Source organism: Drosophila biarmipes, chromosome 3R, assembly GCF_025231255.1.
Source record: "Drosophila biarmipes strain raj3 chromosome 3R, RU_DBia_V1.1, whole genome shotgun sequence".
In the NCBI taxonomy this organism is placed as follows: Eukaryota; Metazoa; Arthropoda; class Insecta; order Diptera; family Drosophilidae; genus Drosophila; species Drosophila biarmipes.
The window spans coordinates 5,260,143-5,535,590 of NC_066616.1; the positions used below are offsets into that span (position 1 = coordinate 5,260,143).

At 41.8% G+C, this 275,448-nt stretch overlaps 40 protein-coding genes, 1 long non-coding RNA gene and 1 other non-coding gene across 73 annotated transcripts; 31 read left to right on the plus strand and 11 right to left on the minus strand.

The window, feature by feature from the left end:
* The first annotated feature begins 3,274 nt into the window (after positions 1-3,274).
* Positions 3,275-5,220, plus strand: LOC108027062 (uncharacterized). Its single transcript, XM_017098271.3, has 3 exons — positions 3,275-3,591; positions 3,659-3,914; positions 4,456-5,220. Exons 1-3 carry the CDS (start codon positions 3,457-3,459, stop codon positions 4,764-4,766), a joined length of 702 nt encoding a protein of 233 aa, XP_016953760.1. The 5' UTR covers positions 3,275-3,456; the 3' UTR covers positions 4,767-5,220.
* A 2,214-nt stretch (positions 5,221-7,434) lies between these two features.
* LOC122819140 (uncharacterized) lies at positions 7,435-8,876 on the plus strand. Its single transcript, XM_044095626.2, has 2 exons — positions 7,435-7,894; positions 8,254-8,876. Exons 1-2 carry the CDS (start codon positions 7,435-7,437, stop codon positions 8,874-8,876), a joined length of 1,083 nt encoding a protein of 360 aa, XP_043951561.1.
* Positions 8,877-9,532: 656 nt separating this feature from the next.
* LOC108027128 (uncharacterized) lies at positions 9,533-10,712 on the plus strand. The gene is made up of 3 exons (XM_017098347.2): positions 9,533-9,950; positions 10,209-10,360; positions 10,425-10,712. Exons 1-3 carry the CDS (start codon positions 9,533-9,535, stop codon positions 10,710-10,712), a joined length of 858 nt encoding a protein of 285 aa, XP_016953836.2.
* Positions 10,713-11,750: 1,038 nt separating this feature from the next.
* LOC108027141 (uncharacterized) lies at positions 11,751-12,659 on the minus strand. Its single transcript, XM_017098360.1, has one exon. The coding sequence runs from the start codon at positions 12,657-12,659 to the stop codon at positions 11,751-11,753; it is 909 nt and encodes a 302-aa protein (XP_016953849.1).
* A 10,564-nt stretch (positions 12,660-23,223) lies between these two features.
* Positions 23,224-27,636, plus strand: LOC108027094 (uncharacterized). The gene is made up of 2 exons (XM_017098312.3): positions 23,224-23,834; positions 26,571-27,636. Exons 1-2 carry the CDS (start codon positions 23,360-23,362, stop codon positions 26,990-26,992), a joined length of 897 nt encoding a protein of 298 aa, XP_016953801.1. The 5' UTR covers positions 23,224-23,359; the 3' UTR covers positions 26,993-27,636.
* A 1,642-nt stretch (positions 27,637-29,278) lies between these two features.
* LOC108027123 (uncharacterized) lies at positions 29,279-29,855 on the minus strand. Its single transcript, XM_017098341.3, has 2 exons — positions 29,850-29,855; positions 29,279-29,788 (listed from the first exon to the last, which is right to left on the minus strand). The coding sequence occupies exons 1-2, from the start codon at positions 29,853-29,855 to the stop codon at positions 29,279-29,281; spliced, it is 516 nt and encodes a 171-aa protein (XP_016953830.1).
* Positions 29,856-32,709: 2,854 nt separating this feature from the next.
* Positions 32,710-34,565, plus strand: LOC108027126 (uncharacterized). Its single transcript, XM_017098343.3, has 2 exons — positions 32,710-33,426; positions 33,910-34,565. The coding sequence occupies exons 1-2, from the start codon at positions 32,760-32,762 to the stop codon at positions 34,281-34,283; spliced, it is 1,041 nt and encodes a 346-aa protein (XP_016953832.1). The 5' UTR covers positions 32,710-32,759; the 3' UTR covers positions 34,284-34,565.
* A 2,408-nt stretch (positions 34,566-36,973) lies between these two features.
* On the plus strand, positions 36,974-38,820 carry LOC108027102 (uncharacterized). Its single transcript, XM_017098319.3, has 2 exons — positions 36,974-37,251; positions 37,635-38,820. Exons 1-2 carry the CDS (start codon positions 36,981-36,983, stop codon positions 38,006-38,008), a joined length of 645 nt encoding a protein of 214 aa, XP_016953808.1. The 5' UTR covers positions 36,974-36,980; the 3' UTR covers positions 38,009-38,820.
* A 6,053-nt stretch (positions 38,821-44,873) lies between these two features.
* LOC108027086 (uncharacterized) lies at positions 44,874-46,554 on the plus strand. The gene is made up of 3 exons (XM_017098302.3): positions 44,874-45,210; positions 45,767-45,972; positions 46,032-46,554. The coding sequence occupies exons 1-3, from the start codon at positions 44,969-44,971 to the stop codon at positions 46,385-46,387; spliced, it is 804 nt and encodes a 267-aa protein (XP_016953791.1). The 5' UTR covers positions 44,874-44,968; the 3' UTR covers positions 46,388-46,554.
* A 1,063-nt stretch (positions 46,555-47,617) lies between these two features.
* Positions 47,618-49,472, plus strand: LOC108027047 (uncharacterized). Its single transcript, XM_017098248.3, has 3 exons — positions 47,618-48,032; positions 48,605-48,757; positions 48,815-49,472. The coding sequence occupies exons 1-3, from the start codon at positions 47,714-47,716 to the stop codon at positions 48,985-48,987; spliced, it is 645 nt and encodes a 214-aa protein (XP_016953737.1). The 5' UTR covers positions 47,618-47,713; the 3' UTR covers positions 48,988-49,472.
* A 456-nt stretch (positions 49,473-49,928) lies between these two features.
* Positions 49,929-50,258, plus strand: LOC122818982 (uncharacterized). Its single transcript, XM_044094744.2, has one exon. The coding sequence runs from the start codon at positions 49,929-49,931 to the stop codon at positions 50,247-50,249; it is 321 nt and encodes a 106-aa protein (XP_043950679.1). The 3' UTR covers positions 50,250-50,258.
* A 1,020-nt stretch (positions 50,259-51,278) lies between these two features.
* On the plus strand, positions 51,279-52,364 carry LOC108027129 (uncharacterized). Its single transcript, XM_017098348.3, has 2 exons — positions 51,279-51,610; positions 51,844-52,364. Exons 1-2 carry the CDS (start codon positions 51,295-51,297, stop codon positions 52,362-52,364), a joined length of 837 nt encoding a protein of 278 aa, XP_016953837.1. The 5' UTR covers positions 51,279-51,294.
* A 451-nt stretch (positions 52,365-52,815) lies between these two features.
* On the plus strand, positions 52,816-54,619 carry LOC108027099 (mucin-5AC). Its single transcript, XM_050888328.1, has 2 exons — positions 52,816-52,834; positions 52,890-54,619. The coding sequence occupies exons 1-2, from the start codon at positions 52,816-52,818 to the stop codon at positions 54,617-54,619; spliced, it is 1,749 nt and encodes a 582-aa protein (XP_050744285.1).
* Positions 54,620-54,971: 352 nt separating this feature from the next.
* On the plus strand, positions 54,972-58,848 carry LOC108027140 (uncharacterized). The gene is made up of 3 exons (XM_017098359.3): positions 54,972-54,997; positions 56,088-56,140; positions 58,049-58,848. Exons 1-3 carry the CDS (start codon positions 54,972-54,974, stop codon positions 58,846-58,848), a joined length of 879 nt encoding a protein of 292 aa, XP_016953848.2.
* Positions 58,849-63,339: 4,491 nt separating this feature from the next.
* LOC108027442 (uncharacterized) lies at positions 63,340-76,717 on the plus strand. Of its 5 annotated transcripts, none has more exons than XM_017098891.3 (9): positions 63,340-64,129; positions 66,053-66,289; positions 66,420-66,676; positions 68,808-68,992; positions 69,130-69,495; positions 70,438-70,624; positions 73,047-73,157; positions 73,230-73,408; positions 76,090-76,717. In XM_017098891.3, exons 1-9 carry the CDS (start codon positions 63,472-63,474, stop codon positions 76,229-76,231), a joined length of 2,322 nt encoding a protein of 773 aa, XP_016954380.1. In that variant the 5' UTR covers positions 63,340-63,471; the 3' UTR covers positions 76,232-76,717. The 5 variants fall into 5 exon arrangements, with proteins under 5 accessions (XP_016954380.1, XP_016954381.1, XP_016954382.1 ...); XM_017098892.3 differs by having other exon boundaries at positions 66,056-66,289; XM_017098893.3 differs by lacking the exon at positions 69,130-69,495.
* Positions 76,718-81,670: 4,953 nt separating this feature from the next.
* On the plus strand, positions 81,671-83,188 carry LOC108027087 (uncharacterized). Its single transcript, XM_017098303.2, has 2 exons — positions 81,671-82,193; positions 82,453-83,188. The coding sequence occupies exons 1-2, from the start codon at positions 81,752-81,754 to the stop codon at positions 82,929-82,931; spliced, it is 921 nt and encodes a 306-aa protein (XP_016953792.1). The 5' UTR covers positions 81,671-81,751; the 3' UTR covers positions 82,932-83,188.
* A 2,929-nt stretch (positions 83,189-86,117) lies between these two features.
* Positions 86,118-87,929, plus strand: LOC108027068 (uncharacterized). Of its 2 annotated transcripts, none has more exons than XM_017098280.3 (4): positions 86,118-86,412; positions 86,637-86,886; positions 86,994-87,175; positions 87,530-87,929. In XM_017098280.3, exons 1-4 carry the CDS (start codon positions 86,212-86,214, stop codon positions 87,668-87,670), a joined length of 774 nt encoding a protein of 257 aa, XP_016953769.1. In that variant the 5' UTR covers positions 86,118-86,211; the 3' UTR covers positions 87,671-87,929. The 2 variants fall into 2 exon arrangements, with proteins under 2 accessions (XP_016953769.1, XP_016953768.1); XM_017098279.3 differs by having other exon boundaries at positions 86,119-86,412; positions 86,637-86,913.
* Positions 87,930-90,947: 3,018 nt separating this feature from the next.
* Positions 90,948-92,282, plus strand: LOC108027066 (uncharacterized). The gene is made up of 2 exons (XM_017098276.3): positions 90,948-91,455; positions 91,514-92,282. The coding sequence occupies exons 1-2, from the start codon at positions 91,053-91,055 to the stop codon at positions 91,951-91,953; spliced, it is 843 nt and encodes a 280-aa protein (XP_016953765.1). The 5' UTR covers positions 90,948-91,052; the 3' UTR covers positions 91,954-92,282.
* Positions 92,283-93,167: 885 nt separating this feature from the next.
* LOC108027116 (protein D1) lies at positions 93,168-94,367 on the plus strand. The gene is made up of 2 exons (XM_017098333.3): positions 93,168-93,363; positions 93,571-94,367. The coding sequence occupies exons 1-2, from the start codon at positions 93,199-93,201 to the stop codon at positions 94,069-94,071; spliced, it is 666 nt and encodes a 221-aa protein (XP_016953822.1). The 5' UTR covers positions 93,168-93,198; the 3' UTR covers positions 94,072-94,367.
* An 828-nt stretch (positions 94,368-95,195) lies between these two features.
* LOC122819129 (uncharacterized) lies at positions 95,196-96,032 on the minus strand. The gene is made up of 3 exons (XR_006368553.2): positions 95,966-96,032; positions 95,328-95,346; positions 95,196-95,256 (listed from the first exon to the last, which is right to left on the minus strand). It is a non-coding gene; the product is annotated as an uncharacterized LOC122819129 (long non-coding RNA).
* Positions 95,880-96,707, plus strand: LOC108027405 (protein D2). Its single transcript, XM_017098844.3, has 2 exons — positions 95,880-96,051; positions 96,104-96,707. The coding sequence occupies exons 1-2, from the start codon at positions 95,971-95,973 to the stop codon at positions 96,584-96,586; spliced, it is 564 nt and encodes a 187-aa protein (XP_016954333.1). The 5' UTR covers positions 95,880-95,970; the 3' UTR covers positions 96,587-96,707.
* Positions 96,708-96,942: 235 nt separating this feature from the next.
* LOC108027404 (protein D3) lies at positions 96,943-98,115 on the plus strand. The gene is made up of 2 exons (XM_017098842.3): positions 96,943-97,177; positions 97,541-98,115. Exons 1-2 carry the CDS (start codon positions 97,049-97,051, stop codon positions 98,018-98,020), a joined length of 609 nt encoding a protein of 202 aa, XP_016954331.1. The 5' UTR covers positions 96,943-97,048; the 3' UTR covers positions 98,021-98,115.
* A 383-nt stretch (positions 98,116-98,498) lies between these two features.
* LOC108027406 (probable small nuclear ribonucleoprotein Sm D2) lies at positions 98,499-99,218 on the minus strand. Its single transcript, XM_017098845.3, has 2 exons — positions 99,072-99,218; positions 98,499-98,939 (listed from the first exon to the last, which is right to left on the minus strand). Coding segments are annotated over exons 1-2 (360 nt in total). The 5' UTR covers positions 99,074-99,218; the 3' UTR covers positions 98,499-98,581.
* A 248-nt stretch (positions 99,219-99,466) lies between these two features.
* Positions 99,467-100,872, plus strand: LOC108027416 (tRNA:m(4)X modification enzyme TRM13 homolog). The gene has a single exon (XM_017098858.3). The coding sequence runs from the start codon at positions 99,537-99,539 to the stop codon at positions 100,860-100,862; it is 1,326 nt and encodes a 441-aa protein (XP_016954347.1). The 5' UTR covers positions 99,467-99,536; the 3' UTR covers positions 100,863-100,872.
* A 606-nt stretch (positions 100,873-101,478) lies between these two features.
* On the minus strand, positions 101,479-103,980 carry LOC108027417 (uncharacterized). Of its 4 annotated transcripts, none has more exons than XM_044095667.2 (8): positions 103,797-103,980; positions 102,970-103,029; positions 102,879-102,908; positions 102,593-102,816; positions 102,383-102,536; positions 102,095-102,330; positions 101,914-102,019; positions 101,479-101,664 (listed from the first exon to the last, which is right to left on the minus strand). In XM_044095667.2, exons 2-8 carry the CDS (start codon positions 103,016-103,018, stop codon positions 101,639-101,641), a joined length of 825 nt encoding a protein of 274 aa, XP_043951602.1. In that variant the 5' UTR covers positions 103,019-103,029; positions 103,797-103,980; the 3' UTR covers positions 101,479-101,638. The 4 variants fall into 4 exon arrangements, with proteins under 4 accessions (XP_043951602.1, XP_043951601.1, XP_016954348.1 ...); XM_044095666.2 differs by having other exon boundaries at positions 101,479-101,810; positions 101,866-102,019; XM_017098859.3 differs by having other exon boundaries at positions 101,479-101,813; positions 101,866-102,019; positions 103,797-103,979.
* A 4,642-nt stretch (positions 103,981-108,622) lies between these two features.
* On the plus strand, positions 108,623-110,467 carry LOC108027138 (nuclear hormone receptor family member fax-1). The gene is made up of 2 exons (XM_017098357.1): positions 108,623-109,247; positions 110,256-110,467. Exons 1-2 carry the CDS (start codon positions 108,623-108,625, stop codon positions 110,465-110,467), a joined length of 837 nt encoding a protein of 278 aa, XP_016953846.1.
* A 6,745-nt stretch (positions 110,468-117,212) lies between these two features.
* Positions 117,213-126,860, plus strand: LOC108027173 (serine/threonine-protein kinase Pak). Of its 5 annotated transcripts, none has more exons than XM_017098458.2 (8): positions 117,213-117,271; positions 121,534-121,801; positions 121,887-122,041; positions 122,987-123,152; positions 123,258-123,845; positions 124,347-125,494; positions 125,736-125,954; positions 126,019-126,860. In XM_017098458.2, the coding sequence occupies exons 2-8, from the start codon at positions 121,639-121,641 to the stop codon at positions 126,100-126,102; spliced, it is 2,523 nt and encodes an 840-aa protein (XP_016953947.1). In that variant the 5' UTR covers positions 117,213-117,271; positions 121,534-121,638; the 3' UTR covers positions 126,103-126,860. The 5 variants fall into 5 exon arrangements, with proteins under 5 accessions (XP_016953947.1, XP_050745025.1, XP_016953946.1 ...); XM_050889068.1 differs by having other exon boundaries at positions 117,267-117,334; XM_017098457.2 differs by lacking the exon at positions 117,213-117,271 and adding an exon at positions 117,284-117,619.
* Positions 126,861-128,472: 1,612 nt separating this feature from the next.
* On the minus strand, positions 128,473-134,760 carry LOC108027172 (transcription elongation regulator 1). Of its 4 annotated transcripts, XM_017098454.3 has the most exons (8): positions 134,471-134,757; positions 132,920-134,406; positions 132,447-132,780; positions 132,014-132,164; positions 129,624-130,025; positions 129,180-129,544; positions 128,788-129,117; positions 128,473-128,727 (listed from the first exon to the last, which is right to left on the minus strand). In XM_017098454.3, the coding sequence occupies exons 1-8, from the start codon at positions 134,656-134,658 to the stop codon at positions 128,601-128,603; spliced, it is 3,384 nt and encodes a 1,127-aa protein (XP_016953943.1). In that variant the 5' UTR covers positions 134,659-134,757; the 3' UTR covers positions 128,473-128,600. The 4 variants fall into 4 exon arrangements, with proteins under 4 accessions (XP_016953943.1, XP_016953945.1, XP_050745024.1 ...); XM_017098456.3 differs by lacking the exons at positions 128,473-128,727; positions 128,788-129,117; positions 129,180-129,544 and adding an exon at positions 131,570-131,739 and having other exon boundaries at positions 130,002-131,476; positions 134,471-134,760; XM_050889067.1 differs by lacking the exons at positions 128,473-128,727; positions 128,788-129,117; positions 129,180-129,544 and adding an exon at positions 131,570-131,739 and having other exon boundaries at positions 130,002-131,512; positions 134,471-134,760.
* A 310-nt stretch (positions 134,761-135,070) lies between these two features.
* LOC108027176 (uncharacterized) lies at positions 135,071-137,057 on the plus strand. Its single transcript, XM_017098464.3, has one exon. The coding sequence runs from the start codon at positions 135,150-135,152 to the stop codon at positions 137,037-137,039; it is 1,890 nt and encodes a 629-aa protein (XP_016953953.1). The 5' UTR covers positions 135,071-135,149; the 3' UTR covers positions 137,040-137,057.
* Positions 137,058-137,285: 228 nt separating this feature from the next.
* On the minus strand, positions 137,286-140,026 carry LOC108027175 (carnitine O-acetyltransferase). 3 transcript variants are annotated; one of them, XM_017098461.3, is made up of 5 exons: positions 139,889-140,026; positions 139,377-139,455; positions 138,247-139,313; positions 137,948-138,196; positions 137,286-137,887 (listed from the first exon to the last, which is right to left on the minus strand). In XM_017098461.3, the coding sequence occupies exons 2-5, from the start codon at positions 139,413-139,415 to the stop codon at positions 137,326-137,328; spliced, it is 1,917 nt and encodes a 638-aa protein (XP_016953950.1). In that variant the 5' UTR covers positions 139,416-139,455; positions 139,889-140,026; the 3' UTR covers positions 137,286-137,325. The 3 variants fall into 3 exon arrangements, with proteins under 3 accessions (XP_016953950.1, XP_016953949.1, XP_050745026.1); XM_017098460.3 differs by lacking the exon at positions 139,889-140,026 and adding an exon at positions 139,533-139,660; XM_050889069.1 differs by lacking the exon at positions 139,889-140,026 and having other exon boundaries at positions 139,377-139,517.
* A 334-nt stretch (positions 140,027-140,360) lies between these two features.
* LOC108027177 (uncharacterized) lies at positions 140,361-142,611 on the plus strand. The gene is made up of 3 exons (XM_017098465.2): positions 140,361-140,620; positions 141,180-141,574; positions 141,630-142,611. Exons 1-3 carry the CDS (start codon positions 140,375-140,377, stop codon positions 142,522-142,524), a joined length of 1,536 nt encoding a protein of 511 aa, XP_016953954.2. The 5' UTR covers positions 140,361-140,374; the 3' UTR covers positions 142,525-142,611.
* A 320-nt stretch (positions 142,612-142,931) lies between these two features.
* LOC108027136 (U-actitoxin-Avd3l) lies at positions 142,932-143,445 on the plus strand. The gene is made up of 2 exons (XM_017098353.2): positions 142,932-143,081; positions 143,140-143,445. The coding sequence occupies exons 1-2, from the start codon at positions 142,997-142,999 to the stop codon at positions 143,325-143,327; spliced, it is 273 nt and encodes a 90-aa protein (XP_016953842.1). The 5' UTR covers positions 142,932-142,996; the 3' UTR covers positions 143,328-143,445.
* Positions 143,446-143,544: 99 nt separating this feature from the next.
* Positions 143,545-145,523, minus strand: LOC108027347 (uncharacterized). The gene is made up of 2 exons (XM_017098764.3): positions 145,166-145,523; positions 143,545-145,106 (listed from the first exon to the last, which is right to left on the minus strand). Exons 1-2 carry the CDS (start codon positions 145,298-145,300, stop codon positions 143,598-143,600), a joined length of 1,644 nt encoding a protein of 547 aa, XP_016954253.1. The 5' UTR covers positions 145,301-145,523; the 3' UTR covers positions 143,545-143,597.
* Positions 145,524-145,631: 108 nt separating this feature from the next.
* LOC108027346 (general transcription factor IIF subunit 1) lies at positions 145,632-147,763 on the plus strand. The gene is made up of 4 exons (XM_017098763.3): positions 145,632-145,780; positions 145,850-146,769; positions 146,831-147,421; positions 147,484-147,763. The coding sequence occupies exons 1-4, from the start codon at positions 145,757-145,759 to the stop codon at positions 147,683-147,685; spliced, it is 1,737 nt and encodes a 578-aa protein (XP_016954252.1). The 5' UTR covers positions 145,632-145,756; the 3' UTR covers positions 147,686-147,763.
* Positions 147,764-148,305: 542 nt separating this feature from the next.
* Positions 148,306-154,189, plus strand: LOC108027227 (E3 ubiquitin-protein ligase Godzilla). The gene is made up of 9 exons (XM_017098561.3): positions 148,306-148,635; positions 150,871-151,144; positions 151,225-151,397; positions 151,456-151,550; positions 151,618-151,811; positions 151,876-152,071; positions 152,273-152,620; positions 152,684-152,819; positions 152,885-154,189. The coding sequence occupies exons 2-9, from the start codon at positions 151,034-151,036 to the stop codon at positions 153,225-153,227; spliced, it is 1,596 nt and encodes a 531-aa protein (XP_016954050.1). The 5' UTR covers positions 148,306-148,635; positions 150,871-151,033; the 3' UTR covers positions 153,228-154,189.
* A 1,544-nt stretch (positions 154,190-155,733) lies between these two features.
* LOC108027225 (transmembrane and coiled-coil domains protein 2) lies at positions 155,734-173,815 on the minus strand. Of its 3 annotated transcripts, none has more exons than XM_017098557.3 (10): positions 173,314-173,815; positions 160,529-160,708; positions 157,972-158,631; positions 157,757-157,821; positions 157,194-157,699; positions 156,958-157,078; positions 156,770-156,874; positions 156,579-156,692; positions 156,312-156,487; positions 155,734-156,247 (listed from the first exon to the last, which is right to left on the minus strand). In XM_017098557.3, the coding sequence occupies exons 2-10, from the start codon at positions 160,668-160,670 to the stop codon at positions 156,121-156,123; spliced, it is 2,016 nt and encodes a 671-aa protein (XP_016954046.1). In that variant the 5' UTR covers positions 160,671-160,708; positions 173,314-173,815; the 3' UTR covers positions 155,734-156,120. The 3 variants fall into 3 exon arrangements, with proteins under 3 accessions (XP_016954046.1, XP_016954047.1, XP_050745436.1); XM_017098558.3 differs by lacking the exon at positions 173,314-173,815 and adding an exon at positions 159,448-159,527 and having other exon boundaries at positions 157,972-159,321; positions 160,529-160,674; XM_050889479.1 differs by lacking the exon at positions 173,314-173,815 and having other exon boundaries at positions 157,972-159,321; positions 160,529-160,668.
* Positions 173,816-176,879: 3,064 nt separating this feature from the next.
* LOC108027192 (histone-lysine N-methyltransferase, H3 lysine-79 specific) lies at positions 176,880-217,826 on the plus strand. 3 transcript variants are annotated; one of them, XR_001768314.3, is made up of 10 exons: positions 176,880-177,093; positions 177,480-177,771; positions 206,500-207,714; positions 208,020-208,603; positions 208,672-208,847; positions 209,576-213,241; positions 213,390-213,608; positions 213,677-214,171; positions 215,429-215,932; positions 216,305-216,437. XR_001768314.3 is itself a non-coding variant. In XM_017098494.3 (9 exons), exons 3-9 carry the CDS (start codon positions 207,436-207,438, stop codon positions 217,330-217,332), a joined length of 6,447 nt encoding a protein of 2,148 aa, XP_016953983.1. In that variant the 5' UTR covers positions 176,880-177,093; positions 177,480-177,771; positions 206,500-207,435; the 3' UTR covers positions 217,333-217,826. The 3 variants fall into 3 exon arrangements, 2 of the variants coding, with proteins under 2 accessions (XP_016953983.1, XP_050744775.1); XM_017098494.3 differs by lacking the exon at positions 215,429-215,932 and having other exon boundaries at positions 216,305-217,826; XM_050888818.1 differs by lacking the exon at positions 215,429-215,932 and having other exon boundaries at positions 176,880-177,771; positions 216,305-217,826.
* Positions 217,827-220,119: 2,293 nt separating this feature from the next.
* LOC108027306 (uncharacterized) lies at positions 220,120-226,778 on the minus strand. Its single transcript, XM_017098699.3, has 4 exons — positions 225,563-226,778; positions 225,254-225,496; positions 224,554-224,989; positions 220,120-224,498 (listed from the first exon to the last, which is right to left on the minus strand). Exons 1-4 carry the CDS (start codon positions 226,327-226,329, stop codon positions 222,090-222,092), a joined length of 3,855 nt encoding a protein of 1,284 aa, XP_016954188.1. The 5' UTR covers positions 226,330-226,778; the 3' UTR covers positions 220,120-222,089.
* Positions 226,779-227,362: 584 nt separating this feature from the next.
* Positions 227,363-229,372, plus strand: LOC108027443 (zinc finger protein 454). Its single transcript, XM_017098895.3, has 4 exons — positions 227,363-227,635; positions 227,699-228,315; positions 228,635-228,769; positions 228,898-229,372. Exons 1-4 carry the CDS (start codon positions 227,492-227,494, stop codon positions 229,166-229,168), a joined length of 1,167 nt encoding a protein of 388 aa, XP_016954384.1. The 5' UTR covers positions 227,363-227,491; the 3' UTR covers positions 229,169-229,372.
* A 12,965-nt stretch (positions 229,373-242,337) lies between these two features.
* On the plus strand, positions 242,338-244,935 carry LOC108027371 (neurochondrin homolog). Its single transcript, XM_017098796.3, has one exon. It carries the CDS (start codon positions 242,598-242,600, stop codon positions 244,767-244,769), a length of 2,172 nt encoding a protein of 723 aa, XP_016954285.1. The 5' UTR covers positions 242,338-242,597; the 3' UTR covers positions 244,770-244,935.
* A 6,825-nt stretch (positions 244,936-251,760) lies between these two features.
* LOC108027343 (proteoglycan 4) lies at positions 251,761-271,925 on the plus strand. Of its 11 annotated transcripts, XM_050888820.1 has the most exons (9): positions 251,761-252,014; positions 254,044-254,717; positions 260,288-260,324; positions 265,650-265,738; positions 266,202-266,431; positions 266,832-267,279; positions 267,361-268,283; positions 269,055-269,798; positions 270,341-271,925. In XM_050888820.1, exons 2-9 carry the CDS (start codon positions 254,588-254,590, stop codon positions 271,052-271,054), a joined length of 3,315 nt encoding a protein of 1,104 aa, XP_050744777.1. In that variant the 5' UTR covers positions 251,761-252,014; positions 254,044-254,587; the 3' UTR covers positions 271,055-271,925. The 11 variants fall into 11 exon arrangements, with proteins under 11 accessions (XP_050744777.1, XP_050744776.1, XP_016954250.1 ...); XM_050888819.1 differs by lacking the exon at positions 251,761-252,014 and having other exon boundaries at positions 253,028-254,717; XM_017098761.3 differs by lacking the exon at positions 251,761-252,014 and having other exon boundaries at positions 253,045-254,717; positions 267,361-267,848.
* Positions 271,926-273,118: 1,193 nt separating this feature from the next.
* Positions 273,119-273,191, minus strand: Trnam-cau (transfer RNA methionine (anticodon CAU)). The gene has a single exon. It is a non-coding gene; the product is annotated as a tRNA-Met (tRNA).
* Between the last annotated feature and the right edge of the window lie 2,257 nt (positions 273,192-275,448).

The following is a 275,448-nucleotide window of genomic DNA, read 5'->3' on the forward strand; positions in this document are numbered from 1 at the left end:
CCTAGCTTCTCTGCTCTGCTGTTTTTCCTCCCTGCTCATTGTTGGCTGCCTTCTTTGGTATGCGGCAATTTCACTTTTGGGTCACTACACAAAATATTAATGAGCTGCCCAGAGTAGAACGTTGAACCTGGCCCACGACATTCCCAGGCCCGCGGCCACTTGGTTTTTGGCCATTTAGTTGTGGGTGCCCTTTGCTGCGCACTACTGACGTCATCGGCCCGGGACTTTCATTAATTGAAAATTACCCAAGCGCACCGTGTAAACAGCGCCGGAGCTGTAAGCTAAGCCGGAGCTGAGCTGAGCTGCCTTTACCCGGAATTTCATGCCAGCCAAGCGGAATGAAAGTGAAACTTTGAAGAGTTGTCAATTTTGAAGGTGCCACTGAAAGGGTTGGGGTGGGGCCGAGCGGGCTGGGCCGACGGGAGGGGCCAAAATTGGGGATTGTTTGCCTCGAATGGGCGATGCTTTAAGGTTGGCTTTATCTCTAGAGCGAAAATTTCGCATGACGATTTGGGTCAGCCGGCGAAATGGCCGTTGGTGGGCGAATGGGGGGCATCAGGAGATGGCATGCGAATTAATTGAGCACACTCAGTCGAAGTCGTAAAAACTGGCCTTGCCAACATGCTCAAATCCAATTATTTATCCCCCTTAGCAGCGCCTAAAAATTGTTGCATTAACAAAGGGTAAAACCTTTTCCTTTAAAACCTCTACTACAATTTCCAGATTATTTCAATATTGCATCACACAATGTTTGAAGTGCCGTAGCTTAAATTGTATAAAATGTAAGCGATGAAATTACATTTTCACTTTCATTGCGCACGCACAAAGTTAACAAATATTTTGAGTGGAGACTGTCATTGTTGACTAAGTAATACTCTTCAAGACGTGTCTTGTTTGGTTTTTTTTTTCGGGAGCTGTTTAAATGACAAAACTCTTGTTAATAACATAATTAAATTGAATGTTTATAATGTGTTTATATCAAATTTTTAGAGGTACCTAATTTATTTTAATTAACCCTTTTTGCAAATAAAAAAAGCTGATAGTCAATACATGTCATTGATCAAGGCATCAAAGTCGATGGAATTATTTAGTTTACAATTTATTTTTATGTTAATAATCTATAAATACTTTCTTAAATATTATTACTTATTTATTCCTGAGTTCAATTTTCCATATGTACTCAGATTCTTCTTTAAGAATGGCAATTGAAATTACTTAACTTTAATAATTTACATTTTTTTAAGTTATATATATATTTTTTTTTACTCCTGCGTTTGTATTTGTATATGCACTTAGATTCTTGTTTAAAAATATCAAATTTAAATACTTTATTTGGACTATTTAGTCGATATGACTTTTCTTAAAAGAGCATTAGAAGACACACTTCATGACATATCGTGACAAGGGCTGTCACATCCACATCCACATCCATCTATGTCCACGTGCAGGGCATTTACATATTCCATCAACGGATTTTAAGCTCATGTGGTCTCTTTGGATGTTCGTCTGCGAAATGTCGAGTGGCTTTGCATCTAGATGCGAGTCTTGTGTTTTATTTTACTGGGAAGCATGCAAATCTGCGGCTTAGCTTTCTTTCGGGGCACTTGTCTAATGCGTAAATTACCGGCAAGCGATGGACGATGGAGCGATGAGCCGAGAAGCAGATACGACGTGTGGCAATTTCGAGTGCTGCAAATTAAAGCGACATAATGCCAATGAAACTCTCGTGCGGAGTCTCTGTGCAACTGTCCGTCCAACCGGCGATCGGATTGGCATACAAAACTGCAGATACTTATGCGAGATGCCGGCTGGAGGCACAAACAAACACATAAATAAAAAGCAAAATTAAAGTGAAATTTCTTCCACCATACCGCCGCAGTGCCAGCAAACTAGTTAATTTTCTATTTTACTCCAATTCGAGTGGCGGTTGCTTTCGACCATCGACATCGGTGGCCATCTTAAATGGCGCTCTTGATTAACCGCCCACCCCCTCCAAGACGGTGTGTGCCTGTGTGTGGTGTGTGGGTAACTGCAGTTTGAAATGAAACCGCTGCAACACTTTCTGCTGCACATCTACCCAGAGATTTACCCAGCGCGGAAAGTGTGCCATCATCAGGTGGCGCCTCAAAGGTGCCTTGAATACCTTAACCACTTTACAGCTCATTAACTTGGCTCGGCCTTGCTGGGTACATAATGCATGGCCATGATGTAAGTTGAGCTCAAAGTTTAGAATTCAGTTTGGGCTAAGCTGTTGTAGTGCCACTCTGAGTTGCACAAATTGCATATAGTTTAATTTTAAAGTTAAGATAAGTAAGAGAGAAGGATTCCATTTAAACACTATCCATCGAAGGTGTAGTGAAGACACAAAGGCTAACATAATAACATAGTCTAAGGGAAATCATTTAAAGTTAAATATAATTTAACATTTATGCAAATGGCTAATTAAAAAAAATAATAAAATATTGTTTATTTCCTGAGTGCTATGATCACCGCTTTAGAGGATTTCTTAAAGACAAGAATAATGTTATATGTTATAGAAAATCTGTCCTAAGATTAGTTCTTCTGCTTTTAGTGAACTTGCTTGTTATTTCTTTTATTTAAAATTACAAAAGACATTCAAAGCTCTATGCATTTGTGTACTTAAATCACTTTATCAAGTAAACACTTCATATGCTCTAACGCCATAAGGTCACGTGTTCCTCTATTTATAGCTTTGGGGCTTATCCCAGTAAGTGACTACCGTATTTTAATTATAGTGTATTAGTAGGTTTAAGCATAGGATTTATTGGGGGGAAGATATACTAACGCTTTCTGGCCCAAGGGCCTGCCTCCGTGCAAAAGGACCTAATCGATGCAAATTCAATATTTAAGAGCTGGCTGATCCATCTATTGGCCTGCTCCCAGTGGCAGGCAAACAGCTAACTGCCGTGGAAGTGTGTTGACAAACAACAACTGCCAATCCGACGGGCTCTGCCGGCGTGAGCGGCGACTGCGGCGCACCTGTCCAGGTGTCTCTGCTGCGCCTGGGATGGCTTGGACGGCCACTTCGCCTCGGACTTCGGCTGCAACCCGGCCAGGTTCGTCGGCGTCGTCGGGTTGTTTATTTAAATTCTAAGCTCGGCTACTGTGTGCGCCCCTGAGCGGGCTCCGGGGGGCCTCAGGTGGGTTCGGACCACTTGCAGCGCGCTAAAGCGACAACGACAACGCTGTCGTCGCTGCTGGCCAACGCTGCCGCCGCTCTGCTGGCCGGGAATAAAACTCGATCCGCGTGCGTCTTCTAGCCACAGTTTACCGGTTGCCTTCTGACCGACAGATCGAACACGCCAATCGAGCGCAGTGCACTCAATCAAGTGAAGACACACAGAGTCGCCAGGAAGTGGCAGGATATCGAGACTGCGAGCCAGTGTCAAGTGTTTGTGCAAAATAATTACACGAGGAAATACCCGATCCGGAGCCATGTTCAAGTTTGTGTGCCTGTTTGCGCTGATCGCCTCCACGGCGGCGGCCGCCTCGGAAGCGGACAGCCTGCTGACCAGCGCCCTCAAGATGGTCAAGGACTGCGGCGAGCGCTCGATGGTCCTGTGCATGAAGGTAACGAACCAGAGGGCCCAGTCCCCCAATCGAAACACCCGATCCTAATCCCCAATCAACCCCAAAGGAGCGCGCCCTGCACTACTTCGACACCGAGAACGGCGATGTGCGGCTGACCGAGGGCATTGCCCTGGTCAAGACCGACGAGATCCCGGTGGGCCGGTCCCTCAACGAGATGCAGCTGCCCGAGGAGGTGGAGGCCCGCGAGGCCGAGGTCGACTCCCTGCTGGTGGAGCGAGTGGCGCGCTTCTTCGGCACCCACACCCTGCAGTTCAAGGTGCCCAAGGACTCCATCCAGGACATGCAGCGCGCCCTCGAGGAATGTAAGTATCTGCCTATCCATCTGTCTCTCTATCTGCCAGTCTAGGTAGCCGGTGCCCATCAGATCCCACATAAATTACCGTTCTAGTCGGGCCGGCTCTTTGCCAATTTGGGTTAGTAATGCAGGCGACCAGTTCGGGCAGATGGCTACGCCGCAAATCCTGTTTTCACTGTTAAGTCGCCGCCATATCGAGGTCATCCTGGGAGGCAGCCACATGGCCATGCAGCCATGTGGCCATGCAGTCATGTGGCCATGTACCCATGTACCCATGGAGGCATGCACATAGCGGTGCATTGGCAGCTGGTTATCCAGATAGTCGGCTATTAATTGCACTTTAGTTAGCCAGTTAGCGAGGCTTACTTTCTTTTTGTGCGCAGCGGCTGCAATTTCCGATTTCCAATTTCTAAACGCAGCCACATAGAAAGCGGTCGATCCTGTTCGCTGGCTAATTATCTGTGCTCCAGTTGCTAATGAGCGGCCAGCTCCGCTGCAGCGAAAGTAATGCAAGTCTCAAAGCCCGAATCCAAAAATCCCTTTTGCAGCTCGCGGCAAGAAGAAGGAGAAGAAGAAGTACCTGATGCCCCTGCTGATGCTCTTCAAGCTGAAGATGGCCGCCCTGCTGCCCCTGGCCATCGGCTTCCTGGCCCTGATCTCCTTCAAGGCCCTGGTCATCGGCAAGATCGCTCTGCTGCTGTCCGGCATCATCGGACTGAAGAAGCTGCTGGAGTCCAAAAAGGAGAACTACGAGGTGGTGGCGCACCCGCACTACGAGCACGAGCACAGCTACGGCCGCTCGCTGCCGGCCGACGACTCCCAGGCCCAGCAGCTGGCCTACGCGGCGTATAAGCAATGAGCTAAGGATGCCAAATATTCTGAATGCTGAGGCAACTGATCAGTGCAATACTCGGAGGGCCGTCTAATTTATTCTATTTATTTAATTTATTTGTATAGCATAGTTCATGCCAGGCTTACACCATAAGGCGCCATCAAGAGAAACAGAAGGGAAAACCAAGAGATACCCAGAGCCCACAGCAAATAGGTCTAGGAAGTAAGCAGCCAGGGGCTGCCGCCAAGGGGGACACCTGGCGCCGTTTATAATCTAATGTCTAATCTTAAAGTAGCTGCAACTCTCGTATTAATACTCAGAGCTTTACTGTTTAAAACTCTACGCTTAACTCAACTCGACTCTGAACTAAACTGCTAAACTGAACCGCCTAACTCTGAACTGCCGCTAGGCGCAGGAAGGTCCCCTGGCCACGCCCCCACAACACACAAATCAATAAAAGAAATGCCGCATTTATCTCGAACTTGGTGTCTTGGTCTTTCAATGGGATATCTCTCATACGCAGCGAAATGCTTTCACTCTTTCGCCGGCTAAGGCGAACTGGGCCAGCGATATCAGTTGCATGGGCGACACACAAAATCACGGAGCAAGCTCGCCGGATTTCACTTGGGCCAGCCAGGCGTGAAGCCTCGGAGAGCCTCCTCAGCCCCGATCAGTCGTACAGACACTCACATATATCCAATGTCGCTCCAGAAACTGGCTCGCATCTCCACTTGTCCGCATCTCGGGAAAATCTAATGAAAGTTGCGACCTGCTTTTTGTCTTTTGCATTCGCAGTGCAACACGTACGCCCCAAACAAATTGGGTGTGTGGATGGGAGCGTGGATTCCAGTTCCAGACGGGAGCACGCCCCACCGCTGCAATTTATGGCCAGGCCATTCGGCATATAAATGGCCAAAGCCGACCCAACACAAAGCTCAAAATGGCCAAAAGGTCTGGACGGCCGCGTCCGCGGCCGCCTCGTATGTCTTCTCATCGCCGCTAACTATTTGTAAACAACTGCGGGCAACTGGCCGTGAATTTCAAGTATTGGCGGTGAAAGTGTTTATTAATACAATTTCTTTTTGTCGCTGCGCCTTGCAGTTGGAAATTTATTAACTGTCGGCCATCGCGCGCCTCCTCCCAACAAAACGAAACAAAACTTTTACAAAATTACAAAAGTTTTCGGCGACAACCGCAGAGGTTAAACCGCAAAGCCAAGATCGAAAATTCCTCGAAACTTGTCTGGGTGGAAGGGATGATTTAGGAGCAGTCTGATTTACCTGAAACTTTCTTTGGTAGCTTGTCTGCTCAGTTTGTCAGTGGAATCGGAGAGCTCTAGGAGTCGCCATGGGTCTTTTGGTGCTTATAATTCAAACAGTTTCCGAGGGAGTTATTCAAATTTCCCCACCTTGATGCTGTTGCTATTGCTGCGAAATCTACTGACGTGCTGGCATCACCAAAACAGAGGTTTAACTTTTAGCGACTCGGCCTAAGAGTATGCCAAGTTTTCCCCCTCTAACGCATGCGGATTATTTAACTAACTTTCTGCACTCTTAAGCCTGGAGAATGACTAACTTAATTGGTTATGTTTTTTACTCTGTTTAAAGATGTTTTATTACTTTAATAATTGTATTCAATTTAATAAGTTCGTTTTTTCTTTTCTATAACTAAAACTTTTTGAACTCAATCCGTTAAAATTAAGGACGACAATCTGCTATGGCTAAATTAAAATACACACGCAAACTATTTCCCTAACCATTTAAACTTCTTGGTTTCTTTGGAGTAAAAGCTCAGAGCTTTATATTTTTGCTTAAAGATTTTCTTGCTACAAGAAGGCATTCAAAAATTAAACAGTTATCCATGTTTTTTTTTTTATTTTTCACGGCTTCTATAATCAAAATCCGTTTTAAAATAAGAATTTTAAATGGCAAGAATTCCCCTGCGGTCTGTTTTATTATGATGATTTATTGTAATATATAAGTGAATTTGAAGAAAGTTAAGGCAATAGTCTTGTCTAATTTTTAAAAATTAAAACAAAATAAAACAAAACCTATTAATATTTCAAATATAATTTGGGTCAACCTAGTCTTGTTTTGAATGCAAGTAATTATGTTTTGGTTTTTCGTACTTTAAATTGACTTAATCTTGTCGAATAATAAAGATCAAAAGGTACCCTTGGTTCCCCCTTTTCCGCTTGTTTGTTTTCCTAATTGTCTCGCGGCAATTTTCAAGTTTTTCTGTGTAAACGATGGAACATTTCTGGTAATTCTCTAAGCGCCTCCGTTTATTTAATGGACTGGCATTAGCCGTGGTAATTGTAGATTTTCCAGGGGTCCGAACGGTGGCGCCTCCGAGTATTTCATAATTTCTGTGGGATAACAATAACCCCTTGCATAAAAGCCGAGATGTGCGAAAAATTGGACACCAGTCGACGCAGCTCTAGCTTTGGGTCGTGTGCACTGACCATGACCGTGCCGGCTTAAATAAGAAGCAGACGAAGACGAAGAGCCGCCACTTGGCGTTGATGTAAAACAATTTCCGTTATTGGGCCATGTGCAAAAAGCAGCGCGTTTACTGAATGGGAGTAGATTTGGCCAAAAGAGCAGTTGAATATTGTATAACAAGCTGTTGCGGATATAAGACCCAGGGGTCAGTTGGCCAGCGGGCTCAGTTAAGATCCGAACACCTGACCAACATGTCGCCACTGGACATTGCGTTGATCCTGGTCAGTTTTCACCAAGTTGTTGGCAGTGACTTTTCCGCCATGAGCTCGGAGTTTAGGCAGTGTGTTCGCGGATCTCAAAAGCCGAAGCTTAGTGAATGTCTGGGACGGTCTGCGCTGAACTTCATCCAGAGACTGGATGAGAGCGACAACATCAGATTCGTGGAAGACTTTGTGACTGTGAAAAGTGAAACACCTGCAGTTAGATCTCTGGCAAATGTGCTCGACACAGATCCTGTCGATTTTCGCGGCATTCTGGAGAACGCGGGCGCCGTCATGGGCCAACGAAGTCTCGAGTGGCACATGGATGGGTTATATCCGGGTCTCATGTTCAAAATTGGACCCACTGCGGATGCGAACAGTGTGGCGGAGTTCGTCCTTGATGGAGCGGGGCAGGGTGAACGACAATTTGGATACGAGGATCCCTCAACCGGTAGGTCTTAAGTGAAAGTATATATTCTGTGAGTTCTTTCAAAACCCTAAAATCGGAAAAACATAAACCAAATTTGAAAAAATAAGTACTTGTACGCAAAATTTGATTTCGAACTTTGTGATTTCACCGTCAGGATGAATTTTTACATTAAAAAAACTGTTAACATATCGGATATTTAACAACTTAATGAATGAAATATCATATTCTTAAATGATTTAAAGGGCAAACACTTAAAGTTATGAATTGAATCGAATGAAAATTTGATACTTTTTCAATGGGGACTAAAAATAATGATTAACATTCCGAATTAAACAAACTTAATTTTAATAATTTTATAATACGTTTGTATTTTCTTTAAGGTCGCGTGTTGGCAAAGCAGTATTTGCTGCCTTTTCTGTTAGGCCTAAAGTTCAATCTGGTGGCTCTGGTTCCCCTACTATTTGCGGGCATATGTCTGCTGCTCAAAAAGTCGCTGTTCCTGGTCAAGTTGGCGGTTTACGTGAGCAGCTTTTTGGGACTAGGTGGAATCATGGGCTCCTTGGGCGGCTTGGGTGGCTTTGGAGGATTGAGCGGTGGTTTTGGAGGCGCTAACTTCGGTAGCTTTGGCAGCTCGAACTTTGGTTTCGGCGGCTTTCAAGGACACCGACCACTTGGCCATTTTCCCGGAAAAACTACTGTATTTGGCCAGGGACAAGATGAGCTCCACCACCAGTACGACGTTCACGAGTCGTCTCCATATCGCCGCACGGAGCGGAAGGTGAGATTCGAGCAGCCTCGAGGGGCAGAAACGCCTGTCGCAGCACCTCCAACCAACCCAAAGCCAACGAACCAAGACCGTTTCTACGACTTTGAGAACCAGCGCAGGCCAAGCAACAAACTATTGGCAGCCAGTGTGGAGCAGGAGGGCGAACTCCTGATGAGAAACTTTCAGGATCCCCATGGAATGCAGGGCTGGCAGGCGGTGGACGTGAGATCGCTGTAGGGCAAAGTTTACACCTAACGAAAAACCGAACTTTTGAAAACTAAAAGTTCGTTGTAATGGGTATTTAAGACTAGAACCAGATATTCTAATATTTTTATATACAAAGCAAAAGTCAAAAAGAGAAACATACATTTTCAAGTACAATAAACTTAATATTTATAAACAAACACTATTGCCAATTTATTTTCTTTTTATTTTACGATTCTCATTATTTTCTTATGGCTACCATTTCGTTTCAGAAAGTATCCTAAATTTAAAGTATATTAGGTCCCATAACAGCTGTCAAGTGATACTTCTATCTCTTTATCAAATGAGTTGAATCTACATTTTTTCGCAATAATACTTTTTTGATAATTTTCTCAGTGTGCACAAAAGTTGTAATTAGCCAAAAACATAGTGAGTGCTTTCCAAAAACGAAAGTTAACTTAACCGAGTAATTCGGTTTCAGATTTCGTTGGGTCAGGGTTCAGCGGGCAAACTTCTCAAAACATTTCTATTTGATTCCTATCAAGAGAGCAGTGTTGTGCTTTGACAAGCGCGTTAATTGCTACCCCAAAAAGATCAAGGCATTATAAATATCAGGGCAGACTCACTTTGTGGGTTATTTGTGGTTCAAGAAGCGCTTAAAGAGGTTTCATTATACGCAGCAGAGGAATATGTGGCGTGTGCTCTTGCTACAGTGCGTAATGCTGGGCAATTCGGTCCTGACGTTGAGTCATAAAGGAAACGAGACAGCTAGCGATTCGCCCCCTTCCCAGTGGAGTCCCCGAAGTCTGGGCAGGATCATAGCCCAATGCCTGGGCGGCCTGGAGATTTGGGAGTGTCTGGGCTCCGAAGGCGAGCGACTGCTGGATGAGGCCACCAGGGACAACCGCACCTGGCAGATCAGCGAGTACTTAAGCATTGAACCACAGGGCGGACTTACCGATCAGGAGAGGAGGCGCATGGATAGGGGCATACCGGACAAGTTACTGGATTTGGTCCGGGGAAGAACTCTCCGTCTTCAGCTTCCACGGCAGTTGACCATTTCCAATGCCATCGATGACTTTGGCAGCGAACTGGGCTTGGATCAAGGTACTTATTCGAGCGTAGATGATAAAGTCGATAAGTTAATAGGAGGATTTAGTAGTTTCGAAGTGCATGAAACCACCTTTGATAAAGATAAAGATAAGGATAAGGATAAGCTGAAGAAAAAGAAAAAGAAAAAGTCTAAAAAGAAAAAACCTAAGAAAAAGTCTAAAAAAAAGAAAAAGTCAAAGAAAAAGAAGAAGAAGAAGAAGAAAAAGAAAGACAAGTATAAAAAGAAAAATAAAAACTGCTCCAAAAAAACAGGTCGCAAAAAGAAGGACAAAGACAAGCACATGGCCATGATGGGCGGCATGATCATGATGGCCACTCTGGCCCAAATGTTCCTAGGCAAGGTCATCCTCATCGCCGGCTCGGCCTTCATCATGGCCAAGATCGCCTTGGTCATCTCCTTGCTGGTGAGTAGAACCTGTCGCTAGAACAGTTCCGTCCAAATTGTTGGCGCTACGCTTCTCTCCGCAGGGCAGTCTAAAAAAGGGTACGACTGGGCACAGTGGTAGTGGAGGCGGCGGAGGAACGGAGCACGTGGTGGTTCACTCCAGTCACGAGAGCGGCTGGCACCGCAGCATGCCGAACCACGACTACGCATCCTCGCAGCTGGAGCAGGTCGAAGAACCCCCTCTGGGCAACCAGATGGAGTTCTACCAGGCCTACCAGATGGAGCCACTGAAACGCCGCCTGCATCAGGCGGTGACTGACCCACAACAGCCACGCCCGGAGGCCACCAAGCCCACCCGAGGTTTCCTTTAGATACTAAGATAAAGTCCTAGTGTGTCCATAAAATCGTCCGCACTAAATAATGCTGTGAAAGTAAAAATTATTTATGATTTTACAACTAAGAATGTTCTTTCTCAATTAGCAAGAGCTCTAGCGACTTAAATTAGTTATATGAAAGCTGTTAGGCTGTTTTTGCGGTTTCTTAAATTAAATGTACCTGCAGCTCGGATAGAGGGTTATTTTATTTGTTTTAATACATCCCTTCCATGTAAAAGGAAGCTTTTTTGACTCTATCTTACCTTTACCTATCTTACCCCTTACCTTTACCGAGGTAAGGGGTCGTGGCGATTACGTACCATCAACATGCAACAGTTGTCATATCGTCCTGGGTGACGAATAATGCTTATAAATTCGACAAAATAAATACTTTCGACTTCCACAACTTTTGTATGTAAATGGTGCGTGATCGCCACGACTTATCATGTTAAGAGTTATTTGTGTGATTCTTAATTAGTATCCTAGCCTAATCGATCTAGCAATGTTCATTCGTCCGTTCATCCGTCTGAAATTCGGTCTTAAGCAAAAACCAGGAAATGTCCATAGCCCCTCTTGCTCCCACATTTTTACATATTTTTTTTTCAGTGTGAAATAATACCTATCTTAGCATTAAGAGTTAGCATTAATCGCTTTGTTACTTTTCAATTTATGAGTAACTAAGTAAACAGGCCTTGTCATACTCAATATACAGGGTAGGTCAAAGTATTGACACAAGCAAAAGGTAAATATACTCCTAATTTAAACTTCCCTCATGTACAATGCGTTTGAACGATACAAGGTTATAGAAAAAATGCTAGAAATGTTGCAGACCCCAAAACCGACAACAGAAACCAATCGCATCTGAAATTCTATTCTTTTTAATGCTCGCTTTTTGGTAACATAATAACTACGATAACTAAACTTAGACTGGAGGGCTGTCGAGTGTAAATACAAATTCAAATAGATTGGACTAAGCGGGGTTCTTGGGATCTTTGGTTGTGGAGCTACCGACCCCGGGAGCACCTTCCGATTGTCTTATCGGGACCCCTTGGAGGCGGGCGTGGCAGAGGCGCCAACGTGGGGCATCCAGGCTTGGTAGGCCTTGTCCTGCATCATCATCTCGTCGTCGATGCTGCGGTGGTAGGATCCTCCGTCGTGTCCGCCCGTGTCGTACTCGCCCTGGTGGCTGGAGGAGTAGGTGTGGCTCTGCTGCACCTGCGGATGCTTGACGATCTCGTAGGTGGTCTTCTCGCCGCCGTCGTGGCCAACTAGTTTCTTCAGGCCAATTATCGCACTTATGATCAGGGCTATCTTGCCCACAATCAGCGCCTTTCCCGCCACAATGGCGATCGAGTGGTAGGCCATTTTCAGAATGGCTGTCTTTAGCAGAACGGCGGCGATGAAGGGTCCCAGATACTTCTTGTCATCTTTCTTCTTGCGCCCCTCACTTTCGCTGGCTGGCAGAAAGTAGCCGAGCAGGTGCTGCAGCCAGTCCTGGCCATTTCGCTCGCCGAACCTCAGCAAACGCGGCAGGTTCACCTGCAGCTGGTGGCTGTGGACAAAGTTGAGGAAGCGCTCCAGCAGCAGGGCGTCCAGACTCTTTCCAGACAGGTGCTCCAGGTCGCGATTGCTAAGCTGACTTTCGGCCAGGCTGGAGCGACCACTCCGCGTGTCCTGGCCGAAGGACTCCCGCCGCACCAAGCTCACGCCATCCACTATGCCCAGCTGTTGGACCTTGAGGGCGCGGCCAAGGAGGCGGACTCCCTGGATCTTGCAGCACCAGAAGATGTCCTCGCTATCCGCACACTGCCCGTAGACATGACGCACTGTTCGCAGAATGCCGCTCTCCGTGGAGTTCGATTGCGAGTGCACCGAGGCTTCCAAGGCCCAGGCCTGAAAGGCCGCCAGCAGCAGGGCGATGAGCAGACCCAGGCGCGAATCCATTCTGTGTATCCCCAATCCTTGTGATCTCACTCTCGGTGTTCTCTCAATGCCGTCCAGCTGCAGCTGCTGGGAAATCTCTTGGCCAACTGATCTTGTGTGCCAGTTTCTCCGCCGAATTTATACACTTCACCTTGCCACAATTAGCCAGGCAGCCGTTGCAGCTAGTTTTGCTTCTCTTGCAGGCACAAGTGCACTGGGAAAAAGGTGTGAAAACTATATAGTACTATATCTGTTATAAAATTATTAAATTGCATACTTTTTTATATTTTTTAATATCCAAATATGTAAGCTTATCAATCCATTCTGCGGAATTTAAAATAAGAATAAATTTAAATCAAATAATCTTTAATGTACATTTTAATGTATTGAGTAAAATTAAGTAGAGACGAAAGGCAGTTTAAAGACCACATAGGTACCACATTTTTCACTACATCTATAAGTAAATCTGAAACACGTTCGGTGATGATCACCCTAATTCCGTACTTCCCGTGGGGTTTCCTCAGTGCAACACTGGGTGGTGGCTATTCAGAGCGTAGTATGCATGATGAGTGCAGTTGGCAGCTGGAAACTGGCTCTAAAGCAGGCACTAAGCAAAGCTTCGCTGCAGATTTAGTGCAATCGGCAGGCTGGCTGTAGGGGCCAATTTCATTGCTCATTGTCGTAATTAGCAGATCTGGGCAATTATTCCAGTCTTTATATCAGTGGCCCGGCTTAATGATATTTACCACCACCTTCGACGCCCACTTTCATCGGCAAGCTGTGAAACCGAGGCGAGAGCCGAGATCTTCTCCAAGCTTGGGCTTTCGATTGCACACGCAAAGATTTGGGCATACATATTTATTAGGCAAGCGCATCGAAACCGAAATGAATGCTGATTGGCTGGAAAATTATAGAATCCCAGCCAGATGTGTCGCCGGCCGCAGAAAACTTTATGAAAGTGGCGTCCACGAATTATCCTGGTACGAGTTGTATTAGTCTCACCGTACTTGCGAATTGCAGAAAGAAAGCATGAAATTAGCGTGCCGTAAAGGATATTAGACGGTATAATTTCACCGAGTCGAATTAGCTTTAATAAATATTCATCAGCTTGTATTAACAGTTTACATTTATATGTAGTAATTTAGTTGTATATCTTACAAACCTTAAACAAAAAGTTCATTTTTGGACAAGCGCTTATACTATGAACTTGACAGTTATCTTAACATGAAAAAATCGATAAGCCCATTGGATTCTGCCAACCACAATCATGATTGCAATTTAGCAAACGTGAGGCAAGAAGTATTTTATACAATTGTTTTCTAAATACACATGATCCAAATGCAAATAAGTCCTAATTGGATTTTATATCAAGCCCAGAAAAACGGACTTTGTACATTTGGCGACTTGTGCGTTATGTGTTTAATCCTATTTGCTTGACACGTAGTCAATTTTTGCAATTACATGTCAGAAGAGATTCACTGCCTAGGCTGACTGTAGAACCAAGAGCAGACTGCCAGCTTAAAGTTCATCCGTTGACTATAAAGTAGCTTTTCAGCCCGGCAACACAATCAAATTAATGCATACTTTCGGGCTGCCGGAGAAAGGAGAAAGTTTGGCACGTACATTTCGCCAAGTGTAGCAACTGAAACAACAAACGCGGCAACACCTCCACGGTTGCTCATGCTTAATTTATGCTCGGCGCTTCTCATTTATGAAATATTAATTAAAAAAGCCTCGCTGACGAACGTCTAATGATGGGATTTGCAATTTTATCGCTGCGAAGCACGCCGGATAGTCGGACACGAAAAGTGTTTTTCTTTTCTAGCGGGAAAGTGCATATCTCTGCATAAGTTTCGGTTCGTTCTACATAGCCAGCCGGAGGACAAACACTGCATTCTGCGAATGGAAATTCAAAAATGCAAAAACACTTGCCGCTGCATAATCCAGCGGCGATAATTTATGATAATTCACGTTCGGCTCACACGCAATCCGACTTTCGACGGACTATCCCCTGCTAAAAGGCCAAAATCGCCTGCCAACTGCAGCAGCCCACAATTTGCAGTAATTGGCATTTTGTGTTAACAGCGAGCAAACAACCGAACGCTTAGTGATCGAAGCCAATTGCGGCGCTTACACGGAGAAAAATGGTTTTACAATCAAGAGCAAGTTCTTGCTAACGATGAGCAATACTTTAAGACAATAGTCGGTAAAGATTTTGGTTTGTTAAGCACTAGAAAACAAATTCCTCTGATATATTTTTCGCTGCTAGAGGCTTAGATACTTTTACATAGTGCATGCACTTAAATGCATACTTAATGGTGATGATGAAACGTTTTTATTATTATTATCATAAACCTTGATGTCTTGAATTATTTTTCTATTTTCTGTTTTCATGTTTATATTTGTCAAAGCTATGATAGGAACATTTTTACTGATATGTACTGTACATGTACCTTAGTTTTTTAAGACAACAACTCAGCATTATCCCAATATTTCTAGGGCTGAAACACCAAGTATTTTTTGTGTCAGTGAAATCTTAGAACTTTTTGGAATGCAACGGCAAATGCAATTTAAGCAATTCGATACAACTACACTTTTAACTAGGCTAGATAGGAACTTTTCTCTCCGTGCAGAGACGAACTTGGACAAGATCGTCACGAAACTTTTTCCCCGGGCCGGGCGATTTATTTGGACTTTGTCTCCGCGTTCGACTCAAGCTCAATAAGGCAGAATACACAATTCTGTGGCCATTTGGCTGGGAACCTTTTCGCCACCGAACAATTGCATAAAAGAAAAGCTCTGCTGCCTGCCTTGCATTTTCCTGCGCCGGCGAGTTTTTCACTTTCACTCTGTGTTGACATCGGAGTCGCCCCCGCCAAGAAAACCAACCGAGTTGGAGACGTGGGCACAGGTTGCGCCGGCTGCAGGGCAGCAGACTCTCCCACTCCAACTACCACCTCCTCTCCTCAATCAAATTAAGTGCCGCGGGCCAATTACGTTTCACTCTGACCCCTCGACAACTGATGAACTGCACCGCAGCGTGGAAAGCCGGGCCGTGACTATCGGATCCGATCGGACCGACTGCCTGCCTGCTGTCTTGATGAATTTATTATACGCTTGTCGGGAGCTCTTCCTCAAATTATACGTCTGTTTGTTTGTTTGTTTTGGCCCTACACAAACCATTTTCACTTGCCCACGGCGAGAGAGAACTTGGAGTCAATTCAATTTTATGTCTAATATTTCGCGGCCAAATCTCTTTAGCAGGCGGCGAAATATGTTCTGTGGCGAATTTCAATTTCATTCGCCCCGCGGCCATCGGCGTGCCGTACTTATTTTGGTTTCGCAAAACGCCGCTATGCATTTGTTAGCCTGTGAAATTATCCCCAAAATCCCGAGGCGTTGGCTGTCGTTGATATAGCGTATTTTGGGCACCGTAAAAAACGTACGCTGTTCGAGGCACACTAAAAAGGAACATTTTAAGGCGATCTCTGACTAAGCATAACTTTTTCTCATAAATTTAATATTTGTCTTCTCTTGAAATGGAATCCTAAAACTCATAGTTAGAAAACATAATTGTTACATCATTTCCACCCATCTTTTATATAATAATTCATATAATATAATTCGAGATTGGTAAACAATATCGTAAAATTGTTTTAGTTCAAGCGATTTTTTTCCAGTGCGGTTCGAATGTTGCTAGTTTATAAATAGTTCACGCCTATCAGTTACATCCTGGTCCCATTTTGTACCTGAATCTGTCAGATCTTAAACACATCCGCCTTGTAATTTAATCTTCCGCCCAAGGCCGCATAAAAATTTTAATGTTAAACGAATTTGCTTGTAATTTGTCCAGTGTTGTCCCCAAAGCTAGCTATTTATATCTCCCACTCTCCTATCAATTACATCCTGGTTCATCCCTGTATATTTACATGCGGCCCTGAATCTGTCGGTACATATCCGCGTAATTCGATATGCCGCATGACACTCAATTATGGCGGCACCTCGAGAACACTGTGCAGCGTTTCGGGAATTCGGCAGTGCATACTTGCCGTGAAATTCGAGGCCGACCAAGGAGTCCCATACGAATGGCAAAGCAAAGTTCACAGCAATGTTAAATGCCAATCAAGATGGCCGGGCACCGGGCAAACGTCGATGTGCCGCTGGAGAAGTCGGCATCTGCTCATCAATCAACCTGGCAACAGGTAACAGGCCACAATAACCACTCTGACGTGGTCGGCGAAGAAAGTGCTTGCCTGCGCCTGTGCTTGTGCGAGCCAAGTGATTTCCAGACATCCCCAAAAGCAGCCGCATCACATTAAGCACTTGCGCATTTCGTTTAGTTCGGCCACATTTTAGGTGAATTTAATGCCCCGGCGGTGTCATTTTCATTGCCGTCGACGGAAACCGGGCCACAGGCTGCGCCTTTGAGCCACGTCAGTCAGTCGGTTGGCCAAAACAAAATTCCATTTCATTGTGCGCATTATTATAATTTCTGGTCTCAGACAAACGGCGCCCGGGGCGGATACTTAATCCTCGGTGCAAATCTCACTTGAGGAATTTGCGCAAATAAATCACAATTTGAATATTGGTTTGGGTGGGTCGAAAAGGGATGGCCGAGTGCGTTTGGTTTTTATACTTTCTGCTTGCCTCTCCGCTGCGGTCGCCTAACAAATGACCAAGCTTAAACCCTTGCCTCGGTATTTGGGGCTTCGGATTCCGTACCTTTTTGCCTCAAAAACATTTTTCCAGCTTCGGTTCAATGGCCTGGCCATGATGGCCATGGCCCATGGATGATGATAAATTGAGCGGCAGGCGAACGTGACAACGGCCGAAAAAGTGAAAGCCTCGGAAGCTGGGACGGTGAAAATGCCGGCCAAGGAACGGATGGCTCAGGCTCCGTCTTTGGCTGGGGTTTTCCAGCAACCTTTACACCGGAGTTCACCGCACAGTTTGGCGGTGCATGTAAACATGTCGGGTGAGATCGAGATATATGTATGCCTGCCGCCAGTATCTGCAATTTCCAGCCTGGGAAGGCTGTGTCTGCGCTTTTATTTCATCTTACCTTTTTCGGTTAGGCGAAACTTTCGCGGTTCACTGGCTTAGGGCGCCATTCGAACTTGACTCTTTAGTTGTCGGTGTGCGGTTTGATGGCTTCAATTAAAGACGGCTCATTGGGGTCGAGAGCTCGACCATTACGCACTTTCGCATCGTAATTGGCGACACCTGAGAATTTAATTGCCATCGCTCACATCTGCATGGCGGCGAGATCCACTGGTCAGCGGTCAGCGGTCAGCGGCTGCGGACGGCGGCTGGCCGCCGAGGTCCCACTGTACGGTGAACCCGCGGACCGGCGATCGAGTGGGGTGAGAGGCGCCAAAGAAAGCGAAAAGCAACGCGTAATAAATTCTAACGGTAGAAGTAATGAGAAATGCTTATCCACGATCCACTGAGCGCCACACACTCCAGTAACTCCGCATCTAAAGCTGTGTTCACGAGTGTATCCGTGTTTCGAGTTGCATGGCAAATGAGACTGGCGAATGATAAAGCCGCAAGAACGACTGTAGGTATGTAAAAAAGTTGCATTAACAGGTTTTTCAGTTGAAAGATAAATATAATGTTTAGTACGTTATGTATTATTTTTTAGAATTTCCATATTAAAAAGTATCTTATCACGGGAAATAGTATCTGTTTTATTAAGTAATCAAGTATTTCAGAAATATTCTTCCATTCCACATTTTTATAATTTTTTATGCATGTGCAGATGCTTAGAAATTTTAAATTGTTATTATAGTTATCGAATTAATTATGGTTGTCAGCATCCTCTTGTTCCCAGAGCTCCTTTCCCAACGCACGACTTTAAAGCCGATACTCCTGAAAGTGGGGTACATGAGCTCTTCTCACATTAACTTTTTGCCACGCGACACTCGGCGGATGGAGGGATGGCTGCAAAAAGTGCCGGCGATTTTTTCTCGTAAACTCCCCGAGCGGGCACGCTTAAGTAAAATGTTCGCAAATTAAATGAAAATCAGCGGGGCAAAATATTGGCTCGTGACCGTCGTGCCGGAGCGGATGTCCAAACGGCGGCCAAGTGGACAGCTGATGCTGCTGACGGCTTATCGCACCCGTCGGCGCTGATCCCATATAAAAGTTAATTAGCGTGAGATTTGTGCGAGCGTTTGGCGGTTAGCTTTGATTAACGTCAATGCGGCGTCAAAACATGCGATAAAAAGCAAAAATCAACAAAAACATGGCCGCTAACAAGCACATCTGAAAAAAGCCATGCACACATAAGCGCAATAAACATTTTCTTTTCGCTTTCTTTTGTTGTGAAAATTGCAATTTTTATTGCACAAAAGCTGGGAAGGCAAACAACCCCCACGGCATGAAATAGAAAGTCCGCCGCGGCCAAGTGCAAATCGGGTTCTAAGCGAAAAAAACAAATAAAACCGAAAGCAAAGTGGCCTCCTAACTTTAACCTGCCAGAGGTTTTCGCACTCCAAGAATTTAGAACGCTCTTTAGCTGCTTTTATCGTTGCGGTAGGTTGTTGGTTTGTATATACTTTCTCCGGGAAATTTCACACACTTTGTAGGCACAACCACTTCCACGAACCGAATGCAGCTGAGCCCGCTGCAAGTGCTGTGGTCGTTGTTTATTAAAATGCAATTCTTCTTTTAATTTCGCTGTTGCGGCTGTCTTTTTGCTTTTATTTTGCTTAGACTCGACTCGACCGCAAAGTGGCACAGAAAAACTGTGAAAAATCTTTTGGCCAACGGAGGAAAGTGCAGGGCGTGGCGACGACGATGGCAAGCCAAAAGTCGCCGCAGGCCAAAGGAAGCAGACAATGTGGTTGCTGTCGCCGATGCTCTTGCCGCAATTACTCCAGCTGCACTGAGAAAAATGCAATGCAAGTGGATAAATCTATATAAAAAGATATCATATTTTTAAGAAAAGCTCTTTTTTGTTGTAGTTTAGAACTTTTCCAAGGCCACAAGCAAGTACTCTGCAGTAAATACTTCTCCAAATATTCCGTAGAGTTCTTTTGAGAATTTAAATTTATTTTTCTGTGAAATAAAACTTTCATAAAAAATAGCCAAACATAGTTATCCAGTTATTTTAAAAATACTAAATTGTATACAGAGGTGACCACAATTTTAGCACACATCCAAAGTTATTTTTTAGGCACATTAAGAGTCCAAATAATCCTTAACTAATAATTGTACAAATTTATCTGAAAATAATAATATATATAAATTAAAAAACATACAATACACTTTATAATGAACGTTATTATTTTTTTATAATTTAATTACCAAATAAATAGTTTAAAATTTTAAAACTATTCTTTTTCTCTTAACGCCCTGAATAAAATTAAACATCATACAAATATATTTGAGTACCAAAGGTTCCGTAATTTTTCCCAGTGCGCTTCGGCTGGCCTTGCCCGCGGAAAGCTATTGGCACGCAGAGGAAGGAAGACAATTGGAATTGTTTCACATGCGCATGCGCAGCGCTGGAGATATGGGCGTTTGATATGGATACGTGTCTGCCGCGGCACATTGTACTTGCTCAAGTTGCAGTTGCTCGTGGGCCACGGATGCGGATGCTTTCGGCTGCAGCTGCAGCACCCGCATAATAAGACGGAAAATCATATGTTGGGAAACATCGGGTACGAATAATGCCCCCAAGCTTGGTGGACGTTTTGACAGGTCGACTTAGCATGGAATACAAACAATGATGCACATTAGTAGCATTGCTCAGCGAGTGGCATTTGGAAAGGCGAGCAAAAGAATTTGATGCGAAAGTGTCAAATGACAGAGGGGATCACGTGCCCGTCATGTAAACGTGTCGAACAGTTTTCGATTTATTCACGCTGTTTGGGGTAAAAGCATTTGGTCGTGCGATGGTTACATTTCTTGACATTAAACGAAAATAATAAAACCCTTTGAAAATACATAGGAACTTACAAATTTAAAGAAAACATAATGCCTTCACATCTCTCTCTTTACCCCTCAATTTCAATGGGAAACTGTGAATTAAAAAAAACGTAATTTTTTAACCAAGAGACAATAAAATGTTTAAAATTAAGACATATTTTACCAAAATAAATTGTAAATACTTAAAATAAACAACATTATCTAACAAAAGAATAAACCAAACGCTTTGACATCGCTCGTAGCCCGTAATATAACTTGGCTTACTTTTAATAGCAACAACTTTAATGACGCTTATTAAAAAAAAACGTAAAATAAGCTCTTTTTAGGACTCGAAGGACCTTTCAGGTTGACTGCCTCTCGGGGAAATCCCATAAATTTCCACTTGGCTCGCGACAGCTATAAGGCTCAGCGGCGGCCAGTGAACCCAAAACGCTTTGGTTCTCATTGTTCTTCAAGCGAAACCTAAACGGAAACAAAGCTGTGTGCAAATAAATACTTATGCGCACCCAAAAGTGCTTTATGCAGATCGATGAACTGCCCCTGGAAAACCCCCAAGTACCTTTTCCACGGACGGTGGGCAGTGAAAGTGGCGTGAAAAAGAGGCGGCGCCGACGAAATCAAAAACGAAGTGAGTGGCCCAGAAAAAAGGCGGGCAGCTAGGTAAAAGATACTTACCATACCGTCGACACTTAAAGTGTGATGCTGGCCCTCTGGGCCAAGTAGGCAGTAGGTAGCCGCCTGGGCTATTAGTCGGAAATCTTTGTGGCCGGCGGGGCATTAATTTGGCAGTTTATTAGTCGAAAATCGGAATACGACCCTCTGGGTCCGGCTCATAAGCCTTTTAATGTCCGCCTGCCACATAAACCGATCGCCAAGCGAAAGCGCCCAAAAAACAAGAATCCAGAAAATGCATTTTCTCCTTGTTTTTTTTGAACCGTTTTGTTTTTATAGCAGCAGTCAAGCCGCAAAAAAGCCGCAATTATGCGCCTCGGCTTTCCTTTCCCTATGCCAATTGCATGTGTGGAAGCACGTTCTATCAGATGCATATGCATAAATACAGAGATATACGGTGCTGAGGTGTCTGCAATTTTCCATTTTGCAGGGCCAGTCAATGCCCTGAACCCATTTGCCGCCAATCATCGCGGGATGCTGGTGCTGCCCACCTGAGGAGCCAGGGATATCCCATTCACACCCCCGCCGGCATTTGCATAACATAAAAGTATGGCCATTGGCCACTGTTTAGTGGCTGGCAATGACTTTCTTTACGGCCAAAACTCGTACTCCAATGGCGAAAATTGCTAAAAGCCAAATTGAAATTAAAGTGACAACGGCAACGGCAGCCAGTTGCAGAAATGGTCAGATGCCAAAAAGCGAACTCCTACCAAAAACCACTAATGCAACTAATATGTTTGGCCATAAGCAACGAAAGCTATGGCTGGAAAAACTAGTCGGAACCCGTTGGAAATGTCTTGGCCTCGCCTTCGCCTTCGCCTCGCTGCTGGGCGCTTTGGTTCATTGAGGAGTACTGCTGCCAATGATCGTGAAGAAGCTAGCGATGCTAGCTTGGCTTGTTTCTCGCCAGAGCGATGGGATGCACGCAACAATGACTGGGGCACGTCTGAGGTTAACTTAAAGGTCTTTCAAGAAATTAATACCATTTGCAAATACCATTTATATATGTTTTAAGTCTGACCTTTTTTATTACACTAATCTGATCTAGTGGGATCTTTAAATCTCAATAAATACAAATGACCAAATTTTTACTTTGCAAACGAGTTTGAAGTATCCAAATGTTTACTTTGCAAACGAGTTTGAAGTATCCAAATATTACAATATTGTCATTTATAAAAAAGACAGAAAACAATTTAAAGTTTAATCCTCTCATAAAAAGGTTAGGTGGCGCCCATACTTATCAACCTAGTAAGTTGAATTTTGACATGTAGATTCTATTAGAGCCTTTAAGACCATAGTTCCAGTTTTTAGTGCAAATTGTATGTATTTTCATCGTACCATTGCTTGATATGTTAAGTTGTTTAACTGAGAAGCGGTTATATAATAGTAGAGGCCCTACACCATATCGTTCTCTCTTAACTATTTCTTTATTCTTGGGTAGAGCAAAAAACTGAATCTGGAAAATGTGTCAAGGACTTTGTGATAAAGCCAAAACGCTTAAGTTCTTTCTGTGCTTTAAATATATGTTTTATTACTGAATCAAATGTTTCATACCATTCGAAAGAAAAATGACTATTTTTAAAAGCCATATAATGGAGGTGCTAAACAAAACAATGAGAAAAATAAATATTTTACCAACTTAAATTAAAAAATAAAAATAAATTGCTTATCAACTGTAAAAATAATGATTATCTTAATAGGCTCATAAAAAAGCACTAAGGAGATATTTCAATTTGTCAGTTTTCATTTATTTCTGCCGTTGGGAAATTGCAGCACCAGCACTGGCGCACATTCGTTCCCAATGCCGTGGAAATCCGAGCGAGGAAAAGAGCCAACACGAGCTGAGGCCCGAAGAGGCCGACGAAGCCGAGGAAAATCAAATTGCGATCAAGAGGCCGTCGAGCGAGCGCTGAAAGAAAGGTCTATAAAAGAACAAAGCGCGCCAAGGCTGGGCATCAGTTTGATTCGAGCCAGCAGCCAGTACAAAAGCTGCTCCTGGTGCCTCCAGATTGGGTTTTATTTGGCCAAAGGACTAGCCCCACCACCACCTGTGTAGCACCTGTCGCGCGGTGTACCGCGAGTGTTGTCGTGAAAAGTGTGATCAGTGCCCCAGAATGACATTCAAGCAGTGGCCCTGGCAGGCCCTCATCGGCCTGCTGTCCGTGTTATTCCTCGCCAGCAGTTGTGGGGCGGCCACCGAGCAGCTGGGCAGTCCTCCCAGCCCCAGTCCATCGCAAAACGTAGGGGCACGGACCCTCCTGCGGGTCTACGACGAGTGCACCCGCGCCGAGGCCGGGTTCGTGCCATGCCTGAAGAAGAAGGCCATCTCCTTCATCGACCGCCTGGCCCCCATCGACGCCATCAACGTGGCCGAGGGCATCAAGCTGGTGCGCCTGGAAACGGCTCCGCGCCCTCCAGCCACCAGCGAGAATGAGCTGGAGTCCTCGCTGCCCCGATCCGGCAGCGATCGCGACGCAAAGCTCACCAACATGCTCATCGAGCGGCTCAGCTACTTCTTCAACGGACACTCGCTGCAGGTCAGCTTCCCCAAGCTCACATCGGACGAGATTGGACGCGGCCTAGAGGAAGGTAAGACATCTTCTGGGGCTTATGGGCTTATGGGCTTATGGGCCGGGGGCTTTTCCTCTACTCAGACAATTTATCATATTTATGCACAGTCCTAAAAATATATATTTGCCATTAAATATAAATGACAACCCCTTAACAAATATGTAAAACATTTTTCTAAGCATGTCAAAATTATTATTTTATAAATTGAAGGTTTAAAGCAGCTTACGAATGAAATAATTAGGACTTGATTATTTTTCTATGTTCTAATATTTGAGCTTTTTTTCTTATATTTATAAACATGTAATATACATTGAAAGCAGCGATTTTCCAGTTAGGAAAAGCAACTTTAATAAGTGTAGTTTGTACAAGCACAGTGATTTTGGTCTTGAACTTTCTTATTTTTCCCAATTAGTAACGTCAACAGATCGCTTCTACCTTTTAAAGGTTAGTTATTATATTAGATAGCTGGTCTCTTTCCCGAAACCCCCAACAATTAAGGAAAGATTCTTTGGCAAGCAAATCGATTCACCGCACAGCGCTCGGTCTCAATCATCACTTTCTGTGGGCGGTCTAATTGCGGTTACCGCTAATACCCCAGTATCCATTGCGCGTAACAGTGACATAATTTGGCTCCGGCGGCGACTCTGGCTTTATCACCGGTAATTTGCAGGCGGTTATTAGAGCCAAGAGAGCCATGGTTATAATCCGAGGAGTATCTCAGCTGGCAATGACATTCGCAACTGCATCGTCATCAACCGCTGGCTGGCCCACTTCCTGGCTTATCATTCCGCATTGTATGTAAACAGGGTGAGTGGGCTGGCCGGGGCGGGAGAAATGTGGAGGGGCCCATCGCTGTGGCTCTGGGAAAATGCGCAATTGTTTCTATTTTTTCGCCTCTTTTATAACGCACACACGGGAAAACTCGTTGAGCAACTCAGGAGTGACCCAGAAACCTTAACAACGACATCAGCCAGACGGTAGAGACATCGTCGAATAAAAAAGTCATGCCAGAATTTCGTGTTGTCCAAAAACAGCCGAAAAACATGACATGCGAAGTAACTTTGTCACCACGAAGTTCAACCACTCTAGTTTTTATTGACAAGCCACAAAGTAGTAGAATTAGTAGGGGAAAAAGAACATAATATAATTTGAAAAGAAAGTTTTTTTAACGATTGGCCACAAACTTTTAATTATTGTTCATGCTGATACTAAAACCATGGTTACTTACTCTGATATATTTTAATATAACTAGAGACAAACTTGTTTATTAATTTAATTAAAAGCGTGTTAAATTAGAGATAAAATATAACTAAATAATATTCTCATACAAATTGAGAACATCTCATCTCAGCAAAGTTATTAATCTTTGTAGAGGAGAGACAATTCTTTTCCTCACATTTTTATGTTAACCAAAATAAACAACGTCACCGCAGGCCATCCAACTTGAAGCGCAAGTATCCAACCCCCCGAAAGGGCAGAGTACTTCGGGTTAAAAGCAAAAACTAAGCCATGTCTGGATGTCATGACCATGTCAAATGCAATGAAAGTGGCGACCACGTTTCTCCGCCGAGGCCACGAAAAACAGCTCCTCGACTAGGCCACTGGCATTGGCATTTCCATTTTGAATGCAAAATTACAATTACAAATTTGACACAAGCACTTACTGCAACAGCCACATCAAGATCGCAATGCAATGCAATGAAAAGTGAACTTACTTTCACGCCACATGAATTTTTCTTTTACTTTCAAATCATTGATCAAGATTTTTAATCGATCCGAGGAGCTGGAGTGCAAGTTGGCCAACACTTTCCCAATGGCACAGCCATTTTTGGCTAATACTCGTTGCCAGAGATTGCGGCGATCGATGTTTAGAGCTGGTTATGACTATGCGATCATCGGTCTTTTGGGCAGCATAAGTGTCCATTTATATTTTCTACATCTCCATTTCCATGGACACGGAGTCCACATCCATGGACGTGCCCATGTCGAAATGCAGTTTTCACCAGCCAGGCAAGTGAAATCGCCTACAGGGTCCCTAATGAAGGCAGCAAAACGAAAGCCACACACGGCGCTGCCTGGGAAAACATTCTCACACAGCCTTCGCTTAATTGAGCTGGCACTTTCACCGTCTTTTAATATTTACAGGGATAGAAATCTCCTTGTCTCTTGAAAGATCTTTTGCGATTTAATTATTCAGAGTATTGTTTTCGCATTCATTCTCTAAGGGCCATTGTTAGCGGGTTTACAATCCAAACAAGTAAACAATTTCTTTTTAGCAGACTCTCTATGCTAACATTTCTTGGGCTCTATTTACATTAGTTTTCTGTTTTGATTTTAAAAACGTCGAGTTCTTTAGTTTTTTATAGTATCGTTTATTTTGCGAAATGTATGTGTTAATTTATTTAAATTAAAGACCGGTAAAATATATTTTAAATTGTCATTCTGTGGCTTCGTCGCCAAAGTTGTGAAATAATTTAAGAAACAAATTTTATGTTTTCTTTATAATAAATCATTTTAATATATAATTTAACAAAAGTTGAAAGACCGAATACACTTCTTTTGACTTTTTTTATCCAAAAATTAAATAGATTTTCCCTGTTTTGTAAGATTTAGTTTGGACATAAGTAGTAGCAAGCTAGGGCCGTTATATTCTCGTTTATTACTGGGGCTCATTTCACATCACCTAAAAAATTTCCATTAGTCTCTAGTTACCATGCAATGAAGCCCCAAATTAACCCAATATTTTTCTTGCAGGCCGTGGCAAAATGAAGAAGATGATGGGCATGATGATGATGGGCATGGCCATGAAGATGATGAGCATGGTTCCGATTGCCATGGGAGCGCTATACATACTGGCGGGCAAGGCGCTGATCATCTCGAAGATCGCCCTGCTCCTGGCGGGCATAATCGGTCTGAAGAAGCTAATGTCCGGCAAGTCCTCGGGCGGCAGTTCCGGCTGGTCATCCGGCGGCGGTGGCGGAGGAGGCGGTGGATGGTCCTCCGGTGGCGGCGGAGGAGGAGGCGGTGGCTGGGACCGCCGGTCCCTGACCGAGGCCCAGGAGCTGGCCTACCGGGCCCACAACCTCAAACAGGAGCAGGCGGCACACGCACAGAGCCATCCTCAGCTGCAGCATCTGCATCCGAAGGCAGCGGCGCCGCAGGTGACCAAGTCGTAGGATGGTACGGAGGAAGGTCGGATGGGGAGTGACACCAAGTGTTAGATAGCTGCATTTATCTTGTGGATAAATCACGGACGGCGGACGGATTGTAATTAGATATACATAAACTCTCTTTTTGCACTTGCACTGCGGGGCAGACAAGAAGACTTGATGCACTTCCAACGGTTCACTCGACGCCCGGTGGCACCCATGGGTACATCGGATGAATGTATCCAGAACGTGCGTTCCCACTGGGCAAGGGGATTTTTTATAATGATTAGTATTTGCTTTAATCGATTATGTTTTGTTTTATCGTATCGCCCTGCACTGCTCTGCTCTGTTCCTCCATCCGGGTTTACTGTTACTGAACTCGGCCTCTGCATCTGCATCTGTATCTTTTCTTTCGCAAACTCTGTATCTGCATCTCGCTGTGCTTTAATTCTTATGGCTCACAAGCTAACTGCACTTGCTGTTTTCCATTACCTCTCGTACTTCCGCTTCTGCAGCTCCGTTTCCACCTCACTCCACTCACATTAACTCTAGCCTGTCTAACTGTTCGTAGCCACTAAGTGTAATAATTTATTTAACTTATTTATTTATTTACTAGCTGTAAGTGTAGATCGCATGTAAGCAGCAAAGTTTTCAAAAAACAGAAAAGCAAAAAAAATGTATACAAATAAAATCACTGATACCAATCGAAGGTCAGCTTTTGGCTCGAGGGCGAGAAGGTCGAGTTAAAGGTCTTTGCCTTATATTTGCGCTTCCTGTCACCATTTGCCGGGCACTCCTTCCGGTTGCCCTAGCCAGATGCCAATAAAACTTGGCCCCATCTCCGGCTTCCATTAATTCTAGCTGTAGTATCCCAGTGTGTTTGTCCCAAATTCAGCAACCTTTTGGCCCACGCTTATTGCCTCGGCCCAAACACACGAGCGCACTAGAGATTCAAGCCATGAAGCAGGTTGGTCCACAGTTTAGCTGGGTAAACATTTTCCAGGCCATGAACACAAGGAGGAAAGTTAGTTGGCTGAGCAAGTACGAGTACGCCCCCTCGACTTTAATCATAGCATAACAGAGCGCTCCCGAGATTCCAGGAGGGAACAATAATGAATTACGCAAAGTGAATCATCATCCAATTAGTTGGCCTCCGAGTCGGGTAATGTATGCTTGCATATGAATATCTGTGGGCGAGAGTTAAATAAGTTAAAGCTGTTAGCCGAATCAACTTTAATCACGGACTACGCTTGTCATTGGCTTTCTTCGTTTATGAGCCCCCTGCCGCAAGCTCATTAAAGTGTCCTTCAATTAAATTGCTGCGGGACTACGGATATTTACAATCCATTCAGCTTATTACGTAACAATGTTATAAGCATAATAAATACATAAACTATGATGATGATAATTAAGTTCCTACAACAAGAACGAAGTGAAATATTCGTTGCTCTTATAACGAAGCTGTTGATTTGTATTTAAATTAAATCTTTGTATAAGAAGAGAATGGCCAAACCAGACTTTAATAAGATGTAGGCGATCGACTCTAATGAAATAAAGAACAAAGACTCTTACAAATATAATTAATTACAATTTTACAAACAAAACTATTTTGATAAATGAAGGTGCTTCTTAATTTGGGAACTGAAACTTTTCAAGTTTCTTACCAACATTGTAAATAATTTTACATAATTATTCATTTTATTACTAAACCATTTAATTTATTCTACTTTTTCTAAAATTCAAGTCTTGTAAGCAGTAAAAACTTAGATAATTTTTAAAATGATTTACACTATCTACAAAAATGATCAAGTTACGAATGGTCATTTAGATTTTTTATATAATTAGCGAAATATGAACCGCAAAGCCCGGAACCGTGCACTCAATTTATGGCCTTAAAAAGCAAAGCGGTATTATTTAAATCTCAGATTATGTCTCGGCGTGTGCAATATAATGGCTTATATTTAAGCCTTGAGTAGCTTTCAGATTAAATTAATACTGTGAGTATTGTAGTCAAAGGCGAAAATGCCAAAAATGCTTAAATAAATTAGTTAAGTTACAAAGTGAAAAGAAACGCTCTTGATTAAATTTAAATAAGATTGACTTTTACTTTTATTTGTGTGTTCGCCAAGCAGTCTGCCGATTATCTCAAACTAGTTTCGCTAATTTGGGAATATCTGGCCTTAAAAAGACTCAGCTTGCTTGGCAATGGAAGATTTCTCAGGTACATAAACGAGTTTATATCCGGACTACAGCTAAATGGAGAGTTCTGGGGGGGTGGCGATAATTGCGGCTTCTTGAGGCAGCGTCTCCTGCTTACTTCGTTTTCCACCAGCCGGATTGACCACCGTAACCGCCTCCGTAGCTACTTCCGTAGCCACCTCCAGAGCTCCAGCCACCTCCTCCGTAGCCACCTCCGTAGCTGCCGCCATGAGTGGTCGTGATCACTTTGTAGACATCCACGCGGCTGCCGCCACCATGACCACCTCCGTAACCACCTCCGTAGCCACTTCCGTAGCCACCTCCGTAGCCACCTCCGTAGCCACCACCGTAACCACCTCCGTAGCTACCTCCAGAGCTCCAGCCTCCTCCTCCGTAGCCACCACCGTAGCCGCCTCCATAGCCGCCACCATGTCCTCCCTCATAGGTGTTGATCACTTTAACGACCTGGACTCCACCGCCGCCACCACCGCCGTATCCTCCTCCGTAGCCACCACCGTATCCGCCGCCATAGCCACCGCCACCACCGCCTCCCTTCAGGATCCCCAGAAGTCCTGCATTGGCGGTTGCCAGAGTGGCGGCCAGCGCCAGAAGACATACGAATACCTGGGAGAGAAAGAGGATATCAGTTCGAAAGCAATCCTTTTTCTTCCCTCGGACAACTCACTTTCATTGCGGACTGCGAACGCTTGAGAAGCACAAGTAGAACTAATGCCAACAGCCAAAATCGCTTCCGATTTAATAGCTGCCAGACCGAGCCCCAGCAAAGGTGGCTTAGTGAGCGGCTATTGTCGCACACGCGTCACTGCTCTGCAAAAACAAGGTCTTCCTACTCTTCACAGTGACTTTGCCATTAAGTCGAATCTTGTGCAGCGCTCTGATAAAAGCCGGTGTGGCTGGGACGATTCCCGAAAATAAATTTATGATTTCCATTAAAATAGGAAGAGTTCGGCGCCGAACTAGTTTTACGGCTAAATTAACCGGGTTGCGAACAAGGGAACCCAATAGAGTGCAAGCTGTGATACTGAGTTAAATCGGCGAAAATACAAACTCATTTTGGTTTCTAATTTCGAGCAAATAAACTGATAAAAATCTCTTAGAACAAACTTGTTCGTAGTTTTATTAAGGTTTTGAATAAAATTGTATCTTAGAAAATATTTATTATAAGTATTTATATTATAAAATACAATTATGCTAAACGATTTTTAAGTAAAAGTTAAGTGGAAAGAACCATATTTTTATTATCTGTTATCTGTGTTTTGTTTATATTTATTTTAAAATCTTTTTTGGAAATTCAAAGCAAAGAATATTATTTCAGTGCACCATTCTTATAGTCGCGACACGAGCAGTGCGAAAAATGCAAGTCTGCTTGTCCCAGTTGTTAGCTCATCGTAGTCACTAGTCGAAAAACCAGCCACATGCAAATTTGAGGTAATAAAAAATAAATGCTTTAAATGTCTCAAGCTGGCTTGATTCATGTTTGATCATCTGTGGCCAGCATACTCATACATGAGACAGCAAAACAATGCCAGATGAAATACGAGTTTCGGACTAGTGTGGACATGGAACAAAAATAAGCTGGAGTCACTCTCCATTACGGGGCTAAGCTCCTCGAATAAGTTCCAGTGCCCACTATCAATCATAGCTAGCCGTTAATGGCTGCTCCGAAAGCCATTTCAATTGCCATTCGGCCTGAACCACAATTTGAGCCTGCCGCCATCACACTGCCCCAAAGCCTCCATTATCGCCCAGGCTACTCCACTTATCCAGTGCCATCAGCCTTGCTCATACATCATTCTGAATACGGATAATGGAAAACAAAGCAGGACCGGCACTCAAATCCAGTATGAGCAGTGCATTCTGGTGGGGACTGCAATAAAAAGTATGCCAAAATCTTAATCCAGTTGCTAGAAATGAATGAGATGTATGGGTTCAGAAGTTTATTAATGCAAGCTATTCAAAATGTGGGTTATGATATTTAACACTCAGAAGTGGTCTCTGCACAAAAACCCCTCATAATATGTGGGGACTATTTTGTATTTAGTTAATTTTAGATACAGTACTTATTTACTCCATTTTGATTTTCACTCACACTGCCAATTGAATAATGAGTTTATTTTAAATATTTCCCAGATAAGTGCTCTATGCACACACATTTTCTCTAATTTTTAAAACTTGCACCTTATCTCAACTTGGATAAAACCGCACCAAGCTCAATCACAACAAAAAAGTTTCCAGAGCACTCAGTAGACTACTCCAACAAAGCTAGCCATTTTTCCGTGGCTTTCTTTTTAACCACAAGCCCAAAAGTGAGCTTCACTGAAAGGTTGAAGCTGGGAAATGTGCTGAAAAGCCGGCACCGTTTTTTACCAGCTTGTGCAAAAGGAAAAAGATGGCGCCCAACAGTATGTGACAGGGGAATGGAAAGCAATCAGGTGAGTGCATCGCAGCGGAAAGTGCAGCAAAAGCACGGAGTGTCGGCCCATCTTGTGGCCCATCGTCCATTTGGCACGATTTAACGCATGGCCAGCACCTGAGATGCTGGGGCAGAGACAAACTTTATCCGCCGCAGGCAACAGGTGGCAAGTTCGGAGAGCCAATTAGCACGCACGGAGATGCAATTACGCGAATCTACCCATTGGGCACACTTTCCCAGGGCCCGAAACCTATATAGAATAGTGGCAACGAGTGCAAGGCCATCAGTTGGACTTGTGGTTTTGAACATGCAACAGGGCAATAAGGTAGTGAGGCGGTGAAAAGTGAAAACTCCCGAAACGAGGCTGCAAGGCACTGTTTTCTAATTAAAGTGGCCATGCCTCAATGGGCTCAGCAGCACGTGTTGTGCTCCCTGGAGCGTTGATCTTCGATCTGCCAATGAGACCCCCACTCGACATCTGTGAAAATTTACATAAGTGGGAACTGGGAAGTGGCCAGTGGTCGTTCCCTCCACCCAATCTGGTTACGCCTGACGGATTACCCTTCTGCGTGTGTACACTGCGAAAAATATTTTCAAAGTGCCTATCAAAAGATATTTGAATCAATACTGCAACTCCTCTTAAAGCTTTAACTGCCCATATGTTGCCTCATGTCTAGATTGTTTTGTTTTACCAGAAAAAATGATTTTCATGCACATGTACATTCGATAACAATCCAAGATGCCAACAAACTGTAAAAGATTTAAATAAAATTTGCGATACTTTTTTCCACGTGCTAGCTCATCTTATTTTACACCCTCCAGATTAGATTGTAATGACTCGCTTTAAATTTATGCAAATTTTTTTAATGCCCCCCTGTTTCTCTTCGTTTGGACCAGGTAAAAGTCTTGGATGTGAAAAGCTATCTGGGGGATCAACTGGGCGCTTGACCGCAAGCAAGAAGCCGCAGCGCTTTTCGGCGAAAGGCCGTAAAATCGCTCAACCGGAGACCGCCATAAATTGTCGAATGGCCCGTAGAATTTGGTCTACAAAGATCTCGAGCCACTCAGCTCCTCACAGTTCGATTCTTGACGGCGTGCGGAGTGCGTGTGTTAAGTGGGAAAACCCCTGCCAAAGGAAAAACAGGGAAAATCAAATACAAAATGTGGCAGCGACAGGTGTTGGTGCTCGGCATTTACGTGCTCATAACAATGAAGGTGGCAAGGAGCACCGCCAGTCGGTTTAACGGCGCCACTTCCGCCGGCAGCCAAGGCCCGCAACTAAAGCTGGAGATGAATGCATGGCAGCCTTTCACGCAGCACAACAATTGGCTCATTCTCCAGGCGACGGCGCCCAGCTCAATGCAGCCGGAGCGAGCGGAGGTCCGGAAGGAGATCCGGGAAAGGCGAAAGGAGCCGGAACGACTTCCTGTCAATTTCTACGCCTACAACCACCGCTACAACGAGAGCTCGCCGTCGCCAGGCGGAAATTACAAACCGATTCCTCCAGCCAGCGATCCAGCCAGCTACGTTTTGGCCATCAGCCAGCAAATGCGACGGGGCCAACTCCTGCGCCAGCTGCCAAAAGCGGAGGAAGCCGGGCCGGAAGTTCAGGAGGTGGCTGTGACTTCAACCCACTCGGCTAATGGTGACGGTGATGCTGACGATTATGATGATGCCCAAAACGAAATCCTTGCTCTGGCGGCAGGAGGAGCAGCAGAACAGGCATCGCTCCGGGGAATCGAATCCTACTTGGAGCCCTTTGAACGAGCTCTGGTGAAAGTGCGCAACTTCTGCGACGCCCTGAGGAGCGTGATTAGCGACGAGGCAGGTGGGTAATTTTAGGAGAATTTTCTAAAAGGCTAGTTGCCTAAACACTGTCTAGACATATTATTATATATATATATATATATATATATATATAGGGGATTTTGATTGCAAAAACTGATTGGTAGAGGATAAACAAAAATAATTTTAGCTAAAACATTTTTTGAGGAATTTGAAACGCTTTTAAATTGCAAAGAAAGTTTGGAAGTACTTAACTATCGTGAGAAACTATCAAAATATTATTCTTTTTAGAAGTGCCTCTTTTAAAAGCTATTTAAATATATTCCGAATATATATATTTTTTCTTATTAGTTTACCTTTGACTACAAACTGTTCTGTGCCGGCTTTTAAAATTCAATATAGTATATCCTTGATTATACCCCTACCTATGTGTTCATGCAATTGACGAGCGACCACGACCTGGGGGCGTCTGTGACTGACCATTTAATTACGCGGCTAACTACTGCTTCCGCTGCTCCACTCGCAGATGAGACTGGCTCAAATAAATTGGATGCCACCGCAAGCGGCGCGACAGCCACCACAGCACCACCAGGTGCAACATCAAAGGACCTCCTGGTTCAAGGTCGCGCCCGACGTCTGGCCCTGGAGCTGGAATCGGAATCGGAGGGCCGCAAGCTCAAGAAGCTGAAGAAGAAGATCCAGAAGCTGCTGTTCCCGCTGCTGATTGCCTACAAGCTGAAGTTCCTCACCCTCATCCCGGTCCTCATCGGCGGGCTCACGCTGCTCGTGGGCACCACGGGTCTGGCCGGCTTCTTCTTCGCTCTCTTTACGGCCGTAATGAGCCTGAAGACCTCCGCGGGCGGCCATGCCAGCAAGGCGCTCGTCTTGAAGAAGCTCTGATGAGTTTCGCTTTTAGGCACATTCAGATTAGCGATTCGCCTAAGTTGGCCAACTGCTCAGCCAAACAGCATTGATTTGTCTGCTCAGAGGCTATAAACGACGCCGATTTTGAACGATAGCGGCGACGCACCCTCAAGTGAAATGAAGTTTATACATAACAGCATAGTCCCCAAATACGATAAACGAATTTAGACGTGTTCATTAGTGCAGGCGAATATCGAATACTCTGGTTGAAATGATCCATGTATAATTCAATTGTATTACGCATTTTATAGTTCTTCTTTGGCGAATGTCCTTTATAACTCTTTCAAAATATCTGGAATCGAAAAGGTATTATATTTATTTTTTAATAATTTATTTCTAAATTTGTCTTTATTTATGAAATTAATTTACTCATTACCTCATTGGTAATCACTTTTTTTTCTGTACTATGGTTTTTAAATATTTCTTTAATTTTTAGGTTCTATTCTGATGGTTGGTTTTAAATGGTTCCAGGTATTTTAAACATTACTAAACACTTTAATTTATCTTTAAGTTCTAAGGAACAATGTTGCAAATGCAGATTAAGGATTTTAAGGTTGTATTATAAAATATTACAAATTTAACTTGATTAAGAGACTTTACCACACATAATTGTTGCTTCCGGTTACTTAAGATAGACTAATTTAAGGAAAAAATAAATATTTATAGTAAATAAATACATCAGTAAAAAAGCTAAGAAAAATTACACATTAATAGCGCGTTCTCCTGAATGTAGGCAGTTTTAGAAAGGAATTTTCCAATGAGCATAAACATAGTCGAGTTCCCCGAAAATACCTTTGAGGGGCAGGGTATAGTTTCAGCAGCAACCGGATGCCAAATAAAAGTACCGCTGACACCCAAGCGACGATAAATTCCGCAGACACTGTGCAGTCGGCAAAGTCGGGGTTTTGGGCATGAAAAGTGACGACAGCAAGAGCGCTAACGAATGTTGACTGCTGACTGCGATTAGTTCCGAGGCACGCGTGTGCATTTGAATGTGTTTGGCCGCCCCGTGAATATATAGCATGCACATAAGGCCGGAGTTACATGTGTGCCCACGCCCGGAGATAAGTCCATTTGTCTCGTCTGGGCCACACCTAATTCAGTTTGGACGTTATTTAATTCCCCCAGTACACATGAACTCCCATCTAGCCAACTTGTAACTGTAGAAGCTGACTTCGCTCGGCACCTTAATATTGCTGAAATTTAATTAATCCTATGCCTGCGGCCTATGGCCATCAGCCAGGGGGCATGATGGAAATTTACACAAACAAGTGTTCACGAAAAGCCTTTAAATGGAATCCAAAATATTTTCAGGGCCATTCATGTTAATGGCAATATTATTAATGAATTTTTAATATCCTTTTCATTGGGTCTGCTCTGGACACACAAATTTGATTGAATTTTGTGGCAGCGGTCTACTTTAAACTGAAAATTTATGTCCAATTAATAAAACGCAGCCTAACTATGGGGCTTCCGGAAAATTTTGATAATCAGGTTAATCACAAGTAACTCTAGGCTAATTACGCGCAATTATTTCTGATATTCAGACTTTGCAAAAATAAATTGGGCGTTTATTACCTTAATTATATACCTTATATTTTATTTAATTAGGTTTGATAAAACTAAGGAAAGTTTTATATGTTCAGTCGTATAATATTTCACACTTCCTCTCAAGCTTATTTATTTAAAGCTCATTTTCTCCCAGCACTTGAACGAAAATTAATGCATTTGCAATTTGTTTTTGGTAAAAGTGATGGCGAACATTTCCCTGAGAGCTTTTGCTTGCACTGGCAGCGAAGAAATGGAAATACTTTGCTGCCGAAGAAAAAGGGCAAGTGAACCGAAACGGACCGAGTAAATGCCTTCCAACGATAATGAAGAGTTTTTACTTGTTGATGGTCGGAGCAATTGACCCCCGACCCGATAAGTGTGGTGCCCACAGCCCAGTAGCAACCACAATGGGAGCCACAGTTACAGTGAAACGTCTGCGGTGAGCCGTTCATTAAAGCAGGGAAAATTTAATGTGTCCGTTCACGCTCAAGTAAAACTGAATCGGCGGAGCAAAACAAAATCAGCGAAAACAAGGTAGAACACTTGGGAAAAAGCAGAACCATAAATCACGAGTGAATTATTTAGCTGTGACTGTTTCCTTCTTCAAATGTATGAATAATAAATAAGACGGTTTGCTTGCAGGAAAATGATAACCTTATTTATGATGTTATACTCAACGTGGAACATATTTATTAGGAGATATTTAGGAGATTCAATACATTTCCGATGAGATTAAATATCAATTTAGGAAATATCGGATCACAGTAATTTCTTGAAGGTTAATAAAACCTAACCTTTGCTAGTTGATTTGCCTAGTTGTTGATTTTGCCTATTTTAATAATAGTTACAACGATTAATTAAGAAATTAAGAAACACTTTTCGATCTTAAAACACAAGCAAGGCAAAATACCATTCGAAAGTTTCAGTGAAGTTCTCGATTTCAGAACTTTCTTTTTTGCAAGCAGAAGCGGTAGCGGTACAGAGTGGCCACCAATTGGCCAAGAATATGTAGATACCCACTTGAATCGAAATGCAGTGGAGTGCATCGAGAGGGTGCCCCATTAGTCTGCAGTGGGCGCCCACTTTTGCTCAGTCGTCTGAGAACGGTGCAACGGTGCAAACATGCTCAAGATTTCGATCCCAATTGCGGTTTTCCACCTGCTCTGGAAGGTGTCCTTCGGCGGGGCTTACAGCCTACCGCCGGCGGTGCAGTTGGGTGGAGCAATCGTGGCCGCCGTGGAACAGGACGCCGAGCAGGAAGCCGCCATCGAGGAGCAACAGCGCGTGGATCGGCAGACGCTCACCATGGCCGAAACCCAGTTTCACAGCCTGATCAACGACGATCTCAGCCCGGAGGAGGTGAACAACATGCTACAGAGCTGGTCGAACGAAGGTGGGTTTAAATCGATTTTATACGTATGCGCAAGTGGAGCATAACTGATAAAATTTGGTAAATTGTAAAACTAATAAATTTGTTATCTTTTAAATATGCAAAGTTTAAGGCAAATGGATAAGACGTCATAAAATGAGTAGTACATACGATTACAAAACGTTTCAAATCGATTAATCATTTAGGTATCTACGACGTATTCAAATTTACTAAGAAATAATTATTACATTATCTTAAAAATAAAAAATTGATACCTAATTACAAATTAATAACAAGATAAGCCGCAAAGACAAAACTTTCTTAAACATTTTCTAAGTACTAATAATGATTTTAATTAAATAAAATTATAGTTTTCTTAATCGTTGTTCCAAAATTGTATTTTTCAGGTCGCGGGAAGCACAAAAAGGAAAAAAAGCTACTGAAGATGGTATATCCTCTTCTGGCTGCCGCAGCTGTTGCCAAAATAGTACTGCTGCCCCTGGTTTTGAAATGGCTGACGGCTCTCTCCACCTCTTCGTTTGTCATGGGCAAAATCGCATTGGCCACCTCCGGGCTGTTGGCTCTAAAATGGATTTTGTCCGGCGGACATGCACACGATCGTCTGGAAATTGTTCATTCTCATGCACCTGTCGTCAAGGGATTGCACGGCACAGATCTCTCCTCCAGTGGAAGCAGTTGGATGCCCATTCGACAACCCTTTATACCCTTGGGACTGTCCAAGGAGCATAACTTTGACAACCTGTACAAACCGTTTTTATAAAGCAACGAAAGTAAGAGTGTTCAGGAACAAAAAATCTTCTTTTAAATCCAAAAAAGGGTTTTAAATGGTTATATGATTGGGAACACCATTTATAAATTAAAAATTGTAAAAACGTTTGGTGTATTGAAATCCAAAAAGGCAGTTCAAAAGAATAAATGTAAATATCAATATAGTGTTAACATGAAATCATAACATATTACTGCAAACATCCATTTTCCGGCTTAGTGTTAGCCAATAGACAAGCAAGGCCACGTAACTCCCAGCTTCATCAACGATTAATTAGCACATGACTCGCCCGACTTTGACGACGTTACGTAGCCGCCCCGTTGACGATTTTAGGCGTGCGCACGCGGCGCAAAAATTAACAGCACTGCGGTTCCGTTATGCATAAAACGGTTTATTGCGCATGCGCACCGTCGGCCAGCCCTCAAATCCCCATCAAAAACCCCAAGCCATCGACCGGTGACCAGAGCCAAGCCATCAAAGTCGTCGCATTGGAAGCGGCACTTCCGCAAGTGCCTGTTGCAATAAGCGCCGACAAACGGCGGAATGACTTATGTAAAGAGCGCGACCGAAAGCCGAAGTCAACAAACAAGTTGACACAAATCAATCAGCAGGCTGCACCCGATACAACAATGACCCACGAACCTCGTTCTGGGTGGCCAAAATGAATGGAATTAAAGATCCCAATTGGAGCCACAAAAAAGTTGTAGGTAGGTTATAACAGAAAGACATGAAGTACTCCCATAATTCGAATCAATATATAGAAAAACTTAAAAAAATAATATTTAAAATGAAAATGAATTTCCACACATTTTCAAGCGAAGAAAAATGATTAAAATAAGGGTATCACAAAAATAGTGTTTCAAAATATACGGAAATATTGATTTTTTTTACTAAAATATTTTATTTAAAAATCAGTTTTAAAATAATTATCCCCTTGTTTTAAACTTCTATTCAATGCTTAAAAATTAAAAATTTAAAGCTGTTTTATAAATATCGAAATGTATTTAAGTATGTATGTACAAATTATTTCTTTGATTACACTTTTACAACACAAAAATACACTCTACAATAAATATATTATATAAATTAAAATAATATGTTTTGAGTTAAATCGAAATTGGTCGAATTTTCCATGCTAATGAGGGCACCAATATACGTGCAAGTGCGACACGGTTGGTTGAATTTATGCTAGCGGCCTACGCAAATCGCGCCTCCATTTCCTCGGCCCAAGTGAAAGTTGTAGGGCGCCAAAAGCAAAGAGACAATTGCAAGTGTGGCAGGGGCTGGGCAGCAGCTACAGATACATCTGCGGCCGCGAGATACGGGGTACAAGACCCAGGTATGCGCATGCCTGTCGCGTATCTAACAGATCGATCAACAAAAGGGCGTATCTTTCTTTCTAAGTGAGACGTTGAAAGTGAAGTTGAGGCCCAGAGCCGGGCAATTAAGCGGAGAAAGGGAGAGGCGAGGGGAGCCTGCGAAGGCGGCCTTTGTCATCACATCTCTGGCTTTTGCTATTAACAACATTCTCAGCTCCGCTGACTGCGCAATGTTTGCGGCTCTCACGGGATTACTTAACCAGGCCATTTAGCATAGACACCGCTTCGTATTTGTTGTCTGCGCATTTGTGTCATCAATTTCACTTTCTTTCGGGCCCAGCCAGTTGGGTTAAACAAAGCGATGATACTTAGCCTCTGCCGGGGCTGAAAGAGATCCCACAGGCGCACTTAATCATATTTTCCCACCTGGCCAAAATGAACAAAAACAGGAAGCAAAGGCTTACCCTGGAATCCGAAACCTTAATTACCCTTACAAGCGGTTAATTCAGGAAGTATCTTAAAGCGGTATAGAAACAACATTTTTAAATAAAAGAATTAAATTAAATTTTGTAAAACATGTTAAAATAATGTCAAAAATGTTAATTAAATTACTGTTAAAGAAGCTTTATCACAAAATGTGAATGCTTATGTTTATGCATATGTACCTATTCTTTTTATTAAGTAATATTTTAAACACATCTGAAAAAGTAAAGCTTATTAGGCTACGTAATCGATGTGGCATAATTCATAGTTTTTGAAGTTTTTTAGATCCGCAAACATTTGTATAATTATTATGTCAACCTTTGAAAGGGTATACATAATTTATATTAACGTCCCAGGCCAAAATGGCAAGTGCCCTAGCTCTCGTGGCAAAGTGAATTGAATTTGTCTTGGCTTTGAACCGGAGTGTGCCCGCAAGGTAATGGCTATGAATTTTTTAAATGCAAGTACCATAACTAGCAACGACCCAAAAACACCTTTGAGCCAAAGATACATACAAATTTTCATATATCCGCTCAATGCATGGCGCGCGCATGAGTCAACGCTGCACTTTCTCAGCCGAGCGACAATGACAGCAACGACTACGCACAATATTGACATTTCATATTTGCACAAATGAAAAGAAAATCAATTTCACCTGTTGGCATTTCTGCGTTTAACCCAAAGAGCTTAAAAAGATACAATTTGGCTGTGGTTCGGCCATTTGCTGTTTGCAGATGGGGATGAAATATATATGTGCGGCAGATGACGGAACTCGGTTGGCTTTACACGGTCAAAAGATTACAAAAACCTTTCGTTTATAAAGCTATTTATAACATTTATATGCTAAATAAAAAAAAATTTTTATTAAAAACATTTTTTATTAATTTATTTTAAAAGATTTGTTAACTGAGTAAACAGTAAGCTTAAAACCACTTGAGCTAGTCAAATCTGCTTTCATTCAAAACCTGGTACAACGGAATAAAAAGTGGTTCCTATTTTGATTTATTTTCATTCTAAACGCAATAAAAGTTTGGCCCATTTTGATATATTTCAAGTTTAAATTCCTTGAATTCATTCAAAGAATGTTTCGTGATTTCTGCCAGACTCTGGTCCAACACCCATGTTCCAGGCATTGAATTTAAAAAGTCTTACGACTGCCAATTCTAACTATTTGGCCCTTTTGGTATTTGACTCGAACGAAATAAATATCTTTCTCCTACCCAGTACAAAGCCTGTGAAATTTTCCCCCGCTCCGTAGATTTATGTCTTCCACTGCGCTGGAATTCCAATAATGCCGCTGGCATTCCGATGGCTGATACTCGATGAAAACACACGCAAATGGGTCAGTAGAACGTACGCTGCCCAAAAATATAAAAACGAGCCGGCGGAGCCTCGAATTTCGACTGCGAATCGAGCAGGCTAATTTGAAAAGCAAACGCACATGGGACCGACAGAGAGCTCGACCATCCGGCCAACCTGCCAAGCTGCCACACCCACATGACCAGAGTAGGAGGAAAGTGAGCCATCGATTTATGGCAACTTGTTGCCGGCTAATTGAGCGACGGCCAGCAACAAATCGCAACTCGAAAAGCGCACAAATGAAACGGAGCTAATTGAGTTTGTGTAAATAACAAAGCCCACCAGGTTGCTGTCAGGAACGCATTAAAAGGCAGGCTGGTTTGGGGAAACAAATCTTGAGAAAGGTTATCACAGAAAAGAAACTGCACTGAGAGAAGAAACAGCCCGAAATTAAAAATAAAAATATTTCGAAAGATCTAACTATTTATAATTTTCAAAGAGTAAATATCAATCAATCAAGATAATACAATTTTAATTTTTACATGAACTCCCAGTACACAGCAAACAGGATTACTTTGTACACTGCAATTTATCTATATATTAAAAATTGATATCTTTATTTACACTTGGAATGATTTTTGAACTAGCCTGTTTTATTTTCAGTTAGGTTTACGTTTTACTGTGGTTCCTGTGCGTTCACTTACTTCACTTATTTTTTCAAGTACAACACTGACAGTTCTCGGAGGCAGAAACAGAAAAACCGCAACGAAGAAAAGAGAAATTGTTTATTGATTGGCATTTAGAAATTTTGTTTGATTTGACAGTTGGGCGGGTAATAAAACCCGACTCGTTGTTGACTGTGCGTTGGAGGTCCCCGGACATTTATCCGTCGAGCCATCCGGTTTAGCAGTTCGCACTGCAGATTGCAAAACTCACGCAGACATTACATAACTTTCACTCACGAAATCGATGACGCGAATCGTATGAATGGACGAAGCCGAAAAACTGGATCGCGAATCAGCCAAGCCAATGGCATGCGGTTTATCATCTTGATGATCATGAATGAAATGCCGCAATGCAATCTGGACGCCGGGGAACTATGCAAATTGGCGCAGCAAGTGAATCATTGGGCGAAGTATGCCCAATACGGCATGCCTAGCACACTTTCTTTTTTTCGGGCTGCTTTTGGCCGTTTTACGCGGCTAAAACAATAGCCGAAAATAAAGGCGCGTCACTCATACGCAGCGTGTGACAAGCCGACGCCCGCGGCTGGCTTGCCCAGCAACAATCAGCCGGCAATAACAATAACAATAAGCAAGACAGCGAAACAACAAGACCACACTAGCAACAAAAACACGCTCACGAACAACAACATTGAGGGCAGGCAACATTTAGTGTCGCATTTCGTTGTAATATAAATGAAAGTGAGTGAGGCTGTTTTTACCCTGCGCTGAATGGACTGCCTTTAATAAGCTGCTGCGGACAATAAAAATACAAATTTTGTTGCTGCCAAAATTGAAGCTGTTTCGATTTTATAGAGATCTTTTGTCAGAAACGCCGGATTTTACGATGCAATGTCAGGCAGAGAAACTCCGCTAGCAACATAAACCCTCACAATGCAGGCCGTGGCAACAGAACGTGACTGGGAAATCATCGATGGCTGGATGTCGAATTGCCTGAATGGTTGAATCACAAGTTCACACTGCCGCTTGACAGACTTGTAAAAGTGTCTCAGGTCGCGAGAGAAACGAATTTCTTTGGGAATTGAGTGCAGATCCAGTCTAACGATAGGACAAATTAGTGAAATGCTTGCAGAATTTCAAGTGTGTGGGCTCTGACAGCAAATTCTCACACTTTTTGTACAGAAAACTAATGCGAATTTTTTGAATACCGTGCAGAATTTAAGCAAATTTCTTTGCAAGCTGGTACCTACTATATTAATAGGTTAATCAATCAACCTATCAATATTATCATACCATGTATTTTTTTGAAAAGATTTAACAATTATTTACACGCTATATTTGTTGCCGTTTCTCGAAATATAATATAGGCTGGGATTTTAATAACTGCATTGATTTAATTGCATTATAAATAAATGTGATAAATAGGGTCCTTTTACTTAAAGCAATAAATTTATATTTTGAACATTTTGAAATTTGCATTCCCAACCTGCTTTAATGTAAACTATTCCATGACAAATCAATAAAAAAGACTTGCTGTTCTACACACAGCCTGAGGCAATACAAAATACCTGTCATATTTTTGTGAGCTCCTCAAAGCTGCGCTCAGCAATTCCTTTCAGCTTGTTATATAAACGCCGGCAAGAGCTTCTCACTCACCACCACCTACTTTGCCCACTTAACTTTCAATTATTACCACATAGACACATTCGCCACACAGTCCAGTTCAATCATCGACGTGCTAAACACTATTTCACCATATCCTAATAGCAGCAACAAACCCCAGCAAATAAAAGTGACCCATTTATGCTGGAGAAAGAAAAAACACATTTTTGCGCTCATAAATGGGCTGCGTGAGATATACGGCAACCGGATCGGTTAAGAAGCGTCAATAAATTAGCAAATATGTGACTTGGGTATTGCGAGAGTCGGATGAAAGCTGCGCGTAAGCGCGAAGGCGATTGCAAACGCAGGCCCAGACCTCTGGTAAACACCAGGGCCCCAGCCTCATTGAGGGCGTTGTATCGGGCTCAGAGACCATGCCCAGGCTAGGCCACCTACACCGAGAAAAAATGGAGAGTCATGCCATTATTATAAAATTAATTTTACTTCTCTCTCAGATAGAAGTCAACCCCCGACTTTGCCAGTAGGGCTTAGGTTGATTCTAAAGGATTATATAGTTAGAACTTGGAAGAATATTTTTGATTCACTAAACAGATCAACTCACAGTTAATCATATTAAACTTGTATTAAGTTTTTTCTTTATTAGATTACAACTTAAAATTTCTAAACTCATTTCATTTCTGCATGCTTTAAAATATTGGTCATATTTTATTGGTTTGACTTTGATAACAAGGTGCGTTTTTGGTTTAGCAGAATATGTTTAAAATTTCTCAAAAAGTGGAGAGCTGTTTTGGGATAACGTTTTAAACAAAGATATCAGAAAATGTTGTAAATTTATAAAAAAAAAAAAAATAATTTTTTATATTTTTTTTTACACACACTCTTTTAACTAAAAAGACTAGGAACTTAGAACAAACCTTGGGTATCTCTGAATTATTGCTCTACTCATTAGAGCCCACTCTTTGGCTTTGGTTGGTTCTCAAGTCCCATAGGCGCAGGTAAGTTATGTAACCCAGTTGATTTTTCGCCGTGCAGACCTTAGCCAATGATGCCGACTGTTTACTCGAGGGTGCCCCCTTTCGCCCAATGGCCAAGTCCAAGACCAAGTACGAGTTTCTCTCTCCGCGACGTTAACGTTGACGGATGACGACGTCGCCGGAGCGGCGCTGCCGAAAAAAGGCAGCCCGAAATGAACATGTTCACTTAACAAACAAGTTGACTTTATTTCCCCGCCGTTCTCCAGATTTATGCGGCTGCGGCTGCGTCTGTGACTCTTTTTGGGCCCGGTCTCCAATTCCGAGTGCGCTCTTTTCGCGTCTTTGGCGTAGCTTCCGCCGTCTCTCTGGGGTTCATTTAATTTACTTTTAAATTGTTTTGTAATGCGCACCGACTGCGACGCCGACCGAGCTGTTGGCCACAGCCCAATATATAAGGCTAGATGTCCGGAGACGCATACATCAAACTCATCTCAGCGCTCCCGAAGAGAAGCAGCAGCCCGATCTTCAGAACTAGCTATACCAGCAAGGATTAACCGCGAACAACCGATCAACATGAAAGTGTTTGCCATCGCCTGTGTGACCCTCTTGGCGGCCAGCTGCGCCTTCGCCGCTCCCAGTGTCCAAGACAACCGCGTCGAGGGCGATAACACCCTGGGCAGGGCCGCCAGGTATCTGGGCGCCTGTCTGGAGAGCGACGACATGGCCACCTGCCTGGCCGTCAAGGGCATCACCGCCCTGAACCGCGCCGCCAGGAGCAACAACATCGAGCTGACCAGCGGAGTCACCTTCCAGAGGTGTGTGTTTGTTCACAGTGAAAGTGTCTGGTTCTCGAAGCAGAAACCAAAACCACAACTAAAACCGAAACGAAACTGAAAACTGAAAACAGAACGTGCCTGAAAAAATCTTCAACCCGTGCTAGTTTAAGTGGTTGCATAACAAGGCTTACCGAAAGTCTTTTGAGAAAGCTAGTTCAACAGAAATGATGGTATCAAGATCGAAGGGAAAGCTAGGAAGGTTACGTAAAGTAATCTAGAAAAAATGGTTCAAGATCGAAGAGATAATTTAAAATTAGTGCCGCCAGTTATTTAATATGTGTGGGTTTTAAGCCAAACATTTAGGGGAATAGTTAAGGAATAGTAACGGCGAATACGCTAAAACTATATATAGATTTAAAGATCTTGAACAAGAGTTGTTAATTAATGTTAAAATGGTGCCTAGCTCAACGCAACAATTTTTAGTTTGAGAAATTTAAATTAGCTAGTGCTATAATAGGACACAGCCTTCGAATTAATACCACTTTCTGCAGATCTGATATGCTTATTTATAAATTATCTTTTGATAATATTTCAGAGACCCTGCCAGTCCCGTTTCCCGCACCGGAAAGTCGCTGAGTGAGCAGGATGTTTACGCCGAGCTGCCCCAGAACGCCGATGAGCGTACTGGTCGTCTGGTGGATCTGGCTATCTCCAGTGCCGCCGAGTTCCTGAGCAGCCACAACCTGGAGTTCAAGCTACCCGCCGAGACCACCCAGCAGGTGGCCCGTGCCCTCGATGAAGGTGGGTTTTATTTGGAATTTGTTCATAGTCTGTAATAATTACATAACACCGATCTCCAGGCCGTGGCAAGATCAAGAAGATGCTGGGACCCCTTGCCCTGGCCATCGGAGCCAAGTTGTTCGCCGTCATTCCCCTGGTGCTCGGCTTCCTGGCCCTGCTGACCTTCAAGGCCGTGATCGTGGCCAAGCTGGCCTTCTTCCTGGCCATCCTGGTCGGCGGCTCCCGCCTGCTGGGCGGATTCGGCAACAAGTTCGGAGGCAACGCCATCGGCGGAGGCTACAGCTCGAACGCCTGGTCCGCACCCGCCAGCGCCGGCTGGAGCTCGGGAGCCTCCTCCTCCTACCCCTATGCCCGCAGCATCAGCGATGAGTCCGACGCCCAGCAACTGGCCTACGCCGGCCAGCAGCAGCAGTAGAGAGCTCCCAACGCTGCAAAAGATGTGCCTTCGTTTTGAAACCTTTAGCATGTAGTAATTTATTCGAAATGTAATTAACTAATTTATTGCGCACAGCAACAGCATAGTCAAGTCGAATGTTTGAATAAAACCAAGAGTATTGCACCCGACAAAAATTCAATCCGTAAATCCACGCACGTGTTTACCTGTGGGCAGAGAGACTTTCCCAGGGCTTAATTGAAGTGCTGAAAGACCCCAAAACAAATATCTGGAACTTTGCTCACTGGGCGGCAACAAGTTTGCGGCTGGCAATTAAAACTTGTGGCAGGTTCTGTTGCTGCTCGGCAAAATAAAGCGAAAAAATACAAATGAAGTAGCAGTAGCAGTACAGAAAAACGAACTGATAAGCTGGGGATTTAGTTTTGGCAAGTTTGTGGCCCTGCTCATAATTGGAGTTTCTAGTGGCCATGTGACGGCCGCTTGGCATGTTAATTGTTTACCAGAAACTTTCTACTTATGCTCATAAAAGTGTCACTTTGCGATTGAAAAGAGATATATGCGGCGATGTGCTACAATTCAGCTTTCTTTTGGAGGCAGATTTAGAAGCAATTGAAATAGAAAACGAGCCGCAAACGCCACTCGACAAAAGGAGAATGAAATCGAAAGCGCCGAAAGCGCCGGGCCAGAGCAACTATCTGGGCCAAATGGTGCATTAAGTCACCACCGGCGGGGCATACCAAATACGGGTGGGTCTCGTCTCGCAGATCCACCACTATAATCGGGGGGCCCTTGTGGCCCGGTGGGAGGAACAATCGCCCAAGAATCTGGCACAGGCAATCCGAACACGTCGCCCCGGCGACTCCATTGAATGCCAATTAGTACTCGGATAACGGCGGAGCACCCGAAATCGGGCCACTTGCTTATATAAAATATATGTATATACAAAAATCATATTCAACCGGCCGACTACCGACCAGCGACCACCGAGCACTGGCCACTTCCCTTTCGTTGACATCGCGACGTGCGTGGAAATATGGTCAAGAAATTGCCGGCAGGTAGCATACGCATATGCTTTGCATAAATTGTTTTTGGATTTCGGTATTGGTTTTCGGTATTGTTATTGTTATTGCAGCGCGGTGCGGTGCGTTTTGGCCTGGCGCGCGATTTCTAGCCACAAAATTGGTCAATCGACGTCGAATCGAAATGGTATAAAACGCGGGGCAGTGCATTCAATTAATCACAAAGCGATTCCCGTTCACAAAGCACAGGCAGCACTCACCAGCTCCAGGCAGCCGTCCCAAGGATTATAACCCACTCAAAGTCGAGACACCCCAAGTGCTAATCAAAATGTGCGCGAAATTCGTATGTGTAGTGCTGCTGGCCAGCCTTGTGTGCGGCTCCATGGCCCTGCCCTCGCAGGACAACAGCGAGCGGGACCTGGTCAACATGCTGAACCGCCTGGACGGCGAGGAGTCCGTCGCGCTCTTCGGCGGCCTGAGGATCGACCGCTCGGAGTCGGGCCGCAGCTTCGGGGCCGCCAAGGCCGTCGAGTCCTTCGAGGACCGTGCCGAGCGCTACCTGGAGACCCACGAACTGAACCTCTCCTTCTCCGGCGATGAGCAGGAGGAGAACTCCGAGAACGAGTACACCGGTCGCGCCATGGAGGGTGAGTAATCGTGGCTTCTTCAAGGGATCCAGAAGTACGTTTTTACGTTTGGGATCCGTACTTGAGTGTTTTCCAAAATACTTCCAAAAGTTCTTCCTCTTAAATCGTGGCTTGCAAATTAAATTTGTAATCACTTCTTAAACGTAAGTTTTTTGTTTCATGATTTTATTTTGTTCTTAAAAAATAGTAATTTTTAAAACTATAAAATCATTTTTAATATTATAGCCCCAAATTAATTGATTAATAATTATTGAGATTCAAAGTTATAAGTAACATTAACATAGAAGCCCACATCACGTATGAGTGATTAACTTCAGAAAACCCTACTGACACTCAAAGTAATTCCATATTTCAACTTAAAAGCATCCAGTGTACTTTCAAAAGGCTAAAAGTACGAAGGTCCTTTCAAGTGTGCACAAAGCCAACTGCCAAAAGCAAAACTACTGGCATACTCAGTTGCTCTGCCCAAAAGAGAAGGGAAAGCTTCCACTTGACTGCCAAGCGTTGAATACTTTTAGGAGCGCTGCTAAATTTCCCACTTTCTCTCTGCGTTCTTTCCAAATAAAAAACAGAGTCCCGCAGCAAGCGCATGAAGAAGATGCTGCTGCCCCTTCTTTTGGCCCTGAAGCTGAAGAAGGCCGTCGTTGTCAAGATTCTGTTCACCATCATCAAGTTCATCTCGCTGAAGGCTCTGGCCATCTCCTTCCTGGCCCTCATTCTGGCTGGTGAGTTTGTCCGCAGAGGTCCGTAGAGGGGCACTTTTGAACTGGTTTTTCCCGCAGGTGCCACCTTCTTCAAGGACCTGCTGGCCAAGAAGAAGGAACACATCACCACCGCCTACATCACCGGCAGCCCCCTGAACGCCGACATCGTGCACTCAGACTGGAGCCGCAATGGTCAGGCTGGAGCCGCCGACCTGGCCTACAACCACTACGGCCTGGCCCAGCCCTTCTAAGCCAGACGCCCCCGACCGATCCATCCATCCCACGCTATACTAGCCCAAATCTTTCTCCTGCTATATCTTACCCTACCAAAGCTTCACCTTCTTCAACTTCCTCCCACTGCACCCTCATTTCCTCCACCTATCCCCCTAAGACTCTCCTGAAGAATGGCCTAATTCGTAGTCAATAATTATTAAGTTACGCTTAGTTAGTTAGCTGCGACATACCAAAAAAGAAAATCACAAAAAAAGAGAACAATTGAAACGGTCCCTCGACTCTTCGCTAGCTCAAGGACAATGCTTAAGGATACTGAAGTCAATCATGATTGCGCCATATTTATTGCACATTTCACAATCCATGTCTCTTGGCGGTTGTAAATGTCACTCAGGTTCATCGAAAACAACGAAGATTATGCCTGCTCAAGAGCCTACTTAATAAGTATTTATTCAGATAACTTAAAGCAATTGAATAAAAAAGATTCATCAAATGCAAAACCAAACCCTCTCCAAACATTTTTGCTTAAAGGAAGTATATCTGGCCTACAAATATCAACAGCATTTCAGGCGCTGTTCTATCTTGGGGTATGTACGTCGACCATATGTTCTAACTTTATCAGCATGGGGTGGCCAAAAATGTTGGACAAAGGACAATGATTAATGGTCGGCTAACAAATTGATTTATGTTGACACAACATAAAAACTTGAAAAAAGCGTAATAAACTGAAAATGAAATATGGTCTTTATTTTAGTTTCTTTTTGAGCACTTTCATTAGACTTTGTGCAAAAACAAATATAGTGGACAAATATTTCTTAATTATATTAGCAAACTTAATTGACTGGGTTTAGGCCCACGAGCTTTCTTTGCGCCAACTTCCTAATTGATTTTCAGTCAAATGTCCCACTTGGCATTGGTATAAAACTGCCAATCGAGGTGGCCGAAATTCAACAGATCCAAGATGAACAGCTTGAGCAACAAACTCTTCGGTTGTCAGGTTAAATTCGTCCTCATTGTTGGACTTTTGGTATCCTTGGCCTGGGCACTTCCTGTCGAAGATGAAAAGGCATCCCTGGCAGTCAAGGATGAGGCTGTGAACACCGACGAGTTCGTTGAGGCTGCCCCGGTGGTCGAGGAAGAGGGAAACCTTGGACAGCTGCGATTCCCCCCATTCAATAATAATGGAACGGGATTCTTTGAAAGATTCGGGGAAAAGTTCAGAAACAAGAAGACTACAACTACAACCACAACCACAACCACAACTACTAAAACTCCCGCTTGAAACTAAGAATCAATACTCTAAAGCTTGCCGCCAACCTAATTTATGTATTTATTATTGATTGATGTTAAAATATACCTTTCTTAATTTTAAATAAAAATTGTAATACTAGCATAAAGTACAAGTCGTTTTTTTAGCCAACACAGACGAGTAATAGATCAGTATTTTCAGTTCAGTTTTTTCCGACGTTTTGTTTTGTTAACAAGTCAAAAAACCACGGAACAAAATATTCAATTATTTCCAACATAATTTAAATTATTAGTTTACACCATCTTTTAAATTCATTTTTTAAGCTTAGCTACCATTATCATTATTATTTACTCAATTATTGCCAAAGAAAATTATTAAAATGGTTTTATTGTTCCACAGCACGAACATCGTCGCTTGTTTTCCAACTAAGTCATAGACCATCTGGCAATAGGCGAAAATCAAAAGGCGACCAACAAATTGGTCATTAGCACTGCATGTAATCTGAATATTAAACAGTCAAGACTCGGCGTGGAAAGATATATTACCTCATGGGCAGTACGAGTGAAGAAAGTAGCGAAACGGGGCTAGGGCAGACACAAATGAAAATGTAGTAATAATTAACAATGAATTGTTAGTTAGTCCCAGTTAGGCAGGCAAAATGATGGCTCTTAATTTATGGAGGGCCGAGGCACGCGACTTTTATCTGGCACTTGTAATTACCTGGATTCCCGAGTCTGGGAGAGCTTTCTTCTCGGCCTCTTGGGGAATTCATTGGCTGGAACTTTTTGGTGACAGAATTAGCCGGCCGTTTCGCTAGACTGACCTGGGCGCTGCCGCAGAGGAAAGCGAAAGTGCCGCCCAGTTGGACGCAGCTGACTGACGCTGGGAAGAATTTCGACCACAAATCGTTTGGGTAATTAGAAAAGCACAAGGGCCCTGGTGCGGAGTACGGTTTTGGTGAAAGGGAAATGGGAATGGAAGTGGAAGTGGAAGCAGTGGAAGCGGGTATAAAAGCTAAAGCCATAAAATTGGGATGATGCAGTCTCTCGAACAATCCCAAGCGCACTAGATAGCGAAGATGTTGCTGACCAAGACCCTGGAATATCTGTTTTATTTGGCCTTGTTTGCCTTCATGTGCAAATACGCCACGGCAGCAAGTGTCCAATCCACGGAAGCGCCTGCAGTTGCAACGGAAACTCTCCGGAAACCCCAAAGAGCTGAGGGCCTTCTCAACGGCTGCGAAACCTCTTCATTCAGTTGGATATGCATCAAGATCGAGTTTGTCAAGATCATAGAAAAGCTCGCCGAGCAGGAGGAACTTAACGTTTTGCCAGGCGTCAGTGTGGTCAAAGATGAGAATGCCACGGAACTTAAAACCTCGGAGCTCATGGCAGGTAGGTTCTGCAAAGGAATAAGAAAACACCTTTTTAAGAAAAACGTTAAGTCGATTACGACCATCGAGTCGACTATCAGATACCATCAGTTTCGACGAATCTAGAAAACCCTTTTACTTCACGAGTAACGGGTACAAAAACTTTAGATGAACCACCAATACTTTAATTTTAAAACTTTAATTTTAAAACTTCGATAAAATTTTGTACATAACTAAATACTTCTATTTTTGCAGAAGTAGCTCGCAGCTATCCGAGTGATCCCAGTACTCGCTTGAATGGCTACATAATAGCTAAACTGGAGAATATTTTAAAAACGCGCTTTCTGAGGTTCCGCTTGATGGATGAAAAGTCCCTGGTAGAGGGTCGCAAACACAAGTTCGGGAAAAAAGGAGGCTTGGAAGCCCTGGTGGCTGCAGGAGTCATGATGAAGGGAATGCTTATGGCCATGGGCTTCGGCGCCATCGCTCTAATGGCCGGAAAGGCACTTATGACAGCTCTGATGGCCTTGACACTGTCTGGAGTTTTGGGACTGAAGAGCTTGGCCGGTGGCGGCGGAAAGTCCACCACATACGAAATAGTGGCTAAGCCAATTTACACCTCCAGCCACTCGCACTCAGTGACCCATGAGGATGGAGGTCATGGACATAGTCCGCACTTTGCCGCTGGCGGTGCTGGAGGTACCGCCAGTGGTTTCGGATATGGAGGATATGCAAGGTCCCTAAAAGTGGATCAGTCAGCCAACCAAGTCCAATAATACTAAGGAGAAGCAGAAACATAGCCCCATCTCATAATTTATTTATTTATTCTAATAAACTAATATTCACAACAACTATATTGGAATTGCCAAAATGTCTTTTTTTTGGCCTAAGGGTTACATACTAGTACGTAACATACCATAGATATTCTCAACAGCTTACAAATTTTATTTTATGATGACATTATTTTTAAGCCAATGGAGATAAGCCTGCTCCTCGATATTCTTCTTTTCTAAATTAGCAAGCAGTAAAAAACTGAAAATCAATCTTCACCTACATACTTAAAGACGCTACGATTATTTTTTTTATTAAACAAAAGATTGGCTTCGTATTAATTAGCAGATTTATTAGACATTGAGTTTTACCAATGACACACTTTCCAATTCGAACGTGCTGGTCCATATAAAATGCGAAATGTATCAAAAGAACTACAGTTCGTTTTGCAACGCCATGGCGTTTATTGCTTATGGTACGTATAGATACATATCAACGATAATGGAAACTAACAGATTTTGTTTTTGTAGCGCTTGCCATCCTGTTAAGCACTTGTTTTTGCCGGTCTGGTGCCGGTAAACAACAGTCAAATAAAGAAATATTCAATTTGGAAGTACCAATTCCCATAAAACTGAGCTATGGCAATCAACAAATTTATAATAGGACAAGGCCGACGACGGGAGACTTGGAAAATAAAATAGCAGAAAAAATTTATGAAATAGGAACGAAGAACTTGCTAATGGACTCTTTATATCATGATGATGAGCCCCCCACCAATTTTGCACTGAAAAAGTTTTGGGGAAAATGGCGACGAAAGAAGACATCCACGAGGCCTCCAACAACAGCCCGTGACCCATCTACCGCAACTGCCGATCCAGCTTCGACAGAAACTCCAACAACATCCACTGACCCATCAACATCAACTGCCATTCCAACACCAACAGGAACTCCAACAACCTCCACTGCAATTCCGCCTTCTTCAACCACGACAACAGAAGCCACAACCTCTACTGCAATTCCCCCTTCTACAACCACGACAACAGAAGCCACAACCTCTACTGCAATTCCGCCTTCTACAACCACGACAACAGAAGCCACAACCTCGACAACAGAAGCCACAACCTCCACTACAATAACCCCTTTTACAACCACGACAACAGAAGCCACAACTTCCACTGCAATTCCGCCTTCTACAACCACGACAACAGAAGTTACAACCTCCACTGCAGTTCCACCTTCTACAATCACTACAACAGAAGCCACAACCTCCACTGCAGTTCCACCTTCTACAACCACGACAACAGAAGCCACAACAACTACAACAGAAGCCACAACCTCCACTGCAATACCCCCTTCAACAACCACAACAACAGAAGACACATCAGCAACCACTACCACAGAAGCCACAACCTCAACTGCAATTCCGCCTTCTACAACCACGACAACAGAGGCTACAACAACTACAACCACGACAACAGAAGCCACAACAACAACCACTACAACAGAAGCCACAACCTCTACTGCAATTCCGCCTTCTACAACCACGACAACAGAAGCCACAACCTCCACTGCACTTCCACCTTCTACAACCACTACAACAGAAGTCTCAACCTCTACTGCAATCCCGCCTTCTACAACCACGACAACAGAAGCCACAACAACAACCACTTCAACAGAAGCGACAACCTCAACTGCGATTCCGCCTTCTACAACCACGACAACAGAAGTCACAACAAAGTCCACTTCAACAGAAGCAACAACCTCAACTGCAATTCCGCCCTCTACAACCACGACAACAGAGGCCACAACAACAACCACTACAACAGAAGACACAACCTCCACTGCAATTCCGCCTTCTACAACCACGACAACAACCACTTCAACAGAAGCGACAACCTCAACTGCAATTCCGCCTTCTACAACCACGACAACAGAAGTCACAACAACGTCCACCTCAAAAGAAGCCACAACCTCAACTGCAATTCCGCCTTCTACAACCACGACAACAGAGGCCACAACAGCAACCACTACCACAGAAGCCACAACCTCCACTGCAATTCCACCTACAATAAGCACAACAAGAGGGGATACAAAAACCTCTACAGCAATTCCGCCTACAAGAACTACGACAACAGAAGCTACAAAAACCTCTAATGCTATTCCGTTTACATCAACATCGACAACTCGTGATCCGTCTACCTTAACTGCCGTTGCAGGATCAACAGGAAGAACATCCACTGCAATTCCGCTAACAGACTAAGCTGCATTTCCATTACCATGGCCACAAAAGACACAATATAAAACTTCACAAAAATATATATCTGTTTACTCCATCTTTAGGTTTTTTCTACCCAAACCTCCATAACGCAAGGAACAAATCGAAAAGATGGATGCAGAATTCCTCTTATGAGGTGATGCCGATTATGTGTTTACATCTCAAAACAAGGGAGAACGCTATAGTCGAATGCCTTGACTATCAGATATCTGTTACTCAGCTTCAGGAAGCAAAAGGGAAGTGAAGATATATAAGAAACAAAGCGCCACATACTCGCTTTTTCAGTACATGTTATAACATATTATTACATATATGAAAAAAAATTGTCATGACAATTATGGCCACCACAGTTTTGGGCGGTTGGTGGGCTTTAAAATGGGCGCGGCACTTTTTCTGGGTCAATCGATAGGTAGTGATGAGACAAATACATTTTATTTAAAATTTTTTTTTTCTATCATAAAAACTGTAGGTGCTACAAATTTTTGAGGACTGCGAGAGAGACACCACGCTGAAAAAATTTGTGCTGAGCAGGAAGGCCAGGAATCTACCTGCCAGGTCTGACGGTTCTAGTTCTTATAGTTTCCGCTCAGTGTTCATACGGACAGACAGACTGCCAGACAGACAGACGGACATGGCGAGATCGACTCGGCTAGTGTTCCTGATCAAGAATATATATTCTTTATGGGGTCGGAAACGCTTTCTACTACCGACGAATCTAATATACCCTTTTAGTCTACGGGTAACGGGTATAAAAAATGAAGGATATTTCATGTCATGTCATGGTGACGGAAAGCAGTTTTCCACCTCATATAAGCAATTTAGCTAATTAGCAAACCCTTGCGATTAGGCAGAATTATTACATTTTTTATAAAAGACAGAACATAATAAAATTTAAATCAAAATTCAGAACTAATTAAAAACTGTTATTTCTAAGCTGACAAGGTTATATGTTATAAAACACCAAAGATATAATTTTCTCATAATTTCCAAATAATTTTCCGACCGTTTCTATGGCAGCTATATCATATAGTCCTCCGATTTTTATCGAATTTATTTCGAAATTTAAAACTAATTAAAAAATGTTATTTCCAAGCGTAGGAGGTTATATGTCAAAAAATACCGACGATATAATTTTTATACCCTTGCAGAGGGTATAATGATTTCAGTCAGAAGTTTGCAACGCAGTGAAGGAGACGTTTCCGATCCCATAAAGTATATATATTCTTGATCAGCGTCTCTAGACGAGTCGATCTAGCCATGTCGGTCTGTCCGTCCGTCTGTCCGTCCGTTTCTACGCTAACTAGTCTTTCAGTTCCTACTTTTTTGCGTAGGAACGGACGGACTGAAATCATTTTACCCTCCGCAAGGGTATAACAACCGCATAAAATGGAGGAAGATATAGTTGCAATTGATATACAAGAATTTTTTTGATAACAACAAGTTCATTTTAAAGGAAATTGGAGGTGTATTTGACAAAGAAAATAATTTTAACATTAATTTCGTTATGCAACCTCAATTTGACTTCACCCTTCCTATCCTAATTAGCATAATTAATAGCCCCCCTTCCACCTTGTATCCAGAAATATTATACACTACTACAGCACGAAACAACACTTCATTGATGGTTTTGGGGCAGATTAACTCCAAAAATCTCGTAAGGTTATCCAAGTTCATCCAGTGTATTACATGAGTACGAGTTGGAGATCCTGGCAGTGGTAGAAGCTTTTCGAAAATACTGAATATAACTTTTGGATATGCATTTCAAGCTGGCAATGCGTTCATGAAGACGACTGAGAAAAGAGAAGTCACACTACGACGTGAGACAACGTTGGATCCACGAGCTTCAGAAGTTTGACTTTGAATTCGAACAAAAATCAGCTGATGCCCTTTTGCACAGCAAAGTGAAGTGTGATGAGGAATTAAATGATGAGGAATTAAAAGCCATAATAGATATCCTTGCTAAAAAAGGATGGGAACCACTTCAAAAATTACAAATCGATTCTTTGGGGCCTCTCAAATCAACCCACACGGCATATAAGCACATTCTTGCTGTCATTGACGGATTCACCAAATTTTTATTCCTATATCCTACGAAATCAACATCCTGTAAGGACGTCATCACTAGGTTAGAGGCTCAGAGCTCAATATTTGGAAATTTTGCTAAAATAATATCCGATTGTGGCATAGCGTTCACTTCAGACGAGTTCAAGAAGTACTTTGAAAACGAGGGCACTGAACTCCAGTCACTACTGGAGTGGGAGAGCAAACGGTCAAGTCGAACGCCTAAACGCCAAAATTGCATCTATACTCTCCAAACTGTCGTTAACCAGGTTCAGCAAACAACCAATTGCAGAAGTACACACACAATTCCATTCGAACTTCGCTTTAGTCGAGTGTCTCGTCTTGGAGATACCCGTTACTCAGCTTAATGGAGAAAGCGATATTGTAAGAGCCAACTACTGGCTATTTCAGTATATGCTATGTGGGCAGCATACAGATGCCAAGTCTGACTGTCCTAGCCTTTATTGTTTCTGAGATCTCAACGCTCATACGGACAGACGGACGGACAGATGGACATGGTTAGATCGACTCGGCTTGTGATCTTGATCAAGAATATGCGGTCGTTTTACTCTACGAGTAACATATATGATTACTTTGGGGACTTTTCATTTAAATGGGAAAAACCAATCCCACATATATAAGGTTTAATTTGGAAACAGGATTCTTAATTTTAAACTTAAAATTAGAAAGTAATTTTCTTTGTACAGCCTTATAATTCTTTCATGACGTTGGAGGATAAAAGGATAATTGTGTTTTCAAGGTTTGGATTAGTTAGGAACGGGATTGTTGAATATATTGTGGAAGGATGGGCATTCACTCAAGATATGTTCAATGCGTCTGTGCCATTGCAAAATTTGCATTGGTCCGATGGAAGTTGAACGAATCTAATTGCATGGGTTAGGCTAGTGAGTCCAAGGCGTAACCGTATAAGCCTGATGGAGAGTTTAGTAAACACTGGGTTATTTTTGTGTAATGGTCAAGGCTAAGATGACTGACATTCTTTATTTAATACCAAGTGGAGGTTTTATTAATCATTAAATTTATAATGTTCTATTAAACTTGAATTTATTTATTCAAAGCACGTAACAAACGAGTTTTTGGAAACTTAATTTATTCCAAGCTTTTGTAAAAAGCAGTGATCTTAGGTTCTAAAAAACTGTTTCGCCAATTAGCAACGTTATAAATGAAGTAGGTCACTACTTTCGCATTTGAGCACAACATATAAAATGCGGAAATGATGAAACAGTTTAGTTTATTTTATATCGCCATGAAGTTCATTTACAGTGGTGCGTAGCTGAAAATAGATTCATTGAAGTTTGTGTATTATTTACTATAAACTATTTACAGTGGTAGTCCTGCTCTTAACAACTCGAACTTTAGCCCAGTTGCAAAGTGAACAACCGTTAGCGGTGCTGAAAGCCAGCGGAGATGATCTAAAAACTCCACTGATTGTGCTTTTAAACCCCATAGCTAAGCCAAAACGTGGGGAGTCAATTGAATCGGAAAAGGAAAAGGAGGCCACACTTATACAAGATTCTGCAACCATTCCACTTGTAACGGACACAACAGCTTCAACAGAAAAGCCAACGAAAAAAACAGAACCTCTTCAGAAGCAGAAACCAGCTCGTAGCCATGGACAAAAGAAAAAGCATCCAATGCAGGACTTATTGCTGATGCCAGGAATGTGGGAGAGTTCCCCGATTGCCCGTGGACCAATAAATACAGTGGCTACTCAACCAGTGTTCTATCCCCTCCCAGTCTATATCCCATATCCCATTCCCTTCATGCTAAATCAACAGATGCATCTGATGAGCAAACCGTCCAGAGACAACGTGGAGGATCAAATAGCACTGGACTTCAATGAGTTGATGTCTGTAAATCTACTTCGAAGCTCTCTCGAACAATACAATGGAGCTGAATGGCAGAAGATAATGAAGAGTCAAATGAAGCCACCTAACCAAGATGGCCCAAAAAAGTGGAGGGGAAAATGGCGAAAGACAACGACAAGTACAACTACTTCAGCAACTAAAGCTCCAGTAACAAGTAAAACTGAGCCAACAAGATTACTATTGAACAGCAGTCCCCCAAGTGGAAATGAAGAAGTAACCATCGAAACCACTGCCGACAATGAGGCAATTGAAGCAGCAAGTTAATTGAATAAATAAGAGGGGCAAAGGAAGTCAAGTTTCCGTAGCATAACTAAAGGTAAAACTTTTTTTGATAATATAAGTACGTGAAGGACAAGTCATGTTGAAACAAAATAAAAAACACATAAAGGAAATATAATAAAAAAAATATATGTTGTAGACATATTCTACACCTTACTGATTAATTCCTGCTCAAATTAATAATAAAGTGCTAGATTGTAAGAAAGAAACATGAAGAAGTCTTCCTTTAAATTATTTATAATTATTTATAATTTTATGTTGTACAAATTACAATTACAAAAAAAAACTTTACAGAAAATACAATAAATATTATAGTTTTTAATAAAATGTTAATAAATGGAAAATTTTTTTTACTGACTTTGGCCGAGACTACTGTAAATCTCTTGCAAATGCCTTTGCAAGAAAACAGCAAAACTGAAGCATACTTTCCGGCGGTCAGAAGAGCTTGCTTTCTCTCCATCTCTCTCACTATTTTAGTGTGTCTGTCTGTATCTGTAAATACTGCTAACGTATCAGTACCTGTACGATTAAACTCACCTACCAACACCCAAAGTTGGCCGCATCTTTTGTGAGGCAGCACCTCCGTTTCAGTTGGTCTTCCACGGTCGCCGGTCTTCCACGTTTATCGCGCCTCTCTGGTTGCTATTTATTGGCAACGTAAAACCTTAAAAAGTGAAAGAGGCGACGGATTCTGAAAATCAAATATAACTAATTTCTTCTTGTGAACCGAGAGCGAAAGTGACCAGCGGACAAATAACAACATATCTCGCTAATTAGGCGTCACGCCACGGCAAGCAACAACGATTCGCGCCCAAGAATTGTGAGACAATGGTGATGGCAAGTGACCGTGCGTGTTAAATGCTGGTGGATCACCATTTCAAGTGAGTAGGTAAAAGCAGGAAGACAAATATTCCCAGTCAAATCGAACCGGAATGCAAATATTTGACCCAGTTCAAGTCGCCTGAGTGACCAACAACACAAGAGCCAACAGCTGGCAACCCGGCTGCACTTATCAACCGAAAAATGGAAACCTGTTTGCCGGGGAAATGCGATGCATGTCCAGTGCATTTAACCCAGTGGGTAAAAGTGAAATTTCCTGCGGTTCCACGGCTTTGCCAGCTGCCTTCGTAAAGTTCTTAAAGACCTTCCCCGCCCACCTGAGTTATTAGCGCATGCCAGATGGGAATCTCAACGCGCTCTAATACACATTAGAATCCCAATTAGTGCCTTGGATTGCGTGCTCACCGGTTGTAGATTCTCGGCACGAAAACTAAGCCAAAAATAATAGGGTGGTTACAGTGATACACAAATTAAGAGCACGCCAGAAGAAAGTAAACAAATCGTTTCGCGCAGCTCAAATTGTGGTTCACTCCAAATAATCACATTTAATTGAAAATGAAACCTTTCGGCAAATTTGCAGGCGATAAACCGCAGCAATGTATGCGAAGCAATGCGGTGGCAGAATGTTTTTTATTCCGAGCTCGAGTTATTTTATTTCGTTTTTATTGTCTCTCAGCCAATAATCACAGTCAATTTGCTGAGCTCCCCGGCAGATGGATCATAAAAAGTACGTTGAATCCGATCTATTTGGACTTAATAAGCCATTAGTGAGTCAAGTTGGTTAACCGCGATGAAAGTGAGTCTGCTTTTCGTTCGGCCCAGCTTTAGATTTCACTGAAACGCAACCGAAGAAATGTAGAAAGAGTTGAAAACTCTTTAAAATATTTGCACGCTAACACAAATCACACCACAGTTGGCGAACTAAGATACAAGCACGCATGAAGTGAAATTAGTAATCTATTAGACGCATTCACTTGGCGTTCGACTGAAACCGAAAGTCCGCCCCGAACACTGATACAATTTAATGAAATGCAAATACTTAAAGCTTTACATAACCGCTCGTCGAGCCAGATTCAAGCATTTGCGATGTTCGGATGCGTACGTCTGCCCGAGAAATTGTCACATAAAAATGCAATAAAATCTCACGGCAATGCTGCGACTGACAGCGGCAAAAACAACGTGCAGGGAAAGCTCGTTACCTTCCGAAAACGTAATCTACCTGCCAGCCCAGAGCTGGCCATTTTCAAGAGCCATTAAGATAGATGTAATTGAATCATTATTCAAAAGAGCAGAAAGCATTCGAGTGAAAGCCAACAACAGAACAGCGGCCGAAAACAAATGTATCTCAAGTCTTGCATAAGTGCGACAACAATCTTTAAGTGCTCATAAGTAAACAAAAATAAATTTTAGGTAATATTAAATAAACAATACATTTTAATTAACTATTTAACAAATTAAGTCAGATATATTTACTTTGTTCTCAGTTTTGAATGTAATTTCCTCGCTTTTAAAAGTTATTTTAATCAACATTAGCTCAAAGTTCGGCCTCTCTTTAAAGCCGAAGTTCCATGCTTCTAAGCCACTAACCTTCAAGCCACCTAACGGTTGCAGCTGGGTCTTCGACTCGACTTGAACCCGCGAAGAACTTACATCATATGGTTTTTGGGCGGGAGCGAGTTCTGCTGCCGCCAACTCCCTAAACTTGATTTAGCAGGCCATTATTTTTATAGCAATTGTGTACTCGCAGCTTTATGGCTATTTCTTTCGGCATGACATAAGCCGCCATGGCACTTTAATAGAATGCCTTAATATGAAAAGCCATAACAACGCGCCGCGTTACATGAAACATATGTCGTTTATGCACATTACGCATATGTAGCGTCTGCAGAGAGCAACTAAGTCGCAGCTCGTTAAAAATAATAATCGTAAGTAGTACTCTAGTATGCAGCTGTGCGCGTAATGCGGTCTAATTGATTGCATTGGAAACATGATTATAAACGGCTGAAACAGTTTGTGGACTGCCTCTTATGTCTATGCCCGAATCAGCGACAACGCCGAGCTAACTAGAATGCCGCAAAGGTCTCAGACTGGTGCCAATTATGTTCAGAGCCAGAATAAAGTAGCAATAATAAGGTCAATGTGCAAGCACCGAGATTGATATCTTGGTCAAAGATGGAATATTACCTGAAGCACTTTCAATGGTCCACGAACAATAGATGAATGTCATATGTCATATGTATGCCACCACCATCTTTTGTTGCTCATCGGAAGTGGTTCAAGTAATGGCGATTTTATTTGACAACTTGATTGCTTTCTTTTGTCCCCAAGAACGTCTGTTCCCAATCCAATCCAATCGCTGTAAATAAAAGGTAAGCGTCGTTTTAGGAGTCATTTGGTCTCCTATTTTCGTTAAGAAATATAAAAATGAGATATTTTTTTTTTTAAATACTTACATTTAATAAAACCCCTTATAAATTCCCGCAAATAGTTGAAAGCTCATCAAACACTGAACCAATCCTTTTCACAAATCACATTAAGCGCACAAAGAAATTCGTGTTAAAAACAGGTTTATTTTACATTATCTATTTAGCATTCAAGAAATCCAACGAATGTGATTATTGCGACCTTACGATAAAAAAGCTTTTATCTTTGAATCGAATTACAAGTCAGTCGCTGGACTCGTGACCCATTTTCTCTTTTATCTCGATTTAAAGTTGCCGGAAAACCAAACACAGAGTAACCATATTGGCATCATCAAAACATAATATGTACGTATTTGTCGTTGCAGGAAAACCCGTTGACTGGACACCAAATGGCCGTGAAAAGCGCCGACTAAGGAAGAGCTGGGCAACAACTACGAGGAAAATTGACGTCAAGTCAGCAGACAAACTGCACTCGAAACAAACTGAAGCTATCTGGAAAATGTATAAACAAACATAGAGCAGTGAGCGTAGACCAAACAACTTTCAGCCGCGGCAAAAATTACAGTTAAGGTTTGCGCGGCGAAAGAATCTTGAAAGAGCTACGTGCGAATGCAAGAGTTACCAGTTACCATACACCAGATACAGCCGATATTGCAGTGCAAAAAGTCAACGACAACTGAACGAAACCGCGGAGAGTAAAGCCCCAGAGAGAGCAAGCGGTCTGCTTCAAGCCTGGCCATGATCTTGGCCAACTGTTTGGGCCACAACACGCTCAGTTGTTAACCAGACGCGCACGCATGCGCACGCGGATCGCGCCAACAGGTGATTTGCATATCCCCAAGATACAAGTTACAAGATACTCGCGTCCAGATACGAAACCGTTAGGCCGTAGGTGTGACGCGATGAAGTAATTGCAGGTAGCCGGATAGCCGAACAGAGCAAATAGAAAACGCGCTAAATGCGGCAGCGAAATTCCAAACAAACGAGTCCAAAACAAACACCACGAAGAAAGTACATTAAGACCAATAAAAAGAACCGAGCTGCTACGAAAATCGACCGACAATCAATGGAATGGTGTTTGCGTGCTAAGCCGAGTGCCTCATAAATTGATTTGTCAATTGGCTAACGATTTCGCCAACAAAGCCGGCCATTGCGTCCGCAAAAAGCCAGAGTTCCCGTTCCCCAACACGAACTTCCAGCGAAATCAGCTAAATAAACAGTTGGGTTACAGTTAAATTGCAGGGCCAGGGTGCAATTGCAATTGCGATTGCAATTGCAGGTTCAAGGTGTGAATCGGCTGTCAGCAGTGCTAACTGGCCGGGTGAAACCGAAAACGAAACGGAAAATGCCCAGCACACACAGTCGTTTGCACCATAATTGGGGCTCGGGTGAGAGCCACCGACAGTGGACATCCTCCAGTAGAAATCGCACCTGCAGTCGCAACTGCCACCCAGTGAGCATGGCCAGGTTAAAGAGTGGCCACTTGATTTTCCTCCTCTTGATCTGCCTAATCAACTCGGCCGCCGAAGCGGATGGAACGGCTCGGAATGGTCGTCTTGGTCGCCATCTCTCCACCACGCCGCTGAGCCGCCTGGAATTGGAAACGGAGGCCGTCGAGGAGCAGGAGGCGGTCAACGAGTCCCCGACGGAATCCCCAGCGGAGTGGACGACGACGGAACTGCCGCCGGAAGGAGAGTGGCAGCCCGTGGTGAATGCCACCGATATTCCGGGCAGGAAGCAGACGGATAAAGCGGCCCCTGGCGACTCGCTGCTCCTCCGCCTGGCCAGGCGCTTCACTAGTGGAAACGAGCTCTGGGACGGCCTTGTCCGCGATTGCTATCTGAAGCCAGACGTCTCCTGTTTCCAGAAGAACGTCTATAGCTACCTGGATGGCGCCTTGGATGCCCAGGATGTCAATGTGACGCAACGACTCAAGTTCTTCAAGAACGAAGTGGACTACAAAGTGGAAAAGGAGAAGGAGGAGCACTCGGAGGCACGTGCCGGTGAGTTGAATTTTCTATAGCGCATCTCAGAGCTTTTAAGAGGTCTTATATTCCACAAAATGTTGCTGGAGAAAAGAGATAGGAAAAAATCATAGATAGGTTTAAATAATTTAGCCGGTAACGTAATTTGTTATTAAAAAATATGAATCAAAGTTAAAGTGGGCATTTTCTGATCTCCGATTAGGACTACTAAGCTTTAAGTGCAAATTGCAAGATGAAATTATTTATTTTTTGAGTGAAACTAGCTCGGTATCACAAAAAAGTAAATAAACTCAGTGAACTAGCAGCCAATTCTTGACATTAAAATGGGTTTTTTTCCCCAATTAAGTTTAGCAAACATCGTCTTATGTAAGAGCCCTTGTATGCTCGACTCGGTGTGTGCGACCAGTTTTCACGTCGATTCTTTTCTTCGTGTTGTTTACCAATACCTGAGCACGTCCACAAAAAATGCCGCTGCCACTTCCAGTAACTTTCACTTGCCGCGATTTGATTTGATTTTTAACGTATTTTAGCTGCGCCAGAGAGCAGTAAAATATCTGCTGCGGCAACGATCTCTGTTTATGTGAGTCACGGCGCTTTGACTGCGCTCAATTATGCGGCTCTTTACCAGGCATCAGATGTTTTCTTCGGCTCACAGCATGGCCAACACTGTAACAATCGCCCATTAACAGCCATCGAGTCGGTCAAGAATTATGTAAGCTGCTGGAGATCATTAGGAATTTGCAAAATTAGCTAGGTGTATATTTAAAAGCTCAAAGAAGTATAAATGTTAATGGGAATGGAAATTTACAAATTGAAAGGTTATTAAATTATATTTAAGGTGAAGTTTGAAATACAAGTAAAACAAAAACAGCAATAAGTAAATTGTTTAAAAAACTATAAAGGAAGTTAACTTTGGCAAGCCAAAGTGTATATATCCTTGCAGTTAAAAGAAATAAAAAACGTTAGCAACACCATGTGAAAATTTTCAGTGATGTTATAAATACAAAATAAATTTCATTATTTCTCTATATGTTAATTCTCAAAAATATAAAAAATGATATTCCCAATATAATAAGATAATATGTCAAAAAACACCGAAGCTATAATTTGTTTCATATTATTTTCCCACCCATTTTTTTGAAAAAATTGAATTCGAAATTCAAAACCAAAAAATGTTATTTCCAAGCAGAGGAGGTTATATGTTAAAAAACACTAAAGATATAATTTTTTTAAATTTTTTTTCCGATAATTCCTATGGGAACTATAAGATATAGTTGTCCGATCCGACTTATATTCTACCTGCAATAGAAAAAAGACTTTTGGGAAAGTTTCAGCCCCATAGCTTTAAAACTGAGAGACTAGTAGAAACCGACGGACAGACGGACTCGTCTAGTGATGCTGATCAAGAATATATATACTTAATAAGCGGAAACGTCTCCTTTACTGAGTTGCAAACTTCTGACTGAAATCAATATACCCCCTGCAAGGGTATAATAATACTGTACTGTCAAAAATTAAAATTTTCTTGGAACTTAAAACGTAGAAAGTCTGGTTAAAGTTATATTACACTTTTATTTTACAATAAAGGCAAGTTTCTAGAACACAAAATTATGTTATTGCAGTGCTTAGTAACAATTTAAACCCCTTTGAATTTTTTTTTTTTTTTGCCTTTAAGGACTGTGAACATATTTTACTCATTTAAGCCAACGGAAAAGTGTTTGCCAAGCGGAAGCGCACAGCTCCCCCTCTCGCTTATATATAGATAATTTGCCTTAAACACAGAGCCAACTTAAGGATGTGTATATTTACTCGCAGTTGCGCAAGAACATCCAACATCCTATGCAGAGTGCTGAAACTCGCTTTCCACACAACTTTCATTAACCCAAAAGCGTCACTCATGAGTGTTTCTCTGCCTAACTCTCCGATTCTGCATTTCCCAAGCAGCTAGTGCGGAAACCCCCATCGAGGAAGTGACCAGCGCTCTGTATGGCAAGAGCATCAAGTTCGCCATGACCCACGATCTGGAGGTGGATCTGCCCGAGGTTATGTTCAATGGGGCCACTTTTCGTATCTCGCCGCGAGCCATCGAAGGCAACGGAATCATCGCCAAGCTGGAGCTGATTCCCAAACAGGTAGTCAAGGCCCGACTGGCCGGGGCGATAATCCAGAAGAAGATACGTAAGTAATACTCGCAATTTGTTTCCCCATCGCGCAGTTGCAGATGTAGCAACCGCTTTCACTCTCTGGCCAATCCACGGCAGCAACTGCATCCAAAAGTCTGATTCGATTGCTACTTTCGTTTGTCCAGAAAAATTTCTACGCAGCAAACTGGTGCTGTCGTTCCTCGCACTGCTGCTGATCATCAAAATCATCAAGATCAAGTTGTTCTGGCTGCTGCCAATCGTCATCGGAGTCGGGGCGGCCAAGAAACTACTGCTCAAGTTCCTGCTCTTCCTGTTCCCGGCGCTGTCGCATCTCTTCAAGCTCTGCTCGCACTACCAGCAATCCTATCACGCACCAGCCAAGTACCACCACCACCATCACCTCATCGATCATCACCACACGGTGAGCGCAGTTGGGAGACGACAATGCACAAATTGCATCTTATTCGCAGAGATTTCTAGAAAGTTAATCGATACAATCAAATAGAATTGCTGGTATTAAAGAAGGTGCACCTGCCTGGGTAATACAAAACGCATAATATTAAGTGAAGTTCGGCTTTCAAGCATTCATAAAGATTCTCTTAAGTTGGGTCACTGGCATTGCATCCGTGACATGGTTACAACCCAACCAAAAACCAAATTAAAGTACCAGTTGATATCTGATTTTAACAGTTTATTACAACTACTAGATACATATAAAACACTATACAGAAACTAGCCAATCTAAACAAGATATTCATATAATGAAATTAAGATACTTTGAGTAACATTTTAGGTATTTGTTGCATATATCTTTTATTCAACTTTATAATCAAATGTTTACAAGTTTTAAAAGCGAGCAGAGCACAGATGACACTGGTATTTGACATTCGGTTGAAAGAAATTTCTTCGATGCCAGCAAACGCCACTAACTGGTTTGGGTTAGGCTGATTATACTTATCATGTTTCGGGCGTATTTTTGGAGAAATTTCATTAACAATCTGGCTGTGATTCAGCTCGTCTATAAGTCTGCCGGTCGGAAGTCTCTTTTGTTCGTGTGCAAGCCGCGCTCCCGGAAATTCAATTAGAAAAGTCTAGAGGCGTTCTCCGCCGGCAGTTGAAAAGTATTTCCATTGAAGATTCCCGACTTCAAGTCGGCATAGCACGTGCCCTCGAAATGAGCTCACGCTGACACAGACAGCACCCAGCTTGACATATCGTCAAATGAAATCCCGTCTTTCTATTGGGGCCGTTGACGGGGATTAGCCAGGCCTTGGCTGTTGCCGCCCCATTTTCCCACGAAAGAGTGCACACGCGTAGATACTCGTATTTATGAGATGTTTATGCTCCCAGGGAATGCCATCGAACTGCGACCAGGGCCTGAGCCACTGGGATAATCCGGGCTTCCATGTTTGCATACGACAATCTTGCTCAAGTGGGACTTCCCCAGAATTGATTTAATAAAACGACCACTTAGCAATTACAATCCTTTAAAAGTGTCGTTTATTGGGGTTTAGGCCAACGCTGACAACTGGAGAAAGCAGGAATCCGAGGGGAATACTTGCAGCTTGACTTTTTCTTCTTTCTTCCGCGGAATATATGAATTTTCCAAGTGCAGGAAAGCATTGGCGGCATAAAAAATGGAATATCGATTGGGGAGTAGTTTGTGTGAATTCCATGTGCGAAGTTACACCCGGGTGGCCAATGATATGTGCATATTTTCTAGACCACTTGTAGTCAGTTAAAGCGTCCTCGCCATCCCTGGCTGCTTTCGCACTCGGTGTAAATTAAATTAAATGACAGAGTGAAAGACTTTCCCTCCAGAAGGACCAAGAAGCACGCCCACTTAACAATTCGTCTGTTCGTGAGCGTTTGTCACCTCTTTGCTAGGAAAAGTTTCGGGCCGCACAGCATGAAATATGATTCGAATTTGGCGCACAATAAAAAGCACAAATAATAGGCAGGGCTTGAACTCCGAGCCCAACTGCCAGGCGATGACACAGCCCCGTATCTCCGCATTTTGTTCGTTATTTACGGCTTTCTGGCAGTCATTGAACTGAGCCACCAGCCAAGTTGAGCTATAATGCGTATTATTTGGTATGTTCAAACATTGGCTATAAATAGCCGACTAGATGGTGCGTTGAGGGCACTCCAAAGGAAGCCCTCCAGAGCAGCGAACAAAGTTTTGCTGCCAAGTTAATAAATGTCAAGCAGAAGCCGTGCACCCGACGCTTCATTACCATTTTTCTAATTTGCGCTCACTGACTGCCATGGCAACGCACTTAATAAAGTTCGGTGCAATATGCATCACTTTATTTCGAAAAGCTCAATTGCACCCGGTTATGCTCCCTGAACGGTGGACAATATCGCTTTGATTTGCTATTGCATTTTGTAGTTTAATTATCAATATTTATGTTTCTTTTTTAAGAAGTCAAGTACCTCTAAGTAAAATACTGCATGTGTTAGAAAAACAGATTAATGCAATTATCCATACTTCAATTTTAGAAAAAGTACTTTTCTATTACACAACCTAAATCTTTATCTCTACTCCCCAGGTGGTTCCCCCTTGGCACAGCGGAGAGCACCACTCGGGTCCGGTTCCCGAAATCATCTACACCCACCCGCCCAAGGGTCACCCGTCCGCCTATCTCCACGGAGCGCCGGTGCACGAGAGCTACGGCCCCGGGTTCGAGCACTTCGAGGGGGCCTGGGAGAACAGTGGACCGGGCTTGGGCTCCGAGTAAGTTCCGCTTTTCTAGACACCTCCCACGCTTTCCGTATCCGCATCTGTAACTGTCTGTGTCTCTGTCTTGTCTCTAAACCACACTCAAACGCCACACTCTCACACAACAACCGACCTGCATCACCATACAATAGATACATAGGCGATATAAATCGCGTTGCACAGATAGAGGAGAATGCGCATTACTTTAAGCCCCACCCGGCGAATGACGCCGGGGTCCTGCATGCTTGGGGCCTGGGCACCACACAGGCACACCAGCAACACCAGATTCAGGCACAGGCACACCAGCAACATGCGACACACCAGCAGCAACACCAACGTTGGCCTGCCACCCAGCAGGCGAGGCCGCCCACCCAGCCAAAGCAGCAGTCGCAACAGCAACAGCTTCAGCTTCAGCAGCAGCAACAGCTCAAGCTTCAGCTGCAACAGCAATTAAGTGCTCAGAAAACTCAAGCCTCTAGTCACAGTTTAAACCCATTTCAAAGTCAGGACAAACAAAGGTACATGCCACTCAAGGGCGCCCGAAACCCGCAAACAAGTACACCTACGCACATGAAAACTCACTTGCACTGCCGCCGAGAACACAACCGCACACCCATAAATTAGGTCGTTGTATAAGCTACTAACTCTTACTAGCCCCGAAGGCACTCCTTCGTTTCCCGGTGACTTTATTTTAAAGTGCTTATATCCTACGCATTCATTGCTTGCACTGCAAAAAGGGAATCACACTTATTACTTGGTGGTAGATTAAAACCAGAAGGTATAATTCTTCAATACTATATCTCACAAAAATCATATTTAATCTCTATATTATCTCTTGAGCGGTGATAGAAGAAACAATTTAGAAGATCATTTCTTAGCCAATTCATGGTACTTTCCTCTTCTAAGCTTTAATGTCAATTGTCAACTTTGTTTCTGCGCAGAACTCTGACAAAGTTAAGCTCGCAGATTACTTGATGATAGAGCATTATTATAGAACTATTAATTTGTAAAAAGTTTTCTTTAATTTTGTTGTATTTCTTTTAAAACTTCGTTAGAGCCCGAAGGTATACTATATCCAAATCAGAGATTTTTCATCTAAGCTTAGCTGTCAGTATGCCAACTTTTTGTCTGTGCAGGACTCTAACATACGTTTATTATACCCTTACTTATAATCAACGACCCATTCAAGCGAGAGTATTTCTTCATCGAATGGAACCGCTATCTGTTTGATCCGCATCCCTTCTTATGTCCCTCCTGCTTACCCAAATGTAATTAAAATTCCTTAATGAAAGCCAAACAACACTCACTGTTGGGTGGCAATTGTTTCCAATTAAAAAGAGCAGCGGAGAGGAAATTTGATTCGCCGCCACAGTGGAACTATTGTGCCAGCCCAAGTTGACCCTCCCACACCTCGCCCACTCCCACCTGCTATCGGCACCTAATTTTCCCCCTGTTTCCAGCTCCAGGCCGGCACACACGCAGCACCATCCGGTGTTCGTTCCGGGACAGGGCCCCGGACTGGGACCGGGTCCCCATCCGCCGCCAAGTGGGCCCGGACTCACGGCAGCAGCGCAAATTGCCGCGCAGTATGATCCCGCGCGCAATAATCAGCAGCACAACCAGGCGGTGCAGGAGCCCCAACTTTCGGTGCGTATCACATTACAGCCCATTACGTATGTTGGTATAAATTTCCACCAGGCAAACGGAATACGCAAATGTGCATTATTGTAATCGCAGCAATGTACATAAAAAAGGAGTCTGTGAAATCAGATAGCCCACGTGTGGTTGGGTAGCAAGAGTGGCGCCATTTTTTCGCGTAGAGCATACACAGGAAGGGCTTAAAGGGAAAGAACACTTGAAAAATTTGTCAAAATCAAGCAAAATGGCTATATTAAGTTGAGAGTTATACTTTCGGTCATTTGTTGCATATACAATATAGTAGAACAGTTAGGAAATAGGTTCTTAAAATCATTTTTATATCAATACCGCTTTTTTAGTATTTATTTGTTTGATGTTTCGTTAAGAAAAAGTAATTTTAAATATATTCTTTAGCATTCTATTATATTCTATTTTCTATTTTTATTTCTAAAGTATTCCAAATCTCAATATCCTTTAAAGGAACCATCTAGGCAAACAAAATCGAAATGTAATGATATAATACAAGACTTTTTTGGACTTCTATGAAGACATTAAAATGCACCCTGACCTGAAAACAATAACCAATTATAGTAAACACATAAAAACAAGGAGGCTTACTTTATAAATTTTTTAAAACTAAGTACTTTTCAAGCTTCCCTCGGTGAGCATTTAAGAAAGAATTTAATATTCATGGTCGTCTGGGCACTGAGACCTCCCCAGCCAGCACGATTCCGAGTGGTGCTCTGCACCTCCTCCTGGCTACTCCCGTCATTAGTGGCTCCTATTTGCAGATTGCACATTTGCCCAGCCTGGCAGCACCACAATCAATCAGGCTGCTGCGTTTCACAGGCAAACAATCGTCTGGCAGACGGCTGGCTCTATTGACACTTTCCACAAAAGTGCAAATTGTTTTCCTATGATGCAAATTGTCTTGTCCGCACGGCAGGCGAATTCTTTTCTCTTTTTGCCCAACGACACATTTCGAGGTCTCAGACTGCAGCCCTGCAAGGTGAATGGCTTGGCAAACAGTTTGTGCAGACCAAACAAACGACCGACTGACTGACTGACTGACTGACTGACTGACTTACACTTGATGACGGTTTTCACTTTCGAGTGCGCAGAGCCGGCGGCCGCATGTGGGCCGGGCCTTTGGGCTCTTGGCTTTTCAACTAAGCCATAATTAAAATGCACTTTGCCATTGCACTGCCCGGCCGACAGCAAAATCCGCAGGCTTGCAAAACACCCCGCTGCTCACCTTAATTAAATGAGCACACCTCGCCAAGCCATGGCCGCATATGATGGGAACTCCTGCCCGTCGAGAAAGTGTGCCAGCGAGCTTAGTTGGACTCGGATGAGCTGTCCCCGGCAGAAGGTCAGCAGCGCTCGCAAACTCAACCCTTTTCACACAAAGTGGTATTTGCTGTTACATCCAACAAAATGTGTGTACGACGGCATTGACTTGGACACATACCTAATTTATGTGCCATTTGCATTTCCGAGTTTAAAATTAATTTCCACAGAATAAATAAGAAAAGTTGCAGGCTTGTAAGAGACGTCGCTAAAATCATAACATATGCTTAAAGTACTATTGTCTTATATGGTCACAAAAAGGAAGGAGTATTTGAATCAGCCCTAGTATTAGGGAATAATATTTTCATTTGCCTATCTCAAAGCAGCACCTAATATCAAGCCGAATTATATAGGACTTGTGGTTAAACCATGTCATTCAGAACCCGTATTCGTTGTACATTTGCAGCGGATTGATATGATAGCTCAATGATTAAAACCATATATAAAAAGCCATGCAAAATTTAGAATCCCTTACAATATTTTTCTTTGGTAATATTATGTTTTTGTCCAAATTCCTGTGAGAACTTTATGATATTGTTCCAACCAAACTGCAATAAGAGGAGGACTTTGCATGCAGTTACCTAAACTCTAAGATACTAGTTTCGATTGAAACGGACGGAAAGACAGGCGAAAAGACGAAAGTGGATAGATAAAACCTTCTCGGGATGCTGATTAAAAAAACTTAATGTTTTAAAGTCGAAAAACCCCCTCAATTCCGCAAAATTCTGATTGAGCTTATAATACTACCTGCAAAGGTATACCACAAGTATATGACAATTGTAGTTTAACTTAGCGTTTTGCATTTCCATAAAATTTATTGTGCAAATTAATTTTAATAAATTAATAAAGTGGGAAGACCTCTTAAATAGAACAAGATACTTGCGGAATATCTTTTTAGAAGAGATATGAAGAACCTCTAAATATGGCAGTAAAAATCTCTTATATTGGGTGCTCTAGTTTTATCGACCCATTTGTTGCTCCTTATATAATGAAATACCAAGTTTGAACATAGTGAAAAAGATAGATTTGCCGAAAGCATGACTGACAAAATTCCCTGTATATCCTCTTTTTCCACCTCCAGCCCGAACTAGCCGCCCAGCTGAAGGAGGCCATCCGCATTCAGGCCGAGCAGCGCCTCATCCAGCAGCAGCAGAAGATACTGGAGCACCAGCCATTTGTACAGGACGGACAGGTTTGCGATTGCTGACATCCGCCGCACCAAGCTGCTTTCGTGAATAACTTGTGCGCTTTTTGTGCGTTTCAGCCGCTGTATCCGCTCAACTACGACCCCTTCTACAGTCCCATCCTGCTGAAAATCGACAAAATCGTCGAGCAGCTGGGCGTGAAGAACGACCTCTGCAAGGAGCGCATCGTGTGCAGCATGTACAAGGACCCGGCCACCTACAGTCCGCACAGCAACTTCATCTCCGCGGAGCTGAGTCGGTAAGTGTGAAAGCACCAATGTGTAAGGTAGTTATTTGGTAACATTTTCAAATATATTTTCATACCTTGTTCAACCTTCTTGTGTAATTCCCTTTAGCTTACTAAAGGTGTGAGATGTGTATTAAATGGAATCCATATCTTTAAATGCATTACTGCTAATATGCGAATGTTTCTTGTAGGAAAAGGCTAAGATGTTGCCATGGCAAAACTGAAATTTATTGCTTAGAACGGTATCTGCCATAAAAATCAGAAGTGAAAGTCTTTGAATTCTAAAATTGGCTATAAAAAAGCATTTAAAAATTAAGCATTTACAATTACCATTTACCATATAAGTCAATTGGAATTGCACAGCGCCCAAAAGAGTATTAATTTTTGTCAAAAAGAAAGCTTTTCCTTAACAGTTTACTTTATGCATTTTCATTATAGTGTAAGTTATTCATATGTTTCTCTTTAGTTTTCAAAATCTCACGACTTACTATTTTGGCCATAATTGCAAGAGGCAGGCTGGCCTTATGGCTGTGTGCCTTGAACTAAGTCTTGTCATTTGCCATAAAATGTGTCATTCTGTGCTCTAATTGCTCCCCAGGCATTGCAAATTGTGATGTCAGGCAGTCAAAACTTAAATTCAGTTTGCAGCCAGCCCAGCTCGATGCGTTTTCGCTGCGACAAAGGCTTTAATGGCCCGCCTCCAGCGCGGTCCCCCATCATTGCCTTTCAATTATCGTCGCAAGTTCGTGGCTGTCGCGTCGCATCTTCTAATTGAACTGCACGCTGCACACTGCACTTGACCGGCCAAGCGGAACTGCCTGCCACAAGCCGCGTGCCATCGGAGGTGGTTCCACCCACATCGGTCACTCCAGGGGCACTCGAGCATGTCACAGACCAGATAAACTCGCATTTCGCATTCATCATATTTCTCATGGCTCATTATCTTCGGGCCGTGCCTATGGGCTTTTTTCACGCTGGCAACAATGAGTGCAAAATTGCCAGACCCGAGATAACTGGCTTGACAAAATTGTGAGTGACAGGCTCGTCCCCCAGGAGAAGTCGGCTAGACCTAGTCCCTATGTCTTGTGATTTATGAGCCAGCGTGCCCATGGCAAGTCATTAATTGAGTGGCCCAAAGTGTGCTTAATTGCCTTATCGAGACGCCATTGACGATGGCTCGGAGCTCAGGTTTTCGGCCATTGAAAATAATTAAAATAAATTAACCTGATGAAAGGTTATGTTACATAAGGGAAACAATCACAGTTAATTGAAATACTGCTAAAGTGTTTCGGGAGAGAATCGCTTTTAAATACCATTTGGAACTGTCAGCCCAGGGCGTTGTTTGTTTACCTTTAATTTGCCCTGTTTCTTGAAATATTATTGAAATGTTTGACGTCAGCAATTAAATTAATTAAAATCTGCTCTGTTTTCGGAGATAATTGCAAGCAAAGCGGAGGTTCGGTGGAAATATAATCCGTCAAAAAATACATCTTATCAAGTCGGAATCAGTATTATAAAATCTCATTATCGTTGGAAAATAAATCTATCAGAGGAAGTGGGTTTAACTTATATTGATAAATAATTTGTAACTCATTGAGTAGCTCTATGTAATCCCTTGGCAAGGGACTGGGTTTGGACCAGAATAAGTTACAGAAGTTTGACTGTAGTTAGTTGTTGATTTATTGTATTTAGCAACTTCTTTTCGTGAGAAAAGGCGGAAGATGAAAAAACTGTTGTACATTAAAAGTCAGATAACATATCCTTGCATCGGGTCACGTCCTCCCATCCTCCTTGGCGGCCAAAGAGCATAGGAAATCAGGTTGGCCTTGGCTTATGAGGGTGCGATTTTCCGGCCACCACCTCCGAGCACGACTGACTAGTCACATGAAATCCATTAGCAACACCCCGCCCACGGAATCAATTGCCCCAGACGGCTCCAATTTAAGCTCGAATAGCTGAGCACCCGAATGGGGAATGGGACGTAGGCGTCTTTGGGTGAAACATGGATGTCTGGCACACAAAAGGCGCGTGTTGGTAAGCCCGAAAGAACGCACAAGCGATTCGACCTGCGCTCATGAAAACTTTACTGCGACGGCCCGAAGTGGCAAAGTTAATTAGCCGACTTCCTGGCACCCAACCAAAGGCATTCATAGGCTTTGGCCTGCAGCTAGGACTAACTAAGTGAAAACACTCTAAAGAAACATTGACTTGACTTCCGGGAAATCTTTTCAAAAATCTGCAATATTTAATATTGTTAAATCCTTTTAATCACATTAATTAAAGACCGTACACATTGAAGATTTCTGTATAAAAATGGCAGTCGAAAAATGTCAAGAGCTTTATTTTGTACTTTTGTTTTTGGTTGACGTGAGTATCAGGAATATTATGAATAATAAATTATTATTTCACAAATATAAAAATACCTTTTGAGAGATTTTATTGAACATTTTAAAACATTGAATATCTAAAAATACATTTATATATATATATTATATACATATTTTGTAGATCATATTTTTAATATCTGGCATGACTTATTTTAAACGACATAGATCAATTACAAAAACCTTGTTTTCGAGTGTATAAAAACCACGATGGGAAGCATCTGCTGAGATAGCTCACACAAAAAATACCATTTAATTAAATACGCCAAAAGTTGTTTTGCTAAAGTTTCTCATTTGTGTCTGTTGCAGCGATACCAGCGAACTGGAGCCCGTAACGCATGCGAATGAGGCAGTGCGTCGTTTTTACCGACTAATTCAGGCTGCCCGGGATGGCCAGGATCAAAAGGACTGCCAGAGCCTGTATCCACAGTGCACCATGCCGGCCAAGTGAGCCGGAGGTCCCAAATCTTGGAGAGCGTGAGACGTTGGGCGAAAACGAGCAACTTTGAGTCAACTTTTACTTGTTAAAAACCGAACTGTAAATAGGATAAAAGAGCTAGGCTAAGCATAATTTATTTGTTAAACTCGTATTTATTTATTTATTTATTGTAGTCTAATGGTTCGCCTATTTAATGTCAAATGAAGCTCATCGGTCACTCAACCGCTGCATTAATATTCATTCTGATTTTGTTCACTGTTTCACTAAAATCGGCTGCGGTCAGAACACTTTTTAAATTTCCCACACACACACGTGAATGGCTCACAAATAATTCACTGGTAATTTACTAAAAATACGATATAATGAAATCAGAATATTTATTAATTGCCGGTCAGACGGGTGCGGCTGAAAATTCAATTAGTCAATATGCAAAAATTGTTATTAGAGAAGATTTGTCGCCAGCACATGAAATGGTAAATAAAGTGAAATTGTGTTAAATGTGTATCTATTGAACTTTGGGCCCACAGATTGAAGGAGAAGAACAATTTAAGAGAGCTTCACACATCCATTTTAAGCAATATTCTTCAAATAATTTCAGGATTTCTTTGAAGGCTAAGCCCTAAAATATTTGTTTATTTTAGTTTAAAAATACGTTTTTGGAAGAACGGAGCTCTTTGGGTTAAATAAAAATTAAAGCAGACTATCTGTGCTGTACAATGAAGTCCAGCTTCTTGTCTTGGACAAGCTCTTTGTTTGTCTTGGCATATCGTCCTTATCTATTCCTTTTTAATGAATGGTCTAACCTAATCAATTTTTGATGGGTAGATGGTTATTGTTAATCAGAACAAAGTCTATCTTTTTTATCCCACGCCCATCCTTAAGCTCACGATAATTAAATACGTAGACTATAAGTGTTACCCAGAAAATCGAAAAGTGTTGCAACGTATCAATACCTTCAAAATTTATAAATAAATTTAAACATATCGAAGTTAAACACAAATCAGTCAGGTATGTATTGAATAAAGCATTTACAAGTCAAATTGACCTGGGGGCTCAGTCTAATTCGCCGAACATATGTACACGTCTTTGATTTGTAATACCTGGCTATTGAATCAATGCTGTTAACACAAGGCAATCTGCATGCATATCTTAGCAGTTTATATTGGGAACCCACATGCTGGGAAATCACTCACTCAGACCAGCAGGTTCAATAATAACATGTTTTCTTTGCATAAATCAAGGCTTTTTGGCCCAGCAGGAATATCGTCTAATTGTCGCTGGCAAACAGTCGAAATGGAAGGGAACCTAATTGCATAAATAAATTTAATAGGCAGTGTATTGGCGTTGGGGCGACTTTGATGTCTCTATGACGAGCACGACCTCATCAAAAATTAATATTTATGTAAATTCCAGGCGCAATTAACACGCAAATGGCAAAGCTTTCACTTTTCTTCCAGCATAAAAATTCCTTATTGCCCAAGCAAAAAACAAAAGAAAATGAAAACAGAAAAAAATAAAAATACAACAAAGAGCGGAAGCGTAAGTAAGACATTAAGATTCGTGGGCCCAGCCAACTGCACTGACATCAAAACACCGATTGCCAAATTGGCAGCTCATTAAATGCCAGGGCAGCCCGAGTACTTCGACACGAAGTCCCCTGCTCCGCCCTTATAATTTCCGTGGGCTCGGCTAATTTTGGCCCACCAAAATATTTCCGCCACTCGAACAATTTTAAAAGAAATCAAGTTGCGCACTCCAAACACTGTTAATTAATTCCATTGATATGAGTATCGATTTTATAATTTTCCAGATATCATTGACCTTCTTAAATGCTAAAACAAAAACGCATTGAGACGGACGCTTGTTGGAAGGCTATTTTTATACATTCTACTATCTTCAGGAATTGGAGGATTTGCTTCGCATATTGTTTCTCCCAATCAGCAAGAACAAATTCTCGCTTCAGTTTGCTCATTGAGTTTGCTCATTGAAGTATTTTAATTGCAAAGTGTACGTAAACTGTGTTCTAATTAAGATTACTACAAATTGTACATTTTACATACACAGAGTATGGAAAATATTTCTTTAGCGAATGGATCACAACTTCAAGGCCATTTATTTTTCGAGCTTGCCTATTAGCAGTGGCGGATCTGGAACCTCAATTTGTATTCCCTTGCAGAGGGTATAATGATTTCAGGCAGAATTTTGCAATGCATATATATATATATAAAGTGTATATATTTTTGATCAGCGTCACTAGACGAGTCGATCTAGCCGTGTCCGTTTGTCGGCCTGTCTCTCCGCAGGGGTATAAAAATTATATCTTTTGTGTTTTTAACATATAACCTCCTACACCTGGAAATAACATTTTTTAATTGATTTTGAATTTCGAATTAAATTTTATCAATATCGGACGACTATATCATATAGCTGCCGTAGGAACGATCGGAAAATTAGTGGTAAAATAATATGAAAAAATGAGATCTTAGGTGTTTTTTAACAGATAACCTCCTACGCTTGGAAATACAATTTTTTTTTATTACAAGGTAAGTTCCAAAGTAGACAGGACTTTTTTCATATAGCGCCCTCTAGTGACGCCATCTATAATTCAACTGGTGCGTTAGAATCTGCTATCGTTTATCGATATTGCACCGGCATACTGGCGGCCATATTGGGCAACGAGCTAAAACACTCGTTGAACATGCTTTTGGACCAAAACGAAGTATTAAAGCAGAATGAGAATATTTTGAATAAAATAAATTGATTTTGGCGAAAAAAATATTTGTACTGTCTTTTTTTAAAGGTCCTGTTTACTTTGTAACTGACCTTGTAGTTCTGAATTTCAAATTAAATTTTATTAAAATCGGATGACTAAATCATACGAGGTGTGTTCAAAAAGTAAGGTGACTTTTCAAATTTCGCGGGCAACATATTTTCGAAAGATTAGAAAGATGCCAATGACGAGCCTCGCTCTGGACGCCCAAGCACGTCAGCAACTGATGAAAGCGTTCAAGCAGTGAAGAAAATTGTTTTGGAAAATAGTCGAATCACTGTCAGAGAAGTGGGTGAAGATTTCGGTATATCGCTTGGCTCGTGCCATGAAATTTTTTCAAACGTTTTGGGCATGAATCCTGTGTCAGCGAAGTTTGTTTCAAAATTGCTGAATTTTGACCAAAAGAACCGTCGCATGAGCATCGCTCAAGAGCTGTTGGATGTGTTCAACGACGACACAGATTTACTCAAAACGGTCATAACTGGTGACGAATCATGGGTATATGGTTATGATATCGAAACCAAAGCCCAATCGTCACAATGGAAGAGCCCAGGTGAGCCAAGACCGAAAAAAGCACGTTAAGTTTGATCAAATGTCAAAGTTTTGATCACTGTATTCTTCGGTTACCATGGCGTGGTGCATCAAGAGTTCTTACCATATGGTCGTGCGGTCAATAAACAGTATTATCTGGAAGTTATGCGCCGTTTGCGAGAAGCAATACGAAAGAAACGTCCGAACGAATTGTGGAAAAACAATTCATGGCTTTTGCATCACGATAATGCCCCTGCTCACTCATCTTTGCTTGTGAGAGATTTTTTGGCCAAAAACAACACCACAATAATGCCTCAGCCACCATATTCATCGGATTTGGCTCTATGTGACTTTTTCTTGTTCCCAAAACTAAAGAGACCAATGAAAGGACGGAGATTTGCAACGATTGAAGAGATAAAGACTGAGCTCAAGACTATACCGAAAAGTGTTTATGGGAAGTGCTTTGAGGATTGGAAAAACCGTTGGCATAAGTGTATTGTATCTGAGGGGGATTACTTTAAAGGGGACAACATTAATATTGATAAATAAATTAATAGTTTTTCTTGAAAATACAAAGTCACCTTGCTTTTTGAACACACCTCGTATACCTGTCATAGGAACGATCGGAAAATTTGTGGGGAAATAATATCAAACAAATTATAGTTTTGGGGCTTTTTGACATATTATCTTATAATATTTTAAATATTATTTTTTATTTTTTTAAGAATTTAAAATTTAATTTAATAAAATTCGGACTACTCTAACATATAGATGTCAAAAAAATGGTCTAAGAAAAGAATGAAATCATTTTTTTTAATGTCACTGAAGTCAGCAACAATCATTAAAAATTTCACATGGTGCTACTGAAATTGAATATTTCTTAAAACTGCAAGGGTATACACACTTCGGCTTGCCGAATTAAACTTCCTTTCTTGTTTAAAATAAAATACTAAAATAGGTTAATAAATATGTTTAAAAAATGGGGTTGGGTTGAGTAAAGGTATATTACTAAAAATATGCCTGAAGAAGAGTGTTACGAAGATTTACGTAGTTTTGGCAATAAGCTTTGGATCCCTTCTTACTTCTGTATCACGTTTTTATTTTAGCATTTACTATAAACGTTTATTACTATTTATAATTAAATATGTATTTTGCATATCAGGATTTTTGGTCAGCACATAATCTTCTTGGACAAGCCATGAAAAGTTTACCGAACTATCTGCACTCTATAAATGTCTTTTAGAATTTTATACCAATGAGTCTAGTTTAACAGTTACAAGTCAATCTGGCTCAGATTCTCAGTTCCCTTTAACTTAAAGCAAGTGTAAGCTAATTAATTTTGGCGAAAGACTCAATTCTGTAAATCCTTCATTTATTCAAGCATATACAAATCAGTGGAACACTTTTAATTAATTTTGACAGTAGACTCAGATCTTAGTTGCGGCAATGAACAATTGAGCAAATATAATTCCTGCAAAAGTGTCTTTGATGGTAAATGTGATTCCATGAATATTGAATAGAATAGCAAATTAGAATTGAAATAAAGCACGAAAAGAGGAAATCAAAGCGACTTGCTTCCCAAAAGAGGAGGAAATGTATTTTTTCTGCTTCAGTGGTCAGCAGGTGCAGTTGACTGCCCACCGGGGGTATCGGCAATCCGGGCGACTGGCGAAGAAACGAGCGCTGGGAGAGTCGTATTCTAATTGGGTTTCCAGGCACGCACCTCGAATTGCTGGGCACTTGATTTTACGAGCGAAGTCCCCGGCCGCCGATGCAGAAGAAGCCATCAAATAACTTTCAATTAAGTGCGGCACATTATAGGGGTATTATGCGGGGAATGGTCACGGAAACTCCTCCGACAAAGAGAACAGCGTGCCCATAAAACGCTTGCCTGACCCAATAGACCACCATTTAGGAACAGAATCAGAAGCCAGAAGCAGTTAGGGCCATGCCTGCACAAAGGTGAAACTCAGGCGGTCAACTTGCGCTTTCCATGACTTTGACAACAAAGCGAAATGATCGCTAAAGCTGGAGCCCAAAGCGGTGGGCAGAAAGATCCAAGTGCGTACCTGGCATACGCAATTCAATTAGCAAAGTGCCGCCGTATAAAAACCAAGCGGTGCCCGTGCGACATTTGCATAACCCGCTGAGTGGCCAACGCGTGCGCACCACCGAACCAGAGAGCGAGTTGGGGACTAACCACAACCACCACCACAACCACCAGCGAAAGGATGAAGAGCACCGCCGCCTGTCTGATAGTCGCCCTTGCGGCGCTGTCCGCCGCCCACTCGGCGCCCACCGAGGATCACCGGGCGCCGCAGACCGCCACCCAACTGGCCCTGGACATGTACCACGGCTGCCTCAAGGACCTGAGTGTCTCGTGCGTCCGACCCAAGGCCCTGCAGTGGTTCAACTCGGCTCTCCAGCAGCCGGAGGTGCGAATCACCGAGCGCCTGTCCATCCTCCGCACGTCGGAGAAGGTCGAGTCCCGATCCCTGAACCCTGAGGAGCGTCTCTTCGACGACATCGACAGCTATCTGGCCAGCCACTCGCTGAGGATCCAGGCCCCGGAGTACTTCCGCAGCTCGGAGGCCCGCTCCCTGGTGCCCGATTTCCTCATGTCGAACCCCCTCACCCAGGGCGGAGTCATCCCCCTGGCTGCTGCCAACGAAGGTGCGTATGGAATAATAGAGAAATTAATAGTAGAGAAATGCATTCTATAAAAGTTTCTGAAAACGTATTGATAATCCACTTAGGAAATATCTTTTGTTTTGGTTACACAGTTTCACCATAGTTCGAATTTCAGATTTTTTTACCATTGTTGAGCACGGTTTCATCCTGGCCTCTGTTCCTTTAAAATGTTTATTTTAACATACATTTTATAGTTTTATAGTTAATCTCAAACTAAACCCTATTTTTGACACTCTTTCAGGACGTGGCATGATCCGCAAGGCAATCCTACCCTTCCTGCTGGGTCTGAAACTGAAGACCACCGTGCTGGTTCCCCTGGCTCTGGGACTCATCGCCCTGAAGACCTGGAAGGCCATGACTCTGGGTCTGCTGTCGTTGGTGCTGTCCGGCGCTTTGGTTATTTTCAAGATCGCCAAGCCCAAGATCGTCAACTACGAGGTGGTGCACTATCCCCACCATGTGGACCATGTGGTGCCCCACCACATTGAGCACGTTGTACCCCACCACATCGAGCACGTGGTGCCCCATCACATCGAGCACATTGTTCCGCATCACATCGACCACCACCTGGAGCACCACATCGATCACCACGTGGACCTGCCCGTGGAGCACATCGAGCATCTGGAGCACCCCTCGCCCGCCTGGGATCCCCATGCCTGGGCCCGATCCTCGCAGGAGCCGCAGGATGCCCAGGACTTGGCCTACGCGGGTCAGAAGTGAGCCTGAGACCAAAACCAAAACCAAAACCCCTTACGAAATTCGGCCAAACTGCAACCTTATTTATTTCGCTCTAAGTTAAGTAGTTGAAACGCGCGGCTCTCGGCGTATTGTTTATTTATTTATTTATTGAGAAGTGTACAAAGCAAAAAACCATAAAAAGTACCAAAACCCCCAAGGCGTATTTAAAGGTACTAAGTGGGAACTAAGCTCTGGTATCCTTTTGTGTAAATATTTCTGCAATAAAAGCATGCAAACGATGTGTCTAATTGAAGGCTTTTTGGGAGTGGCCAGCCCAGGGGAAATGGGTAATTAACCCCAAAACTTTTCTAATGCGCGGAGTTTCCTCTTAGAGAGGTCCGTAGATTGAATACCGCAGAGTAATGAGTGCAACTTTTTGCCAAAGTGTCCGATAAAAATGCCAATGAGCTTCCATGTTAAACTCAGCAAACTTTCCACGAGGTGGAAACAGCGAATGGAAGGAAACCACCGCGAAGCCCTTTAATGGAATGCACACATTTTCTATGTGAGGTAGAGAGGTATTCTGTATTCTAAAAATACCCTTCGCCAGGAACAGTATTTGTTTTGTGCTTAATTAAACAAGGCAACAGCTTAATGCAAAATGGATTTTACAAATACAAATATATTCATTTAATATAAATAAATCCCCTTCACAATCATTAAGTGGTGAGAGCAGCACCTGCTTTCTAAATTGATTATTTATCCAAATATCCATGGGAAATATACATTTTATTGTCCTTTTGTTATTTTTAGCAATTCGTGAGAGAATAAAAGAGGTATTTTCCAATTAATTAATCCACATCCCATTAAAAGCATATAAATATTTAATATTTTTAGCATACTTTCGGGAGACTTCATTGCTCTTCGCCACGGGGTACGAAATCAACCCAAAAGCCAAATGGAACATTTTATTTATCGCATTCTTTCCTTACTTGCTGGTGTTCCGTCCATTCCAGGTAGAAAATCGATGGCCAGCGGTGCGGTCATATCAATTGCCAATGGCCACCCAATAAAACCGAGCTTCACCTGGCGCAGGTGGGTTGGAAAGCTGCCGCAACCACACATCTCCTAGCCAAAATGTCGGCGACGACGGCGTGAAACAATGCAAAATGGCAGTGGCGCCAACAAAAAAGAATACAGAAAACTCGAAGGCAAAAAAACGTGAAATTGAAAAACAATATCGCCATTAAGCGACGACACTTCATTTATATTTAACGGCATGCACTTGGCCGCCATCGCTCGTCCATCGTTTCTACGCAACAATTTGGAATATGAAAAACTTTTCCAATTTCATTGGCTCGAAAAAGAAATGCGACCGGAATGGCAAATTGTCCGCCAATGAAATGGTGAAACTTTTGACCGAACGACACAATCGAAACCCGAAAAATGGCAGAGCAGCACCGGAGCTACTATCAAATCAATTTTCATGGCGAACAACGCGTAATCAATGCACGAGATTCATATTTCAAGCGTATTTCGAAATTCAGTGCATGACTTGGATGACTTGAATCGAACGGAGGAGCGGAGGTGGACATGTCACTTTCGCTTTCGTTAAGGAAAAACACTTTCTATTTCGCTGACTTATAGGTGGTCACTTTTTGGCCACCGACCAGCAGAAGACCATTGACCTGCTTCCATATTTCCTTCCTCCCCAATTAATAATTATTATTATGGCTTGAGAGCCGTAATTAGTTGCGCAACTCGGCGTGAGGCGGCCGTATAAAATTATGTTTTGCAATACTTTAATTGCTAGTTTCTTGTGGCCGATAAACGGTTTATAACCACACAAGGTCCCTGGGAAAGCCTCCTGCTATGTGGTTATGATGATTATTAATTCAGAAAGGTATTTTTGCCATGATGGCCAATTAAAACTTTACAAAGACCTGCTAATCGATTTTCAGTTTGCGAAGGGCCAGGGGAAACACCTGTTTAACGCCTGAAAGTAAACAGAGAAAATGGGGAGGAACGAGCAGTTGTTATTACAAACTTTCAGTTCATACTTTGTCCGCAACTTTATTTGCCCTATTCTCTTTTTGCCCAGAACTTTTCACAAACAAAGTGAAACATTCTGCTTGCAGCGGAGTTTCTCAAATTAGTTGTTCTTACTCATTAGGGCGCGTTAAGTTCACTTTGGGGCGGCAAAATAAACAAGGTCTGCTATTCCTTTTGCTCGGGCAAATGGCATTGCATCAAAGATGCTAGCTAATTACCAAATGTGAGGGGCAACTTTACTGTGACCAAATTCAATCAGTAAATGGTACACCCCACTCCCTCCTCTGTTTCGTCAGTGGCACCTCATAATCTAAGAGCAGACTGTTGAATGGAATTCCTACACTAAAAGAAATGTTAGAAACCGTTTTCAGTCAAATTAATGTTAAACTTATTTCTGTCGATAAATCCTATTGTTTTTAAACATTTTTTCATTATATTCATGTATTTATGAATGCAAAATTTAAATTTTTGTAGCAATTACTATATATTAATTGTAAAATTGCCAATGACTCGAAGACAACGTTTAGCGAAACACATAATAACTATCTTTCTTTCCTTATGTTATAAATTCGATAGCCTTCAGTTCATTTGTGGTTTCCGAAGACAAATATAATATTTACATTCAAATGTAAAACTTAATGACTTAGGACAAAAATCAACTTGAAACCGAAATGAACTCATTTTAAGTTTTTCTGATCTCATTGTTTCATTTTGATTTTAAGAACCTAGCTCTAAATTACAACATTGGTTTTTAAACGGTTTTCAAGAACAAAGAATAATTTTCATTTCAAGAATAATAACCAGGGTTCTTCTTTGCATAAAAATTGTGGAAGAATATATCACAAAAATTAACTTTATCATACAATATTTTGAGAATGATACACACCAAGTAAAGATACTTAAAAAAAATTACACTTGATATTTTCGAGTGCAGCCATCCACCCACAGAGAAAACTCTCGGATGCGACTGGCACGCGCTCGAAATAAAGCCACATTAAGCATACGACACGTGGTGCGCCGCGGCACGCACACAGGCGAAAATAGCCAACTTGGAGCGGCTCTGTCGCCGTTGGCTTCATTCAAGTCTTCTCCGGCCGTTCTCCGTTTCTTTCGCCGGCCATTCGGCAGCGGACGAGTTAAAGATCCAGTGAGTATAAAAATCGTGGACAATAGAAAAACGATTATTAAACGCAATTGTGCCAGCACAGAGGCGAGTTGTGTGTTGACCAGCGGCGAGCGACGAACCCACAGAAACAACCTGAACAGCAAAATGGCCAAACTGCTCCTTGTGATCGTTGGTGTGGCGGCCCTCGTGGCGGCGGGACAGGCGGCAGGTGGCTCCACCGACCAGCTGCAGCGGCTCATCGCCGAGGAGCAGAGCAAGTGCGCCAGTGGCCAAGACTCGATGGCCTGCATCAAAGAGCGGGCCATGCGGTTCGTGGACAACGTGATGAGCAAAGACAGCTTCCAGGTGAGCTTTAGAACTATAAAGAGAAAAGTTTGCAAAAATAGAATAGAAGTATTTAATATCTCAAGATTATATTCTTTTCGGAATCTTAGCTAAACTTAATTTTCGAACTCAGATACTTTAAGTATTTCCAAGTCCAGAAAACTTGAATTCATTTATCACGTCAATTAGAGTGATCCTATATAAAGCTTTTAAAAATTAAAAACTATATCACATGATCCATATAGGTCTCCAACCTGGAGGTTCGCTCCAACGGCCAGAAGACCACGCCCGTCAGCGAAGCCCGTGCCAGCAGTGCCGATGGATTCATGGACGCCGTTGAGAACTACATCCTGGGACACGATGTCAGCATGGACTTGCCCTTGGCCGATGCCAAGGTCACCGTCTCGGCCCGCAACCTCGTTAACAACCAGCTGAGCCTGAACCTCCAGCTGAACGGCGACGAAGGCGATGAGGGCACCGATGTCGAAGCCAGGGGTAAGAAGGGCAACATCTTCAAGAAGGGTGGGTTCACTTTCCGCATGCCTTTTGCCACTCGTACTAGTTAGCACCTACTAACCCGAAACGTTATCTAAATAATCCAGGAAAGAAGCACCGTCTCCGCAAGCTGGCCATGCCCATCCTGGTGCTCATCCTGCTGAAGGCCATCACCGTGATCCCCATGGCCATTGGCATCCTGAAGATCAAGGCCTTCAACGCCCTGGCCCTGGGCTTCTTCTCCTTCATTGTCTCGGTTGGTTTGGCCATTTTCCAATTGTGCAAAAAGGTAAGCCGGCCTCCGTATTAAAACGCATCTCCAATTGTCTTCCAGGCATTCGCTGGATGTGGTAATTAGTCAGCGTTTTGTGTGTTGGGATGATGTGGGCGTGGAGTTCGAAGTTTGAAGTTCGAAGCGAGCTCTATTGCAATTAGGTGTCATTTGTAAAGCATGTATGTATAGGAAGTCGAGAGGGCGGCAGCAGCAGGGTAAGTCGAGCCAGAATCCTCGCCCACACTCTCCCGCCCCCAACCAAACCACAAAACTGACTACCCAACCAACACTAGCATTTAGAATTATTATTACTCACGATAAGCGTTGGCATAAGAGCTGATTTCTTTACTCTATCTCTGTGTCCTTTAGATCGCCCATGATCACCACCACACCGCCCACATCTCCGCCCATGGTCCGTGGGACGGTCGCACCTTCGGCTCTGTTCCTGTCCCCGTGGTCGAGCAGCCCCAGATGCTGGCCCAACCCTTGGCCTACCAGGCCTACGCCTAAACCACCATGATGAATCCCTGAGAACCCAGTGGAACAGAGCAGACGGAGCCAACAAGTGGCCCCAAAAGTACAGAGTCATTTGTTAATTGTTAGGAATAATCTGTGACTTTGGGCCAGTTTTTCATATTCCCTGCGCTGCTCAATCATTAGACTTTACTTATAATATTTATTAACTATTTATTGAAAACAAGAGATTAAGTAAACAGAGACACAAAGCACCAAAATAAAGTAGCAAAATAATGCCTGAAACATGCTAAAATCGATTTCACTCCATAAAGACACGGGCGGAGGTCAACATGTAAATCCAGATTAAAGATTTAACACACGGCTTTTGGCCCGAAACAGCCTGCGGATGAGACCGCACCGGTTGAATGCCTGGCCAGCAGGCCTAATTAGGATTTCCACCCCTCGGCGGTGTTCTCAGAGTCTCGGCCAATTTCACTTGGCATACAATATGTATAAGCCATCGCCGGCACAGCAATTGTGTCCTAATTAGACAAATTTAATCCACAGCAAGCGCAGACCCTCTGCAGAAAATCTAATTAAATATTCCACTCGAGTCGCCTTTGAGGCCCGGCTGGAAGAGTCGATTAAATTGATTAACTGCATATAATTTAAAAATTTAAATTTCCTCTTTTCACTTGTGCGAAAGTCGCCGGGCCTCGGAGAGTGAAAGTCTTTCCACATTCTTTGCCCGATGAATGAGGGCCAAGGGCCAATAGATCAGGGACACTTTCTGCCCTGAATGCCGCCCATTGAGGCATATGTCTCGCAGCAGACACAAATCGATGGGTGGCCCAAACAGAAAGAGAAAACTCACAAATAAATCCCTGTCATGAAAGCAAGCCTCAGCTTTGATAACGCTCAAATGCACCAAGAAGGTCTTCGCTGGAATTTGATAAAAAAGACCTAAGGACGACCTTTTTGATTTCGACGAAATTGTACTGCTACATTAAAAAGCTTCTGACGAGATGTTTTTTCCTATTTTAAATGCTTAAGAGATAGCCAGGAGACAAAATATCCTTCTTTTTTTAAAGAGGTTTTCTATATAAAAATGATAGATCATAAGCATAACACTTAACTATTTGTAATATTGGTGTTTATTGATTGTTTATAAAAACAAGGATGATTTAAAAAAAAATGTAGACATCCTTTTCTAAGAGACTGCCAGAAAAATACTTTATTATTCTATCTAAGACTAAGAATATTTAGTTTTTTGAAACATCTTATTTTATCCCAATGGAAACCAATTCTTGCACCAACGTTCACGCTGCCAATTATTATATTTCCAAAAACAATGATGGATGAGATAATATGCGTACATTTCGCTAGACCCTAAATGAATGCTTTCCGAGGGTCAAGCATCAATTTTCAATGCATGTGTGTTCTGGAAGCCAACAAAGTGTGAAAATTGGCATATCACAGGAAAATTCGGGCACTGGCCTCTCGCCGCTGGCAGAATTTCACAGAATTTAAGCCAATTTATCAGGCGAGTGGACCGGTGTCGGAGGAGTTTGAACAGGGATTCCGGAGGTGGGGGCGCACACCTGGACAGGTGGAGGCGCTTTCATAATCGCCTGACGCTGTTTTGGTCAGCACACCTCCATCAGCAGCGTCGAGTTGAAGCCAAGACACGAGCATATGGAAATTTATCGCACCACATTTGAACCTTTTTGGCACGATCCAAGCAAAAGCGTGGCGCTAGTGAAATAAACATTAAGCTGTCCACCAATTTCTATAGCGTAGGATACGAGTGTTACACATTAAAATAACATGACGCTGGTATGAACACAAAGAGACACCTTTTGAATTATTTAAACAGACCATTAGGTAATCTATGAGGATTTCCTCGATTTTGGCAGGCAAAATAGAGATGTTTGATTGTATAATATGCTGGTGTTTTTAAAAAAGTACGCACTTCCGTTAATTTTTTGAAATTTGTCTCTAAATCAATATCGTTGCCTGTTTTCCAATCCTCAAAACATGCCAAGTAGTCCCTTTCCGGTATATCTCCTCAATCGACTTGAAACATGTTCCCCGAAGAGGTCTCTTGACTTAAGTCAAGTCTTGCAGTCAATTTAGGAATTATTATTTTACTATTTTAATTTTTGTTAGTTTATTAATAGTTTAATCTCGCAATATTTTGGACTATTATTAATTTTAAGGGTTAAATAACTACTCATTTAAAGAAATATTAATTTTACCTCAAATCTTAACATTTAATATAAAAGTTAATTTTGGGTTGATTATGTTGAGGAAATAATGGCAGCAACATGGACAGGAACTCTCATTTATGTAAATCACTCAAAAGTGTGTCACCTAAATATATGTGGCACAAATAAAATCGAAAATCAATTTCGTAATCCGAGGAAAAGCAAACAAAATAATAATTGAATCCCCTGCGAAATCGAAGAAACAGTTCCGCGTACAAAAAATACGTAAACGCATCAAATCTAGTGAGGAGTCAATACCAAATCGTAGTTGAGTTCCGTACTGATTTCTTGTATCGAAATTTGACACAATACGCCGAAGTATGTACGTGTCTTCGATTTGGCTTTCTTGCGGACGGTCGCGTAAGAGTAATGGGTCTGCATACTAATGGCAAACAAGAGTTATTTCCATCGAGGCGTCAATAGTGCAACTTTGGCTGGTGGGAGGGTTAGGTGGGCCATGTGTCTGAGGCCGATATGGAAAGCGAGAAAGCTCGAGGGGCAACCCAGTTAACAGAGGAGGGGCTACTGTTTTAAGGTTGGGTACTAGAAGAGGCCAAGAGTGTACTGAATTTTGGATTATATCTATCAATACTATAGGTGTCCTTCTTAAGTTTTAATTGTTATTATTATTTGTTGCACTTAATAAGCTTTTGTTTGTAGCTAAACACTCCATTTTTTTTTTTAAATCGATGTGCATTCAGATAGTAAGGATCGCTACATCTCTCTTTATGCAACATAAAATAGTCGCAGTGTTCGCGACAACATTCTCATACAGCGGATGCAGTATCCCAAAATGTTGTAAGTTCTGAAAGCAAGAATTGGAATCGAGAAATCAGGTATTTAATATTCGAGACACTCCCCCATTGCGTTCTTGTTTTCTTTTCGTTTTTTTTGTGAAAAACTTTGGCCACTTGCTTTCCGTGGACTTGGCGCGGGGCTCGACTTTCGTCGCTCGTCACTGGCTGCGTTGGGCTGTCCAAAAACCGAATTGTGCACTCCAAAAAACCAACACGGGCCCCTTTGACGCTCTCGGGGAGCGGCAGTATAAAACCCGAAACGATCGGCAAATCATCCAACATTGTCGCCGCATCGACTCCACAGTGAACACTACGCGCTCTGGTAGTGTTAAATAAACAAATTTATAATTGTACTAATCGATTGGAGGCACAATGGCTTTCCGTTTCTCGTCCTTGCTCGCGTTCGGGTGTGCCCTGCTGCTGGTGGCCTCGACGTCTGTGTCCGGAGCCGCCATCGAGAACGCGGTGACCCCGCGTATCCACAGCTCCGACGAGCTGATCTCGACCATTGTGGATAAGTGCTTCCATGCCAATGCCATGCATTGCCTGAAGGAGAAGGTGCTCAGCTACCTGGACACGGTGGCCAACGTGGAGGAGGAGGTCAGCGGACGTGCCCTGAGCGACGATGTCATCGATAAGGTTATTGTGGATCGCCTGGGTCGTATTCTGAACACCAACGAGATGAGGCTGCAGCTGCCGCAGACATTCTTCGCTGGCTCCGTGGTGACCTACCGCTCGGATCGCGGTTTCGACCTGGAGTTGCCCAGGGAGGAGGGTCAGTAGTCAAGGAATGCCACCCTAAACACTTGCTAATTCTTCCAAAATTCCTTCAGGTCGCGCTGAGAAGAAGAACAAGGACAAGCTCTTTCTGCCCCTGCTGCTGCTGATGAAGATCAAGCTTAAGGTGATCATGCCCATCCTGCTGGCCCTGATCGGTCTGAAGGCCACCAAGGCTCTGATTCTGTCCAAGATCGCCATCAAGCTGGTCCTTGGTTTCCTGATCTACAACCTTATCCAGAAGTTGGGAGGCATGAAGATGAACATGGTGCCCATGCCCGCTCCAGTGCCGGCCAGCGAATACGGAGTGCCCAGCACCACGGCCTCTTCCTACGATCCCAGCAGCTGGGAGCCCATGAGCGGAGGTCCCTATGCCCGTTGGGACTCGCAGAACCTGGCCTACAGCTCGTACCACCCCAGCAGCTCGTCGTCCTACTCCTCGGGATCCTCGTCTGGATCCTCGGGCTCTTCGTCCAGCTACAGCTCGTCCTCTTAAAAAGGGAAAGTCATTCGCAAAGTCATTGTACATACCAAGAATATCTGTGGTCCTTCCTAGGAGGAATCACTGCGAGTCGCACAGACCAAATGGAACCGGAACCTGCCCAGGCCATAATTGTAGTTGTTAAGGGTTAAGCACTCGAGAGTTTTAGCCATTCTTCAGCTGTAACCACTCCCCCACTTAGCCTGATTTTCTCCTCTTCATACCTCTTCTCTTTCATCGACTATTTGTCTTTTTGCCTACGTCACTTTGTCACAAATCGACCAAAAATCAAACTGAATTGAATTAATATTTATTTAATTTATTAAAAATGCAAAAATTTAAAACTTTCGACAGACTTTTTGATTACATAGCTCGTGATTACTGGGAGAGGGTTGTGGGTAACTCAAATAAAAACGCAATTTATAGTAGAGTACGCTCTTTTAACGAATCGTGTATTGCAAATGATGATTCTTCAACCATCACTTAAAGAAATGAATTTTATAACTTGATTTATTTATTTAACCATCTTGCTTGGTGCAATTAAACATTTTTTTTATTTTACTGCTATTAAATGGATATATTATTTTTTTTATTTATTAATATTTTTCTTTAATTTTTATGACTATAAAAAAAAACAAATGACTCAAAATCTGCCAAGCGTGCCACGACTGTTCCGAAGGTCCGATTTTCATCGATTTTTTTGCTTTTCCAGTTCACAACGACAAATCAAAATCGAAATTTGAACGGTTGCGAAATTTTGAGTTTCACCGGCTTAATAGGGTTCCCAGTAAATGTTGCACTTAGTCAATATTTTATATCTTTGGAAGGCTAAAAGATAAGTTTATGATAGTTTTCAATAAACAACCATTTTGGCAGATTTTGACTCAAATTTATTTTATGAGTTGATGGTCAGTTATACCTTAAGAAGTTTTTATACTCCAGATTAGCATGTTAAAGAGTCAGCGGCACTTAGCTTAATAGTCTGTCAACTAAACGAGGTACTAACTGATATTGTATTGCATGTTTTAGAACCCGCCAGCACGCAAGTGCTGTGGGTGGTGGCGGCGGACCACTAATTGGCCGTCGGCACGAATATTTATTTTATGAAGTTTTAGGGGAGCAGCGAAGGACAGATTGCCTATACCTAATGGTCAGCTGTTTTTGCTGGCCAATTGGCCAGGTAGAAACCAGCTGTTGGATGAACTAGGTATTTAAGACCAGCAAGTCCCGCACTTGCAGTCAGTAAAACCTTTATACACGATGTTGACCAGCCTATGGATTCTACTTGCCCTAAGACTTGGCCCTAGCCTGAGCCTGAAATATAGCAGGAGAGACCATCAGTCGGACACGGAAGTCAGTAAGTTCATGAGGACCCTTGATGTGATACCAGATGTAATCCAGATCGGGCCTCAGGAGTTCCTAAATGTGAGTAAAAAAGTGTATCAAAGCTTGTAGTGTAGAAAGCTTGATTTTCTTAAAAAGAGTTTTGTTAAACCAAATTCTTCCGTTTAGAGTTATTCAACAAATAAATATTTTTACGCCCATAATAGAGAGTTTTAACTTGAAAATTTTCATTCAAGGGGGTTGTTTGTAGCTTCTTTTTTTTAATTGTTTCGCGTGTTTCCACAAAAGGTCACATACCACGGCGAAGTAGCAGCACATTGTGGAGAGTTGCTAGAGCCCATGCAAGTACGCGATGAACCATCCTTAACATGGCCCGCAGAACCGGAAAACTACTACACACTGCTGATGGTTGATCCGGACGTACCCAACGTCATAACGCCCACACACCGGGAGTTCCTGCACTGGATGGTGCTGAACATACCCGGCAACAGACTGGCACTTGGCGATGTGCGCGTGGGATACATGGGCGCCACTCCGCTGAGGGGAACCGGAACCCATCGGTTTGTCTTCCTGCTCTACAAACAGAGGGATTACACCAAGTTTGACTTCCCGAAGCTGCCCAAGCACTCGATCAAGGGACGTAGTGGATTCGAAACGAAACGCTTCGCAAAGAAATATAAATTTAGGCATCCAGTGGCTGGAAACTTCTTCACAGCCACCTGGACCGCCGATGTTCCTGCCCTTACAAAGGTCATCGCACTCGGCGCACGCAAGGCGGCGCAAACTTAAGTAATGGTTTAGTTACTAATAAAATGTAACTAAATTAAAATGTACTCCGTTAATTACCATTTACCTTCAATTTCTGTGCAACAATCTTCGAAACCTTCGGTTCTAATATGACAAAACAAATGACAACGTTATTAGATACCCGTCTCTCTGCTCATTATAAATACCCATGTATCGTTCATTTCCATCGGGTATTTTCGAGCTTCCACTAACACACCTCATATCGTGAACCTAGGTGGTACAATTTTGTAAGCAGCAGATTTCCTGTACATATTTACTAAAATCTTATATATATCTTATCTATTGGTCCGATTTGCATAATTGGGCAATGGGTATTGATAATAAGAACACCAAGACAGTACTCTATTGGCGAGTGCCTCGACTATCAGATACCCATTACAAGGGTGCAAAAGTGGAATGGATATATATAAGCAGCAATGTGATATTTTATGGCGCCAATTTTATACAAAGTAATATAAGAGTAAATACACGAGCTGCGCAGGAAGACCATGAGTGTACAATCCGAATACCAAAATTCTCTCTCTTATAGATTCCGAGATCTCACAGTTCATACGGATGACGGATTTGGCTAGATCGACTCGGATAGTGATTCCGATCATGAATTTATATGAACGCTTCTTTGTACCTGTTACATACTTTCCGACGAATGTAGAATACCTTTTCACTGTAGTAGTAACAGATAAAAAAACGTTAATTGACATTCACTGTTCAGTGCACATAGTACACTTTGCCATTGTGGTCTAGGCCATTTCGCGTAACAAACTTCTACCAAGCTAAGGAATCGAAATCTGAAATTTAAATTCTCTACTCTAATTCTCTAATTTTTTATTGATTTTATACATGGCCTAGACGAGAACACTACACTTTTTTTGACCCACAGTTTTAGGTTTAATGGCGTCAGATTAAACATGGCATGCTCGCGTAACGAACAGGCGGTTATATTATTTAAGTCACTGAAGGAGATACGTCGATGTGCAGGAGAATTCTTAAGAAACCACCGGCCGCTAAGGATATTTTGTTCCTGAGTTTGGATTTTAGAGTGTCCAACAAGAGAACCATTTCAAGCCGCAACGTTATTCTTTCGTAATTCCTAAGAGTTACAGAATAACTTTTTCGAGAATTTTAGGGGTGAGATTCTTGTATTCCTAGCTACAGATACTGTGGAACCTTAAATTGGTGGAAAAATGGATTGAATGACAAAACTTAAAAAACTTACATTATGCGCAGAAATTTGTTACCCGAATTATTGGCTATCTGCTGAAAATAAAAATAGAAAATAAAAGTTTTATGAATTTTTTTTTTGCTATTCGGTCTTTGCTAAGGGTTTATTTAGATATAATTTTCATAATATTGACAAAAATCTTGCGGTCGTGAACGTTAGCAAAATGGAAGTCAACTTGGGCTTAATCTAGTACAAAAAAAATCTGCAAGTTTGTACGGAATTTTCTAAAGCAAAAACTTTTCTTTTAAAAAGGATTGAGTAGCTTTCACTCGAGTTTGTTTCCAAGCAAATATTTCTATTTGTGTTTTTTTTATTGAATTAATTATCCATGTTGCTTTATTAACAATTAATTGCATTTCTATCTTCTTATTAGATTGCAATAAAGAGATTTGGTAGAAAAAGGGTAAACAAATCATATGTTTTCCTTGCGAAATAATTAAACGTAAAAATGCCTTTAAAAGTAGCTAAAAATAATTTAGAACATTTTATTGTTTCTGTACTGGTTGATATGCCCATATATTATTTTCTTTAAGATTTAAGAAATTTTTAAAATACTATCACCAAGGTTTATTCGAGAATAATGTCGGCACTGTGGATTGTTTACACATATACGAATTTTGGAACTTCTCAAATTTAAACTACATCATTACTTACCAAAAATGTCCGAGGCCGCTGTTTGCTTTGCAAAACACAAGATCGTGCCGGATATCTTGAAAACGTGCCCCACTAGTTTGCTGAAGGTAAGCAAATCCGCACTTTTAATCACACGCTTTACATTTAGTATGCTCCCAGGTTACTTATGGCGGCGGTCAGGTGGTGGACATGGGCGGTGAATTGACGCCCACACAGGTGCAAGACCAACCTAGGGTTGAGTGGGAAGCGGATCCGTACGCCCTCTACACGCTAATCCTAACCGATCCTGATGCTCCCAGTCGCAAGGATCCCAAATTCCGCGAATGGCACCACTGGCTGGTGGTCAATATTCCAGGCAATCAAGTTGAGAACGGCACGGTTTTGACCGCCTATGTGGGCTCTGGTCCTCCCCAAGGCACAGGTCTCCATCGCTACGTCTTCTTGGTCTACAAGCAGGCTCAAAAGCTCACGTGCAACGAGCCTAAAATCCCGAAGACGAGCGGCGACAAGCGAGCCAATTTCAGCACCACCAAGTTTATGAGCAAGTATAAGCTGGGAGATCCAATCGCTGGCAACTTTTTTCAGGCACAATGGGACGAATACGTGCCCAAGCTTTACAAACAATTGTCCGGTAAAAAGTAGCTCGAGTTTCTGCTGTCGACAAAAATGTATTTTACTTATTTAAAGGTTTTTGTTGTTTGATTCCAAATCCACGAAAATCCAACTGTGAAATAAAAAAAACGTATTACAAAAGATCACATTATATTTTTCTAACTTTTTCTTTTTTCCGACTTCCACACGCAAATCGGTATTTGTAATTATTTTAAAACATTTATCATATAAAAATGTTTAGAATTTGCAGCTGATTGCATTCATTACCTCTGAAGCGTAACTTTAAATAAAGATATCGCTAATTGCAGTTCTGGGAATACTTTTTTCCAGTTGTTTGTAAAACAAAAAGCTTTCAGCTTCGCTTTTAAAGTATGGCATCACGGCAAACTCGTTTCAGTTGCTGACAGACCTTGTTTGGGCGCAGAGGAGATTTCTGTTACTCCACAGTTTTCGTTTTGTCTTTATCATCTACGAAATAGTTATTCTACAAAGATGTTTTTGGTTCTATTGCCGTTAATGAGCTGCTTGCTGGCTGTTCAAGCTAACTCCGTGGAGGAGGTTTTCCGATCCCATGAGGTGGTCCCCGATGTCATTCCCGAGCCGCCAAACCATTTATTAAAGGTGGGGAAACTAACAACATACAAAGAAAATACAATCACTAAAATATGAGGTAAAAGTAAAAAATATATAATATTCTTTGGCATTGATGTTTATATATGTTCAATGTACATATATATCTTGCAAAGACAAAGAGGTTGAAGGAAAACTAAAAACATAGCTCGTCACAACTTTCTGATCAAAGGTCAGATGCAGTAAAACTATTTAGGCCAAGAGTGTCCAGCTCTAAATGTTTTTTTTAAGTTAACGGATTTTAAGATCAAACAACACATTTTCATAGAAATCTGCCATGCGAAAAACACAACATTGAAACCAATTAAAAGTTTAATTTAAACAATTGACTTACAAACAACCTTCCAATCAAAGGTCACGTACAGCAACGACCTGGTGGCCAAGGATGGAGTGGAGCTTACGCCTACGCAGGTAAAGGATCAGCCGACCGTGGAGTGGGACGCGCAGCCCGACGACTTCTACACGCTCATCATGACCGATCCCGATGCACCTAGCCGAGCGGAGCCCAAGTTCCGCGAGTTCAAACACTGGGTTCTGGTCAATATCGCCGGCAATGACTTGACCAGCGGGGATGCGATCGCCGAATACATTGGCTCTGGCCCTCCCCAGGGAACGGGTCTGCATCGCTACGTCTTCCTGCTGTACAAGCAACCCGGCAAACTGGAGTTCGACGAGGATCGCGTGACCAACAAATCCCGAAAGGATCGACCGAAATTCAGCGCGGCCAAGTTTGCCAAAAAGCATCAGCTGGGCAATCCCATTGCTGGAACTTTCTACCAAGCCCAGTACGATGACTATGTGCCTAAACTGCACAAGCAACTTTCGGAAAATTGATGCTGTTCACCCTGGCACTTAAACCAATAGGCAGGCATTAAATACATTTAAACTTTACAAATAAAGAAATGTTAAGGAGATAAGTTCTAATTCAATTTGCGAGTTAACGATTGGGATTTGATGTAAAGTGCAGTTGATTTTTATAACACAAAACTATTCGTTCTCAAAAGCAAGAGCTCTTAAAGTTGGATTCTGTACATTTTACTACCGTCATCACCGATTTGAAATGATTTGTATAGTTTATTTAATAGGAATAAATAATGAATTGATCAATACAGTATACAGCTTCCTAAAAATGAATTCTATACTTTCCTATCATCTTGTTAAACATATTTAAACAATGTATTAGTTTTTGAATGTTTTCTTCACTCGAATATTGGTTGATCTGATAAACTCATATGAAAAGTGAATCTGCTTAATAGAAACCTTTCTGTGGCAATACAAGCTGAAACTTACAATTACAACAACGGGGCATGAGTTTCTTGATGAAGTGAATCGGTTTTCAGATTTATTGATTGTAGTTGGTGGTTATCGGTTACTATACGTTATGGCTACGGTAGACTACTTCCCGGCCGCCGTGGCCAGGGGATTTCTGAGTACCAGGATCACGGAGTCTCCGCGCAGGAACATCTTCGATATGAAGCGGTCCTTGTTCACGGGCTTCACCTTCTTCTTGCCCTTTCCCGTGCGCGGCAGCTCCGTCCACATTTCCTTGACGTTTTCCAGGACCATGTTGCAGTGGCGGTCGAAGGCCTTCACCCTGCCAAGGAGCTTCTTGTTGTTGCGGCAGTTGATAAGCACCTGGGTGTTATTCTTCACGGATTGCGTGAGCACGGACAGCGGCCCGGTGTTGAACTCCTCCTCTTCCTGGCGGGCCAGCTCCTCCGGAGTGAGTTCCGATTTTGGTTTCACAAGAGCCCTGCAGGGAGTAAAATTAGTAAACATTTACAACTCGCGCGTGGAACCACCAATACAAAATGCCGGCGCACATGTGTAGGTGCCGGTGTTCCCGTTTCCTATTGGTCGGTCACTAGTTTCTTGGGATACTTACATGGCGATATTACTTATGGCTTGTTAAATGCAGTTGAAAGTCTTATAGCGTCCCTCTTCAGTTCCTTTTTTTCGTTTATTGTCGGCAAAAACTTTCCCAGCGCGGCTTCCTCCTTTGCTTGATTTTTAGAGATGACACGCTAGCGATGGCACTATCGGCTTTTCGTTTGCGTGGTATATCTTGGTATACAACTGGTAACAATGAGCGATTTCCACTAGTCGGTGTGGGCCTTTAAAACAAGTTACTTTATAAATTAAACGCGTAGGGATTTCCAAGGGATCGAGGTGAGTAAATATAATTAAAAAATTCGTAGATGGCATAGACATACTTAAGAAAGCTAACCATTATACATTTATATTTTACATTTACATTTTTAGTATTTTCTCACCTCTGCAATGAAGGTCACACTGACTCGCACGAGTTTATTTTTGACTGGAAGAAAGTGTTTTTGTGAAGGATTACCGAATGGAACCCAAGAAGCCAAAGATGGCCTCTGATAAGGCGGAGGAACCCGCGGCCACCATCTGCTCCTACTGGGTGCCACGCAAGAAGCGGCGCTGCAAGATGACGGCCAACAAGGGTAGTCCCTTTTGTGGCGCCCATGCCCCACCCACGATAAGCCCCTCAATTTCGGATGACAAATCTTGCGAAGATTCCTTCCAGGAACGAATTCCCTGTCCCCTGGATCCCAAACACACCGTCTTTAAAAGAAAGCTAGCCAAGCACTTGACCATTTGTAATGCAAGGGACCAGGAAAGTTCACTTCCCTACATTGTAAAAGGACTAAATTCTGGAGAAGATTTGGGAGATCTCGGGGACCCAGAAAAACTTAACCAAATTAAACTTCACAATCTGTCCGATGAAGAGTTTTACGGTTTGATAGACAAAGTAAAATATCTCTATGACAAGCACATTGGTTCTAGCATACAGGAAAAGCAGTTGGAGCATAGTTCTCTAAAGGAGGAACTGAATCGCAAGGACTACGGCCAGGAAACGCTACGTCAGCTCATGCAAGCCTCCAGCTTGCTGGGTATCCTGGAGGAGGACCATCAGCTGACGGATCACACAAGCTACGTGGAATTCGGCGCTGGCAAGGGACAATTGGCCTACTACCTGGCCACCGTTTTGGAGGAACAGCAATTGACTCAGTCCCAGGTGATTCTCATCGATCGGATGTCCCTTCGCCACAAAAAGGACAACAAGGTGGCCAACAAGGAGCTGGTGCAACGCATCCGTGCGGATATCGCCGATCTAAAGCTCTCCGCTTTGCCCGAGCTGAAGAAAGCCCAACGAACGGTGGCTCTTTCGAAGCATCTCTGTGGAGCAGCCACGGACTTAACACTGAGATGTATGCTGGGTGATGGAGGTGCCAGCACGGACTACGTGCTCATCGCACTGTGTTGCCATCATCGTTGCTCCTGGCAGTCATATGTGGGCCGCGCCTTTCTCCAGGAATCTGGTATTGGACCACGGGAGTTCGCTATCCTGACTAAAATGGTCAGTTGGGCGGTTTGTGGCACGGGCTTAAGCCGCGAACGGCGGAAGGCCATGGAAATGGCAGAAGATCAGCCCGCGGAGACAAACACCCAGCGACTAAGTCGCGAAGAGCGCGAAAAAATAGGTCAACAGTGCAAGCGGGTGTTGGATTACGGACGACTGGATCACCTGCGATCGCGCGGTTACCAAGCGGAACTTAAGTTCTACGTTCCGAGGGATGTGACTCTGGAGAATGTGGTCCTGCTGGCCCGACCATCCACTTCTAAACTGGAGTGCCAAAATAAAAGTAGTTGATTTTAAAATACGGAGTTTTATTTACTCTCATCTTTTCAGATTTGAAAAATAATAGAAATTAAGTCTGACTATAAATAATCGCTATGGCTTCTTTTGACGCAAATCAACTAGAATCTACATTTCAAAGCGTTTTCATGATTCCATTCTGCTATACGCTCAAACAAATAGGCTTTAGGCGGGCTTTAATGGATTTAGAATTAATTCTGGATTTTATACAGCATTTTTATCCAAATTGAATCCAAGCAGATTTTCAGTACTTAGTGACAGCGATATTTTGTTATTTATTTTGATCTAGAGATACAGGCGCGATTAAACTGATCAATATTCTATCGACTGAAAATGTTTCATTTTATTTGTTGATATATTCTTTTCTTACCTTTCATGCTCTAACGTCTCACTCGATAAAAATCAATGAGGGATGCGTTTAGTCAAAGCTCCATTCAGCGATTCCGGTATATAAGATATTTAAAGCAGCTTTCGCATACTGTCCTCATCTTTTTTACGATATTAGGACTTCTACGACTTTCTTGAAATAAACAAGGTAAAATTCACCCAATATTATCCTATACAATTAACCGATACGCTTTCTGAAGCGGATACAAAATAGAGCAGGAGATTAATGCTTTTAATTTAATTTTTTAATTTGACAAATGTACGAGTACATTTTGCTCAATTACATTGTTATATTTTCAGATAAATTTCGAGAAAATTTTCTGATGGATATTATCATCAGGGTTTCCATTTCAGATTACACTAGGTAATGCGCACTTTCAGGGTTAGCTCCCTGTCCAATGAGTTTTTTCTAAAATTAAGTTTGACTTGGCAGTCTAATTTTTTATACAACTTCGAATTTTCTTTTCTTCCGCGATGAATGTAGGTTCTTAACGCATCTCATTGCTTTAGTCAACGCTTTTTTAGCCGGTACAGAAGGCTCTACCTGACTGACGGCTTCTAAATGATTACTTGTTATTCAAATAATTACAATAATTGAATAAAAACTTACTTAACAGCGCGGGAAGAAAGTTTTCGAAAACGTTAAGTTTTTTCTTACTTTGAGATCCGTCTATATTATACTTGAGAATGAGCTCTTCAGAGAATATGTTTCGAATTGATCGACTCATCTTTTGGCGGCTTAAGAGCAGTACCATGTGCTCTATCTGTAAATGAGAAAGCAGTTTTGCACGATTTGCATTCGTCTGTTGTTAATAATAATTTTAGAATGTTAAACTTACATATTTATCGCAATTCCCTTTGTTTATTCTTTCATCAATTTCCGATAGCTCATCATCCGATTTTATGGGGAAATATTCAAATATTTCGAATTTTCGCGAAGTTTTAGCCTTGACCTTCACATTAAGGGGCGACCCCTCTATTTTTCTTTTGCCTGCGTGAAGGGTTTTCACGCATCTCATTGCCTTCGACAACGCTTTCTCAGCGGATTCAGAGGGCTCCACCTGACCGATGGCATCTAAAATGATAATTGGTTAATGAAATAATTACAACAATTAAATAAAACATACGCAACAGCGCGCGAAAAAAATTTTCAAAAGATCTAAGCCTTTTTTTATGTTGGGCTCCATCCAAATTGTAATTTAAAATGACTTCCTCCGAGATTATGTTTCGTATCGATCGGCTCATTTTTTCCTGGCTCAAGAGCCGCACCATGTGCTTTATCTAGAAAATGAACGACATATTTTGCGTTTCAGAAAATTACAGAACGTAAAACTTACATATCTATCGCCACTCTGCCGTTTTATTTTTTCGTCAATATCCGATAGCTCCTCGTCCGATTTTATAGGGAAATACTCATCCATTTTATCATGAACCTCGCCCTCCACCTGGGCCGACTGCTCAACGAACTCCGTAAGTGTCCCAACTGCCTTGGTGAGCATCTCTACGGCATCCTTCACGCCTCGGAGTTCAGCCACAGCCGAATGAAGGTCGTTCTGGATTTCTTTGTAGGCATAAAAACCTAGGATAATATATTCCTATTATTCAAAAAACTAATCAACTTACCATTGACTTTCTTGAACAAAGTATAATGCTCTGTAAACACAACAATAAAATGAGTTTCATAGAAGGAACAAAAGATACATTCAATACTCACGGCTTCCTACGCTGTCCTCGCAGAAATAGTTTGGGGTTGGCTCATCCATACTCAAAAAGGCTTGAAAATAAAAATAAATGGTTAAAAAATAAGAACGAAAGATAGCTTCAGCAAGCCGAAGTTTAATTCATGTTCAGACATTATTACTAAAACGGAGGGGGTGCCAAAAGTAAAAAGAAATATCTCCTTAAACAGCTTCATTTTGCTAGGAATATGATTAAGCTCCTTGGCAATTGTATTTACTGATTTTATTGATCTTACAATATTTCAGCAAAAATCATTAAAACTCCCATATTATAATTGATTACGATCGCACCATCAACAAACAAAAGTTCTAACTATTTACAATTTGATATAGAAACTTTTGTATGTTGAATGTGCGATCGTCAAGACCCCTGACCCCGTTAATAGGAGTGTTGGTCTTGTTGATCTGAAATTAGGTGGATATTTTCTAAAGTTCATTAATTCAGAATTCTAAGGCTACCAATCCTAGACAATTTGCCATAGAAAAATGTTAACATCCAACTGTCTTACTTTCAAAAATTTGTACACTAATTGCCTATCAATAAGTACAGTAAGACCAGATTGGGCTAACTTTTTTTTTAGTGGCAGATTTGGTCACATTGTTCTTTTCACATACTCTTCGTTATCTGAAAAATGCGGCATATTTTTGACTTTGTGTGACTCGCCGTATTTAAATCTATCCCGCCTTCTGAAAAGTGCCAAGCACATAGATTTTGTCACACTTCTAATCGAATCTGTGCAGGCGTCCTAATAGGGCACACAGCAGGCTAGCAGCACCCGCTTGCCAAAACCTGACCACTCACCAGATCAAGAGGGAAAAGCCAAAGGATGCCGCGCGCTTAGTCAACTACCCGGCTTAAACTATCCGATATTAGTAACACCTCCGTCGTTAGATTGAATAAAAACTAACATTAAGAAAACTGAATCTTGCTAGCAGCAATATTTACAACAGCTTAGCGTCGCGCACCATCAGCTGATTGCCAAACATCTGTTCGCGAAACAGTACTGGAAAAGTCCCCAAAGCTTAGCGATTACAGCATCCCAAGGCTGCCACATCCCTAAACTATGGGCGCGCTTATTTGAAATGACAAACATCATTAGCCTAACAGTTTTGTACATTTTAGTAAAATAACATACAACAATTACATAGAAATTTTAGAAAATAGCTTTTTTTAATAACATGGACCCACAGAGCCGTCACAATACGGAAATGGCTTCACCGGCTAGTGATGATTATGAAAAATATTCAAAAGGGTATGAAATAATATACTGCAACATTGTCATAAGAAACGCCAAAAAAAGTAGTCTCACACCTTTTCTCACTCACTTACGCTTGATTTGTTTTGCAAAAAAGAGAATAATCCGAATAAAGGCAGAGATCACTCAGACTCTTGGGAATAACATTTTTTTATTAGTTCTAAAATCGGACGAATATATCATATAGCTGCCATACGAACGATCGCAAAATTGATATGAAAATAATATGAAAAAATTATATCTTTGGTGGTTTTTAACATATAACCTCTAACGCTTGGAAACGTTTTTTAATTAGTTCGAATTTGGAATTAAATTATATCAACATCGGACGACTATATCATATAGCAGTCATAGGAACGATCGGAAAGTTGGTGGGAAAATAATAAAGCAAGTTATAGTTTCGGTGTTTTCTGACATATTACACATAACATTGGAGATATCGTTTCTTATATGACAGAAATAATAAAATAATTAATTTTTATGTAATATTTTTTTTATATCTATGAATTTCATTTGTTTTTCATACATGTTATCAATTTCAGTATATACTTTTCAACAATTTTGCTCTTTTGGACTACATTAGAATTTATGTACATAATTATATTTTCAGTAAAAAAATCTTAATTGGACTGCAAATTACTTGATTAGTTTTCTCAGTATATTAATTACACATTGGAATGTAATCCTAACATTCCAGTCCTTGAATCTAACTTGAATTAAATGCAATATCTTTTTTTTTTTTAATTATAACTTGCTTATAAAATTAACGGTTTTTGCTCAATCAATTTTGTTCAATGTTAAGATTACTGTTTTGAATATAAACTTTGGCTTGCAGTTTTGGCGTCATGTTTGTGTGCTATAAAAAAATTATATAAGCACCGAAAAATAAATAAAAATTAATATTTGTATAAGAATATTTATTTTAAGCGTTATTATTTATAGTAGAGCACATAGCGTGTGCATCTATAAGTCATAACTTTTTACTACTATAGTTTCATTGTTTTTAAGCAATTGAAAGCGAATCTTAACCTAATCGGAGTAAGATTATTTACATAGGTATTGAGAAGTATTGGAGGGTAGAGTGAAAATTAACTGCCAACATTTTTTTTTGGCTCAAACGATAGGTATTAACGAGAGCAATAGCCGCATGTATCATGCCAAATGTATTTCTGTTAAGTTGCAAGAGATTTCAGTCTATTTATGGGATAAATCAACATTTCGTCACATGGTTTATTAGGATTACAATGATAACTACTTATTTTACAATAATATGCGTTTTTACCAAAATTGCATAGTCAAATTAAAAAAGGGATATTATGGGGATATTTGAAGGAGTTGAAGTAAGTTGCCTTCTAAAAAAACATAAGTGCAGAAGCGGAAACTAATATCGAAAACAATTTAGACATAATAATCACAGGGATAAAAACTAGGCTATGCTTACACAAAAAGATTCATCTCTATTATAGAAAGAAAAGACAGTGCTGAGCATGCGACTGTCTATCAAGTATTAAAGGAGATACAAATTTAGACCCTAAATGTTTAAAATGTTGTTCATATATTTAGTGGCGGATATAACGGTCAATACCGGCAAAGAAAAGTTGCATTAAAATAGCTTTTATCTGAATGATATTAAATGAAATAGCGATATAATTGAAACGTGTCTTTCCGAGCTCATCAAATACATTAGAAAGTGCCTGCACATACAATATATTAATTTCCTCCAAGGGAACAATGCTCAAAGTTAAACGTGAGAATCTTGGAAAAATTTCTTTTAGAAAAAATATTTCTCACCGCTAGAGACTTAATCCAAGCTAAGACTACCTTTCAGAAAGCTAAAGCAGCTATGCTCTCGAAAAACTTAAAAAATGGGAAATGTTCAAAGACTGCTAATTGTAAGAGAAGTTAAAAAGATTCAAAAATAATGTTACTTCGAAAGCTAGATGTTGAATAAGATTTAGTTAATGGATCTATCAGAGATATTAAAGAAGCTGAAAAAAACATAAATATCGTTAACGCCCGCACTTTTAAAACTGTTGTAAAATTGACTATCTAATTCTAAGAAGAAGAATTTGAAATTGAATGTACCAAATAAAAGTTTGGTAAGGGTCATAGAAATAAAATTTCTGATAAAAGCATATATTTTAGGCGGCAAACAGAAGCTAATATTGAGATATCTTTATTTAAAAGAAATATAAAAAGCCAAAAAATATACGTGGTATGGAAAACCCAAATAATGCTTGTTATGCAAAGACTTATTTTCAATGCCAATCAATATATGATTGATAAAGCAATCAGTATTGAATGATCAAAATAGAAACTGTTTGCACAGGGAGCTGCAGAGAGTAAGCAACTTCGCGAACTCAATGGATTTATTCAAACCATAGCTTAGCGGTCATCTGATTAAAGTTTTCGAGTTATTCCAAAAGCTTTTCTATTCAACAATGTTACCAACATTATTACCTCAGATCTTTAAATTGCTATTTAGAGTTAGTATTTTATATAATTCTAGTATTATTTCTAATTTAGTATTTTTTTGTAATTTTAGTATGATTGTTGCTTGCCGACCTGTTGGAGGTAATTTATAAGCGATGATCAGCTGTGCCCCTGCCCACAGCTTTCGATTTTCGGGCATTGCAACAAACATAAAAAACAATAGAGCTGGAAAATTTATTTTAACTACTTCGATGTTTCTATGGTTTCCAGAAAAAAAACGTCTATGTATCGATACATCAAATTTTTTTAGTTTAAAAAAATAAAAAATGATTTTAATCCACATCATGTTATAAACGAATACCACAAATAAATCAAATGTGTAAAAGTTCATTATACAAAATTACGCTTTTTTTGAGAACAATAGTTTTCTTTAGTTACCCTTTTTTACTTAGTTATTATTAGTTTAGTTATATTCGGACCCGACTTTAAATTAGACCGTTAAATATTAAATATCAGCAAAAAAAAAAAGGTTCTCTGTCTATGACAAAACGATAACAAAATATTTCGGAAAACAATAGCATGTAAATACGAAAAAGACGAGCTTTTCTGAAAACACAGAACGCAAAAGTGGACCCAGAGCACGCCTGATTAATATTTCAAAACTTCGAATAAAATGTATAATATATGTTAGCACATGTTTTTTAACACAATAAGATATTTTAAACCACTAAATACTAGTTTCTTTGTGATAAAGAAATCGTGAAATAAAATTGATAATACCTTATTGGTTCTTCTGTTCGAAAGAATTTGGTATCCCACAGAATTTATTTTCTTTATCAGCCCTGTAGTGTTATTATACCCGTCACTCGTGGAATAAATGGGTCTACTAGATTCGTCAAAAAATATGTAACAGCAGGATGCCCGCTTTTCCGGCCCTACTTATAAAGGGAACATTGCCTTTCCTGCAAATAGCACGTGGTGCTCAGTAACAGGTATCTGACAGTCGAGACACTCGACTATATCGTTCTCTCTTCTTTAAAACTCTTCCTCTACTCTGCATTATCTATGAAATAACGATCAAATAAACTATCTACAACCTTAGCTCAGAATTGAATAAAAGCTGTGGCTCATAGCTTATGTTTAGTTAAATGGTTTGCCGATTTCCCAAGGAAATGCAGGAATGTGAACCAGGTACTTACAAATCCAACGCTATTCTTTCCTTCACCCAGGAACGTCTTCGTTGTTTACCCGAAATGTCAGTAAAAAAGGACTTTGGCGCGGACACTTCAAGTGGCAAGCGCGTCCAATCACAGAGCAAAACAATAATTGTTTACAAATTGTTAACACGCTCCGGAATAGCAGTAGATGATTGTCACTTTTGACGCGCCACGCCCCTGCAAGAACGTCTCGGACAAACAAAAATCCTCAATTCACGCTTGGCACAATGCGGTTCTACACTTAAGAAAACATACGAAAACATGTATACCTCAAATAAATTAATATGCAAATAAATTGTGTATTTCTAAAGAAACACTTAAAATATTACATAAAAAAGGGCCTTATGCAATGCAATGAACCCATTGATTAAAATGGTGGCTTTGAAAACAGTTGTGAGCAAACTGTGTTATGCAAAGGGCTAATGTAATCGTAATTCATTTAAAAATTGTAATATTAAATTAATATATATAATCTATAGATATATATGTATATATATCATACAGTTGAAGGAAGTTTACCTGATAACAAGAAAATCACATTAGGAAATGGACAAACGCTTGTTTTAGTAAGGCCTGTTTCAAAGGCTAGGAAAGTTATTTTGTTTGGTGCAGCTGGTTTGCATATCATTTGGGGGTATCGGACGACCAGGTCGCGTATAAAACCGCCAATAACCGTAAGGACCCGATTCAGTCCGTCGCGACTCTCATCGGCAGCGACGACCATGTCGAACTTTAGTGACTGCGCAGTGTGTGGCGATCAGAGTTCCGGGAAGCACTACGGCGTGGCCTGCTGCGACGGGTGCTCGTGCTTCTTCAAGCGCAGCGTGCGGCGAGGCAGTAGCTACGCCTGCATCGCCCTTGCCGGAAATTGTGTGGTGGACAAGGCTAGGAGGAACTGGTGCCCCTCCTGCCGCTTTCAGCGATGTCTGGCCGTGGGAATGAACGCCGCCGCAGTCCAGGAGGAGCGCGGTCCGCGCAACCAGCAGGTTGCTCCCTACCGGAACGCCAGGCGACATCCGCCGCAGTCTGTGCCAGTGCCTTGCCCTCCGCCGCATTCCCAGGCGCTGCACTTCCAGATTCTCGCCCAGATCCTCATCACATGCCTGCGGCAGGCCAAGACCAACGAGCAGTTCGCCCTCCTGGATCGCTGCCAACAAGACGCAATCCTGCAGGTGGTGTGGAGCGAGATCTTCGTCCTGCGAGCCTCCCACTGGTCGCTCGACATCAGCGCCATGATCGAGGGCTGCGGCGATGAGCAGCTCAAGCGCCTCATCTTCGAGGCCCATCTGCTTAAGGCCGACGTGCTGGAACTGAATTTCCTAGAGTCTCTAATACTGTGCAGAAAAGGTAAAATTTGGAACTCAGCTAAAAAGAGTAATTTCAGAAACAATGTCCCAAAAAGAAAGCTTAGAAGGTTATATGTTAAAAAGCACCAAAGATATAATTTTTACGTATTTTGCATTTAATTTTCCGATCGTTTCTATGGCAGCTATATAATATAGTCGTCCGATTTTGATAAAATTTAATTCGAAATTCAGACATAATTAAAAAATGTTCTTTTCAAGCCTAGAAGTGTATATGTTAAAAAGCGCCGAAATTATAATTTTTTTTTAAATTTTTTCCCCGATAGGTCTAGGGAGCTATAAGATATAGTTGTCCGATCCGGCTGGGTCCAACTTATATACAACCTGCAATAGAAAGAAGACTTTCGGGAAAGTTTCAGCCCGATAGCTTTAAAACTGAGAGACTAGTTTACGTAGAAACGAACGGAGAGACGGCCAGACGGACATGGCTAGATGGACTCGTTAAGTGGCGCTGATCAAGAATATACATATATACTTTATGGGGTCGGAAACGTCTCCTTCACTGCGTTGCAAACTTCTGACTGAAATTATTATACCCTCTGCAAGGGTATAGAAAGGTTGAAGCTTTGAGTTTTGTTGTTACCGCAAATACAAACGTTGTTATATCAAATGTATGACAAAGAAATTTTCAAACATTTCATTAAGAGAAGATTTCCTTATACCATATTAAAGTCTGGCAGTGAAAATTTACAAAAAGTTTAAATATTTGCTTGGAAAGGCAAAGTCATATTTTCGTTACTTAGCCTTGTATGACAGGCTTTATTTGCTGTAGTGAAAGCCTTAATTTGTTATTAATCTGAAAAAAAAACACTTAAAAAATGCAAATAATATCTGGTATCAAAAGTATAATCAGAATTGACTATTATTTCCCTTAATTTTAAAACCGTTTTTATTAATTGAAATCCTGGGAAGGTCAGTCGTATAAAGTATGTAAATGTTGTTGACTAAGATCAAAACCAATTTATTTTATTGATTATATCATTATTTGCAGAACTGGCTATTAGTACGGAGTACGCCGTTATCCTGGGAGGCCACTCGAACGCCGCCCTGGTTTCTCTAGCACGTTACACTCTTCAGCAATCAAATTATTTGCGGTTCGGACAACTCCTTCTCGGCCTGAGGCAACTCTGCCTAAAACGCTTTGATTGCGCTTTATCCTGTATGTTTCGCACTGTGGTTAAAGACATATTAAAAACACTTTAAGCTTAAGCTAAATACATTTAACACTTTTTTAATGATCCTTTGAGTTTTAAATTTCTAACTTTTTCGTAAAATAATAAAAGACCTTAAGTTCAGTGGTATGTGATATGTGATATGGTTGCTTTATGTTAGTCAAATGCATATCTTAACAGGTAAAATATAGTGACGATCGCATCATCAATAATCAAAAGCTTTGACATCAATTTAAAAAATATAGAAAACGTATTTATTTAGTCTCTCTGACCGTTTCTTTAACAGCTATATGTTAGAGTCATCCGATTTTTATTAAATTTAAATAGAAATTCTTTAAAATAAAAAAATGATATTCCTATTATTATAAGATAATAATATTCCTAATATTATAATTAATAATATTAATATGTTGTTTCATATATTTTTAAACCTTTGCCTGTTCATTAAAATAGCAGTGCGTTCACAATTGAAAATTACTATTATAAACACCACTTTGAGACAAGTTTAAGTTATAAAAGCTTAATTTATTTATTTTCAAATACCTTCACTTTTTTTCATCTTGAGTACTTCAATATTTAAGCAAATATGGATAATAACAAAAAATAAGGGACTGCTTATGACGTTCATTAAAATAGCAGTGTTAAAAGAAAAATATGATAAAATTAAATTAATCCTACTAAATAATGATTCAATAACGATCTAATATTTTGTTGTGTAGCCCTTATAGGGTATTACAGCTTCACATCTACGTGACATGGAGTTCACTACGTGACATGGCCCCATACCTCCTGCACAACGTCAGGGATTTCTTGGCCACATATCGCTTGATGTCCCCCCATAAGTTTTCAATGGGATTTAAATCCGGGGACTGTGCTGGTTTGGGATAAACCACTCCTTGGCCTTGCTGGTATGTTTATGATCATTGTCCTGCTGAAAAGTCCAAATTAAGGGCATTTCATCCTCAGCATAAGGCATCATTACGTTTCTTGGTATGTTTACATACACTTGTTGGTCCATGATCCCATCGATCTTATGTATGGGGCCCACACCGTTGTATGAGAAACATGCCCATACCATTATTTTAAGGCCAACATTCCTGCTTTGAGATGTCTTTTACCAAGCACCTTTCGTGGACTTCGGGAATTCAATTTCAATAATTTTTGTCCAATACTCACATCACCGACTCCCAAACTCAGGTTCGCTTTTATACCCCTATGCACTATGCGTCGGTCTTCTACAATTGTCGTTTTGCGTACCACACCTCGTTTTCGGGCTTAGATTCATATTTTATTGCATTAGAAATCATTTTGGCAGAACATTTTAAGAGACTCTGAATTTCATTATATGTTTTGCCCATCTTTATAAGCTTAATGATCTTTGAGGTGCTCTGCCCACTAAAATAATATTTTTCCATAGTTATTGTGTAATGCCGTATAGTTTATAAAAATGATCCTAATTAAACTCACTTTTCACCAAATTACAACAGTTTTCTGCGCTTTTCGAGGAGAAAACCAAAAACTGTTATTTCGGTAAACAGCCAAAAAGTTGTGCTCGTGTGCAAAAATATGAAAACAACCCAGGAACTAACCAAATCTAACGGGACTTTTACTTGTTTCTTATCTCCCTTAATCCATTTTGCAAAAAAATTTACTAGCGATCAAGTAACAAAAAGGACTAGACAAATAAACCGTTATATATTGTCGCTTCTGACACACTGCTGTTTTAATGAACACAGCTGTAAGTTAGTCTTGTGTTACAAATTGGTAAACTAGTTACGTATTTGCGCGCGGGTGAGTTTAACTTAGTCTCTCCTCATCTCCTGGGAATACTCCAGATATAAATTTATATTGTCTAAAGAAGAAATTTTCTTTTCACCACAGAGATTTGGCATGCCTTTCTTGATGTATTCCTGCGTACAAATGAACTGGTGACAATAAAGTGTTGTAGGTCGTAGCCTGGCACTTGGCGATATATCGATAAAAACCTTTTCGTGGCTGAATTCGCTTTCTCGCTGGACAGTGTGACCGCGTGGAATAAGCCATAGTTGAAAAGACTTAAAAATTTTCGAGAACTGTGGGTTTGACTTCTATGTAAATTATTCAGAAATTAGCTCAAAATAGGGCTCCTTGAATGCAATACCGTGTAAGTTGTCCCAACCTCTGTGAATGTTGTATTAATTAATTTATGTTTACATGGGAAATATTTATATATTGATAGTTGATTTAATTTTTATAAAATTTTCACGAAGCTTGCTTAAGACGATCCCCGGTCTAGCCTTATACCGTGCATGATGGCAAAACCTTTAGGAGTGGACCCTGAAAATCCGAGGTTGCCTTGCTGTTAAGCGATTTACTCGAAAACGACGGGGTTGAATTTGAAAAAATATGCACATTCAAAATGCCACTTATTTCCAAATGCCAGAGTGTCAAAAGCCATGACTTCACAATGGACAAAGGAACACGTAACATTTAGGGGGCATATACGGAGGTGTCACAGAAATCTTTTGTAACCAAAATCCGTTGTTTTGTACGTACATCAATGCACTAAGATTGTGAACATCATATTTTAAAATAGCTTTGGAAAATGGAAAATGGCAAGAGAAATAATCGGAATGAAATTTTGGACTATTGTATTAATTATTTCTAGGAAAGTTGCTTGCAAATTTCTATACGTATATTCTTGATCAGTATCACTAGCCGAGTCGATCTAGTTCAGGTCCATCTGTCCATCTGTCTGTCTGTCCGTATGAACGAATTTTAAAGGAATATTTTGTGGTCGGATGAGTCGACAATCGTTTTGTTTGGAGGCTGAGGCTCTCGGCAGTTTGTTAGACGACCACCCCCATGTGCTTTTTCACCAAAGTATACAGTTAAAATGGTAAAGCATGGTGGTTCGTCAATTATGATTTGAGCAAGCTTTTCGTACCGTGGAGTTAGGCCAATATATTGGGCCAAAACCATTATGGACAGGTATGTATACATCAACATTTTAAACGACGTTATGCTCCCATATGCCTCCAGCAGGATAACGATCCAAAACATACGAGTAAACATGCTAAGGAGTGGTTCGCTGCCAACCCAGTAAACGTCATGGAGTGGCCCGCGCAGTCACCCGATCTCCATCCTATTGAGGATTTGTGGTGTGACGTCAAAAGAGCAATCTTAGAAATCAAACCTAGCAACAACTTTCAACTTTGGGAAGCTGTGCATAGGACTTAGATCTCTATTCTTATAGAGAGATGCCAAAACCTGGTTGATTACATGCATAAGTGTTGTGCAGCTGTTATCGCAAACAAAGGATACGCAACAAAATATTAAAACAAAACATAAATATATATCAATTAAATACACCCTTAAATTAAAACCTTAAATCGGTTTTTTTTGGCTGTTAAAATTTTTGAAACGTTTCGCTACTATTATTTTGACCGAACCATTTTTTGTAAAAATTCACATTTTTAATTTTTTATAAAAATCTTATGAATTATCCTTAGTTGTTATTTATTATTATAAGCTACTACAAGTTAAGTTTCAATAAAAATTAAAAAAAAAAATTGTATACGAAATTCTATACTTTTATTTGTGGTAACTAAAAAGGCTATGTGGGCACTACTATTATTTTGACCGCAGCTGTACATGGTCCAATTTTGTAGTATATTGTACAACCCCTACTTTTTAAATAAATTATATATATATAAATCATATTATATATATATATATATACATATATATACACTCGCATATGTACATATCACACTTCTTTCCCTGAACTCTTTATTTGAAATAACAGATTTCTCTCAGTTGCATTGGTTTTATGTTACCTTAATTACTATTATTATTACTGCTCTCGACATACATATTATTTACATGTTTGTTTTTGTTTAAAAAGATTAGATAATCGATAACGGTCGATAATAGCCGAGTGCGACGCTCAATTCGCTCTTCCAGCTTCACACGAAGATGCGGGAACGCAGACGTATTTTATAGCTAACGCATTGCCATCTGTAGTCATCTTAATGTTCTTTTTTTATATAAAATAATTGATACTTAGTCACGATAATTTAATCAATAAATTTCTTTAAATACAGCATGATGAACCCATCTGCACTAATTAGAAGTCCTTATGAACTATGAAGCGATCGATTTAAAGAAAAATAAAAATTAATTCCATTTAAGATTTATTTTTTAAAAGCGGTTGTCTGTCAGAAAAAGTTTTGGAAGTTTTCACTTTGACGTCGACTTTCTAAGAGATGGACTATCGTTCAAGATAGGCACTATTTTTTTTATAATGCCCTCATGTATTTAGAGTGTATTTCAGCAAAAATATTTAAGATAAGTCCAATGATGTTGCACACAATTCAATATGAGGACAAACATCGGTTTATTTGTATTCATAGCTATGCCGCGGAACCTGTAGGTGATCGAACACAAGCTTGTATGGGTCTTTTACTCAGAAGTATCCAATTTTCATGGAACTGGAAATGGTTCGTCGAAAATTTTGGCTGTGTACCTTTAAAATAAAAGTATTTTAAGCATATTCAAAGTAATATATGTACATTTTTATTTTAGAAGTCCCTAATAACTGTTTTTGTTTTTAAATTCTTGATCACTAATCAATTTTCATTAATTTTGCCTGAGCAGAAATCTTATCATTAATTATTTTGCTCACAGTAATAAAATATTAACATTGCTCTAAAATATAAAATATGCTAGCGCTTAAATAGTATTTAAGTTTCAGGCAGGACCTTTTGTTGAAATATTTAAATTCTTATCATGTCGTTTTTGAGTTCATGCTTGAATTTTACGCTTGGGTATTGAATGGTCATTATCAAAAGGTATGAATATCAAAGAGAGGCTAAGTTCCAGGAACTGGTTTCTCACCCTCATGAACGGTGGCTTGTGATCCACATGCTTTAAAAGACCCGGATTTGTGTATCACCTTTAACAAGAACCCTTATAAGCTGAATAGTAGTTTTTATTGTTTTCTTCAACAGAATTATTAGCTTATACTCGTACGTATACATATATTAGGATTTCACATTGTTAAATATATCTTTACAAAAATCAAAAACCTTGCAATTCCCCCGGGTTCTGATTCTACATATGTATGTACATTTCATAAATTAATTCCAACAAAAAACAAAAATTGAGAAATACAAATTGCAATAAATTAATTTTTAAAATTAGATCTCTTTTTTACAGCAATTTTGCGCCATTTTCTTTCACGTGTTGCCAAAATCGGAATACAGTTCGAGGTCGGTGAAAAATTACCAATTACAATTACCAATTAACAATTACAACATCAAATGATGTGGTAACTTACCAAAATGCAGCGAACCAAATAAAGCATGTTCAAATTTCATCTCACGGAAATAATTTTTTTTCGTACCATAGAGGCAAATTTGAATCGGTGGAGTTCTTCAGGTAGTTTGTCTTGGAACAAATCTAGGAAATTCAAATCCTTGTGAATATTTCGAAAGTTAAAACTGGAACAGGTACGAATGATTTTTTGTGCATTAAGCATTGTTTATGTATGTATGGAGCGGTCAATTCAGCGCATACTGATGCGCTTACTGATTCTTTTTAACAAGTTTTAGTAAAGAAAATAAGTTTTAGACGCAGACACTATTATGTTCTTTACGATTTTAATAGGTTTTCAGAAAAAAAAATAAGGAAGCGAGTTGGCTGAATGAAAAACAATACCATACATGTCTTACTAGACTGTTTAATTTTAGACTCTTCCAACGGTAAAATGCATTCATAAGAGGCATTATTTACAATTTTACAGAGTAATTCAACAATTCAAGTGCAATTCATTGGAGTGCAAGTATTTTCCTTCATCGACGAAAACCGCGAGCTAACCAAAGGAGAGAGCGGGAAGCAAACACGCGGTAAATGCTTTTCGTCGAGTCTCAGATAAGCTAAGGAATTACCAAAAAAATACCAAACTTAGCGAGTGACCAGTTACTTGGGAGCTAATGTGGAGCTGGAGGAGCTCTATCTTCTTTGGGGAAAGGAAATAAGGCTGCCATCTGTCATCTGGGGGAGCCATTAACAGCCAATGCCAGAATGCTGGGCGCCTTCCTCAGCGGTACAACTTCATTCTCATCCCGGCTCCAACTCCGCCAAGGCCCATGTTGGCATATTGGGAATTGGAACTGCAATGCAGATGGCACGGATTATATGGCAAAGCATCTGCGACACTAGAAAGAAGCTTTAAACTACGTGTTAAACATAAATAAAAAGATTCCTTTGAACATTCCATTTATTTTTATGTCTTGTGCACCAGCAAATTCGTCTTGTTTAATTTGCTGAAACTTTTCGCGGCTTGACAGTAAGACCATGGTACATGGATTGCTGGTGAACTTTGAAATCGTCGGTCATAGTAGGGAAACTCAACCGAACTGAGTACAAATTAAGTTTTTTCTTCCATTTTTAAGCTTTGGATCCAACGCAGCTACTGCACGAACACAGCCAAAGATCCAATTTCTTATACTTTCAGTCGCGCCTAACGGCGCTCATCGAAATTCATTATCTAAATCTGGTATTTTTTCTGGTATTTAGCAGATCTCAGTACCTCGCTGAAAAAACAACGACGTAAAGCCGCGTATTTGCCTTTTCTGGCACGTGTACTTTTATGGGAAAATATTGAAGTAGAAAACCGCTCAGTCTGAATAGAGTATTAGAGGGAACACATATTTCGAACTGACTGTAGAAATATACTATAAAATCCCAATTACTATCGATGTATTGTGAATGTATTGTTGGTCGTGGCTATCGATATTTTGATATATTTTTGCCATCGCTACCGTGTCTGCTGCGAGCCGTCTTGTCTTCTGTAATTATTTTTCGTACTTAACAAAGCCGTAAATAATGTAAACTAATAAGTGGGTTATACAAGGTGGGCAAATGCGCGCGCGTTGTCGAAGGAGCTAGAACGTACGAAAGTTTTCGTTCCGCACTCAGTTTGGTGGGCCTTTTCTGCTTGTGCTTCCCATTCGTCGGCCATTAATGACACACACCAGAGCAAACGGGAAAACAATACAGCGTGTGTGTGTGCGAGAGTGCGGTGAAGTGTTGTGAGCTCGGAAAACTCCAAGAAGCCAGTGGGAAAAGAAAAGGAAAAGTGGGCTCCAATCGAGGCCGCAAATCGCAAGCGTTTCTTCGACTGCAAGCGGCGTACAGGGTGAGCCGTGCAAAGAAAAGAAGCCAAGGCATATGTACCTGCAGTGGGTTCAAGTGGTGGGGGGCGGTCGGCGAAATGGGTAGGGGCAGGTGGAGAGCGGGCGAGGGAGTTTCATTCATAAAAAGAGAGTGCACCGTTAGTCCAATTGGTCTGGCTTCCAATAGCACAGGCACGCACACAGGCTCAGGAGGTTGCACACATTGATTTTTCCAACTGAAGTATGTCTGAATGTGTGTGTGCTTTAGGAAATGCGGTTCAAGTGGTTTTCCTGCCACATTATTTGGGATTAACACATTGCAGCTCCCGATTTTCCAGCACAAAAATAAAACGAGCCAGGCAAATGTCAACAAGCAGTCTGTCCCTCCCACTCCCACCCCCCAACGCAGCCAACACACGTGACAAAAGACAAGGCATTTACATAAAGCACTAACAAAATTTTGCAGTCGATTTGGCATTTAACAGTTAGCGTCCTAACGGCACATGTCCAGTGCCCCGCACACCTCCCCCGTCGCGGAAAACCATATTTGCCTAGCACGGTCACAGGTAAAAGCGGAAGGGGCGCGGGGCGGGGAGCGGACACAGAAGGAAACTGAAAGAGGAATATAAAAGGCCCAACATTTCCGCCTGCTGCTTTCGGCTGGCGTCCGCAACCAAAATAGACAACGTCGCAGTGGCAGAGTCGCCGCCGCCAGCGCTTATGCGTGGCAAGTCGCAACGCCAGAACCTAGATCGCGAACAAGTAGCACATGTATCTTAGATGCGAGCTAAATCGTTTTGTCATTTCAGATCAATGCTTGCCATTTAGATATTCCGATCCACATACGATTGAATTTCAAAGCGCAGCCAGTTTTCACAAACTTTTTCAACTGCCTCTGAGTGTGAAAACATTGCACAAACATTCTTCTAGTTTAAATTTCTATTTAAAATGTATTTGGTCGGTCAATTCGGATACTTACTTAAGCGTTCCTAGGATCGGGATAGGACAAGGAGTCCCCTATCCCAAGTATCCCCTGTTCGGCGGGTCTTCTCGCCCCGCATAAACGCGGCGAAGAAGTCTGCATATGCTTGTGGCTTCCTTCGGCTCTTGCACCAAGCGCCACGTTTGCGTTGCTGTTGTTGCAACATGCACCTAGGCCGCGCCACTTGGAACGACCTCCCCTCGCAACCCCTGTCGCCAATTTAAATGCCGCAAGTGTTGTCGAGTTTCCTGTGCCGACACCGTGTGCTTTGCTCATTAGGGAATAATTTTGCACTGGGCCCTGCAGGGGGAAAACATATTTATTGATTTTACCTGGTGTTCGGCCGACAACAAACCGGAGTCTTGCGGCACACCGTTAACCCAATTCTGGTCGCCCACACGCTCCCGAAAAGTTTGTTGCCTGGTCCAAAAAGATTTCTCGCCTAGTATCCCATGTGTGTGTGTAGATCTTTCGGCAACTAGCCAACACACCTCAAAGCTAATAAGGCTGATAGTGCAGATGCACAGTGGCGGCCAGCATTGTATCTCTGGGTTTAGTGCACTTCCAAAGTTGTTTTCTCGATGTAGACGGTGGATTTTAAGTCACCACGAACATTATGGGCATAAGGAACCGGAACCATGTACATGATGAAGTTTAGAGTCCCAATCTTTATTACATATTAATGTGTATCCTTCAGATATGAGCTTCTTCTTCTGAGCATGAACAGAATAAGTCAATCCATATGTATTTCTCAATATTAAATATTGTCTGTACAAAATATAGTTTTATGATTCATGCTATAATCCCCTATCTTATCTACAAGAACCCTGTAAGTGGCGATTCAAAGTGCAACACGGATGCTCTTGGCTTGTCCAGTTATTATGTTAGCCCCAGCTGTTGGGACTGCATGTTGCTGTCTGCCCATGGTTTTCACACCTCGCCACCCTCTTACCGCCCTCCCGCTAGTTGCATTGACTCTCGACGCCTGACGTTGATAAATGAATCATAGAAGCAGCGCAGCCGACGTCGCCGGCAAGAGCAGACAGGCGCCAACGTCGCCCTGCTCTCTGCCGCTCTCCCACTCCTTTCTCCCTCTCCCGTTGCGTCGCCGCCCACTCGAGAGTGTTTATGTTGTTCTTGTCCCCACATCTCAATTTCCTCTTCGTGTTGCTGTAATTCCGAATGCGTGAGCTGCTTTGTTTTTGTTTCGAGTGCTAATCGAAGCCACTCTTGTTATCGCAACGCATTTTTATGACTCGATCGCAGGCGTGGGCGGAAGATCAGGAGAGAGAGAGGTTTGTTGCACGGGGCACAGTGGTTGCCCTGCAGTGCACAATTCATCACTGCTCAACGAAGCCGCTGCTATCGCCTACTTTCTCGATACCTTCCCTAAAATATGTGTTCCAAATGTGGCGATTTTCTGATGATTCGAAATCTTACAAGATCAATCAAAATGTATTCGCCCAGGCAATGTCCATCACGAGACTTTTATTCTTAAGACACATTAATAAATCTGTACTTATAAATAACTTGTAAATGTTTGCATTATATGAATCATTGCAAGATATACTTGATTTAATTTAAATTAGTAAATACATAGATTCAGACTTTTACTCATACGCCCTGTTCTGATTAAATATATGTATTACACTTTGTATTATTCATGCAACATTAGGGCAACCCTTTAAACTAAAAAAGAATTGTTCTTTTCGCTTAAAACTTGTTTAAACCTCAAAAGAAATAGATTACGATTTACTTGTTTGGGCCACCCTAATGTTCGTAGAAAACAAACAGAAATGTTAGCCAGAGAAAGGTCTTAACTGTTTTAAATTGTTTTAATTTAGATAGTTGCAGTTTTCAAAAATAACTGCTTACTTAAATCTTGTTCAAACCTTAAAAGGAGGAATAAGATAAATTTGATTGGGCCACCCTAATGTTCATGAAAATAAAAAACAGTTGGAAAACAAACACAAATGTTAGCCATAAGTTCAAGTAATAATGTAGAGTTTTTAAATTGTAGAGTTTAGGTATTTGTAGTTTTCGAATATATCTGCAAGAAGCGTACTAGGGGTAACCCTGAAAACAGCTTTCGAAGCACTGTGGCGTGCACGCTCTCGCGCTGAGTGTTCTCCGCGCCCGTGCTCTTGGGGTGATGTGTGTTGTTTGTTGCCTTTGCCGGCTGCTCTAGTGGCAGTGACACCGAGGGTGAGAGCCACGCCGACGGAGCAACTGAGCAGGGGCCCCACAGTCCGATTTAGTTCGCCGGACGGCCCATATTGATAAATTTATAATTGTGGCCACATCTCTCCTCTCCTGCAACAACCTCCGATCGTGGTGTGAGTGGGTGGTTTCGTACCATTTTAAAAAGCAAAACAAAATGCTTTTCGCATGCCAACAAAATCGAGAGCACCGAATTTTGACGTGGTCTTCAGGAAGATCGCTTAAAAAAGAAGAATAAAGTGCCAAAGTTGTATAATTTTGTGCCGAATTGTGTGAAACACACAACGGCAAAGTGTTCGCGAAATATACGAAAACAATCTATCTTTTGGCGTTGTATGACAAATTTAAAATTTTGTGGAAATGACGCTACTGCAATAGGGCGGGGGACGGAATACAGAAGGAAACACATAGTTAGATAAGCTGCGGTTCACTTTTTCGCGATAGATAACAGAAGGTTGGAACCCCTGGAAATACCCCGAACGTTAAGTCATCTCTGTACTGTTCCCGATTTTGATTTCATTTAATGAAATCGCCTTTTATGTATACCATTTTTAAGTTCTTTCTCTTTTTATTATTAATTTTTACCTAAAAAGTCTTATATTTTGCTTGATGAAGATAAGATAGGCTTAAATCAATTATATAAAATATATCTTTCGCAAAAATAAGTGGGTATAAGAAGGGGCGCAAAGTATTCTTCCTATACCCAAAATAATGATCTACTCTTACTCTCTACAGCTGTTTTCCGGCCTTAGAACAGCTGTGCATAAAGGGCGCTAGGTGAGCGGAGGCGGTGGAAGCAGGAGCCAACCAGAAGAGCCAGAGGCACTCAAAGACAAAGCCATGTCCAGCGAGGAAGACAAACCACCGGCGCCGCCCGTGCGTCTCACCAGCAACCGGGGCGGCATCGAGCGATCAGCGGGAGGAGGACTTGGCGTCGGCGGCGGAGGACTGGGGGGCGGCGGCATTGGCGACGTACCGCCCGACATGCGTCCGCTGCCAAAGGGTGAGTGCGATGAGATTAGTTGAACACGGCATGTGGACATCGCTGGTCCGCTAAAACATGTGTTTCTTTCTCTTTCCCCCCAAAGAACCCGACGACTCGGACCGGAAGAAGAAAACGCTGAAGAGCAAGATCAAGGGATCGAAGCCATCGCACACGGACTCCAAGCCGAACATCTCTTATCCAACGAACTTTGAGCACACGGTCCATGTGGGCTTCGATGCTGTCACCGGCGAGTTTACCGTGAGTTCTATGTTTTCCTCATTTACGGACACCTTCGGTCGGTTTGCTTCGCCATTATGTTTACGGTTTGCTGTCTAAGAATAGCAAGTCGGAAATCTTCGTTTTTCACTGCTTATGTCCTCCATTTAATAAGCTATTAACAAAAAATTGATATGCAAAAAACACAGTCACCAGCATACGACTTTATTTTTGGTTTGCAGACTATACATTTTAAGTAGTTTTTGGGCGATGAGGGTATGACACGGTTGGATTTGATATATTTGAACTATCATAAAAACGATGCTTACTCACTTTTGAATGCAATTTAAATATCAATCTATTTGAAAATAAACGTTTTGGAACCGAGAATTTTTGAATTTGAATTTGAACAAAACAAATTATTATACGGCTTACCCGTTCACCCAAGAATTCTTATTATTTTCGCTTTCGTTTCGACGCTCTCAAAATATATATTACACTGTACTTGTACATACATTCTGTTGTCTATATCTTTTTCTCGCGATACTTGCTCTATATCGATTTCTATTATTTATCAAGCTGCCAATGAAAGTAAGTAAACTCCACGACTAACTCTTCGGAACTTGCCTTCATTAGTTACTCAACAAAGTCTCATTGTGCTCCTTTGTCTGTCCATCTTGTCGACTCGGTGTTTGTTTAAACTTCGATCGTTATTACTCATAGTTTACATTTACGATCGCTCCCTCCTTATCGTTGTACTCTCACAATAATCCTACACTTGACCGTACAACATTACACCGACACACGCTGCCTAGAATTCGTAGTTAAAGTGCTTTTCATCATCCCCCCGATCAGAACAATTGGCCGTGCATTGATGTACCCAAAATCCAAGAATTTATATGTACCCCACGCCTTTTAGATGAACTCCCATCGCTGTATTTGCGTTGGGTAACTCTTCCTAACAAATTGACCCGTTGCCTTTTCCAGGGCATGCCGGAGGCATGGGCGAGGCTCCTGATGAACTCGAACATCAGCAAGCAGGAGCAGAAGAAGAATCCCCAGGCCGTGCTCGACGTGCTCAAGTGGTTCGACAACACAACCAAACAGAGGCCAAGTTCCAAGTACATGACAAATGCCATTACGACGCATTCAGGTTGGTCTCTCCTTTAAATGGATGATTGGGAACAAAGAATCAGATCTCTTCCTAATATTTTCCGATTATATCCTGCCGATACTAATACATGTTTACCTTTGCCAGGCTCCTCGCTCAGCCGGGTTAGCAGCAGCAGTCCGAGCAGCACGCCTACGGACTCGGAGCTGCACGGATCCAACAGTGGGGGCAATCTGATTGGCGTGCAGCTTGGCAGCATGACCCTGGGACCCAATGCCAACAACGTGGCTGTCGCTGGCCAAATCCTGGGCAACCACTACCAACAGCAGCAGCAGCACCTCCTTCAGCAGCAGCAGCAACAGTTGCACCAGAATCACAACCAGCATCCCATTGGCATTAGTCAGTCGCACTCGTACAACTTTGTCGGCCACACGGCCTCCGCATCCACATCGCAACATTCATCCGCCAACGAGGACGACATGCTAGGGCCGCAGCATCCGCAACAGCCGCCACCTCCGCCGGTAGCTTCCAGGCCGGAACGCACGAAATCCATCTACACGCGGCCAATTGAGGATCTGCAGCCAGCCATCATACCCATGCCAGCGGCCCCAGCGACCACGCCCACAACCCCGCTGCAAAACCACAGGACGCCAGGCGGAATGACGGCGCCAGTGGCGTCACCGATGCTCCACAACAATGTCACGACGACGCTGGACAAGAACAAGAACAATGCAAGTGAGTGCCGCTGCAGGATAAGTTGATCATAGCTTAGTTGCATCTACCAAACGAAGAGCCTTGGCAGCAAGTCATATATAAGCTAGTGTCGTTTTCACTCGAAACAGTTCAATTGTTTTTTCCATTCACGGAAAATAATGTTCTTAAGAGTAGGCATTTTAATCATTTAAAATATCCACTGCAATCAATTTAAAGTTCATAGGCAGCGAAACGTTCTGTAAATTAGTAAAAACTTCCGATTGCGCGGCTAGTTTAAATGTTTAATTAACTGACTAGTTTGCTGCCAAGGCTCAAGGGCTTTGATGTGTCGTTGATAGCTTCTCTATGTTGCCTTTTCTTAACTATAAACTCTTTTGTGGTGATAATGCTAATGACGATTTAATGAATGTGTATTTTGGTATTTGTATCGCCTCTCTGTGCTCTGTTCTGTTTTGTTCCGCTTCTAATTGCTGCTAAAAAAATAAATTAAACAACGCAATAAAACAACTGCGACGACGCCAGCTCCAACGTCCCCAACAACCACAAAAACAACAACCACAGAAACAGAAGGCACCGATGCAACATCAACTATTTTGCCTGCTACTAATCCTAGTTGTTCTACCACTCCTACTGCTCCTGCTCCAGCTGCATCCCGTGGTAGTCTCGTCGAGACAGCAACAGCACCAGCTACCACTGCAGCAGCAACAGCAGCTACAGCAACAACGACTAATCACCATTCCTCTGCTTCCTCCTTTTCATCATTTCCCTCGTTCCACGACGACGATGCCACACACCACGCCCTGCCAACTATCCACTGTCCTACGCCGACGTCTTCCGCTCGCAACTCGACGGTTCCGCTCCCGATTGTGGTACCCCTTTCGCCCATCATCACGCCCGCCTCGCCCACACCCGCCTCCGTTGGATCATCAGATCTGTACACACCGGAACCAACGGTGGGCCCAGTGGCAGCCGCTTCTGCTCCTCCGCTTGCGGCAGGCAACCAAATCGCCGTTCCCCAGGCAGCTGTGGCTGCGGCTGCCACGCCCAACACGCGGGCAGCGAACGCCAAGAAGAAGAAGATGTCTGATGAGGAGATCCTGGAGAAGCTGCGCACTATCGTCTCCGTGGGCGACCCAAATCGAAAGTACACCAAGATGGAGAAGATTGGTCAGGGTGCCTCGGGGACTGTGTATACGGCCATCGAATCGTCCACGGGCATGGAGGTGGCCATCAAACAGATGAACCTGTCACAGCAACCCAAAAAGGAACTGATCATCAACGAGATTCTCGTCATGCGGGAGAACAAGCACCCGAATGTCGTCAACTACCTTGACAGCTACTTGGTGTCTGAGGAGCTGTGGGTGGTCATGGAGTACCTGCCCGGCGGCTCGCTCACCGACGTAGTCACCGAGACCTGCATGGATGAAGGACAGATTGCAGCCGTCTGCCGAGAGGTACTGCAAGCCCTGGAGTTCCTCCACGCCAACCAGGTCATCCATCGCGACATCAAAAGTGATAACATCCTGCTGGGCCTCGACGGCTCTGTCAAGCTGACTGATTTCGGTTTCTGTGCGCAAATATCGCCGGAGCAATCCAAACGCACAACGATGGTAGGCACTCCCTACTGGATGGCTCCCGAGGTAGTCACCCGGAAGCAATACGGACCCAAGGTTAGTACGATCACTAAGCAATAAGTACGTATGCATTCATTTCTTGATATCTGGAAGTACCTTTCTTATGTATGTGGAGGTGATATATTTTAACACATCGTTACTTTTATTTAATTTAGATTATTGAAAATATTAAGTTACTTAAGAAATTAAAAATATCGTCGTTGAGCTAATAAAAATAAAAACGAAGACGATCTTTAAATAAAGATATCTACATATTCTAACAACTCTATTCGTGCAGGTGGATCTGTGGTCGCTGGGCATCATGGCCATTGAAATGGTCGAAGGCGAACCGCCGTACTTGAACGAGAATCCGCTAAAAGCCTTGTACCTCATTGCCACTAACGGCAAGCCAGAGATTAAAGAAAAAGACAAGTTGTCCGGAGCATTTCAGGACTTCCTCGACCAGTGTCTGGAGGTGGAGGTGGAGCGGCGAGCCAGTGCCCTGGACCTGCTGAAGGTTAGTCCTTTCGTTGAACTGGTAACCAGGCTCCTATCATACCCATTTACTCTTCGCATTGCAGCATCCCTTCCTAAAGCTGGCCCGTCCTTTGGCCAGTCTGACGCCTTTGATCATGGCCGCAAAAGAGGCAACCAAGGGCAACTGATTGACAACCAAGAAGAAACCGCTTATTTAACCATTACTAATGAATTACTACTGCAGAAAACAACAAGAACAGCAACAACCACAATAGCAACAAAACAGTTAGCATATGAACAGAACAGATGATGAATTATTAATGATTATGATTACTATTATTAATTATTTATATGATCGTATTATATACACACATATTATATTATATTATATCTATTCTAACGAGACAAACAGCAAAACTAAGAAAAGCTGCATACGGCAACAAGAGACACGCGTAGTTCAATTTCCACAAATCGGTTTTCTGTGTTTTATATTCTAACAAACAAAAAGATATCACATTGCTTTGGCCACCACATCATCGAAACAAAATTTGTTATACCAAAACATAAATTTAAATTTGTATAGAGCCCAAGTTTGTATTGAGCATTTTGAATGCTTTTCAAATTGTAAGCATAAAGATCATATAAAAAGATGGAACAAAAACACTTACACTAGTTGTCAACATTGAAACATTAAAATTGGTACATTTTGCATTTAAAACAAATGAAAATATACATACAAATTTTTACAATGTATAAAGCACCTAATTTCATTTATTTCGACATTACATTTCTATAAGAAAGCTTAAAAAATATTATATGAGCGTATGAACTTTGGGACGCTGTTACTGACTATATGACTTGGAGTATTATCGCTGATTTTAGTAAAAGTTTCACTTAGTTCATAATCTGCTTTATTTAATAAAATATATTTTTATATGATTTTAAACTTTTGTTTATTTTGCCTGCGACTTTAAGTTGGTTATTCGTGAGTTGCTTCTCTAAGATATTCCCTACTCTGGGTGGAATAAATCTCACCCTTTTCAAGGGAGAGTCATCCACCAACACACCCTTACTCGAACACAACTTCCACCCGCCAGTTTCTCGCAATTTTTCGTCTGTATATGTAGATGTATGTCAAGAAGAAAAACAACACTTAATTGTAATAGAATTTACCATTTAGATATAGACACTATAGAAGACAAAAAGACACACCTGTATTTTTCAATTTACAACAATGCAATGTGGTTTGCACGACAAAAAGAACAACAACCAACCTGTAGCAATATATACAATCTAATTATAAAGAGAGGAAATTACGGAACAAACACACTAAACTGTTCAATAAATTGGTAGTAGACACTAAATATAACTAGCAAATAAAAAATAGAGTATTAAATTCGATCGTGAACCACGAGAAGAGAAAGGGATAAAATTAAAACCAGTTACTTTGTGCCTAACCGAAACCGAAAATGAAATCAATAAGATCAACAACAAGTAAATATTATACTGATAGTAACTAGCAGTTGTAGCGTAACATAGAGAATCGAAATTCTAGAATACATAGAGCAGTCAACTAAAACACCAGCTAATATAGATAAATGCTTGAGTGGGTGCGTGTACATTGATCGGACGGGTGCTGAATGGATCGGAAAGGATCGTAGGGATAGTTATTTGTAATATTTAGAGGTATGCATACCATGATCTTTTTTGGTTTCTTTAGCATATTGGTCATTCTTAAAAATTTGTTTAAATTACATTTTTTTCATTTAAAAGTTTTTCTCAAATGAAATGCAAATTGAGCCATTAAAAGGATAGAAGCGTACCAACATGTAAAACATCCGATTCTAAACAAAATCTGGGTAATAAAAAAATGTTTTATTAAACCATATGCAAATTCGATAACTAGAAATTAATGAATCCTTAATCATTTGCACTTTTATTTTTCCAATTTAACAGTTGATCGTAAATGTTTCTTTAATATTTAGGAGTATGGTATTTTTAGCCGATTTGTTTTTCAATCTGTAATGCATTAAACATATTACTAAATGGAAATATATATTAAAAGTCAGAGCCTGTATGGTAAACCACATCGGCGACAATCTTGCTGTCTAACCGATCATATCCCTCATCAAAGGGTTATTAAATAAGTTGAGCTTGTATTTACATGTTAAAACACCAAAACCAGAATCAACTTTATACAAACGAGAGGAAAAAGATTTGTTTGCAACACTAAGGACACATTATTTTCAATATTAGTTCCTAATACACAACCATTTTTCACATGGATGGAAAAAAGTCTGGCTTTGAAAACGAATAAAATTACGGATTATTGTATTTGTATTTATTTTTAGATATTAGTAAACTCGGCTACAGTGCAGAAGAATGTGTATTAAACAATAACGGTAGCGGTGAAGCGAACCGACGAGTGGGTAAATAGAACACAAAGAATTATATAATAATAAAAGCAAGAAGTGAACCATGATCAACATATAGATACAAATCGGAACTATAAAATAACGTATAAATGATCAATAAATATTTATGAATGAAAGGAAATATTTGTTTTACTGTTTTAAATTGCATTAATGTGTGTATTTTATTCAATTAAAGTATTAGAAGTTAACCAACTTCGACTTAGTATAATTAATTTGTTATGATTAAATTGAATAGTTTTGTTATAATGCCACTACTTGTTGCGGCGCGTTGACTCAGAAGCTGTGGGTGGTGGCGGAGGTCCGCGTTTGTTGAGTTCCTCTAAGAAGCCGAGGACAATAGTGCTTCTCTCCTCCTCCATGTGGTCCAGCACCAGATACCTTTAAATAATTAGGGAATAAGATATAGGTATATTTAAAGTGTATTTTTTTTTTATTCACCTTTTGTCGTTCTTTAAAATGTCCTGGATCTCCTTCAGATGGTTGGGATTTTCCTTGATGAGATCGCTGCTTTTGTGGGTAATGAATTTGCACTCCTGCAATAGTTCGCGAAGAGCGGTTTTCGCGGTCATGGTCTTATCCTTGATGTAGTCCCGGAACTCGCGCTCTCCCTTGTCCGAATTGTATTTCAAATATCGCGGATCCTCTTTGATCAGTTTCTTAATCTCCTTCCAGGTGCTAGTGAGCTGCAGAGTGCCAATCTCGTCCAGCATTTCGCGGAATCGCTCCCGCTTCTTCTTCATCAGATTGTCAATGTGCTCGTTGAACTTCCTGTAAAAGAAAAGTTTATATACTAAGATCGACTTGCTAATGAATATGTCAATGTTGTTTACCGCTCGCGATCTTCTCGATCGAGGGTCTCGATCAGTTCCCAGCGGTGGTCCTTCCGCAACTGGCGCTTCACCTCTTTCCATGTGAAATCCGGCGTCCGCACCAGATCTGTCAGCAGAGCCGTGAAGTGGCCAATGCACTCTTCGCGCATGTGATGCTCGCGTTCCTTGTCCCGATCCCGCAGATGCCCGGCCAGGGTCCGTTGCACCTCCTTCTCCCGCTCCCTTATGCTCTGTTCTGCCCGCAGCTTCTTCTCACGCTCTTTCTGCTTCTGCTCAGCCTCGGTCTCCCGTTGGCGAGCCACCTCGCTGTCGACGCTGCCGGCACGCTCTTCCCTGTCGGATTCCTCGCGATGTTCACCCTCCTCCTATAAAAATAACAGAAACATTTATTTCTGAAGTAGTAAAATTTGTATAAAAATAATCTTTAAACAATGTTTGACTTACCGGAGTGTCTCGTTTTTTGCTCTTCTCCGATTTGCTCTTTTCCTCCTTGGCTTTTTCCTTTTCCTTGGACGATTTGCGCTCGCGGTCCTTGTTCCTCGAGCGACTGCGTCCTCGATCCTTCCGATTCTTGTCCTTGTCCTTTTCTTTGTCCTTATCCCTGTCCTTGCGATCCGATTTGCGTTCGCGATGTCGCTCTCGTTCCCTCTGTTCACGCAGCTCCCGCTCCTTCCGCTTCTCCTCCTTCATGATGTGCAGGTAGTCCTCGAAGTACTCCTCCCGGTAAAGGGAGTCCACAATCCGGTAACGGGGGTCTGACTCAAACTTCTTCTTGATGTCGTACCACCTGGTGTGGCGCTCGATGTCGTGACGTTCGCGCAGCATATCCAAAAAGTCCTTGCGGATCTAGAGTTTGTGAGTGTATGTGAAAGGAATATTGACATGACAGCCATGCGGAAGAGAAGAGAAATGCGACAGAGGGATCGAATTAGAAGTCTGGCATTGATGCGCCCTTCACTTAACATTCTATCACTTAATGGTCTAACCTAAAACTTAGGACTACGGTTTCTTAAGCTACTGAACATAGTTACACGGTTTTGTGCCTGCAATAGAAGGGTTTAAATTAGCGATCAGAGACTTAACTGAAACAAAACTTTTGATTAGCTTGGGTCTTGCTTGCTGAGAGAGAATTGGCAGGGACAGACTTCAATCGAACCACAGAATCACGTTTGGCAATGACAAATAAATAAAAGAAAAAGATTTAAGTCAAATTAAAGAATAATCACAAAGCTTCAGGGGTGATAATAATAGAATAAAATAGATTTCTCTATAATGCCAGTCAATACAAATAACTTTTTATTTAAGACCATCACTCTTGAAAGTCTTCAAAAAAATAATTAGATTCAAAATGTAGTACATTAAAACAAATTTTAACAAAATGTTTACGCCTGCTTAAAAATGTATTGTTATTTTATTTTAAAAAGCAAGTTTTTATGTAAAACGATTAAGTTTATTGGTTGTGCCTGAAGAAACGGCAAGAAACCATTCAAATTAGGACGCTAGCTTTATGCTCTTTTTTTTATTTTTTGTGTTGAAATTGACTTCAAAGGCAAAATAAAAGTGCGCTAGGTATGCCAATATGTAGGTGCTCGGTAAATTAAAATATACAACACGTTTAAAAACAATGCAGGTGCAGCAGAAGCAAAAGTTGAAGAATGTTCGTGCTTAATACAGCAAACGGACCACCTAACCCCACCTCTTCTCTCTTGATCAGCAGGCGGTGGAGGCGAGACTTCGGCAAGGCCGAAGGGAACAATAGTCGATACATCTACAGTAAATATATGGTACATGGTAAGGATAGGGGCTGAGAGCCTTCCAGCGACTTCGGGCCGCTGCCTGAACCTGCCAGAGCAAGGAGCTGAGGTTCTTTGGTCTGCGCAGGTTGTTTTGGGCTGAGTTCGGTTCCTTGGGCTTGCCTCTTTCAGGTGACAAACTGCTGTGTGTGTTCATTATTTGTAAACAAAACGAAAATAGTGGGTTAATTAAATTAAGTATTATTCATACTGTTTGCTCAGCGCCGCAGACACCTGCACACGAATTGCTGTCGCTCTGGATCTCTGGAACAATCTCTCTCTGCCAGTCTCCGGCTCGTTGGCATCCGTCCGAGAGCCCAACGCGAACTCCTAACTTCATCACTCATGATCTCCCAATGCCATTCACAACATCGCAACATCCTCTTCATCACATCGCATTTACATCCGAGGGGCGACGTGGGGCGTAGGGCGGGAAGTGGAAATCACACCAACGATTATCAGGTAATTTTCAGTTTGGAAAACCTTTCGATATTTTTGTTTTTACTGTTTTATTAATTGTTTTTGTTTCCAAATTTGTCTCTTATTGCAGGAAAACAAATTTTAATGTTTTTGCTTTGTATTTTTCAAGTAACTCACCACACAGATTGCAAGCGTGTGCGTGGTGAAGTAGATCAGTGGAGGGCGATGACGGACGGCGGGCGGAATTGGCTGTTGAAGTGGTCGTACAGGTGGTTCTTGACGCTGTTGCTGTTGTGTATTTTGGTGTTTTGGGTGGTGCATTTGTGCTGTAACCTGCTAGCTAGTGGCTAAGGTATCGGGTGGCAAACCACCGGGAACCCAACACGTTCAGGGGTAATCAATCGATCAGGGTTCAGATTCGGTTTCATTTTCAGTTTGGTTTGTTTCGGTTTCGATTCACACGTTGTTTATGGTTTAAAAGTTAACAAAAAATCAATCACATTATGTAAATACGTTTGGCATACAGGTAAGTTAAATATATATAAGGTATATGCATTTATGTTTAAACATTGAAATACGTAAGGTGATGGGGTCTGGTGCTCGAGCATACCCTAGGCCTACCTGCTCTTTCTTCAACAGCTTGTCCTCCTTTTCGCGACGCCGCACCTCCACAATGTACTCGTTGAAGAGACTCTCCCGCTCGCGGACCTTCTCAATGGCCCGGTACCGCTCATCCTTCGCGTTCTTCTGGCTGAACTCGGAAAACGAGGACCTGGAAAGTCATCCTCGTTTAGCAAATGGATATGTAAACTTTTAAAAAGCAACATTTTTAGATAACTTGCTTAAACTAACGAACTTAATTATTTCGAATGTATGTAAAACACTGTGCATATCTTATTATTTCTACCCTTCGAAATTTAAGTCTTGAATAATTTTTGTGAAATAATAAAAATGAAAGATATGTGTATCTCGTTGTTTTCAGAATCTTAGAACATGTTAACGAGTTCAATAAGTAAGCAATCGGTTCATCATAAGTTAACTTCCCAATACTTACTTGCCATGTAGCCGGGCTTCCTCCATTAGGCTGCGGAAATCCTCCCTCTTCTGGCGCATCTTGTTCCTCTTCTCCTTACGCTCCTCCTCGGCCCGATCCTTGACATACTTTTCAAATACCTGTTTGCGTTCCTTCGATGTCAGCAGCAGATACCGCGGATCGAACACGATCTTGTGAAGCTCCTTCTCCCAGGTGCTGAAAGCTGAAACATCCTTCTCTCTGAGCATCTCCTTGAACTGGGTGACGCGCATCTCCAAGGGTACCAAAGCCCGTTCCTTAGCCGCCCGCTGCTCAGCCTCTAGAGCGGCATCCTCGGCCCGCTTTGACTTTGAAACTAATGTAAGGTGTGGGGAAAATAAAATATGAATCAGTTAAAATCATGTTGGCTTAACATAATAAAAATAAGACAAAAAATTAACAAAATATAAATCTTCACTAAACAATAAAAATTTTAGGATATAACCCTAACTTACTCATTCGTACTCGTTTGGTAGGCACCTCCTCCACACTGGACTCAGACTCAGTTCGAATCTTGATAATCTCGTCGTCGTCGTCATCCTCTTGATCCACTCGTTGCACCTGTTCCAGCTGCTGCGTCTGAACTTGCGCTTGAGCCTGTTCCTGTGCCGCCTCATCGCTGGATTTTTGTTCAGCCTCAGCGGACTTCTCCTGCGGGGTCTTCAGTTGCTCGGGACGTTCGTTCACCGCCTTGTCAACGTCCTCGCGATTCATTAAATCTTCGGGTCGATCCCAAACCGAAGTTCTCGTCGAGGGATTGTAGAAGAAGACGCGGGCATCTCCTGTCCACACGACACACCAGGGTGTTCCAGCGATGGGTGTACTTGTCACAGGTCGACTCTTGTCCGTTTGCTTTGCGGTGGCAGCCGCCTTTTTCTGTTCCTCCTCCTTCTTCCGCTTCTCCTCGGCCGCCTTCTTAGCCTCCTTTTCGAGGGCAGCAGCCTGCGCCGCCTTGGTGTTCTCCGAATTCGCTTTCATTGCTGCAGCAGCCGCTGCAAAAGCGGCATGTGGATCAAATCCCGGCGGCGCTGAGCCCGGTGGCATATGCATCATAGGATTGGGCAGCAAGTGGGGCGGTAGTCCGGACGGAGCCGTTGCCACAGCGGGCGCCACACCTGAGTGGGCAGCCATTCTGGCGGCCTCCATGTCCCTCAGTGCCTGTGGCTTCTCCCATACACTCTCACCTCGAGCGGCATGAAAGTAGTACGGTCTGCCATCGGGAGCACGATGCTCTGACCACTCAGCTGCGCGAGCAATAACCGCTGGATCGATAACGCCCGGCTTGATAATCAGCGACTTGGCTGGCTTGTTGTCTTGGCCACCATGCATGTGTTGCTGTTGCTGCCAGGGCGAAATGCCCACTCCCCAAGGAGCTCCACCTGGAGCTGCTCCCCCAGGAAATCCGAAAGCCGGCGGCGGCATACAAAACGGAGGCTGTCCAAATCCGGGAGGCGGTTGCATTCCAGGCGGCTGAAACATGGGCGGCGGCTGCTGGCGCACATTTGGAGGCGGCTGGGAAAGCAGCGGGGCTGCCGCATTTGGAGGTGGTTGGCTCATCAGGTTAGGCGGTGGTTGCGAGGTGAGATGCGATGACACCGCTGGAACCTCGCCTGGCGTCTCGGCGGCCTTGGCCTCCGCCTTGGCGGCGTGTGGGGGTCGTTTGGCCATCTCCTCCACCTCAGCCTGGGTCATTATCTTGACAGTGGGTCCATCGGGTCGGGTCCAGGTGGTTTCCCTGGTTACCGCATGGTAATAATAGGACCGCCCGTCATCCGCCTTGGTTTCCACCCAAATTTCTGGGGGTCCCGTCACTCCGTTTGCCGCAGGAGGAGGTTGTTGCTGTAGCGGCGGTGGCTGCTGTTGCTGCTGCAGCTGCAGTGCCTGCTGCTGGGCTGTGTGCTCCCCAATGGGTCGCCCACTGAATGCATTGAAGGGCTTGGTCCTGAAATTGGGTCAAGGTAAAATAGCTGTTTCACAATCAAACACTGGTTTTCCTGATTACGCACCACTGGGCCTCGCTTGGTTTTTCCATGGCTATAGCAACGCCATTATTCGGGGTCTCCTGGCTGCCACCACCACTAACATTGCCGTTTCCGTTGAGGCCTGCTCCTGGTGGGGATTCCCTCGCCTCCGGCTTACTGATTGGTGAACTAGCGTGATCGCTGTCCATGCTCTCCTCTAGACTCGCTTCCATTGCACACAAATCTCACAGTACTTCCTATTTTGCATTTATAAGTTTTTGTGAAAAAATTTGTCTGCTTTTCTGCCGCTAGAGATGTAAATACAACCCAGTGGACTCGATGAGCACGTTATCGAATAAAACGGGTGAGGTGGCAGCACCGGAATGGCGCTGCCACACTTGGGAAGCTGAAGTTGGCCATTCGGAAAATTAGTTCAATGTTGAAACGCATTGATTTCCCAAAACAATTTTATTTATAAATATATTCTTCTAAACAGTTTTAGGCATAACGTAATTAGTTAGTCTCTACTGACACATTGCCGAATCCGAATTTGTGTGAACGCGCCCAGTAGTCATTGATGAAGCCGCTCATACTTTGCATTGGGGAGACACGATGTATCGATAAGTACTGAGAAAACATCGAAGTTGCCAAAAATCTGGGAACATCGCTGGTGTGCCTTTTGTTCCAGCTCTATAGTAAACACGTGCACTTTTGTTTTGTTGCAATGGGAAAAGTCCGGAAAGTAAAAACACGGACGCTCTCCGGCGTGGAAACCTCATCTGATCTTGAGCACGCTCTGGACTTGGAAGCATCGGGCGAGGCGGGGGGCTGTGGGCCCATCGAGGCGATCTGCTTGCACCTGCAGCGGCCGGATGTGGAGGACAAGCTGAACGGACTGCACTCCTTCGCCGTGCTGGCGCTGCGGAAGGAGAAGGTCCGGGAGATATGTGGCAGTGACCTGGCCCGGATTGCGGCGCCCCTGCTTTGTGACAAGGAGGGAGCCATCCGGAATGCGGCAGCTGGTGCATTCCGGAACTTATCGGTGTTCGGGACGGAGGTGTGCGACTTTCTCGTGGAAAGCGACATTTTGACCGCTCTTCTGACACTAATCCGGAGCTATGATCTGACAAGGAATGGCTTCGAAAACGAACTGCATGCGGACACCTTCCAGCAGGCCATTCATCTGCTGCGAAATCTTTGCGAGAGCTCGCCCACGGCCACAGAAGCCTTCAACCAGGCAAACTTCCTTCACGTCCTGCTGCTGGGCTTCGACTACCGGAAGTTCGGCCTGGAGGCTGCCATTTCAGTGGCTCAACTGCTGCTGGTGGTGTCCGAGAGCAACACCAGCTCATGGAACGTCCTGGCCAGCAGTAACATACTACAAGAACTTCTTGCTGTTCCCGCAGAGAATCATGCGCAGCTGTACCTTAACGCTTTGGCTGCTGGTATCCTATGCAATGTTCCCGCTTGCTCGGCCGCCCACACACGCGAGATCCTGAACAGTCTGGATGAACTACTCTCCATCGATGCACAGGCCCAGATTCTGAGCTGCAAAAACGAAATCCAGAATGCCAAGTCGAAGGATGAGGTGCCAGTGCTGGATATTTCGATGGATACGGAGGAGATGACGGAATCCCAAAGTGCAAATCAGTCGAAACCGAACCAGTGCGATGCTGATGCAGCACTTACAAATCTGGAGCACTTGCTAGACGCCCAGCGTCTGGTAGCTGAGATCATCACCAACCTAGGCTCCAGCGATGACCAGAGCAATTGGGATTCCGACAGCAATCAGTCGGAGACTGAGAGCGTGGCCGACTACGAGATGGGAGACGAGGCAACTGACAGTGGAACGGGTGGATTGCCCGCCAATTTCCTGGAGACTATCAAGCAGAACAAAGTAATCGAAAAACTTTGGCAAAAAGCTCAGCCCTTAGATCCTGCCTTGGAGGAGCTTGTTTCTCAGCATGAAAGTATCAGGGAAAAAGTTTCCAAAATGCGGGTGTCCTATTTGATTTGTCTCCAGAACCTATGCAACGTGCTGCCCGCAGAAGATTTGGGAGGCTACAGCGATATTTATAACATGTGGATGAACTTGGGCCAGCAGGCCTTTAAGGGAACCGAAGATTTAATCGTAATGGAAGCCATCACCTCTCTGATGCGTTCCTCCCTAAGTTTGCTCAAGGCACGCAAGGATCTCTTTGGTCAGATGACCGAGAATGACCTGAATATGATTATCGAAGGAGCCAGAAAGTGCACAGATCTAAATATCCGAGTTAACTGGAACCGAATGCTGGGCACTCTGGGCTCCTTGCTGTCAGAGCCACTGGTTAAGGTTATAACCCTGTATATATTGACTTGGTGCGCTGAGGAGGAGGATCTGTGGGCTCTGTCCGAAGGGCTTGATGCGCTAATGGACATATTCGCCGTGGAGGACTGGCCCCAGATCATCGCGGAGCTGGAGATGTGCGATCGCGTCCAGTCCCTGGAAGTGGTGTTCAAGTCAAAGCTCCGACAGCAACGCCGCGAGCTGAAGGAGCGACGGGCCACCATCTACACTGTAAAGACGAACTTTGCACGATTCGTTTCCTATTTGAACAAGAACTGTAAACAATAAAATCTACCTGACCACTGACTACAAGTGCATGTTAATACTTAGCTCCAAGAAAGGAAGGTATTCTTCGATTTGTCTTCTAATTGTGCTCTTTTTTTAGTGGGGTAGACGGTTTATCTTAAGGTATCTTGAAAGCCTAGTAGCTCGTCAGGCACCATTTTTGAAATTTGATTAATTAAATAGAAAAGGCTTTTTGTTCACCGAAACGGATGTCGGCATGAAACCCGACTGTTAAATAAAATAAGTGCATTCAAAGCTTAATAAATCTCTAAAAATGTATGTTGAAACTCTACAACTTGGATTTGGGCTCAGGAGGATTCTTTTCTAGGACATTCTTCATTTCGAAAAATGACTGCTCAAGGGTCTTGGCAAATTTTAGGTGATCCGTAATTGGACAATGGCGCCAAGCAGATATGGCCAAAATGATGTCGCTATCACGAGGATTATAGCAGCAAGCGTATCCATCGTCAGTCGCCGGTCCATAGCCCATGAAAGCATCGTATTTAGTAGCCACCTGTGAGGTGGACATGCGGAAGTGACTCGACTTCACGAAACCCGGCGATTTAAAGAACTCTGGAACGGGCTTGCTGTTCTCCAGAGCCATTAACTTCAGCCCTAGCAGGTGACGATCGACTCCTTTTCCCTGGAGAGCTAGCTTGGCGTACGTCTGATGGGAAGTAACTGCCTCTCGAAGCTTCCTAGCCCGCTCCTGGTCTGTGGCATTGGAATCCTGCATGGCCCGGGAAAAGGACAAGGATTCGTTGGAGCACGACCGTATGGTTTCCGTGCGGCCGCCATCGAAAATGCGCAAGTGTGCGGACTCATATTGCGCGGGTGGTTCAGAGTGCATCCTGTGAAATCGAGTAAATTGGTTAATTTGGAAATCTCTAACGTTAGGCCTAGCCAGTTACTTGAAGAAGGCGAGCTGCAGCGCTATCTGAATAAAACTGTCTGGGCCCAGTCTCTGTTTTTTAATGAAGTCCTTGCCAAACCCGTCGAACTTGAGAACCTTCATCTGAAGCGCGTCGGCAAGTTTGTCGACGTTTTCTTGAGCGGCTGTCAATGCTTTCTCCAGGCTTTTGTTACTTGAAGAAAGCAGTAATTTCTGTGCGGGAGTGAAGTCCTCCGAGCCGCTGTCACCGAAGTTGGGATCTTCCTTCCTGAAAGCAAACGCATTAGCTTAGCTCCTTACACACGTCGTTCCACTCACATCTTCTGCACCACATAGTCCATCATCATTGCGATGGGCTGTCCTTCAGCCGGCGAGTGCTCGTAGGTGAATCCAACATTTCCGTTGGGGTTTACTACCAACTGAATAGTCTTGTCCATCCATCGGTTTCCACTGTTGGTTTTGCTGCCGCTTCCATGGATCAGCGATAGGATCAGTTCGTTGGCCTCTTCACCGTCCTTTAAGGGGGTAGCCTCGTCCAGCGAGACAGTGAACAGAGCACTCTGAATGATCTTAAGGGAGTCCCTGTTTCCCGGCGAATCTGACAGATACTCATAGGCTTCCGCCCAGTTGTCCCTCGAGTCGGTGGTCAGAATACCAAAGGGAACTCCCACGTTTGTTTCCTTCTGCATTATGTTTTCCAGCTGGGCAGCTAGGCATGGGGCAGCAATAAGTTTTCCGTCCTTGCCGTATATTTTCAGCTGATAGAAGTGGTTCCTGTAGATCACCACCACGTAATCTGAGCTGGGGTTGTAGACGATCTCGTCTGTACCCCTTCTGGGTATGCGACAGGTGCCGAACACCTTGCCAAACTGGCTGTTATCCAGCTCGTTCTTGCCCATTTTCACAACGGGAATTTTGTTGGCATGCACCATGTCGTTGAACTCACCCAATCCGAAGATTACCCTGGCCGTGTAGTCCACAAAGGCGCGCGAGTCCTTAAAGTCCTGTTTGGGGAAGGTCATGCCTGGACTCACGAAGACGGTGACCGGATCCCGATATTGCAGGTAGGCAGCTTTTAGCCAGCGGTGAGCCAACCAGTTCTTCTCCTTGCTGCCGGTCTCCTCCAGGAGCTGCTGCAAGTCGCGTCCCTGATTCTTCAAGAACTCGGCGGTGATTCCCTTCTGCTGCTCCAGTTCCTCGGGCGTGAGCAAGGGTTCCACGGTGGTCATAAAGCGGTTCAGCGTTTCCTCTAGCGGCAGAACGTGGTATTTCAGGAGGTTTGGCTGCTCCAAGGCTGCGATTTTCTGGGCGGTGCTGTAGCTGCTGGCGGGTAGCGCCTTCTTGGCAATGCCATTCTGGGACTGCTGACCAAGCGAGCTCTTGGTCTGGAATGCGATTAAAGGCGGGCTGTAAAGGGCAGATGCAGGAGTATAACAGCAAGAGCGTACCAGGTTCCATAAAAGCTTTCCGTTGCGTCCGAACTTCATCTCGTTGTCGGGTCTTTCGGGGATTCTCTCAAGCGGTGTGCTGCAAGACATAGGAGTTGTATTCATGGGTCAGTGCTTGGACCGCTGGCAGCGCTCCCCTTGTAGCTCGAAGTTAACCTTTGATATTTGCTCATAATCTACAGCTATAGGAGGCGATAAATAAGTGGCTCACGATTAGCCGCCTGTGGAGGAGATGCAAGCAAAACGGCAGTTGGCTGTCAACTGGCAGTCAAGAGAGCCATCCACGTAGGCAGAAGGGTATGGAGCTCACCTCGACGCTATCAGCGACCGGTTTACTTTCACTCTCACTCTCACACTGCGCTCCTCGATATGCAGGTATGCGGTTTATTAACTGAATACCTTATGCTAAATACAAGTTTAAATTAATAACATCATGCTGCGCTTGTCCTTTCCCCTCATATTAAAATGATCTAGATTTTGTTTACATTTATATTGCTTTGTTGGGTTATTACCTTCCTTATGCAAACCAAAACAAAAAACAGCTGATTTCCTATAGCAACAAGTGCAAATTTAAGTAGGTGCTCATATAAAAGCTCAATGCAATTCGTTGATTTTGCTGTAGTACCTATTTCAATAGCAAAACTATTACAAAATGTTTAATAACTCGCCAAATATTTAATTTTAGGATAAAAGAATACTATCGATATTTTTATTGTTCGCGGGCTATCGATGTTTTCAGCAAACCAGACCGGAAACAATAAAAAGTAGGGGGATTCTTTTCGCATTCCAAATCCAAGAAAATTTTGTATATCCGTTACTATTCAAATTTGAAGAATTAAAGTACTTATAAAAGTTTAAATAATATTGGTCAAAATATGAATGTCATATAAACCACTTAAATAATTTTTATTTCGCTGCATGTTCCAAGCTTTCAAAATTGTAATTTCACGGATTGATGCGTTAAAACGTACATTTTGCAAGGCAGTCTTCAATACGCCATGATCTCTGGATGGAAAATGTTGGCCTTTGGGTTGACCTTCCTGTCTGCCATTTTGGCCACTCATTTGGCATCAGCTCAAGACACCACCACAGGGGCGACGGAGACCACGACCAGTGCAGCGGAAAAGGATAGTGGCACTACAGCTCAGGGAGCAGCGGAAAATAGCACGGATTCAGTTCCGGACTACTGTGATCCCTCGCTGTGCAGCCCTGGCCACAAGCACGTGGCCTGCAACGATACGATCGTAAGTTATTAAACTTTAAGATGTGCCACGTAGGCGCATAAAAATAACATTTTTCATTAGTAAATTGGTTTGAAAATAATTAACATTCTTAAATAGTTCTTAATTTCGTATTTTATTTTTATAAAAATCAGATGACTATATCATATAGCTGCCCTAGGAACATTCGTAAAATTGGTGGAAAAACAATAAAATAATTATAATATTTCTAAGCTAGAAGGTTATATGTTAAAAACACGCAAAAGATATCGTTTCTTTACATTATTTTCCCACCAATTTTCCGATCGTTCGTATAGCAGCTTTATGATATAGTCGTCCGATTTTGATAAAATTGAATTTGAAATTGCAAACTTCTGACTGAAATCATTATACCCTCTGTAAGGGTATAAATACTATATCTTTGGTTTTAATACCCTTTCAGAGGGTATATTGATTTCAGTCAGAAGTGTGCAACGCAGAGAAGGAGACGTTTCCGAACCCATAAAGTATATATATTCTTGATCAGCACCACTTGACGAGTTTCTCCAACCATTCTGAAAATATTTAAAATTACATTTTTAAGGGACTGCATAGCGAGTGTGCAATTGACGCTGAAGTTGTAAACATAAACGATAGGCTGGAAAAGTTTTTACTGCACCGCTTCAACGAGCTTCGTGATAGCGTGGCCAAGGGGGGCTTTAACGGACTCAGCCCGGCTGCTCGCATGGGCACCTTGAAGTGGGACCAGGAACTGGCTTTCCTGGCCAAATACAATGTGCACGACTGCGTCATGAAAAGCGATGAGTGCCGGAATACGAAGACAGCAGTCCACGCAGGCCAGACAGTGGGCTACCGGGCTATTAGGGGAAAGATCCCGGACTTGGAGGACATCCTCAAGGACATAACAGCGTTGTGGATGCGGGAGAACGCAGGAACTTCGATGCTGGACATTATCAAGTATAAGGATCCGCATAAGGGGTGAGATTTCTCGTTTCATGAAAATAAACCAATGTTTAATTACCATTTCCGCTAGGCCGCCCAAGTACAACTTCATACAGATCGTTCTGGAGAACGCCGAGTTTGTGGGCTGTGCCATTGTTCAGCAGACCCATAACCGCTGGCTGCAGACGTTCTTCACCTGCAACTATGGACACGCTCCCGTGGTGGGAGCGAGGGTGTACGAAAGCGGGCAGCTGGCGGGAAAACTCTGCAAGACCGGAGTCAACCCCAAGTACGTGCATCTCTGTTCGGAAACCGAGACCTACGAAAAGATTGGGCCGCCAGCTGGGAACTCGTCAAACGCAAAAGTTAAACCCAGAACAGTGAGGAAAAGTGACTTCGTCATGCTAAGCAGCGATAAAATTCAACCCAGAGACGGAGCAGCAGCGGCGCCAGCACCTGAAGGAGGAGCAGCCACTCCAGCAGCCCAGGCCGACGGATCAACCACAACAGGCGCTCCAGGAGCTGAGGGCGGGACAACCGCAGCAGTAGGGGCAGGCGAAACCCCTGCTCCAGCGCCAGGAGGCGGGGGAGCACCCGGTTCCTCAGAAGGTGCACAAAAAGCTGGGACACCGGGCTCTGTTGAAGGTGTGTTGGAACCCAAACCGGAACCCCTAGACAAAGACGCGCTGGAGAAGAAATTCGCTCGCTTCCTGGCGGTGATGAAGCACGCTGAGGAGTACCACGGTCGTCGCAAGATCGTAATTATAACCAGCAACCACGAGGTGGAGGACTATCGCTCGAAGAAGAAGGGCTTAAAGTTCAGAACCTTGGAGCAAGCTGTCTACAAAAGGATTCGCAGCCGTCGCCAGAAGGTGCTACGCAGCGGAATAATGCTGCGGACCATGAGTCACAGTGCCGGTGCAGGCCGACGAAGTCGCTCGAAAAAGAGCTCCTTCTGGGCGCCCGAGTGGGTGGGTATACCTTAATGTTCAAAACTTCTTTCTCGGATTTTAGAAAAAAATTTGATTTACATTGTACAATTTGTCAATAAATATTTGGAGTTATTTAACATATTTGATTAATTGTTGGATAAATTATTACTTGGCTTAAGACTTTTCATTAATGTAAACACAATCTATTTTGATCGACAATAAAGTAAAGCACAAGTGTTTTTGGCGTGACACATAAATTAACAAGAGAGATTAATTGAAGGTCGGTTTATCAGCTTTATTGTAGAATGGACATTTAGGAGAAAAACACATCTCCATTGTGACAGCAGATTTTTGAAACGTTGGGTTTTCAGAATAGTATTATGCGTTCGTCTCAGGCCGTACAATAGAGATCATTGTTGAGATGTTCTGATTCGATTCCCGCAACAAGCTGGGCATCCACCTATATAAACCTGTTATCTGCCGAGATAAGTCAAACCCCATCAAGCATCTTGAAAATCCGTTCGAAATGAAATTTCTTCTGGTTCTGGCCTGCTTTGTCCTTTATGTGTCCCTCACATGTGCCCAGAATAGCTGCGTCGGTCGTCCTAGTGGTAAGTTTACAATTGAATCCTAAAGCTGTGGAACTATATCAAATTTACTCTCCAATAGGCCAACTGAACTGCCTCGGGGGTAAGCATGAAGGACGCGGAGGACGCCAATGCCGAAGCAGTGCAATGGACGAAATGTGGTACTGGGACCAGAGATCCAGGAGGTGCATGAAGATGAAGTATCTTGGATGTGGCGGCAACCAAAACCGCTACTGCTCCCTGAGGCACTGTCAAAGGTCGTGTCCCTAAACTCGTATATTTGTAATATTTTTACCCTGTTTGATAATACGTCTTTGCTTCAGTTTTATCCAATGTAATATGTTAAACAATAAGATTATAATAAACAATTAATTACTCTCTAAAAAAATCATTTGTATCAGGGGCAATCGTAGTTAATCAGAAGAAATTCAAAATTCGGGAAATGTTATTAGGAATACTGGTACTCTTATGTATCAATAGAGTCAAATAAATCTTTCATTTTTTTTATTTTTCAGCTAATCGACATAAACTAAACTACAATTAAACCTTTTCACGCTGCATCGCTTTCCAGATGGCGTTCATTCGAATGTGCCCCTCTCGCAGATTACTGAGCATGGCTTCGACGGTGCCTTCGACTGGGGATGATGGCCGGATAACGCCAGCCTTTCTGCATGCGCCTACATGGCGTTCGTGGCGCCATTTGGTCTTAAATGTTTTGTTACAGTGCTCGCAAACGAGGCCTTCCTCGTCGCCATCCTCCTCGCCATCAGAAGCAGCTTCATCCGGCTTGTTTGCTTTGCCGGACCTATTCGGACTGAACCATTTGGGCTCTGGTTTTATGAGCAATTGCGTCTTGTTCTTGCGCTGCAGCTCCTCCTGGTGATTGTAGCGGATATGGTTGAGAATCTTTGAGGTGCTGGTCTTGGTGCGATCGCAGAGGGTGCACTTGAGGTAGGATCTGTAGGGCAGATGTTTAAAGTAGTGCTTTTGGAGAAGCGACCTATTGGTTGTTGGCTGCACCTCGCGGCAGTGCAGGCACATGGCCTTGCGCCCCTGCTCCATGATCTTGAAGCTGTTCTCGACAATGTGCTCGAAGTCGTGCTTCTTGAAAACGTGCGCGCGCCATCCATCCATGGACGCGATTTCCTTGCCGCAGTTTGGGCACAAGTACGACACGAGTTTAATCAAGCCGTTGTTGGACATCTCAGAGTCTGAGTCACGGGTGGGCGTCGTTGAGATGCGACGACGCTTAGCCGCTGGAACGACTGGGTCTGATTTCATCTCCTTCTTCAGCTGGGCCACTTCCTCCTTGCCAAGAGCGTCGATCTCAATGATGACCACCTCCTGATTATCCTGAGGCAGTTGCGTTTCCACTGGTCGCTGCTCTTCATCTGCTTTTGGCCTGCCCTTGGTGGTGATTGGTCCATCCTCAAAGATCTCCTGGCAAAGGGCATCCAAATCGTCTTCAAACTTGGGCAGCTTTTCCTCCTCCTTGCGCACAATGTCCTCGTAGGCATTCAAACACCTGTCCAGATTTTGCTCACTGACATTTGTATTGACTTTATTGGCGACAGCAGGAACTGTTGCCGCTGCTGCCGCTGGTTGAGTGGGAGATTTCTCCAACTCCGTGTTCAGATCGATGTCCATGAGCGCCTTTTGCAGCAGATCCTTTTGCTTTCTGTTCACGGACCCTTTGGGGCGGCCGCGTCCCTTTGTAGGGCTCGCTGGACCAGATCCTGCCACAGTGGCCGTCTTCGTTTGCTGCTGCCGTTTCATCTGTCGCAGTTTGTTCTCGTACTTCTCGATCTCCCGCATGTGCGTGTCCAAGAGGTGGACGTTCAGAGCCCTGCGCCTTGTGTACGCCATGCGGCAGTGCACGCAGCGGTAGGTTTCACTGTGCTCCAGGTGCATGAAGTAGTGGTACTGCAACAGGGCAATCGTCTTGTGGGCGTTCTCCACCCACTTGAAGCACAGCTGGCACTCGTGGAAGCGCTCGTCGATCTGGATGAAGTTGAAGTCCGAGTAGGTCTTCTTCAGATAGTCGTGTTTCTGTGGAATGTCACAAGCCATTAAACGATGCTAGAGCTTAGGGAAAATCTTCAACTTACCGTGTTCAGATGCTGACGCCACTCGGCCTGTGTGCGAAAGGCCTTCCCGCATTCAGGGCATATGTATACCATGTGCGCCTCCAGGCGCGCGTTGAGGCGGCTCTGCTCGTCCGAGAGGGTCACGTTCCGCGACATTTTCCTTTATTTTCAAGCGTCCAATTGCCCTAGTAAAGTTAAACAATCCAAATTACACTAATTCCGCGAGAGCTAGAGGTGGGCGATAACCGGCACAGAGTAACTGCATTAACTGTCACAGTGAACTGTTATGGCGGTCACTCTTTTTGTATTTCCAAAATGGTTAAGTGGTTTAAAATCTATCACAAATAAACATTTATTTTGTTTTTGCCTGTTGTTGGGTTAGAAACCTAAAATATAATAAAATAAATATTTAACAATGGGTAAAGAGAGACAGCCATGGCTTTCGATAAATAACAGGACCATTCACAGCAGTTGTGTTATCGGGCGGCAGGCTCATCACTAGGAAATCCAGCACTTCTGCCCGCGACTTGAAATAGTTCGGAAAATATATTAGAATAGCCGTTAATTAGGAACATATGATAGTTATTAAGCGTTATAGTGGAACATATAAGCATGTCGAGTGGGTCGAAGTCGACGGTAAGTCCAGAATCCGACGGCGCTCTGCTCCAGTACGTCATTTGCGCACCTACCTTGTTCTCTTTGCAGCCGAGCGCTGCTAGCGGGGGCTCCACGTCCGCAGCTGCCGCAGCCGCTGCCTCCGTCGCCTCAGGATCCGCCTCCTCCTCCTCCAACGTGCAGGAGTTCAAGATCCGGGTGCCCAAGATGCCCAAAAAGCACCATGTGATGAGGTTCAACGCCACGCTAAACGTCGATTTCGCCCAGTGGCGCAATGTGAAACTGGAGCGGGAGAACAACATGAAGGAGTTCCGGGGCATGGAGGAGGACCAGCCCAAGTTCGGCGCTGGATCGGAGTACAACCGGGATCAGCGCGAGGAGGCGCGGCGAAAGAAATTTGGAATTATAGCGCGAAAGTACCGTCCGGAGGCGCAGCCTTGGATCCTGAAGGTTGGCGGCAAGACCGGAAAGAAGTTCAAGGGCATCCGCGAGGGCGGCGTGGGCGAGAATGCCGCCTTTTATGTATTCACCCATGCACCAGACGGCGCCATCGAGGCCTATCCCCTGACCGAGTGGTACAACTTCCAGCCCATTCAACGATACAAATCCCTGTCGGCGGAGGAGGCCGAACAGGAATTCGGTCGCCGCAAGAAGGTGATGAACTACTTCTCCCTTATGTTGCGGAAGCGTCTGCGCGGCGACGAGGAGGAGGAGCAGGATCCAGAGGAGGCCAAGCTGATAAAGGCAGCCACCAAAAAGTCCAAGGAGCTCAAGATCACTGACATGGACGAATGGATCGATTCCGAGGATGAGTCCGACTCGGAGGACGAGGAGGACAAGAAGAAGAAGGAGCAGGAGGACAGCGACGACGGAAAGTCCAAGGGCAAGGGCAAGAAGGGCGCAGACAAGAAAAAGAAGAAGCGGGATGTGGATGACGAGGCTTTCGAAGAGTCGGACGATGGTGACGAGGAGGGTAGAGAAATGGACTACGACACCAGCTCCAGTGAAGAGTACGAACTCCGGATTATTAACATTTATCCTATTGTAACCACTATTTATCCGTTATTACAGCGAACCAGATCCGGAGGCAAAGGTGGACAAGGACATGAAGGGAGTGGCCGAGGAGGATGCACTGCGGAAGTTGCTTACATCCGACGAAGAGGAGGAGGACGAGAAGAAGTCTGATGAGTCCGACAAGGAGGACGCCGATGGCGAGAAGAAAAAGAAGGAAAAGGGCAAGGACGAGGGATCCAAGGACAAAAAGAAGAAGAAACCGTCCAAGGACGACAAGAAGGGCAAGTCAAACGGCAGCGGAGACTCGTCCACAGACTTCAGCTCCGACAGCACGGACTCCGAGGACGACCTCAGCAATGGGCCGCCCAAAAAGAAGACCACCTCCAAGGACAAAGACAAGGAGAAGGAGAAGGAAAAAGAAAGCGCTGCCAGCAGCAAGGCCTCGACCAGCAGCAGCAGCAACGCCAACAAATCGCGCTCGGCTACGCCCACGCTCTCGACGGATGCCAGCAAGCGCAAGATGAACAGCCTGCCCAGCGATCTCACCGGCTCGGACACCAGCAACAGTCCCACCAGCACCCCCGCGAAGAGGCCCAAGAACGAGATCAGCACCTCGCTGCCCTCTTCCTTCTCTGGCGGCAAAGTCGAGTAAGCAACCCCTTGGAATCTTTACTGGAATACGTATTGATCCTTTTTTATTCTCTCCTTAGGGACTACGGCATTACAGAGGAGGCAGTGCGTCGCTATCTCAAGCGAAAACCCCTTACAGCCACCGAGTTGCTTACCAAGTTCAAGAACAAGAAGACGCCGGTCTCGAGCGACCGGTTGGTCGAGACCATGACGAAAATCCTGAAGAAGATAAATCCCGTCAAGCACACCATCCAAGGGAAAATGTATCTCTGGATCAAGTAGCCTGCAGTCGTGTGATTTTAATATTTTACCATCCAAATGCACTATTGTTCCACTTAATATATTCTCAACCATTTGAAATTCGTGTTTAAATCGGGTTAACATCAGAAAGTAAAAAATTAGCATGTATGTATGATAATAATCTCCCAAAATTAATGAAGTCAAAAGAAATAATTTGATAATCAAGTGAATTATTAAATAGGCACGTTTCTGTTGCAAACTTGAAAAACAAAATGTTTAGAACTGGAACTGCTATTGAAATTGAGTCGTAAAATATTGGAAAAACCTAACTAAACAGCAATCCCAATCGTATCGCGAGTTTTTTGAAATTATTTGCTTTTTAAAATAGAGGATAAAAGATTCAATTTGAAGTACAATATTGCGTATTAAAATGTTAATATAGCTATTTATTTATCTACACTTATATTAAGAGACTCACCGACAAATAATCAATTCAAAGGAATATATTTGAGTGCGTTTTTTGAATTTTCAAAAAGACGCTTTTGTTTACATTTCCATGCTGGGGATGTGACTTTGGTGTGGAGAAAATCGAATACTATCGGAAGTGAAGTCGTCGATAAGCCGATAACCAAGCATCGCTGCAATACTGTTAGCGGCCATCGACATTGCCCCAGCTCTAGCTGTGTGTGTGTGCGGATGGGATGTAAATTCTAATATCCGTCGATTAGGAAAGTGAACCCCGAGTGATTCTTATCGCGACTGTCATGCTCTTTCAGCAGCCTCTGCGCTGGCCACAACCCCGTTGAAGTTCGACCCAGAACCAAGAGGAGTCAAGGAGATCCCGCGAAGGAGCAAAACAAAGTACAACGCAATACCACTGCGATGGCGACGAGTGAGGGGGCGAGCGAGTGCTGAAAAAATCGGATTGGATCGGGGAACTGGCCAGAAGTCGGCCCGAAAAGTTAGCCAACAGCAGGGAAAACACTAATCAAGTGAGTGAGCCGTGGGCGTACGCGAAAAAGTCGGGAAATGCGCAGGAAATCGCTCAGCTGCTCTGTTGTTGTGCTAATTGAACTCACGCACACACAGAAGGGGCGCAGCTACGCCTGAAAAAGCATAATAAAGCGAGCATACGAAATTGAAGTACATTAACTTGTGGCTGCTGCCCCCGTCGGGCGCATTCCTCGCGTATCCTTTGGGGCCTTCACCTGTAACTCGGTTGTCCACAACCAAGGAAGCACACACCTGATGTGTGTGTGGGTAATGCATACACGTTCCCACAAAAAGAAAACCTTGAAACCTCACTCGTGCCTTGTAGAGTTCAAGGTGTGCGTGTGTGACTGGGTGGGTGGGCGTTGCGTGTGCTGGGCTGTAATGTGTAATTTGATATCGGACCTCGGCACAAAGCGAATTAGCGCGAATTCCACAGATTCCAGGTTTCCCAGACGCTCCTGGTTGGCAAGCACCCAATCTGTCTGCCCGGATATTTCGTCTGTATGTACTTTTTCAGTGCAAGGAATACTTGCTAGGTCCTTTTTATGAGAAATACAATTAAAACTATTTTTTTAATTTTTCAAAGTGTTTAAAATAACTTTCTTAAAAGAATAAATGTCTCTTATTTTTACTAAACTAATTAAAGTTAAATTTCATTATGTACATATGTATGTAAACATTAGAAATAATATAATTGGGGTATATAAAGCATATTCCAAAACAGATCCCTAATGAATTTTTTATAGGAATACCACGTGGGGTATACTCTTAACCAAACGCTTAAAAAGTATAAGCCTAATGCTTAATTTACGGTCTAACATCGATTTTCTATTCGAATTATAAACACGTATTCAGATGTTTATAGTTCCTATATTTTTATAGTGAATTGCCAAATTTTTTTTACTGATCTAAAGGTACAAATAAAAATTTCAGGTCAATTCTATAAGAAACAGAATGCAGCATTAATATGATATTCGATTCATAGTTCTTGGGCAATCCCTTCAGTGAATTCTAGTAAACGCACGCGCCTCCCCAGATCGAATTTGGCAGTGGGACAGCAACGGTCGGCCTCCCATTTATTGTTTACCCATCCAATAAAACAAAGTCACGTTCTCATTAAGCCTCTGCTCCGTTTGTCTACCGAAGTGCTAATGCCTGTGACGTTTCCTTTGTTAAATCGTAAATTTAATACACATTTGTGACATATTTGCACACCAACCCCCGGAGTGTGGCCCCAACATATTAGCAGATTTTATAATTTTTCGTAAAAAACTTTCCACACTTGTTCCTGGCCCATCTGGGAATCCGATCCGATGGCGTTCTGGTGCCGATTAGTCAAAGGGGCATGCGACTGGGTTCTTATCATGGAGAGCTGCCCGTGACTCATCTGGTTTAAGCCGGCAAGCAGACCCACTTGTTCTGACTGCTGCAGCTGCCCCCAAGATCTCGGTCACTATTGGATCGCGATAAAATCAATTGATGGCGAATTGAGCTCAATAACGGACGTGCAGCGAAATGCGTTGATTTTTTGCTAAGCAAGCTAGAATGCATTCGAGGGAAACTGCAATGTCCACCGATGTGTCAACAAACAAAACAGCTGTTGACTGCAGCATGACCGAAGAAACGTTTCAATTTTGCAGAATCAACAGTATAACAATACTCCCAGTTGGTCGTGAAATAAAAATAATAATCCCAAGCCGTTTATCTTATCAGCCGAGCTGTTTGTTTGCCAGTGACTTGGAGGCGGGGAGGAATACCCACAGGTTGCCTTCACGCAGGGTCCTCACCTACAACAGAGGACAGGATAATAGCACTTCAGCTTACCTTACACGACACCTCGATTAAAAAGGCCTAAATATACATTTTTTTTAAAGACCTTTGCAGGACATACAAATTTACCGAGTGCTAAAAGTATTAAAAATTATCTTATTGAAATTATAATATATGTTATAATAAAAAATAAAGGGACGATTGCAATTAATGATTATAACATAAAAACCAAATATGGTTATCTCCAAATGTAATGTGTAAAAAAGAAATTTATTTTAATCGAAAGCTTTACGTTCTCAAAGTAATATTTTTCATATCATTTTTGTTTTTTTTATAAAATTGTATTATTTCCATATATATTTAAAGATCTCCCTGAAGCTTGACTAATTTCTGCCTTTCAGAAACAATCTTCAAGTAGCTAAAAATATCAGTTGTTTAAACACGTCCGCCTTCTTGTTTTTCAGTCCGAGGCCCAAGCGCACAGAATCGCTGTCAGTGACACACAGATGAGAAATGCTTATAGTGCGGATGGTAAGGACAAATCGCAGCAGCAGTGGACTTAGCGGACTAGATCAATAACAGTATAGACGAACCCCCGTCTCCAAAAGTCGTCTCCTGTGTGGCAAAATGTCCCAGAGGAGTTGTCACATAATCACCCTTCTGGGTTTGTGCCTGGTCTGTCATGAGGCGGCCGTGGCCAGGGGTCATGTGCTGGTCTACCGAAAAACAACTAGCCAGGCAAGTTCTCAGTTTCTAAAAATAAGGTTTATTGCAAAAAAAGTGTACCAACAACACTAATTACCTTGTACTTCTTACAGTTGATTGAGGAGTTTAATGATATGCCGGCACAGTTCGGCCCCCATCTGCCATCGAATGGTCTCAAAGTGTACGTGGTTCCCGCCAAGCGCCCTTACTTCGGTTGTGATAGTCTGGACAGGCCGCCGCACCTTAATTACCCACCCACAGCCAAATTCGTGGCCCTAGTGTCGCGGTGAGTGAAATAAGTTTAAAATAATGGAATTTAATAGGTTAAATTCGGTTCTTTTCAGCGGTGGCGATTGCACCTTTGAGCGGAAGGTACGAGTGGCCCAGAACGCGAGCTATTCTGCTGTGATTGTGTACAATAATGAAAGCGATGACTTGGGTAACCGAATACACACATTTATTTAAGTGCAAGCCAATTCCTATTCCTATTCTTGTCCGAAATGCAGAACAAATGTCCGCCGACAATTCGTCTGGCATAAGAATACCCTCGGTTTTTGTGGGCCATACAACAGGCGTAGCGCTGGTCACTTACATGACGCCCGAGGTGGTGCTAATCATCAATGATGAGCTGCCCTTCAACATCAACACCCAGCTGATATTGCCCTTCTCCATACTGATTGGCCTGTGCTTCATCATCATGGTGAGCGATCTACAGGTAAATCGCTTGTTATGGCACTGACTGGATTTCTTTGTTTGATGGACAGGTTATCTACATGATCTACAAGTGCATCCGCGAGCAGCGCCGCCTGCGTCGCCATCGACTGCCAAAGAGCATGCTGAAGAAGTTGCCGGTGCTCCGATACACCAAGAACAATGCGAACAACAAGTATGACACCTGCGTGATCTGCTTGGAGGACTTCATCGAGGACGATAAGCTGCGCGTGCTGCCCTGCTCGCATCGTAAGATACTAAATTAATCAACTAAAATAGTTACGCAGTTTGCCTTTGTTTCGGATTAATCATTTAAAAGACAGGTTCAGATTAAATCCTTTGAAATGTCTACCTCATAAACTTACGACTCTTAACCAAAGGCAAAGCAACTTAGTTGATATATTGATGACTTTAATTATTTAAGTATACTAAACCGTCCACTCCTTGCAGCTTATCACACGCACTGCATCGATCCATGGCTCACCGAAAACCGACGCGTCTGTCCCATCTGTAAGCGCAAGGTTTTTACCAAGGGCGAAGCGCGTGCAAGTCGGAGTCGACAGCCTTCTTTGGATAATGTCACCGACACAGATGACGACACGACGCCTCTGCTGCAGCAACAACAGTCCAACAGCAGGCAGGTGAGCTCCGCCTCCTCGGCTGCTGGAGCAGCCGCCGGAAGCAGCTCGAGTGTAGCGGCTGCGGCTAATGCTGGAACAACGCGACACGGAACCTTCCGGCGCGGAGACGGTGGTCGAAATCCCTTCGAGGAAACCCAAAGCTCTGATGATGAGAACGGTGCGTGTGCTCGTAAAATTAACTCTTTAATTGTGCTAACAACTAATCGAGTTGCCCTTGCAGCCCTGCTGGACTCCGCCATGCGTTCTAGAGCCCAAGAACGGATCAATCCCTTCGATCGTGCTCCAAACCTGCCGGCCCACCTTGCTGAACAGTTAACCGAAAGTCGGCCCTCGGTCTGGTCGCGAATCAATTTCGGGTAAGCAACTTTTTGTGTTTAAATTCGGTAAACTATAACTAAAATGCGTCCCCTTGTTTTTTCAGATCGTTTTTCCGCCGCCAGCCGACTGTGATTAGTGTGGCGGCGCCACCCTATCTGGAGCACGTTGAGTCGGGTACCAGTGCCATGGGTCTGCCGGCGACGGGGACAATTGCCGTGGCCTCGCCCGCATCGAACAACATCCTCAATCCGAATTTAAGCGGCTCCTTCAAGGAAGACGACGAAATGCCACCGCATCGCTCGATCTACGAACCGATAGCAATCAGCACGCCTGCCGCGGACTCGCAAGCCGTCGATGACTCGGCGTTCCTGCAAACGCCAACGCAGGGCGGCATAGGCGTGGCTGCCCTGCCGCACAGCGCATCCGATCGCCAGTTTCTCATATGAGGCGAGCTAGTTCGCCGCGAGTCCTTAGCCTGTAGGTTGTAGGTGGTCGCCGATCCCCGAACCAAGAGCCCGGTTCCGGATTCTCGTTTGGGTTCGCGATCTATGCTGTGGCTGCCAGCTGCTTTGTTTTAAATAATTAACAAATGTTTATTATTAATATTAATAAATATGTAGCCGATCCTTGTGTTGGACTGTGCGCTGTCCCACTTCCAGGGCACCCACCCAAAAAACCCACACAGACACGAAACACACACACGTCATTTATACGCGTATACAAATTGTGATTTATTTTATATACATTTTACAATTAACCCAATTGGCACAGGAAAACCGCCTGCGAACTCCCAACCAAAAATGTAAACGATAGATGAAAGGCGAAAAATACCAAGTTAAGATTTAATAGTTTGCCTGGTTCGCGTTAATCAATAAGTTAAAACAGCTATATGTTCAAGCAACACTCAGACACACCTATTAAACTGATCCACGAACATAGTCATGTTTTACCCAAAAAGTGGTCTTTTATTTTGATCTTTTTAGAACTGTTTTCCAACAAAATCACAATGAAATTAAAACAAATGATTATGTGGCATTGGCCTGTATATTGTACATTATTCTCGATTTAACTAATTTTAAGTTTACCATATAGCATATGAAACTGAAATCCAATGATGCAATAGATTTTCGACCCATGTTTCCAGAGGCGAATGAATTTTTTCAAACATGATCAAATTATACTTCAAGTCAATGTCGTTGCCACACTCCACTAAAGTAGAAAATGTAAGCGCTAGTTTGTGATTATTTTTCCCAAAAAAAATTAAATATGCAACCAATAAAAGCTGTTCACAACAAAACGAAATCAATTAGGGCATAGATGCAGATATATATATATTTAATAATGCTGTGGCAGTATAATCTAAATTTAATTTACATTCAACCGAATAAACGTAATGGACAAAAACTAATCAATGGTTATTTTTTCCGTTTCAATATTAGGCGTTTTCAGGTAAGAAAGGAACTTGAAATCTTATTTTATATGTCGATAACCGCAATTTTAATAGATGATTATGAGGTCATTATTTAACGCAATTTGGTTAATAATAACAATTTATTAAATATATACATCGAGTAAGCCCCTTGCCTGAGTTTGCGCCGTATTACTTAAGTGCCGTATATTCACACCCTTGCAGAGGGTATAATGAGAGGAGGCTTTAGCGACCTATAAAGTATAAATAGTAGGATCGATCCGATAAAATTAATGTTTATCGTTTTCTATCGTAAATAAAAATATTATATTATTTTTTGGAACAGGACTAAGATCGCATTGAACATAATCTTTGGAAGTGCCTCAAGGAGCAATAGCGGTTCCTGTTGCCCCGACATCCGAGATACCTCATCTTAATTGATCTCTTGTCCCAGTACCACATTTCGCTCATGGCATATCTTTGACAACTCCATCCTTAAATACCTTCATTCTTTCCGCCCTCGCAATCCAAACCGTCTATTTAAAAGAAGAGTTTATGCAGCTATATTGATTTAACTATCTAATGGAATCGAACCTCTAGCTTTCCTGGGACAAGTGATTAACACATAAAGAAGCGCGCAAGCCAGAACCGAAAACAGCTTCATTTTTAACGTGTTTTTGGATGCTCGAGGTGATTTGAGTAAACTGTATATTGATGGACTTATAAAGGCGGATCGAAAACAAGTCAACAATGGCCATTGTAAGGTGCTTTAAGACGTTCGGATAAAGGAACCGAGGCGATCTAAAAATTAACCACCTTTCTGTCGGCTGATGATGAGTACAATACCAGCCATTCCTTTATACAGCTTTCATTAAACTTCGCTATGATAATGGAGCGTACCTTTTCTTCAAAAATTGTCACTTCCAAAGCACAATAAAGCTGAGCGATTGACATTTAATTGATGTCTTAAGGCCACACTTGTTCTAAGACAATGCCCATTATGTAATTAAAAATAAGTTGGGTGGATCAAATGCTAAGGCGATATAGCAATGTTCGATTGTTCGTCCGTTCGTCTATGACGTATTAATGCTTAGATCTTGGGAACTAAAGGAGCGAAGTTTTTTGGGATTAAGTTTTCCTGTGAGGCGCAATTTTGTTATGATTTTGTGCTTACATCCTAAAGCGTATACGATCGTCTTGCACACATAAATCCTAAATTTTTTATCACAGTGTTACTTATTACGTCTAAATGTGAATTCAAAAAGTCAAACATCTAAACTTCTTTAACTTTAATAATAATCGTCAAGTGATTAATTTTGAATTCAATCTGGGAAAGCCTGCAGCTGTTAGAGTAAACGTACACGAAAGGTGAGCACATATATATTTACATATTGGTTGCCCACTATTATTAGTTAGGGGGTGGTAATAGTAGGTATTAGTCGGGTTTTTCGTGGATACACTATTGATGATTACCTGCTGGATCAAAAACTATTTCGAGTCAGCTAAACTTACTTTTTAAACAGTTTGCCCATAGTGATTGACGATTTATACAAACTTTCATTTTATATAATTTCAATTGTTTTATAGTAATGTAAATATTTTATATAGGTTATACATAAATTATGTATGTTCAAATATAGTTGAGTAATGCACGGAGACATGTCAGCATTTTCAAGTTATTACATAGTTTTAAATCAATTTTGCTAGGTTTGATGCGAGAGTGAGGTGTGATGATTAGGTGTACGGTAGGTTGTATGCGTATGAATGTTTTGTACAGTTTCTCGAGTGTGTTCGTGTTGATAATTGATACAATTTCAGTTAAAAATAATTGGTATAATCGTTATCGATAGGCTATATACAAGTATGCACTTTAGAACTTAGGCTAACTAATAAACGTATGAAATACTCGGTAAATGAGAGCCCGAACCAAATCACTTGACGACCAGTGATTGCTTGAGATGCCGCACAAGTCCCGACCCGATATCCTGGACATCCGGCCACTGTCGTATCACAAAGATGACGAAGCAAATAGACAGAAATGTGGTCAGAACGCGAACCCTGGAAACGAGCAAACAACTGCATTAGAAACCCTCGTCGAGGCACGGAACTCAGCACTAGTTACCTCGTTTTGAGGAAGGGCATTATGATGCCTGCAGCGGTGGCCACAAGCAGCAGAACCACTTGCAATATCGTTAATACCACATTGATGAGTTTCACAACCAAAGCCCGTGCATTGGAATTATCAATGCCCTCGACGGTGACATATTGTTGCTGCGACATGTGCTCCATTTTCGATATCTGTGCAAAAGAGCTCGGTTAGATTCGGTTTGCATGGGCCGGATTGCTACGGGGTTCGGGCCTGTAGGCCTCCCCAAACCCTCGAACTTACCCTCGTTTGACAGTTTTCGAGCACTTCGTTGACGTCACGTAGTCTTTCATCGCTTTGGTATTGTACTTTCTCCTCCATGTCGGCAATCGTTTGCTTCAGATTCTCAATTTCATTCTGTCAGACAAAGGCGGCAAAGCATAAGCACGAATGTCGGGCAAACTGCCAAAGCGTCAGCCAAGTGAACTACGAACCTGATGTAATTCCGTCAAGTCATTGATTTGCTCCTCGAGTCCCTCGGCACGATAGCGTTCGCTTTCGAGGGTGGCGGTCAGGTTGTTGAATTCCTTCTGGCCCGTCTTCAGAAAATAGAAAGCAGGTTAAAATATTCTTGGCTATAAAACAGGGATTTCCCTCGCTTTTCGGGAGTTTATGTGCGTACCTCCAGACGCTCGATGCGCTCCTTGAGCTTCTCGTTCTCGGCCTTTCGCTCAGCCAGCTCTGTCAGCAGCGTCTTGAGCACTATGTGGTATTGGCTGGCCCCCGACTGGCTCTTGCCAGAGCTAGATTTACAAATAAACATGGTTAGTTGGGTCTTATAGCACTTAGGAACTCATGCAGGCTTTTGCAAGTTTGAAATAGTATTACTGAACTATCCTCAACTGTCAATCAACGTACCCCCCTGGTATACTTTCGCTGGTCACGCTGCTGCACTCGCTGCCATTGTCACTGTTGAATTTTCCCGTGCCGCTGCCCGCTCCTCCTGTGTTGTTGTTCTGTCCACCGCCACCTGACCCCGTTGAGGTTCCGGCTCCGGGAACCTGCTGCAGTCGCTCGCTGCCCAAGACGTCGGCGTTCGCGGACTGCATGCCCTGCAGCTCGGCCTCGCTCATCTGATTGATGTTGTCGGCGCTGCCAAACTTGTTCTTGATCAGGTGCGCAAACTCCCGTGGCTTGGACATCACGGACCCGGAGAAGCCGGTGATGCCATCGCGGATGTTGCCGCCCACATTGCGCAGGCCCTGGCCCACATCCCGAAGGACTTCCCGCGGCTGACGGTGCTGGCTCTTCGTCTGGAACTGGTGATTCTGCAGGTCCTTGGCCCGCTTTGTGTAGTTGTCCAGCTTCTTCTGCAGCTGCGAGATGTTGTGTGCGCTCTTCTGGTTCTTTTTCTCAAAGACAGCCTGCCGAAAAATAAGAAGTTGAATTTTTTATATTTAATGGTTGATAATGGAACTTACCTTGATACGCTGCAGCTGCTGTTTGTCTGCACTGGCTGCCAGCTTCAGATACTCATTGACATTGTCTAAAAATGAGAGTTTAATTAGATTAACAAATTTGGTTTGTAAAAAAGTGTTGCCAAAAGAACAAGAGACCCCAGCAGACTTAACTTCTTTAAACTTCTTGCTTTCATTTATTAATCTCTTATGTTAGATCTAACCGAGTTCTGACTTACCATCTCTGGCAGTTTGCTCCTGTCGGATGGACTCCTTGGTGCATTGGATTTTCGTGTTCAAGCGGTCGATGGCCTGGACGCTGGAGCTGCGTTCGTGGCAGCGGCGGTGGACCTTTTTGCTGCTGTCGAACTCGTCGGAGACGAATGAGGAGTAGTAGTCCTCGTTGCCGGACAGACGGGAGTCCTCCAGACCGCTGCCGGTGCCGGCGCTTCCGCCACCGCCTCCCCCGCCGCCCTGCTGGGGGCCCAAGAAGTCCGTCATGTCATTGACGCCGACAAGACCGCTGTAGGCCAGCAGGCCGCCCTGATCGGAGCCATGGGTGCGTCGCTGGCGCTCGCGACTGCGCCGCCGGTGGGTGGGACTGTGGCTGCGGAAGCCACGAGCCACCACCCCGCCGCTGCCCAAGCTTCCGGTCACCGTGTTGCCGCCGCTGTAGACAGCCGCCTGTGCAGCTGCCACTGTGCTGGAGGAGGCCGAGGAATTGCTGTTCGTGTGCGCGGAGGCTGCTCCGGACCCCGAAGTCGCTCCTCCGGCCGCCGTTGTCGTCGCTGACACAGGTCCGCCCGCCGATCCCCCGGCGGATGGTCCACTCGCTGCGCCCGCTGTCGCCGCTGCTGTCTGAGTGGCTGCCGCTGCCTCGCTGGCTCGCTCCCGGGACACTGGCGAATTGTGGCGCATAGAAAAGTATGACTTGGGTTATTCTCTAAGGCTAATCTGGGTATTTTTGTTTGGTTTTCAAATGCTGTTGATCATGAGGCGCGTTTCATTAGTACGAACGAATTTTATCACTTGCGTATGTTGCAGATGAGATGATCATGTAATGAGCTGTCTTCCAGTTCGAATGTTTTTTGTTTTTCTTTCTTAGATAGATTTACATTTTGTAAACTCAATAAATAAATTCAGTTCTTTCGCATGATTTTATGTTGTTTCAAAACGTATGAAAACTTATTTATTTTATCACACTATGATGATGATGATTAATTATATTTACAGGACATTTTACTTCGTTTCTATAGATTTTAGTCTTATGAGGCGCGGGTGAAGTTATAAGAGCTGGAAGATATTTTTCATCTCTCTTTCAAGATCTCAGCGGTTTGAGTATTTACGCGTTTGAAAGGTCTTGCAAAATCTGTTTAATGCACCCCGGCGCTGACTCAAAGTGTAGTTTGTGTGTTGAATGTGCGATGAACAAGTGTTCCGAAAGAGTTATTTCTCTCTTGATTGACAGCTGGACAGCAGCCTGTGAGTGAGCCATAGAGGGGAAAGACAACAAGAAAACAGAGACGGACAGAGCGGTGAAAATAAGCAGTGGCAGGCAGTTTAATAGCGCTTAAAATCGCGTGTCTTCGCTGTGAATAGAACCAAATAAGCAGTAACAACATTATGCGACGTGTGAGAGTGCGTGTGTGGTGAAAGTGCAAGGCTTGTGCGGGTAACTAGAAGGAATTTATTCTTTACAACATTGGTATACCTACATTTGTCAATGATTCTGATTGGTTTGGTTCGAATTGCAAGTGTGGCTAGTTAGGCAGGCTAACATTCAACGGTTACAAAGCTAAACAAGGAAATACAAAAAGATATAAACAAAAGAATGTAAAGTGTGCAATCAAACAGATAACAGATGTTAGGCACAGTCAATGGAATAGTATAATGTCCGGCGGCACTCGAAAGTGGGCTACACTTTCCGATTTCGATTTGTACATGGCTGTTGGTAAGCTTGTTGATGCCGCACTCGTGAAGCGTTGCGAATAATGGGCGTAGGGGGTGGCTGGGAGGTTTTGGATTCCGGAAGGTGAGTCATCGCTCATCCTCTGTGGGGTGGAAGCAGTGTACACCGATTGAGGAGAGAAATCTGCCGCTAAATTTATATTTTAACCAGTTAAAAAATTGATTGAAATGGTCTAGAATACTCAATACTTTTAGTTTTGCAATTATTTTAAGTAGTTTTAAACTAAAACGGATAAGGGACATCGGCTAATCTTACTTGAATACTTGTAGCTTTTTAATAACTTAAAGTTTTTGTTAAACTATAACTGAAAGGTGGATTTCCCCATTAAAAAATATAAAGAAGTATGCATGTCTTGATCAACCTCACTTCTTTCCTTTTAAAAAATATGTGTCATTACTTGAACTTTTTAGCTGATACTTATTGTATCTTATTTGAATAGCAACAATATTCAATGGACAACTCTGCTCCTAAAATCTGGAACTCAACAACCTAATAAAAAAGATAGTAGACTAAGGTAGAGCACAATCTATTAAAGATTCCCCTCTTCTTCAAGTCTTGACACTGCTCTGCGAACTAGTTAATAGCGGAAGCACAAATTGAATTGTACGCCCACTGATAGCCCAGCGTTCCCCATCCAATCGAGCCCGGCAACCGCATCCAGACCCTGGGATTGACATTAGCCCCGCTGATAAGATGCAGGAAGCTCGAGCCTTAACACGAGCCAATCATCCCAATTATGCGACCTACTGGTGGAAAAGGAGGAGCCCTGGGAGGGGTGGTGGATCGGGGAGAGGAGTCCAGGGGTCATAATCATAATTGATAATTACTTTGCTCGGTGCTTCGGCTGGCGGAGGGCGAGCGACTGGCGCGCAGATTCGAGCTGGAGCCGCGGGAAGGTCGCAGGGCCTGCAGCGTTAGGAAGTCCCGATTCTGGTTGGGATGAGGGGCCGCATTAGGCGTGGAGTCCATTATTGCAGGCTGCCATTCAGTGACCACGATTTCGCTGACTGCAAAGAAACAACAAGCGGGAGTGAACAACAATATTTTCAGAACATTTCTAGGCTAGGTAGCAGAGTCCAAAGGTGAATCAACTGGCCGCCAGCTGATAATCCGCGCATAATCGGAATATATTTGTATATACAAGTGCGAATAAAAGTGGAGCACATGGAACGGTGGACTCTACACATTCCTGGCGTTTCTCGGCAGATGGAAACCATCTTGTAAATTCGAATTCCCAAAAATAGTGTCATCACTGACACACTTCAAGTGCTTTGCCTCCAGATATTTATACAATCCATTCTCAACCAGATATGGTAGCAATTTGTTAGAGATACTGCCCCTGGCTACCGACTCGCTATATCTGGGAACCCTATATAGACTGATTATGTGAGTGTATACGTTCCCCGTCTGAAAAAGTGTAGAACTCAAGTGTCATGGGCGGCATGCCAATGATGTTCGATTGTTGGGGGAGGGTCCCCAGTGGAGGCGGCGGAGGAACCATCATTATCATTGTATGCCACCCTGATACGAACTGTTTACTTGATTATAAACAATGTATGATCCGGAGCCCATTTGCTGACGGCCATCCCAGTTGATCTCTCCGCCCCCTAATAAATTCCAATGGACGCGATAAAATATCCCAAATTCCAATAAATTTTCCCCTTTTCCAGGGGATCTGGTAGTCGCCGTTTTCGTCAGCTCGGTAAGCACCGAAGACCTACCCCATTGCTGCTCCACTTGATCCAATTGGGGTCCACCAGCAGCACTTTCCACGCGCGTTCCGCTTTTCTTCATGGCCCTGCAGTTTTCGGGCAATTTTCCGTCTGGTAAATCCCTTTAAGCCCATCGCCACACTCGCACATGTTCAGGCATTTTTACAGTCTAAATATTTAAATTGCGAGCCGTCGAGTGGAGTGGTTACCTCAGCTATTTTGTAGCCTTATCCGGTGATTTTCAAAGCTCATTTTTTATAGGAGACTATTGCTTAGGAATAATTTGGAGCCACTGAGGGCCATAAAAAGATTGTAATCTCTCTAGATAGATACTTTAGGAACTGTGAGTTACGTATGTGTAGCATAGAGGTTTAGGAGGAGAAAGAGGGTTTGCTCTGTGTTGCTCCTGTAATCAAATATCTCTTTTTCTCTATATTTGGATGTATTATGTAGTGATTTTTAAGGGGTACTTCATATGTTTCAACCTAATGCCATGCATCACCGTTCTTAAACAGCGGAGTAAGTAAAACGATTTGGGGGACAGCGAGAGCGATACAAAGGTGGACTTTACTCAGTCCATTGCGCTTTCAACCCAAATGCTCATCTGCACTTGACTGCGCCTCAGTGATGGGTACTTGGTGAGGAAGGAAGACGGATGAGGGATCGGTGCCTCCAGATACGACGCTTTGCTGTGTGAGTCGAGCATAATCATTTCTCTTTGTGCCCCTTTCTTTCGGGTTGTTTGTGAATTTTAATCAACGTATTTTGTAACCTTCTTCGGTTTTGGGGCTTTGTATTCCGCGACTCGCGCCCCAATCGCTTTCTTACACAGTTGTTTTTGTTCGTCTGCTGACTGATGTTTAAGCAGAAAGCAAGACAATAACAAAACAACAATAAGCGCCTTGAAATTATATATCTGGCCAGACAAAGAAAGGCCGCGACGAACGGGGAATGCCCTTTTCTCGGATCAGCCACATTAGTTGGATAATTATAAAAAAGCTTCCTTCGAGATTATACAATTTATTTGGTTGCAAGCTTTTTATTACATATTTTCTAAAATATCTTCTAAAACGCTTAGCCACCCTAATTGTTATCAATGAAAACAGCAAATCATTAAAACAAAACTATCAGCTAACATTGTAGTCACACATGTTCTGGAGCAAGCTTATCAACCCTTCCAGTGAATGAAGCAACCCTGCAACGCGAATTAAAAACATTCAGGGTCACTGCACTCACGACTTTGAAACTCGTATCTCCGACTTTCTGTGTCTCGTTTTCTCAGATGTCTGTTTAGAGCAAGTCGCAATTTGTAGTGATAAGAGGCAGCACAACCCCACCCCTCAGAATTTGGGTTATCACATGCTGTCTTCGAGTGCACATGAACCCGCGATGTCCATCAATGGGAAACGAGCCCAATCGGTTCCGCATTCTTTATCACTTAGTCAGAAGTGTGGAGTGGGTGGCTTGCAAAGTCCAGAGATAATTGATCAAAGTCCAGACCCACGACTCAGGGCAAGTGCATTAGCATAAACCGACGGCCATCAAAATAAAAACACAGCAACTCTAAACTGCGGTAATGCACCCAAGACTTTTATTCCCAGTAAAAAGAATAACTCTTAACGATTTAGCCTCAAGCCTGACCCCATAGGTATAAGTTAAGTGATCTTATAGTAGAAACCTGCTCAATTCCAAAAGATTAAACCTTCAGCCCTTTGTGATATATGACACATGCCGACAGTAGATACATTGTGCTTTCATAAGCACAGTGTTCCCCTATCTCGTTAAAAATGTTCAGCCAGCATTAATACGATTTTTGCGCTTTTTTTCTATCTTTTAGTATATTTCGATTTGCCATTGAGTTGAACAAAACATATATGCGCATTTGAAATTTTCAAGCCACAGATAAGCTATATTTATTATTGAAAAGAAACTCGTCAAGTATGACTGTACTGTATCTACCGAAATTATACAGTAAGGCGTGTTTAAAATTATTTATTTTTCGGTTTTGAATTTTAATAAACTAGTCAGTTAATTCAGTGGTCTAAAAACTGAATGAAATGCATTTTAAATGTATATACCAAACTGTCTTCCCCTTTTATTTCATGGATACACACGGAGGGAAACAATTCTTACAACAAACAAAGCCTTTTCATTTACTTTTCTGACCGCACGCGTACGTCCAAGTGCATTTACATACTAGTATGCAGATTCAATTATGCCGAGACATTTGCTAATGACTCGGTACTGAAATAACACAACGTTCTACATGCCACGTCTCGGGACTCCGACTTGGCAGCGCAGCTGGTTATCTCTCGTGAAGGTCACCACGCTTGGATTATAAATATAAAGAACCGCATTAAGTTATAAGTCCGTGCATACAGACAACAAGTAGTTGCACTGCTGACTCTCGGCCCCTTGCATTCTCAACCAAACACCCCTCCATCGCCATCACCCTGTGAACTGTGAGTAATTCTATCATTAGACAGCATGCAGTTGCCTTTTATAGACTTTGGTCCACTTTTCTGCCATCTACATAGTCTGTCTGGAGCAATTCGAATTCAAGTGACCTCACGGTGCACCGCCTATTTCCAGAAGACTGCGCTCACTTTTACCTACATTTCGAGACGACTGAACGAATCGAAACGATTCAACTAATGAGCTAATCCGTAACGTTACTCAGGGTTTTTACATTAGTTATTTTAATTGTTATTATTTGTTATTATAAAAGTTTATTTTATAGTGTCATACATAAATAACCATTAGGCTTATGAGTAGTGATTACTTACAACACAGTTTCGAATCTCTTTAATTTTCTTAACAATTATTTAGATTTATATCTTTATTTTTGTTTTAGATATGTATCTTTATTTACTTTATTTAGATAGAAATCTTCAACACGAATTGGGATGAAGAATAAACAGGAATAACAGATGCATTATTTCCTATTCCTTCGAGACATAACTTTAAGGGGTCTTAGATAATCAGTTTTCAGTGCCCCTCGTGTGCCTTCTTATCGCAACTCTGGGCTCTGCCGAAATGTCAATCTTATTCTTATTTTGCCTCTGTTATGCAAGAATGTTGGGCAGGTCAGGGCGTAAAAGCATACCATACAGCGACAACCATTGAACTTGCCGCGAAGAATTGCAAAGTTTGCTTAACAAAACCCGTAAAATCGGAGAAAGGGGGCCAAAGAAAACACAACAAGTGAGTAAGTAAACTTTTGACTGTTGGCCCATTACCTCGACAATTTAACAAGACGCAAGCTGTCAATGTATTTTTATGGATGTTACTTCACTGACTTTGTTGTTTCAGCATTTTGCGTTGTGTTTTATTATTGCAGGTGTTTAAATTGCTGTTTGAGTCAAGCCAAAGGTAGGTTGTGGCCTGCCAGCTTGTTTTTTATTGGGGCTGACGACTTTATTCTCGTTCGTTGGCAGACACAGAAATGGGGTGGTGAGTGGGGCGAAAGGGGAAAAGCGCGTGTGGCATGTGTCAAGTGCTGGGCGTGATTCATGCTGTTCCCACATAGAAGCACGAACTTTAATTGCTCTGAGGCCTTGCAACGAATTTAAACGCTTTTCTCTAAAAAGTTACACTTTTAGAATGACTCTGCGGTTAATTTTTAGATAAATGAACAAGATATTTTCATGTTTCATATTATTTTCCCAAGGATTTTATGATCGTTCCCATGACAGAACTAGTTAAAAAATGTTATTTCCAATATGTTATAAAACATTTTAGGAAGCAAAGATATACATTTCTTAAATTTTTTTTTTACAATATTTCCTATGGCGGCTACAAGATATCGTTGTATGATACGGGTCGGAAATCATCATACCCTCTGCAAGGGTATAAAAAGAGTTGCGCCACATATATGCTGTTGTATTTCTGCTTTAGATAAGCACACTGGGCACCGTCATAATCGACAGCCACAACCACAAAAAATAAATGGGGAAGGGAAAAGAAACGCTTGTGCTATTTCCAATAAGCTTATTATCGCTGCAATGGATACGCCGCAGATCTATTTTCGAACTGCCACCGAAAGATATCAGCCATCGCAATTGTATTTTAATTACAAACCCTATTTATCAATCAATCAGCCAAAGGGTGTTGTGTAAGTCGAAAAGTGAGAGGGGAAATGTGCTTCACTATCGGGAACAATTAGTGGGTAACACGAGTGCAAATCGAACCATTGGCGTTTAGATAACGATAGAGACTCTCATACTTTCCCCGTATTTTCCCCATTAGCAACATACTGCAAAATCTTCGAGTATCTAAAGAATACCCAGACAGCAGCACAGGTAGAAATCTTTGTGTGAATCATAGTCGTAAAACACAAAGATAAAATTTGATTTATGATCATTACCAACCGCTTTCTACCTACTGATTTTCAAAGTGGATATAAAACACAAAGTGGGTTGGAAATTTCAGGTATATCGCAAAGAATTCAACGGCAGCGATGGCGCCAGGTGGAGAGAAGTACTTGGAAAATTAGTTTTCATGTATTTGAAAGGAAATACAAATATTTATAATTAAAGATTTGAGAAATACTACACACGTTTTTCCTTATCTAAATCATAACGCTATGACATAAAATTGCAAGAAATTGACTTATTTTCCTAGCCACTCTTCTTGGATTCCTCCTGTCCCACACGTTTTTCTTTGGCAAACAAAAGTTATTCACGCTTAGAGCTTTTCCCGGGAAGATTGGCTATCAATTGACCGTGCTCAGGTCTTATCTAATGTCCACAAGGAACCCACACACCTGACATTAATCAGCCCTCAGGTGCTGGCTAAGCCCACATCCAATTGGTGCCACATCGAGTGTGTAAACAAAATATATAAATTTGATTCACCGCCTTATTAATCAGAGGACAGAAATGAAGAAACCTGATATCGGTATTTCTATATACAGAAGGCGGAATCGGAGATAGAAAATGACTCCCCGCCCAGACACGTCATGTTATATTTATTTATATCACTCTGGAAGCCTTCTATGGTCAAAACGTTTCCTGTAAAAAATACGGAAACTGATTCATAAATTGACAGAAAGGACCCAACGAAAGTTACACTAATCGGTATTATGATACGAGCATTAGAAGTGCACATTGGGAATTTTAAATATAAGTATGGTTTCACATTTATCGCGAGTGGCTCCCACCATTCAACTTTTGCAGCCGTGAAATCATTAATACTACCTAATTATCAGTTAAGTTTATAATCTTTATTGCTGTGTAATCGGGGGCAGTACTTTTCTTGCTGTGTCACTAGAAAGCGGGGTTTCAAATGTAACCGAGGGGCGACTATCCATTAAAAAAGGAGAGACCGAGCAGTATTTCAAATCGATTCCTCCCATACTTTCCTCTCCTGGCTGGCTCTTTCCTGCGGTTTTTGTGGTGGGCAAACAGTTTTTCAGTTAACAACAGCCTAGTCAGCCAGGCAATTACCTTTATGACAGTTATCTAATGCCTTGTGCCAGGTCTGTGGTGCTACTTCTACATTTTCTCTCTGCGGGACCGTCTCTTCCGCTGCGGCTCCCCATTAACGCAATTGGTTTGTGCCACTTTCTTCGAGATACTCGCAGCACGAGTCCAGCATGTGGGGCCAACATGATGCTGAAACTTGGCAGATACTTCTGGGCGGCCAGACGATGTTTCGGCCATAAGTCATGACACACTAAAAACTATTTTATGGCTTGCTCCTACACTAACAGAAACCCAGCAGCTGTGGGTGCTCAGCTCTTTTAATTTCCTTATGTTTTGTGTACGAAAATGAAAGATTATCGAACGACTAGGCCTTGACCGCCGCCTTCAGGTGAAGGTTTCCCCATCGGATGATCAAAATGTTCTTGAAACTGCTTTTGCTGCTGCTAATAATAATAATATTTTTCTTTTGCTCCCTCTTCGGTTTTGGTCAAATAAGTGTTTTGGAACCGGAAAACAACGTTTATTAACACAACACTTTTGTATATGTGGAACCGTTACCCATATTTCGAATTCTTCTAATATGTGTAAGCCACATTGAGCAGTCTACTTCTGCAACTCAAGTTTCAATTGGTTTCCGCCAAACAATTTATTTAATCCAATAACGCACTCGGTTCCCATTTATGCCACCTTTTCAAAGCCAATCGACGACGCAATCAACTAATTTTGCTTCATTACACAATAATAAAATAAACAAAAAATGGTTTGCCCATAAACTAATTGCACGACCACGATTAATATTATGAAATGATGAATATAATTATTTCCAAAATGTATTGACCACGCCCTAAGCAAATTGTTTCGTCATTCAATTTTGGGCGAATCGCTTAATTGACTTCTGCTGCGGGTCAACAACATTTATGGTGGTACACGGGGACGCGGGCAGAAAGATGAGATCCAGGGCTTGAGTTGGGTTCGGGCGTACAGTTTATGGTGTCATGGCATTTGTCAAATGAGACACTCTGGGCCGAACTTAAGACTGGGTGAACCTTGGAGCCCGGCTCGAGAAATCCGAAACAGTTGCCGAGGCTTAGCAAGCTTGGTGACTAATTTTTATTTCGTACTAAGAAACTCTCAGTAAGAAGTTTGACACTCTCCCCTGACAATAATGAACTTTGAAATATGTTTTTAAAATCCAAAACACATCCTCCCATAATTTGTATTTATATAAAGTGCATTAAAAAGTTCAGTTTTAAATATACAAATAAGAAATTCCTGGTAAAAATTTGATTCTTTTCTTCAGCATCTTAAAAAAAAAAAAAAAATTCCTACAATCCTGTCGGTCGAATAAATTAGATTCAATATAAATTGTGTCAGTTTTATGCTATTCCTAGAATCATTTTCATACTCTTTCCTTTAAAAATAAACATTTCTTGTACTCCCCTCAGGCACCTTTACACGTGTTTTTGCTTCATCGCAGTCTATGGGACTTTGTCACTTTTCATCTTTTTATGTTTTTGGTTGAACAGCTTGTTCAGCTGTTGTTGATATTACTCATCGAATATTCGGACAAAGATCAACCTGCTTAACATTTTTACACTGAATGCTCAATGAATTGACCGACGACCAAACGTATTCAGCACAGCTCGCATGACTAAAATGCAAATATGACAAAATAAATAAAGTAAATAAGTGGTATAAACAAATGAGACGCTGCGAGTGTCGTGCCTGAAATACTCAACTCATGAAAGCCGAGAAAACCGGAAAGGAAAACACAAAGCACGCTGCTAACGTGGCACACACACAGCCAAAATATTTATGCTTAATTTGGTCATTGTTTTTGTCGGTACAGACCCGAAATCAAAGCCCCAGAACGAAAACACACAAAGAAAACGGATCGAACCACGTTTTCTGCGAACTCGGGTTGTGCCAGGAGCAGGCCAGCCTGCGGCGGTGCGGGTTCAATCCCCACCCACTTTCTGGGCCCCGACGCGGAATGATTCATTGGCGAGTGCCGCTGACGCTAAGTCGTATGCGGCTGATGAATTTAAATTGTTCTCAGCCGAGTGTGTACACTACAACTTAAAAAGTGGGATGTGTATCGTAAAAATATGTGAGTAAAAATTTCATAATTGGTAGTACAAAAATTATTGGTTTCTTATTCCGACTTAGTGGCTTCTAACTTTTTTTTGCTAATACTTAAGTTACAAAATATCTCTTGTTGAAGATCCGATTTTATTAATATATAAACTTTATAATATAATTTTAATATATAATATGTCATTGTTATACGATTAACTACCTATCGGCATTTTAGATAGAAATACAAATATTAGCTGAAGTATACTGCGTCTTAAGCTTCTTAGCCTATAAACTCAATATATTTAAACGTGCAAATTCGATGACAAGATGTGAGTACTCAAAGCGCCTCGGTCATTAAAAGCCCATCAAAAGACTTCTTCAGCCCAAATCCCCTGGCGTTCCCACCTATTGTTGGGGTGTGGCGCTCTGTCTCCCTGTTGTTTTTCGCTAGTCTTGACAAACAAATATTAAATTATTGATTGACAAGTCCTCAGCCCTTTCCATTTTCCACGTGGCCCCTCTGTGCAACGCAAGCGGGCCAATCTCAAAAGGTGAAAGTGAAAACTGTCGTTTCCATTGTTGCTCGTCTCTTTTTGTTTGTGCAAAACAATTTAACAATTTATGTGTAAATTTTCACAACGGAAGTTGTTGAAACTTATGTGTGGGGCCACCAGAGCGGCAACGGCAAAAACAGCAAGCTAAAAAGCTGTAGCTTAGTTTAACATATAAGGTCATTGTCGTATTTGGTCATCTGCTGGACCACATTTCTATCCAGCGTATGAGTCACTAGACCCGAGATACAGATACTTTCATTCATAAAGACAAAGGGGAACACTTTCCCCAGAATTTCGGAGAACAGAGGAAGCTCTAAGTGCTGTTGTTTAGTAAAAAATCCTATTGAAGGGGATGACTAGCCCCCACACCTACTTCCAGGGAAACGCAAATATTAGGTTTGCTCTTAGACTCACTGGAAAATAATGAATAACAAAGTTAGCAAATGAAGTTTCGTCTGGCCAAAGGTGTAGATACAGGCATTTAATCTAAATTAGCATGCCTGACATCATCGGCAAATCGAAAAGAGCCATAATGCTAGCTTTACCTTGGTTACTGAACTTTAATCTAGAAGAGAAATTCCAATTTATGACACTCCTCGCCAGTCTCTGCGTATTTAGCTCACAATTCCTTGAAAAGTCAGCGTTGTTTTTGGGCCCTTGAGCTAAGAAATACTGAAGAACGAATTGAGCATTCCTTTATTAGCCAATTATGATTAACAAACCTAATCTGTGCGATTAGCGGGAGAGTGGGAAAGTTTGCAGACGAACCTAATCAAGGTTTGATGGCTGCACTGAGTAGTAAAAGTATCCAAAAGAATCCGTGGGAAGAACCCGATTATTCGGCTTAAGAGGCGGAAATGCGATTGTTTTGGGCTGTCTGGGGTGACTTTATAGCCACCGACTGGAAGCCAAGGGGCTAATCAGGTAGAAAAATATTTTCGCTGGGTGCGTCGCTTGTTGCCAGGACAAAAGGCATTCGAAGAGCCGGTTCGGGCTCGCACATGGCCTCTCTTTTAGCCTTTCTCTTTTGGGCACACGCCCAAAACAACAGGGAACAAACAGAAAGAAATACTTGGGGAACGAAAACAAATCGGATCGGTTCGCAGAAGTTCAAGAACAAAATAAAAGCCAACGTTTTCACTCTGTTTATTGCTGCGCTCGCCTTCGCTCATCAAACAAACTTAATTAAATATGCAATAATTCGCGTGCTTTCGTGCTCTTTTATGCTTCGGCAGTATTGCATAATGCACGATATTCGGAGATTAATGGTATTGGGGAGACGCTAAACGAAACTGGGACTCGGTCATATCCGAAAGTCATTTACGGGAGGTTTTTAATCGAGGCTGTGAGAACAAAGAGGTGTCGAAAAAGAGAAAGCAAATAAATGTGGTAATTAATGATTGAAAGCGATTTGATCAGTCATTGATTGACAGACAACCGGTATCAGCATGGGAATATGTGAGGATCATGCGGGTAATAATACATTTTCTCGAGACTACCTAAATTCACCTCAGCTTTTGCAATGTAGCAAGAAAAGATAAAAGAAAAGATAAATGTAAATATCATTTGATATTTTTTATTGAATAGTTACTACCAATTGAAAATTGTATCTTTACTTAATAATTATTTGTTTATGGCTAAGAGAATATTAGATATTTCTCTCTAATATTCTCTTAATAATAATTGCCATCAATGGAACATCTAAAAATTCTTTTAATTAGAATGTTCAAGGCCCATTGCCACCAAATTGAAGCTAATTAATTACCGCGATCTGTTCTTTCTCGCTGCTGGTCGATTACTTTAAAATACCCCCCCCCCCCCCCAAGACATTCCTCTGGCTAGATAACAACCTTAATCTTCTCTCCCATAATCCAGCACTCACCCACTCCACCCACCACCCACCTGCTCCTTGACGTCATCGCAGGCTAATGGCCAGGTCTTCGCACTCTTGTGGCTTTCAAATTCCCCACGTACCCAGATTTGGATGTGTTCAAGTGCTTTTGGCGCCGTTGGCAACAAACTGAAGAGCAAACGCTTTTCCGTGCTCGTGGCCAATTTGAAAATCGAATTAAACAAACACGAAGCGAGCGTGCGTTGTTTGAGCATTTGGGCTAAAGAATTTTCAATGAAATATTTAATGTGCATATGCGAGCGGTGTGAGCCCCAGTATCATAAATAAAATCATCAGTTGTCACAGGCAGGGAGATTAGTCGACGGAGGAGAGAGAAGGCTGATCTGCACACGAAATTAAATAAATAATATAAACACTGGGCCGAAAATAGCTGACAAGCCAACGAGCGCGGGCAGAAAGATACACCGAACATAAGGGGGGCCTAGAAAATTACAATTTCATGAACATATTTTCAGATTTAAGTGAATTTGAGGCTACATTACATACATTAATTCTGAAATAAGATAAACTTTCGACCTTTGAGATATATTTTATCAAAATCAAAGAAGATTTATCCCATTATTCATTTATAAAACGCTTTAAAAAACTAAGGTATCTTTAATTTTATTTTGTGTAAATCATTCTTTATCTAGTGAATTGAAAACAAAACGATAATGCACCTTAATTTCGTTTTATGTAGACACAGATTATTGAATATTGTATTTATGTATGTATATTTTATCAAAATCAAAGAAGATTTATCCCATTATTCATTTATATAACGCTGCCTGGTTAATGAAAGAAAATCTTTAATTTTATTTTGTGTAAACCATTATTTATCCAGTGAACTGAAAACATACCCACAATGCACCTTAATTTCGTTCTGTGCAGAAACAGCCTCGCATAAATGCCGATTCTTCGTTTTCAGTGCGCTTACAGTTATCGCTCCCGTGGAATTTAATTCAATTGCCGACAAAAACGTGTTGTTGTAGACTCAGCCGTGCCTGTCTCCGAGCAACAACAACCTGATGACATCAAGAAACAGGAAGAGGAGGCTTGAATTGATCAAGGGTCGCGGGGCAGGGGAAGTGCGATTGTTGCCAGGCTACAAAACGCATTCCCTATTATAATGAATTGAATTGAAGTTGTTATTAACGTTAATTGTGTTATGCATATGCCAGGGGGAGGCGGGAGGTGCTGGTCTAGCAGGCAGGCGTCAAAGTGCAGCGACAGGCAAAGCCAGCTCGACAGGAGCGGAGACAAGGGGCGCGGGAGGCTGGGGCCAGCGCATCTCGATATGATCTCGACAACCTAATTATACTACGATTGCTCGGGGTGAGTTGGTTCCCTCTTAGTAGTGACAACAATGAGGTATACATGGGGCAGTCTGTAGAAGTTTAACTTTTTCCAGCCAAGGTTTATGTGGTTTTAAAAGTGACATTATTTTCAGAAAACTAAGAAAATTATAATTTAAGGTATTTGATTTTATTATGTTATTTAGTCCATTAATTTTTAATTTTTAAACACAAGTTCATGGTGAATAAGAAAATTGAGGCCAAGAAAGGATTTTAATGTTTCTCTTAAAACGAATTTATTAGCCAAGTTTAAAAGTTTATCAAAGGAATATTTAGACTTGTGTTAATAATAAAGAACATTAATTGGCTTGCCAAAAATGTTTAAACGAGTATTTCGAGAACTAGCACAGTATATTTCGCAATGAATTATTTTATAAGCCAATTTCCAAAGGAAACCAAAAGCGAGCACTGGCCAAGAACTCTGGAGCAATCCGTCAGCTTTTTGGCCCAAACAACCAAGCCACCACACACACACACACACACACACACGCTCGCGGGCACCAGGTACGTGCGTGCGTGTGCTTGTTTGCTGTGGGCTATGAGTACACTTAAATAAACAACTCTGAACTATAAACAATTTTCGGCACGCACTCACCTTTGCAACAACAGTTATGGAGGTGCAGCCACCCGCTCTCTTCCTCGCTCTCGCTGTCCGCCTTTCACGCTCTCTGCCTCTCTCCTCTCCCTTTTGGCTGCTGCAGCTTGATTTTTATGCACACACCAATTTTCAACTGCGACGCCCTTTTTCCGATTTTCTCTCTCACCACAGAACAACAACTATTGCACACAACACGCACACACTCTGCTAACAACAATTTGGCTCTTCACTTTTTGTGTATTAGATTTTCCTCTGTGATTTTCCTCCGCTCTGCGCACCTCGCGGAAATACTGTTAGTCGGCCGGACAATCAGCGCTGTTTGTCTTCGACCATTGGCGTCGCTCCTTACACTTAAACGAGTGCCCTTTCAACTTGTCTGCCAGTTGCTGCACTTTGCTTTTTGTTTGACGCCTCCTCTTCCGTTTCGCCCGTTTCAACCGACACAGAAAGACACACAACCGACCGCTAGAAATCCGTCGATAGGTCTCTTCCTCTTCGATACCAGTCAACTAGAGGTGGAAATCATCGACGTAAGATGCATCGATGCATCGATGCATCGATAGCCAACATAACGGTCACAGCGCGTATTGTCGTAAGAGCGACGTAAGTGCCAGCAAAGGGTGAGACAAAAACTACAAATTCCGCCGATAGTCGATAGGAATCGACGGAAACATACAAGCATCGATACTTAAAGTAGTGCCAATAAAGGGTGTAGCCACGTAAGTGTCAGTAAAACAGGAGGCAAAAATTACAAACAATACGAAGTAAAAACCAAAGTTTAATTTCTCCTTTTTTTATTTATTGCTCTACTTTCACTTCGCAATAATTCGCTGTGCTGCCAGACCGTTAAGCGGAAGCGGGAAATTGGACCGATAGTATTCACTCTATCGATATTTATTTTCTTTTAGTATCGATAGTTTTCACCAATGATATATCGCGAATAAGTGTCACCATTTCTACTTTTCTATATGTTTTGGCGGTCTTGGTTCGAAGATTAATAATGTACTGTTTCGTCTGCTGGAGTTGTGTATTGGTCATTGTCAGAATACCCGTCTCCCAAGTCTGTAAATCCAACTGCACGGTCAGGCTTTGGGACATTCTCCAATCCTGACTTAATGCTCATTTCATCAAACAGAATAGTATAGTTTTTATCTGACTCACTTATATTTTGAACAAATTCTGTCAAAACTTGGACATGTTCTCCTAAGAGGCCAGGTGTAAAGTCCTTTAATAGTCCTTAAAGAGGACTCAGATGGCATATTGAAGCCAAAATTTAGTCTTAAATTCTTGTAAGCCTTAGGACTATTCATATAAATTTACATAAAGAGTCGTTTTTCAGAGTCTGTGCAATGAATTCCCTTTTTTATGAACACAATGTTCTTAATTTGGGTTTAATTTTTGCACTTCATTGCTGAAAAATGTTTAAAGTCGCCAAGCTTCTTCACTTTTTGTTACAAATGAATGATTCTTATTTTCCAATTTCAAATTTTGGAAATAGTGAACTCGCTTTGACCTGCAACATTGCTGATTTGTTTTAAACCAGCATTATTTCCAAAATCATTTCCGTTAGAAATGGCCAAACTTATTTTGAAAAGCTCTTCATTTTGCATTCCCATAATGGAATTGACAGCCTCTAGTTTACGCATTTTTTCGTTAACAAATTCAATTAATTTTTCAATTTCAAAATTAAGTCATTTAATTTATTACTTTTTAATTGCATCGAAATACAATCGGCTTTCAACTCTTTGTTTTCCTCTGTTAAGTTTAGGTTTTGTAATTTAAAACCTTTATTAATTTTTGTTAATGCTTCATTTTTCTTTCTCAAAAATATACTCAACCCTTTTGATAACAATTAGCACCTGAGGGAAGGCTCAATCCTTGTGGCAAAAATTGTTCATAAACATGTCATTGGAAGAGCTCAATCTTTTTTCAAAATAAAAAAATTAAAATTGTTAGGAGATCTTGTTAACTTAAATAATATTGAAAAGAGAATTTTTAGTTCTATACGTACTTGTATTTATTTTCAATATATTTAATAGTTCAACCACTAGCACCTAATTTCTTTATTTTCTTATTGTAAAGTAATTAGTAAATAAACTATGAAAAATAACATCTTTCACACAAAACATGCAACAATAGGCTATAAAACGTTCTCTATGTTTTGCTAAGACACGGCACACGAGTTTCCAATTCGTCGAAATAGGATTTTTTTTTTCATATATAATTATTTTTTCAATACTAATTAGGAGTTTATCTTCGCACTTAAGGGGTGTGGTTAATTCTGCCAAAACATAGCCTATTTTCGGTAAATGCCAGAAAAATTATTTAATTATCATATTAATGTACAATATTTAAACTATGTCTTACAAAATTTTAATCGAAAAAACAAAATAAATAATCCGTAGTCAACCAAGCTCCGTAGTCCATCCCGTTACAGGATTATTTTAAAAATAATGTCAACCTCGCACTTTTTTCAATTTTTGCATTTTTGGTAACACTTTGTAGTCAAAAGCTTGATTTTAGCCTTAAAAATTCTATATATTAATTAATATAAAACTAAAAATAAAAGAAACTCGACGTTGGTATCTGAAGTTTAAAGTACAGACAGACTGTGCTAAAAAAAAATCGGTACATTCTTTTTCGAAGAGAGTGAGCACCGACTCCTTATTCTTTTAAATATGGCGGTTTTCTAAACTGTCCATCGATCGTATATTTTTAAAATCTGAATCGTCCTTTTAAAAAAAGTCACTACCGCTTTTTTGAGAAAAGTCTTAGCGCCAAACCAATTCAAACTTATCAGGGCTGCATAAAATTTACCCCTTCAAAAGCTGAATGCTGTGAAATCTCGCCCATTTTAAAGTATCCAATTTATTTATTTATATATAGTATTTGGATGTTGTATCGTTTAGATTTCTATATAAATTGTGTATTGTTATATTTTATTTTTTAATTCTATAAGAAATTTGTGATCTCAGTAAATATATAAGAAACTTTTAATTGTACTTTAGCTTATAAATGGTTAGTTCTTTATTGAACTGTTAAAGGGTAGTTTTATCAATCAAATCAAAAAAATTAACTTCTTTAAGAAATTGTTTTAAATTATTTTCCTCTTAAATGATATTATGAGTTCTAACTTCGGTTTCTTCTACTGCCGAAGAAAAATTAGGCCGAAATCAAAATTGCTTTACAGACAATTAATTGCGATGATTTATTTGCTGAAAACATATAGCACTTAAATATTATATAAATTTTTCCGTATTCTATGTATTAATTGTATGAAAAATACTTCACTTTTTAGTTATATCTTTTTTAGAAATTTCAACATGTTTTCGAAAATGGATCTATACATTTTTGTGTAAATACTGCATAAAATTATTATTTTATGAATTCCATTTTAAATTAGCTTAAACCATAAGAAAGAAAATGGTAATATTAATTTATTTTCGATAACCTTTAATCGAATATTCGATATCAGCCAGGCGTTAGGCGATTTCGCGCCACCCGTTAGGGATTTTCCGTTTCCCTTATTGTCATCTTTCTTTTGTGTTTTGTCTCTCTCTTTCGCTGGAACATAACGGACGTGTCGTTGCGCCGTCCTCCTCGTCGCGCGCGTGTGTGTGTGGTGTCTGTGTGTACTGAAACATTTTGGGGTCGCAGCAATCGGGGAAAAAGTCTTAATTACTTATACAATAATAGTGTTTGTTCTTGCGGCAAAGCGATTGTGGCAATAGTGCGGATCTAACCGCAAAGGAGAATGCGAAAAGTCTGCTGAATTACGTGAGTAGCTGGGCTGTGTGTGTATGCCAGAGCGAGGCGGCAAATCAGTGCGGCGTGAAAGGGAAAGAGCAGCAAAATATAATTCGCTGCGAATGCTTCAGTGTTCGTGCCTGTGTTTAGTGTGCATGTGTGCTAAAACAAATGCCTAAATTGCAACAAAGAAAATTGTATGAAATATACGAAGCGAAGAGCGGAGCGAAAGCGACGAAGAAAAAGAGGCTGCTGCCTAAAGAAGAAGCGAGAGAAGAAGCAGCTGCAGCCGCCGCGAGTTTTTCGCGCGTGTGTTAGTGTGCATACAAATGTATATGAAAAATAAAGAATAAGAGGAGGCAAAAGCGAATCATCAAGAAGTGCAAAAGTAATCACATATTTCCTATTTCTTGCAGCGCTTGACAACGAAAATAATATTTAGTAAATGCAAAATACAAGAAAAGTTAATCACATTGCTAATCAGTGAACTGCGGTTTCAAACGTCTTCGTCTTTCCCCTCTGCACTTCCTTGACCGGAATGCCACCAAACAACCAAAATCCACAGCAACAACAACGAATGGAATAACATAAACCAAGAACTTTCAAGAGAGCTCTGAGAGAGAGGCGTCGGCTAACGGCTTATCAATTGAAATTGACAAAGCACGAGGAAAGAGAAGGAGGCAAAGCAGAGCGCTGAGTGCGCGAAATGTGAGTAATTTTATGAACCGAAAAGAAGGATGAACCAAAGTATGACAACCAGGCAAAAACGGGGCAGAATTCTCTTAGTTTGCCTCGAAAACCGTAGGAAAATAGCAATCAACTTCGCAGAGGGACAATCAAGTGTGTTCACTGGCTTATTTTCCCGTACTCGCTCTCCGATAAGAGCGGAAGTGTAGTAATAGAACTTGGGAAAGGCAAACCGTGTTTATTTATCGGCTTCCCATGTGCCGGATACTTTGAAATCTGGGGCAGTTAATTGCAATCGTCAGTGGGAGGACAGTGGGCGTTCGCCTGAACAACAGTGTCATAAGGGTTGCCAACTTAGTGGGATGTCCAATACGAATATTTCAGCAGCTGTGTTGACAATACTATTAAAGAAAGCCATTTAAAGAACGTTTTTTGTTGTAAACTATAAATTAAAGTCACTTGAGCTGCTGAAAAATATTATTCACTGTTCTATATTTCATTGGCTGTCTGTCGATCGCTATGAAAGCAGCGTTTATAAATTCGTGTGATATTTTGATTAGTGTGCGCAGGCTCGTGTATTTTATTAGATTAGAAACGCAGTTGTTTATTACCATTTAAATGTGCCTTTGGGACTCCAACCAGATGATTGCTGTTGTGTTTGATTTTGGCTATTATAAGCTGTGCACATCGTCAGTTGCAGTCTATAAAATCCAATTAAAGGATCACAAAATGCCCCTGGTCAAGTTAGAGGCTTTTTTCCTGTTGATTGCAGGCAAAGACCCGAAAACCAAAAACCAATTATGGCCAACTAGTTGGACTGGCTTTAAGACGATTGAGGGGTTGCGGGGTCTGGCAACATGCGTCTTGGGCCATTTAGCCGTTTGTCCTGACCGCAAGTTTTCAGTCAATCAAGAGTTGTTGCAACAGTTGCGTTTTTCTTTTGTAGTCCGTCTAGCATCTCTTTGCATACACTGAGAGATACGAAAAGGAACTTGGAAATGAATCCACAGTTAACTATAGTTTTGAATTTCAATTGATCTCTAAAAAGAGATCTCTCAGAATTTAAAGCTAAAATTGCAGCTTAAAAAACAAAAAGTAATAAATTGGTTCACTCCATCTAACATTTACTGTACTCAGATAGTTTTCTGTGACCGCTGCATTAGATACACACACCAGTAAAGCAGAGACAAATAAAATGAGAAAAACTGGCAGTTTTTGCTTTCCACTCTATTTCCTTGAGTTTGCTGTTGCTTTATTTTGTTGTTGCCATTGCACGCTCTTCATTCCGCCTACTGCCGCTTCTTCTTTTCCTCCTGATAGCTTTTGCGGCCTGCATATGTACATGTGTGTTTATGTAAAGAAGAGATACCGTTGTTTGGGTGCTTTTCTCGTCTTCCCGCTCTTCCCTTATCTTCGCTTCTCTTCCTGGTTGAATCTTCTTCTTTCGCAGATTACAACGTTCCTTTTTGCTGTTTTCACACTCACAGAGAGAAAATATGCAACTCACTTCCAATATTAATTTGTTTCTTATTTTTAACTATTATCTCGTTCGATTTTAAGTATACTTACAATTGAAAATACCCCATGAACCATTCGACCGCCTGTGTCACGGCATCAACTCACGCTCGTGCGAATTGGCTGTGTATCTATGTGGGACGGAAATAGTTGCATTTTGGAGGTCTGCACTTTCATGGCGGAAACTCGAAAGCGAAACAATGCCATAAATACAACAAACACACACACGGCCTCTGAAACTAAAATAGATAAATAAATTCGGAAAGAACAAGGAAAACTTTTACAGAATGCGAGTGCAGAGGGAATTCGTTTACGAAGTGTGGAGAATCGGCGGGAGGGAGTGAGGAACACGGCCCGCTGTAAAATGTTGTTGACTGTTTAGAATTTAAACTTAAATTTAGAACCAAAAGTTCGAACGCAGCTGCCGAAAACCAGGATAGACACTAATTTAGAAAATGGGCAATGAGGAAAGTAAATGATTGAATCATTTTAGGCAGGAAAAGAAGTCTCCAAAGGCCTTTTCACATCTTTTGTATGCACGACGTGAGCTTGAATCTTGAGTGTTTATTCCCTCTCTTTTTGTTTGTCTATCTTTGGCTCTTCCACGTGTGTGTGTAGTGTTTTTTGACAGTTGAATGAACTCAAGCATTTATTAAAAAAGAAAAACAAAAAACTAAATAAAAGCTATCACACACAATAGCAAACAGAAAGAGCATGCAAGATAAACGAAGAGCTACACCTGCGGACAAAAAAATAGGGGATTTCAAATTGAAAAAAATAATATAAAAACAAATGTCCCTATAAAAGTGGTATATGAATCGCAGGTGTTTTGATAATCAAATACAATTTTTATTGTTATCAGCAAGTCTTGAAACTTTAAAAAAAGATTATTAGTATAAGTTATCCTAAACATTTTCGTAATTTTAGATTGTTACAACTTGCACTGTATGTAGTGTTTATCAATTGATTACATTCAAGTGCTACTTTTGTATTGACCACAGTTGTGCCTAGATAGTGAGAGGGAGCGGAGCAGGTATAGAGAGAACGAGAGTGGGATAAAGACGGCGAAGCGAGATGGAGAGACCCCACCAGTCAACAAAAAGTAATTTTGTGTTGAAGCTTGAAAAAGAGGGAACAACAAAATAAAAACACACTGCGTGCAGGCCTCTCAATAAGTGGGGGCAAGGGCGGGGAAGGGGTGAAGGATTCGGGCTCCACAGCCAGACAGTAAATGAAGTTTACGTAGAGTTGTTGGCCGGCAATGTTTGTTGCCTTTATTGGTTTTCCTTTGCCTCTCCTTTCCGTTGTTTTGTGCAGCTTTATATTTTATTTTTATTGTTGAGATACGCTGGCTATGCAGCTTTGTATGGGACATTAGATACAGAGAATTGCTTTCGGCCCCACAAATAGCCCAGAATGGAAAATAGTTTAAGTTCAGTGGGGAACGGATTTGGAATGGCGGCATTTGGTTTATACCCAAGGAGAATACGCCGTTTCCCGGCCAGACTAGAAAAATAGATTGTTTAGTAAGCATTATATTTGTTCTCTTTTGTATTAAATTCAAAGTGGAATTTTGGTATCGTCATTTTGGTAAAAAGTGACTATCTTTTTTAAAGAATTTCTAAATACAAGCATTTTTAAAAGACAACCTTTTCCTGCTCTTCGCATCCAACCAGTAATGGAGATTTGATTCCACTCCAAGACCTCAGCGTGCGCTGTTGCCAGCTTTCAGTTGCTGTGTGCGCCAAATGCATTTTCACTCTCTTTTGAAGTGGGTTTTGAGTGTATGTGGGTGGATTTTTTCAGGTTTTTTGAGAGGCTATGTGGGCAGAGGGTTTCGGAGGGTTCTCCGAGTGTTCTTTGCAAGAATGGTAATAACATTTCTTCGGCAGTACGCGGCCTTAAGTGTGTTTATTGGTACATGTATATTCATTTATCGAATCAGCTCCAATCAATGCCACGAATTGAGGTCGGTCTTCGGCATCTTCATTCCCTTCTTCCAGTTTTTCGTGCTGATTCGTCGTTTAATGGGCTTCGCTTAAAATCAAATCAACCAGGGACACACAATTATATTTGTTTATATATACAAACATACGTACATGCTCAAAGAACCCCCCTTTTTGGGTCGTCGGCAGTTTTTGGTCGCTGTTTTTCCAGCACGCGTGACGCGCGCGTTTTCGTGCTGTTCCAGTTTAAGCTTTAAGTTCTCTGTGGCACATAAATCGATAAATGTTTGCTTAATTTCCTTCTTTTTCCTTTTTCTGGCTCCCTCGGCCACACCTTTTGCTTTTGCAGGATGCAAACAGCTTTTTCTTTTCTGGAGCTGTTGTTTTGCTCTAGATTTTCCCGCTGCCTGATTTTCCACTGTGGCAGCAGCTGCCAAAGAAAAGCCAAAACAGCAAAACATGTGTTTGAAAGCGAAGCCAAGACAAACTGGCGTCGCCTGTCAGAGTGAATAAAGTCTTGTAAGAAGCGAAAAAAACATAGTTTAAGGGGTCCCGGACCGGTAGACCCTTCCTGGGTTCAAACCGAAGGTAAGGCGGGAGATCGGGATCGCTGTTGTCTGCCAAAAAAGATTTACCTATATACTATCCTATCAGTTTTTCTGTTTGGGTTTACAATTGAATCAGGAACTTCCTGGGTTACACACTTTAAAACAATAATTCTAAACAATGTTAATAATTGTCAATATAATTTACAAGTATTCTTTGGTATACGAATTCCTGTTAATTATACGTATATGTTTTTTTAATTAGCTACTAATGCTACCAGTGAAATGTAATTCTTAGAGTATACTTAAAGCCACTTTTAACAAAGAACGCATATTTTTTGACAGGAAACCGAACTTCAGCCTTCTATTTTTGTTACTTCCTACTGTTATGCCATTTCTCTTGATGAAAACACGCACGTACTACAAGGAACCCAACCCATACTGCCATTTTCCTTAGGGTTTTCTTGCAACATTAACAGGGTGAGAAATCAGGTCCGTCTTGGGTTTCCATTTTGGAGCCGTAATCTTTGATCAAATGGCGTGATTGACTGATTTATCAAGGATTTTGGCATTTGACTTCTTTTCAGCACAGGCTGTTGCTGTTCTCTTTTTGGGTTGTGTTTGTTTGAAAAATAACGATTACAGTGTGACTGAAAAGGAACAAGGTGCAGAACATACTGTCGAGGCCTATTTTAATAAAGTTAGTGATAGGAAAAAAAGTTAACTTATTTAAATAACAGAATTTAACGACACCTAAATTCGAATCAACGAACTATACATCTCTGACACATCTTAAAGTTACTTTAAGCAATAGCTTTAAGTTGCTCTAATAAGATACTTCTTAACAAATTGCACTTTCGTTTGGTTGTGGAGATACAATTGGCAAGAGGATTAATACACAAGACGTCAGAATACAAATACCCATAGAAAACAACCTTAATTAGTGCTTTGGTGGATATGAAATAAATGTGGATAGATAAGGAATCCTTAGAAAAACTTTGCCCTTTTCGAGCTGTAGCATAAAACAGCATTACATCTTTCACTCACGGCTATGTGGCCCGAGAAAAGTCAAGATAGGTAAAAGTTTCTGGCAGATACACGGATACTGGCTTCCCTGCCTTTAACTTGGTTTTTGTATCCATCGGGGCGTGCAACAGTAAAAACTAACACACGCACAGTTATGGTCAAGACAATAGCACTGGACATGTACACTGCTAAGAGTACAATGAACACGATGTAAAAACCAATATATAACTAGATATCTTGTTGATATAAAGAACAAAAAAAAAATGCTGTTTATGTTTTAATTGTAACTATTTTTTTGTAATATTGTTTAAATAGAACACATTTTAAGTAACAAGATATCATAGTTTAGCAAGGCTTTTCAGTAATGATTTGAAATTTCTGGTTAACCGTTTTCGAAAATGTCCCCTATAAAGTTATCCAAATTTAATCAACCTCGATATCTAATCTCTATTCCCTTAAACGCAGCTGTGTATCTTTGAGATGCTGTGACATCCGTTCGTAGATAGATAGATGGACTTACTTAGCCGCTGCCGTTATGCTAAAATGCCATAAACATAAACAAGGCACACACATGTACGCCGTACCTCATATGTATTCCCAAATCCTCCCTCGGCTCCCTAGGGCCGACATCCTCTTACATGGCAACAGGGAAAATCGATAACCATTTACGTTGCGTTGTGTATATATAGCCGGGCACATAACTTATGTATTTTGTGTTCGCTGTACATGCGCAAATTTCCACAGCCAACACACACACACACACACACAACTAACTGCAACTTTTTCTCGTAGACAAAACAAAACAAAAAGCGACGAACAAAAGCAGGAATCCAACACTCCACCTGCTTTACCACCCCCAGAAGGCCCACTCAAATGCCGCCCACACTTTTACCACCCCCTACTTTTCCATCGGCCCATTCCCGCGCAAGCTCCCCGCCTTCCCCTATTTCCCCACCTTTCTCTCAGTCAACGCTGTCATTATTTTCATTTTCAACTTTTTCTTGTGCCATCTAAGCCAGCCAAACCACCCACTCCCCACCCACCGTTCGACCTCATTCACACAGTGAAAAGCTCAGCACACTTTTCTCAACCCCCCACCGTTCGGAAAATCCCTTTGCCCTGCTCATCCCCGCCTTCCCCGTTTCCCCTGAAGCCGCAGCTGGCAACGCACATTTTGATAACATTTTTGATAAAAATAATGCGGCAACAACGCCCCAAGCTCAGCTTTCGGGTGGAGTGGGGTGGCACTGTCTGCTGCGGGGCAAGGGGGGCTGGGCTGGCGGCGGGGGTGGGGAAACGTGCCAGGTCAGTGGGTGGCGGTTGGGTGGGCTGGCATCTTGTCTGCAGCTGTAGCTGTGCGTTTGTGCCTGTGTTTGTGTAACTAGTTTTTGCGCCCATTTTTACTTTGGCATTCTTGGCGATGCGCTGTTGCCACACTTCGCACACAAAAAGAAATCCCTGCCTTGACGAGGTTCCAGCATTAAATTCATAATTTAAGACAAAATATTGTGAGAAAAGACGACAAATATATTTTGGTTTTTCACGCCCAAGTTACTTAAATGATATTAATTTGTAAATTTTACTTTAAAATTGTAAACTTAACTTGCGACTGATAAAATGTATGTAAGCTCTGGAAATGTAAAAAATGTTTTCAACACGACGCCAAAATATTTTTCAAATAGTAGACTTTACACCTTAAAATTTACATATTATCATCGAACTTAAGTTGCCAAAATCCTTTTTGTCCGTGCAGCAGCTTGAAGCTTCAAAGGCTTTTCGTATAAGTCATCTTGCTCTGGTTCACTTTGATGCCGATAATTTAATTCATTCAATATGAAGATAGATTGCGAAAGGTTTTCCGTTCTCCAGGACAAACCATTTCTTTAGTTTAAATTACTTTACCTTGTGGAATCTTTAATTCAAATATGATTACATCTCTTTGTTGCCATTAAGGCTAATTAAGTTTGCGGAAAGGTTGGTAAAAGTTTAGCCACCAATTGTTGTTTTGGCCTATTTAATCTCCGTCAATTTAGATATTAAAGCACAATGTGGAATGTTTCAAACTTTTTGACAAACTTTACGTGCTTAGGGAATTATTTGTGAAGATAACGGAGGAAAAAGGAAAACAATGAATTACGATCAAAATCTAGACAAAACTCTAATGGGCAATTACGTGGCACACATTTTGATGCCAATGTAAGGTCGCTTCTCTTTTACATTTAAACTAAAGCTGTTTGTCTTATTTGATTTGAAAAAATTTATTAATGATTAGTTGCCACTCGAAGTATTTATTTATAGGCATATATCAAGTATTTAATTGATGGAAAATTTCGTTATTTGTAGAATTCATTAAACAAAAGTAGGAATTTTATCGTTTTTTTCAATTAAAGGTTCTTAAACTTGTGACCTTTTAAACGTTTGATAACCTCTTAAAGCTTAGACACAATAATTGAATTCACAAAACAGAAAGAAGTACTGGAAGTACTCAGAATAAGTAAAGAAAATTTGCCACGCCCGTTTCCCTCCTCCTGTGTGTATCACATTACCAATAACAACGAGGGCAAACTGAAAGCCAATCCCCAAGACACCCGAGCCATCCATAAATTTGACATTTTCACATTAATTTAATACAAACACGACGGAAAACTGGCATTAAACAAGGAAGGGAAAAGGAATAAACGGAATCCGCCGTGACGTCCTTGCCAAAAGCTTTGGGGGAATTTAAATGCAGACGCCATTTTCTATTACTCCCCACATTAAATTTGATGGCGCGCCTTCTTATACCAAAAACAATATCCTGCCAGGACAGCCGCACCCACAACACCCTCTTATCCGCTCCCGAAAAAGTTTCCCGAGCCGAAAATAAAAGCAGGCGAAACAGAAGTCGCTTCTCCCTGCTCCCCCAGCTGCTCCTTTCCAGCCATCTTCGTCCCGTTGGCCATCTTCGTCCTTTCTGCCGCTGACAGCGCCCAAAAGGCAGCACTAAGGCAGGCGGAGATCTCGAAATGGAGAGTCGCTGCTCCTCACAGTACAGTTTTGGCCAAGGAAATAGCACTCGAACAAGCCAAAACAAGGACGCATTCTTCTGAAAATGTAACTTAAAGACGAAAAGTATTGTATTCCAATGAAGTACAATTTATTCTTGACGTTCTGGGGCCTTTAAAGATACATTTGCCTTTTACCTGCAAAATATTATATTTCTATAATATTATCTATAAAAGTAACTCTTGTACCCTTTCCAGTGATTATAACATGTAAAAATCAATTGCACAACCAGTGTAGCTTATGGGAAACTGCCGTTCTCTGTCCTTTATTAAATGTCTTAAATTAAATTATTTCACACATTTCATTACTCCTATTTATGAAAGCTATATTAGTTAGTTACTGATTAATCCAAATATTCCCTCGTATAGTGCTGACATCGAGAATATTGACCCCTGCTGTACAAAGGAGCACCCACAACCCCAAAGGACTTTTTCAGCTGTTCTGCAATTTGAAATATTTTGCCAGGCACCGCCCCAAAAAAGTTTCTTAGGGATCTAAGGGAGCCAGTGATGAGGGGATGAAGGTGGTGGCGCTGTGGGAGTAACTCCGCAAAATGATTATTTTTCATGCTTTCTCATTTCGTTTTACTGCCTTGGCCCGCACACAAGCTCGAACACACACACTCGCGCAGTCGGAAACTTTCACAATAATGCTGCCTCGGGGGTTGCTGCCGCTGCTTCTGCCGCCACCAGCAGAACACAGCCCAACCCAAGCGACAGCCACCCACCCACAGGAGGCAGAGGAAGAAGAGGCAGCAGCCTCACGTGCGCTGCCTTCGAAGGCAGCGACGTCGGCCGCGGCATCAGCATTGTCTGCCCTTGATTTTATCGATTTTCGCCCACCCCGCCCTTTGGCCTTTTTCGGCTGCTGGCAGCGACGTCAGAACCACTCGAAAACTAGTGCTGCCCATTGTGGATTACCTAGTGAGCCAAGGGGATAAGGCTTTATTAAACCCTAGATAGGCAACGGCAATCCAACCAATCCTTCGAACTAGTTATAATGCAATACCTTAGGTTCCAGCATTTTTAAAAGTTTCAATTGTATTTATGTTTGGAATGCTTAATTATGTACTTATATTTTGTTCTAGGGAGCTGTATATTTAAAACTCTTCCATTTGAATTCCATTGTAATGATAATGGTAGAACCAAAATATACTTTATTTAGAAAATTAATCATTTTTATCAAACAGTTCTGATCTGGGAAATTAATGAATTGATAATTTTCCTAAAACAACAAAATACTTACTTCATTTAAAGTATAGTGTATCAACAAGTAACATTAAAGTAAATTACTTAAAATGGTTTTCCTATTTAGAAACCGGCTAGAAATAGCTAGGTTTTGATCAATGGAAGAAGACAGATTTGACCTAAAGATAGCTAGATTTGCCACACATCTCGCTGTCTATCGCAGTTTCTCTTATTTCTGGCCCTCTCCCGCACCCGAAAACGGCGCATACAAGCTAAGCTTTTTGTGAGTGTGTTTGTGAATCCCCGGCCGGCGCTTTCTCTCTCCCTTTCGCCCTCTCTCAGTGTCCCTCCCGCTCTCCTCGCTTGTATATTATGTGCTTGGCTTGTATTTTATGTGCTTGGCTTGTATTTTATGTGCTGACTGCCGCCTGTTTCGTTATTTATGGCATTTAACCCCACACGAGCGACGAACCACCCACCGCCCAACCACCCACTAACCCTCCCGGCCACTCACTGAAATTGCTTTATTCAGCCCGATACACAGACGCGAGCACACACACACTCGACCATTTACAAGCTGTGAGTGTGTATGCGTGCGCTTTAATCTTTTGCCGGCAAATATTTTGCAGCATTTAAATGCGAGGCGTTTATCGACCATTTTTGGTGCATTTAAGTTTTGGTTTTTCCGTTTAAGCGACCAACGCCCTCGTTTCCCGTCCTCTCCCCCGCTCTCACTCTCTCTCGCCCTCCTGCCGAATGCGAAATGTTGTCCGAGGTCCGGTCAAAATGGCTTTTGCAATTAGTTTTCCAATGCTTTGCTAGTTTTATTTTGGCTTATTCGTACGCTGATACATATTTGTATTGATGTGTGGTGTGCAGGTGCACTTTGTGTGCGCTTCGAGCAGCCAATTTAATTTGTAAGTATTGTGTGTTAAAGTGAGGCAATCAATTGGGAAATGAAATAGTTAAAGCGAAACAAGAGCGAATTTTCTTAAATGCGCAATTTAAAACTCGACTCGCTGCACTAGGAGTGTGTTTAATACTCAGCCAAAGTATTTGTGATTACCGGCTTTATGACCGTAAAAAGTGGACCAAATATATTAAAGTAGGTTTTATTTCGCAGTCAGACTTCATCTTAATTATGTAGTTATAGAACAGCACTGCAGCCTTAAAATATAGGGTCGATTTTCTCTACTTAACATCACCAAAATAAACTTTAGTAAATTAATATCTTTAGAAAGTGGTCACCCTCTTTGTGTTATTGCCTTCTCTTCATATTGCTTTTCTACACTCTGTAAGGGCTTCCCCAACCTAAGACGTATTTTAAAATAAAGATATGATTTACTATTAGTTCTCTTATGGCTTTATATACCTTTTAATGGGTCACACAAGAAACTGATTTTTTTTTTAACTAAAGAATAAGTTTATAAATGTTAAAATCTTAAATAATAATTCAAATTTCTATGGTTGATTACCTATTATCTTGTGTGAGCTATTTTGGAATTCCTGAAAGCGATTTTTAATTTAACTGGGCTTAAGCTCTTATTTATATATTGCAAGTAACAAAAGTCAAGGGATCCCTTTATTGTACAGCTCATGTACGAGGTGTGTTCAAAAAGTAAGGTGACTTTGTATTTTCAAGAAAAATTATTAATTTATTTATCATTATTAATGTTGTCCCCTTCAAAGTAATCCCCCTTAGATACAATACACTTATGCCAACGGTTTTCCCAATCCTCAAAGCACATCCCATAAGCACTTTTCGGTATAGCCTTGAGCTCTACCAGGGATGCAGTCTTTATCTGTTCAATCGTTGCAAATCTCCGTCCTTTCATAGGTCTCTTTAGTTTTGGGAACAAGAAAAAGTCACATGGGGCCAAATCTGGTGAATATGGTGGCTGAGGCATTATTGTGGTGTTGTTTTTGGCCAAAAAATCTCTCACAAGCAAAGATGAGTGAGCAGGGGCATTATCCTGATGCAAAAGCCATGAATTGTTTTTCCACAATTCTGGACGTTTCTTTCGTATTGCTTCTCGCAAACGGCGCATAACTTCCAGATAATACTGTTTATTGACCGTACGACCATATGGTAAGAACTCCTGATGCACCACGCCATGGTAATCGAAAAACTTGGAGTCCTTTTTTCGGTCTTGGATCACCTGGGTTCTTCCATTGTGACGATTGGGCTTTGGTTTCGATATCATAACCATATACCCATGATTCGACACCAGTTATGACCCTTTTGAGTAAATCTGGGTCGTCGTTGAAGTCATCCAACAGCTCTTGAGCTATGCTCATGCGACGGTTCTTTTGGTCAAAATTCAGCAATTTTGAAACAAACTTCGCTGACACAGGACTCATGCCCAAAACGTTTGAAAAAATTTCATGGCACGAGCCAAGCGATATACCGAAATCTTCAGCAACTTCTCTGATAGTGATTCGACGATTTTCCAAAACAATTTTCTTCACTGCTTGAACGTTTTCATCAGTTGTGCTTGGGCGTCCAGAGCGAGGCTCGTCATTGGCATCTTCCTGGCCATCTTGGAAGAGTTTGTACCACTTGTAAACATTTTTTTTACTCAGAACAGTTTCACCGTATGCCACTGTCAATATTTCAAGTGTTTCGGAGAACTTAATTTTGTTTTTTACACAAAATTTGATGCAAATCCTTTAATTCATATTTTTCGATAGCAAAAAATCGCTGAGCACGCAAAACAACTTGTTACCTTTACGCCTCTCACAACTATACAAAAAAGGGGATTCAATTGAAACTTGGTACAGATGTTAGGGAAGAGTGTACCAACATAACATAACAAAAAAATCGATAATCGAAAATATGTTGCCCGCGAAATTTGAAAAGTCACCTTACTTTTTGAACACACCTCGTATATACCTCGTATAAATTAAATGTGAGCCTAGCCAAGGAACTCAATTTTATTTATTTGTTGTCATACCCACTACCGAAAGAATCGCCAGTCCTAACCCAGACCAATAATTTCTTAGCTGTCTCTGGTTTGAGGTCTGGTTTGCTTATCTGATCGCACCGTCTTACCCCTCTGAATGAGTGTGTTGCCCCTGCCTAGATCACCATAAAACAAAGGCCAGCAACAGAAACTGTCTACCGAACACGCCCACTTTTGACAAAAGGCTATTAGCACCATTAAACGGTAAAGCCGGTAAAACGAGGTACCAGGTTCGGGGTCTTCGCGCAGACAGTTCTATAAGCTGGGTGTGGTTGAGGTCGGTTCTTCTTGCCTCCCTTCAGAACAAAACGCAGCGCGCTGAGTGTAATAAAATGCGAGTCGCGTGCTCGGGCATCATAAACATAAAACTCACAGGAAGACGCAAGTTAACCCTTCGTAAAAACCGCCCCTGACCTCCCATTCCAGCCGGGTAGAATTCCAAGGTAAGTTCTTAAAGTGCAAGGCACTTGAAGTGAAATGTAAACATGACAAACGTGTCCTTAAACTTTTTGCACACACTTCTGCGCTGTCCGTCTCTTTCGGCTCCTATTTCCCGTCTCACTCTCGGCTCGACCGAACTCAACTCAGCTGAACTCATTCATTTCGTTCCATGCCACTCGACGTCGCGACTCGACGTTGACAAGCCCTTTTTGCGCTTTGCACTTTTATTTATGCGATAAAAATAAAGCGATAATAAATGTGGCGGGACACAGCGAAAAGTTATTGCACTCTTCCCGTCTCTTTCGCTGCTCGTCTGCGCCGTCTCTTTCTTCTGCAGCAACAGCTGTTTGCCTCAAGAAAGTGGCTGCAGCAGAGTTCAATTGCCTGGCGGGTCCGAGCCCCTCCTGCAGCCCCTGGAAAACCCGTTCCACTCCGCCACTGCAATGCATTTGCATTATTTATTAGCTGTGACTGTGCTTCGTTTCCATTTTGCATGTGTTGCGTAATATCCGCCGAGCAACTCCGTGATCACGGGGAAGGAGATAGCGGAGGGGAGCGATATAAAGAGGTGGGTGTAGGTCAGGTCTGAAGGGAAATCAAATTACACATGGGAACAAAATCGATTCAATCCCTGAGCGAGGTGTGTGCAAAGATCTGTCACTGCTTTCTGTTCCAGTTTGTAATTTATAGGTCATATTCATCATTTTTATTTACGAACATTTTATAGTAAATGCTAGAGAAACACTTAAGTTCTACCGAGGACAACTTCTACTAATTCTAAACTCATATTGATTCGAAAGTGTCCCAACCATCAAGGTACCCAACTGGCAATCAAGAAACCCATAACAAATGAACAGACTATAAAATTCATCCCTACAATTCCAGATGCTCCATTTTAACCTCAATTTCCATTAGGGATGTCGAATATTTTTAAAATATCGTATCGACAATATTTTCAGTTTTAAAAAATAATCAAAATAATAGTTAATATATCTCTATAAAACATCGATACATTCGGTATTTTTGATACTTTAAGTTTCCCAAAAAGTTTCTTAGAAAAAAAAGTAATAGTAATTAAACACATCTATAGAAGATCTTCAGATTTCAAAATGCATTATAATTTAAATTAAACAAATAAAAATGATATGATGTAACAAAATTTAATTTCAAATCCAATTTCTTATTATATAGTTTTTAAATGAAACAGATTATATAAGTTATACTTCAACATACAAAACTGAAAATATCAAAAAAAGTATGACAGTATCGATATTTGAGCAAAAAATTATTACGATATATGTAAATATATCATTTTTCCTAAAAATATCGATATATTGATCATCAACCCTAATTATTCCATATAATATTCGTCAGAATGTGACAGCAGGTCCCCCAATGTCTTAAATAATGACAGTTCATTTAATAATAATACCTGTAGTATCGATTTAATGATAATTGCGGGAAGCAGGGGGTGAATTGCCCTGTTTCCATCAACAAATACCGTGAATTCCCAAGCGATGAGGGATTCAGTTCAATAGGTTTTGAGTATATAATTAGTGGACCCAGCGAGTTAATTACTTACTTTCCATTTGCACATTTTATTTGCCATGCAATCGCAACCACTGTGTAACCTTTTTGTGGTTCCCAGCTGTCTTTGCTGCTGCCTGCTTCTGTTTACATTGTATCCGGCAAAATCAACCACAATTTGTTGAAATCGATACGGCGAAAAGGTACTATAATAACGCGATACTTATGTAAGAACAACAGCAATGAACCTAAAATAAATTGCATGGAATTTTGTGTGGATTGCTAAGAATCTAATCCGATTCAAGTCGATGGTTTTGCGATTGATATACGGGGTTTATAGTTTTCCACGCCTGAGGTGAGTCAAGGGTAATAAAGCCCAGTGAGCTGTGGGAAAGAAAGTTTGTTCAAGGCGGATTCAGAATTCAGTGGAAGGGGATATTTATAATGCTCGTCTTGTTAATCACTAATGAGTCATTTTTGGGGCAGCTCGTAATTCCATTAAAAATTATTATAAAAATGTTATTTTTAGAGTTAATTTCCTTGGGTACAGTAATGGTGTAACTTGTGTAAAACCCAATTTAAAATTTGTTGAACTGATCACGAAAACGCCATATTAGATTGTGACGCGTGCACCGCCCAGCAGAAGCAACAACACCGCCAGAGAATATTTATACAAATGCACATATTAAACGCATAAACAAAATCTGTGTCAAATAAACTTGGCATGTTTATGGCGAATTCTCTTTGCTTGACAATTTTATTATCGTTGTTTTTAGCTGTTGCTTTCCGTTCTCCTATATTTAGGGGAGCGGGGTGGAAGGAGCGGTTGACCTGCTTTTGAGGCGACGCGTGATTCACGAAAGCGGTACCAAGTTCAGGTGGAGTAAAAGAGCAACGGACGGGTGTGCAAAAACAAAACCAAACTAATGGATACAGAAATGTTGCGTATAAGATTGCATTTTTACGCTTCGCCCCTGTAGGTGGCGCCACTTGGCCTTTCGTGTGTGCGTGCTAGGTGTGATAAGAATCGCTCACGAACCGTTCTGCAGAAGTAAAACGCGAAAATGGGCGGAAAAATATTAAGGAAAATAAAAACAACTGTTGTCTGCCATTTGTTGTTGATGTTTTCCTACCTCACCGGCGCATAACGGTAAACTGTAAGGGGCTATTACAACACACACACTTACGTGGACAGGTGACTAGAGCGTGCAAGGGAGATGGCATTAGAGGAAGCTGAAAATTTGCCACCGCCGCTGCACTTTAATTGAAAAACATGCCAAGGCAGGCAAAAATATAAATAAACCAGAAAAATGGAAGCAAACGACGCATGCGAAAGGCAACCGAGCACGAGTGTGCCAGACAGGTTGTTGCTAAGCGTGTGTTTGTGCCAGCAAACGAGCCCCAAACAAGGCTCAAACTCGAAATATTAAATTGCAGACGACGCTCCAGTAGGACGGGCGGTTGTGGGGGGCGTGGGGGAAAGGGGGCGTGGAAGCACAGGGGCGGGCGGCGAGTCACGCACAACACGAACCAAGAAGGCGAGGCAGCAACCCTGAGCAGAGGCGAACGAGGCGAAGAGAGCAGAGTCGAGAAAGAAGCCAAAACCTCTGAGCCGCAGCTACAGTCGGGCTTCCTCAGATCGAGCAGTAAGCCTCATAATGGTAGTAAGCATTAACAAAACCTACCTGATATACGTTTATTAAATTTTTGGTTTGTCTGTCAAACATCATATTCTGTTCCATGCTACGCAACCAAAAATGTAAATATATTTAGAACAGAGCCCACAAAAAAAAGAAGTAATGATCAGAACCTTGAGAACCTAGAACAGTACCATTACAATCAGAATCGCAACAATATGTATTTTATGCCAACAAAGTTCAATATAATAGTGATAATATATCTGAACGGAGTCTCTTTCCAGGCTTAACATGATCATTTCAAAATAATGTTTCAAGTTAATATTTCACCTTATCTCTTAAACATATTTTTAAATACCTTATTGAGGTTATAAGATATGTATATCCAGTACTTTTTAATCAGTATAGGTATTAACATATTTAACAATTATTCAGTTCAGGGAATACCCCAAGTAGTTTCCCATAAAGACATTTTGCTGAAGGTAAATTCAAGCCAAGTGAAATCGAAGCTACGGAAGTTCTACTGTACTCGTTGGGTTATAAAACGAGTGAGCGAGCAGGAAAAGAAGAAGCGCAACCAAATACGGGTGGTTGTGTGTGTGTGCGAGCGTGATAAAGGTCGTTGGCCAAGCAGCGACAACAACAACAATGTTAGCTGGGAGGGGGACAGAGGGGAGGAAGAGAGACAGCGGCACAGAGAACACTGGCGATGAGCAACAAAGCACACGGCGACGTATTTAGCCTAAGGGCACGAAGTGTATTGCAGGTTTTTGTCAGTCGGCAGTTGTTGCTGCTGCTTTTGGGCTATGTATAGGCCGCGTCGGCTTGGTCGGCTGAAAAACACGTTCCCTGCACCAACAGCGACTCCATCGCCAGCACACTGAATAGACAAAGCCAACAAACCCACAAAACGCAGACGGCAAAAGAGACGGAATGAGTCGGACAGAAAGAGGTGGCGAATGTACCTCCGTGTGGGTGTCTTTGGCAGCCTTTAAGGCCATATCAGAATGGGAATGCAGTCTTTAAGACCCAACGCATTATGAGCCATCATCCAGGGCAAGCTATCAGCGTCCCAGTGGGTTTAAAACACAGTTTTAGTCGAAATTCCATTAAAAGCTGGACAAATAAATGGAAAATGTACCATTATCCATTTTGTTTCCTTCCTAAAACCTATTATTTATCCAGTTTAATGAGTTTTCTTTGTTACTTTGCCATTTAAATAACTTTAAATGATTAATTCTCCTAAATTCCTAAAGTTTGAGCTGCTAAAATTCGAAAAAGTAACCCCGATTAACCTTGGAAAGTGAGTAAGAACTAGTTGCTGCTATTACCTCATGCTTACGCTCCTAGCCAGCGGAGAGCCCGAGCACAACTAGCCGAAGTTAATAACCAAATTCCGTTGAAGTGGCAAGTTCAAAGCTGAAATTAATTTAGCCTTAAGGCGAACACGCACACCTAGAAGCTGTTGCCGAATACGAGTGCTTCAAGCGACGACCTTTAAGTTCCCGCTGCGAGAGCCGAGACCGTACAGCGATTATAAATAATGGTTGTCGGAGCAATATAGCAATACCAAGGCGAAATGCATTGCATAACCGAGAGCCAAAGCCAACAAAAGTAGACAAGTAGAACTTGTTGTCATTTCCTTATTCAACGCGACACTTGTTAGCAGCTAGCAGCGCATGCATTGAATTGCATTGAAACTGAGAAGCTCTCTATCTGTTTTCGCTCTCCGGATGAAAATGCACACCTGCGTTTGGCTTAGCTCGGTCTGGTTTGTTTTGGTTTCGCTGGGTTGTTTTTTCGGGTTCCACTGTGAGGTGTGTGGCGTACGTGACTATCACTCGATGCAGTTATGCTGCTATTACGTAGGCTGTGCACCCACGGACACCGACGCCAGTGCAGGCACCAGCCCGACACAGACGCACTCGCAGACACGCACGAGCAAACACCTGTCACGAACACACACTCAACTCGTCCACCTATCAGGAACTTGCCGTGCAACCAACGATCTAATGCCGTGGGCTATCATCGTGCATCTCTATACAGCAGGGGTTACAGTACTAGGTTACTTTGAAGCCTATAGATCTGTGATTTTAGAAGACCTATACATAGGAAGTATATTTGAAGAAATTTGATAGCTTATTACCATTTACCATTACCCCATACTTACTTATTTTAAACAGTAAAAATTGTTTTATAAGTTAGAGGGTTCTTAATTTCCATTTAAAACAGGAAGTGCAGTGACTTGGGAAATTACATCCAAAGATAAAGCACTATTATGTGACCACCATAAATAATCCATTATATTTTGATGTACCAGAAAAATATATTATTTTGAAATTAATTTTTAAATCCTTAGCTGAATTTCTACTCTTATTTTAACACTGCAGTGCTAAATTGCAAACAAATAGCTCAAAATCAAGATTAAACCAACCTTTTGTGTCATCTGTATTCACATAAGTATTGCAAAAGCAATCATCGGGTCAAATTACACCTTGATATTATCCGCAATTGTGGTCACAAGCAGCTGCTTCTTCTTTATCTGCTGCTGCTGTTCTGTTGACGTTTCATTTGCCAAATGTTCCTGCCCGTCGTTCTTCCTCCTTTTGTTTTGCCATTGTTGCTGCGTCACGTTTTCCATATTAAAATGTTTGAAATTCTGATTGGGATGCTGCCCCTGGCGGTGCAGAGTTGCCAACTGTTTGTTTGTTTGCTTTACTTTTCGTTTGTTGCGTGAGCGCCGTTGCCAAACTTCAGGCAGCAGCCAGCCACCGAATCTTGGCTCAATTAAAACAGGTTTTCTCGTGAGACATTGCCCAGAAATAATCATGACCGGAATGATAGACCCCTCTCGGTCCCCCCTTTCTACTTTTCCCCTGTCTCACACTGGACTTCACTTGTTGTGTCTGCTTTTATGTTTTTATTTGTATTGTTGTAAAATATGTTCACTGACCTTTGCCGAATTACCAGTTTTAGTACAACGTATTTTTGTTGATCGCGTAATGCTGATTTTCGTCGGATTTTTGGCTCGAAAACGTTTTGTATTCAAATTAAATGCATAAACATGTCGGTATATGTTCGTTATGGCCATATTTACACACACTCTGAAACGAGAGGGCGACCTTCAACTTGATTTTTAATTAAGTTCGGTTCAATGAACTGAAACTGTCAACGTCTGCTCTGCTGTGTGTTTAATTTTAATGCTTCCCTTTTCGTTTCATTCCCCGCTTTGGGCCAAAAACAAACACAAATGTTTCGCATATAAATTATTTCTCTTTGTTTGTTTTTTTTCTGTGGTATTTTTGGAACATAAATATAAAGGCAAATACATTTTGACCAAAAACGACGTTGATAAATGTATTCTCTTTAATGCTATAAATGGTTGCCAAATTTCTCTTAAAGTTTTAGTTACAGCTTCACTTATACTAAACTTTCTACTCCTCGGTTACGTTTTATCTATCGTAACTCATCTCAGCTTACAGCTTCCCACTGTATAGTTGTGTGTGCTAGCCATAATTCATGAAATTTAATCGCTTTTCTCAACTTACTTTGTAGCTTGCCTTCCTCTGTTTTATTTTTATTATTTTCTCAACGAACTTTTCTTTTACTTTAGTTTATGGCTCTCTCTGCGCGTTTCACCATAAATTTTCTGTCTCAACCTCAAACAACAAATTTTTTTCAATTTACATTTTTTACCATATTTCATCTGACATTCCTCCCGGAAACGCCAACCCTCTTCTCTTTTATTCCCACTTTAGTTTGCGCTGTCACCAGGCAGCAACAACGGAAAATGTTTTAAGAGCGCTGCCACCCACCTTTCGCCCCACTAAGTTGGGCTCCAGACCATCAGGTCCCTTAGTCCCAAACCCAAAATTCAACTCTACTCAACCCGAACCACCCAATAATGTTAGACAGATTTTATTACGGCGCTCTTGCTACTTATCCGGAAATATTCGTCTGACTCTTTCCATATCCTCACACAGAAATCAATAACTTCCATTGTATGGTTGATAAGTTATGAAATAAAATTTTAATCTTTTAAATCGATATTTTATTTTTTATTTTATATATAAATATTGATTTCTAATAGAAAATGTGACTCAAAGTATTCCTGGAAATATTTTTCTCTGCATTGGCATTAGAGCATTGCACCTAAACCATTACCATCCCCTGAGGGACAACTCCGGAGTCTCTGGCATTTTGGGCTGGCAACCCTTGTGGCAGGTTCTTCTGCTACACACACCATGGAAAATTGTTGCACTTCTGGCGCTGGGAAAACTCACCCCCGCACGTTACTCTCCCACCCCCCTGGGCCACCATTGTTCGGGTTTTCCCATATAAATTTCATCAGTAGTTTGGGCAACCACCGACCTGACAAACGCTACCCAGGAAGGATGTTTCAATTTCTATTTTATTTTATATACTTTTCCTGCTTCGTTGTTCATTCCGCTTTTATCGGTCGTTTGAGCTTCTGAAAGTGGCAGGGCAACTCTGTCTGTGCTTAGAATAGTGAAAATTGGCAACATTGCTTTCTGCTCTTGGGTTTTATTCGATTGTGTGGTTGTCCCTTTTAATTTTGTTGTTCTCGATCCGGGGGTGTGTATGTTGCCGCTGTTCTTTTGATTTGGGCTGTTGATTTTCTTTTCTATTTTTTCTTGTTTTTGGTTTCTGTTCCACTTTGTTATCCCGCTCTACATTTTTTTCTTTCAACTCTGCAATTTTTTCAGGCTTTTCTCTTATTTATTTAAGGCATTCTGAAATTTCCTTTGAGCTCCCTTTTGTATTTTCAGTATGTTTTAGTAATGTTATTGGGGGCCAAAAGGTTGCTTTTGGGGTTCGAGTCGAGTTTCGCTTGAATAAAGTACACTTTACTGTGTTGTATTGTCGAACGTATATATATATAAATATAGCTTTATATATTTTCAAAACAAAACAAAAAATTATAGAAAATTTGTAAGAAGTTGTCATTTAGTTTTTATGTTATACCTTTATTTTGTGCCAGTATTTTATATTTAAAGAAGATTTTCAAAGTTTTAATTTTTAATCATATTACCCCAAACTACATTACTAGCCTTAAAAAAAGATAGCATATTATAAACCAATTTTATCAAACATAAATTAAAATTCCTCCTTAAACTTTAACACCCTCCAGCGTTTAGACAGTTTTCAATTAGTTGGTTTTTCTGCTTCGCTTTGATTCCATCTACTTCATTTCTGTGCCAGTTATGTCTAATGCACATCCTTTTCTCTTTTTCCCTCGACAGTGGACATTTCTTTTAGCGATTTTTATAGTTTTTAACAATTGAAGACTGGAGGCGATGAGTTTTAATTACTGACCCACTTCCAGTTGTTTCCTCCAACGCCGCGATGTTGCCACTCTTCACCTCGTTGCATTAAAAGTTTAAAAGCAGTACGAAATAGTTGAAAATAAGGATGAATTATTTAGTAAAGTGATTCTTTATTAAGAACTAAGCTTACTTATTGAATTCTGTAATACTGACCCATATTTATTTTTATTTATGGGCACTTTAATAACTTCTATTTCTATTTTTTTTAATTTTAACGTTTGAGGGCTAGCGCTATCTGATTCTTTAAAGCAATCCCAAATAAATATCTTATTTGTTCTTCATACAAATGGGCTCATTTTAAATTTTGTTACCTTGAAAAATAAATAAGATAATATTTTTTAGGGCTTAATAACTGACCTATTTTCATTTGCTTCGGATAAGACTGGTGTAGTTGCCATACCTAACTTTAAAGCAACTCTAGTGCTTTATTTAAGTTAAAAATTATTTATATTAACTTTGTGGTGAGGGGTGGGTATAGTGCTTGTAATTATGCAAATTTACATAAACATAACCTACTAACTAAGCACGCAATTGAAGCAAATGCAGTCGACTGCCGACTTGCAGAAATAGTTGACCTCGTTTTTTGGGGGCTTTTGCTTGCACACACTTTTACTGCATTTTTTTTTAGTTTCTTGCTTCGCTGGTTTATTTTTTTGTGCATTAACAGAGAAGTTTTTGTTGAGGCGCCGCCTGCCGGTCTGTAGTTGTAGCTGTTATTTCTCTGCCGGCGTTGAACTCATTTTGCATGCATTTCTGTTTTTTTCTCTTTGGGATGGCAACTCTGTCGCTGTTTTGGTTTTTCCGAGTGGGCGGTAAAATGGGTTGGCCTACTTTTGCTCTCTCCCCGGCTTTTATTTTGCTTTTCTCCATGTTGTTTGCGAACCTTTTGAAAACTGCGGCAGGTGCATTTTTTCCGCTTTTATTTCGCAAAAGCGCCATCCAGGGAGTGCATTTTCCTTCCATGTTTTCCACTGCCTTTTCTGGCGTCGCCACCCATTGCCACCCATTTTTTCCAGTGCTTCTTAGCATTCATTCACAGTAACCAAGGCAGACAGAAAGGGTGGGAAAAGAGAAGGGCAACAAACGAGTGGAATTCACCAGCTTTGTTTTATTTTCCACGTCCTTGTGCTAAAAACAACAACAAATAGAGGGTAGGTGGGTGGTTGGGTTGTGGTGTTTGCTTGGGGGAAATGCTCGAAAAAATCGATAAAGCAATTAATGCCAAAAGAGTGGCAGGCCTTCCGAATTTCCACCTACCGAGCAAAAGAATGGGAACGAGAGTCAGCAAGTCCGAGAATCAGCAGCCGAGCAACCCTGTGCGCAAAATAAACAAGATGATGACGTTCTCGATGTCGGAGGATGGAGGTTGAGGGTCGAGGAGAGAACCAGAAAGCCAAAGCTAAAGAAACGACGACTAGTCGTCTGTGTTAATAAACCGCCCCAAAACCACCGAGGGCAGCACCGTTCCATTATTAGGTTCATACTCCTGCCCAACCCAAACTCAAACCACCCGCATTCCCACTGCTTCTGATTTTATACCCTTCAAAAGACGGGTATCACATTAAATTTAATTGTACGCTTCTGAAGTTAATTTGGAAATTTAGAGACCTAATTATTTTAAATTAATTACAGCAATTGATTAAAGTAGGAAGAACGTTTTTACAAGAACTTGGGTTTCTTCTAATTTATAATTCGAGTTATACCAATGTTTTTTGGGAACTGTTCGAAAATTATTTAGTACTTACAATTGCTTTTTAAGCAGCAAGTTTTTGTAGTGTCTGCATTTCACCATTGTTATTACAACCCTAATTGCTATCAGGGCCCATTGAATTTGTTTGTTTAACTAGTTATTTCATTTTCTTAATTTATACTTATTTTTGGTGGTATTCAAGCAGTGTATGTTCCCCAGTTAAAGCTACTCACTAGTAGTGTAGTAATAAAATCTTAAAAATGACAAAGTTATAATTAACCTTAATTTATTCCATTGGAATGTTTTGTGACTAGTCGAGAATATTGGTGGTGAACATTATTGACTAACAGCAGTTTCCTTTCCTTCCCATTAGGTGTTCTTGAGTTACCCAATGTTACTAGCTAATACTCAGCCTTAATGAAATGAAAGCACTTGCTTGAATTTGAAAGTTCCAAGCAGAAATTTAGCTAGGGGCTTATCTGGAATTTTCTTTTGTGTGCCTTGCCAACATTATTGATTATGTTGAAGCCATTATTTAACGACCAAATCCTGCTTGAATGTGCCTCTTTCCGATTCGCTGCCTTGCATCTGCATCCTCTGGAGCGAAGCATTTGGCATTGTTCGCACATTACACGGTTTCATTAAACCATTTTTTATGCAAGCATAATAAATAAATAAATTTTTTAACATTTGAAGAAAAATTATTTATTTTTTCAAGTCATAAAAATCGTATTCCCTACCTGAACTGAACAGCATATACTTTGGTTAAGATATTTCTTCGGCCTTTTTATTCCCTTTTTTGAAATGGATTTCGTACTTTCCATCTTTTTCCCTCCATTTGGGGTGAAGTTTGGGGACGGTTTTGCGTTGGCTTTTTCAACCCGGCCCCGAAAAGATAGGAAAGTTTGTAAAATTTTAACTCCACCCCTATAACTTTCGGACTCCCAGTTTTACAGTGGCACTTTAAAGGCATTTAAAGCGGAAAGTCCGTGAAGACTGGTGCTGTTTTTTGGCTTTGAAGAACAAAGTTTTTCCCTGGCAAGTGCTTTATGGTAATTTAAAATCGATTACTCTCGGAGCTCTTGTCTAATTTGTGCCCTTCTTTTGAACTTTTGTTCACCTTTGCTGGCAGGAAAACCAAACAGCTTTTGTGGGTGGGGTCGTCGTTTTTTCCTTTTTTTTTTATTTTAGGTTCTTGGAGATTCTTTGTGCATTTCAAGTTCTGGGTGTGGCAGCTCCAAAATGCGTTAATGTGGGTATTTGGGTGAAGTTTGGCAACAATGTGACGAGGGAACTTAAAGGTTCTTGACTGGGTTCCATTTAAGGCAAACATTTGAATGTATATATCCATATCGCTCCTTAATATTTTCAAACTTGTATGTTTTTTTTTATCTTTTTCTTTTCTTTTTACCAGTCCTCATGTTCATAAAATAAGGTAATTATAATGGAAATACATTTGTTTTGTGGTTTTAAAAGGTTTGTTCAATCGTTTTTTATATTTAAGTTGAATTGTCATTAAGAACACTGCAAATATAGTTATATTTCTTTATGTAAATTTAAGTACCGGCTGGTTGGCACCTCTGGCAAGTGGCCACCTTAAATTTCTTGCACATGTTTGCGTTGTTTTTTCAAGTCAAAAGCTGCATCCTTCCCCCTTTTCCCGGTGGCCATGTGGTTTTTATATGCAGCTGTTTGTTGAAAAAACCGCAGGACAAGAAATTATATATACGCGATGCGATTGATGACCTTCCGAAGAGATCTCAAAGGGGAGCTCAAAAAAGAAAAGGGGAGTTCCCCCTGGCACGTACCAAACCGAAGTACTGCCGATCTTTTGTTTTCTTTTTATCAGTCTACCTGGCAGGTGTTTGACTTGCAGCCTGTTTCGTAAATTACAGGAAAAAGTTTCCACTTCCTTCATTGCGGTTAGTGTCACATGGTTATTTTTCAAGTTTTCATTATTTGTCTTCCGTTTAGAAAAGCCATTTATAAGTAGGTCAAATAATTTCATATCTTATCAGTTCTTTTTTGTTTGCTCATGGACATAGGACAAACATTTGATTTGATGGCCTCGCATGCCAGCAGGTTGCGCTCTTATAGAATGTAGTCAACATAACAAAATTCTTATCAGTGGAAAATAATAAAAGTGAATCAAAGCCATGCGCTTGTTTTCCTTGGAAATAAAATTACATTTTATATATTCCAGTGAATTCACGTAAACATACAGGCTGATAATAGGTGACCTCAATACAGTTGAAAAACAAGAAGTTAGACTTTGAACCTAGGTCTGACGATATAGATTCTTTTTAAAAAATACCTTTTCTCCAAACTTTAAAAATAAAGAATTTTACAAAAAGTTAAATCACTTTGTATAGAACCCTTTGACAACAGTTCTCAAACATTAACAATATTTATACATCCTTCAACAGGGAAATAAAATTGAAGAGTAATGTTTAATAATTAAGTATTCTAATATTCATTTCTCGCAAAGATACTACAAAAAGCTAAATGACTTAAAAAATTCATTGGGTCTGCATTGCTACAACGATAATTAACGAGAAATCAAAGCGCTAACTAATTTGACCTTCGAGCACCAACAACAATTACAACACATGACCATAGAGACAGGGAAACTTGACTCACAGAAAATAAATAAATTGAATGAGCGGTGCAATATATAGAAACAGAAAATTAATATAGTTTGCAATATTAGGTGTCCAAAAATGTAACTCATGTTTAATGGCGCCACAATTTTCTGACCCTGACATACATTGCCATTATAATAAAAACTAGTCACCCAATCTCTCCCCCGCCCGAAGTATCATTTTCAGAACTGTTGTACACAGCTCCCATTCAGCGGGTAATTTGTTTTTATTATTTTAGTTTGGGATATCAGCAAACACAAAATGTGAGGGGGCGGTCGAAACAAGGCAGACAGCGTGGCAGGCAGGCAGAGTCATAAAATAAAAAAGGAAAGGCGAGCAGAAACAACACGCAAATAATATTGCAAAAAAGAGAGGGAAAAGAATAATAATAAAAGCGGTTCGCGTGGGCGTTGTCTGCCATTACACAGAAAGAAAAGTCCTAAACAAAATGAAAATAAAACTCCAGATATTCGTATGACACTGATCTATTAGTATGAAGCACCTAACAACCATTTTTGTTTTTTTTTTAACTAATTGAATGTATATTATTGTATTGTATGGGGGGAAAAGTGTAGTGTTTGTGCTTTTTAAGTTGATTAAAAGCGCGAGGTGCCGATGGCTATATGGTCCCCCGTAGCCCCCTTTATATTGTTGTGTAGGCCCCATAATTGTGTCAACTTTTCTCAGTTTACGTTTGTGTATACTATGGAAGCGAAATGTGTGTCACGCCTCCACGGGCATGCAAAAAGTATGAAATAAATATATGATATAAATAGCGCAGCCAGTCTCTAATTAGCTAATCGATTTTTGTGCCGCCCTTTAGAAATAATAATCAATGGAGAAAAATATATGCAGTGTACAGCTTTTAATTGAAAGTACCTTAAAAGTTATGTATGTATGCCAAGCCAGTAAAAGGTTTGAAAACATATAATTCGAGACGTTCAATCGAACAGATAAATACCCTTTATTGTCGTCCTGAAAAATTTCTGGAATTCTGTCTGGGCCCATTTAAAAGGTCTTCACTAGACATATACATTTCGCATTAAGGACATGTGTATTAACGTACACATATTAGGATAGACAGCAGACAAAGTGGATGGTGTAGGCCTTAGAATGGGATCCCTAATGGAAATGACTTTGACTTTCTGATGTTTGGCTGCAAAACCGCAATTTACGGGAATAGCCAACAATAGACCACTCATATTTTTGGCGACAGACTGTGAGTTCAATATCTTTTAAATGGACTTGTTTTCTTGAGCCTCTACTCCCATGGTACGCTCTTTATGTATATCCAAGAGTGCTGTGCTGTCTGCGCTCCCAAATTGACCAAACGAATCCTAGGACATCCTTGAAATAGCCAAAAAATAAGGTTACAAAAACAAGACGAAGGTGACTCAAAAAAAGATTTGATTTCCTTAAATAGACTACACAATAATATAAAAACAATATTTTGTATTGGCTTACTGTACATTTCTTATTGCGAGAAAAGTACGATTTCATTTGATATTCAATAGGTTCTAGTTTACATCGTTTGGCTTTTTGTTTTCAGGCTCGAACCCATTACTTTCTCTCTCTCATGCCAGACATTTTCTCGCCAGCTTTTCATTGCCACACGCACATTTCCCTTAAACTGCAAATGCCCAGTGACGTTTAAATACTGAAAATAAAATTCATTGCCCGTTATTGATTAACAATAAATTGTCGACGTCGTTGTCTCTGACGCTATCGTTGTTATAGCTCATGTTGTTGTTTGTCGGCTTGACCGGCGAAATGAGCGACCTGTGGGGCGATATATAAACTTATGTATATGTATATCTTTTTGGAAAGGGGCGCTGGCCAAAGGGTGGAAAATCGGGGAGGAGGCAGATGCCACATGGAGCTTTTGTCTGGCTGTCTGTTGGGGCTGTCATGGTTGCAGATACATGTGTATATATAGATACGGATACACACGCACGCGGGATACGGATAGATACATATTTCGAAGTGGGGAGGTTGGGCGGATGCGCACACGTGCATGCATAAACAACAACCATGCGATGCCACATAGCGGCACTGCTTATATAATGTACTGCAATTTTGTTTGAAGTTGCCAGACCGAGCTAGAATGTACATACGTATATATGTATATGTACCTAAGGCCAACGCCGAGTGTGAGAGCAGGCCAAAAACCCATTCGATTTAATGTGGCGCTTGTCTAGCCAAAAATGTTAACGCTAGACTGAGTACCTCCCTCTCTATATGGGTCTATTGAAGCTTTAACCTGCAGCTAATCCGCCTCAACGGTGATTTTCAATGCCCATGGCGAGTACGCTTTAATTAGAGAATACCCGAGTGACGGACATTTTCAGTCATTCTTTAATTCGAGCCGCAGGCCTTGGGGTTGGTATCGATTTTCCTGGCTGGCTTTTCCCACCTCCTTACTCCCCGCGAGGAAAGCTGTCGTCAGCGCTGTTTATGCTAATGAAGTCACATTGTCGTTGACTTGCGTCTACGCCCACCAAAAATAGAAGTAGCAAAATGAATGGCATCACATTAAATACAAAGTGAAAAAAGTATTTTAAAAAAAGCCCTGAAACGTGCCTTGCATGATTAATTAGCATAATAAACAAATATAACGAAAGCCACCCCGAACACAAAAAGTAAAGCAAGACCAACAGGGAAAGAGGTGTTGCATATCAATGATGAAATTGTCTCAGTGAGAGGGCCAAAAAATCCCAGTGTGGGAATAATTGCACAAACAGATAAAATTAGAAAACTTGTAAGTTGTGCTCGACGGTTCGAAGAAAGTATTGCATAATGAGAGTTCACTATAAAAAATCAACAAACAACTAAACATATTTTTTAACTCATTCAAAGATTAAGAATGCTTTTTAAGAGTCTCGGGTACAACATAATTGGGGAAGCAGTCGTCGTTGCCAACTGCCTAAACCAAAACCAGTGAACACACTATTTAATATTTATCATTAAACAATTCTGAAATCAGTTAAATATTTATCATAGCTATAGTACAATATAAATTAGAGTAACTGTAGAAAGTAAGACTTATTGACATGTACCTTAGCTCTATTATTCAAAACCATCATACTTTTTGGCATTGAACTGCATTTTTATTCTCGCCCGTCATGAAGATCATAAAATTTTAGTCCCCGCATTTTTGTTTTAACAATTGGTTTTGTTTTTGTGGTTATGTTGCTTATTTATGTTTTTACCATTCTCTTCTTTTCTTTCTTGTTACAGACTCAAACTAGAAAACACTTTCAAAACTGTACATAAAAAGGCGCGAGTGTTGTAAAAACATAATAACTGCGAATTCCTCTAAAACACTTTCCAAAACTGGCCCGAGGCGCGTGCAATATGCGCAACGGTGTTTGGGAACGAGCGCGTGCCACGGAACGCACTGAATCGGAACGGAACGGTGGGAGTCTATAATGCAACACCAAGCAGAATTCGAATTCGAAGCAGAACCCGAAACCGAAAATCTAGGGAGAAAGGAAAACATTTGGAAAATGTTGTTTCCGCACACTGAAGAAAATGCATCGTTTTCTTAACATCCAGCAAAATATCAAACTACGCAACTATCATCAGTTACTTTTGTATTTTGTCGCTGCTGCTGAAGGAAGAGCGGAAGTGAGAGGCAGAGGAACCGGAACCGGAAAGAGAAGCGGTCGCAACGGAAGAAGCAGAAGAGGGAGCAGAGCAGCAGCAGCAGCAGCAGTTACAGTAACGTTTAAGGCAAACGAAACGTAACGCCACGAAGAGTAGTTGAAGCATAATATTATTCTATTAGCCCAATACATTAACCCAACGCTGCCACTGTTCCTAAGACATCAACAACAACCAGAAGAAGAAACCATTTAAACTAAAAGTAGACCATAGTCGTAAACCGTAACGCAATCGCCTCCACACAAGAAACAACACAGAAACACAAATTCTATGCCAATTTTTGATCATCAAATCGTTTAGCACCTATCATAGACTCGCCCACATAGACGCCCCATCAAAAGTCAAAATCTCTAACGGCACTACCAACTAAAACGACAAAAAGCAATCGTTGTTTTAGAACCCAAAAACTCCCAAAAAACACCGATCTCGCCCCCTTTTACCACGCACACCAAAAACAACACAACAAAATAGACAAAAATAAGAAAGGCTGGCCAAGGAAAGCGGAAAAATATGGCCACACCCCAAGTCAAGGACTTGGTGTTGCGCTCGCCCGCTGGCTCCTCCGACGTCATTTCCTTCGCCTGGCCCCTGCAGATCGGACACGGACAGGACAAGCACGATAATGGCATCGACATTATCGACACCATTAAGTTCGTGTGCGATGAACTGCCATCGATGTCATCGGCCTTCGAGGAGACCAATCTCCACCAAATTGACACTGCCTGCTATAAGACTATGACCGGTCTGGTCGATCGCTTCAACAAGGCCGTCGACAGCATCGTTGCATTGGTGAGTGGTTTCTTTTTTTAATTTGTGGCAGTATTTCCAGCAAAAGAAAATTATTAGAAAGGAAAACCAAAGAAAACACTATTAATTCACTTTTTTTTCTAAATGTCACAGACTATAAATTTGTTGCAAATTTAAATACTGATTGTATTTCAGATTTGCTTTCAGCATTTCAAAAATCTAATAGAGTTGCCAAATAAACCTTTTTCGCTTTCAAAGGGTTTCTGAATGTTCATTTCTTAATATTGTTCTTTTGCAAAAAATACTATGAGATTTTGAGCTGAGCTCAATGTTTATTCATCTCGCAGGAAAAAGGAACTTCACTGCCCGCCGAGCGCCTGAATAAGTTCGCTCACCCTAGCCTTCTAAGACACATTTTGCAATTAGTTTACAATGCTGCCGTTCTCGATCCGGATAAACTCAACCAGTATGAGCCCTTCTCGCCAGAGGTTTACGGCGAGACGAGCTACGAGTTGGTGCAGCAGATGCTTAAGCACGTCACCGTCAGCAAGGAGGACACGTTCATCGATCTCGGCTCGGGAGTGGGCCAGGTGGTCCTCCAGATGGCCGGCTCCTTTCCCCTGAAAACCTGCATTGGCATTGAGAAGGCGGACACTCCGGCGCGATATGCCGAGCGCATGGACGTGTTCTTCCGCCAGTATATGGGATGGTTCGGCAAACGCTTTTGCGAGTACAAGCTGATAAAGGGGGATTTTCTGGTCGATGAGCATCGTGAGAAGATCACCTCCTCAACTTTGGTTTTTGTTAACAACTTTGCCTTTGGGCCGACGGTGGACCATCAGCTGAAGGAACGATTCGCAGACCTTCGAGACGGAGCTCGGGTCGTGTCCTCCAAGTCGTTCTGTCCTCTGAACTTTCGGATCACGGACAGGTTGGTTGAAGTCTCAGAAACCCAAGACCTTTTGAAAGACATTTCTAACTCCTTTCTATTTCTTGCAGAAACCTGAGCGACATTGGCACCATTATGCACGTCAGCGAGATTCCACCACTCAAGGGTTCCGTTTCCTGGACCTGCAAGCCCGTTTCGTATTATCTGCATGTGATCGATCGCACCATTTTGGAGCGATACTTTCAGCGCCTAAAAACGAAGGGCGGAAACGATCACGAGAGCGTGGGTAAGTTCTGAAGGACAATGGGAGGCGGAGATAAAGGACGCAACATTCGGAAATCAAGCCAGGAAATACTACACAAAAAGAACAGTCATTTTCGTCCCCATACAATTTTTCCAACCAATCAATCACTGTCAAAATCAAGCATTTTTTTTTCATTTATTATGATTTTTTCAATCACTTTTGGAATGAAAATAAGTTTTTGTTTGTTTTAAAATCACAAAATCGATTTAACCTTGAATTATATTTTTTTCGATGCTTAATAGTCAGTTTATAAGAAATACTTTTAGTAATGTATTCTTATTTTTATTCTTCTTCAGCCTTAAGAGATTATATGATAGTTCAGTTAGTCCTATTATATACTTAGGAGGATTACATCTTGAAAATGTAATCACAGTATATGGTTAAGAGGAAAGCCTAAAATTCTGGTTTAGAATAGTTAAACAATATATTTAGATAATTGTTTTTTATTTTTTTAACAGATTGAGAAGTCATGAGCATTTCGGGTTAAACCTAAAATGTATACTTTATAAACTATAAGCCAGGTCACTGTGAAATAGTTTTGTAAATATTTACTTTAGCCTCTTGAGCTAACTATTTTAATTGATAAAAGAAATACCATTAAGACAGTTGGTAAATTTGCCAAGGAATTTAAGGAAAGCACAACGTATCCTTACTTTATGAAATGTTGGCTTTTATTTTGTATTAAAGACCGGTTCTTCTTTATCTTTTAGGGACTGTTCGCACCACACGAGATCGCGCTAAGAGAGAGGCGAATGTTGGTCAGCACCATCATAACAACCACCATAACAACAGCAACAATCACGCCAACAATAACAACCATCAGCGGGAGCGGGATCAGTCGAACGGAGCTGCCGCTACCGCCGCCCATCAGCAGCGCCATCAATCGCAGTCGCCGGCCAATGTCAGCGGTGGCGGAATAGCAGCTGCCAGTGGGCAACCGGCTGCCTCCAAAACACGCCAGCAACTGCAACAGCAGCACCATCAACAACAGCATCAGCAACAACAGCAGCAACGCAGCCTGGACATGGAAAGCAGCACGGAGAGCGATGGCGAGGCAACAAATGGCAATGGTGGCAACACCACCACGGCCACGAATACAACATCTGCCTCAAATGGCCCCATGACCAGGAAGGTATGGTCCGATTGGTGCAGTTCAAAGGGCAAGAGTTCGCAGTCGGACGACGAGGAGAACAATAACTCGAACAGCAATGGCGGTAGTAATGGGGGAAGCATGGTAGGGGGAGCAGTAGGCCGCCAAGCACGAGCTACAACCCAGAAAAAGCGGAAAAAGTTGACCAGGAAAGCCGCGATAGCGAGCAAATCGGCTGCAGCTGCCCAAAGGGAAGCGGAGGCTGTGGCAGCAGCGGCGGCGGCAGCGGTGGTCAGCAAGGACTCCAGCTCCAAGGAGGATCAACCAAGGGCTGCTAGCGCGGGACCTGGTCGCAAAGGACGTATGAAGAAGGGGGCACGCGGCAGGAAGTCCTTGAAGATAGTAGGACTGGAAGCACTGCATAAGCAAACGGTTTTGAGTACCTCCCTGGATACCATGACCAAGAAGCTGCCAGCAGCTCCTGGAACGGTGGACCAACAGCTAACAGCTCTCCTTACAGAAAACATGGCTCATACGGAGTTGGATATTCCAGCGGCGCCCCAGGATACGCCCTATGCCCTGCAGATCCTCCTGGATGTGTTCCGCTCTCAGTACACGTCGATGATTGAGCACATGAAGTCCAGTGCCTATGTCCCCCAGGTTCAAAAGCAGATAGCTCAAGAGCAGGAGCGTATGGCCAGGCTAAAGAACCGAGCCAGTCAGTTGGATAAGCAGATAAAGGTGCTGATTGATGACAGTGTTGCTTTGCTCAAAGTGCGCATGAACGAGCTGGGCATACATGTAAATTCACCCAACGATTTGATCGCTCAGGCGAAGGAGATTGTAGGTAGACACAAGGATCTGCAGCACACTGCAAGCAGGATGCGGAACGAAGTTACCTTCTACGAGGGAGAGCAGAAGATACTTCTGAACAAGCAGTTGAAGAACCTTACCGAATACCAGAAACTCTGTGGAACGGTTAATGGAAAGGTCAAGCTGGAGGTTCCCCCGGAACTTTCTGAGACAACTGCCCAGGAGCTGGTGCTGAAGGAAATTGCCAATACGCTTAGCCAACGCAAGAAACTTTACGCCCAGGTGTCTACCATCGAACAGGAGACCACGGTGCTGCAGAAGACAGCGGAAGAGAGAACCACTGCAGCGACGCTTTTGGCGCAAGGAACAAACATGATCGTGTCATCCGGATCTTCTTCCTCCTCATCCTCCTCCACAGCCATCACTACGAATTCAGTGACCATAAATAATAAATTAAATTCCGTGAAGAACTCTCGTCGCAGTCGGGAGCACCGTGCTCGTTCCCAGGAGTGGCCGGAGGTTCCCGAAGTGGGCAAGATCCAGGAAAGCAATCCGGAAGTGCTGGCACAGAAAATTGTAGAGACATGCCGCCAAATTGAAGCTGGCAAGTTCCAGGGAGCCGGTGCGCAAACTTACCAAGTGAATGGCAAGAACAAAACCATTTTAGAGGCGCCGCCACCACCTCCGCCGTCTGCTCCAGTAATCATTAAGTCCTCACCTAGCCACCATTACAAAGATAGCACTCTGATGCCAGCACCCAAGCAACAACAGCAACAACAGGTCACTCTTTCGCAGCTGCCCAAGTGCGAGCTACCCGGGCTGTCGGCCAGTCGCAAGCAGGAATCGCCCAAGGTTGCCAATTTTGAGGATCGTTTGAAGAGCATCATCACAACGGCCTTGAACGAGGATCAGGAGCAGCGCAGCAAGGCAGTGGATTCATCGCCATCTCCCTCCCCTCTCCACAGTCCGGCGCCCAAGCGATCAAAGCAGCAGCAGGCTGCGGTGGTGAACCCCGCGCAGTCGCTACCCAACAATCTGCATAACATCATCACCGTGTCCACGCAGGGCTTGATGCATCTGAACGCGAACACAACTATATCGCCAATAACACCACCGCTGCCAGGCCCAGGGGCAGGAGCCACCGCTTCCACGGCGCCGCCCCCGCCAGCAAATCTTCCATATGGAGCGTACGGCGGTGCGGTGGGCAAGGCCACTGGATCGGGCAAGTACCAGGCAGCTAAGGAACCAAAGTATTCGCCCGTTAGGCAGGCGCCACCACCACCACCTCCTCCACCCTCCCACATGGCTGCGTTGTATGCAGCTGGACAGCAGACAAATCCGGCGGATCTGGGCTACCAGAGGCGTCGCAGCTCCGTAAGCGCCAGTAGTTATGAACACTACATGGTGCAGCAGCAGCATCAGCTTCAACAACAGCAGCTCATGTTGGCAGCAGCTGCTCATGCGGCACAACGACAGCACATACGGGCAGAGGAGCAACAACAACAGCATCATCACCAGCAGCAACACCATCAGCAGCATCGGTTGCAGCAGCATGTACAGCATCAGCATCCACATCCGCATGCGCATCATCCCAATGAGTTCAAAGCACCGCCGGCTGATGCTCACCTCCAGCGTTCGGGTAGCCGAGAGCAATTAGTAGTGGAGCCACAGCAGCAACCACTGGAGCTGCTGCCCCGAGCAAGTTCCGCCAACTCGGATTACGGCGGTTATCGCATCCGTCCGCCAAGCAGGCCAAGCTCCAACTCATCGCAGCCGGATTACACTCAGGTTTCACCCGCAAAAATGGCCCTGCGTCGCCATCTGTCGCAGGAGAAGCTCAGCCAACACGTGACGCCGCAGGCCACGCCGCCGCTTCCAGGACATGGAGGACCTCCCACTTCAGGCAAGACTATTGGCGACTTGGTTAACGGGGAAATCGAGCGAACTCTGGAGATCTCGCATCAGAGCATCATCAATGCAGCTGTAAACATGAGCACTAGTGGCGCCAACTTCATGGAGCGAGCTTACCTCAATGAGCGATCCAACGATCGCCTGCTGATTAACTTGAATGCCCAGCGACCGGAGAGAGTCCATGTGCGACCGCTCTCCGAGGAGTCCCAGGAAGCACATCCCACCAGCTATGCGCAGGAGAGAGGACCTGGTGTGGGCGCTGGCGGAGCTGCAGCTGTAGGAAACTGTAATCTGGCCACATTGGCGCAAGTGGCCTATGTCCAGAAGGCTCAGGGTGGCGCTCGAGCCAACGCAGGAACAGCACCGCCAACAACCCACTCCGCTGCTGCTCGACCTGGAAGGGATTATCAGCCGGTAGCCCTGCCCCGTGCGGAGCTTAAGGGCAGCATCGAGGCCTATTTCCACGAGGAACAGCAGCAGAAACAGTCGAAGGCGGCAGGGTCGGCGGGAGCAGCATCTTTGCGAGGACCGCGTCTTAATGGTGCCAATCCTCCACTAGAAGGTACATTTAAATTGAGCTAATCAATTTTTAATTAAATATCAATTTCGTTATTACTTGTCAATGAGTTTTGAATATTTGTAGAACAAAAAGATCGTCTTGGGTGTGATAACGATCGAAATTGACTTTATCCATCTTTTTTCGTCTTAAGGTCTAGCTGCCTCGCTGCAGGACCATGTGCGAGCCAGGAAGTATAAGGAGGAGACTGAGGAGCGTCAACGACGCGCAGCAGCAGCCGCCTCTTCGTCTACAGCGGGAGTACCGCCTCCTGGCATGGAACTAGCAGCCCACTATGCTCACCAAGCTCCTCCAGCCCACAGCTATCATCACCATGGAGCCAGCCTTAATGGGACACCGCACAAAGTCGAACGTAAGCAACCAAAAAGGGCTGAAAAACTTTAAATTCTATCACTTTTAAATCATTGATTGGTCTTTCAGTGGGAATAAAACGCAGCTCGCCGCTGGCGCCGCATCAGCAACCGCCGCGTCCGTCAAAGCTGGCCCACTACGAGCCGCCACCGACGCAGCAGCAGCAGCACCATGCCCACCTCTATGCCAACGGGCAAGTGGTGCCGCCGCCTCCAGCTCATGATGCGACCACGCCTTCCCCGACGCCCTCGTCATCGTCATCTTCATGCGGCCGTCGCAGCAACAGTAACAACGGCAAGTTGCTGGTGGATACACCACTACTGATGAGTCCCGAGATCAATTCGCTGCTGGGCGACGAGCGGCCTTTACAGCTGTCGCACCACCCACAGCAACAGCAGATGCTGCACCACCACCAGTCGCAGCAACAACAGCAGCAGCAACATCTGCAGCTGTCCCAGCAGCAACTGAGGGTCCCGCATCTTGGACACGGTCTTGGGCACGGTCACAGCCACAGCAACACGCCAACTTTGGGCGGACAGCGCAATGCCAATGCCGCCGACGATGGTAAGCCCTACGTAGACCAAGCCATAAGCTCGACCAGGGTACCCACACCCAACTATGCACCACAACAAGCACCACCACCAGCACACGTAGCATACTCGCTAGAATCACACATTCTTCACCAGCACAAATACCAAACTCGACAACCCGCCCAAACGGTGGCAGAAGATCTAACCATGAAACGAGCAGAGCAGGAGCCGGATCCGGATTCGGAATCTGAGCCGGAAGAGGAGGCAGTGGAATCCGAAGGTGATGGGTCCGATGGCGGATCCTCATCGTCGAGTTCCAGCTCTAGCTCCGGCTCTGGCTCAGGGTCTAGTTCCAGTTCTGACTCGGCATGATTTGCTTTACACACAGCATACATCTGAAAACAATTATTATACCTACATTTATAACACATTTAGACATTTTACCTATTGTAAATACAACATGGGAAACAACTTATCTTTATTTCTTACTCTTCAACTCATTTTGATTGTTGTGTGTTCTTCGTAGTTTGGTCTTTGTCCCTTGCACGTGTAGTCCACTCTGTATATGTTGCTTACTTTTGTTTCAGTAGCGTTGAATGTTTTGTTTTATTTTATTCAATTATGAATTTGCAATGCTTTTTATATTTTTACTTTGCCATCGACATTAAAATTTGTAAACCTAAGAGGGTGAAAACGAACGGCGAACATGAAAGAAATGACTAAGATATCCTGAAAGACATAACAATTTTAAGTTTATCGCGAGTGACATGTATATCAAAGTTATTGAAACTTTCCCAAGATGTTATGTAGGTATTTCAATTTTCCGTGCCTCAACAAACATTAGTGTATCATGTAAAAAAGCAAACGACCACAAAATCAAAGCCAACAACATCCAACATGCTGAAAGTAATTTAGCTCCTATTTTATCCTAAGCGTCATGCCAAATCAATCATCTCTACCTACTGCATATACAATATGTTACCCAGAGCCACCCGCAGACACAAACACACATATTGAGCTAAGCAGCTTTTTGTAAAAACCATACATAAATATACAACACTCACACACACCCCATAAGCAAACATTTATTTCAAAATTAACCCAAAAAGCAACTTTCTGGAATGTTATTTAATGCATAATTAATTTTCAATTTACTAAAATTCGAACAAAAACTGCAAATGCAAATTGGTAATGCTAAGACCAAAACAACCAAACAAACCAACCAACAAATTATGCCCCATATTTTCCAGCCTTCTTTATTATCCCTTCTATTATGCTCTACTCCATACAGTTAACGATTTGGCAACGCAACGTACTATAACTAATTATGATCCCAGACGTCGCCTTCGCACGACTTTGTCTGGCCCAACGAAACTATCAGCTGCCCATAGTAATCAGAACCTGAACGGATATGTTCTGGCCGATAGTAGTAGTAGTTGCCCCACAGTACCCCAATAACCAATGATCGATTGCATTGAATTGACTTGCATTGAACTGAATTGAATTGAATTGATTGACTTGCATACCTCAAAATTCCTCAAACAAACCAAACGAAAGCAAAACCGAAAACATGTTTGTTGTTGGGCGAAAGAAACAATCTTCTAATTACCATAAATAATAAGCAGAGTACAAAACCTGATGAAAAACAAAGATTTCAAATCAGAAACCTACAAAAGACAACTTTTAATTTTTGCGTTTAATAATTTACCTACTAAAAGTACAGAATTTATATGCCAAAAACCAAATTATAATTAAAAATCCCGAACCAAATTTATGAAATTTTAACGAGCATGAGGTAAGTTCTGTTGCGCCTAATTGGTTTATTTCTTTTTATTATGATTTTTTATTTTACTTTCATTATGCAACCTCTTTGTTTGAACACATACCACACCAAACACATGAAACACCCATAAAAACAAAAGAACACGAAAACTTAACCTCCTGCACGCAAAGCGCAACGCAACTGTACCAAGAAGATTATTTAAATATGGACAAGGCTTAGGACACCGCGCTCTATCGCCTGTGTTATCCCTATGACCCTTTCCGACTGAATTCCTCCAAAAATCCACCAGTACTCACCACATCACCCAAACCCAATTGAAATTTTCGCACTGTTATCAAACACTTTGATGAGATAACTAATGACAATGTTTGCTCACTTTCCCAGATGATGTTATTGCCGCCGATGATGAATCCCACTGGCAGCACCGGGTCAGCTCCGGTTTCGACCGCCTGGTGGCCTTCGCCAGCACTGAATTGGATAAGACCAGGCGAAGCATTGATGGCGATACGGTTCCAGCTTCGATTAGTTGCAACACTTCGCCGGACTCTGGCATAACGCACAGCAGCAGCAACTCGGATGCTGTGCGCACGTTTTTGTCCACCTCCTCCAGCTCCTCGCAACTGGAGCTGCCCATTGGAAGCGGCGGCAGCAGCAGCAACAGTCTGTACAACCACCATGCCCAGCACAACATCAGCGGCAGTGGAAACAGCAATCATCCGCCGCAGCAGCCGCAGTTGCCGGCGCAGCACCAACAGCAGCAGCATCACCTGTCCGATCACCTGAGTGATAGTAGCATGAAATCTTCTGCATCCTCCTCGCTGCATGCTGGCAGCTCAGTAAAAACCGTGTCCCCGGTGGATCCCAGTGCCATCGAGTCGCCGCCGCTCTCCGACGTTGGATTGCCTAGAACTCCGAGTCCCAGTGCAGCCAGCGTAGCCACTCCGCCTTTGGCCAGCGGACCTTTGCTGTCTGGGGACCTAAGCGGCATACCGCTGAAGTACCAGCGTAAGTCGAAGAGCAGTTCGGAGAAGCACTACAAGAAGAAGTTCTGCGAACGGAACTGGGAGTACGACTGCGACGAGCTGCTGGCCTACTCCAACTCCAGTGCACCACCCACGGCAGCAGATGCGGCTGGAAACGGTCCACCGAACCTGCCTGTCGTCAATAATGTGGCAAACGCGCCTGCACCCCTTGTGAGCAAATCAGGAAAGTCGCCAAAGGAAAAATCATCTCCGCACCATAGCGGCTTCAATCATCAGCAGCAGCAGCACCACCACAAATCCTCCAAGTTCCGACCAAAGGGCAAGGACTGGGACTGGTCCATGGACAGTCGCAGCCAAACGGGCGACCTGCTGCACCCCAATAACAACATGAACATTAACAACAACTCAACCACCACAACGAGTAATTAATTTAGTAAACTAATTTAGTTCAATTTGCTGAATGGAAGGGAGGGATAACCAGAAAAGTATGCAATACTTTGATGCTTTTTAGCTTTTGTAAATGGATCGCGCTGGATCCTGTGAATTATACTGTATTTAATGAAGATTTTGTAATTTTAACTAAATGAATTGTGTATGCATAGCTAACTTATTGTATAGCCCAGCTCTTAAATTGCCTTGTTTTATTTAATTATTGCTATCCACAAGCTCTTTTATCACCAGTGTGTTTTTATTTCTTTGATAACTCTAATTAGACTAGGAAAGTTTTTCGTACTATATTTCTTTATAAGGTTGAACAGAAAACAAACCAACTGCTGATGAACAATGTTACTGACTTCTTTTTACCGTCTACCAACTATTATCATTATGTATTTAATTTGAATTATTGTTTAATTACGTTTGCCCATAAGTTGAGTGTTTTGTCTTTATTATTTTGAAATAAAACTGTAAACTAATTACACCGATTTTGTTTCTTTCGTTATTCATATTTCTTTGATTTGGCTATAATCGATTCTTTCAGAAACAAATGCTGTTACAGTTCTGCCAAGTTGAATTGGGACCAACCCCTAAATTTCAAAACCGTTCCTGCTTTCAAGTCGACGAAGATGTGTTAAAGGAACGTGGCTTCCACTATGTGAATGTATATAGAAATTAAATAAGTCAATGTTGCAAAAATTTCACATTACTTTTAGGGACTTTGCAACAGTATTTCAATATTTGATCAGCACTTTTACTACACAGAAAATGTATCCATATATGGCACAATCGATTTCCACTTATTTGTCAAATTATAAATTAAAACCGGTTTCTGATTTATTTATACTTTTTTGTTATAATTTCCGCCCGCATATAGGAACATAAGTATTTGAGGTACTGAGTGTGCTCAAACAGCAAGCAGATGATATACAAGTACTTTAACAGATTAATCGCAAAACAATAATTCTAAACTGAAGTAGAGGAAGTTAGATAACGTATACAAGCAACATGCATTCGCAACCGCAACAGCAGCAAAAGAAGCAGAACAACAAGTAACCTTATAAATTAATGAATTTTCCACCTCAGCGAGATAAACAACAATTTTATAAATTATATTATATTATAGCAGGCATATACAAAATATATACATATATATATTATATACGAGCGAGCAGTGTGGGAGCTAAAAATATCAGGAATCCAGTAAACCGAAAACAAAGAAATAAATGATTTACAAGCATTTAATAAACCAGCATAAACAACAAATATTTAGCAAAACATAAAGAACTATAAAACTTATATGATCAACAGTACTTATAGCGAATAATGGGAAATTCAAATGTGCTATTAGCGTAGTGAGTAATACGAGTAATAAAAGAGTAAATAAAAAATAACTATATTAATGAAACAAGTACATATGTACATCAAGGCGCAAAATGATTTTTATACGTAAAATATTATACTGATCCCGAGAAAAGTCGGAAAAGAATGTGGCGCAATAAACAAGAGTTGTAGCAAATGAAATATTATTTTGGCGCTATTAAAAATGTCATGTAAAATGCATATAAAATGAAATATTATTAATAGTTAAATTTACATGTAAAATTTACATAAAACAATAAACGAAGAACGTAAGAGTTACATTTTCTGAGAGTGAAAACGGAAAATACATTAAATGAGCACACACGCATATTAAAATTAAAGGTATTATTATGTATATTTAACAAACATTAATTGCATATTATTATTTTAAACTTAAACGTTTAATAAAAAATATTAAAGTATAATTACCGCAATTGCTAGTTTATTTAATATAGTTTGGAATGGAGGGGTCACTTTAAAGAGTCATTTCCGTCTGTCCCTCCGTTTCTACGCAAATTAGTTCCTCAGTTTTAAAGCTATCGGTTTGGACAATTATATGTTTTTTTTATATCTTTGGTGTTTTTTAATATATAAACTTATACGCTTGGGAATAACATTCCTCAATTAGTTATGAATTTCGAATTAAATTTGATCGAAATCGGACGATCGAGGAGAAACACCAAAGACATCATTTTGTATATTATTCTTCCACCAATTTTCCGATGGTTCGTTTGGCAGCTATATGATATAGTCATCCGATTTTAATAAAATTTAGTTCGAAAATCAGAACTAATAAAAAAAATTTTATTTCCAAGCGTAGGTTATATGTTAAAAAACACTAAAGATATATATACCCTCTGCAAGGGTATAAAAATTATATTTTTCGTGTTTTTAACATATAGCCTCCTACGCTTGGAAATAACATTTTTTAAATAGTTCTGAATTTCGAATTTATTTTGATAAAAATCGAACGACTATGTATATCATATAGCTGTAATAGGAAGAATCGGAAATGGGTGGGAAAATAATATGAAACAAACTATAGCTTCGATGTTTTTTGACATATTATTTCATAATATTGGGAATATCATTATTTATATATTTAAGAATTTCGAATTAAAATTAATAAAAATACAGTAAATTAAGCAGGTACAATCATCACCCTGCATTGTTGGGTCAGATTTATTTCGAGGGTTTCTGTAGTTATTAATTTTATAATTATTTATTGACTGACACCTAAACTGTAAAATATGTCCAGCATTTGCTTATGCCGATTTCCATAGATAACTACAGTGATCACTTAAAATTGATAAGCTGATCGGGAACTCAAATTTCCAGCCAGCGAAGAAGTAAAGAAAAGGAATGGTTCCAACATCTCTGAACGCCAACGGGCAGTCCCACCGAACCAATGAAATCGCATTCTTTCGTTTCTGTTATCTGTATTTTATGTCATTCAAATGTCTTATAAAAAAGTACAGTTTTGGTTCGTTTAACTTTAATGCATTGTTTCTGTATAATTGCATATATCTCATCTAAAGTGTTCCCGGTGACAATATGTTTTATTTATTTACCATACTTAGGGCTATTGCTATTGCTTACTCGTGTATTGTTGTTTGTTGTTCAAACGTACTGCGGGGTAAGTGGCGCTGCTTAAAAATAAATAATCGTTAATTGGTTTGCTTATTATTTTAGAATTTAGCTGACAATGTTTACTTTAGGCTATGGGTGCAGTTCTGGTAATTGAATCATTTTCTTGTTGACTATATAAGATCTACTGGTTGAATCTGTGGTTCTAACAAATTCATTTGATTCCCTATCCTTGGTTGTTGTAAATGAGTGTATATTTAATTATACTCGTATAACGTTCTATTAATCTATTTATGTTTTTCTTTGTTTTCACTTTTGTTTTTTTAAGCATTTTGTATGTTTGTATGAATATTTTGTTATGGTATATATTTGTTTTACAATAAAGCCTGAGGCACATTTATGATTTATGTTCTTTACATTTAAAAAAAAAATGTTCTGCTTTCGGGAGCGGAATCATTTGTTTTAGAACAAAAATAGGTTCGGGGTTTGTGTTTTACTTTGTTTTACAAACAAAATAACATTCATTTGCAATGTGAATTATTAATAGGAAGGTTTAAAGCTAAACTTTGTTCAAATCGCTAGAAAGAAACTAAACACTGGTAAACTGGGCACAAGAAACGACATTACAACTAGATATTCAGGCATTAGAAAACTTGAATTGCAGACATCATACAAAATACATTGAAAGCACAACTAAAGTAACTTGCGCAGATCGGACCGACCAGGCGCGAGCTAAACAAAAATAATAAACAAGTATAACAAACAAACACTTACGACTAGTCGAAGAATCAAAAGCGTTTAAAGTAGACAGTTAAAGATAGGTAAAGTGTAACAAAGAGAATATGTAGATCGGGGTTGGGTTAGTAAAATCGAAGGACCTCTCCCAGGAGGCCAATAAGTGAATGAACAATTGACGAAGCTCGTTACTCTTGATACCTCACAACACCATACAAACACACAATTAAATTTGACAATTTTGAACTGAGACTGATTCGCCGCGACCCCCTTTAAAATCCTTTTGGAAATCCCTCTAGAAATATATATATATATGCTTATATATGTACAGTCGGGGGTCGCAGGAAGACAAACTCGTCGAGCGCCGAGGTTTAGTTCTAAGTTCTAGATGTACATTCGTTTACAGATACGTTTTGTAAATTTGTTTCGTTTTTAAAACCGCTGCACACGTTTCCTTCATTCAGACTTTAAGTTCGTTTCATTTGTAATGTTGTTCAACAATAAAACTATGTAACTACATACAGCAAGGGCACCCGCCATCGTCATCTGTGTGTTATTGTTAATGTTAATATTTAGTAATTATAACAATATGCAAATTGCATACATACAACGAGGGCCTGAGGGTAATGTTAGACTACAGAAGTCGGCTCAAGCACAAACCTCTAATGCTGTTGGACACTTCTTGAAACCAATTAGAGGCACAGTTAAGCTGTTGATTAGTTAAGACAGAGGGAAGATAGGATTTTGTTGAATTTTACTTAGCTAGCGAGTGGCACGAAGAGAAAGCTCATGTGAGGACGATTTCACATGTTCATGTTCCAGTCTCTGAATCTACATAACCGAGACCAGAACAATTGCAATCGACATTTTAGATAACACAATTACAGAGACATCATTCGGCAGCAAGCAGAAGATTGGAGGTTCTATAATTGGTCGACATGCTGCAGCAGACATGCCACCACATTAGCGTCCTCCTTTGCAGCCGACTGGACTTCGTCCCCCTCCACCTCATCAGTGTTCTGCCGCTCTGATATTTTGATCTCCTGAGCTTTCTCTTCATGCAAATCCTAAAAGTCGTCGAGTATGCCAGGTACACCGATTATCGCCTCGACCACATCGGCACTGCCTGGCGCACTGTCATCTATGAGGGTGTCCGTGCTTAGAGCCAAAGTAGGATCCGTAGCACCTCCCGCAGCAAAGGCGGATGAAGGCAAGCAATCGATGGTGTTGCCGTTTATAAGATAATCGCGATGCACATCTGCAGGACTGTAGCGGAAACGGTGTGTTGCGATCGGCGTCGTTGGCATGGACTTGGATATGTCCAGTGGATTGCGGGCACTGTAAGAATGTGCGCCGTAGCCCAACTGGCTACTATTGGCCGTTGATCCTTCCCAGTTAAAGGTGTCCGCGATAGCGAAGAAACCATTTCCAGCTCCGGAACTGCCTCCATTTCCAATTCCTAAGACTCCTCCACCACTGGCTGTTGTACCTGCACCTCCATTCAATGATGCAAGGCTATTTTGCTGCTGGTGGGGCAGCGGAGTTGAGGGCACCGATCGCGAAACTATTCCTGCAGACCCGCCGCTGCTGTAGCCGGAGGATGAGCCCGCCGAGGAGCTGCACGTGGTGGCCGTCTGTTGCGTCATGCTATTAAACTTTCTGTTAAAATTGGGCGAGAGCAGAGAACTCACGCCCACCTCCTCGTAAAGCAATCCTGCTTCGTTAAGCGGCGCAGACTGCTGACTGTTGCTGTTCTCCGAGTAAAAATTCAAACTAGGTGATTGTTGGCTGCTCCTCCGTTGCAACTGAGACAACGGCACCGATTGTGAGCGTTGCATCTCTGACGAATCCAGGTCATTTGCTCCCGTGAGCGCCAGACTCGTCTCTAGGTCCATAGAGTTTTGGTTGACCAGCGGGTCGGCACTGTGGCTGCTGTCCGCAAAGTTGGACAAATTCCCGCCGCCCAATGACCAGTTTCCACCTGACCACTGCTGAAAAAGCGATGGACTCGGTGGAGCGGAGGCAGACGTGCTTGTCGGATAGCTATACACATAGCCTCGACCCTTGCGATGAGCTCCAATCATGGGATCACGGTTGTCGCAGTCTAGCGATTGTTGTTTGCTCAATATGTTGGGTCTTTGCCTCATCCTAGTCAACCCCGGACTGGCGAAGCAATTTTGACTGGACACTGCCGTTCCTGCCGCTGCTGTTGTCGCCGATGATCCATTGGTATTTGGTGAAATGGGCAGGAAAATGCAGTTCTTGTTGCTACCGTTGCTTGAGGCGTTGCTGAGGCTGATTTTTCTCTTGTTGTTGCTAATAATCGGCAGCTGCTTGGAACGCTGCAACTGCTGCTGCAGGTTCTGTTGCTGATGTTGCTGTTGATGCTTTTTTGACATTAGGGCCAGAGACGCTGAGGCAGAACCCACTGCAGCCTGTCCGTGCGGCATCGAAGGCGCTGGCACCGGCGCCAGCATCGCTGCTGCAGCGGCGACGACAGCTGCTCCGCGACCGGGAGCAGGCATCGCCTCCGGCGCAGAGCCCATCGTCGTTGGCTCTTGTGGATTCCTATTCTGTTCGGCAGCATCCAAGGAATTCAGTTGTTTTTCCTCAGCGTCTCCCATCTGAAAATATTGGAGCAGCTCGTTGTCGGGCTCCTCGGAGTTCTCTTCATCCTCGCCAGGCAGAAAGTAGTCATCCAGTTCATGCTTGTCCATGTTACAGATGCTGATAACTCGCTCTCTAGGCAATCCCAGATTCTCGGGCAGTCCGGAATCTTCGGTAGCCGCTGCCAAGGCGGCATTCTCCGCAGCCATTAAACGTTTGGCCCTCAGGATCATCATTTGGTTTCGGGAGGCTACTTTGGGAATGGTGTCCACGCTGCTTGACGGGCTCACTGAACTTGAGTTCATCATCTGTGAGGGCGGGCCCATGGAAAGTCCCGGTCCTGGAACTGGGGAATTTCCAGAGCTCGGCGGCGGGGGCGTGGCCGAGGTGGTAGTGATTGTTGGAGGAACCAGTAGACCACCACCGCCCGTTGTCCCGCTGCTTGGTGAGTTGGCCCAGAACCCTTTCGTCTGCTGCGCCTTTAAGACCTTCTTGCAAAAAATGTTGGAGGTGTAGTCTTCCACCTCGTCCTTGATGACTATTCCCGTGGGTGAGGCTTCCTGCCGGGTGAGCACTGCGGCCGGAGAGCCCATCTCCAAAATTTTCGGCGTAAGGTTGCGCACAGCGCTGCTGCTCCGCTGATCTGTGGCCAGGTTCATTGGCGTGACCTGTTGCAGGTAGCCTATAGGCGGTTGCTGGAGCTGGATGGGTGAATCTATGATCTCCTGCTTGATCTTCATTAGTTGTTCGTCACTGGCCTCCTGGCTGCTGCCCGCGTCCTGACCAGTAACTAATTGATTGCAGCTGGACTCCGAGGATGTGGAGCCTTTGCGTTTCTTTTTACGTCGCTTCTTCAGGGGGCCAATGTCCTTTAAAGGGAAATACTATTAGGAATCTCTTGATCAGAAATTTGTTATCACTTACCGCCAAAACCCTCTTTTCCTTGGGTTCACGGGGTGTGTATTTTTTTGCGGAAACTGTTGCATTGTTGCTCCTGATGCGGGCGCTTAGGTCCGCCACGCTTTCTAGCTTAGTGTTTAGCAACTTTTCTGCCCAGCTGCGCACCACATCCCAGCATTCAGAATCACCTCCGGCAGTCGGTAATCCACCTAAGCATGATGCGTTTGGCGGCTGAGTGGAATCGGCAGTGCTATCGCCCCCTAAGGTCTGCTCCGTCTTGCACAGCTGAGGGAGTTGTGGGGGAGTCAGCTTGGTCGTCTTCCGCATTGCCGCATAGCAGTAGCGAGAGTTGCCCCGCGTTCCGAGTCTCCGAGGACGCACGCCTGGAAAGACCTGCTTCATAACCTTACCGAAATCTGCCGTGGAAAGAGGTTTGATGCTGAGGCGTTCGCAATATACTCTGTGTAAAAGAAAATAGTAATTATTTGTAACATCTTATTAGGTAAATTTTCATTATTTGTAGTTAAAAAAAAGGATGAATTTTTCCATGAATTTTGTTGAATTCTTAGTCTTAGCATGGCTATTACAAGGCCATAATGAATATTTATTACTACATATATAAAATAGACAATATAAATCAGTATTAAAACTACTCAGTTCAATTGCTTTTTCTTGGGGGGATCTATTCCAATTTGACTGAAAGCTGACCCAAAATAATACTTACATGTAATCGTTGTACACATCTTGCTTGGGTATGGACACCTGCGCATCATGCTCCAGATGGGAACGCACCCAATTGATGGTGTGGTTAATTTCCGAGCGTGTTCCCAGGGGGTTCTGAGGCTGCCGCAATGGATCTGTGTCCGCACACTCGCCCGGCAATCGAAGATAAAGGAATAGCTTCTCAATGGGCTTCAATCCGGAGACTCGTTCAAGAATCTGCGAGATCTGCAGCTTGGAATTGTCGCTGAAAAGGAAGAAGCACGTCAATTAAAAAGGGAAGCCCAGATCTTTGGCTTTTTTGGTTACTCACTCCAAGCTGGCCTCAATCACTTGCTGCACTCTTCGCATCTTCTCCTCACTTGGCACTGCAGCCCCCGCTGAGTTCGAGCTTCCTAAAGCATTCATCACATTCTCAGCAATAGTGGAGTTGATCACTCCACTGGCCGCTGGCACGCTCTCATTGGGATGGCGCTGGCCACTTATTGTGGGAGCCGAAGGAGCAGCTGCTGCTGGACTTGTGGTGACTGGTACTGATACCGTTGACACTCCTCCAGCGGCTCCGCCCATAGCGTGCATGATCTTGCCCAGACCCAGTTGCTGGGCTGTGTTGAAGGTGAAGGCATTGGCGAAGGCCAGACCGGCAGCAGCGTTTCCCGCTGCTGTGGCAAAGGGGTTCGGGGAGAGCACGGAAGTGGAGACTGGACCACTGCCGCCGGCGGCGTTGGGAAACGGAGGCGGCACGAAGCCGCTGGGCGTGGCTACAGGTACAGGTACATGGGTGTGGCTCGTGGGCGAGATCTGGGCGGCGGCAGGAGCTCCTCCGCCAGGGCCCACGGGCGTAATGGTCAAGGGTGAGGCCTTGGCATGGATAGCAGGTCCTTGAAATCGGTTTGCATTGTAGACAATATCAGCAGGCTGTAGGTTGCAGTTGCCATAGGGATTGGCATTGGGTTTCTGGAGAGGAAGCGCTACGGGAATAGGTAGATTTATGGGGATGGAATTGGAGGCTTGTGCTGATGCTGCTGGCGCCGCTGATTTCATCCACTGCGCACCCAGCTGGCCGTGCTTCTCGGACATGTTAGGTGCTAGTGCTAGCGGCGCCTCCGTTTCCCTCCGCCTGCTGCTGCTCCTTCGCTGTTGTTGTTGCTGCTGTGGTTTCTGGCCAAGATTAGGGGCGCTTCCGCTGGCAGGTTACGTAGCTGTGTGCGTGCCTGTGTGCTGGGCTGCGTGCGATTGAGTGTGTGTGCTTTAGGAGATGGAGATTGCCGAGTCGATAACTGGCGCGACGAACATTTTGACGGCTGCGACGGACGAAGATACGGATGCCAGATAATGTTGCTTTCCCATTTTCCCCTCGGGCGGGGGCGCTGGGCGTGGGGCGTGAAAAGTGCGTGGCCTTCTCTACTGCCGACGAGCATTCGATTTTCCCAGATACGCACCGATCGAAGCGAAATAATCCATTTTTTACGAGAGAGATAAGGAATATCTTGCGTTCTGCGTCTCGAAAAATATGCGGCGTTGCCAGATCGTCGCGGCGCAATATGAACCTTTTTTTGCCACGACTTCCGAATGTAAACACGGTGTTGTATTCGCAAATTTTTTATAAAAAATGTGTTTGCTTAATCCTTATTTGGGTGTAAATACGTGATTAATTTAAAAACAATTCGCTATTGATTAAGAACCTGCAGCATGAGCCTTTTAATAAACTTGCTGCTATCGTTATCGCTACTGTTTCGGGGAACCAAACTAATGAACTAGTTCATAATATGTTTTACCACAATTTTGTTACTAAATAATATTTTCCAGTAGTATAAAGCTATTTATAAATTTATTCTCAATTTAGTAAACGCTTGATTGGTCGGTGAAATCTATAAATTTGTTGTATTATTATATGTTTTATTTATATAAGATTAAAAAACAAAGGGGAAACTAAAGAATTACCATAAGATTAAAGCAAGGTGCTACCGTAATTGACTATAATACTACATGTTATCATATACTTTTTAAAACAAAACCATATAATTTTGTATAATTTGCCAACCCATTTGCACTGCTGCGCGTACCAGAGAAATGAATCACTGTGCAGCGAGATGTGTTTCTGTATCCCTGGCAAATAAAATGGCGATGCCTCTGCGTTTCTTTTTTCAGTCGCTTTACACAACACTTCAGCAACACAAATTTTAACACTAAAATACTGTGCGAGCGGTTCTTTTAATTAAATTGCGAGTAGAAACCAAGGATGCGCGGCGCACTTACACCACAAACCTGCCGGGTCTGCCTGGAGCCCAGTGTGCGACTGCAGCGCCTGGACGAGTGCCGCGAAGAGGGCGAGGAGACGCCGAACGAGATGTTGATCCAACTCCTGGGTGACTCGTACAGCAAGGTGAGTGCCACTCGCATCCTGGCAAGGATCACACTGACCACATTACGGAACCACCATCCACAGCTCAACGACAGGGAACAGATCCCGGACGGCATCTGCAAGTCCTGCAAGGTGGAGCTCAACATGGCCTACCAGTTCCGCGAGAAGGCGCTGCGCAAGCAGGCCGAGATCGAGGACTACTGTCGGGAACTCGGCTGGATAGACGATGCCGATGAGATGCTGATCAAGGAGGAGGAGGGCACGCAGCAGCAATGCGACGAGGATATGTATATTCTGGAGGAGACCACCACTGGGGAGGAGGAGCAACACGACGCAAAGGTGCAGGAGGAGTACCTAGAGGTGGATGCCAGCGAGCAGCAGGAGTGCATGGGCGACACCATTGAGTACCTGGAGGAGAACTACACCATCGACATGAACCCCGACCAGAGTGAGGTCGTCTTGGAGGCCGAGAAGCAGTACGAGGAGACTCCCTCCCAGCAACTGGCTCTTCAGGAGGCGGCAAAGGCCAGCCTGAAAGCCCGCCGCAGTCGCATTCGCCGTGGCATGAACTCTCTGACCACATCCGACGGCACCGAGAAGGGCGGCTACATCTGCGACGTCTGCGGAAACTTCTATGAGAAGCGCGGCCGGATGATGGAGCACCGCCGGCGCCATGACGCAGTCTGCCAGTATGCATGCGAGTAAGTTCAGATGGTACAGCACTTTAATATCAGTTATAAGTGGAACTAAACAACATTAGTAGTTAATTTTACGGAATATCTACCTAAAAGTCCTCTTTAATATCTTAAACTCAACAATTTTTTAGTGTGTATCTAGTTTACTAGAAGAGTGACACCTTATTCGCATTTTAAGTTATGAGAAGTAAATGTAAAATTATTTTTACGCAACTTAGACTTACACAGTATTAATATTTTTCGATTTCTCTCACTCATGTGTTAAATTAAAACAATAGAAAAAAAAATCTCTTCTACAAATAACACAACGCCTTTACCTTTGCAGACTGTGTGATGCCAAGTTCCAGGTGCGCGAGCAGCTGAGGAAGCACATGTACTCCCACACGGGCAGCAAACCTTATAAATGCAGCTTCTGCAGCCGACAGTTCTTCTACGAGAGTGTCCTGAAGTCCCATGAAAAGTGAGTATTGCAGTAAAATTATTGTGGTTTCTGGAAACTACGAAGCATCTGAATAGTAGCGTAAAATTGCTTCCTCTAGAAATTACCTCTAATTTATTTCGATTATCTAATTGCCCACCTCCATATAGTGTTCACCGTGGCATCAAGCCTTACGTCTGCAAGGTGTGCGATAAAGCTTTCGCCTACGCTCACTCTCTGACCAAACACGAGCTCATCCATACGGACATCAAGCTGTATCGATGCGAGTATTGCCACAAGGACTTCCGCTTGCTGCATCACATGCGTCAGCACGAGGAGACCAAGCTGCACCAGAACGCAGTGATGCTGGCCGAGAACATGAAGGTGGAAATGGTGGCTGAGGAAGAGGACGCGCACGAGATCAGAATTGAAGCTCATTGACGCAATACACTTAAAAAGATCTTTGTTTAATTTTTATATAACACTGTATAATTCCCAAGTTTTATCCCACAAAACTCTTAGTCCTACCTTCAACGCTAGCTATAGCTCTTCTTTTAGGAACTTGATTCGTATAAAATAAGAGTTATTTTTGTTAGAACGATTATATTAAGCTATTTCTGATATTAAAGTTTTTGGCGAAAATAACTTGTCTGGTCGACTACCGAAAAATTATTATTCTGTGATACCAATTTCTATGAGAAATGAGGTACGTGGGAGTGGTTTGCTGAGACATTAATACATCATGTCATTTAATTTAACCATATGCTTTTTAAGGCTCATTATTTGGGTCATGAATTGAGTTGCCCAGGGAGCTAAAATCACAACGATGTTGAAGTGCCGGGAAATATTCGCGTTTGTTTATTTGTTCAATCAATGTTTGGGGAGTGTGTGTGCGTGCGGGAGTTATTCTGAAAATTATGCAATAAATATGGGTGGCTACATGTCGCGAGAAAATAAAATGAAATTGGGAAAAAACCCAATTTGCACCGAGCGCATACAAAACACGAGCGAATGTACGTACAATATCAAAGGAAGTTACGTTTTTTTTCATTGCCCGCTGTCTCTTTTTTTAGGTCCCCCGTGTATTTTACCACTCTAGTGCAAACAAAAAAGTTCTTATGGACACGGGAAAGCCTTTTCGCACCCTGGGGTTTTGTATTTGATTACAGGGGGTGCTACACTAAAAACTATTTTTTATGGTAAATATAATCAATACAGAAACTAAAACTGAAGAAAAAAATAATCAAATTAAATTATAATATTTTTAGAGCTAAAAATAAAATAATGTTTTTTTTTAATATCTGTTACTGTTTGCTGAAATAAAGGAGAATTTCTTTGTAGAACGAAACATTTTTATTTGTCCTTTATCGATTTTCCGTCTTTAAATTATACCCCTGGCGACAAAATTATCGTCTCACTCCGTTTCTTCCACTCCTCCAAACAGTCCCTTTCTGGTGTAGCCATCAGTACCTTCTTTGATTTTTTACCTCAAACAGTATTCCGTCCTAAAAGTTTGTACAGTAGATATTGTTCATCTCGACAATATCTCATCGAAGCACTGTTCTCATAATCATTTTAAAATCGGTACATTTTCAAAAATTACATTTTTTGGCCGGACCGCATTTTTATTTTTCTGAGTGTCGGACAGGGGGAGTTTAGGAGTACGGGAAAACCAATTCAAACAAATTTGCACGCGATTTGACATGTCGAATCCATAAAAGCGCTTCAAACGATTGGATTATGGGTGTGAACGTCGAGCCACAGCCACAGCCAGCCAAACTCAATTGCCAAATTGAGATTCGCCCTTTTAAACTGATTACGAGCCAGTCCAGGCTATCAATTGCAAATTTATATCTCCCAAACCAACGGAAAAACCCTTTTCAGGCGCTCACCTCCGTCCTTGACCTGGCCATGACTTTCCATTTGTTGAAATCGACTTGGAAAGTCGGGACTTGGCTCATCACGCAAGTCCCGCCACCTTTTTTGTGGCAAACAAATCAGTAAGTTTACGAGCTGAATTGCAAATTCCGCGTTGGCATTGGAAAATCTTCGAGAGTTTTTCTCAAGGAGCAGGTGGAAAAGTCAAAGAACTTTTTGTTCGCCAACATAACTTTTCAAAAATAGATTTTTAGGTAGTAAACTTACGGATCAATGGGTAAACAAAATACATTTTTAATAAAGCTGCATAGAAAATTAGATGGGCATGTCCTAATCAGATTGAAGGTAAAAACATTGCAATAAAGGTTCTTGCGGGTTGTTTGGTGAGAGATAGGAATTCTCCAAATATTTAATGTAGTGTTTTGTTATTAACAAATATTTAACAATTTTTTTTATTTTATACCGTCAAGGGTTTTGGGCATACATTGGTTTACCCTTTCAGAGAGTATATTGACTTCAGTAGGAAGTTTGCAACACATTGAAGGAGACGTTTCCGACCCCATAAAGTATATGTATTCTCGATCAGCATCACTAGACTAGTTGATCTAGGCATGTCCGGCTCCTTCACTGCGTTGCAAGCTTCTGGCTGAAATCATTATACCCTCTGCAAGGGTATAAATAGTATATCTTCGGTGCTTTTATATATATAACCTCCTACGCTTTTAAGTAACATTAAATTGAATTAATGAAATAATTTTGAATTTCAAATTAAATTTTTTCAAAATCGGATGACTTTATCATATATGTAGCTGTCATAGGAACGATCGGAAAATGGGTGGGAAAATAATATGAAACAAATTATAGCTTAGGGGCTTTTTGAAATATTAACTTATAATATTGGGAATATAATTCTTTATATTTTTAAGAATTTCGAATTCAATTTAATAAAAATCGGAAAAATCGGAAAAGAATGGAATTTTTTATTAATATCACTGAAGTCAGCAACAATTCTTAAAAATTTCACATGGTGTTACTGAAGTTGATTATTTCTTGTAACTGCAAGGGTACACAAATTATAACTATCTTAGTTTATAATTATCTTAGTCTTTGTGGAGCTTGAACATACGAGTATTTTTATAAAATGAAATGAAGGATAGGTACTGCAAAATTGCATTTTCTGCCTCATATACTGCATCTCGGTGTGTTTGAGTGTCAATGTCAAGGGGCTTAGGCGAAAGTTGAGAAAGCAACTCGGGCCACTCGTCTTTATCTACAACTGTCGCTCGACCCCGTCAAATATTCTGCATAATTCATGTATTTTATTAAAAGAAAATGCAAAACCAACTTCGAATCGAGATAGCACCCCATCCAGCCTTTCCCAACCCACTTGTTCAAAACTGGGGCGAGTGCTTGTCAAATGGCAGCTGTAAACTAAATGCTTTATATTCATTTATTCCGGAGCATAAACAATGTGAACATACTCGACAAACCGGAAGACTTGATGAGCTCCTTGTGCCTGGATATGTACGTGGGTGGTGCAGCACAGAATGTGTGTGTAAGTTTGCATAATGTTGTGACTGCCATGGTTAATGCATGTGCAACAGGATGCTCTTCCATTTGCGGTTGCCTCATCTAAGGAAATTAGTTGCTCATAGTCGGGGCTTCCGTCAGAGAAGGTGGTTGGGAGTGGGAAAGGACCCTGTTGTGCAATTCATTTACACGATTTTATGCAGAATAACATAGTTCATTTATTTGCTTGGCGACTTAAATAATGAAACATATTTGACATACATATTAAATCAATAAAAGAAAGTTTTTGGGGGTTCAGACAAAAAGTCAACAAAAAATTGGTTATGAATAGATGAAAAACAGAATAAATTTACAGATTTGTACAAAGTATTGCACTTCAGGTGAGTTTTCCGACTAAACAATGAAAAAAGCAAGTCGTCGGTCCTGAAAAGACTAGAAAAAGCAGCTGTTGTTCTCAGAGAGTTTTTGACATTTTTATTTTTAAAACGTGCAGACTTTGTACTTCACTTTAGATGCTTTCATTGTATATTACATTTTAAATTTTTATCGATATCACATGAAAGCACCTTAAAATGAAGGAACAAAAGTTTTAATTCTGCATACAAAGGCATATTCTATTGCAGAGCGACAAATAAAAAGTGTATTTAAAAGTATTCTTTATAAAATTTGATGTTATAACTACATTATGATGTGTTCAATATTTTTTTTTAACTTTTAAAACTTTAAGTACGATTAGGGCTTCTAATATTTCATTTATTGCAATAAAATTGTAGAATTCAGATTTAAAGATAGTAAAACTTCCAAAACATCTCTTTACTTAAGAATTGTTTATTATTAATGTTTCGTATTTTACAAATTTTAAAAAAATTTTCAAAGTTAAACAAAAGTTTATTAATTTTTTCTGAGGCAGTCAACTTTCAAGTAGAATAAAATTAAATTGATTAGCAGAATGTTTATATTTCTTTTTTGGGTCTATGGTATTCAATAAATTTTTCTGTGATCAAGAAATACTTTTGCAACTCATCTTGGCTATTTTATATCTGGCGAGAATGACTAGATCGTGATAGAGTATTTCATTTTGTATTCACGGTCTGTAAATAACACTTACTGAACTTTATTTTGATTAGAAAAATCGACTAGATCGACATACGCGAAAAATTGGTTTTTTATTTTGTCAAAAGAAATAAAAATCAGAAATATCATTATTTTTGATTTTTATTTTTTCGCTCAGGAATTTTAATATTTTTTTATTTTTATAATGAAACTGAAAACTAATTATTATTTCTGAGTCTGAAATTTTTTGATAACAAATATTGGGATTTTTTTAGTTTTAAAATAACACTCAAAATGATTAAATGAACACAAACCTCAGATGCACTGAGATAAAAAGCGTCCTTTTGAATGCTTACATTTTTAACGACCGCCCCAAAAACTTCTTGAATAAACTGGTAAAACAAGAAAGGACGCTATAGTCGAGTGCCTCGACTAACAGATACGCGTAACTCAGATAAAGGGAGAACAAGAAAGGAAGTTAACTTCCGTAAGCCGAAGTTTGTATACCCTTGCAGTTATAAAAAATAATCAATAATTTTATTAAATTAAATTCAAAATTCTTAAAAATATAAAAATGTATATTCCCAGTATTATAAGATAATATGTCAAAAGCTATAATTTGTTTCACATTATTTCCCACCAATTATCCGATCGTTCCTATGACACATATATGATAAGTCGTCCGATTTTAATAAAATTTAATTTGAAATTCAGAACTAATTAAAAAATGTTATTTTCAAGCTTATATGGATATATGTTAAAAAACACAAAAGATAGAATTTTTATTTCATGTTTTCGTACTATTTTTCCGATCGTTCCTATGGCAGCTATAAGATATAGTCGTCCGATTTTGATAAAATTTAATTCGAAAGTCAAAACCAAATAAAAAATGTTATTTCCAAGCGTAGGAGGTTATAAGTTATATTATTTTACCACTAATTTTCCGATTGTTCCTATGAGAGCTATATGATATAGCCGTCCGATTTTGATACAATTTAATTAAAAATTCAGAACTAATTAAAAAATGTTATATCCTAGCTTAGAAAGGTATATGTTTAAAAACACGAAAGATATATATTTTTTTTCAAATTTTTTCCCCGATAGTTCCTATGGGAGCTATAAGATATAGTTGTCCGATCCGGCTGGTTCCGACTTATATACTACCTGCAATAGAAAAAGACTTTTGGGAAAGTTTCAGCCCTATAGCTTAAAACTGAAAGACTTGTTTGCGTAGAAACGGACGGACAGACGGACGGACAGACAGACATGGCTAGATCGACTCGTCTTGTGATGCTGATCAAGAATATATATACCTTATGGGATCGGAAATGTCTCCTTCACTGCGTTACAAACTTCTGACTGAAATCATTATATCCTCTGCAAGGGTGTAAAAAGGGAAATGGAGATATATATGATGAGACAAATACATTGCAGCTAAGAATTGCATAACAACTGTAGGCGTTATAGTTTCTCACAGATTTTGGGTGTTAGAGTGGGCGAGGTACGCCGCTGCGCTGCGCCTGGAGCCCATGAATCTGCATGCCAAGTCCGACTCTTCTAGGTTTTAAAATTTTGGAGATCTCAGCGTTCATACGGACGGACGGAAGGACAGACGGACAGATGGACATGGCTACAGCGACTCGTCTAGTGATCCTGATCAAGAATATATATATTTAATGGATCGGAAACGATTTCTTCTAGCTCCCCTTTTACTCTACGAGTAACGGGTATATTAAAATTTCTCTAGTAAAATATTAGTTGGGATTTTCTATAGCCTAAATTGAGAACATAATATACAACTATAGTTATATATATATACACAAATAAAATATATAAGTATTTTTTTTAAACTGCTCATTTTCAACCTTCTTTTGTTTGATCTTCCTGGGTTTTTGTCCTGTAAGCCTTGGATCTCGAAAGTTTCCACGACTCACTGATTAATTAATCTGAATGCAATTAATTAATGTTTTAAGGTCTAATCGCATCCCCTGACAAATTCCATACCTACGCCTTTCGCAGGGAAACCCACTTAAATGTGGAGAAATCCCTTTCAATGTAGCGCAACATTCACGCTTGACAGCCACGCAAAAACAAGGCAGCAATCAACGGGGGAGGCGCTGGAAAGGGGGCGGCAGGAAGGATGCCCCATAAAGCAGGCACGCCACCGCCAATCAATAAAACCCGAAACAACTGGCGCTGTGGAGCATCAAATATTTGTAGGTCTCGGCCAAAGTTAAGATGTGGAAAATCCCCCGAAAAAACAGTCGAACCATTAAAAGTAAACGCTGTGGAAAACGAACGATGCTTCCTTCAAACGTGGCCCGACGTCGGACGAGATTTGGCCGTAATAAACACAAGCAAATGAAATAATTTCGACTGCAAACAAAAGGGCATAAATTTATATATACGTTTATGGGTGTATATATTAAGCTGGCTTCGGCCCAAGAATGCTTGATTCCCCGAATATCTATATGTATAACGTATAGGCGAAAGGGGCGGGGCGCATAGACAAGGGGCGAGGCGGGCGGCGTCCTTGTCCAGTCCGCTTAGCCAAATTACGCATACGCACAGTTGTGCCGCTTGCGGGAGGCGCAATAATTCATAGCACACGGCACTCGGCGCACGACTCACGGATCCGGATCCTGAATCGGATGCGAGCCCGGACCCAGGCCCTGCGATGAAGACATCGGCCACGTAAATTGGTTTAAGCTGACGGCACGGACAGCCCACCCAATCTCGGAGCTCCCAGCATACCAGGCACCCAGTGGCACACCGACTTTGACCTATTGCCCCACCACGAAAAACTTGCAGAGGCGGAGGGTTCAGGAGGAGGTCAATGGGTGCGGAGGGAAACACGGCAAAAAATTGGCATCTTGAATCCCTTCCGTTATTTTACCATAAATATCTATCATTGTGACCCGTGACTTTTACTTTCTAGCTTGGCTTAATATCTTTTGCACAACAATAACCTTTATTTTTCCAAATCCCTTGCTGTAGTGAGATATTTGTACTATTTTCTTGTTTGTTATTAGGAATTAAATTAAGTACATGGGAGAAATCGATTTAGATTTGTAATGAAAAATGAAAATTATGGTTACACAGTATCTCTATCAATTACTTTTATATTGTTATATGATTAAAATATTATTTTAATGTATGATTTTATTTTTATATTGTTATACTACATCGAGTTCATCTTTAACCCAATTTTTATATTATTAATTTTTATGCAGCCTTTCTTAAAGCGTCATTCTGTTGTTTTCTCTGTGTATCTAAGCAAACAAATGGGGGCAAATAGGGCTCTCCGGTCCTGTTGGGCGGCCCAAAAGGTTATGCCGAATTACGAGAATTTTTGAGGCTCAGCAATAACAAGCGCCCTGCCCCGGCTGCTGGGACGAATTCCGACCCGCCCACTGGGCCTCCCATCACCACTTCCGCCTCGGCTCCTTCCCCCCTCTCGCTGACTCCTCTCCAGATATAAATCATTTAAATTAACAACTTTTGGTTTATTAACAGAATTTATTGGCAGCAGTTTCTGCAGGCTCAGCGTGCCGTCCGCCGTTGCCGGCGTTGTTGCCATTGAGGTGAACACGTTTTGGGTTTCCCACCCAAAACGCCACCTTGCTCCCAGGGATAACGGTCGGCTTGCTCGATGATTTGTTATTTGTTAGTGAAATGATAATAGCAACAAATGAGCTTTTATTGTTCCAATGGCCGAGGCCTTAAAGCCGCGTCGTCATTGGCTTTCCGTTTCGATATAAATTCATGAAGGATAAGCCATTCAAAAGGGGATTTGCATAATTTGTTGCCGACTCCCGGGCTCCCGATTTCCCATCGACCCGCTTTCACTTTTGCCACTTTCTTGTTGCTCGCACATTACAACTCAAGTGAACAATGGAGCCACAATTACGAAAGTTCTACAGGAAGGCGACCAACCACACCACACGCCCAGAAGCACACTGACAATTTATAAGTATTAGGTATATTGGTAAGAAGTTCGGCAGCATTACTATTCTCCTTACACTGATAAAAATGAAAAAGTAAGAAAATATCTGCGTATTGAGCTCAAAAGTTCGTATTAAATAGTTATTACATAATAAATTGCGAGATAATTTCAAGTTAAGTTTAAATTTTAAAATATTTTAAATAGCTATAACTGTTGAATATATTGTATATATATTTTCACACTACGTTTTTTATCATTGTATATATTGTCATTGTTGAATACTTCAAAATAAGGATTATTTTGTTTGCGAGGTGTAAATTTATGAAAATATATTTTGATTTATCGAAACATATGTCTTGTTGTAATAAATTAAACTAGGTTGTATGACATAATCATTTTTAACATATTGTGTTCTTTCAATGCATGCCTTCCGATTAAACCTGCCCGAAGTCAATCCTTTCGAAGATGCTTCGAGAGGACCGGTTAACGTGCTGGATCCTTCAGGAACTCGCTCTTTCCGCAGCTGCCCCTCGCTCTCATTAATCAGCCATTAATATTGTGAAACCAAACCGTTAACAGCCGTCAGATGCTTTTCAGAAAATATGATTGTTTTCGGTTGTCGCTGCCGCCTTTTGAAATTTAATTCTATTCCGTTCGCCGGAATTTTGATTCGGTTTTTGCATTTAAATTTAAATATAAATTGACACGTGCAGGACCTGGCAAACAATCAGGACACGCTCCCCGGCAAAAAAGGTCCTAAAGCGGGAAATCGAAGCTGCGCAGAGCAGGAACAGCACCCCGCACGTGTATGACTGATTATTTTGAACTCATCTTTGGGGTGGTGCAGGTCCTTAGCGGCGAAGTGGTTCACTTTCATGTGTTCGGGCACAGCTGTGGGGTTTTTCTTAAAAGGGAGGCAGGAAGTATGTGTAATTTCTAGGCCCTCCATGATATTTATCGAGCATGTTTTGAACCGAATAAATTCTGGGCTTACCAAAAATATTAAAAATCAATTCAACTAAAGTTAATTTTGTTGTACAATTTAAAACGGATAATGACTTTGCCTAAAATTGCGATTGTAGCTCAAATGGACAATTGAATTGAATTATTTGGCTTTTGATTTAATATTGCTTATGCCAAAAAATAAGTTAAACAACTATATAAAATAAAATGAAAAATGCCCAATTATTACCAAATTCAGCAGAGTTTTATTTGTTTTGTCTGATTAATGCCTGCTTGGAGTCCAATTAATATTCTCTTAATACTAACAGCAATTGAAGTTAATTTTTTAATCACCACCAATTTGTCAATTTCATTCAATTGAATAGTGTGCCGGAATTCTGTAATAACCTCCTGTATTAACAATAAATAGCAGAAATATTTGCTTAACATTTTTAAATGACTTTTGCTTAAACATTTAAATTATTTGAGTTCGGACAATGTATTGTTTATGTTAAAATAATAAAATAATTAATATAAGTTTGGCCTGTCCCCAAACGAATAGCTGTTCATTTAAAATACCATTTATTTAAGCTCGTATTTATTTGTTTCTTATTAATGGCTGCTTTAATTCAAATGAATCTTTATTTTTCAATACTAAGAGTAATTGAAAATAATTTTGATAATCACCATTATATGCTATGAACTAACCTCGGCTGGGGCTTCTAATTTGTCAATTCCAACTATTAATAACATCAACAGGTGAATGGATAGCCGAAATTCTGTAATAACCTCCATGACAAATTGGATAAATATTTGCTCTCATAAATCAGTACAATATTATCATTCTTAACTGTTGGCCTAAATTGTTTAATTATTAAGAGTATAATGAGAGCTGCTCGCCTGTATGAAATGGCTTCGACATTATAGAGATTAATTTCCGTCTGCCCCAACTTCGGTGAACTTAAATGGGCCTCGGTATGAGGCAAGCTCATCGAAAGCAAAATGATTCGTTGACCAACTTAAAGCTCGTAATGACAGACAATTTATTTTTTGGCCCCTCGCCGTAAATTGGACCAGTGCCACGCCCACAAATAAACTTGGCCTGGGTGGAGCTGCGGTGATGATGACAATCACTCCCGCAGAAAAGTTGAAATCAATGTTGATGATCTCTAGGCCAGCTAAAAGTCGAAACTTTTGCATTGTTATCTACGGTATTCGGGGGGAGTCGTTTTGGGCGATGGAGGAGGTGGCGCTGCAGAAGTGTCGCCATCGGAGGCTTCGATGAAATGGAAAATATAAACAAAATCATTTGTCAAAACATTTCGAAACAGCTCTGCAAACTCTGGATTGCGGTCCGAAAATCGATGCCCGAGGCTCCTTCGACTCGAACAAAGGGCGGCGTGTGAAGGAGGAAGCCGAATTGGAACCGGAAGGACCAGTGTGAGTTCGATTGAGTGGCTAGAGCAGCGTAGGAGTCCATCACTATTGTGTATACAGAGATAATAAATACAGTAAATATAATTAAGGAAGGCTTAAAAAATAAAAATATGTTTTAGGGTTCGAATGAGCAATAATAGTATTTTTGAGCCTACATTACCTTTGCCTATTTATAATTTATATAAAATTAGGTTTATAATTTATTCGTTAAATAAGGATAGGTGTTATTATTATATATTTAAATAGGAATTATTGTCCATTTCATGAAATTTATTATGTTATTTATTTGTTATGTTATAAAACAAAGACACTAGCATTAACTAACGTCCTGCTATTTTTGAGTATCAGTTTCAAAACGAAAAGTCTTAAATATACATTGCCGAATACTAATCATACATCAAAATCTAGAACACCCATCTATAATGGATATGCGAAATGGATAGTGTACTTGAGAGGGTTTTCCTGGGTGTATACCACCCCCCAACTGAGTCAGTATTTCCTCCCTTCGTTTGGTTCAACTTGGCCTCGTGATTAGTGATAAGAGCGTATTTTTTTGTGCCGGGCTTCCTTTCTGTTCTGTGTGCTGCCTTTTGTGAGCTCTGTTTTTCAGTTTGCTGGCTGGTCCTGGGCCGAACGTCGTTTGTCAAGCGATTTATTTCAATTATTGATGTTGATGTTGCCTCCTCCTGGTTATGTACCGAGTTAGATAAGGGAACTGTGATGTGTCCGAGTAAGTGGCCAGTTTGTGGGACATATTTCACTTTAGTCCACTCTTTGCCTTCGCCACTTAAACTGGATTTCAACCTCCGCCTTAAAGTAGGCAACCAGAGTGTGACATTGGGAACACCCACACACAGGGCAGATGGGCACCCGAATGGGAGCAACGAAACACCCGAGGGCGGCCAGCATATTTCCGCTTTATAATTATTATAATAACAATAGCGGCGGATTTGCCAGCACATAATTAGCGAAATGTAAAAATTAATCAATTTCGTTATAACCCAATTACCGAAATTGCTAGCAACGCAATTAAGCCGCGTTTGCCCAAAAACGTTCAACTGACCACATTCGACTACCACTTGTCCCGTGTCGGTGGCGGCACCGCCAATATAATAATAGCAAAAGCAAACAGCAGCGATATGGGATCCGATTTGGGACCGATGCGGGCCGAGGGCTGGTGCATCCCTGTCCATATGTGGAAAATATGTACCTACACACTTTTTGTTGCGCCGAAATTAATCCGGGTCGTCCCGGTCGAGACCAATTTGCATTTTGCGCGACAGTAAATAATCCAGAAAGGATAAAGTTTTTCATTTGCATTACGACCAATGGCGACCGAGTAAGCGACTTTTCCATGCCAAAGATTCAATGGCTATATGTTTGTGGGAAGAGCAGAAGCTGGGGAGATATTTCCCTCGTCGAGAGCAGAATTTCGTGAATTTGTCACATTCTACGGCTCATTAGCAAATAAATATCTAAAATGGTGCTATAAGAATTAAATGCCAAAAGAATAAATAGCTCGCATGATGTCTTTTTCGTCGACGTTGTCATTGGAAAATATACAAAACAGCTGTTTTGCAGAAAAACATGTAAAAATATAAAAATAAAAAACAAGGGGAAAACATTCGACCACTGTATATTATCAATTATTATTATAATTGCTATTCGACCATAGTTGATACCCGAATTTATGAAAACATAAATGTGTGTCATTCGGTAAAAATAAACAATAAATCAGCAAGTGTACATTTAAAATGACTATATTTTGAAATAAATGCCGAACGAATAAATTTAATTTAAAACAAAGTGCAATGTGCAATTAAATTCATTGACCCCGCAGAAAAAGCAGAAAGCATCGCACTTAAATTAAATATGCAAATGTCCGATCCATATACGAGTATAACAATGTGCCCGTATAACTAAGTTAATGTATTATTTATGCGGATAAAAATATGTGTATTTTGTTGGTCGAAGCCCGTTGCGCGGAGTGGTTTATTTATATGTCTGGATATTGAAGCGGACATACCTCTATATATAGTGCATATGTGTTCCAATAGATAATTGTGGCCGCATACGAGCTTATGTGCTGCGGAGAATGCAAATACGTATCGAAAATATTCTGGAAGAAGTGCAGCCGGCAGCGAACATTTCACAGTCGACTAAATGTAAACACGAAGAAGTCGGAAAAACGAAAAATCATTTTCTAAATATAAACAACGACGCTCAGGAGAGCGCAATGCGGGAGGAAATCGAGCGAGAGTGGAAAAGCGGCGAGGGAAAAGTCGAGAGCAAAGAGCAGTGCATTGGTCATCCGTTTGATTTCAAGTGATTTTCCAATTGTATAGGCTGGGGCATGTCAAAATCTCTTTTGACTAAATTCCGATACCCTTCAAAACTATTATTTACAAAGAATTTACGAATAGCTTATTAGGACTTGTGAAAACCAGTAGATACGAATAACTTATAAGGACTTGTAAAAACCAGGAGATATACATTAAAAAATGTCAGATCTCCCCTGAGAATGGTTTTTGATTTATTCCTTGAAAAAATCCATATATCAAACAATATATGTAAAAAATTGCATGGTATTAAAATCGTTTAATCTATAAGATGTTAGAATACCCTACCTTTTTAAAAATACTTAATTAGAATTATAAAATGAAAAAACAGGCCTTAGTATTAGCCTTATCTATGCCCAATTGACAGATCCCCCGTGTGAGTGTAAGACCCGTGTATAAATAAATTGTGTGTAGGTTTTCCTCGTTTGAACAGCAACAGCTGCACAGCTTTTGGAAAATTGGGAAAGCCACTCGCCGGCCGAGTTTTCCGCTGGTGGCGATCAGTGAGCGAGAGTGCGTCGTCGAGCGAGGACACGGAACCCAGAACACGGAACCATAGGAAAAGTATCCGGCGGAGGAAGAACCAACGGGAAAGCTGTAGCCAAGTGAAAGTGTGAGGAGATATTAATAGAAGGCCACGGCGCACACATACTGGTCTATCTGGTACAGGCAGCGGATAAATATATAGGCCGTACATAGGCAGCCCGCGAGATACACACCCGGAGGAGAGACGGAAACCAGGAGGATGACGGACGTGCCGGAGCCCGTGCGCAAGTGCGCCAACCTGTTAAAGGGCACCAAGAGTGACACTGAAAAATTCGCGGCCCTGTTTATGGTCACCAAACTGGTGAAGGGCAAGGACTGCAATGCTGCCGGCAAGGCGCTGCTCTTCGAGGCCATCGGCTTTCCCTTCCTGAAGAAGCTGCTGGTCTCCAAGGACCTGCCAAACGATTGCCCCCCACTGGTGTACAAGAGCGTGGCCCTGTCGATTCTCACGTGCTTCTGCCAGGAGGAGGAGCTGGCCACCCACAAGGACATCATCGATGCCATACCCACTCTCCTGGAGATCGTCGAGCAGGCCGACGACGAGGACTACGAGGACAACCTGATTGTGGTCAGCGAAGCGTACAGTTGCCTCAAGAGCATCGCCAGCCACGAGCCGGGACAGCAGGCCCTTCTGGCCACAGGAGCCATCCCCAAGATGTCCCAGATCTACTCCGCCCAGAGTTTCCAGACCGACGAGGCTTTGCACCTGATTGTTCTGCTGGTGAAGCAGTTTGGCGTAGTCTCCTGGCCCGAGGACCCCACTGCCTTCCACGCGCTGATCCAGCGGATTGCCCTGGACATGGAAACCGATGACACGGAGAGGAAGTACGAGCTGTGCCGCATCCTGGCTGATATCCTCATCACCTGTCGTCGTGAGATCGTAATCAACTCCTTGGAGGGACAAATCTGGCCGGAGAGCCTGTTTAAGGGCTGTGGAGACATCCTGAAGGCCAAGATTGGTCCCAAGCAGAGGGATCCTGCTCTGCATCTGATCGCCACCACTCTGCAGGTGCTGGGCATCCAATGGGCCTTCATGGACGAGCAAAAGACCTTTTTCCTGCAGCTCCTCCAACTGGGAGCCATCGAAGTGCGCATGCAAATGGATGAGAAGAAACTGGAGACCACCTTCAAGCAGGCGGAGCTGCTCACCTGCTGCTTCTCCATCCTGGAGGTCTGCATCGAGTACATGGCCTCCGATCAACTGGACCTGGAGCCCAAGGAGAAGCAGACCACCTACACTGCTCTCAAGGGCGCTTTCAACCAGGTTCTGGCTGTTTTAACCCGAGTTAGCCAGGACAAGATCAAGGATAGCGCCAATCCCAGGGACAAGAAGTTCGTGTTCGCCATCGTGAAGGTTCTGTCCGCCTGGTTGGCGCAGGAGACGACGGCCATGAGACCGGCCATCTACAAGCTGCTGCCCTTCATGCTCAAGGTGGCCAATGAGAGCTTCCAGGAGCTGAAGGCCTGGAGGGCAGGTCCCCGAGAGGGCGAGGCACCCATCGATGTGCTGAGGATCATGCTGCCTGCCCTGTGCCACTTTGCGGTGGAGGAGGAGGCCAGGAGGGTGCTCTTCACCCACAAACAAGATGAGATGCTCTTGGAGTCCCTGGAGTTCTACTTTAGCATTGCCCACTGGAAGAGGCCGCCAATTCCGCGAGCTGAGCGCCTGAAGAGGATGAATGAGCCCGACCCAGTGCCGACTCCTGAGCAGCAGGCCGAGATGAAGGTGGCCAGGAGTGCTATCGTCGCCCTCTGCAACATCCTGATGAACTTCACCGTTCTGGAGCCCAAGAAGGCCGAGGATGGAGCAACCTTCGCCAACCTCCTCAAGTTCGTGGTGGAGAATCTGCCCGAGCTTAAGGACACGCCCGACAACCTGGTGATCCACGGCAATCTGGCTGTGCTGGGCCTGTTGCTGCTGAAGCAGCAGTCCAAGAAGGTGAAGCAGAACGACTTCTCCATCTGCCGGTACATCCAGGCCACCATCCGCTTCCTGTGGGATGCGTACAACATCGACGAGAGCAACGACCCCACCGCCCTGGTGGTCTCCATCGCCTACAAGGGCTACTGGTCGGACCTGTCGGAGCTGTGGTTCCTGGGCATGCAGACCATGTGCGGGGTGCTGCCCCTGGTGCCCTGGCTCTCCGAGTTCGCCCTGGAGTCCGGCTGGGCCGAGGGCATTGTGAAGACCCTCAAGAAGGTCAAGATCGGCACCCTGCCGGCCAACGTGAAGTCCGCCTACGAGGACTTCCTGTCCCAACTGGTGGACGTCAACGGCGACGTCCAGGCTGTGCTTAAGAAGGCCGATGCTCTGCGTGTGTGCCGCAACCACAGGATGATGGATCTGGGCAAGAAGCTCTTCGGCGACTAAGCCATGGCAATCTCCTTCTCTCTAGAGGCATTTTTTGTGTGTGATTTCTGAACAAGCGAAAAATGGAAAATATTTTGTATGGATTTTATGCTATTTTATATGCTCTATTTTAATGACTAAATACCTAAATTTATAAAAAAATAAATAAAACAAATTTAAAAACACATCCGGACACCAATTTCGCTCTCACTTTTGGCTTCCCGCATCAAAATGTTTTGCCATTCGTTTTCGGATTCGTTTTCGTTTGTTCGGGCCAGCTCAACGGAATTAGTTAAAACTTTTGCTTGTTTCCACTTTTGGTGTCCGTTTTATTTTCGAACAAAGGCAATATGTATGAGGGGGAAACACGTCACACTCGTATATTTTGCAGAGCAACAAATAAAACACTGGCGCGAAACAGCGATGACGAGTGCAAAGGCTGGCCGAAAATAATACTAATAATAAGGGAAATTTAATTAAAAACATGCAGCTAAACTTTTTGTCCAAAACACGGGGCGGAAGCAGGGAATTAATAATGTGCCGACGTGGAGTGACAACTTTTTTGGCTTACAGCTGCGGAGGGGAGAATCGTGCAACATTTTTGCGGACAACTTTTCAGTGTGTTGTTTGTTCCACGAGATATGCAAATAAACCAACATAATTCAAATTAAGCAATGTAGAAGAACATCGATTTTGTTAATTAATGTGTTGTTACTTCTTTCGGAATTTGATTCACAGGAGAGTCAAATAATAGACGTAATATTATTAGCTTAATTAATGAACTACTACAAATCTGTAAGTTCTCATGCTTTTTGTATATAACTTTGTGACAACACATGTTGTATTTTGTTCTTCGATTATAACACACTAATATTACAACATTCATTTAAAGATAGTAATATTGATAGTAATATTAGAAGTTTTTCTTAAAGATGTTGCGCATTTTATTTAATATAAAAGGAGTCTTTTGACGCAAATTATATGTTTTAGGCCAGGGTCACTAAATCGCAATTATTTTTTTTTAACATGATACAAAACAAAGTATATATAATTTTACACGGTTCTTAATTATTACGTTTAATTTATTTTCTATATTTACTCTGTTCACATTCTTTATCACACTTGCTGCAGTTTTGTGGTGACTTTTTCACATATTTATTAGCGCTAGGACTTCTTTCAAATACCTGCAAACACTTTCATTCATCATAAACATTTGGCACACTTTCATTGCAGCCCTGGATTAGTTTTCCACGGCTAATAGGCTAGGTGTTCTTATGGAAATGGTTGTCGTTAAAGGGCTTATCGTCTGGCCAACGGATTCGGCCGACTACGAGTATATCCGTATCAGGGCGGATTTGCCCCGCTGAGATGCTAAATTGCTTGTTAGCCATGGATGAAAATAGAGAGGGGGCCGTGGGAGATGGCGAGGCAGCAGCTGCTAACCGAAGCAAAAGCCGGGCATAAATCTCCAATAAATCTTAAATACATATTGCGCTGCCTGCCGGGCTCCACTTCTGGCCGAAGGAATACATATTATGCGAAAAGTATCGCTCAATCGTGCTATCTGCCACTATGGGAGTCCTGCGCCCGCCCAACACCTGCCAGCCATTTCTCTTCCATATCTGGGGCGTGGGCGTTGGGGTTTTATTACGATATAATATTTTATTGTGTACCTTAGATGTTCGGATATTTGGCTCGGCGCTACATTTGAGTTTCAACCCTTTTGGGCGCCATACTTTTGGATCCGGTCCACACCCAGAGTCCACAGAATGTGTAAATTTGCCTGAGCCGTTTGTTGTGTTTTGTCACCCGAATTGCTGAGCTGTGCCGATTCCCGGGGAGTCGGAGGAGTGGGCCGGTGACCCGGCAGTGGCTTTGGATTTTCGGCTATTTGTGCATTTGACAAAGGTAATAAAAGGAGCCTTTGGCTTTTGAAGCCCGTCGCCTGCTTGTTGATTTTGTTGCTCTGTTTGTTCAGCTCAGAGCTATAAAATATACACAAATATATACGGGCAAATGTATTTTTATTTTATTTTATTTTGTTGCTGTTTGCTTACCTCATTTTTTGGGCGAGCAAACATGCGCTGGCATTTTCCGTTTTTGTTTGTGTTCTGTGGGCTTAAATGTGTTTGCTTCTAATTAAAATTAAAAGGTTTTTGTGGCCGACAACTGCGTGGAAGAAATTACAAATGTCAAGCACATATCTATAACCTAAAGGCCTGGTTAAAAGCGTAATTGTGGGGCATGGCAATTGGCACTGCACTCAATGATCCATTAATTTAGCCAGAGAACTCCTCAATCAGCCCGCAGAGGGAGCGGTGGAGCAGGCAAAAAATTAGAGCTCGTGTGGCACTGGGTTCAAGGGGTTGTTGCAGCAACAAGTTGAAGCCACCTTGATTGCAATTAGTAGCATTCTCCGACTTTGTTGCCACCTTAATGAAATGAAAACAAAGTTGAAAAAAGGTAATGAAACGCGCAGCGAGCAGAAATTCAAGCCAGGGCGGCACTTCATGGCAACGCTTGAGGACGACTCGTTGACAAGGATTCCCGTCCACAAAGTCAACTTCTTAAGTTGTAAGCTTTGTTACGCTCCGTGGGAGTGGGCCAATATGAACAGCAGCTGTAATGAATTATCTCTGGGCCTCAGCAAATAATTTGCACTATTCAGAAAATCAGATCGCTTTATGTTGGAGTACCTTAAAGGCATCACGCACTTAGGGAAGGTACACAGAATAATGCAACCGTGCTCATCTTTTTGTTTTTTTTTTCTTGTTCGAGACATTAAATATAAGTCAGTTAAGTCAGAACAATGATGAACAACAACAATAAATAAACCATGATTAAATTTTTGCCTTACTATTTTTTTTATTTTTCACAGAAACAGAACAATAAATAAATGATTAATTCCTTTTATCCTTTATAACAGACTATATAAAAAAAAAAAATTGACCGACTTTGATAATGGGTGACCTTCGACTTCTTATTTAAAATAACAATGAAATAAGAAATGATTTTTTATCGAATTATAGCTTCAAAATGCAATTTATATGCCTACTTGAAACACGTTCCAAAGGGTTTAACACATAATTTAATATACCAAAGTGGCTGCGAATCCTCATCGGAGGGGCTTGACTTCGAACTATTTAATCTCCCTGCTCCCTCCATCCAATAGCAGTAACATGACCTTTCTACGTTAGTATTTTTTAATTGTTCAAGACCCAATCAATGAAATAAGTTAAATAAGTGGGAACACATTTTTAACATTTATATAAATCAGCATCAATCATATAAATCAATCGATAAACCGCACAACAAATAATATATTGAAAATAATAGCGAAGTATAAATTATTTTATAACTGGATGACAAATGGCAGATTTGAAATTAGCTATCAAATGAAATTTACAGACGTGCTCAAATCGAGCTGTGAGCTTGTTTTTACCCCGATAAATACCCGGATGAATATCCCAAAGTAGCTGCGAATAATCATCAGAGCTGCTTGTGCGGGAGGAATTCGAACCATTTAGCCCCCCGCTCAACATCCAATAACAGTACCAGCGACTTCATGCGATTTTGATTGCCAGATTCAATTGCCACTTGTTGGTGCAAGTACTACCCCGCCGCCAGGGCAGTTGCTCTAAGTGAAAAGGGTGCGGATGATGCACGCACAAATGCGCACCCCAAAGAAGTCTGGCTCGGTTCCACCCCAAGCAATAATAATGCGAAATAAAGTAAACGCTGCTCACAAATTTCCAATTGAACGTAATGGTCGATGGGGCGAGGATGCGAGGATGCGAGGGCCATAAAGGAGCGCTCCTAACACCTCGGTCCGGCTGTCTAACCAGCGGGGATGTCTTGAAGAATTTCGAGTCCCACGGCAAATTAAAATTAATGCAGAGCCCGTGGACATCGAGGACTGCCGAGGTAGCCGAAGCAGCAGCAGATGTTGCAGTCGAAACTGGGCGAGCCATAAATTATTCAGGACACTTGTCAGCCCCAACTGGCAAGTATCAGGGCCAGAACTCAGTGCCTGCTGGACATCCCGGCATATGTCGCTGACGGGGACTTCAAACCTAATCCCGCATAGATATCGGATGGGTTAAATTGCAAATTGAATTCTGTCAAATGAAAGCCTTGACCTTGTCGAGCAGGAAAGGCATGGGCAAAGGCATGGGCTTTGCAATCCCCATAAATTTCGTGCGTCCCATTGAACTCGGATTATCGCATTCGGCCAGCCCCTCTTCATATTTTCCCGCGGGTGTTTTCGGGGGCTTCTTTTATTATTCCGGGTGTTGGTAATTAAATTTGTCATCACGCTCAGCTGGTAATCGGTCGTGGGTCAACGGTCATAAAAACTGACGCCCAAAAGTAGGCAAGTCGCCAAAGAGCCAACGAAAGCGAGTTTCACCAACGCAGACCCCTCTCTTACTTCCTCTCTTACTTTATACCTTCGGATCGAAGCTTTGTCCCAAAGCTCACTGTGCATGTTCCTGCAAAGCTCTCCGCTTGATTCTGCTTCTGTTTCTGTTACTTTATTTTGCGTCCGTCGCTGTTAATGATGCGTTAAATTTAAATGGCCATAACAATTAACGATAATTGCTTTTAAAGTTATTGTCTATAATGATATCTAGAGTTGTGCGGAGGAGTTTGAAATATTTGCATACTTATGAATGCCATTATGCTTACGGTTACGGCAGCCACTACCCTTTAGCTCCTCCGACATCTTAACCGAAATTAGGAGAGCTGTGGAGGCCCTCGCTCTGTGGCGAGCAGGTCTCCCAAAAGTGCACTTGTTGCCTTTCAATAAATAATTTTGATTGCAGTTTCCGCGAGTTTGAGGCAGCACAAACAACTAATCCCCCGCAAAACAAGGATTAAATTACCCCGCAATCGAAGTTCGAAACAAACAGAACCGATTGCCATTTTCGGGGAGGGCGCCGGGGAGTCCTTTGGCAACATTTATGAAACAGCTCCCCCACCGCCCCTTCAAATTCATTTCAATTCAATTGCCAGCCCACGCTTCGGATACGTAACACAATAAATTATCAAGGTACCGAAAAGGGCGCACGTGGAAGGGCTCAGATTCAGGGGAGCACAAGGGGGGTGGCATGGGGATGGGAATGGGGAGGGGGTGGGGAGGGGATGGGGGCGCCGTCCTCGAGGAGGCAGCGTCAAAGGTTAGTTTATGCCTCTGCCCAATTCAAAACACAATAAATACTGCAAGTGGGCGTCGGTTCTGTTCCGTTTGTTTGCCAGCTCTGCGCTCTTCGATATCAACAAGAAATTCAAATAAATGCATTTTAATGCCAGCAGCCTTAGCCGAGTGTGGACGCTCTAAAGGCTTTCACATAAAATAATTTATTTCCCTCTCTGGAGGCTATTCTGCAGCGTGGGCGGTGGCCGATGGGCGCTGAGTATGGGGCGTGGGAATGGGCTGGGAAGGGGTGGTGAGCCTCCATCGATACCGTCGAACATTGATGTGTTAATTGCCGCAATTCCAAGGAGGCCAAGGAAGCAGGCAATCAGATAGACCAGGGTTGCCACCGCTCTGCGGATCCATATTAATTAAACTTGCTGATTTAATACAATTTATTGCGTCCATTTACCGATTACCTGCCCGGCAATCGCACATTCTGTGAGCCCTTATATCTGTGAAATTCTCTTAATAAGCTCTGACAACCCTAAAGGCAATTTCCGTTGCCTTGCATGCACCATCACCCCCAATAATTCTTACACATTTTGTGTAAAAGTATTTTCCTTTCCCATTTTTTTGCCTCCCTCGCCTTCCTGAAACAATGCATTTTATCTTGGCTCTTACACATTTTATTTTTACTCGTTTCCATTCAGCTTTGACACAAGAACACACACACAGTAGAGCGTGGAAACGCACATGCAAGCAGAGGCTGAGACGCTCGCATATTGGGGTGGACCAAAATGTCTTGTCAAAACCTACAGCCTATTTGGCAATTTAAAACCAATGTACCCTAACAATTTACATTCTCCCTGCCAAGGAAAGAGTTATTTTTCCTTGTAGAGAAAGATTTTATTACTGAGTGCTAAGATCATCATCGATAGTGCTCACTATCGTTGTTTTTGCGATCGATTGTGGTCCTCATCGATACTATCGATGGTATCGAAAATGGTTCTCATTTAGCCGAAAACTGGTCAATTCTGGACGAAAAAAGCCACACCTCTTTTTGGTTCCAGCTTTTCGCTTGTTTAACTTCCTAGCCGACATCCAAATTATTTTTGAAAATAGTTTTCAATTTACATGCCTACTTATTTACTTGTATGCCTTGAAACAATTAAATTAATTAGGCTCCCAAAAATATTCCACAGAACTGAAACAGTAACAATACTCGTTTTTCACATATGCCATAATTACAATACATTTTATTTATTAAATGATAGTTGATGGTTGACCTGAGCCATAATTTTTTAACCACCGATACTATCGATCTCGATCGATTGTTTACCAACACTACTGAGTATAATATTTAATCATACTTAATGTTATTTTAGCAAAAAAGTGAAAAATAGTAATAGTTGAGCTAATTTGAAGTGTAACTCAGCTATTCTCACATTTATACCTTTTGTGAAATCTTTTTTTTGCCATTTGAAGTACCAGAATTGCGGTGTTAAGATTAATATAATAATTATACAAAGTAAATAAAAACTAAGTTATCTTCATTTGAGACCTAAAATACCAGAAATTCAGGTTTCTCCAGGTTACAAAACTGCTAGTAATCCATTTCTGGGCAACCCTAGAGGGCAACTTATAGGCAGTCCGCCTGCCGCCCGGGTTTTCCCGCCACCTTGGGTTTGGAATGCAAGCCAGTATGCATGTCTGCACTAGATACGATACTACAACTAAATACTTAATTTTGCTCTTTGCCGTTGCCTTTGATTCTTTTAATTTTCCATAGCATAAGGAACGTTGGCTGGGGTGGGGTGGGGGTGGCAAATACAGATGTCTGCGTTGTCTGGCAGTACTTACGGCCTACGCACGCACACACCCGCACCAAGGAGACGCCGAGGGGGTCCAAATGTGGGCGGGATCTGGGAGGCGGGGTGTCTGGCTGCCTGGCTGACTGGAAGACAGCTGTTCGGAGCAATGGGTTCGATGCGACTGCAGAATAAGTCGGTCTTTCAACGCCAGCGGACGTTCTGTGTGCCGCATTTCCATCCCCTAGGCGAAACATTACTCATACGCCGCGTGGCGCGATCACTGGCGATGCGGAAGTGAAATTGTTTTCTGATTGAAATGTAAATAAGCAAAGCCTGCCAAAACAAATATCGTGTTTATCATTGAAAATATGCGAAAGTGCAGGCCGCTGATTGACGCAGGCATCGTCGAAAAATGCAGTGCCCCCGTGACGTCTCTTTTAATAAATCTCTTAGGAGCATTTATTATTCGTTGAAAATGTGAATTTTCTAGTTTCGCTGAAATATTAATTTGAAATGAAACGCTCGGAGGAATAATTTGATGTCTTTCGCTGCCCGTTCCATTTTATAAACATTCGGTCTTAAATTACCAAAAAGAAATACAGTATTTCAAAAGTAAATTGAACGAAAGAAACAAGCCATATTGAACTGTTGACAAGCTGCCATTAAGTGCACACTGGTTAAGATCGCACAGGAAATAAATTGGAAAATACACTTAATATTTAAGCTTCGGGCATTTTAAGTAATATTTTTTTGAATTGTAAAAATTAGTAGTAGCTTTTTTAGAGTAGAAAACCGCTTAAATAACTCAAAATGTGCAAGTTTTAGCCTAGTCCAACCTTGAGGCAGCCGATTGTCGATCTCTCTCTTTCAAGAAACCAAAACTCTGGTCTTTTGTATATCATTCATTGACCGGTTCGATTGTTTAGTCAGATGTTTTAAATAAATTACACATGCTACTAGGTAAACAAACTTTCGGCATTGGAACAACTCAAGCAATTAGACATTTAAGACCATCGGAAATCGTTTTTGAGTTTCCCAAATTGTCTGAGCTATAAAACAATTTTATTTTTGCTGCCCCCCTACACTTCCCAAATGCAGTCGATGTTTTAAACATTCTTAAATTCTTGTTTGACAGATTTTGACATAATGTTTTAAAAGCGAGACAGTTTTGGTGCTTAATGAATGATTTATTGAGTGAGTTCCCTTCCAAAATTCGAAAACATTTACGCTTCTTAGTAGGACTTGTTGTCTTGGCGACTGCGGATTTTACAAATAAATGCCCTGGCCCCAGAAGTCTATGCAACGTGTAGGTGTTCGATTCGAATTTCCCCGAATTTCCTTCGATTTCCATTTACCCAATGCTAATATGGAAATCGCAGAATGCCCCCGAAGGGCAGACAGGTAATATTTATCTCCAACCCGCCCAATGAGCTCACATTTAATACGTGGTCGGAGGTAAACACGCACACGAATTGTATCTGCCGACATGTCTAAGAGGAAATTGGCCAGAAGCGGCTAACTATTCGAGTTTCCCTCTGTTCCTCAGGTCTGGTGGGGTATCGTAATACTAGAACGCCCGGACTTGTATAAAATAAACAGGCAAAGGTACAATAAATTGAGGCGAACTTATTTGTGTGTGTGCGCGAGCAACAAAAGTACAAGAAAATACAAATATCGAACACAATGGAAACAATAATGTGCGAAACGATTGGAAATGCGCCACAGTCGCTGACGCTGTCTCCACCGACGGTTCCCTCTCTGTCTCAGTCTATATCTCTATATCTCTGGGCCAGTCCGGTCAGCGTCCGATTCTCAGTCAGAAGCAGCCGGCTACCCGGAGGGCCAACAACAAGTCGCAGGCGCGAAAAGGCAATCGATTGGAATTATCGGAGTAATCGTTTAAATGTATAAAAATCTTCCGGGTATACGCCCTAATGTCAAACTGAAGAGAGAGTCGTCCACTGAAAATATATCGATAACAATAATCGAATTAATCGAAAATAATTGATCAAAAAAAGTCTACGATTTCAACGATGAAGCTTAAAATGATATGAGTGCCCTAAACAAAGTATTCTAAATATTAAAATTAAAATGATAGACTTTAGACTGATTTTTGTGTTTCTCCGTAGAGCAGAAAGTATACTTAAGTGTAAACTATCGAAATTATCGCATAAAGTTTCGCCAGCCTATCGGTGTTAACTGTTGTGCCGAAATTACGGAATTTTGAGTTAGCTACGTTTGTCAATTATTTTTTCTTTTTGTTACAATAAACAATATCCATAATCTTATAAAATTCAGCAAATCGATAACCATTTTCTGTTATTTCCGTGCTATCCAACCGTATCAGAGTGAGGAAAACGTATTGAGCTCGCCAAAATACCTTCGCTGGCATCCAAGCAGGTGAAAAGTGTTAAAGTGCAATGTGCTAATTATGTCACACGGGGCGTATGCGTGCTGTTGAAAGCCAATAGCAAGTGAAAGCCAAGTAAGAGGCGCAAACGGGAAACAGAAAGTCGAGTCGCGTCGGATCGAATCGAAAAGAAAGGAGAAGGTGGCAAAGGAAAAGGTCTAAACGGCCATTCAATACTTGTTGAATCATTAGCTGTGTGAGTGTCGAGTGCGACTGTGGAAACAAACAAATGTCAACTGCCAATGCCCCTGGAGTGTAAAAAGAAAGATGAGATAAATACAAGTCGAGTCGCAGGGGAATCGGAAACGGAATCGGAATCCGTGGAAATCGAAAATGAAGTGTCAGCGTTTTGGGATGAAATTATCAATTGGGCCAGCTGCTGCTGAAATGTGATTTAGCCACCTGCCTGGGGGGAGGTGTTCTGCGGGTGCTAGCCGCGTGTAGAAGGTGTGTGCGTGTGGACAACAAAGGAAATAATGTCATGCATTGGCTCGACGGCATTTCTTTGGATGACAATTTAATTAGCGGACGCGCCAGCGGCAGCAACGGCGACAACAGCGACGGCAATCAGCGGAAATCAACGCAGTCGAGCTCATCGCCCACCAAAGCAAGTAGGTTGCACCTATACCAGGGCATACAGTACCACAGTATGTACACCCTCAACACCTATTCCTACACCGAGCTTCAATTTGCTGGCGTGAGCCACCAGAGCGTGTTTATTTGGCTTAGAGCGAGAGGAAAGCGCAAACTATCCGTGTAATCCAAATGTATCCGCAAGGAGTGCCAGTTAGAAATTGGTTACCCGGAAGTTTTCGAAAGCTACTTGTTATTTAAGCCCCACTTTCGAAAATATTTGAGCTCCCAGAGGAGTTCAAAACCCACTTTAGGGGGGGCTTTGGGTTCTTCAATATGGGGTAACTATAAATAACCTATAGGACATTTGGGGGAGTCATGGGTTCCAATAATTTTTATAAATAAGTTTAAAAGGAGTCGCGGAGGTAAACAAAGACTATAAGTGATTAACTATTGGAAAATTAGCGAGAAAGCTCCAAACTTTATTTTAGAACAACTGAAGAAATTCTAAAATTTATTTTTGGAGTTATAGTGTCTAAGCCAAATGTTTGCTCTTTTAGAGAATGTATAGATCTGAGTAGGAAACAAAAATGTTGGTTATCAATGGACTTTATCATTAAAGAAGTAAAAATAGAGTGAATAAAAATCGTTTGGAAAATAAGAAACTCAATAACAGCTGAAACAGAATTTTTCATTCTGTTTTATTTATTTGTTGTTTCAGCCAAGCAAAAATAATTATTTTGAATCTTTTTGCTAAAAATCATTGCAGCGAGAAACGTGCGGCAAGGAAATACAAAAGAATTTACGGGTCAAAGGAAAAAAGCACTATCTGAAAAATATATTTCAATTAGGCCATAAAATATACTTGAAAACGATTTTATCCAATTACCCGATTTACTCAGCCTCCTTCAATCAGCGGGACTCCAGCCAAATTTGTCTTTCGCAGAGTAAATGGGTTCAATCGGAGAGGCGGGGAAAATTGATTGTATTCAGTTTTAATTGGGCAGCAAATTATTCCAGCTATAGCCCCGCCCGCGTTTACTCGCGGGTTGCTCATAATTCTGTTTCAATTATTAAAAACATATTCATCATTTAGTCCGAGCAATTAGCAATGAATGAAAGGCAAATAGAAAAATCGTTTGTACATCATTCTCGATTCGATTTCATGCGGATGTGGCTCATTGAACTTGTTTGTGGGTGTTTTTAAAAATACATTCCATGAATCGACTAGGCTGTTATGTTCACGATTCCCCGGCAAACTTGTGGGGCCAATTAAATCGGTCTCGCTTCCGTTACCTTGATCGTTCATCGATCATCCGCCAGGAACGGCCGCATTGATCCGAATTTGCCGCACAGTATTTAGCCCATTTTCCAAAAGCCTTCAATAAGCACAGGCGGATCGTGTGGATCCAATCCGCATTGCTTGACGCATTGATTTTATTTTGGAAATAATTCGCAGCAGCAACAGCTCGCAAAGTGTTGGTGGCTGTAAGTCTCAGCAAAGACGGCAATTGGCGGCACATGGTAATTTAATTTGTAATTTATTGTTTACAAATTCCTGTTGCTTTCGTTTTGTATCGTTGCTTTTGCTTGCGACGTCCAAACATTACAGCTTGTGGCATGTTGGTAAAAATAGGCACGACTCTCTCACCTTTTTGGAACGTCTGCGGATGACCCAGTAAAGCTGCGAGGCAGCGTATTTATCAGTCCAAAAATATAAAAATCTTAATTAGTTGTTGAGAATCTGACAGATTCAATAATAATAAATTGCAGTAGTACATAACATAAAAAGAAATAGAATTTTATAAATAAACCTGCTTTTTATTGCAGTCATAGCTTTATTTTTAAGATTTAAACTTAAAAAAAGGACAATATTTATAAATGATATATATCTTTCCCATTTCATGACCCATAGCCAATACTGAGTCTCAAAATTGCTATAGAGAATTTACTAACTAAATTAGAAATTTGTTTATTGGAGAATTGTAACAATAATTATATAGAAAGCCCTTGTCAAACGAACTTATGTTTTTTGAAGTCCCATTAACCAAATTGTTCCGATTGTTATGCTTCTTCGATTATTATTTGAAAGCTTATATAAATCATTAAAGGTGTTTATTTATTGATTTAACGTAAACCGCTTAGGCCTGCGGAAAAGACCAATAAAATTAAAATTACAATGGCCCATAAAAAAAAATCTTTTCGCCCTTTCGTTCCGCACTTCGGCCAGAGAATTAGAAAACTCATATGTTGGCCATTAGAAACTTTAACTGCTGCGGCCACACATCAAAAGTTGTGCCCAACGAGTGCAGGCATTATGTGTATTTATGAAATCGTTCATAGTCGGCCGAAAGAACCTCTAGTTTGCTTGTCTGGCATAAAAAGTGACCCGCACACATCTGCACATTTGTATCTTAAGGAGGCACACTGCCCCATAATAGAACCATAAACTGCAGCAGGCGGCGGCAGAAATAGACGGAAACTTGTTCGTTTTGCTTATTTGTCCGAGAGTTTGCTTGTGCATTTTGTTTACTCGTCCCTGTCTTTCGCACCATTTCTTTTCTCTCTCTGTATTCCTCCACTTTTCTTAAACTTTTCCACTCTTTTTGGAGTCGTCTAGCCGGCACAGTGCCGGCACAGTGCTGAACATTATTATGCCGCTGAGTATGATTTCTAAAATACATCAATAGCTTAATTTTTTTAATAAATTGGACTTTAAATTTTATTTTATTAACATAATAAAAAATAAGGATATACAAATAGTAATGAAAATAAGCTCTAGTAAGGAAAAGGCAAAAAATAGTTAGTTCAAATAAAAAGACAAGAAAAACAATATATTTTCGACTACAAAAAAATAAAAAATGTATATTTAGCTCTCATAAAAAAGATATTTCAGCTGCGTCTAAAAATTTTAAATTAAATGTTATATGCCCATCAGAAATTCCTACTTGGCTTTCGGAATTCTATAAACACAATAATCGATCCTATTTTTTGATGGAATTCTAAGAAGAAGCAATCCGTTCTCATTGCCAGTGAACGTATTTATGAGACCCACTGTCGGCAGACGGTTTAGCAGCTCACGCACATTCCGGCAGTTTATTGGCATGCCGTATGTTGGCCCGCTCGGATGCACCACCCCCGTTCCCGTTAGCCACCCTGTGCCCGCCGAACGCACACACACATAGGGGAAACAACAAATAAACTGTGGCTACGCAAAATATTTAACACGAAAACGCAGAATACACAAAATCCACTGGTGAAGCCAAGTGGTTGCAGTTCCCAGTCGCGTGCCTCGCAGGCCACATCGTATCCGAATCTGAATTCGTCCGAGAAAGTATCTCGTATCCGGGGCAGTGCGTATCTCTTTGTCGCCCCCAACCGCGCGTGGGTGTCGTGGCCAATATCCACTCTCCACCAATCATACATATAGGCGCATGAAAATGTGTCCAAAAGTGCACCTATAAAATCACCTGGTGATCATCTTTAATGGAACATAATGCCCAAGAAGTCGTCATAAATCACCTTAAATTGAATTAAATTTTAATGTGCGGCTGGTTAATGGCGAATTGTCGGCTTTCATAAAGTTCGCCTCAAAAAAGCTCTTTGCAAAATTTAATACAAATATTTATGAGTTCTTATTACGATACTGAGTAAGTTTATAAATGAAATAAATTCACTCTCCGCCATTGTTTATTTCGAATGTATATTCCTGCGAAAGATGTTAATCTGCGGAATTCGCAGATTCAATCATAACATGGCAGTTTATGTGCCTTCAATTGGCTTCTTTTGAATGGAATTAAAACGTGTTTGCAGTATCTTTGTGGAATCTTTCGTAAATCTTTCACCTTGATAAATTTACGACCCCAGCCATAAATTAGCTAAAAGGAATGTATATATATATTCCATTATACAGGGTCCTGTGTGCCAGTTATGTAATGGACAAAGAAAATCCTTTCAATGCTACCCGAGAGAAAAGAATAAGTCCCCAAGAGGGTGTGGGTGTGGTTGGGATGGATACGGGGGAGGCCGTCAAGGAGCGAGGCTGAATTGTAACACATGTAAATATTAATGAAGGATGACAATGTGTACTTGACAACTTAATCGATAAATCAATTGCTATGCCAGATAATGCTTTACCCCTTTTGAACAAAAAATGTGTGTTCCGCTACAGTTTTTTGTCTGGCCCTTTGTGGCTGTTGACAAGGAGGTTGAGGGCGGGTGGCGCTCGGTGCGTGTGTAGCATACATCCTGGCGCTGGTACATTGTGTAACCGACAACCCACAATCACATACCGTCCAGACAGCGTCGCCGCAAAGCCCATGGAGAACGGAATGTCATTGAACATCTAGATATTAAAACGGGAATCAGTATTCCACACGGCATCCCGTCGAACCCAAGATTTTTAAGGTGCCACGAAACGTATTCAAAATGACAAGCACTTACAAAAATATATTTTCATTATAAATAGAAGCCCCCGAACGTAGAATTTGAAACCCTAACTGAGCTCTAAAACATTTCTCTTAGCTTGTATACATCTTTTACTAATTTTCCACAACATTTATCCAAAAATTAGCAATTCAAAACTAAGAGGAAAGTGTATACTATATAAAGAATCTTCTAAAACATTAATTGTTTAGTGTTATAGCACTTAAATACTTAATAACAATTTGTCTGTTTAAAAGTTATAGATTTATTAAAACAAAAAATAGATTTCTTCAATAAAATTTGTATTACAAATGTTTTTTTTAAAGATTTTTGTTTAGCCACAAATTAAAGTTTTTTTTTTTAATGCCTTGCCTAAATTCATATTTTAATGTTTTGAAAATTCGGCTTAAGCTAAGGTCAACTGAGCTACTATTTTTGATCAGAACCCCTATCCTAGTCGGTTCCACATTCGTGAAGTTTTTTTCAGTGTACATTTTACGCTATTTCATTTGTTCATATGTTCTATCAACCAAACAACCGTTTGTTAATAAAGTTAAATTTATTTTGCTATCTATGTACGGGTATATGTACACATATAGGTCGAGGCACTCTCTTATTTTAGGATATAATAATGGACATTTCTAATACCTTATTTGGGATCTGAAGCTATTTAAAACTACATTGTATTACATTGATTGATTGCATTACATTTTAATACATACATTAAGCTGTCATTGCTATAAATATTTAGACAGACATGTATGATACATCATGTTACATTGCTCATCGTATTCAAGATTTTTATCCAGACTGCGTTTTTCTAATGTGTAATTTTTCAATGCGCTTGCATACTCTGCTCTAGGCCAAATAAACACGCTCTCAGCTATTTGTAAACAAAGCGATCGAAGCAAAAACCAAACAGAACCAAAATAAAAGTTCAAAAGCAAGAAAATAAAAGAAAACACACACAAAACAAAATCAAATAAGCAAGAAAATAATTTTCCATTTTCATTATTATGATTTTGTCTTTATCACCCATTCCACTATTTTACGCTACCCCTTATATTTTCTGTGATGTTTTGGTTTTGTGTATATTTTTTGTTTTACTTTATGTGTATTTTGTTTTTTGTTTGTTGGTTATTCTTTCACATGCGGGAAAACTAATGCACGACTATGCTCCGAGAACGAAGACGTCATGCACACTATAAGCTAAACAGCAGGTAAACTTACTGAATAATTTCCTTAGCCGTAAGCTCTAGAATTAAGTATACGTCCTAAAATCTGAAAGGAAGGTGTGTCTCCGTTAAAAGCGATCGGAAATATAAGAGGCAAAGCTTTTCCGCGTAGCTTTAAAGGAGGGGAACTTAGATCCTCTCTTATACTTGATAGTACAGAGTGTAGCTTTTATGATCAGTAGGAGCTTATTAACATATAGCTTTTTAGTACGCTATTTTATAGGAATTGTATCACAATTATATGTTTAAAAATAATAAGCTCCTGATTATTTGTTTACAAATTACGTATTTTTAAAATTTTGAATATATCATTATATTTACGAACATGAATGGTGGCTCTGTAAACTCACTCTAAATCAGCACACCAATAATTAACAAGGCATCTCTTCGATCTAATAAATGGCTACCATAAATGTTCATATGTATATCGGCGAGCCATAAATTATAGTCGCATTCCCAAACGTTCAGGTACTTTTCGAATTACGCCAACTATTGCTTAGGCAAACAGCTTGGTGAATTTTAAAGTCCAAGATTAAACTGTCCCCGTCAAATTTATGTCAAAATAAACAATAGATACAGCGGCGGTAAATGACAGCGGCGATTAGCTTTGAAACAAATTGGCACGATTTAAGAGGGGGTGCGGGCTCCCTAAATTATATTTATGCTTCTGACGCGCTTAGTTAACCTTTGCTAATTTTCTAATTGGCTGATAAATAATCACACACTTTTTTCATATACGCAAATATTATTTATTGAATTTGGGGGCCAGTATGTGAACTTTACATAATGAATAAACACAAGAGAGGAACTGGCCGCTTGAGTGGGTCGTATTTTTAAAATGTTCTGCGTATAAGATCACATATATGTCCAAGATTTAATGGGATCCACCAGTGTGTGGGTGCCAGATATAGTTTTATTTAGGCTGCCAATGTCGCGACACATTTCACTAGGAGAGAGGGCCCTCGTGCAATTTATTCCATTCAGATCTCAATAAAAGAGCTGTTAATTTAATTGAAAATGCGGTTATTGTTAATTTACTCAATCCTCTGCTGCTTACCAAAGAAATAAATTAATTTCTTCTACACCAAGTTACAACATTGACAATTCACAAAACCCGCACGAAGTGCACCATGGAATGCGATTAAAGGCTTGATTAATTTACATTTATTTCCTATGTTATTAATACCGATGCTAAACCCCACAAAAAATTGACCAAACGGAAATTTCATTAAACAAATAAATTTGCGAGTAAATATACTCAATGTGCTTGGGTGAAAAAATTTTAAAACAATATTGGCATAATTAGATGGTTAATTGATTATGCAAGCAACACATATAATTTTATTTTTTAGCCTGCCCTGAAGAGACGACAAAAAATCTCAAATATTTGTACAATTGTTAATAACTTGTTGTCAAATAATTACAATTTTAATAATTTGTGAAAGAGATTTAAGTAGAAATTTGAAAAACAAATTTGGCCACTGCCTAAAGGTACACCGGCAGTTTTAAATAGAATTTTCCCGATTTATTGCTACTGTTTTGCTAATGACCATTAATTTAGCTTTTGCAGCTATTAATATGTATTTTAAAATATAGTCTCTTTATTAATTATTTTTAGTTAACATTTTCTTAGTATTTACGGTTTCCTAACATTTAGTGATTTTAAGACAAGACGTCATTATTTGCTTGTGACGAAAAAGGAATATTTAGAATTCCATAAGTACCCTGTGGAGGGAAAATTATACGTGTTTTTCGAATGTTCGACGAGGTTTATTTTGTTTCAAATATAGTACCTATTTCTGGAGGATTTCCATTACAACATTGTTTGAATGTTCGACCCAAGATCGAAGTAGTTCGAAAATATAATGTAAGTGATTTCTTTATTTTTGTTACAAGAGATGCTGAAGATGTAAATATCACCTCGGCATACTGAAAACGAAGTAAAATAAAATACAAATATTTTTAAATGATTTTTGAACGCAGTTGATGAGAATAAAATTAGTTAATCATTGTGTTCTGTTAGCTTTTGTTTTAAAAGATTTTGATTTTAAGAGCATCTAAAGTTCGTTGTCCTTTGCACTTGTTTTCCTCTTAGCTTTGTGCGCTCTTTATTCGTATGGTTCACGGGGCTTTTGTTAATCTTATAAACGAATTCTCGACACAGCATGCGTACATTTCATTGAGAACGATGATTTGTTGTTCCTTCGATTTACTCGCCCAAATTTGCTTTATGAAACTTTTTAGCTGCGTTCGCTTTTCGTTTTCATTTTTAATTTTCCTTTTAATTTGTATAAAAACTGGTGCAGACAAAGCTTGTTGCTCTTGGCGGCAGCTTTCAATGCCAGTCGTCGGCGTTTGTTGTTCTAGTCGCTTTGTTTTTTGGCCAAAACTGATCTCGCCCAACTGTCAGTTTTCGGTTTAGAGTCGACTCGTGCGGTTTTGCTGCGGTGAAATTGTCTTCTGTTCGCCCATTTCTCGTATTGTCACGCGGCTGGTTGTTAACAAAAACAATAATTAATTTGTTAAGTTAATGTGAAGTCGATGGGAATGGCGCGGCTGTGAAAATTTCTTCGATGATTGCATAAACTTGGGAGAAACCCGTAAAAGTGTGTCGCCTCAGTTAACAGTGCAGCTAGTTTTTTTTAAATAAATGAAAGGCGCCAAGACAACTCGAACTCAATATGAAAGGAGCAAGAGCAAGAGCAATAAACGCTCGGAAAAGTCGGCCAAGTAAGCGAAAACCGAAGAAAAAGTTTATCCATTTTCATTTCCCTTCCCAAATTCCTCGCCAAATGCACTTTACTTGCGGGAACGGACATCTGGCCCTCGAATATTATAAAAAGTCATTAACATTTTTCTAATATCCGTACACTTTAGCGGTCGTACAATAAACAATATTCGCTTATGGCCAGCCGAACTAAAAATAATTCCAGTTTGTTTATCGTCGGTTCGTGTACATTGTCCAACTTGATTTTACACTACAAAGTTGTATACAAAGCTCGCTAAAAATGTTTACTCATGCAAATCTATCTAGAATCTGTGTATTTTTCTTAGTGGCAGTGTATAGTGGTTCCTGTGTGTGTGGACTTCAATAAAACTGCCATAGTTTGCTTTGCTATCGATCATCAGTTTATCGATTTTATTGATTGGTATATTTAGAGGCAAACGTGACGCTAAAAAGCGTTTTTTGCGTATATTGAAAGTCCAAGAAATACAACAATGGAACTAGGGCTGGACTGCAGAGGCGAACCAGTGTCTTTGAACCAGAGCAAAATTATACTGAAATATAAAAATCCACCTATTTTATAAAATCTTTTGTAAGCTTAAAACTTTAAGTATAGTTGACATGATTTATTTTTTAAAAACATTTTCTGAAGACTACATTTTTCTTCAGTCCCTATATCTTAATACAGTTGTATTACATGCGAAAATCGTGAGTGAACTTTAAGCACCTACATTTCAGAGAATTTAAAATCTTGATCAATAAATTTTACTTTGTAAATCATCGTAAACATCAAAGCAAGATAATTCTTCGAAATTACAAGAATTAAGGAATTCCACAATTTTAGTAGAGGCCTCATGTGCTAAGTGTGGAATGAGGGTTTCATATATACATTTTTTTATTAAATAAACCTAAAAAAATGCAATTAAATTATTTTTATAGAAGTCATTATGAAATCGAGCACTCTATACCACATTGTAAAAAATGCCATTTATATTTTAAACATGTAAATTTGTAAACGTGTGTAAATTTGTTTCAATGTGATGTACGGCAATTAATAATTTTTTTTCAAAGTATGAAAACAAGCTTGTTTAGTAATTGATTTTTCAAACTACGTAAAAAAAATATTTTTTTTAGGTTTAATATTTACTTATTGTTAATGTATTTTGTGGCTTATTTTATTATCAAATGCATATTTTCAGTACTGTAAAAAATTATTACATAATAACATTTTTTTTTATAAAAACTATTCTTTTTGTTTTGCTAAACTACTTTTTGTTTTTCTATTAGAATTAAGCTGAGCATACCCAAACTAGATTCTAGATCCGTATTACTAGTCGATCCAGTTAAGGGGGGCACGCTTGGTAAATTTTGACCCATAAGCATATCGTTAAAAAAATTTGGAGAGCCCCTGAAGTATGCTTCTGGACCTTTATTTAAAAATAAATCATTCAGTTTCACATATCATCCTAGATATTCACAAGTAAAGGGCTGATACTTTTCAAATACGCCTAAAAGACTGCCATACTTTTATCATTTAAAAAGTTTTTCAAGAGAGCGTGTAATAATTTTAAAAAAGTATTTGAAAAAAAAACTCTCTTTCAATTTCACAAAATAAATGGCACTTGTCTGAGTTGAGCGTGGTGGCCAAATATTAGAAATTCTTTTATGTCTTATAAAAATTGGGCGATGTTTTTATTTCTACGCATTCCACAATCCGGTTGGGAGACAGTCTCCCAGACGAAACATGTACGTTCCAATATATTGTGTTCATAAATATATGTGTGTGCCAGCATATGAGATGTCTCTAAGAGCTGGGGTCTCACAAGCGATCGGCAGTTTGTCAAAAATTCTCAACGCAGACAGGAGTGTCAAATCTCTTGGTATAAAAAACGTAAGTTATGGAAAATCTGCAAAGAATCCCATTTTTATGGATCATTTGGGATTGGAATAGATCTTTTAAGATGCTTAATTTGATTTGCCGAGAAGAGGAAGTGCGCTGCAAGTCCAAGGGAAACTTTGGAATACTCTTTGTGAAGAAACCCGATTATATTTATTTTTTAACGAATTCTGGTAAAATTTTCCCTTTCTTAGCTACGTACGGCAACAGCCGCTGATTGGATATAATAATTTATTTATGCTTCGTTGTTGTAATTTATAGCTCTGCTGTGCTTGTTTTCCTCTTCCTTGGTGTTTTTTCTTAGCACCACCTCCAAGCGCACCAAATCGGTGATATATTTATATTTATTTTTTCTACAACGCCGCTTTTTTATTATTATTTATTTATACGTGCCGAGTGTTGAAAGGCCGCCGCCGTATAGTCGAGGAGAACGTCTAACAATTGGTACCAGTGCTGGACCTATCCGGTTCAGTTGACTTACAGCATTCGTTGAAGAACGACCCGCATTTTTAAGGAATCCACCTTTTTTTGATAGGCCAAGTTGGGAAAGAGTTTGGAATGTTGTTAGGCTGCCGTTCGCCATGGCAACCGCTGACAAACCGAAGGCAAAAATTAGTTTTAGTTTTAGTGTTTATAATACCTTTCTTTTTGCTAAGCAAAATAACTAAATTAATTTGGGTCTTTTCAGATTGGACAGAAAGTCTTCGCGGGGCATGATATACGAAAATGAGGAACTCAGGCTGCGCACGATTAACATTAATGCAGAAGTGGAACGAGGTACGGCCAATGTGATAACAGCTGATCAAAAGCTGGCTAGTAGTGCGCCATCAAACTAGATATACTACAATAAACAGGAAATCAAATAATCGTTAAAAAAATGGCTCAAAAAACAACCTGAAAACAGCCAATTAAAAAGACATTAGACGGTGGCTAAGGAAACCAAAATAATCCTACAGAATATAGCTAAAGAAATATCTCTACACGCACCTACTCGTACATAAATATCTGCCCACCTCTTCAGATATATCTGTCGGAATATTCATTAAAAATGTTTTCATTGCCAAAACACAAGATAAGCGAATGTAAACAATGCGATTTGAGGTGTCTAAAGGTCTGACAGCTCAGCGTGATGTCCACGTGCTGTTCTTTAGACTCGTCCAAATCCTATTTACAGTCTCCGTCCCGGGCCTGGCTGTGGGCTTCTTGGTTGGAATACGCTAATACGTTTTCCCATTTCCAGGGCAATCGGACATCAAGCGCCTGCGGCGGGAAAATGAGCAACTGCGTCGGGAAATCTGGACTTTGCGGGACGAGTGCGACAGGCTCAACAAGCGCTTCAAGGCGAAGCTCAGCGAGCACGAGTTTGGCGGCTGCAGGGGCAGCGGCGGGAGTGGCGGCACCTGCCACGCCTACCGCTGTAGCGGCGGAGGCGGTGGGCGTGGGAGCGGAGGTTGTGATGTAAACAGTGATGTAAGTGGATCTAGCAATTACGGGGGTTTTGAGTTTCCCAGTTTTGAAAAAAAGCAGAGATGTCTTAGAAATCTCTTTCTACTAAGTGTCAATAAATTTAACTACTGATTTTCTTAAATGTGATTTTAAAGTTTCGATGATGAATTGTTTCCAATTTTTTATTTTCTTTATAAAATACATTATTCTGTTTATATTTTTGCATTTGTTGTATTTTCCTTGTAAGTTTTATTTTGTGTCCGACATTCTTTGCCCAATTTATCCGAAAGATAGTGAACTTTAAAAGTGTAAAAACGTACATGCAATAATGAGCTAAAAGATTCTAACTCCTTTAAAAGTGTTTATTTGCTTATAGAGCACAATCACTTTTTTCCGTTTCTAAAATGGTTTTTGTACTCGGCAGGACTCTGACTCATGTGATACGTGTCGTGGGGCAGACGACGGCCACTGCAGCGACGAGTGCTGCCAGGAGGGTGGATCCTGTGCGCCCCTGAAGCCCCCACTACCGCCCGAGGTGCCCAGCCACCCGTCTCCATCCAAGAACGAGGAAGGTGGGTCTGGCGCCCAGAACAAGGAGCAGCAGCCCATGCACTTCGATCACCTTTCAGTGGTCTCCGAGGAGACCCTGAGCAACCCGGAGCTGATGCTCGCCCAGCAGCAGGAGCACCTCACGATCTGCCCGCCAGACCCCCACGGGTCGCAGAGCACTTTGCCCAGCGGAATGGGACCACTCACCCCGCTCACGCCCATCGAAAAGGTGGCCAACCAGCTGAACGACCTGCAGGCGATGGTGCCACCATTGTCCTACTTCGAGAACATCCTGGCCCAGCACATGGGTGCACGAAATGCGGGTGAGTAGTCCTTTCCACTGTTTGAGATTCGGATTAAGCTGGCTATTACTAAGAGGCCCCATTAACTGCCATATCTTGCAGCCCAAACGCCCTCTCCGGAGTTGGGAACGAGTTCAAGCACCACCACGGGCAAGACGATGCGACACACGAACGGCTGGGACTACAACCTGCAGTCGCCCTTCACGCAGCGCAAGTACTCCGACCTGTCGTCGCCGTCCCGCTCGCCACCGCCGCCCGTGAGTACGATGACCACCTTTGTGCCCACGTCCACTCTGCAGACGATGCCCAGGATCGCCCTAAATGCGCCACCGCATCTACCGGCAGGGGGCGACATCGAAACGGTGGCCATCACCACGAATGCCGCCAAACATGCGCTCAACAGTCCAAAGCACTTCTTTGCGCCAATCAAGCCGCGCCTGAAGCTCAACACCAAGTTGGCTAACCAGGGCCAGGACCTAGAGCAGGATGACCTACCGCCAGGGTCTCCGCCGCCGCCCCTGCGAGATCCACCGGATATATTCGTGAACAACGCCCTGGCCTCGCCCTATCAGCGACGGGTGTCTCCTCAAGTAAGTCCTCGTCACCGGCGGTCCACTCACTCGCATTGCCACGCCCACAGCCACCAGCGCAGCCGCCAGCGCCCACAGCCGACCCACTGCTCCCTGCACCGGGCGGTGGTGGATGTGGCCGCGGCCGTTGGTTTGGGGGAAGTGGGTCTGCACCCGGGATCCAGTGTCCTGGACATATATACCGCTGCTCTGGCGGCAGCTGCTGCCGCCAGGTGCTCTCCATTTCCGACGGCCCGATCGGCGGAACCCATCTATGCCACAGCACAAAAGCCAGGCCAGAATACGTGCATCTCGGCCACGGCTTTCACACAGCCGGTGATGACCATCACCACCCACTCCACCAAGACCACCACTTCGCCTTTAAGATTGGCCGGCAAGGCGAAGGCCGTTGGGGAGGCCAAGAAGGTGGCCAAGTCCGCGGAGAACGTCAGTCAGGTGAGGGATCCTCTGGCCGGCAGACGATCATCCTCGTGTCATAGTCATATCGTTCCATTCCTGGGACTAGCTCATCTCAGTGATTCAGTGTTCATCGTTTAGTCCCTCCTTATAGTATGGAAATATTCGTATCTGTTCCATATTTTGGTGTAGTGTCATTCGTGTTTTTACTTCAAGAAAAAAGTATCTTTATTTAACCCAATTATGTTATCAGTTTAGATTGTTGGTGGAACATATGGGCATTCAATTTTTGAAAATTCGTACATGTATCCATGTATTAGCAACATTATAATTTCCAAATGTGTCCAATTGTATAACAAATCTAAAAAGGTTATCAAAAAAGAAGATCAGTTAAACATTTATCCAGTTTCTCCCTTCCATTTTCCGATACCTTCACATTGAAAATTTGGCACATTCAGTGCCTAAATAGTAATAGTTTAATGCTGTTGTAAATAAAATTATGTTTCTCATACCCAAAAACAACATTTTGGAAGATCGTTATCATTTATTAGCTAAGAATATTCAACTATTTTCCTTTTGATCTTTATTTATTTCACGTCTGATTTGGAACAAATTTCTAGATGTTTTAGACAGAGTCGTTTAAGTATTGAACCAATAAAATAGAAATGCTTACCTTTGAAATTCTGTAACCACGGTCCCCTCTCCAAGTAAAAACTTAATTTATTTGAATCCAAAAATATTGCAATGCTTGCGCTTGAAAATAGCTACCTTTTAAAATATTTATGGTGAAAAATCTGAAATTACCCGCAGACGGATTCAGTTAACTTGGAGTCGATTTTGAACGACATCGAGACCATTTCGGAGGACATACTGGCCATCCAGCTGGAGAAGAGCAAGTCGCGCGACAACCTAAGCCACAGTAACAACAAGGACGACGATCGGGCGAAGAAGCCCTACCGCTCCGAGATGAATCTGTATCTGCAGTACGACGGCACAAATCCGACCATATCACCCGCCACAACGGAAACGGAAATGGGAACGGCTACACCGGCGGTGACCTCGTCCAGTGAGTCGGGGAACAGTGGGAGCAGCAAGTTAGTGCGCCGCACCAGGTCCTTGGAGAGGGAGCACACTGACAGTCCTGCCCCCCACATTCCGGACCCCATGGCTCCGTTTCCCGACAAGTGCACCTATCTGGGATTCGAGCAGGTGAACCAGGCGGCAGGCGGGGCCGGAGTACCTCTTCAGTCGCCGAATGGCCCAAGGCCGCCCATCGCAGCCAAGCCGAACGTACCGCTCAAGCCACCTCCCCCGCTGCCACCCGCTCGCAGGCCAACCATGCCCTCGGAACCTCCGCCCCCGCCTCCAACCACTTCCGCTTCCGGGGTAATCGGCCTGCCGCCCAACAAGAGTCACCTGTACAAGTCATTGGCCTCGGCGGCTGCCAAAAGAGCCATCTTCCGCTCATCGCCGTCGCAGGCAACCAGATCCCTGGATGTGGACCTCACGGGGACGGAGGCCGAGGCAGGCGCGGACCAGGCAGCTGCTGCAAATGTATGTACAGAAGTAAAAAGTCGATTTACTCCAACAAAAATTATTGCAAAATCATTTGCTTATTTATAGTTTTACCCTTGCCTAAGCCTGTCTGTATTTGGCCTGATTAAGAGCCTTTTAAAATTTAAGAACTTATTTTTTGACTGATAAAAAAGTATGCACTCAAAAACAGAAATGTAAATATAGGCTTGATATTTCCATGCCAAATTTTTTACTGTTGAATAATATAAATTTTATATTGGTATTTTATATTTTGGGGGTTTACCGCTGCACAGATGGTAGTCTTGCTTAGACTAAGACATCTTATAATAATGTTTTTATTTATATGTCATTTAACATTTTTTGAAATTACCCATACACTTAAAGATATTTTTTCGAATTCTAAAACCAAATGAATACTAGTTGAATTAAGTTGTGGAAAATATCGGAACAGAATATTTGCTCTGCAAGGCTGCCTATTAATTTCATGTATTTTATTGTGCGGCACCGAATTATTATTTCAAATGTATGGACATCAATTTAACCGCTCGAAACCCTTTCAGATGGATGAGTTGGCGCGGCGCAAGGCGCGACGCGTGTCCATCGTGTGTGGATCCGGCCAGGGGGCCCAGCCGGATGAGGTGGCCGCGCCCGTGACTACCGTGCCCATGGCCACCGCCAGCTGTGTGGACCTGAGCACCGTGCTCACTCACCCGAGCATCAAGGCCTTCAAGATGAGTCACAGCACCCCCAGTTCGCCGCATTCCTCGCGCCGTCGCACCAACAGCAACTCGATGGCACCTCCACCGGGAGCGACGGGTGGTGGCCATCCAGAGGTCGGGGCCACTGCGTCGGCACCGCCCAGCACCACCCACCCCCACCACCATCGCAAGGAGGGCAGCGATCCGGTTCCCATGACGGCCACTGTCAGTCGGACCAAGTGCTCCAGGCGGCACTCCGAGGGCACTGTTCACACGGTGCACAGGAACAGCTCAGCCAGCGGGGGAGGAGGTCACCACCACCACAGCCACGGCCACCACCACCCGCACAGCGGGATGGTGATCAGCAGCAACCCGCACCACAGCCACCATTCCCACCAGGACAGCAACCACGAGACGGTCACCTCGCTGTCCGATCGCAACTCCAACAGCTTTGCCTCCTCGCGGGAATCCTCCACGAGCTTCAGCATGCGCTCCACCCGCCGGAAGATCTCGGTCAGCTCGCACACGGGCGGCAAGATTCCGTGGTGCGGCTGCTGGGGCAACGGGTGCCTCTAGGCTAAGGAAGGGTTTCTTCATCTACCGTCCAGGAACAAAACTCAGTGTAATTCACTTAGCTGCTAAGGAGTAAAGAGCTCATCGAAAACATTTGCCGAAATATTAATTGAATCCACTTGACTTTTGCAAATAGTGGATAGAAAAAAAGCAATTTAAAGGAATAGTCCAAAAATTTTGAGCTAAAAAACAAAAGACATAGCATAAATTTCCTTAAAAAAAGCTAAGTTTAATTTAACATTACTAGCAATATTGAAGCAGTTACTATCAAGTTGTCTACTCTTTAATTGATTATTTTCTTATTTAGCAATTGTTTTGACTAAAAATAAGGCTTAACATTATTGAACAAACGTGTTTAAAAACAAAATTTTTTGTTTATAGTTTTATATAACTTTGTTTTTATTTATGGATCTAGGAAGGAACATTATCCCCTCTTTAGAATTTGTTTAATAACAGTTTGAGTTAAACAACTCTTCTGATTTTCACACACTTAAACCAACTATTGGACACAGCTAAGTGAGTTACACTGTATTTCATTTATGAGTGTACATTTCTAGACTTCATGTATCCAATTTACGTGTTTGTATATGGCTTAGTAATTGTAGATTGTTTAGGAGAAGCGGCCCAGCATTTTGTTTCTAGGAACAAAGTACAAAACAATTTTAAATATTTTAAATTTAACCAGCACGAAGCGAAATTAATACCGATCTTTGTTGTACATAATTTCATAGAAACTATTAAGTAATAGCATTTAAACCCTGACCTCGAACAAGAAATCATGTAAATTCTATGAAACAACCTACGTTATAATTGTTGCTGAATTCGGAGAGAATACAAATGGGAAATATAAAATAAAAAAATATCTTTTTCTTGATCTAATTGAGTGATAACTAGCTTAAATTATAGGTATGTATTGAATATTAATTGTTGAAACTTAAAAAATAGGTCACTCAGAAAAAATCAACTATTTTGAGCTTGAATCAAACAGCATCGAAATTTCCGATCTCAAGAACAAATTAAGATTTTAAAACCTTTCGATGTACATTCAAGTAAGAAATTTTCTTAAATATGGTCATATTATCATTAAAATAAGAAAGTTTCTTAAGGATTAGGGGCGAATATTTCTATACGTATAACTTTTTTAATACGAATTGATGAACTGTGTTTCGCTCTGTCAAGTTTAGAAAAAAGATTCTGTATACTATGAGGATTAAAATATGGAACGATAAGTTGACTTTAATCGGCTCCGGCTCTCCATTTTAATTCTCGCGTCAGAACTTTTCCAGCAAAATTTCATTTCACGCTTGTTAGCCGCTCCAAAGTTGCACTCGGCGCGCAGATCCGCTGACTTTAACGCCGAACAGGGAAGGGATGAAAATGAAAGGACACGGCGGGCGGCGACAGGAAACGCTGGCTGCAACTGCAATTGAAATTGCGCAACAAGCGAAAATATACAATATGCAAATTAGCCGCAAATTAAGGTGTAAAAATGCATGACACACAAAACGCCTCTAGGATATATGCAGGAAACAAATTAAATTTTCTCCATGTTCCAGTGCAAATTGCGGCTGCAGTGCAAGGCGCGAAGGTGACGGGGGCGTGGAAAAAGAAAAAACCCAGGTCAGAGGCCACCGCAGTGCGCCAGAAAATATAACCCAGCCGTGGGCCAGAGCACAGTTTATTGTGTTCCTCCCCATGCATCCCATGCTTGGAGGACACTGGACTTCAGCACTGGCCAGCTGCCAATCAATTGCGCGCCACTCGAATTCGTTTTAGAAATAACAGAGCTTATGGCATCTTGGCTTAATTGATTGGCTGCCAAGTTCTGCCAGATTGCCGCGAGTTTTATTTCATTGCAATGTGTTTGTCTTGGCCATTAACTGCTGCCAGATGCAGTCCAATCCCTTTTTGTATCTCCGAAAGACATGAGAAATCAATTTGTAATCATTATGGGTCGGTTTATTTGCCAATGGAAATCCATATGGAACCCATGAAGTCATCAGACCGTAATTGTCACTCATAAAATTAAAAAAAAAAACAACCACTTTTAGAACAAAAAAGATTACATGCCCCGGGTGAGGCTCGAACTCACGACCTTAAGATTATGAGACTTACGCGCTGCCAACTGCGCCACCGAGGCCTTGATACTATAGGCGACAATGCAGAAACAATGTGAGAAATCGGATAAGCTGATAATAATTTGTTCGTTACACTTTGCCATTATCGCAGAATTTTGAATGCAATGAGGTATAATTATTTTTCTCTTTGTTGTTATCTCTTACATTTATACTATTACAAATGAGTTTAAGTTAAAACATTTATATTTGCCACTTGTAAATAATCTTTTTTGGGCCAACTCTATTTGTTCCTGTATTACCGTTCGGTTCTAATAAAATTAAAATATATAAAAATATAATTGAACAATTAAAATTAATAAAATGCATTAAGCTTCTGTTTTGATTTTACATTTTTCAATTGTGGAACATGCTTAATGTTTATTTAAATAAAATTAAATCCTATGTATATTTTCCACCTTAAGTTAGTTATTTTAGAATTTTGCCTTCTTTAGTATGCAAATATAAATTTCTACTTTTTTACTTCTTTAATCATTGTGGTGAAACACATTATCCTAGGACTCACACTTAAAAATTATAATTATCAAAATCAATTGGTGATTCACCTCATTAATTTCTTATGAAAATCTTTAGCCGTGGGCCATATACATACACCTGTCTTTATCACAAGCCTCATCAAAACGCCGACCCAAAAATAAAAACAATATCTTGTAATGATGCCATATTTCCGCCGGTTGATTCCTTTATTAATTTTGTGATTGCCTTGACGTTAATGAGGAAACTACTTTCTCGACGAACCATAAAAAAGGGTAAGCTCCCGGGACCCAACGACTCAGACTGACAGGTATTCCACCTTTGCTCTTTTGATTTATGCGCTCAACATACGCGTATACTTATTTTATGGCTCTTGTTTAGTTCTGCTGTGATGTGGCGTGGCTTGGCGCCTTCAATGAGCCGTGTCTGCACATATTTCTCAATCATTCCGAGTTTTCAGACAATACCGGGTACGGTATGCTGTTCATATGCAGACACATATATGAGTTTTTATGACGCTTGTTTGTTGCTGATGCCGTGGAGGGAATGTCTACTGCTTTTATTACCACAAATTCTGTCGCCTTTCTGCCAGAACCCCAGACCCACTCACACCATTTATATGAAAGCGTTTCATTGTTTTAGCCGCCCAGCTTTGACGTATTAACAATTTGTCAAGCGAAATTTAGCAGCAGCAGGATAAAAATCAATGCATGGTAACTAATTACTTGCTGGCCAAGCATGTCTTTCTTTCGCAACTGCATTTACTCTACACTGAAAGAGAGGTACAAGTTTAAAACTATCCTCCTCCATTTTTCTTCCTCCACTATGTTCTTTAACTGTTGATCAATATTAGAAAGGCGTTGAGTCTTATAAAAAATTAAATATTTAAAAAATGGATGATCTTATAAGTATTAATAAAGTTCCCTAAACGTATTTCCAAGTTTAAAGTAAAGGAAACACACGATCTACAATCTACGCCTTAAAGTTAGTCCAAAACTCAACCAGAAAGTCCTTTTTAATTTGTAAGCAAATCAGCGAAATTTTTCAAAGTGCAATGGGTGATTACTCTGCGGCGGCAGATGTGACACGCCCCCAACTGATGTCGCAGGATCCAGCTGGCGCTGCTTTGTTTGCCCGCATTAACTGAGTGGACGTCCCATCCAGTGGGCATCCACAGATGTCCTGGCTCTGGGGAGCTGCTAAAAATTGCAACTAGCATCTGATGATGTCCCCGGCGATGCACGACGTCCCTTCCCACATGGGCAGCAGGGCAGGGCAGCATCTGCTGGTGCAGCACTTTTTCCGCTTTGAGCCAAACACTCACTTTGATCATTTTTCATTTTCCAAAGCGACACATGAGCTCTCCCAACCCAGCAGCATGTCTGCAGCTGGATTCCGGGATTCCTGGACGTGTGCGGAGGCACGGGTGACAGCGTCGGACTTGCGTGATATTTTTATTAAGAAATATATCAAATGCACATAATGCACACTTTCCCAGCTGCCATATATAACCCGCCAGAGGCTTGGGCGCTAGCCAAATGACACTTTATTATTATTTTCATTGTTATGCGGGATTCTATTAAATTAAGCCCTAAAGGCGATGATTGAGCAGCGCCCAGTCACCTCTTTCCCACTCGAGATTCGAAATTCAGGACTCAAACTGCAAATTTATTCATACGAGTCGCGGTTCACGTCAAGCGTTAAGTTAAGTTAAGTGACCTTTCGAATGCCTAACAAGCCAGGTTCCTCGTCCCGCTCGAGCCCTTTGTTGTTCACTGAATTTGCATA

Bases quoted from the DNA above. Each gene is read 5' to 3' on its own strand.
- LOC108027062 (XM_017098271.3), top strand. From the start codon at position 3,457: ATGTTCAAGTTTGTGTGCCTGTTTGCGCTGATCGCCTCCACGGCGGCG. The intron at 3,592-3,658 runs GTAACGAACCAG...TCAACCCCAAAG, and splicing joins CGATGGTCCTGTGCATGAAG to GAGCGCGCCCTGCACTACTT. The intron at 3,915-4,455 runs GTAAGTATCTGC...TCCCTTTTGCAG, and splicing joins GCAGCGCGCCCTCGAGGAAT to CTCGCGGCAAGAAGAAGGAG.
- LOC122819140 (XM_044095626.2), top strand. From the start codon at position 7,435: ATGTCGCCACTGGACATTGCGTTGATCCTGGTCAGTTTTCACCAAGTT. The intron at 7,895-8,253 runs GTAGGTCTTAAG...ATTTTCTTTAAG, and splicing joins ATACGAGGATCCCTCAACCG to GTCGCGTGTTGGCAAAGCAG.
- LOC108027128 (XM_017098347.2), top strand. From the start codon at position 9,533: ATGTGGCGTGTGCTCTTGCTACAGTGCGTAATGCTGGGCAATTCGGTC. The intron at 9,951-10,208 runs GTACTTATTCGA...CCAAAAAAACAG, and splicing joins CGAACTGGGCTTGGATCAAG to GTCGCAAAAAGAAGGACAAA. The intron at 10,361-10,424 runs GTGAGTAGAACC...TTCTCTCCGCAG, and splicing joins CCTTGGTCATCTCCTTGCTG to GGCAGTCTAAAAAAGGGTAC.
- LOC108027141 (XM_017098360.1), bottom strand. From the start codon at position 12,659: ATGGATTCGCGCCTGGGTCTGCTCATCGCCCTGCTGCTGGCGGCCTTT.
- LOC108027094 (XM_017098312.3), top strand. From the start codon at position 23,360: ATGACATTCAAGCAGTGGCCCTGGCAGGCCCTCATCGGCCTGCTGTCC. The intron at 23,835-26,570 runs GTAAGACATCTT...TTTTTCTTGCAG, and splicing joins TGGACGCGGCCTAGAGGAAG to GCCGTGGCAAAATGAAGAAG.
- LOC108027126 (XM_017098343.3), top strand. From the start codon at position 32,760: ATGTGGCAGCGACAGGTGTTGGTGCTCGGCATTTACGTGCTCATAACA. The intron at 33,427-33,909 runs GTGGGTAATTTT...CTCCACTCGCAG, and splicing joins CGTGATTAGCGACGAGGCAG to ATGAGACTGGCTCAAATAAA.
- LOC108027102 (XM_017098319.3), top strand. From the start codon at position 36,981: ATGCTCAAGATTTCGATCCCAATTGCGGTTTTCCACCTGCTCTGGAAG. The intron at 37,252-37,634 runs GTGGGTTTAAAT...TGTATTTTTCAG, and splicing joins ACAGAGCTGGTCGAACGAAG to GTCGCGGGAAGCACAAAAAG.
- LOC108027086 (XM_017098302.3), top strand. From the start codon at position 44,969: ATGAAAGTGTTTGCCATCGCCTGTGTGACCCTCTTGGCGGCCAGCTGC. The intron at 45,211-45,766 runs GTGTGTGTTTGT...ATAATATTTCAG, and splicing joins AGCGGAGTCACCTTCCAGAG to AGACCCTGCCAGTCCCGTTT. The intron at 45,973-46,031 runs GTGGGTTTTATT...ACCGATCTCCAG, and splicing joins GGCCCGTGCCCTCGATGAAG to GCCGTGGCAAGATCAAGAAG.
- LOC108027047 (XM_017098248.3), top strand. From the start codon at position 47,714: ATGTGCGCGAAATTCGTATGTGTAGTGCTGCTGGCCAGCCTTGTGTGC. The intron at 48,033-48,604 runs GTGAGTAATCGT...AATAAAAAACAG, and splicing joins CACCGGTCGCGCCATGGAGG to AGTCCCGCAGCAAGCGCATG. The intron at 48,758-48,814 runs GTGAGTTTGTCC...TTTTTCCCGCAG, and splicing joins CCTGGCCCTCATTCTGGCTG to GTGCCACCTTCTTCAAGGAC.
- LOC122818982 (XM_044094744.2), top strand. From the start codon at position 49,929: ATGAACAGCTTGAGCAACAAACTCTTCGGTTGTCAGGTTAAATTCGTC.
- LOC108027129 (XM_017098348.3), top strand. From the start codon at position 51,295: ATGTTGCTGACCAAGACCCTGGAATATCTGTTTTATTTGGCCTTGTTT. The intron at 51,611-51,843 runs GTAGGTTCTGCA...CTATTTTTGCAG, and splicing joins AACCTCGGAGCTCATGGCAG to AAGTAGCTCGCAGCTATCCG.
- LOC108027140 (XM_017098359.3), top strand. From the start codon at position 54,972: ATGGCCACCACAGTTTTGGGCGGTTG. The intron at 54,998-56,087 runs GTGGGCTTTAAA...TTCATTTTAAAG, and splicing joins ACCACAGTTTTGGGCGGTTG to GAAATTGGAGGTGTATTTGA. The intron at 56,141-58,048 runs GCAACCTCAATT...TTACAGTGGTAG, and splicing joins TTTAACATTAATTTCGTTAT to TCCTGCTCTTAACAACTCGA.
- LOC108027442 (XM_017098891.3), top strand. From the start codon at position 63,472: ATGCCCAGCACACACAGTCGTTTGCACCATAATTGGGGCTCGGGTGAG. The intron at 69,496-70,437 runs GTACATGCCACT...CCCTGTTTCCAG, and splicing joins CAAAGTCAGGACAAACAAAG to CTCCAGGCCGGCACACACGC. The intron at 73,158-73,229 runs GTTTGCGATTGC...TGTGCGTTTCAG, and splicing joins CATTTGTACAGGACGGACAG to CCGCTGTATCCGCTCAACTA.
- LOC108027087 (XM_017098303.2), top strand. From the start codon at position 81,752: ATGAAGAGCACCGCCGCCTGTCTGATAGTCGCCCTTGCGGCGCTGTCC. The intron at 82,194-82,452 runs GTGCGTATGGAA...ACACTCTTTCAG, and splicing joins CCTGGCTGCTGCCAACGAAG to GACGTGGCATGATCCGCAAG.
- LOC108027068 (XM_017098279.3), top strand. From the start codon at position 86,212: ATGGCCAAACTGCTCCTTGTGATCGTTGGTGTGGCGGCCCTCGTGGCG. The intron at 86,413-86,636 runs GTGAGCTTTAGA...TGATCCATATAG, and splicing joins TGAGCAAAGACAGCTTCCAG to GTCTCCAACCTGGAGGTTCG. The intron at 86,914-86,993 runs GTGGGTTCACTT...TAAATAATCCAG, and splicing joins GGGCAACATCTTCAAGAAGG to GAAAGAAGCACCGTCTCCGC.
- LOC108027066 (XM_017098276.3), top strand. From the start codon at position 91,053: ATGGCTTTCCGTTTCTCGTCCTTGCTCGCGTTCGGGTGTGCCCTGCTG. The intron at 91,456-91,513 runs GTCAGTAGTCAA...AAATTCCTTCAG, and splicing joins GGAGTTGCCCAGGGAGGAGG to GTCGCGCTGAGAAGAAGAAC.
- LOC108027116 (XM_017098333.3), top strand. From the start codon at position 93,199: ATGTTGACCAGCCTATGGATTCTACTTGCCCTAAGACTTGGCCCTAGC. The intron at 93,364-93,570 runs GTGAGTAAAAAA...TTTCCACAAAAG, and splicing joins GGCCTCAGGAGTTCCTAAAT to GTCACATACCACGGCGAAGT.
- LOC108027405 (XM_017098844.3), top strand. From the start codon at position 95,971: ATGTCCGAGGCCGCTGTTTGCTTTGCAAAACACAAGATCGTGCCGGAT. The intron at 96,052-96,103 runs GTAAGCAAATCC...GTATGCTCCCAG, and splicing joins GCCCCACTAGTTTGCTGAAG to GTTACTTATGGCGGCGGTCA.
- LOC108027404 (XM_017098842.3), top strand. From the start codon at position 97,049: ATGTTTTTGGTTCTATTGCCGTTAATGAGCTGCTTGCTGGCTGTTCAA. The intron at 97,178-97,540 runs GTGGGGAAACTA...TTCCAATCAAAG, and splicing joins CGCCAAACCATTTATTAAAG to GTCACGTACAGCAACGACCT.
- LOC108027416 (XM_017098858.3), top strand. From the start codon at position 99,537: ATGGAACCCAAGAAGCCAAAGATGGCCTCTGATAAGGCGGAGGAACCC.
- LOC108027417 (XM_017098859.3), bottom strand. From the start codon at position 103,018: ATGGATGAGCCAACCCCAAACTATTTCTGCGAGGACAGCGTAGGAAGC. The intron at 102,537-102,592 runs GTAAGTTTTACG...TTCATTTTCTAG, and splicing joins GGCAGAGTGGCGATAGATAT to ATAAAGCACATGGTGCGGCT. The intron at 102,020-102,094 runs GTAAGTTTAACA...TCTCATTTACAG, and splicing joins AAGGGAATTGCGATAAATAT to ATAGAGCACATGGTACTGCT.
- LOC108027138 (XM_017098357.1), top strand. From the start codon at position 108,623: ATGTCGAACTTTAGTGACTGCGCAGTGTGTGGCGATCAGAGTTCCGGG. The intron at 109,248-110,255 runs GTAAAATTTGGA...CATTATTTGCAG, and splicing joins TCTAATACTGTGCAGAAAAG to AACTGGCTATTAGTACGGAG.
- LOC108027173 (XM_017098458.2), top strand. From the start codon at position 121,639: ATGTCCAGCGAGGAAGACAAACCACCGGCGCCGCCCGTGCGTCTCACC. The intron at 121,802-121,886 runs GTGAGTGCGATG...TTCCCCCCAAAG, and splicing joins CATGCGTCCGCTGCCAAAGG to AACCCGACGACTCGGACCGG. The intron at 125,495-125,735 runs GTTAGTACGATC...CTATTCGTGCAG, and splicing joins GGAAGCAATACGGACCCAAG to GTGGATCTGTGGTCGCTGGG.
- LOC108027172 (XM_017098454.3), bottom strand. From the start codon at position 134,658: ATGGAAGCGAGTCTAGAGGAGAGCATGGACAGCGATCACGCTAGTTCA. The intron at 132,165-132,446 runs GTAAGTATTGGG...ATGACTTTCCAG, and splicing joins GAAGCCCGGCTACATGGCAA to GTCCTCGTTTTCCGAGTTCA. The intron at 129,118-129,179 runs GTAAACAACATT...TTTCTTTTACAG, and splicing joins GATCGAGAAGATCGCGAGCG to GAAGTTCAACGAGCACATTG.
- LOC108027176 (XM_017098464.3), top strand. From the start codon at position 135,150: ATGGGAAAAGTCCGGAAAGTAAAAACACGGACGCTCTCCGGCGTGGAA.
- LOC108027175 (XM_050889069.1), bottom strand. From the start codon at position 139,481: ATGAATACAACTCCTATGTCTTGCAGCACACCGCTTGAGAGAATCCCC. The intron at 139,314-139,376 runs GTACGCTCTTGC...ATCGCATTCCAG, and splicing joins GAAAGCTTTTATGGAACCTG to ACCAAGAGCTCGCTTGGTCA. The intron at 138,197-138,246 runs GTGAGTGGAACG...GTTTGCTTTCAG, and splicing joins GACTATGTGGTGCAGAAGAT to GAAGGAAGATCCCAACTTCG.
- LOC108027177 (XM_017098465.2), top strand. From the start codon at position 140,375: ATGATCTCTGGATGGAAAATGTTGGCCTTTGGGTTGACCTTCCTGTCT. The intron at 140,621-141,179 runs GTAAGTTATTAA...TACATTTTTAAG, and splicing joins TGGCCTGCAACGATACGATC to GGACTGCATAGCGAGTGTGC. The intron at 141,575-141,629 runs GTGAGATTTCTC...CATTTCCGCTAG, and splicing joins TATAAGGATCCGCATAAGGG to GCCGCCCAAGTACAACTTCA.
- LOC108027136 (XM_017098353.2), top strand. From the start codon at position 142,997: ATGAAATTTCTTCTGGTTCTGGCCTGCTTTGTCCTTTATGTGTCCCTC. The intron at 143,082-143,139 runs GTAAGTTTACAA...ACTCTCCAATAG, and splicing joins CTGCGTCGGTCGTCCTAGTG to GCCAACTGAACTGCCTCGGG.
- LOC108027347 (XM_017098764.3), bottom strand. From the start codon at position 145,300: ATGTCGCGGAACGTGACCCTCTCGGACGAGCAGAGCCGCCTCAACGCG. The intron at 145,107-145,165 runs GTAAGTTGAAGA...GACATTCCACAG, and splicing joins GGCGTCAGCATCTGAACACG to AAACACGACTATCTGAAGAA.
- LOC108027346 (XM_017098763.3), top strand. From the start codon at position 145,757: ATGTCGAGTGGGTCGAAGTCGACG. The intron at 146,770-146,830 runs GTACGAACTCCG...CCGTTATTACAG, and splicing joins GACACCAGCTCCAGTGAAGA to CGAACCAGATCCGGAGGCAA. The intron at 147,422-147,483 runs GTAAGCAACCCC...TTCTCTCCTTAG, and splicing joins TTCTCTGGCGGCAAAGTCGA to GGACTACGGCATTACAGAGG.
- LOC108027227 (XM_017098561.3), top strand. From the start codon at position 151,034: ATGTCCCAGAGGAGTTGTCACATAATCACCCTTCTGGGTTTGTGCCTG. The intron at 151,145-151,224 runs GCAAGTTCTCAG...TACTTCTTACAG, and splicing joins ACCGAAAAACAACTAGCCAG to TTGATTGAGGAGTTTAATGA. The intron at 152,072-152,272 runs GTAAGATACTAA...CACTCCTTGCAG, and splicing joins CGTGCTGCCCTGCTCGCATC to CTTATCACACGCACTGCATC.
- LOC108027225 (XM_017098557.3), bottom strand. From the start codon at position 160,670: ATGGACTCCACGCCTAATGCGGCCCCTCATCCCAACCAGAATCGGGAC. The intron at 158,632-160,528 runs GTAATTATCAAT...ACAATTCGCCAG, and splicing joins CAGCCGAAGCACCGAGCAAA to TGTCCCGGGAGCGAGCCAGC. The intron at 157,079-157,193 runs GTACGTTGATTG...TTGTAAATCTAG, and splicing joins AGCGAAAGTATACCAGGGGG to CTCTGGCAAGAGCCAGTCGG.
- LOC108027192 (XM_050888818.1), top strand. From the start codon at position 207,436: ATGGCCACACCCCAAGTCAAGGACTTGGTGTTGCGCTCGCCCGCTGGC. The intron at 213,609-213,676 runs GTAAGCAACCAA...TTGGTCTTTCAG, and splicing joins GACACCGCACAAAGTCGAAC to TGGGAATAAAACGCAGCTCG. The intron at 214,172-216,304 runs GTAAGCCCTACG...TCACTTTCCCAG, and splicing joins TGCCAATGCCGCCGACGATG to ATGATGTTATTGCCGCCGAT.
- LOC108027306 (XM_017098699.3), bottom strand. From the start codon at position 226,329: ATGTCCGAGAAGCACGGCCAGCTGGGTGCGCAGTGGATGAAATCAGCG. The intron at 224,990-225,253 runs GTAAGTATTATT...TCTTTTACACAG, and splicing joins GATGTGTACAACGATTACAT to AGTATATTGCGAACGCCTCA. The intron at 224,499-224,553 runs GTAAGTGATAAC...TTCCCTTTAAAG, and splicing joins AGGAAAAGAGGGTTTTGGCG to GACATTGGCCCCCTGAAGAA.
- LOC108027443 (XM_017098895.3), top strand. From the start codon at position 227,492: ATGCGCGGCGCACTTACACCACAAACCTGCCGGGTCTGCCTGGAGCCC. The intron at 227,636-227,698 runs GTGAGTGCCACT...CACCATCCACAG, and splicing joins TGGGTGACTCGTACAGCAAG to CTCAACGACAGGGAACAGAT. The intron at 228,770-228,897 runs GTGAGTATTGCA...ACCTCCATATAG, and splicing joins GTCCTGAAGTCCCATGAAAA to TGTTCACCGTGGCATCAAGC.
- LOC108027371 (XM_017098796.3), top strand. From the start codon at position 242,598: ATGACGGACGTGCCGGAGCCCGTGCGCAAGTGCGCCAACCTGTTAAAG.
- LOC108027343 (XM_050888820.1), top strand. From the start codon at position 254,588: ATGCATTGGCTCGACGGCATTTCTTTGGATGACAATTTAATTAGCGGA. The intron at 260,325-265,649 runs GTAAACTTACTG...GGGTCTTTTCAG, and splicing joins CACTATAAGCTAAACAGCAG to ATTGGACAGAAAGTCTTCGC. The intron at 267,280-267,360 runs GTGAGTAGTCCT...CATATCTTGCAG, and splicing joins CATGGGTGCACGAAATGCGG to CCCAAACGCCCTCTCCGGAG.